This window comes from Pezoporus wallicus, unplaced genomic scaffold (genome assembly GCF_028554395.1).
Source record: "Pezoporus wallicus isolate ANWC-B61680 ecotype Strahan unplaced genomic scaffold, APGP_CSIRO_Pwel_v1 contig_7237, whole genome shotgun sequence".
In the NCBI taxonomy this organism is placed as follows: Eukaryota; Metazoa; Chordata; class Aves; order Psittaciformes; family Psittacidae; genus Pezoporus; species Pezoporus wallicus.
Window position 1 is genome coordinate 1,035,725 of NW_026635802.1, and position 288,358 is coordinate 1,324,082.

The following is a 288,358-nucleotide window of genomic DNA, read 5'->3' on the forward strand; positions in this document are numbered from 1 at the left end:
AAACTTTCTCTTTCACACAACTGTTTGCCGTGAATGCTATTACACTCTTGAAAAACCTGTGGCTCACTTCTGAGCTAAAGATGCCTACGCAGGTAAAACCAAATCCTACGAAAAATCCCTGTGCAGGACAGGATGTAGCCATGCTACAAATAGGGAACATGACTGAAACTACAATGGCCACCAAAAAGAGTTATTTTAAAGCCTCTGGTAAAAAGCATTGCCAAGCACTGATGGTAAGCAGCAGAGAGGCTAGTGAGCTTAAGATGATCCTATTTCCTTCACACTGCTCTTCCCATCAATTTTGATCATACTGCATCATGCACTTGGTTTTATATGTAGGTAAATCTTCTGCAAGTGCATTTGTCAGGTTCTCTGGGCAGGAAGCAGGATGCTTGATGTAAATCATGTAGACCTAAACATGTAGGGTGCTTCACTGATGCTGGTGGAATGGGAGGGACACTGCAAATGGATCCTCCCAGCAGCTCAGCACCCATTCTCATCTAATTATGGGTAGCAGGTGCAAAATGCAACTTTCATTTATCCTACCTCATTTATCTAAGGACAAAGATCTTGATCAGTCTGAATACTTTCTTTTCATAACTATTCTCCTTCTCCCTTCAGTTCCTCCCTGAAGTTTTTGGAGACTTATTTTTGAGAGAGATGTTTTTTAGGGAAAATACAGCTGGTGAATGCTCAGGTTCATGGGGCAATTAGTTCCCTCCTCCATTGAGGCTGCAGCACATCAGCAAGAAAAATCATAGTGATGCCCACCATCACCCAGAAGTGAGTTAATTTCAGCTGTTAATTAATTTTTAATTCATCTGGGAAATTTTTACCCACTTTTCATTTTTTAGTTATTTCTGAATAGGCCCTCAGCTGGTAGGATTTGATTGATGGTGTTGAACCCATTTATGCCAGCTGAGGACCTTGTCTGCTGAAGTCATCATTAACTAAACCAAAGTTATGGGTTTGGGATCCTGGTCTTTGTTAATTTTTTGTTGGTTGTTGTTTGTGCTTTTGTTTTGTTTTGTTGTTTTTGTCAGTCATGAGTAAGCTGATGTGGAGTTTATACATTAAGAACAATCCAGAACTCTTTTTTCCCATTTTGATTGAACTGTGTTCTGAGCTGGTCTTACGCATGTTACCAAGCCTTTTACAAATACTGTTGTATCCTCTATTACTTGAATTCTGAGAACTTCCTTAAAAGTCGATTTTTAATTTATTTGCCCAGTTCATTAGCAGACATCAGTCCCAACATCTCCTCCAAGAATCATCTCTTCAGACAAATAAACTGATTATGATGCGGTTTATTGGGCACCTGCTCCTGTGGTCTCTTTTCAGAGTGCACCTTCATGCACTGCTCTTTGCTCAGGAGGACAATGTCTCCACCTTTCTCAAGCTGAGAAACATCTGAAGTATGGTGGCTCTCACAAAGAGCAAAATGACAGAAAAGATGTTAGGAAGTAGGCACTGTTCAGGCAGCTGGTATTTTGTAAGTGGGGTCTTCTGGTTACACTTAGAGCAAAAACTTACAAGTTCCAGGAGAACCGGTCTCCTTAAAGGTTTGTTGAAGTGGAAAAATAACCACCACCACCAAAACCCACAAACACCAAAAAAACAGCAAATGAACAGCTCCACCATGTATGTACGTATATATCCACACATACTTATCTAAAATAAAAACAAGTTGAATAAAGGAAATGCAAATAAAAATAGGTAAGTGGGAGGACTGGGACTAGATGCCTTTACATCTTACTGCTCATCAGTCAGTTCAGGAAGAACCCCACAAAAGAGCTGCATATTTATGGGTGGATTTATGTGGCAAAGGTAACCCAATACAATTTATCACTAATACAGTGCAACCTCAGCTCTAGGCTCATGCCACAAGTTAATGCAGGGGAGAAAGGAAGCTCCAGAAATTGATTGATCTTACCCATCCAGACATGGATAGTCACATATCTCTCTGCTGACCCTTTGGAGGGGAGACATGATATGACTTATTTGGACTTAGACTTAAGTCTAACTTTTAGACACCTTAATGGGAGCACATTAATCCCACTATAACTCACACAAGATTGGAAAAAAACACACAAAGCTAACAGCTGTAAAGCACTAACCTCTGATGGGTTTACTAGACAGTCACGATTCTGAGAGGAAGTCTTGGACCCTGCATTGAGCCCAAGTCTGGTTAAGTCCAGTGACTACCCTCCTTTGTTATAGTTTCAGAGTTTCTTGTGCTACTTTATAGCCCTAAACCAGTCATGGCCTTTGTATCTAATGAGTTTATAAGGCTGAGTTACTATTTGTACAGGGGATATTATTGGAGCCATGTTCTCAAAGCACATGGACTTAGAGTTCATTTTGTTTGGTTTTGGGGGTTTTGTTTTGTTTGTTTTTAAGAGATGACTGCTTTTGTTTGCCCATCCATTGTGCAGGATGAGTCCATAGCTGAGCTTATCTTTGTGTTGGGTGCTAAACATGGGACATGAAGTGAGACTGTAGAATGATGGGATATTCTTGGGGAGGGATTGACATGAGTGAGTAACTGCTGCCAGTTGTACAAGAACAGTAAAATGGTGACCCCGTTCGTAAGAAAAAAGGGGTAAACTGTCACTCAGTTCAGAGTACCTGCCTTTTACATGTATTCACAATTCAACTTTTCTTTTACTTAAGCCGTCTATTTAAACCATCTTTTATGTTGTTTTTTACTTCTCTTTCAAATGTGAGTATAGAAAAAAAACAAGAAGTGAAAATCTGTTCTCAAAAGCAAAATACGAGAAGTGGCAGGCAGCAGGAAGTACATCTCCAGCATCCATCATTTCTGTCAGATTCCCAAATGCCCACAAAGGGAGGCCACTCTTGAACCCATCCACCTCTTTGGGAGACCAAAGTCAATTGTCAGGATTTTGCGTTATTTGTCCATGGGTGGCTGTGTTGAGGGACAGCAGTTCCCTTCAAAATACCTGGCAGAAGCCCTAGCTGTATCCCATTTAAAGTCACCTCCAAAGCAATGGTTGAAAATAGACGAAAGGACAGATAAAATTAAAAACCTCTCTGAGAGAGCACTCAAAAGCTCTGTAGAGAAAAAAAAAAAAAAAAGATTTTGCTTGATGATGAGGAGAGCATTCAATATCCAGCAAGGGGCTGACCCTGCACTCAGAGGGGGTCAGCTTGGAAAGCAATATGTGGTTGTTCAGTGCTCACACGATGCGCTTTAACACTAGATTTCCAGTCAAGAACACTGCAGTTCTTAAAGGCTGCATTTGTCAGAGGCAGGATATTGCATTAAGGATGAAGTATGAAAAGCTGAGAGCATTGAGCAATTATAGCTTTGTTTAAAATCTTTTGCAAAGAGGCAAACCAGGAGGATTCAAAGGATTTCTTGACTTTTAGTAGGGCAAATTTTTGAATGCTTGGAGGATGCAGTGACTTCACTGTAGTTTATCCCAGCAGGTAATAGAGCTTGTTGCATTAGCAGCATCCTTGTTGAATGCTGTCCTCCTCCTGCCTTTGTGAGTGACAGACAGGTTTATTACATTAGTGCTACAGGTGATTTATGCTGGATGGTTGTCTTGTTGAGGCTCTAACTTTGTCTCAGATCTAGTTTGGTGTAAAAACCGAACTGTTTTTTCCTGGGGAAAGGAAGATGAGGGGGAAATCATTGGTAAGACCTGGTGAAAGTTTCAAGTTGGAAGTGAAAGTAAACAGGAGAGGGGTGAGATGTTTGCAGACTGTCTGCAAACAGGCAGATGAAGGAGAGAAGGAGAAAGCCCAGAGGGGTGTGAGAGCTAGTGACTGACTCTTCACTTGGCACAAGAGGCAGCTGGTGGATATATTTGGCGATTATTTCTGGTTTGTAGCGTTCACTCTAAAGTGGAGGGATGGTGGAGATCTGCATGTGAAAGTATCTCCTCATCTTGGGTCTTGTTGGTGCCTTTTGTATGACTCCAAGTAGGGAATGGATCAGCCCAACAGACCACCAGTTTGTGAGTGCCTGTTTATCATTGAATCCTTTTCTAATTTCTCCAGGCTTTTGCTGATTGCCCATCCTCTTTGTGCCTTCATCCCACCAGGAGGATGAGTAGCAGCACTCATGCAAGCAATCCCCAAAGGCAAATGGACTCAGACAAGTTGCCCGTGCACATGCAGCATCAGGATAAGATTTTAAGATTGAAAGAGCTTGGTGGCAGGCCCCCTAAGTTCACCTGGGGCTTCTCAAGCTGCTCAAGTTTGAAGATGCTAAAAAAATATTAATGACAGGTCCTGAATTGAGTCATGTCTTCCTCTTTTCAGAAAGACAGACTCTGTTGTCTCAGATCTGTGTTGCAGTAGATTTAGGTTGGAAATGGGTGGAAAAGCTAGGTATGCTAGGGAAATGTGACCAGAAATAGGTAATCTGGTGGACTGAAGACTTTTGCAAACAAAATAACATGACCAGTCACAGTCCTGCAGCCTACAACCCCTGGGTTGTAACTTACTAAGTAGAAGGATGAAACCATCAGTGAGGAGCACAAGAGAAAGGGCACTGAGGGATAAAGATGACGTAGAAACCTTACAGGAAGCCTTACAAGAAGAGGAACTGGAGGACTCAGCTTAATTTTCCTCGGATTTGTCAAGCTTTTATCAGAAATTCTGAGTCACTTAACCACTTGTAACCACAATTTGCCTGAGATCTGGCCTATGCAAGCATTGATAGGCCTAGAGCGTTCCTAAAGAAGTCCTCAGGATTATTTCTCTACTGAAAGATGTGGTCTTTATTGCTTAGCTATACTGCATCTTGCTACCCCAAGCACTTCCCAGAAACTGAAATGTTAGTGTCTGAATGCAAACTAATAGGCATTACAATTAATTAGAAGATTCAAACTAAAAAAAGTAAAAAGGAAATGGTTCATGATTCACTTAAAATATTAAGTAAATGTACTGGAAGGAAGCTTGACTTTAATTAGTGTTAAGATGGAGGAGGGAAGGCATGATGAACTGCAGTGAAAGAAGAGGGTACTAAATGCAGAAGATTGTTGCTTTCAATTTCCCTCCAGCCCTTGTGGGGGTCTTCTCATTAGCTCTGCCTCCATGATGCACTTGAAAGCAGGTTTCTAACTGCAGGGTCACAGGTAGTTTTTGACCAAAACCAACCAATCAACCAATTTTCTCTGGCTCTTAGAAATTTTTTTTTGTGTGTCTTTAGCACAATGAAATGTAAAGATGATCCTTGGAGATCTTCCGTATATTGTACAAGGGGTGGCTCTGGAGGCAAAAGAAAGGCAAGGATTTGCTCAAAGTGCCTGCGCAAGGAGAGGAAAATGCACAGCAAATGTAATTTGCCGCAAATCAAATATGATTTTACATCAGGTGTGGTTGATCTTGTGGTGCATTTAAAGCACCAACGTTTCTGGATGCTTTAGATTCTATGTGGATTTCTTTTCCTAGAAATGCTTAACCTTTCATTGGGCCTGCTCTGAAGCCCTTCCCTATGGAAATCACAACCAAAAGTCCCTTGGAGCACGTAAATAGGCTGAGAAAGTTGGGGCTGTTCAGCCTGGAGAAGAGAAGGCTGCGTGAAGACCTCATAGCAGCCTTCCAGTATCTGAAGGGGGCCTATAAGGATGCTGGAGAGGGACTCTTCAGTAGGGTCTGTAGTGACAGGACAAGGGGTAACAGGTTAAAACTTAAACGGAGGAAGTTTAAATTGGAGATAAGGAAGAAGTCCTTTACTGTGAGGGTGGTGAGGCACTGGAATGGGTTGCCCAGGGATGTTGTGAATGCTCCATCCCTGGCGGTGTTCAAGGCCAGGTTGGACAGAGCTTCGGGTAACGTTTAGTGTGAGGTGTCCCTGGTCATGGCAGGGGGGTTGGAACTAGATGATCTTAAGGTCCTTTCCAACCCTAACTATTCTATGATTCTACGACAAAGTTTAAACTTCACCCTCCTTAAAATATCTCCCTTGGGCATTTGATGTCCAGCTGCACCTAGGAGTTCTCTGGGTTCCCTCCACAGGTTAAGCCTTATTGTCCCTCAAAGCCACTGAAGACATGGCAGTGTTGTCTGCTGAGAGGTTGCAGGGTTAAAGCAACTTTGGTGTCATGAGATGGTGCTTTTAACCCCAAAAGGAGGGAACAGATTTGTATTTCTCAGTCACCCTGAGAAGGCTCAATGTGTGATCACCCCCTTATAGGAGGCTTTATCTAACCTGGGAAAGGGGGGGATCAGATAACTTTTTTTGAAGAAGCTAGCAAAGGGGAGCTCATGTGAGGTGAAGTTTTTCTCAGCCTTTTGAGTGTCAGAAATTCATGGGGTCTGTGATTTATTATGATGCAGGGAACATGGGAGGAATGGAAAGCTTTGCTGGAAACCTGAGGTCTGCCTTTCTGACACTGCTAATCATGAAACCCGATGTGAGTGCTTCCCCATTTAGTGAAGCAGTGTTTCTCTGCTCTCTGAACTGCCTAATTACCAAATATTTGCACTGTCCACAGGTGGCAGGAGTGTGCTAAAGGGACATAATTTAGCCCAGCACAACCTTCATCCCCTTCTAAATTAAAATACAACTGTATTCTGCTGTGACATTAAGTGGCCTAATTTGGCGTGGTGTGGGGTGTGAGCCTCTTCAAGGAGGCAAAAGGCATTTTACTTTAATGATGTGAGCTGTTATGTATCTGTCAGAGCGCTGAACGATTTCTTCACACTTGGACACACTCATTGACAGCGGCATTGCCTGCCTGTAATTCCCACCTCCCCCCCCCCCCCCCCGTTAAATTAGATTAGCTCACGTTAGGATTATATGTTTGAGTGTGATTGAACAAATGTAGCAATTTAGCCAGGCGTTATAGTATTTCCCCATGGATGCTTGATGAAAGATGCTCCATGAGGATGATATACTTAATTAAAAGACAGAAGCTGAAGACTGATACAGATGTATCCTGACACAGCAGCTGGGTTTATGTCAGGGTCTCTTTGCTTATTGAAATTGAAGTGGGGGGTGAGAAGGAATCAGGGCTTTTATAACAGAGGAAGGAGAAAGCCCATATCGCAGACAATGTTGTACAGTGAAGCTTTATCACCATCCCTGACGTGACCCAATAGCAGGCTCAGTCCTGGTGCAAACAGGGGCTGATCTGCTTTCTGTAGCACAGATGTGGGGGTGCAGAGGGGCCCCAGCCTGTAGGTTTTCTCCGTTCAATCACAGTCACAGTGGGGCTGGGATGCCAGCAGAGAAGGGAGCCTGGGGGGAATCCTTATTAAGGGGGGTCAATATGAGACAGTCGAAACCTCTTTTGCCTGGTTAATAAACGAGCAATGCTAATCTGATGCTCTTTCTTCATCCTACACCCCCTGAATCTCCCGTCATTTTTAGATAGGAAAACCCTTGTCCTGGTATCTGCCTTTATTTCAGAGGGAATTGTGACAAATCGCAGTATTTCTCTTTTCCGGTAGAGGGAAGTATTGGCTCAATTGAGTTTTGCATGCGGCAACCTCATGGCACTTCGTGCTAAGGGAGATTCTCACAGCGCTTACTCCAGGTTGTAAAAGGCTTTATAGAAATCTAGGGTGTGTGAAAATCAAAGCACTGCACTGAGCTCCAGCAGGGTGGGAGGGCAGAGGAAAGCCTTCCGAATTTTGAAAGAAAATATTTTTATTTCCTTTCTGCCAAATGAAATTTTGCAAGAAAAGTATTTCTAAAGAAGCATGTTTTTTTTTTTTTTTAAGGATAAAACCAAAAATCCATGCGTTTTAAAACTTAAACTGTTCTCCTGTTTCAAGAGCTGCACATTTTCCATTTTCTTTGTTTCTGTTTAAAAAAAATAAAGGCAGCAACAGAAGTGGAGGGATATGGGATGAAAGAAAATCTTTATAAACATCTTGGGAGAATAAACGGCTCTTTGCAACCAGCATTGCTGCCTGTAATCCCTTTAAGAAAAAGTGATTGTTTTGTGGGGGAAAAAGGTACCTTTCTGGAGAGAAATGAATAGAAAGATGACATCAACTGATCTCCCGCACAGTATTTATTTTTCTGCTGGTACTTACTTCCATCTGACATGCACATTTATTGGGTTTCAGCTGACTTGCCTGAACTTTGTCAGATATTCAGTAAGTCGGCATTACCTAAACCTTTCTTGCAGAAGGGAAGATTTTGGCAAGGCAGCACAGGCTTAATCAATTTACCTCTCTGATCAGTCTGCCCATAGAGTTGCTTTATGATTAGTATTTTCATTATGAGTTGCTCCTGTGCCAAGGATGCTCCCCGCTTGCTGTGGGAGTTTGATGCTGCACAGATCCGGTACCCACCCCTGAAGCGGTGCCTTTGGTGCATGCTCCTGCTTTATGTTTCTGTATCTTCTGAAGTTATGCCTAAAGGGACGCAATTTAGAAACAAGAATTCAATGTGTACGTATTTGAACTGAAAACTGGGCAAGAGGACAGTTTTCTGGGCTGTGCGTTGAACTAAAGGGTGGGATATGGGGGAACCAACTTAGTCCTGCTCCTGGCATGGAATAAATTTGACACTTAGCTTTCCTCTCTTGTTCTTCTTCCTCCCTTTTATTCACCTTATTTATTTTCTTTGTAAATACTGCTCTGTTTTTTCTATAACCTGGGTTCTGTTTTTCTATAACCTATAGAGTGGGCTGATTTCGTTATCACAGGATTGTGGATTTGCTAGTATTACGAATAATTTCTCACTGTCTAAAGGCAGATGAAACCGGCTGCTTTTCCTGATGCTTTAGTAGATTTTAGCTTTACTGGGGTTTTCCTCCCTGTAAAAAAGCAATAGAGCTGAAAATTTACAGTAGCATTACCTATTACAGATTGCAAAAGAGAGACATGAAATCTTAAGCTCAGGACCAGTGGATGAAACATTAGGTGAAAGCCTGTAGCTTTCACCTGGCTGTGTCACTGAATGTGTGACACTGAGACCTTCCTGCTCCCCTGGTCCACTCCCGCTTCATTTCTCCTGTCAACCATGAGACAATTGCTACTGAGAATATGCGGGAAGGAGGACAGAGCTGAGGACCTTCATTCATGGATTGTGAGTGGAGCAAGAACTGCATGGAAGAGACTGAAGTATTTACTTTAGTCTGCGAAGACCACTTCTGCATGAACTTCCTAAATTTACATTAAAGCTCCAGCAATGTCTGTGTAACATCAACCTGCGGAGGCAAACTCTGGTCTGTGGAAGCACAGGCAAAGATACACCAACCCCAAAATTGTCAGGATGATGGAGCTAGGTTTTTTTCAGTGATGTCCAGTGATAGGACAAGGAGCAATGGGTGTAAACTGGAGCATAGGAGGTTCCACGTGAACATCAGGAAAAATCTCTTTACTGTGAGAGTGACAGATCACTGGAACAGGTTGCCCAGGGGGGTTGTGGAGTCTCCTACATTGGAGATATTCAAGGCCCGCCTGGACAAGTTCCTGTGTGATATTCTCTAGGTTACCCTGCTCTTGCAGGAGGGTTGGACTAGATGATCTTTTGAGGTCCCTTCCAACCCTTAGGATTCTGTGATTCTGTGAAAATTCCTTCACATGCATACACATGTATATAAGCCCCAAAATATGTACCCTCACCTGTTATGAGCATAGAGAGCACTGTGCCACAACCAAGGCAGTCTATTAATTAGCTGCTCTTCTGTAGGAAGGAGCAATAGGTTCACCTGTCCTCCCTCTGCACAAGCCCAGCTCACCTGTGATAGTATGTTTTAGCTGTTCAGGTGGTCCAGGGGAAGAAGCAACATTTTCAGAAGTGACGTAGGGCATGGCTCAATGGTAGGAGTCTGTGCAGGTCTGAGCCCCCCACAGTGATGCTGCACCTCCTGCCCCAAAGCTGGGGTGTTTCTGGGTGCTGAGAGCATCTGTATGGCCACCCGAGAGTGGAGGTTTTCCAGGGCAGCTGTGCTTTAGTGATGAGCAGCATGATCACAGCCTGCTGGGCTCAGGCCAGTGATAACCGTTATGCAGCATCTTGCTCTGGTGTGAATTCCTTTTTCTGGTTGAACTTAAAATGGTGTTGCAAGCACATTAAACGGCTGGAAAAAAGAAACAACTGTTCCTCTTGTAAGGTAGAAGTGTCCTGCAGGGATGTGCCTGCCACAGCAGTACGGTTCAACAGCAGGGGTTGAGCTGGACTCGCAGTCTACCTTTCCAGTGCTGAAGATGTGCCCATCCTCTGTCCACCCTGGGTCCTCATGAGAACTTCCTTCCTTTTGAACCACCACCATTCACATTCACGTTGAGTGATTAAATCCCTGAGGATTTGTTTCTCTTTTCCTTCCTGGCACATCCATCCTCCTCTGCTCTTCCTAGTCTTCATTCCCTTCCTTCTCCCTTCCTCTGTAGTCTTTGTTTTCGAGTCTCTGACCTCTACCCCCTCATGGCAGCTCTCCTCATCCTCCTCACCCAGACTCTTCCCTGGGATGGATTTTTTCATTTGCTGCTTTCCAGTTCTCAGTGTTTGCATGGGTAGAATCCTTCATTTGATAAATTTCCTTGAGCATGAACCTGTTCTTGAAAAGAGACCTGATCTTCAGCCACTTTCCTGGGGCCACCGCTGCATTTTGGGGTCTGTTGTGTAGGCCCTCAGTTTTCCTCTTCGTGACCCACTCCTTTTCCAGGACTTGCTCGTTTTGATCACTAAACTCTGAGCTGCTTTCATGGGAATGTTTGTTATAGCTCCAGACTCCCTTTCCAGAGCAGTAAGAGCCACTTCACAGCCCATCTCTAAGCCAGTAAAGTGTTGCCAGTCTTGTCTGTATTTTACTTTGATCAGTGTTTTGGGGTCCTTCTGCAGTTCTTCAAAGGTTTCTTCCACTTTTACTACCCTGAATACTTCAATATCGCCAGCTTTGGCACTGGTCACACCTGCCCCCTTTCCCTGTGTGCTAGGTGTCCCTTGCCATGTCCTGCTCCCCTGTGCCTGTCCCCTGGTCAATCCCTCTTTCCAAGCCCTCCATGGTGCCCCACCCCATCCACCACTGAAGCTCCATCCCCCCTTTTTCCCCCTCCCCCCTTTCTCCCCAGTATTCTTCATCCCACCTTGCTTCCTAGCCTTCCTCATCCTCTCTCCTCCTGCCTTTTCCAACCTTCTCTTCCTTATCCCTTCCTTCTTCTCAGTGCCCTCCTCGCCCTTCCTTCCTCTCTACTACTCTTCCTTTGCTATAATCTCTCCTTCCTGCCCTTCCTTCCCCATCCTTACCCCCACTGCCTTTTCCATCTTACTCTTCTCAGTCCCTCCCTTTTTTCCAGCCCTCCTCACTCCTTCCTCCCTACTCCTCTTCCTTTCACACTATTTCTCCTTCCTTACCCCTGCCTATCCTTCTTCCCTAAACTTCCCCCACCTTCCCCACTCCCATTTCTCCCTCCCCATCTTAAACCTTCCCCCCCTTCCTCAGCTCTCCTGCCCCATCCCTCCTCCCCTCCCCACTCCCTCCCTCTCCCCACCGGCGGCAGGGGGCGCTGCGGGCTCGGCGGGGCTCCGCTCCGCTAGCGGGGCGGGGCGGGGCGGGCGGTGCCTCCTCCCGCCCTCCCGTCCCCTCCCCTGCCCGCCCCTCCCCGCCGCCCGGCCGGGGCCGCGCTCGGGCGGCAGGCGCGCAGTCGGCGCGGCGGATCGAGCTATGCGCCCTCCGCGCCCAGCAGCCGGGCCCTGCCCGCGGGACGGTGCCGCTCGGGGACTAAAACTCTGTGGATACAGTGAAGTGGCTCTGGGACTCTGGGTTTAGCAGGAAAAAATAAATAAACACATGTAAGTTTCTCTTTTTTGTTTGCTCGTTAATAAAATTATAGTGGTAATAAAAAGGGGGGTGGAAAAGGAAATAAAACACAAGACAAAGACGGCCGGTTCCGAGCGTGTCGTGAGGTAGTGCTGGGATTACCCTTTCCCCAAACTTTCCGCTCGGGGCGGGGATCCCGTCCGGGCAGAGGGGCTACGGGGGAGGAGCTGGAGGGGAAAGAAGTTGGCTCAGCAAAGCTGCGTCTGGGTATATAAGCAGAGGATATAGGTGTGCGTATGTATGTATTGCTGTCGAAGGGTAACTCTGTCAGGGAATTGGTCTAGTTTCCATCTCGCTTCTGCGCCCAGAAGTGCTGGAAAAAACTCAAAACATAGAAAATACTCTGCAAATTGTTCGCTTAATGTCATGTGGCAGCAGATGTGTCGGGGTAGAAATTCAGTGGCACATTTTGAAGGGAAGAAATGAACTAGAATGGGTGTTTCTGCGGTGGCAGGGAAAATGTTCTTCTGTAATGAGAATATTATTGGTATCACTTGTTGTGAGAATTGACGTATTTTAAGTGTATACCTTAATGGCACCACTCACCACAGAGCTGTTTGTAGAATATCTCTGCTTAAAACGCGTGGAGTTTTTACCGGCACACGTTAAAAGCTCCACTTGACTTGTGCAAGTAAAAGAATAACAGGGAGAGGTGTGCTGCGCTCCAGCAAGGTGATCATGGTTTTTCAAGGCAGCCCCGAGGGGAACAGAGACATACCGGGAGGACTGTAAGAGAGAACGAAAGCTAAATTAAAGGAATACTTACACAACCAAAGTGTGGCTGCAATCAGAATAAATCAGACCTTTTCATTTTATTTTCCCTGGAGATTTGGCTGAGGAGGTGGACACGAGCTTCTAGAAAGCAGAGAAACACATGAGCCATGCACACCTACAGCAACAGGTCTTGTTTTGTCTGGAAAGGATGAGCTGAGCTTTGTGAGTGCTTGAGCTAAGCTTTTTCCAGGTTCAACTGGGGCAGGCGGCGATCCCACAGGCAGGCATTGAATCCAGAGCTGGTGGCCCCAATTTCTCCCACCACCGGGTTGGCGAGCAGCTCTTCACAAAATACAGGACGGATGGTGGAATAAACGTGGCGATTCAAAGAGGATTTGTCAATACTAAAAATAACCGGGCCCGCAGATGTGTCCTAGAGGGTCATGCCCAGGCGCTGCATTTTCGGGGCCAATGAGCTCATTTCAGTGATTTTCTGTCGGTGTGTCCTGTCCAAGGTGCTGAAGTTCATTTTGCTGCAATTTCCCAGGATTTCGGGGCTTTCCAGACGTGCTCTTGGAGGCTTCCTCTGGTCTGAAGCTGTTGGGGAGTGCTTCCCCTCTGGGTGGTGCGAAGAAAAAGCAGGGATGTGTTTTCAGACACGTATATTTGATCCGTCCTTTTGGCGTGGGAAAGCAGGCCAGGTGGAGCCGCAGATGGATCTGGCAGATCCTATAAGCTTTTGGTGGCAGAGAATTGGAAAGGTCAGAGCTGTGTGAGGCAGTGAGGAGTGAAACCCATTCTAATGGACCCAGAAAGTGGTGTTTCTGAGAGTGTTGCTGCTGTTGGTTTGAGTGCAGTGCCTCTAATGAGACATCTAGTTCTGAAAAAGTTGATGGGAGTCCTGTGTTAGAATGAGTATGATGCAAATGGGATTTATGTCCTCTGATTTTGGTAATTTTTTGGTTTGCTTTTTTTTTCTCTTTTTGGCTGGTGTAGCTTTTTCAAATGGCAAACATGGTTGAAAGAGAGCTTCAGAAATAGGGGGTCTTTAAGAAAAAAAGCGTATCCTTTGGGAGCAGGTGTCTCAAAGTTTAAACAATGGAAGCCTGTTCTGCAAGTTGAGATACTTTTAGATTAATGTGCCAAAAGGTCTCAGCCTTAAGTAGTGGAGTTTATGTAACCTTTGGTATGCAACAGATCACTGTATTGCCAGAAGTAATCATAGATGAATATGTTACTTAACTTGTACATGACTGGAGTTTGTTGTAATGTGTTTTTTCTCAGTTCCCAATGCTCGTTCTGAATCCATTCATGATAAGCTTTGTACTCCTGCCTGTACTCCTGACTCTTAAAGGGCTTTACAAACAGAAAGGAGCAGATTCTAATGCCCGTGTTTGCACAGAGTAGTTTACACCATGGCAAGTCCTACAGATTTAAAGCATGCAAAAACTCTGTACAGTGTGGTAGAGACCTGATACTGTTTCATACCCTCAATCATTCGTCAGAGCACACAAAGGTATTCAGTTGCATCATTGGTTATGTACTCTAAATACTTTGACCATGAAGGGTGTATGTAGACCATGAGGCTTCCTGACTCTGAATGACAGCTTATGGGTGCAGAGTTTAAAACTGCAACACAGTTGAAAGTGTGATATTCCTGGTACGAATCAGAAACCCGCCTCTGCTCTCGCTGTGGTGGACTAACACCTGTGGCACCAGCTCACACCTCCCAGGACTTTTACAGGCTACAGAAAAATGTTAAGTAGCTGCTGTGTTCTTGATTTACATGTTTTGAAAATTATATTTAAAAATATACTGATAGGAAATAACGTCCTGAGGGGCACGGGAGATCTATGAAATGTAGCTGGTTTTGGTTTTTTTTAAAGATCCTATTTATGATATTAGACAGGGATTGGCCCCTTCCCTTCCCCTTCCCTTCCCTTCCCTTCCCTTCCCTTCCCTTCCCTTCCCTTCCCTTCCCTTCCCTTCCCTTCCCTTCCCTTCCCTTCCCTTCCCTTCCCTTCCCTTCCCTTCCCTTCCCTTCCCTTCCCTTCCCTTCCCTTCCCTTCCCTTCCCTTCCCTTCCCTTCCCTTCCCTATGTGAACAAAGAATTTGAGTTGCACATTAAAGCATGGCAGTCATTTGGTAATCCTGGTTATGCTTCTCAGAAGGAACAGGTTATTAGCTGTTATTACCTTAAATGCCTTAGTTTTTGGAAGATCGATTTGAAAACCATCAAAGAGACCTGTTGTTTTCAGAGGTGGGTGCTCAGTTCCTCCTGAAAATTGCTGCCTTGTAAGTTGTCTCCAAGCGTCCTCAAGAATTACTTTGGAAAATTACAGCTCTGGTAGTTTATATGTGGCAACAAGTAATTTTTCAGTTCTGTTAAATAAAATTCAGGTATTGCAGAAGCAGCATCACTCTTAAGTATATGCTTGACTTTTCTGCTTTGTGTTTACATGCTGTCTTGAGGTAGGGCCTTAATCATAGTATGAAGTAATTTATATTTGAAATTCTGTCACAGTTTCTCACTTTTACCATCTAACCTGGAGGAAAATACATGAAGTCACTTGGGTATACCCCTCTTTGCTTATAGTGAGTATCTCTTCCATGGTGACAGGTTTGACTGCAAACAGTTCAGATAAACATGTACTTATTTATCTTTTAAATAGCATTGTACTTACGAACATCTACCAAAACAAAATCCTGGTTGTATTTCTATTGATCTTGGTTTATTATTTACTCTGCAAACCAAATTGATGGGCCCACTTTGACCTGGCTCTGTCTCTTTGGGTTTCTCTTGAAAAGTGACAGTTTCTAAATCAGGAAGGAAATCAGGTCACATTTCTGGCTCTGCAGGATTTATCTCATTGCTCTTCTTCCAAAGTAATTAGAGTTACTAATAATGAGGAAAAGAAAACTTTTCCAGAACTGTAATGTCCCTAACCCCTCTCTCCTTGCAGTTTTTGTGTCACTGAAGAGATCTGTGTAGTTCAGAAAGTTTGATGTGGAGTTTCCTTTTGCTCTATACATGCAGTAACTTCCTTTACATTTATCTGCCAGTGATACGCTTACCCTTAGAAATGTACCTTCTTTTCCTTAGGTTGATAAGGTTTCCTTATTTATTTCTCACTCATTGTGGGATGGTGTTACTGAACCAGCTGCAGGCTGCGCAGTTGCAGAGATTGAGATCTTCTGGGAGAAGAATGAGGAAACTTTTACCAAAGCTAACCTTCATCCCTGTCCCAAAGCAGGCTGGGGGCAGAGTGGGCACACTGGTTTTGTTAAATGTTTGCTGTACCAGCCGTCACGATCACTGTTTGTAGCCCTCCTTTTTATGTTTCTTATTAATCCTAGTTCACAGAGGTATATTCCCAGGAAAGGCGGTAAATAAACCACAAAAATCCCCTCTCCTCTAAGATACCCATTTTGAGGAGGTGCAGCTCGGCCTCCTGCGAGGGGGTCACCTTGTGAATCTTTTGTGTGCAACATTTTCATTGGTGTCTAAAGTTCCTTTATCTTTCATGGCAAAAACATGCCTCCTTGCGCTTTGTAATGAACAAAGCCTGTTTTAATCACAATTCTGCATGACAAGAATGGCTTGGATTTTATTTTTATCATAATATTGCAAGAGCTCTTTAAATGTAGAGATATCACATCAAATAATAATGTTGTACCAAAACATGCAAAAAAATTAAAAGTTCTGTTAAGCTCTGAGTTTTCCCTTTCCCTTTTTGAATTTAATTTTAAAATGAGAAGATCTTGTTTTCTCTCTTGGAAAAAAAAAGCAAGTCCATTCTTTGCAAGATTATTCATTTCAGCTTTTAGCTTGAAGTGAACTTCCCTGGTTCACTAAACTTCTGTCAAAGAAGCTTCCTATTGCAATGCTGAGAGCCCTACCAACAGGTCAGAGATTCTTTCTAAAACTTGCTGTATTCTTAAGGCACTAAAACTGCTCTGCATCCAGGTTATTATTTGAAACATATTTGCAGCTTGTGCTTTATTAATTTCAATCCAACTCCAGTATTAGTATGGGATGTTTTGGCAGTCTTACTAAAATCAGGTTTATGTTTAAGTTTCTAGAAGTTAGGCAACTGAATGCAGACCGTGGACATAGTTAAGGCATTTGTGCTAGAAGCAAGGAGTCTCTCTCAATATTCATGGCATTTGAAGGCTGATACTGAATAATAAGCCAGGTTTGAGGTTTCTTGAAGGGTTTTGAGGGGTGGGAGAAGTTGTGGTTGGTTTTTTCCCTGCTATTCCTAAAGGCTTTAGAAAATATAAAAATTTATATAATCAGTACTTATGGAAAAACGTGCCCATGGACAAGTTCTTTCCAGACCCATTAGCTGAAGATGATAGGGTAGATATTAACTTTTTAGGCCAAAATCCATTATCTGAGACTGTGGTATTTTGAAAGTGATTTTTCCAAGATTATTCTTCTTACCATAATAAAACAGTCACTTTATCAAAAGAAATGTGTGCTTTTGTGAGTGTCTTGGTGTCTGAATATGCTGCTGCTTCTCCTAGCTGGCTTACAGCCTGCTGGGTTGAGCAAGATTTGTGTTCATCACGGCTCCAGGTTTACAGAGTCTCCATCCTAGGTACCCTAAAAAGGACAACAGAGAGGAATCATTTCTAGTTGTTTTCAGTAAGTGAAAATTCATCCCTGTAGGAGCCAGCTCAGATATTAAGCCCCAGTGCCAGCCCGGTTCAGTCTTCTGAGAAGCCGGGCTGTGCAAGGGCAGACACTGAACCTGGGAAGTGCTGAAAAACATGAACTTTAAAGAAAGTGGTGATTAAATAAAGAAAAAAACTCACCGTCATGTAAAGAGGAGCAACTCTGTGGTGAGTTTTTTGTTTTTCCCCGTGATGTAGCCAACAAAAGTGGGCACAGGGTTAGGGAGAAGAATGTTAGAGGGTGGTTTTCAGTGATAGAAGAAGCTCTGTGAGTGGCTGTCCCACTAGAGATGCAGCCGAAGCCCGTGGACATGCATGAGAGTGGAAGGGATGGGCAAAATAACAAGAGGGCTTCAGTCCAGACTTAGCACTTCTGAAATGCATCATGAAAGTGTTACAGCCTGACCTGTAGACAGGCATTTAGTGTTGTCAGAGGCCTGACACGTTAGTTGCTGTTACATAATGCACAATTATAAAATCACACTAAAGCCTCTTTAAAATACCTGCCTGATTATAACAAGGTAATTATGCTGTGTCTAATAGAGCTGGGTGCTGCAGGGAAGGAATCCCCGTTCACCAAAACCTGTTCCTCTCACTGCCGTGTCTGACACAGCTGGCATTGTCATCCTTTTGGCCCAGGAAAGTCCTAAACCCTCTAAAACCCTCATGGTTGTGTGTCTGCTCCCCGCTTTACAAGCCCATGCTGGTTCTCGTGTTACAGGGGTTGTCCTTTCCTTCTGGACGAGGATTTCTGGCCACCTCTGCTCCCCATATTAGTACAGCCAGTGCGATGGTGTGACGCAGCCACCCTCTCTCCCTCCCCGGGGCTGAGCACATTGTGTCCGCTGCCTCCCCAGCCTGATTTTCAGCCTCCGACACTGAGCTGTGTGTGGCTCCTGTGCTGCTGGAGAGGCCAGAGGCGTTGCCAGTGGTGTCTGCAGCAAGAGGGTCTGGAAAGCACTGCAAGTATCTTAAGAATTTTCTCCCTCCACCCTTTTATCTCTTTTCAACAGTGTTTCACCTTGAGAGGTCTAATCTTTCTCGATGCATGTGTGTAATTCTCATTCATGTGAGCGCAGGGGCTGCTCCAGGCGTGTTCTGTGTCTCTCTTGGGAAATAAACCCTTCTGAGTTGCAGTGCGTGGCAAAGTTCCTCCGGTTTGCTGAAGTCCTCGTAGCTCTTTTCTTCCCTGCGTCCATCAAAGAGAGGGACAAATCCTCCTCTCAGCTCCGCCGGCATAAATCCAGATCGGTTCGTTTGACTTCGGCGGAGCTAATCCAGATTTACTCAGCCCTTTCCCTGAGGACTTCCCCATTTTTTTTTGCTCTAGGTGACTGTTAGTGGGCCAATGTCAAAATACATCTGATGTAGTCAGATTCGCTGTCTCCAGCCATTAATTGTTCCCTGGCAAAAGTTTCTGAGGAAGGGTGGTTGTATTTGAAAACAATATACAAATTCTGTTGCTAAATTTAGAAAGTAAGGGGGATGTTTTTCCCCCTCCTGTTGAAACTAAATATAATTTGAAAGATAATATATGAAGATTTAAATATAGTGTGCGATTATACATTGCATGTGAATAGTTTCTCTCGGTTTTAACATGTTTGGTTTATTTTTCCATCTTTCTCGGCAGACAGCTGTTAGATAAAGAGAGAAAAGTAAACAGTTGTTATGAAACCATACGTCATAGCTAATTGAAAAAAAAAAGGATCATCATATGAGTATGGGAAGAAAAAGGCAGAACAAATTCTCTCTGTGCTTTTCCCCCTTGTCCTAGCATTTCTTGATGCTTCTGCAGTAGTGCTTTAGCTAAAGTAGTACTTCCGTCCTGAAAAAATTTCCAGTAGGTCCGTTTGTGCTGATGTTCCTGCTGGGTTCAGGCAGTTTTGAATTGAGGCTCAGAATTCTTCACAGGAGGATGAAATTGTGGTAGAAACTTTCCTAGGAAAGTCTATGAGTTCTTGGATTCCTTTGCCCTTAGTGGGAGCTTTGCTTGAGTTACACTGAGTCCGCTTTTCTGTGAAGTTGCCTTAGCTTGATGACCCCCAAAAGTTTTGTCATGGCCATATGGCATCTGAACAAGCATCTGCAAGGTGTGCAGATGTCCTTTTGGCTGTCAAGGATGGCTTGGAGAACTTCTGTTCTCTTGAAGCTGGGAAAGGCAGCATCAAATGTTAGTTCTATGCAAAATCGCTCTTTTAGTTGAAGGATTCCTCCAGCTTTTCCCCATTTTGTGAAACCTGAGTTGTGCGGGGCTGGCAGGTCTCGCTCTGTATGTTGTGAGCTCAATAGTCAGGACTCAGCAAAAATCTCTGCTTTTCAGCTGCTTCTCAGAGAAGGCCAGAAAGAACCTAGAAACAATGCAGTGGGTCACATGTTGCCTTTTTTAAATAAATATGGAGAATGGCAAGAAATAGTAACAATAATAAAAATTAATTAACAATAATAACAATAATTAAAAACAAACAATAAAAAAAAAAAACCCACAAAAACTCCAAAACTAACAACCTGGTGATTCTAGACTCCAGGGAACAGAGCAAGTGGCTGAATATGAAGTTATGGTCTGAAAACATTGAAAGATTCTGGGCTGTGGTTTTCTTTTATTAATTAGCTAAAGTGATGTTCAGAACCTGAAACCAAGGCTTTTAGACACATCTCTGGTGCCTAATTCCGCTCGCTGTCTCATAACAGGGTGAATCTAGAGACTGTTTATTGAAGTCAGTGATGCAGCATCAACGTAATAGCAACATAAGGGAGAGGGAGGATTTGTTTATGAGCATAAAAGTCCCCTGGACAGTTTAGCACTAACAGTGAAAATCACTGAATGGCTGCAAAGCACAGAGCTTAAATGTAGCTGAAATAAATTTTCTGGAACATTTCCAGAACTATTTTAAGGGCCTGATGTAGAGATCTGTGAAGCCAAAGGTAAAGCTCCTTTTGACATCTTTGAAACTGGCATTATGCTTTTTAACATAATTTCCTCCCTAGAATTTTCTAAAGCTGTCTTTTAGGTGTATTTTTATTAACTATTATGCCAGATGTAATGTCTTTTGTATCCCTTTAGTGTTTGGATTGGTTAAATGTCCTGTAAGAAGGAAGTAGCATAATTTGTTGTACAGGAAATTTTAATTTTCAATGTATTTAGTCTTCATTGCACAAGCCATAGAAAATAATCTTTTGCTGCTTGGTTGCTCAGTTGGCTTACCGTTGCTCTCCTCATGCATCTATCTCATCCTGTAGCTTTAGAACCCACTGGACAATTTGGTTCACAGATTCAAGACAGGGCCAAAAGATATTTGGGTTTTGCAAGTACTGTTAAGGGATGTTTCTGGATAGACAGTAGAGAGACTGAAAGGAGCGTCATACATAAGAAGGTGGCTGGAGGGTGACTCAGTCACCCTATTCATTCACAGCAGTGAATCCAACATGATCCATAGGGAAGCAGATTACTTAGGTAATGTGGGTTCTTCACATAGTTTTACTGTTTCATAGCATACAGTATTGTATTTTATATTTAATGTCCAACTGCCAGGCCAGTGACAGCTTAACCTACATCAACCAAGTTTATGAGATCAAGGTGTAGGCTATAACTGCATAGTTTTAAAGAGAACTTGGAAACAAATCCCTGGGATTTCAGCCCCTTGGGAAATCACATCTGAAAAGACTCCATCATATCGATTTAGTGGCTGTTCCAGACCCACCCAAGATATGTGCTGGCTTCAGGAGGCTGTGGATAGCTCTGCATGTGCTGTCTGCTGGGGAGTGGGTATCAAGAGTTAGGGACCAAAGGTGTCCCCAGCCATGAGAGAGCCTGTGGTCCTGTCTAAAGACTGGAGGACGTGAAAAAAGGACAAAGATGATGTCTCAGAGGATCATGGCCCTCCTTCTCTAATCCTGTCCCATGCATTGTTATAGCTGATTTTCAGCGTGTGCATGGGGAATGTTTGACTGTATTGGCAACGATGCCCACTTTTGTGCATTAGATACAGATTAATAACCATTATTCAAAAATATGTATTTTATTTATATATGCATATATATATATAAATAAAAGAAATCAGGAATGAAGCAGGGATATTGAAAATTCCATTTCCATCTCCACCAGTTGTATACTCCCCATTTTACTGGAACTGGCATACCTATGGTGTCAGATGGGACATGTGTGCCCAACAATTGCAAGAAGCTGGAGCAAACTGGGATGAGAGGCAGCAGGGAATACACTAAAGATATCCATTATGTGTGTGCACCCATACAATGAGGCTGCAGCTATTTCTCCTCCAGCCCTTGGCCTGACCGTTGCTGTGAGTGGTACGAGGAAGGGAAAATGGAGGGTGTCCCTGACCTGGTAATCCCCAGCTGCCACCAAGCTTCCTGGGAGGCACCCCCAGCCAGCGCAGATTAACACAGCCCACAGTGGGGACTGGCCTGTGGCCAGCATGGCCCTGGGATCAAAGGAGCATGGAGGTGGCTGGGAGCCACCTTCGGCCTCTCCTCACCCCATTCTGCAACAGCTTTTGCCTTCCCTGATAAATCAAGCCCACCCTCTGCAGCTGTTTGGTTGCAGATCAAAATGGGGTTTTCTGCTGTATATTACATAGGGTGTTTATGGCCAGGTGCTCTTTCTGAGCTAACAATTTGAGTATAGTAATCTTTCTTAAGCATCTTGCTGGGAGAGCGACATTCATATATGATGGCTGCCTTTTTAGTTTATGAACAGAAAAAGGGTCTTCTGACCCCAAACTATAAATCATGGAAGTGTGAGGCTGGGAACCATCATGAGGTTGTTACAGGCAGATCCAGTCAGAGGAATGTAATGATCTGTGCCCAGTTCTCTGCAGTGTCAATGCTGGCCAAGCCAACTCTAGGAGGAAAGGAGCAGGAAGGAACTGCATACATCAACATTTTTGAGTCTAAAAAGCCAGAAGGAGACTGGGAAAACTCAGACATGTGTACACCCAGCACTGAAAATGGTATATACTACTGGCAAGCTGGTGCCCTTGATTTGGTTTACAGCGAGTGGCTTTATCTCTGTTAGAGAGGTTTTTTTGGAGGGCTGTTTGTCTACCAGGACCAGGAGAAAGGTGTTTCAAAACATACTTTGAAGGGATTGTCACTGTTATCCCCATTGGCTTCAGCTGCCCTCTTGCCCCAAAATTCAGAGGGTATTTCCCTGCGCATGAGCAAGCCCTGAAAGGGTCAGGAAACAAACTGAGCAGTGACATATGAAGGAATGCATTTGCAGGGTATTTTCTCCTCTTGCTTGAGTGGACTAGGATCTCAGCTTGAATGCAGAGCACCATCACTTCTTGCTCATTTTAAATTGTGGCAGTGGAACACGCGGAGTGGTTTGCACAACCACGTGGCCCAAAGCACTACGTAAAAAATAATAACTCACGAATTTATGTCTGTAGGATGTAAAATATGCTGGAGATGTGCTTCCCAATGCCAGTTTGAAAGCTAGTTTTACAGTTATAGCTAGCTTTGCATATGTTTGAATAGTTCCCTGGTACATGATTTCTTTTAAGAGTTTCCTATAATGTTAATGAATGTGAAAGATGTGATTAGCATAGGAGATCATTGCTTGTAGCAACTACAGAATGTATTAGGCTACCCATCAGTCTTGTTGTTAGAGCACTCCACAGAATTCAGTGGGAGACATTATTTACACAGTTGCCTTTATGAGCTTGGGAAACTTTTCATAACATCTTACAATCTAGGCATTAGCTTTGCTACAAAGCAAGTTCGCTTCGTCCATTGCAGTTCTTCACTTTGGTTACCGACCTGCACGCTAAAAATAAATGTTAAAAAGCAGAATTGAGATCAATCTCTAATTGATTTTGACTTGTATCCAGTTGAAAGCAGAACCAATGCTTTCTGGAATGTTACTGATGTTTGGGAGCTTTGTGGAGCTGTATATGAGAGAAAACATCAACACTAGAGTATAAGATCTCTTAATTTGGGCTTCATACAGAGTTTTAGGCACTTAAATGTCAGAATAAAGTTCAAATGTTCATCAAAGTCCTATGAGGATCCTCAATGTCAATGAAATTTCTATTAAAAACTGTTCTGTGAAGCTTTGCTGCCTGTAAATGCTGGTTCCTTGAACCAGAAATTGCATGGACTTTTGAAGCAAAAGCCTCTGCAGGATAACAGGATGGCTGGAGAGAGTTTCTGAGTGGGGAGCAAAGGGGAAGTTGCCACGAGAGCCAAGCTCAGCTGCTTTGCTTTGACTGTGGGTCAGCTGAGGACAGCATCCCTGAGGGTTTTGTGGCTCCTCTCTGTCCCCACACCTCTAGTATGGCTCCCGCACTAAAGGTGATGGAAACCACTCTTTTTCAGAAGCGAGAAGTCAGGTAGGGATCCCCTCTTCCCTGTGATGCCCGGTGTCACTGTGACAGCACCCCATCCCACGCCTCCATCTCCAAAAATACCACCCAGCTCCCTCCACTGAGGCTGCTGCTTTTCTGGATGTTTTTCCTGGACTGCCAGCCCTGTGCCTTTGTGGGGGGACGGAGGCAGGGGAGAGCCAAAACAGAGGACAGCCTATTTTTAGTCTGACTATCTCCCACTCCCTGGAAGGCTGGGTGCCAATTAGGTGGTGTCGCGGGGCAACACTCGCCTGTCTGTAACACAGCCCTGATGGTAGCTGGGCTGTGGCAGGCACTGGAGCAGAAAAGGAGCAGAGATTTGAGCCATCTTTCTGCAGCAAGGGACCCTCAGCCTGTCTAGATTTGCAGTAATGTTTAATTTTTATGGTTGCTTCTGCTTATTTTTAACCGAGTAGCAGTCCCTCCCATCACATTCTATAGCAGAGGTCCATATACACCATGTTCTATAGTGTTTTGAAGCCCGAGTACAGGATTTCAACTTGTACCTTGCTGTTCATTTGGTAGTGGGATAAAAAAAAAAAAGGTTATAAAATTTAGGCTCAACCCTGTAATTTAGAGATTATAAAACTGTAAAGTAAAACCGTGATCACCTACTCTGTCTCCAGAATAGCAGACGGCTCCTCATAATTAGTATTGTTTGAGCTACAGCATATGCCATCTAGAAAACAGGAATTGAGGAGGGATGGATTTTCCATCCTTCAGTCTTTGGTAAATTATCAGTGTTTGGTAAACTGTGGTTAAATTATTTTCTTAGAAGTGTGCACATTACACCTAAGTTATATTTCCTTTTTTCCAGTTCTGGCTGCTGGAGTTCTTCAGTCTTAGTCTGATAGACTGCAAAGTACTCTGTAATATGTGGAGTGGTAGTACTGTTGTAGCTGTATTTGGCCAAGGCTGCTGGTACAGTGATTTATTCATCCCTTTACTTTCTCTTTGTGATGATTGAGCCCTCTGCAGCATTTACTATGAGCCTGCTTTCCAGCCTGTAATTGTCCTTAGTGATACTTCCCTAAACCTTTCTAATTCATCACCATAACCCTTGGGTTTTGGACATCAGAACATAAATGCTCTACAGGGGTAATGATCCCATCAAATTATATTACTGTCCTCTGAGCCCTGATTAACCAAGCCCTGCATCAGCTATTCTGCTCTGTTGTCCAGAAAGCAGAGAGGCCAACATTCACTCAGATCTTTCTATTTATCCATATAAAATACTGGCACAACCATGGTTTTCATCTGTGCTTTACAAGTGTCCCAATACCTAGTCAAGCAACACTGATATTCAGAGTTGCCATCTTGGCCAAGTATGTATCAACTTTTGGGTACAATTATCCCCACTTGTTGATTTAGAAAGTCTAACTAAAGAAGCTGGTATATATTGTACTACTTTATCACTCTTATATTGGAAAGAATGTCATTCTCAGCATATTATTGCTCCATCATATAGATTTTTCCCAAGTACAGAACAGAAATATGTATTGAATATTTCCGTAGTGTTGTACCTGACAGTACTTATAGGATACATTTTGTTCCTAATGTATTTGAAAAGTTCCTTCTTGTCTTTCCTTAAAAAGGCCAGCAATGTCTCTAGCTACAGGTTTCCTACTGTGTCTTTCTACTCTATCACTGACACCTTTGTTTACATGTATTAATCTTGACTTCGTTCAGTGTCTAAAAAGAGTGACTGTACAGTCTTTGCACTACATGGCCAACATGGGATTTGAAGGAAAATGCAGTGGGTATTTGGAGAGAAATGGGAAACTAGGAAAGGGAAAAGTCCCCAGAATCTCATTTCTCTTCAGAAAGCAAAACAGATCTGCTTCATGTCACCAAACCTTGGTGTATTCCTTTTAATAAAGGACAAACTAAGAGGGACTGCAAGTGCCCAACTTTAATACAGAGCAGTCTGGTACATGTTCTCACACTATATCATACAATGGCACATCTAAATACACTCTTTTCCCCATGAAATGTGGTTGCAATATCATGCCACCCTCTTTTGTGTTTCTGCTAATGGCCTACACATAACTGGGACTTAGGAAAGTCATACCAGGGTCAAAAAGAGAGTCATCATCCTACAGACTGCAACAAAATGGCATCACTGGGACAGTCAGTTGCTTCAGCATGCCCTTGCTGGGCTGAAACACTCAGGACTTCAGGAGAAGCCCTCTGCTCAGTGGGAGAGCACAGGCTGGGAGGTGAGCTATAATGCTGAGTCAATAAGCTGAGCACCAAGAGTTAAGAAGAGGAAGGGTAACTTTCCAAATCATGATTGAATCCCTACAAGACAGTGAGATTTTCCTTCATTTACAGAAAGTATCAGAATTCTGTCTTTCAAACCCACTAATACTGGCATCCACTAGCAAGAGATGCAGGCCTCCTGGCTTTGACTGAACATGAACTCTGGGCTGATGCATATTTATTTATTATTATTTTCTATTTCATGCTGCTGATTGTCCTAGATGCAGGGGAGGAAAATGACTTTCAAATGAGAAAATTTTTCATAAGCCTACAGCATAGCTGTACTTGGAATGCAAACTTCAATTAGTTATTTGCTGGGAAAAATGCTTAACAAAAGCACAATCTCTGCTGGGTTGCCTTTCATCCTAGTATCAGCTGTAGGATGATGTCCCTTGGAAGAAATGTGGATTCTGTGTAAAGAATTTAGGCTCCTTGTAAGTACCTTGTGGCAGGGAACATGTACTTTTCTTATGTGCCCTGAAAGTAATAATAAATATTAACAATAATGATAAACTTGGCTTAGTGGGACATCTGTGCTTCACTGGCTTTACTGGGGAAGCAGAGTACTTTTAGTTTTGAGAATTTTTAAATCTTACTCTTGAATTCAAGTATCTGCTTCTTTGGTTCAGAAGCAGTCAGGTTCCCGTACGCTTGGTCAAAGGAATGCCCTTAGCAGCAAGGAGGCATGTCTTCTTCCAGCACCCTAAAGCCTCTTGCCCTATGCACCTTGCAGGTAGTCACAAGCCAATTGGGAATAGGCTCTGCTGCAATAGCAGCAGTATCTCTCTGTGGCTGATTGCATGAGTTGCTGAGGGTCCATATCATCTCTTAACATAGGGCTGTCCATGCCCCAGAAGCTTTTGCTGTGCACCTAAAAACTCACAGGCACTCATGTAAGAGGTTGCACTAAAGAGCTACCAGAGGAGGCTATTTGTTTTCAGGGCACAACAGGAGAGGCTACTTAGCATAGTTTTACATGCTGCTTAATGTGGTTATATTGCTTTTGGGCCTGACATGCTATCATTGCGTGCTGGTGTATTATGCGCTATGGATGCTTTTTACTCATTTGGAGCTAGTCCAGGGATCTCTAATGGGGCTCTGTACTGCATGACCTAGGTGTGCTCAGCATGACACCATCCCCTGCACTGGGAGATATCCGCACCGCTGTGGACTGGAAGGATTGGCGAATTAGTCCAGGAGTCTGCCCTACCTTATGCTGTGGCTGAATCCTGCAGAATATCGGGGGATGCCGAAAGGAGTGTAAGAAGGGATGCCTCTGTGGTCCCCATCACTGCACAAGGCCATGCCTTTTTACTCCATTGTGGTCATAGTATGTGTGTGCAGAGCTCTTCAGTCCAAGCACTGGTGTGTAGGGATTCAGTGAGCAGTGAGTCAACATCCACTGAATGGGAAACCTGACAGCATCTAAATTAGAAGTAGACAGAAGACAGTTTCTCAGACTCGGTTTTCTCCACACTGCTGTGACTGGGAGTCTTGCAGTCATGGCTGCACTACTCCATCCCATCTTCTTCCTCTAGTGGGTTGAGCCTCTAGGAGGCAGAGGAAGGTGCATGAAGATGCTGAGAGTGCTGGTGAAGGAAAGAGCTCTCATTCATCCTGACCCATCACCAAGACCACCCTGTCTTATAATTGTTCCTGTAGCCAAAACAACAGGTCTTAACATTATCTGTAGCCCTTTAAGCATTTAACATAGTGGTATGTTTAGCAATATAAATTGTTTTACATATTTTGGTGTTGCTAGTTTTGACCTTCTTTCCCATTCTGCAGCCTCAGATTGCCAAAGTGAATGGGTGCTGGTTTTCGTGCTTTTCATGGTTTCTTGTCCGCTGACACGATTTTACATTCGGTGTAGTTTTCTACTTTTTTTTGTCCATGTTTAACATGCTGTTACAGGAAATAACATCTTAGTTGTGAGGCCAGTTTCTTCCTGAGATGCTTAAATACAAATTGAGAAAGCTTTTTTTTGGTAAATGGTGACTTTTATGCCTAAATAGCCCACGAGGACTTCTTCAAACCTCCACAGATTGTCCCAGCGTGCTCCTTCAAGTCACAGGGGCCAGATGAATGATCTTTCAACCTGTAGTTCTCTAGAGTTTGTCATCACCACCTTCTGATTCCTGCCTTGAATTCTGCTTAGGAGAACATTCCCCATCACTTTGCTTTTGCTTTGTTCCAAGCAGGAGCACCTCCCACCCCCAAGAAATATCACTGGATTCAGGCTCTTCATGGACAGGAACTGTGTGTGAGCATGCCTTATGCAGCTAATCAGGTGTAGAGAGAGAGCAGAACTTGTATGGCAATGCTCTTATATGCCCTCAGACATTGCCCGTTGCCTGGAGGTGCTTCTGTCTGCATTGGTCCCGTATGAATCTGAGTACCTCACCATGTGCTTTCCTGACATAGAATGACTAAAATGTGCTGCTTAGGTGATCAAATGCAAAAACCCCTTTTGTCTTCAGGGATGCTGAGTTTTTCAGCCAAGGTCTATGCTGCTCTCCAGTCCTCAAAATGGACCTCCGTTGGGGGCCTGCCTAGCTTTTTCTCTGCGTGGAGTTTACCATGAACATTGAGACTGTGCTGTGTGAGTCACGTAGCATTCAAAATGTGTTGACACGAGTGGCTCTAACTCTGATCCTAGCCCCCTATAGACTCTGCAGGCTCAACAGAACTGCTGAAAATGTGTTGGAGGGTTTAGCCATGAGCATTCAACATCTGTAAAATATTTTAAAAGTAGTCAAAAAGGGGAAAAAGTTAAGAGCAAAAAGAGAAGAAAGTGTACTGCGAGTTCAGCAGAAAAGATGATTGTACCTGCTAGTAGCAAGAACAATTTCATCGTCTGGTGCATGGACTTCTTCCAGCTTGTCACAACAAATATTGCACACCCAAGGCTATTTGTTACATTAGCAATAAACAAGGGAGCATAGGGAGCTGCAACTCGTGTTGGCACATAAGTCAGGTGCTGGTTACCGCCTCTGCAGATATACTACTCTTTAGCAAGTAGGGAAAACAGTGAAGACGTGAAATAGCATTGGGATCACACTTCGATTCCTCCTCTGAACTGCGTGTTGAACAAGCCCAAGTGCTAAGTCGAGCCTCAAGTAGTAGTATTATCTACTATTTTGCTAGGAGTACTTAAGATACCTATAACCCTACAGCTGAAGTTTCTTTTCTGTGGTCAAGATTGGACCAATCTTTATTCTAGGATGGAGCAGGGCACAGGAGCAGCCACCATCAGATTCCAAATGGCAGCTCAGAGATTAATATAAGGAGAAACCTGCATTCAGCTGTAAATAAATGGAAGGACATTCTTTATTTTACTCTGAACTCAATGAGGATGGAGGCAAGCTCTTTTTCCCAATACGTCTGAATTGCAGAGGCAGGATCTGTCCTACAGACACAGCTTAGCTCCGTCACAGAGAGTGGCACCAGAGCAGCAGTGTAGCTGGGGCTTAAACCTTTCTTTGATTTTTTTGCTAAGGACTTTCACACTTAATGACACACTGGAGAAAATTAGTAGCCAGATGAGGGCGTATTTCCTGTGTAATGTGCTCACCCACTCTAGTTCATTCAGAAGGCAGATACCCTTGCGTTAGCATTGACTATATTCTTGGCAAAACAGTCTTAAAAGTTAGACCCAAGTTGAGTGTGTTGCAAGAATGCACCCTTGCAAAGACAGACACCTGAATGAACTTGAGAAGTCCATTTTATAAAAGTATGCATAATCTTCCAGACACTTGAAACAAAAGAAAGGTACTGCTCTACAATGCAGCCAGAAATAATCCTCCAGGCTGTAAATGGCCCAGAGGACACATGCCAGAAAGGAAGAAGAAAGCCCACATTACTCTTGTTAAAAGCACTTGAAGGTAGTTCTCAGCTGGACATCTCTCTGATTTATCTTACTTGAGGTAAAATTACCTGGCTTTCATCAAGTTTCCTGTCTGTTCCAGGAACTGGATGACCAGGGAGACAAGTGAGCTTCACCTTCCGGAAAAGGGTTGCAAAATAGAGTGTCATTGGCTTTCATGATGGAACTATGGTGTATATGACTTTGCAACCCAGATTTTTCTCAGCATCTTGACCTGAACTGTTTAGAAGATGAAGGAATACAGAGATGGCAGTAATTGGGAAAGAGCAATTAGATGAACTATACTATGGGGAAAAAGATTTTACTACCTTGCTTTCTGATGGCAGCCTTGAGGCAGCCTTCAAGACAAGACTTGCAGGACATTCAGACAGTAAATCCTGAATCCCAGAGATGGCTACAGCAGATGTGGCCTTCAGAGTCACAAGCTTGTTGATAATTGTGTGTTAATATATCAGAAGAGTGTCAGGCTGCCTGGGAAGCTCTCACATGGACAAGAGAGAGGGGACAGAACATAAGGTACCTAGAGATCAAGGAGACTGACCTTTCAGATCTGCACTGACCAACCCACAAAAAGCAATTCGAAGTTTAGTTTGGCTTCCCAGAGAGCTAAATTGTACCTTGTCGTTCCAATTTTCAAAGCCAGAAGCTCTAGTTTCCCTGTCAGGCACTGAGTTTGAGGTGAGAGCTGCCTCCAGAACCAGAGCTTAACTGACAGGAAAGCAGCTTGGATGTTGAGAAGGAAGATGACCTCCCATCGTGGGCATAATTGCTGCATTCCTTGACTGGGAGAGGAGCAGAGCAAGCCTGCCTGTGTAGGACTTACATGGAAATGGCATTTTTATGTGAATGTCTGAAATGCCTCTTAACAGGCACCCAGTTAAACACTCCTCTTGGTCTGGCTACAGGCCAGTCTGGAGTCCTTTGAACTTTTTGCCCTCCAGGCAGAACCCAAGGGTTGAGTTTTCCTACTGACTTTGAGGATACCAGGTCATTGCTAGCCACAATGAACAGCCCAGCTGGCTAAAGTGTTGCCCACAGCATTGCATGCATCTTGTTGGCAACGGTAGGAGTTTCACAGGGACAGCCAAAGGCAGGCGTTGTTTCCTGTGCTTTTTGTGACACTGTGTGCACTGGCAGACCCCTGTTTTTAGCAGGGTTAGAAATTGGACCACAGCTGGTAGCCAGGCAGTCTGCCAGTGTGTTGGGTGCATCAGCCATTTCTCATGATACATAGCAGCTGGGCTAGATTTTTTGTGGCACTTTGAAACACGTTGAGCTTGCCATGTGGGAAAAAAGGGTTCTCTTAGTCTAGTTCTTGTCTGCATAGGTTTGTGGCAAGGTCACATGAGTTTGGGAGCATGTTTCTGCTCCTGTCTTAGAACTTGCTTTTGGCATATTGTGTATGGCTGCACAAGTCCTCTTGTTAAGATACCAAGGTCCTGTTTCTAGTTGCAGATCTATGACGTGGTACATATAGTCACAGAAGTAAAGCTAAAAGTGTGTAAATTTAGAGGCTGTTTTTGCTGCTATCGTGTACCATATGCTGCTCTCAGGAGAGTAGGATTTCAGCCCAACAATCAGGCTCCTGTGGGAGTCTGCTGCTTTGCTGCTCTGGTCAGAGGCTTTCCATGAAGTTACTATCCTTGAACAAAAATGAGAATTGAACACAGCCAAGGAGAACTGAAAGGCTTTCATGGTCTCACTGTTCTGCGTAGTGCTTCTTTAAGGGCTTGATTCTCGTTATCAGTGTTGGTTTCCTCCTCTTTCTTCAGAACCTTACTATTTCAAGGAGGAAAAGGATAAGAGAGGAAGCCACAACATTAATCCCTGCACAACCACACTGATTCTGCTTTTCTAAGGTTATTATCCTGAAACAGGAAAAATAAAGCTCCTGTTGCTTTGAGAGTAGCAAAACTAATTCAGCATTGTTTTCTGTGGGTGGATCTAGCTCATTCATCTTTATCTTGCTCTTCTGAGCCCATAGTCTCTTCCTGACAACTGGTAGGGTTACATTGCAACATGTGCAACAGCTTATTGAGGGTTCATTTGCATCCCTGAACTGATTGCTGACTGCCATCTCTCAGAACAGGTAAGGTGTTGTATCTACACCACAGTGGAGGCATTAACTACCACTGATTTATCTTACTTAGCTTTTCATTTCTATAGGATGAGCAGGTGTTTAGTGTATCTAAAATATTTACTTCTGTCTCAAGTTTGGTTGAAATTGGCCAATGGATTCAGAAGTTATTAGAGGGGATTAAAAGACAGACAGCATGATCAGATAAGCCTTTTTCCTCAGAAAACTAGGCTAAAGAGGGAAAAAAAACCACAAACCACAAACAAAACTAGTGCAAGGACTCCTGTGATGTCCTCTCTATATCTGTGTTTTTTTTTTTTTCAGCATCTGCAGTAGTTAATACTGGAAGCTCTAAGTATTTACAACTGAGTGATGCAACACATATAGAAATGCTGCTTTAATTTCCTCTGCCTGTTTATTTACATTACACCTGCAATATTGAATGTGGTCATCCCACTGATTGGCATCAATCCCTTGTCTCAGTAGCTAAAATCTGTCCTCTGTGCTAAAATCTGTGTGTGAGTGGTGGCTCCAGGCTACCCACATATGAACAACCCCTTGCCCAAACCAGGATTTAGCTGCCTGGAGACAAACCCCTTGGATTAGTCACTGTTTGGTGAAGGCTGTAAGAAAAGCTAACAGGTTGGTCATCATCCCTAGAAGTGTTTAAGGTCAGGTTGGATGGGGCTTTGAGTATCCTGGTCTAGTGGAAGGTGTCCCTGCCTGTGACCAAGGGGTTGGAACTAGATGAACTTTAAGGTCCCTTCCAACCCAAACCATTCTGTGATTCTATGATCACAGAATCATAGAAGAGTTAGGGTTGGAAAGGACCTTAAGATCATCAAGTTCCAACCCCCTGCCATGATCAGGGACACCTCACACTAAACCAGGTCACCCAAGGCTCTGTCTGTCCTGGCCTTGAGCACCGCCAGGGATGGAGCATTCACAGCTTCCCTGGGAAACCCATTCCAGTGCCTCACCACCATCACAGTAAAGAATTTCCTCCTTATATCCAATCTAAACTTCCCCTGTTTAAGTTTTAACCCATTACCCCTTGTCCGGTCACTACAGTCCTAATGAAGAGTCCCTCCCCAGCATCCCTATAGGCCCCCTTCAGATACTGGAAGGCTGCTATGAGGTCTCCACACAGCCTTCTCTTCTCCAGGCTGAACAGCCCCAACTTTCTCAGCCTATCTTCATACAGGAGGTGCTCCAGCTCCCTGATCATCCTCGTGGCCCTCCTCTGGGCTTGTTCCAACAGTTCCATGTCCTTTTTATGTTGAGGACACCAGAACTGCACACAATACTCCAGGTGAAGTCTCACGAGAGCAGAGTAGAGGGGCAGGATCACCTCCTTCGACCTGCTGGTCACGCTCCTTTTGATGCAGCCCAGGATGCAGTTGGCTTTCTGGGCTGCAAGCGCACACTGAAGCTGGCTCATGTTCATTTTCTCATCAACCAGCACCCCCAAGTCTTTCTCTGCAGGGCTTCTCTGAATCTCTTTAATGATTCTGTATCCTTGAGCAGCTGATGAGGACTTTGCTGTTTCTCCTCAGTCTAAGTGTGAATATGGAAGTATTTTCGTTGAGCAGGGATATGAGGCTGTGCCCATCTCAGCCCCAAATATATATTTGACTGGCACCTTTCTCAAAGGGCAATATTTTGCTGTCTGGAATCCGCCAGTCCACTTTATAAATTAGGGTTTATGGACTCTGGGAGGTGGGGAAATCCATGAGGTACTATGCTTGGTTTCTAGATGAGAGGTTGCAGCTTTGCACATGCAGCAAAACTTATGACTCTTTGATTCCTGTGCACATCTCAGAGCAAACTCTGTTAATCGTGATCCCATGATCCAGGAGGAGTGACAGAAAAGGGTTGGGTTTAATGGAGCCTTTCATCTGAGCAAAGAGTGCTGGGATGAAAGCCAGCCTCAAGTTGCAAGAATTAAAATAGTTAAAACCTGTGAAGGTTTTAAGACTTGGAATTTAATTTCAGGCTAAATAAAGGCATGTTCTGGGAGATAGATTTTGAAGCGTGAAGGAAAGGTATGAAGCTAAGATTTTGGGTTCAGGGTTATCATGGCATTTGTAGCCCAGTTTTCCGTGTTCCTGTTTTGATAGCAAAGCTGGTACAAATTTTCAAGCAGACATACAAGTCCAGAAATAAAAGTAAGGTTGTGAACCTGCTGCCCACACACAGAGATTCAGCGAGTCAGCTGGGCTATGGCACTTCTCCCTCCCTTCCTGCTCCTCCGGCATCCCTGTCATCTCAGCCATTTGAAATATACCTGAACTCTTAATGGGCATTGTGAGGCCCAGGAGGCAGCTTTCCAGAGGAGGATGGGGAATGAGCTCCAGATGACAGCCTGTCTTGTCCCCTTGCACCTGTGATGCTGGGGTCTAGTAGCTTCTGAGCAGCCTCAGAGAGAAGAGGCTTTATGTCTCAAAATCAGTGCTTTCAACTCTTTTTGGAGTAATTCAGATAAGCTGGTGGGTGACATGGTGGTTTGAGGTGGTGGGCATCAGATTAAGTTCATACCTGTAAAAGAAAAGGTTTCATTTGCTTAGGCTTTCAGACCTCCTGAGTGTGTGTCATCCTCACTCATGGTGCAGCTGCTCTTCTTGCATGAAGAGGCAGAGGATGGGTTGCTGGGCAAAGCCCAGGGGAGCTGGGGTCCCTTCATCTTGCCAGAGAAAGATGCAAATAACTTCACACCTTTCTGCTCTTCATTCAGTTCACAGAATGTTTGTCCAGTGCCTAGTGGCAAAGTAATTTCATCTGGGGCCTCTGAGTGCTATGGTCAAAGAATGAAAAATAGCAACAGGAATTGTTGAGGCTGGGCTTCAGTTCAGAGGCTCAAAAATTTGTGCACACTTGAAAATCACTACCTGCCATTCCCCCTCAGCTGGGAACTTACTCTTGTGAAGGAACGCTTGGTACCATGTCTAGTCTTCGGGATTAGTAATTTGCTTTCTTGTCTGGGTTAACCTCAAGCCCGGACCATGCAGCAAAGATTCAGCCAAGTTCCTTCATGGAGAAATCTGGGAGGAGGGAATTAATCTGAAGTGTGTAATGAAGCACTACGCTCAAAAGGGCAGTATCTGTGAGCCTGCTGACCAGGAGGGACCATGACACCTTTAGCCTGGCTACATCAGGGGTGCAGCTGGGGGAAAACCCACCATCTCTCACCACAGCCAGAATAAGGCTCTGAAACCAGCTTAGTGTCAGAAAACAGTTTTCCAGCTGAAGTCTGGTGTTTTCTCTTGCCTGGGGACTCCAGAACTGCTGCCTTTTGGCAATCTGCTCTGCAGAGGCAGCTGAGAATAGACAGCTTCAGCCCCTCCTTTTGTTGGGTTGGTTTACGGGTAACTTGAATGCACACTCTGTTGTCCAGGAGGGAGTCACTGCCCATGCCTAAAGATTGCAAGGTGCTTTGCAAAGTACTTTATGCCTCTACCCAGGCCTTGATCCCTTGGCCATGTATAGTCTGTACAAGCTTTAAACAAATGCTTCTCCCTAACCACCCACTGAAACCAGCTCAGACTCGTTGTTTTCCTTTCTTACTACTTTGTGGTGCTGTTTCTAATTCCTGTGCAGCCTCATATAACCTGACTCTGAAAGACTCTTGATACTAGCTCTCACCCTACTTATTCCTGTTCAACTTGGGTCTCATTTTTCAATTGCTATTATTTCATCCCCTTGGGGCACCTACTAAGACTACCGCAATGATGGATGCTGCCAGACCACATCCATAAATATTAAGAAAGGTGGAAAGAGCCAGACTTGCAATTTCTTTCTGCAAAACAGTGATGGGGATGTTGTTTTTACAGGTGACCAACACAACTGCAACCTGAGATGCCTGTATGCTGGTTAAGTAAAGTTTTAACTGGACTGTAACTAGGTAGCATCTTGTAGACAGGCAGAGAAGCAAACATGCTGGTTATACTGGTGATTTTCACCAGCCCACTAAAAGGCTTGTTCAGGAGACTGGGCTGATCTTGAAATGTACACTCTACCTTGTCTAATGTCTGTTGCTGGTAGAGCAAGACAAATTTGTCATTAGATGATCTTATTTATTTGCAGAGTTTCTCGAATCTTGGCATGCAAAATCTGATGTGAACATTGGACCCTGAGCATGGCCCTAGAAATGATTATGTTAACTGTCAATCTGGGATGTAATCCTTGTAGTGCAGTATCACAAGTCACCTGTCTACATGACCACCTAAATAAATCAACGTGTGATTGCCTGGAATTACTAAAGGTTTGGTATTGTCTGAAAGCCTGGTGGCAATATTCAGATACCGGAAGAACAAAGAGTCTTGAGTAATGTTGAGTTAGCTGTCTCTTCTCTAATGTTGTTTCCAGTTCAATGGATGTCTTGATAATAGTGTTTGGTTTGAAGGCCACAGACTTATTGATGGTCACAGATCAAAATGCCATCACTTCTAATACATTATGCTGCACTATATCTGTTAAGAAGTGAACCAAGGAACAACATCTGTAAAGGCAAGGGGGAAATCTGAGAAGTGTCAACAAAGGCTCACAGGGCTACTACTCAGAGAGAGCGTGAACGTGATTGAAGTACATTTCCACAAGTGAAATTTGGGGAAAGCAAATTTAACACTAGCAGTGGATCTTTATTGTGGACCCTGCAGCATGGTAAGGCTGGCGGTGTTTTTAGAGGATGCCAAATTCAAACTCTTCTTTCCTACAGCTCTTTCTGTATCCCTCTTTGCCTGTCTATCCCATATTGGATCAGATGAAGTTTTGGAAATTTAGGGATAGGTAGATCAAGATTATTGTTAAAAAGGCACAGAGTATTTTTCTTACAGCTCAGGGTTGAGAGCTAATAGTGACAAAAGTTTTTGATAGACTAAAATCAGTTTAATGTTCACAGTCTCCAAAACATCACCTCTCTGTTGTTAGGTAAGAGTATTGAGGGTAAGTGCTGCTAGTGTGATCATGCAAATATCTCAGTAACTCTATACCCAATACCCACTGAGGATACTGCCACTTTGTAAGATCAGGGATTATGAATGTAAAACAATCACCCTCATCTTGCTAGAGGCAATCTCTCAAGATTGCTGGGGAGCATCTTGGTGATCTTGCTACTTTTCCAAGGATCTTACTGTGTCACTTCTTATGCTTTGCAGGGAAAAAGGAGCTCAGCTGTTTATCATTTTCCAAAAATGATAATTTTCGCTTACCAGAAATGTGCGAATTGCTTTCCTCTGTTTAAAACTAGTGTTCAGTGTCTGTTATATTCTCTGTGGTAGGAAGGAAATCAGAAGATTTCTCATTCAGAGCATACAAAGCCTGACTGAAAGTCCAGAATCATTCAATTCAGTCCATTTACTACATCAGACCCTAAAAGCAGCTGTTTGCAGAGCTTGTGTGTTTCCATAGGATTAAAACTTTTGCTTTGTGACAACCTATGAGCATCCATTAAAACACAGATCATGGAGCAGAGCAGATTGTGTGGTACTGCCCATCTGCACATCAGATACCCATGCTTACTTTTTAGTAAGAGCAAGGAGCTGGATGTAATGTCATGCAGTCATAATTCTTGGCAGCTCTTATAGTTCATGTTTATTGGAAACTGAGTTTTGGAGCATTTATCAGATCTCTTTACGCTTCCTGCATTAGTGCTTGGGTGTTTTTTTCAACTGAGCTCTCAGGCTGCTGAAGCCCTGTTTAGCAGGGGAAGAGCCGTGTGTCCAGTGGAGTGTTTCAGAGGGAGATGACTCTACTGAAAAGAAGTGAACAAGCCCAGAAACACCTGCCTGAGCAATGCATGTTTCTAAACTTAGAGGGGTTTTAGACGTTTTGAGATGGACAGGAAGGTAACCTTCCTGTAAAAGGGTTGGGTGTAAAATGTAGGTGCTAGCCTAGATGGACTTTCTCTTGGAAAGGAGGTGGGTTGTGGCAGACTGACCTGGGGGAAGGCAGCACTTTTTGCCATCTGAAAGTGGGCTGCAATGAACTCATCTGTCAGCCTTGGGATGTCACTTAGGGGTTGGCTTGGAGCCATGGCTTGCCATAGAGGGGGTTATATTGCAGCTGCAGGTAGGGAATTGTTTCTATCTGTTTCATTCAGAAACCCTTCTCATACCACGTACTCATACCTCAGCCACATGGACACCTTAGGCTACAGGAGTGCTGAGGATGTATGTCCACCCTTAGTCTTGTTGTCCACTCCATGTGCCATGGCACTGTGGCACTGAGTGTTCAACATCCTGTGCACCTAAGCCAGGCTGGCAAGTGTTCCCAAATGTAAAATAAGGGTAATGCTCCTTGCTATGCAGGGCTGAGGGGGAAAAAATGCTCCTGAGGTTCACAGCTCTTGGCATGGGCTGTAGGAGCTGTAGGGAGGATGATTTCCTGGCTTTTCTGGGGCAGCCCTGAAATGCAGGAGACAGGCCTCAAAAGTCTCCCTCTTTTCATCTTTTCCCATTTTTTTCATTTTGATTTAGGAGGTAGAAGGGCAGTAGCAGAAGATGCTCCAAGGTCCACTGTTCCTATGACCTCAGCCTCTCAAGTAAGCAAAGCTGGAGTTTGCCCTCAGGAAGGTGATCTGGTATAAAATTTCTTGTAGGACAAAATTTCTTCTTTTAATAAAAGCCCCATTTAAATAATCAAAATCCCAGAGATGAGATGCAACTGGCCCATTTGCCCAAGAGAGTGTTTCAGAGTACTTTTACCCAACAGTTGGTCTGAGATCAAACAGACTTGGCATCGCACTGTTTCCTGGATAACACGCCATCATTATTTATTAATCTGAATCAAAGTGCTTGATGTTTTCATGCTATCAGTTAGACAGAGCCTTATCGTCTGCCTCCCCCTTTTTTTCAATTTGCTGTGTTTCAAGAGAATTTTGAAGCTGTTGCAGTGGGAAATCCGTAGTTTAAGTGGCAGCTTGCTCATCTTTTATTTATTTTTGTAATAATCCTGTTGTAACTCATTCAAAGCTCCAAAAGATCCTTGTCCTCAGTCAAAAATTTTATGCTTGGATGAAATCCTAATGATGACTTTTAGAAGAAAAGGGTGTTTTCCTGGATTTTAATAGGTATTATCACATTTATTGCTTTGTGATTTAAAGAGATGTCATTTGTCTGAGTAATTTTAAAATAAATTTTTATATTGGGATCAAAATGATTATGTAAAGTTCTCATTTTTTTCATATACTTTAAAAATACAAACACAGGGGTGTCAAGTCAGTGGGAAAACCAGTAATGGGATGTGATTATGATGATTTCTGGCCTGTTTCCCATCATTCTTGGAGATAAAAGTATTCCCTGCCCTGCCCTCCACCCCAATGAAAAATTGCGATTTTCTCAGAGAAATCTGTTCCCTTTTCAGTTTGGAGGCTTCTTTGTTGTAGAAAAAAAAAAAAAACTGTATCTCAAAGTAGATGCTCTTTACTAAAATGCTTCTCTATTGGAAAAGCATTTTTCTATAGAAAAAGAGTTTCAATAGGAAATTTGCAGTCAGCTGTTACATACGGCAGGCAGCAGTACTCCCCCTTCCTTTCAAAAGGGTGGCTTCATACAGAACCTGCACTTCTGCATACCCATGCCAGTCTTGTGGTTTTATAAGCACATTTTCCTATTTTAAAATGTTTTCCTGTCTCCTGTTTTTGTGTAAAACATCCTCACAGAGAGAGAGGATGATTAATTGGAAACTACAGAGGAAACTACAAAATCAATTGCACTCAAAGAACTAATGTAGAAACTAAACTAGTAAAAAACCCCAGAGAAATATGTGGGTTTTTTTTCTCTCTCTCCTTATTCAGTCATAGGAATCTTAGCTGTTTCCTTGAAAATGCTTCTGAAAAAGAATTATAACCTTCATATTTTATCTTATTGGTGCTCAGCTGCACATAATCTGTGAACATAGCAAACAATATTAAAAGCAAACAAACAAACAACAAACAAAAACCCATGCTAAAAACTGTCTTGACAGGCTGTGGAGTTGTTCTGGCCATTTACACCAAAAGAATATCTGATCTCCAAGCTGATTGTAGTTCTTTATAAAATTAATCCATAAGATTTTCTGCTCATAAATAACTGTGAAATGATTGAACTTTAAAACATAAGACTTCTCATGTGCTAAACCTCACGGAAGAATAATCTCTTGATAAATTTAGTTTTAAAGTAACGGAAGCAGAGATGATTGCAATTCTATTTTTAGACATGCGCAGTGAAACATTTCTATTTGGTTTGTAGTAACATTAGGTTAAGACAAATGAGGAAAGAGATATGAGAATGAGCAGGAGCAGCAGGGTCAGTATGGTGAATATTCCTGGTCCTCAGTTTGGAGGCAGTTTTGGAAAGATGAACCTAGATTGTATATGCCAGGACAGGGAGAAGGAGGTGATCAGTGAGGTATGAGACAGCCGGAGCTGATGGCATCACTAGCTGTGTCAGAAAGAGTTGAAGACATGGGCCTGCTGCTGGTCTGTACCAGCCAGCAGAAAGCAAAGTACACTTAAACCATCAGTTCTTGGGTTCATGACAGTGTGCATTGGGTAAAATGGAGGCAGTGATGTCTGTGCTATCAAGCCATACCTAAATAATAGATACAAATAGACCAGGCACTAAGATATGCTTCTGTTTCGGGTGTGTAAAGAGAAGAGACTTAAGATAAATCAGCACAACTCTGTCCCAGTCTACCTTATTCTTGTTAAGCCACTGTAAGAGTAAATGTTAAGCATGTGAAGTGGGACTTCCCATTACATTCTTAATGTGGATCTTCAATTTAATTGACATTCATCTGGGAATATTATAAATTCTAAGAATTGAGAGGATCAGTAATGCTTTTAATGGTCTTATCTTTAAAGCTAGATGTTCTTCTCGCTTGGACCTAAGGGCTGGCTTACAGGCTCTCTTTTCTGTTTTATGACAACATTTTACACAGCTCTCTTTGCTGGCTTCATCCCTTTGGGGGGAAGGAAAAGGGAGATAGGAGAAGTCATGCTAAAGCTGAAGGCTGCAGTACAAAGCTGCAATCTGGTCCAGTGTGACCATTTCTTCCAGGATATCTTTAACTTCTTTGCAGGTCACTTGCTTAGAGATCAAGTGAAAAGCACAATTTCCACAAAGGAGGATATGGTGGATTAACCTTTTCTGGCTGCCGGTTGCCCACCAAGCTGCTCTCCAACTCCCCCCACCACAGACTAGATTAATCCACTGTAGATGGTTATTAGGTAAAGGGGACCTAATAAACAACCATCCTCTGTAAAGGACGGTGTTAGGCCCCTGGAGAATGTGAAATATATCCTGGAGACATGGACAAGGGGAATCTGTGAAATGTCATCCAAATATACTTCTTTTCTTCCCCCCACTTACATTTGTCTTCTCTGCCTGGCAGTAGAGATGGGCAGGAGAGAGCTGGGATCCCAGACAGCTTTTCTGGAGTTAGCACTACAAGTGTCAAGAATATTTTTGGAAGGGAAGTAGAATCTGGGAAACACATTTTAAAGCGAGGCTGCACACGTGTGTGGGAAGAGAGAAACTGTGACATCCCACTTGTTTGACTTTTAAAATCACTATATGCTTTGACATAATCTGCAAGACAAGCCCGAGACTGGAGTAGGAAATTGGCTGTGAACCTGAATGGATGTGCGTTTCCAGCTCCATTTTGTATTGCTTCATTGTGTTACCCTAGGAATTATGGATGCCACCATCCCATATTTCACTCCACTTTTTAAAATATTAGCTTGTAACTACTTTTACCCATGTAACTGCACAACCCAGATATGAAACGTCCATTGAATTTGTAGGAAAAAAAGTCAGATTTGTGAGTCCAAGCGCATCAGGATAACCTGAATGATCATGTTTCTGGGAACGTGGTTGTCATCAACTAGTTAAACGCATGTTGTTTTTTGAAACTGAAGATCTATATTTCATGTTGTAAAGTAATTTTCAGCTCTGGAAAGCTGTTATAGAAATGTTTGTTAGAATTTGCCACTTGCTGGATTGGAAGAGCTCCATGCTCTGTCCCTTTACCACCATGCGTTTAGAGGTAGCTGGTCCTTTTTTTTTTCCTAAGATGAATCAAGCAGAAGAAAAGCTAACACATCATAGTCCATAACAGTCTGAATATTTTTGGGGGTAACAAATTTCAGTCCAGATGCCCCTACTCTGTCATGAAAGCATAGACCATCAGTTCACAGATACATAGATCAACACCTAAATTAAGATCTCCTAATAAACAAATCATCAGAATTTTCACTAGGATCTAAAACATAGTTTATCTCACTGAAGTAGACATGCAAACCAGGAGAGATGACTCATGTCCTAGTGGTGTCTAGTTGTCCCTAAATGTCTAACATCTTGCATTTACTTGGTTTGACTATTCTGTTCCAATGCATCAGAGAAGCTAGATTTTAGTTGATTCATCCTATCGACTGCATGAGGCTGTTTCACAGGAGTTGCATATCCAGTACATACTATTTTTTAGACCAATATTTCTAGAATATGTTATTTGTCCTGTCTAAGCTGAGATGGATAAAGGATGGATAAAGATGTAAGTGAATGTATAGAGAAGGATGCAGTACTTGAATTATTAGCACTATATATGGCAGATTAAAAATTGAGATCTGGCCAGAATCTTCCATTTTCTCACCAAATTTTTGGTTTTAGTTGAAATTGCCTTCAAAATTTAAAAAAAAAAAAAAATTGATGTTCAAGAGTGCAGTCATTTTTGTATCATTTTAGGCCCCTATCAGAGGGGGTGCTATATCTCATAGACATAATGCCATTTTGGGGGCTCTTACCATGCCTCCAGTAGTCATATGTTATTGTGGGTCTCTAGCACAGAAAGAACCCTGGCTATTGGAAGGGATTTAGGGTCAAGATGTTGAATGATCTCTTGGTGCAATTGCTGTTTGTCATGTCTATTAGTAGTAACAAAGTTGGTTTTGGGAATAGTGTTTTTTTGATTCATGTAGTGCAAACAAGTTCCCAAATTATGGAGCCAGTGCATTTTCCATTTAGAAAATGTCCTGCATTGATAACATCATATGTTTCTCTTTCACAGGCCACTTGATGTATTATTTTCTGGTTTTCTCATTGACTGTTTGGTCCCGTAAGGTAAATTAAGCAAGGAGCCACAACAGGGTTCGCATTACTAGGCCACTATTGTATGCTTCCAGTGCATTGTGCCTCCGGCCCAACTCAATATTACCAACCACTCGAGCATGCACCGTTGACACATAAATGCATATTTGGATGTAGCTTGTTAGTAAATGTCCCCAGCAGTTTTATTTGGATAATTATATTATTGCTAATTAACAGAAAATGTCATGACTTTTGGAAAATAATTGTTTGTGCAATGTGTTATTTACTCTGAAATTTTTTTTCCATGTAAAAAGATGAGGAAATTATACAGGGGAGAAGGGGAGGAATATTCAGGAGGGCCACAGGGTTCTCAAAAGTGAGTCTCATTGACATCAGTACGGCATAGCCAAAACTACTCCTGGTAATGTTAGTCACTCATATACCTCTAAAATCATCCATGTTCACCACTCTTCAGATGCTCCCCATCGTTTGCTTGGATGCACTTTAGGTTGTAGTTAGCGTCAGGAGAAATAAACTTGAATTCAGCTAACCTACCAGCAAAATGTAGTAGCTGGGAGGCGTCAATCTTGATGGTAGTGTTAAAGGCTACTAGGTATTAAAAAAACCGCTTGAATCAAAACAATGAAAAATCCCTGACTTCCCTGCCTCCGTGCTTCTGTTGGCCTCATTTACATAATGGTTTAGAGCATTATGTAATTCAAATCAAGTCACTGTCAGTCAGCACCAGTGTCCATTGCATCTTTCCCATGAAGCTACTCTCAGTCGCTGAAGTAAACATATTTAAAAGGAATGACAGAAATTAAATAACTCTGTCTCTCTGACGCCAGGGGTCTGACCCACTGCCTATTACAGTCACATGAAATATTCCCCTTGATTGACATGAGCTGAGGATTGTACCCCAGAGCCCATGTAAGCTCTTAGCTCTGATTCCTAAACTTGGCAACCAAAACCAGGCAGTTTTCAATTGCAAATGGGCAGAATACCCCTCCTCTTTGGACAGCAATAATCTCTCTCTGTCTCTCGGGGAGGGGAAATCTCTTCCAGCAGAGTGGAAGATCCACTAGCTTTATCCAAATAGTATTGTCAAATTTACAGTGCGCTAAATAATAAATTAAATCTTCAATATACCCCAGCAAACAGCAACCAGCTACTCCCAGATAGTGTTCCTGTTCCATTTGTCCTTCATGAGTTTCTATTTCCAATACTAGGGAAGGTAATTTTGTCAGTGCACGTCTAAATCTGTGCCTTTTCTTTTTCTTTTCTTTTTTTTTTTTTTCTAGTGTATTTTTGTTGCAAAGGCATTTAAAACTCCTGCCAGTAGCTGGGGCTTCATTAGCACCGAACACCATCCAAGACCATAGACAAAAGTGGGCCATGCATCCTTGTCCTGGGGAATCTATCACAATAGACAGAGATGCATTTCAGGGGATAAAGAGAAGAATAAAGTAGCTGTGCCAAAATCAAAATCACATAGGATTGTGTGAATGTCACTTGGGGATTATCTGTGTGGGCAGGGAAAAGTTTGTGGAAAGGTTGAGTTGGAATAAAGTAGGGGGAGGATGAGATTATTTTCTTAGCTAAAGAATAGAAAAAGGATAGAGGTGGAGAAGGATGGGAAGCTGGGTGTACTGTAGTTGTATGGATGCGATGGAGTTCGATGGTGGATGGTGGCCATGGAGCAAATTGCTCTAGGTGCTGCAGAGTTGGCAGGACTTTTTGTCTCACATCATATCTGTGGGATGTGGGAGAGGGACCTGCCATCTCCCACAGCTTAACTCTGTATGATTTGGGTCCTTCTCTCCCAGCCCTTCAACTTCCAGTATTATCTTGACCCTTCACCTCAGCCTCTTCTTTTTTCTGTCACCTGAAAGAAGGAAAACCTCTATTGCTCCATTCATTATTAAAACCGAAGTTCGGTTGTTATGTCGTGTTTGCCCTTAGTTCAACACTAAAAATGTGAAAGAGGCCCGAGCTTTGCTTATAGAGTTTCATCCATCTTTATCAATGTAAACATGCCACTTCTGGTGATAGCTTTTATGAGTCTGTTGGTTTTCCCTGCTGATGAAATGTGTCTCCATAACTTAGATGGGGAGGATCAGTGATGCCTTCCCTATAACTTTGTGGTAATATATCAGACAGCTTTCTCGCTGTGGCTCACTCTTACTCTCCTCTAGAAGCATGCAGCCAAGCTTTTGGTGTCCAGAATAAAACCTGTTTTCTTTCAGCAGTGTATCTTTCCCATAATGGCTTCAGAATATATTTTAATAGCCATTTTGCAACTTCCTATATCTGTTAGAATGTCTTTACAAAACACTCTGTGAATAAAATGGACTAGATTTGATATATTTTATTCATGTGAGCATTCAAAGCACCTAATGGTGTGAGCAGTGTATATTATATTTGGCACAACATGGAGTCCTTTCTTATTTCTCCTTCAAAAGCTAGTGACTGCATCCTGAGCTGAAAACATTTCTCTTTCTTGGTAGCTCTTTGCAAGCTCTGTTGGTTCAGAGTATCAAAGAAGAAATCTTTTCCTAGATCGGAAGACTAAGTAGTTTATAGTGTAATAACTCTGAGGCCAATATCTACTTAATTAAAATAGACATAAAAACCTGTTGGGTACAGAGAAGTATAATTTTCAGCAAAACGTAGATGAGCATTGGTAACTATAATGTACTGCTTCCTTCTTGCTTATTTATGTCATTTGGTTGCAGCATAATTTGAAATAAAAACACCTGCAAAAAAAGCAGAATATTTTTAGCTCACTAAAAATACATATTTTATCATAAGAGAAGACTTAGTGCCAGCATTTAATTCTTGGCATAACATTTGTCATCCCCAAATACTGTTTCAATATCAGGATGAAATCTTCTGAATTCATTTCCTTTTAGCACATGTTAGCTTTCAGAAGACTTTATCTTATCAATAAGTCATTGGTAATGTCAGAGTGCTGCAATTCTGATGAGTGAGATGCCAGCAAAACTCATTAAACTGGATTTAGAAGAAGACAGAGTGTAGGCAGAACTGGTTGTGATGAAAGGCTTGTGGGTCAGTGACTCTGAGATTTCGGGCTGGCCATTTTAGATTGTTTTTTTCCCCAGTGATGTGAATGCAATGAGTTCTCTTACTTATTTCTGCCCCTGGTCAGCATGCATGGTGAAACAAACAGGGCTTGTTTTAGGAAATCTGCATTATGCAATGCCATATCAACCTGCAGGTTTGCCTTGTGACGCGGGCAGCAGGAGGAATTCTGTCTCACAGCTCCTCCTGCGTCAGTCCAAGGCTGATTTCAGTGCTTTTTTTTTTCATAAATCTCTTTCTGGAGTTAAACATTGCAGACATTTCCATCAGATTTTTGTGAAAGAAACCCCCTTTCCCTTGCAGGGCAGCCATGGGAGCCTGCCCAGCCCCTGGCAGCATTGGTGTCTCTAGCATCACTTTTTACACCCTTGGCTCTGAGCTCACCCAGCAAGTCTCTGTATGAAGCAGCACTTACGGATTGCCCTCACACCTGCAAAAATCCCCCCATGGTTTTCTAGCTCCCTGCAAGCTTGGTTACCTTTTAGACCATTACTTTAAAATCTCAATTGCACACTCTCTAGTGTGAAGATATTCTCTTTAAAGAAAACATCTCTATCTGAATATTCATGGTCCTAATACATCACTTTCCAGCTGCTGTAACTTCCCTGGGATGGGCAGATCTGTGGTGATTTATGCCAGATGGAGATGAGGCTGATTATATGCGTTAGGAACACATACTGCAAAAAAATCATTGTTTATGGTCTTGACAAAATTGTGCCTGTTGAAAAAAAGAAACAAAGCAGCTATTGGTTTAAGCAGAAGTAATGAGTGTGCTGTGTAAAATTTCAAGGACTGTATTACTCCGTTCCCCCTTGTTTTGATGTGAACACACAGACCCTCAAAGTGTGTAGTAACAGCAACTGAAATTTTTCAGCTAAAAGAGAATTTCCCATGACACCTCCTAGCTGTGGAATACAAAATGAGGCATAAATATAAGTGAATTAAGTCTCAAGAGATTGCCTGTTGATTGTCAGTAAAATTATGAAAAGCATCTAAGTCACCTAGACTCCTTTAGCCTCTTGATCTTTATGTATCTTTATGTAGAAGGTCTTTATTTGATCTTAATTAAAACCAGTTCTCCATGAAGTCATTACTTCATGGTTGGAATAATACTTGCATGTGATCCCATATCACCTTGTAATCTCTTTTAATATGATCAAATGTTTGTGTGTATGTGTGTATAAGTTTTTGCATAAGAATTTGTGAATCTAGGCCAGTAACGTTAAATTAGATTTGTCATTGTATTGTTCTTTATTTCCCTAGCCTATTATTCTCATGTTTTACAGTGCTTTGCAGGTCAAAGGAAAATGAGATTATATGGAAAAGAGTGGGGGAATAAAAGGCAGCTGTGCTCCATGTAGTCTCAAACATTTAAACGAAACTCATCCTCATGACTGTTTTTGTTACCACAACAGTTAGAAATGCAAAGTCGCTATTTAGTCACAAACATTTCTTAAACAAAAGGAGAATTTAGGACTCCTGATTGTTATTTTATGACATTTAGGTCTACCAGAACTACAGTGGAAACATACTTGCTGCCACGGGCTATCATCCATCTTCCCAGCCCATTGTCAATAGTAGCTTCTTGAGTGGCATTGCAGAAATCAGTAGGGTTTAATGAATACAATCCTGATAGAGACGAGCATGTGTGATGGTTTCTAACCTTTAGCCTGCGAGTGCCACTTTCACATTTTTGATCTCCATGTTTGGCTCATTTCTTATCATTGCCAAGTGTCTGAAATATACGCATGCATGTCCACAGTACCACATCAGGCAAGAAATCCTATGTCATCATGAAAGCAGGAGATGAAGGTGCAAGAGGCTGTGACTTCTCTGGAGTCAGAGTGCAACCAGGCGTAGTGCACAGCAAGGACCTCAGCCTCTGCTTCTCCTGTGGCTTCTGACCTTCCTGATGTCTCATGTCAGCATCTTGAACCATGGTATGGGGTTGGTAGGTGCTAAGGTGCTAGTCTTGAGTCCACAAAGCCCATGCAAGAGCAGGAGGGCAGCTAGGTGGAGGTGAGCAGGACCCACTTTCCCTGTATTTGCACACTTGCAGGCAATTTACAGTCCAAAGTGGTCTTTTGTGTTGATGTTGGTCACCCACCTATGTGGAGTCAAGGAAAGGCTTGCAGGGCACTGAAGAGGTCTTTTGAGCTGGGGTGGTTTAAGCCTATGAGAGCAGGGCTAAGACTGTAGTGGAAGATGGCATTTATTTTTCTGAATAAATACAGGAGATAGCAATATCTTATTTGTTTGTACTGTTCTTACTTCTTGCCATGCCTTAGAAAATATGCATATTGGGGCTTTATTTTCGCATGCACATTTTGTTTACATAACCAGTACAGTTTTATCAGCAGGAACCGATGTTAACTGACAAAGCAAGAGGGAAATGTTCATTCTGTGCATGGTGATATCACAGAAACAATGTGTTTGAAGCCTTGTACTTCAAAAATATGCCTGAGAGGAATGGAAAAAAGTCAGGCTTATATTGTAAAAACATGAATCACAACAGCTATTATCTCTTAAGAAATGGCATTCCAGCTCTTTGGTTCAGTCATTGATGATTTCCCTTTTCAAACTGTGGTTCTTTCTTACCCTCTTAAGAAACATCTGGGCTAACCCTGGCTATTTGTAGAAATGTTTGCAATTCATAGATTAAAAGAAACTAGACATAGAAAGGACCCATGAAATTATCTTGCCCATTTCCTGAAAACATATGAAATTGAAGAAGAATTAAGCTAAGTATATATATTAAAATTTGGAACTTGTATGCAATATGAAGACAAAATATGTCAAGATTTTTCAATTGTAAGAATGATGGAAAATGTATTTTTTTAAAGGAACAGTAAATAGAAGAGTAACAAAAGCTCTTACAAAGTTTGTGGAGGATTTTCTACTTGTTCCTAGGCAGTTAGCTGTCTTTCAGGAACTTGCAGATGAAATTGAAAAGACTTAGTTTTGACCAGTTTGAAGTTGATTCAATTTTCTAATAAAAGAGAGCTTTAAACAATTCCTTTAAAAATAATTAAAACTTCCAATTTTAGTTAGGTTTTTCTGGCAATTTTATCTCCCTCACCCTCCCCTATATTAAAAAAAAAAATAAAAATTCGACCAGTTCTGTTGCCAGAATAGCTTCTTTAAGGAAGTCTGAGAAGGATGCTGAAGTTTCATGTCAAGATTCAGCTTTTGCAATGAAGGATGTTTTCTCTGTGGCCCTTAGTAGTGACATTCCACACATTCTCTTGTCATCTCAGTGAAGTACTTGGTGTGCCCTGTGCTACATGGCCAAGCCTCCAGTTCAGCTATGTGGAGAAGGTGATGCAGGGATGGCTACCATCAGTGTTCCAGCAAAGGGAATGTCTGTGTAGATTGGTGGCAGGCAGTTGGTGCGATGTGAATCTCAAGAGATGTTTGGGGGTATTAGCTTTGGGTTTCTGTGTGCTTCTGCAACTACAGAAGCTCAGGCCAGCCACAGTCAGAAGGCAGATTGAGCCCTTGCCCAAGGCTTCGTAGGCTGTCTTATGTTGGCATTAGCACTATGTAAGGACAAAAGTATATAAAATGAGATGACAGGTTTCTCCAGACTAGTAGCCTAGGAAGACTGTAAAAATAGGGCAAACATAAGTAGTCTTTCTTGAAGGCACCTGGGTTTTGCAGCTAGGGGATTTTCTCAGTCAGAGACAGCATCTTTGTGTTTAAAACCATTAATCTGTGATTTGATACAAATTTCTCCATTTTTGTATTATGAGGAAAAGCGAACAATCATTCCTCATTCACTGTCTTCACAGTGCTCGTGATTATCTAGACTTCAACTAGCAGCACACAGTGACCTCGTCTCCTGTTTAGAGGCCTAGACTATGTCCTTCCAGAAGTACAGATCAGCCACTGATTTTTGTTATTCCCTTTGGGTCTGAGACAGGTTTCACTGTGAAGAAACAAAAATTGAAATGACAACAAACTCTGACAATTCTCTGGCCACCTGTACTGATGTCATTTATAGAAAGTAAAATTGTATTTGCTTGCACTGGTGCTGAGTCACCAAGCGTTGAGCACAAGAAAACTCAAATTTTGGAAAAGCTTCTAAGTTCCTGTTTTTCAGGAGGAAGGGGATAAAACAAATGATGGTGGGGGGAGAGGGTAAAGGAATAAAGAGAAAAAAAATCTAAATAAAGAATAATGTCTGAGTATCCAAACTCCAGGAAGGCTAATTCATTTTAGCCCTGCTGCTTCAAACAAGCAGTAATGCAGAGTATAATATACAAGCTCCACTAAATCATTCCTGTACGATAGGCTGTGATCAATGACAATTTAATGAATTCATTTTAAAACTAAGTCAGAATGGGAAAAACTAGTTATTTGAAAGAGTACTTTACTAAAATAAATTGAGTCAATAAATATGCTATTTGTCATGCAGAGTCCAGTTAAAGTCTTGTTTGCTAACAACAATGCTGTCATCACAGAGCCTAATAGAAGCAAACTATCTGGAACTATACGCTGTAAATAGACAAATACCATCTGAAAACAGAAAACAACAATTGTGGCTTAACAAAGAATTGTATACTGCACACATTGACAAATTCAATAGGGTGGGCCACCTCAAAACCTACTATTTTGTTTGTCTCCAGCTTATATACTGATTCAGTATGAATGGTCTGCTGGTGGTAGAAAAACAAGGGATGTGTTTCTTCTATGAAGTGAATTTTAATTGTTGTGTAGTGAGGGTTTCTCTGGCTGGAAAAAAAACATGCCATGAAATTCAGTATTAAATTGCAAAAGACTGCTTCAGTGAACTTGGATGGATTTGTAAAGGCTACTAGAACAGGGATAAGCTTCATACCTTTTCAAACAGAATTTTTCATTAATTTTCACTACTATCCATGTTTAGTGAAGATACAAGACAGCTTTTTACTCTGCTGTGTATTTCACACTTTGCTTTATTCATGTAAATTGAAGGGATGTGGCAATTCTCAGTCATTTTAATTCACATGGGGATTGGAAGTGTTAACAGTGAAACACCATCAACCCAAGATGGTCAGGCCTCTCAAGTTTGAGTTATTGGGTATTGGATGGATGGAGCCTGGTTTTCAGATATCATGAACTGGTAGCAGTGGATATTCAGCTTGGAGAGCAGTAATGACAGTCCTAGGGTTTGGCAAGCACATTCTAGCATCCTTCGGATTGTAGGGTGTGAGGAGAAAAAAATGCTCAAAAGTCTTGTTGGATGTTTTGAAAATGGGATTTGCTAACCCAAAGGAAAATAAAAATAATGTTACAAAACCCTAAAACAGAGATTATGGAGAATTTCTGTGTGATTTAAGAATGTGTATTTGACCTTTCACTCTTTAAATTTGGAATACAACAGCTGGGGCATTTTTAGAGTTTGCATCATGTGGCCAGAGATCGGCTGATATAAATCTGCCCTGCAGTCATCTTAGGCACATTGTTCATCCACTCCCAGAGCTGCATTTTCAAAAATGAGTTAGGAATCCAAATCTGTGTGGCTTTCTATGAAACTTAATCTTGTATGAATCTAAGTTACTCCTTAGTTTGGACTTAGGATCCCAAGTGCCTGAAAACCTTAATACTCCACAGCCTATCTACAAAGTCTTTTTAGCTCTGATTGTGAGTGATTCCTAATTGAAATTACAGTTTCGATCATTTCTATCTTCCTTGATGTTCTACTAACCACACCAAAATAGTTGTTTTCCTGATAATACAGAATCTGCAAGTTGTTTGGGTTATTTTGTGTCATTTTGATGGCTTTGTTCTTCTTGCTTTGCTCTTGTCACTAACCTGTGGTACTTTTCGTTTCAGCTGTTTCCACTACTAGGAGTAAAGACCAGAAAAGACAAAGCAGGATGAAAAGATGGCTGACTTCTTGTTACCACCGGGTACTAACAGCTTCCACCGGTTCACGCCTGAATCCTTGGCTGCTATTGAGAAACGAATTGCGGAGAAGCTCGCAAGGAATGCAAAGCAGGAATACAGAGAGCAGCTGGGTGAAGACGAGAAACCTCAGCCTCAATTTGATTTGCAAGCTTGCAAGAAGCTGCCTGATATCTATGGGACTGTTCCTCCAGAGCTCATTGCAGAGCCTTTGGAGGACCTTGACCCTTTCTACAATGATCGTAAGGTGAGCACAAGCCAGCCATCATGCTGCTTTGCTTTGCTCTGTTTTGAGCTCTCCGTTTTTTAGCTTTCTACAGCCAGTAAAAACGTTTTCTTCCAGACTAAGGATCAGTTTCAGCATGAGCAGGAATCCCACAAAACATCTAAGTGTGAGGGCAAAGAGGGATAAAAAGCATAATTAAAACTTTGGTGTTTTCAGATAACTGTGAGTATGAACATACAGTGTCTGAAAAGAGCAGAGCAGTAGCCGAGTTAAATTAAGCCAGAGGTTTTTATTTACCCTATCTTGTTTTCTGCATGACTCTTGACTCTTCACAGGTCTGTTGTTTATCACTTAAGCCCCTTAATGTTAAGGGCTTCTGGGTGACTTCAGTCTTGTGCTAGCACTCTGCACAAGAGCAGGAGGCACCTCCACAACCATTCCTGGAGAGCAACTGTTTTGTTCCTTCCAAAGGGTAGTTCAGCACTGTTTAAGATGACCAAAACAGAGCTGAAGGGAGATGCGAGTAGCATGTGCAGTGCTGGCTCTCTGCAGAAGGGTAAGCTTCGTCCCAAAGCAAGCATCACCTGATGAGGAATCACGTGTAGGCTGGAACAAAGCCACAACAGCACACGCAGCTTCTGTCAAAAGGCTGTTGACAGCAAAGCTGAGCTGGTTGCTTACTACAGGTCATTCCCCTTTCTAAACATTTCAAAAAACTGCGGACAAAATAAGGCTTGGAAGTACAGTGTATTTTTAGGTAGCTTCTAGCTCTTTCAGGTACTGATGTTCCTGATTTTGGGCTAGGCTATTTCCCGTAATCAGTGAATTAGTATGACCACAATGCTTTGTCTATTAAAACAGTGTAGAAAAAGGTACAAGAACTACAGAATAGAAGTTAAATTGATAAAGACAAATAGATTACTTACCTGGAAGGGCCAGAATTAATTTACCTTTAATTTGCCTGCTATCCCCAGGCACAAGCGGCAGGATACAGATTTGCAATTTTAGTGTCATGAAGGTCCTAGACTCCAGTTGGGTGAATTGGTTAGAGTTTGTCTATTGGGTGTCTTGATCCTGTCTCTGAGTGCATAGGAGTAGCTCAGTGAATACTGGGGCATTTGCAAAGCTCTGTAAGTTGGACAAGCATCCATTCAGCATTACTTTGGATTTAAGGTAACTCACAGTATTGGTTTCCTCTGCCCATATTAACTTGAGTACAATGACAGTTCCTCAGTGCCAGGGTCAGATCCTGCTGTGGAGCTGTGCCTCATGAAGCTGCTTACTTGGTGAGACAAAAACATCGACTGAGAGCAATAAAGGAGTCAAGGTAGAGAAAATGGAGTAACAACGTATTAAGGTCTCTGGCATTTGGGAAGAGCACATCATAAAAGTCCCTCAACCACATTCTAGTCACTGTGCAATTTTTTATTTTTAAAGGGGATTCCACTCTCCGCCAGCCTTGTGATGGAGGTGATGGCACAGGTCCCTGTAAGGACTGAAGGAATGAAAAATAGTTGGGATATTGCAATAGGACAGGCAATAGCTCTGCTGGGAGGGTCTTGAACAAAACTCTTCACTAAGTGAAAAGGAATTTGGGGGTTTTGAGGGGAGTGGGGAAGAAGTGTGGGATCCTGTCAGGAGCTTCACAACGGGACGTGGGCTGGGAAAAGCTGGGCATGAATGAAAATACTAAACGTTCTCATTTTCTATTTTGTTTTCCAGACATTTATAGTACTGAACAAAGGGAAGACAATCTTTCGATTTAGTGCCACTCCTGCCTTGTATATACTTAGTCCTTTCCATCCAATCAGAAGAGCAGCAATTAAAATTTTGGTACATTCATATCCTTTCTGTTGATTTCCCTCCTCATGTATTTTATAGAGTTTTTAAACACAGATGGATGGAAGTCAGAAACCATTTTATTTCATTAAGCTGTTTTAAATCTTTCTGCTGAATTTGCTTGCAGAAGCAGAAATGCACTTGGATTTTTGGTTTGGTTCATTTTATATTGTTATGTGAACTGTGAAAATGTCTGTATTATATTGCTGGCATCAGATAATGTGAACTGCAGTGGGGAGTCTGCTGCCTTTACTCAGGATTAAAAGGTGTGAAGGGCCTGAACATGTTTTAAAGAGCCAGTGGAAGAAACTGGGTGTAGCACCTTAGGAAGGGAACCAGGAAGTTGGAGCATACCTTGAGAAACCTACACTGATGGAGTGCTTTGCTACTCAGCATTTGAGCAGCCTCTCCCATGAGACTTTGTGACACCATATGCAGATGCAGTTTAATTTTGAACTGCCTCAGAAATTAATTATTTTGATCTCCTGAAACAAAACATTTTTTAAATAGTGTTTTGTTGGGGTTTTCTGTGGTTTTTTTTTGTTTGTTTTGTTTTTTTTTGTTTTTTTTTCTTGTTGAAACGTGTTATACAGCTAGGAATGAAAGGACAGGCTTGCCTGATGGACCTTTCAGTGGAAGGTTGATGCCTGATTTCCCTTAGCTCTACTTCTGAAGTCATGCAAGATATGTTGCAGTGGTTGATTTTCACTTGGGTTTTAACCACTGACATAGAAATATTATATTCTGAACAAAGTCACATCTCTCTGGAAGACCAAATGGACCCAAATGTTCAGCTTTGTGTGAACATTACTAAAACTGCACCTTTTTTCATGAGTTGCCTTTTCTCTATGGTGCACATGGGAGACCTGGCAGTGATAATTCAGACTTCACGTGCAGCCGTGATGATCATGTGATGTTTTAGCGACAAAAATCCCTCACCTGTAATGCTTATGTCTGCCGCAGAGAACTAATAAATGCAAAGCAGGTAGTGTCTTAGAATCATTGGTTTGTTATCAAATTTGGGGGGGGGGGGGCAAATAAACCAAACAAACACACCCCACCCCCCCCGAAAAAAAAAAAAAAATCCAGAAAGAAACCAGATTCCCAGTAGTTTTCCATATAGTGAGGAAAAAAAAAAAAGTGCAAATACAGATAATCTAGCAAGAGGAAAAATAGGCAAAGCTTCTAGTTACAATAAGTCTATGCAAAAATGAGTGTGTGATATCAGCCAGGTTATTATTATGATTACTAAGAATACACCATACAATTTTACAGAGAGATTTGCTTATGGATCAGATTATGTATGCAAGCAGTGCAGCACTTGCTGCTGCATACCCAACAGTGTTTATTAGGTACAGTTACATCAGCACAGCCTTGCTGAAGTTAATTGAAGTCAATGAATTGGCACAGGTATGGCTAAGAGAAGAATCTGAAAATTTAACTGAGAAAAACAGCATGTATATTTGAACATTGTCTCCAGCTTTGGAGACCTTTTCTGTCTTCTGCTTACTTCCTTCTACGCTGCCTGGTGTAGCCCAGAGGTCACAAGTATGTGTAATACACAGGAACTGCATGCCCTTCGTAACAGTCAACCCAAAGAAAAATGTGCAATAAATCCTTTTCACATTGCTTCCAATGATAAAGACCACAGAGGAGTGAATTTGAAAGATATGTCAGGAACAGAAATATTGTAAATTGTGGGAGTGGAAGGTCACAATGTAAATAGCATTTTAGATACAGAAAGATTCAAGTTATCACTTCGTGTTGATAACGTCAGGAAATCCAACAGCTCAATCTTTGGCAAGCACAGGCAGGAGGCAACAGCTGTAGTCCCAGTGAAACAGTGGTGAAGTTCCTGCATTAGGCACTGATTTGTTTTCTGTCGATAAAAACCTTTCACATCAACCTGAAAAACAAAGGCCAATTGGCTGAGCAGGCAGTCAATATCCCAGGCAGAAAGAAGCCTGGATCGGCAATTACTCAAGCAGATAATATCACAGACATGAATCTGGGAACCAGATCTATTGTCTTGTGTGAGTGTAATCAAGCAGTCTTTATTTTCTTCAGGGCAAAAGCCAAAAAAGAGCACTAACAAATGGTGCCCTGTCACGGAAGTGTCTGAATCATCTTCTCTAGTAGATGCGATATTTCCATTTCCAGTCATTAAGTGTACCATGAGGGCTAACAGTAGAACAAAATAGAGAGGATAGAGTAAAACTGTCCTATATAGAAGCTGTGGGTGTCACATTTCTTGGTTAAGTATCTGTATGTGGAGTTCTTCCTCTGAGACTTCAGGCAGGATAGATTCTGTATATTCAACTGCTCATCCAGAGTCTAGTCATTCAAAATGCACTCTTCCAAGGAAAAAACATCCACAACCTTCTAGTAAGGTGGATTACTTCAATTAACAATGTATCCCTAAACCTTTTCTAGGTATTTCTCCTCTTCTTTGGAATCTAGGAGGCCCCATGAAAGGACCATGGGCCAGAGCAAGACCCCGGTCCATTTCTGTCACAGAGAACATAGGGAGTGTAGGTCTGCATCCCAATGGATGAACGCTTTTTGCCTTCTGCATCATTACTAGCTATTATTAGCATCTTCCTTTACAATCTTCACTGCCTAACATTTCATTGATGTCTTATGCTTAAAAGACTTCTCTTAGTTCTTCTAGCCTGCAAACCGAGCACCATTCTGTGATGTCTTTAATTTCTCCAAGCAGTTTGCAATCCTATATAAAGTCATAGCAATTGCTATTCCTTGTTTTTCTAGGTAGTATAGATAGCTGCTGTTTGCCACAGATCCAGAATGGGATTTTGACCAAAATTACCTTCCTTGAAGCAAGAATTATGGATTCTGGCCCATTGAAAAAAAGAACAAAAAAGAAACCCCGAAACTCTTCTTAAAGAATTTTCAGTCTTTCTTCATATTTTCTGCTTGCAGCATTTCTCCCATCTGATTTTACACACTTTCCTCCATAAGGGAAAATGAGACCTTGTCAAGCACCAATTATATGTAGTATTGATTGGGACTAACCTTTGCTTGCACATATTATATGTAATTTGGCAATGATCACTTAGAAACCTCTAATATTCAGTCTGCTAATTAACAATTATCCATCATAATGAAGTCTAGAATAGAAGTATGCTGTGTTTGACTCAATAACTTTGTGCTAGGAGATGAAATTTATAAGTTTTAGAACCAGTTTATGCAAAGCTTACTCTATAACTTTGAATTGGAAAGAATAAGGTTAATTTATTGCAGAAAGAATCCTGATGAGTAGCTTACTATATTTGGGTTATGGTCCATAACGGAGTCCAACCCATACTTCTGAATGTGTTAGCCATGTCAAAAATTGGAATTAGTAGCAGTCCTAAGAGAGGTAACAGTCAATGCTGCTAATATATCTCTTACCTTGAGATAAGAATATCATATCTCAATTTCATCTTTTTACTTTGTCCTTTCTGAGTAGATAATCAACAATGACTTTTTCTAATGCAACCAATTGCATTAGATTTCAGGTAGGAATGCTAATTTTCATTCTGTAGGATATTTTTTTTTTACCTCTTTCTTTTAATACCGATCTCTGACTTTGGTGCATGACCATTTGAAATGTTTCATTCTTTTATGTTCTTTGTAGTTTCCAGCTTGGTCATGAAACTGTTTGAATTCATAGTGTATTTGATGTCCCAAAGCTGACCTCTTACATTTTCAACCTATTTTCTGTGGCGTATTCTCTTTGGTGTTTGAATAAGGTGATGACACCTGCCTGTAAGTTAGCATCTGTTAGACTCATCTTACACCACAAGGAAACAGGGATGTATAAATCACACCAGTGATCTTAAAATAGGTGGTTATAGAGGAATCGCTTTGCTTGGAACTAAATTGAAGCATAGTAGTTTTTTGGCATGACCTGAAGACGCTACTCTGTCTTGCCATTGTTCTTTTCATAGCATTTCACTGTAGATGAAAAAGTAATCCCAAGTTTTCTAGGCTAGCTGCAGCTTAAAGACTAATTGTGTTAACCAGATGGACACAAATTACCAAAACGTATCTCAAGCTGACATGAGAAAACGTGACTGGCTATCAAATATCCATCCCAGTCCTTCAATAAGTGTTAGCTGAGAACTGGAAAATGTTTGTGAGAGGAGGAGTCCCTTTGAGTTCAATTACTGCTTTCTGCAACAGCACTGGGGAATATGCAGGTTGGTTATTACAAATTTAACCTTGTAGTTGCTTATGTGGCCCATAGAAAAACATTCCACTCTTTCCAGCATAGATTTTGCCTCTGTGAAAGGACAATTTTCACACAAATATTTCAGGATGTACGTTTGAAATTATATTCTTGCATCACTATTCTCAAACAAAATATGACACCTATGGAATCAGTAAAAAGGGGAAAAACTCAAACAAACACCTTATTTTATTTTATCTTTTTTTCATAATGAAGGCAAAACAAATTAATATTTGGAGTCTACCGATCTCTGCAGAAGCGTCCCAGCCTATTGACTGAGTTTTAGGCTGTTTGCCTTATTTTCTGTCCACTTAAACTCATTAGTTTAACTTTCTGCAGTAGCATGGGACCTATTATTTATACAGGAGAATCCCATCATATTTTGTAATGTTTTTACAGATAGTGACGTGCTTTTAGGAGAACAGTTCAGTGAACTGTGTTTTCAGTTTGAAGAATTCAATTGAGGGTGCTCCATTTGTATCTGTGGCCACAGCTTAGCAGCTACGAGCATGGACTCTACACTTGGGAGGTTTGTTTTAGCCTCTAATTAGGGAAACTGATGCCTCAGCTGAGGCAGTCAGCTTTGCAGACCAAGACAGGCCAGTTTGCAGACCAAGTTTTAAAATTAGTGCTGTGAAACTTATATTAGCTTTTGGTGAAATTTTATACTGAATGTGAGAACTCAAGCCCATTAGAGATATTAGAAAGACCAGATTTATAACGTGCCCTACAGCCTGAGAAATGTTTCAGGATGCAAAATATAATGGGAATTTGCAGACACAGGTTTTCTGTAGATACTTAAATGAGACTAATCCCTCTTTTCATACAAAGTTGTACACCTATGCACATTGTCATCTGACCAACACAGCTGTAAAATTTGGGTATTGTATTTTCAGAAGACTGCAGAGTCAGTAATTTGTTTACTGTATAATGTATAAAAATGTAGGCAAAGGAAAAAAAGGAGGAAAAGTTTCCTTATAATTTTTATGTGTATATAATAATTTGTTTCCTTATGTACTTATAAACAAATGTCTATAGTCCTTTTTAAGCAACTTGCAAATTATGAGTGAGCTGTCACATCCTGTGTGAAATAATTTATAAAGTCTTAACAACATATGCGTTGCTTTCCTTAATTTGCTTATTTACATTGTTCAGTATGTTTATTATGTGCACTATTTTAACTAATTGTGTGTTCATGGCACAGTCAGAGACTCCGTCCTGGAATAAATATGTTGAGTAAGTATCCTTGCTGATTTACAGCTGCCCTATCCTTATCCCATCCTTCTCTTCCATTTGTTATATTCTTTTTTTCCTCTGGTTTGCTGTGGCGTAATTTCTTTCTAGTAATACTGATGATAATATCTGTCATGACAAAATGTTTTTCCAGGGGTTTATTGCCTGTGAAAACTCCCTTAGTAAGTAAACTAACAACTTTTTTAGTCTACCAAGCTCACACTTACTGCTAAATGCTCCTGCTATGCTACATCTGAATGAAAACACATATGATGAGACCTCCATTTGAAACTGTCCAGCCTTTCACAGTTCCCATGCAAGAGATTCAATGGTTGGACGCACTAGAATAGGCAGGTGGAGTTTAAGTTGAATTATTTCAGAAAATACTTCCTGGATGTACTTAGTTCTGTCCTTAATCTGAAACTTATCAGAAGCAGAAGTTTCTTTTGGACTGAGTTCACCATGAGTAGTGTTCCCCTGTAACCATTGATAAGCATACCTTAGGAGGAAGAATAAAGTTGTCTGGGAATGCTTTTATCTTCCAATCTTTTTAGTTTGTCAAACCTTCAGAAAAAAAAACAACAACCACCAAAGGATCATTTGAAGGGCTTTTTTGTTTTGTTTTTTTTTTGTTTGTTTCTTTTTTTTAAACTAATTTTAGAAAAGGCCAACTAGCTTCAGAAAGCCCATTTAATTTCTTTAAGTTGCTTTAAAATATTCCTCTTAGAAACAGATACCAGATGCACAAGCTAATCAACCTACAGTGCATTAAACAATTATTTTGGCTCATTGAACCAATCAGAACACACTTTTTATTTTTGACTGACATATGATAAACACAGCCATCTGCTGCTCCATAGCCTGGTGGTTGGTCTACTCAGGGCTGTAAGGAAAGACAGTAAAATGCCCTTATTTTTGGTTTCTCAGAATCATGCAGGGCACATCTTCTAGGCCATAAATTGCTAATTATAGACAGTGCTGAACCAAATATTTCATCTGATCACAATAACATCCTAATCCCAGGATGTTTCATGTATTTCTGTATAGTATGGTACCCTCAAGTATGCCTGTGACTTTTCCCCCAATGTTGTCCTTTTTCCTGTTTCAAACCGTCATACAGTACCATAGTCATATGTATTCAGCTGAAGCATGGACATCTCATCAATGTGAGTCAATATTCGGTCAGTGAGTTTACAGCTGGGACATCAAACATTAAATATCAGATATCAACAAAACAAAAAATATCAAAGTGTGTTCTGTAAGCAGGAAAATGGGGATGATTTTATCAGTGCGTCAAATAAGGCATGGAAGAAACATAGAACAGAAATGCAAATGGGCTTGTGCAGCCTGGAGTACGTGCTTCCATATTTCCTCTTCTGTCTCCTCATACCTCATAGTTTTTCCTCCTCAAATGAATAGAATTAAATCAAAGGCTTTTGACTTCTGAGGAGCAAAATAACCCAATGAACTGTAATTCAAATTGATTAATATCGGTTTTGGAAGCAATACATTTAATCCATTTTGTTCTGCTGTTCCAGAGACTTACCAGGGGATGGAAGAGTAACCTTGTGCAAATATTTGGCCTAGATCTTCCTTTAAAACATTTTCCTGACCATTTTGAAAAAAGAAATCAATTCAACTTCCCTCCACTAAAAATTTTTCTGTTGTTAAAGAAGCTGCTCAGTTGCTGGAGGACTTTGCCCGATCCATTTAGAATTAGATGATGATTATACAATCAATTAAACCATCTGACATGCTGAATAAATACAAGTGCTTTATCATTTTAATGAGCTTATGTACCGTTAAGTATTTTTTTTTAGTTCTTTGCATGTGTTTTCTGCATGTATTACTGAATGCACATGCTTAAAGAGGCGGTCACATGGGTGACCTATATTTGAAATACCAGAGCAAAACTAAATAGGCATCATGAAAAATCAGATACAAGATAATTCTTAGGTGTATGGTCAAAAAGGAGATGTGAGATGTGATAAACATTCAATGTCCACTGTTGCACAAAACCTGTCCTATGAAACTCCATTTTAACATGAAGCATACTGAGGTTTTATAACATGTGTAACTAACTCTGCTGTGTGACATGGTGTCTGGAGAGCAAGGGATTTGCCACTATCCTGTATGTGTGCCCTGTTGCAGATCAGCAGAATACAGCTGAGAGAAAATATTTGCATTTTATGCATAATGAAGTTCTTCCTTAGAATACCACCTTTAATTGCTTACACCTTTTTTTATTTTATTTTTTTTTTTACTTTTTTTTACCAAACAGGAATCCCAGCTGCCATATTTTTTTGTGTGTGGTGGCACCATTATATCTGCTATGTTTAGGGACTGAACAGAAAGCTCAAGATAGCATTTCCAGTGAAAGCCCCTAACATCATGACTGCCTTTGTGTTTTATGGGATTTTAGGTGTGTCTTTGTGGTGTTTTTAATAGGCTTTCGTATCATCTACATCTTCATTTGTAGAAAAGGTGTAGGGAATGCCAATGGTGGATCCTAAACATTTATTATTTTTATTGAGGTGCGTCCTTGAATACTTAGTCTCATTGGGCTACATGACTCAAGAAGAAACATTAAAAAAAGAGAGATGTTTTATGCCCTGAAGTACATCTCTGATGGTAGGTAGATCCCTGGGTGAATAGAGATCTGAATGTTGTAAGTCAGATATATTATTGTCCTCCACAGAGAATTTGGTAAATTTCATTACAAGTATCATCTTTATTACAAAAGGTAAGATGTATGTTCTATCCAAGATCATCACAGGCGGCTGTTGTTAATAAACAGCTTGTCTTACTATGGGAAAAAAACACCCCTGTGTCTCTTTTACTGTCAAGCAGGTCAAAATTATTATATATAGTATTCAGGTGGGAGTTATTTTACTCTTTCTCAGTGAGGGAATTCTGTTGTTTAATTCTGAGGGATGGTGTGATTTACCATACGTAGCGAACAGGGAAGTTGCAAGAAGAATACCCTTTTTTAGCTAATAAAACTAAGTGGGGACATTTTTTTAACCTGCTGTCCTTCAAAGTGTCCTGTGCAGGAAGAGATGGGAGGTATGAATGGAACAACCAGGCTCCTTCAAATTAGAGAAGCAACAAGCAATGAGGCATAATCCATTCCTCTTTCACTGGTGATTGCAGAGTTTCAAAAGTCCTGTAGCACAGCTTAACAGAGTATTCATGCTTGACTTAATGAGAGAGGATTCATCAAGGTACACCATTTGGTGAAAGCTGTCTTCATTCTATGGTTGTCAGGAGTGGTTTCCCTTTTCTTACATGTCCCTTGGGCCACACATGAAGCTGCTTGTGTACAGCCTGGTACTGCAGCCATGACTTGCATGAGCAACACCAAGAGAGGAATGTCTCATGTGAGCAGGATCGAGCTGAGTGTGCCTCTGCTTTTCCTGCCATCTACTGCTTGCTAATGCTCTTGCTTATCTTGGCCACTTTATTTCCCAGGTACACTTTCACTGGTATTTATACTTTTGAGTCACTGATAAAAATATTGGCGAGAGGATTTTGCATGACAGAATTCACCTTCCTTCGAGATCCGTGGAACTGGCTGGATTTCAGTGTTATTGTTATGGCGTAAGTAGCATTCCTTTGTATTTTTCAAGACAGTGATATGCAGTAGGACTTTTAAAGAATTGTCTATTGGTCCTCTTTTTTATCTTTCTCTCAAATTGTACTGACAATGAGAAAATGCTGAAGTGTATTAGGATGGAGAGTTTTTTTCCTGAGTGGTTTCAGAGGAAGAAGTCAGAAGAATTCTCAATTCCGTTCTCTCAATTCACTGAAATGCTTTGGAGAGGTTATATACTCTCTCTGTGCTCCACGGAGAGCTGTTTGTATATCTGTAATAATACTTGCCTATCTAATGCAATTTTGGGAAGCTTTGGACCCCTGAATAGAAAGTATTATAAGTGTGACTGAATACCCATGTATTTAAATCCCCATTTATACTCTATCTATCCAGAACACAACCAAAACTGCTTTTGCTTCCTTCACAAACCCTCCTCACCCTGAAAGTAATTACTATTTTACTGCAATAGAGAATTGATTTAAAAGCCTGTGAAACTTGTATATATCTTGGGAATAGAAATTTGCCCCCCAAACATGATATTCCCCTTCAGATATATACTTCTACCTTGATTATTAGAGTTCACTGAAAACATGTGAGGTTCCGGTGCTTTGAAAGAGCTGTTGGATTTGTGGCATCTAGACAGCTGAAAATACATGGGGGTAGGGAAGCAGTCAGCCAAAGGTAGCAGCAGACCCAAGGTCAGCCCAAGCTCTGGCCAAAGGCAGATGTCTGACGCTGTTGGTATCTCCAGCTGAAAACCAGAAAGCTGAGCTAGAAATGCAGATTTTCTCTATAGCTAAGAGAAAAAAGCATATGAAAAGCATGTGTCATCTTGAAGTAGAATCAGGTTAGATATACCCTGAAAGCTCCATTTCCTAATCATAGAAGGACTTCATTTAGTCTCCCTGTATTTTCTGCTTAATGATACTTACATTCTATTTTGGTTTTAGTTGAGCTCTTGCTGCCATCTTTAAACCTCGTAATCCACAGTGTTAAGTGAGGTGCAAGCCTGTTAGCACTTCCATTTGAGCTGAACTCGTGGGCCAGTTATATTTGAATGGAACCAAAATAGGGAAAAAATATTCAACCCAGCTTAGTTCAAACACCAGTGAGGGCTACTGAAGTTGATAGCGCAACTCAGGTAGGGTGCAGGGATCCAGACCAGTATTCAAGGAGTGCCTCGATGATGCTCTTAGCTAAATGGTTTAGCTTTAGGTAGTCCTGTGAGAAGCCAGGAGTTGGACTCGGTGATCCTTATGGGTCCCTTCCAACTTGAAATAGTCTATGACTCTATGAACATTAGCAGCATTTAGCACAACAGCATGAAGATATGTAAAATGTATGTGGACTTTGTTGGGAAGACTCCCATTTATTTTAGTAGGCTTTGGATCATAGCCAGCTCTGGGCCTGATCCTGGTATCTGTTACTGCATTCCTATGGATTTGGCTGAACTGGCATCTGGTCGCTGTGATAAGCTTTCAAAAAATGCAGCGCAGATGGGGAGGAGTTTTTGGAGGTCAGCACACATTTGGTATTTTTCTCAGCTGAAATTTGCCTAAAGTAGCGCTAAGAGCAATTCTCCTGCAGCATTGAGAGGCAGGACAGAACAACGCAAAGCATCACCAGCCTGCTCTGCTGTACATCAGACAGGTGGTAAAAGCAGGGTGTGATAGTTCATCTGTTTGTGAGTTAGGACGTGGGTTTTTTTGCAGTTCTCTGAATTCAGCACAACATGGAGAGTTTCCATGCGTGGGTTCCTCTATCCTTCAAGGAAGAATGTTTTAGCAGTTGAGGCAGAAAGCAGGAGGGAAAAGGACAAGGGAGCCACAGACTGCAACCTTTGCAATGCTTCTGCTCCATCTCGTCTTCTCAGCTGGGGCGGAGACTGGGGCATCACCCCCAGCTCTGCAGAACTCCTCTGGGAGCATCTCTTTTACTGTCACTGAAATTTGAGTCTGAACAGTCAGTGTGATCTTCACGTGTAAAATGAATCCTCTTTCCAAGTATGCAAGCAGCAGATAGGACAGCGCATTGGACAGTGGACTATTCTGATATGGTTTATCCTTCATATATATCCAATTTGCAAGTAATTTAAAGTAATATTGACCACACAGGTAACTCTGGTATTGTTTTTGCTTGTAACTAGTATTTCTGTGTCTGGAAAAATAGATGGCATGAGGGTTCGAAATGGGAGAGCCTGTTAGAGGGGCCATGAGGTTTAGATGGACTGAGGGTTTTGAGCTAATAGAAAATCTGATTCTTTCACTGATGTGTGTTCCAGTGGAAAGACCGCCACTTGCTTTAGAGTTGCTGCCAAATAACTTCTTGGCTCCTCTTTGGGGCAGAAATGGCACAGATTGGGGTACAGACAGTAGTTTTAAATAGCACACTAGATAGTAAGAGGTGCCACAGGTCTTTAGGGCTTTTCTTCCACCCTGTGCTAGCAGACACAGCCATGGCCCTCTGAGGGTCATGGAAGGGTTCAAGGGAAAGTAGGAAATTATAAAACTGCCCCTGTTTAGATCACTCTTTGCCAGTCAAGTGAGTACTTTCCATTTCAGGCAGCTGTAACTCTGGATTGGGAAGTACCCTGCCAACAGCTTAATGACAATAAGCAATTCCCTGGCTAACAGGAAAATCCAGGATGGGAATTTCAGTTGCTTCTCACTTCCCAATTTGGAGGAACTGGTCTGCTGAAATTTCATCCAAGAAATGGCCAAAATAAATCTTAGAGCTAACTATTGTGAGCAAGCAGCGGTAATATTTGCTTCATATGCTTGTTCCCATATTAATAATGTGTTTTTACAAATCTCTAGTCAGCAAAATTGTATTCCCATGGTATTGCTTCTGCCCAAATAATTTTTTTTCCACCCTTGCATGTTGCATTAGAGTTTGGGAGGGAAACACTTAGTAAACCAGGGGAGGAAACAGGTAAATCTTTGCCCGGACTCTCCTATGAGATTATGAGGAGGAGAAGCAATATTGCTCTTCCAGGCTATAATCTGGATTAGTAGTTATGGAGAGGATGCTTTGTCCTCCCCAGAGGTCTTTGCACAAAACCCACTTAAGCAGGCTTTGTAAAATAACCAGGTGAGTTTTTAACTTCATGTGCAAAAACAAATGCCTCAAAGGTGTGGAATGTATAAATGAAATTTAATGGTAATTTAACAGTGAAATTAAAAAGTCCAAGAGCTGTTTTGTTCAGAGAATACAATGGTGACTGTGCTTTTACTGTATACCAACTCAGAGGAATAAATTCTGTGAAACACTGATAAAACCAAATGCATCCCATAACTGACCCGCCTGGCAGCATTCAACTCAGATGTGTCATGGGTCTTCATGATGACCAAAATAGGCATGGCAGTGAAGAGCTGGGCTTGGTATTTTAATCATAAATAGTTTTTAGTAGGATTGCAATTATATTCATTCAAAATCCATCTTCCTGCAGGCAAAGGGCATGGATTTGATGTACAAAACAAAGTAAATTCTTAAGCATCTCTTGAAACCAACATCTGCTTTAGCACAGAATGCAGCATCTTAGAATAAATAGCCAAGCAGAAACATTTGCACTGATATTTTCAGATGTTGTCCTATATGTAGTTTGCAGAGGATATTATGTGAAAATTACTTGGGTGTTTGAAGATTTTATTTTTTTAGGAGTAGCAAAATAACTCCTAATGTTTCCTATAATGTAAAGAATTTTTTGTTAAGCTACATGATGGTGAAGTTTTTAAAGTATTTATTGCTGAACAGCACAGTAACAAAGTTAACCGAGTAGTTTTAAAGAATTGATGCCTATTAGATAAGTTTAAAAGTTCAAGAAACATTTGAAATAATGTATATTATGAAAAAAACTGGGACAAATGGCATCAAATAACAGCCTGAAAAGTGGATGCGTCTCTCATTCAGCTGCATTTGCTCCCACTTTTTATGATTGCATTCTTCATTCAGACAAGTTTCATACTCTATTGTATAATTCCAAATAACTGTGACTTAATTCTACAGGTATGTAGGAGAATTTGTGAAAGTAGGCAGTGTTTCACCTCTTCGGACTTTCAGGGTATTGAGAGCTTTAAAAACTATTTCAGTAATCCCAGGTAAGAAGCCCTGATCCTTACATTTTGGCTCTCAGCTACAAGTGATTCTTTCTCTGTCTCTCTTTGTCCCTTTGACTGTTGTTGTTTTTTTTTTTTTGCTGGTGTTTTGTCATTGTCTGTGTGTGACTTTCCCTTGTTACAGATACATAACTGAATTTGTGGACCTGGGCAATGTCTCAGCCTTACGAACGTTCAGAGTACTGCGGGCGCTGAAAACAATCTCAGTCATTTCAGGTGAAAATCAGGTTAAACACTCTGGCTGCAGTTAAAGCCTACATGCCATTTCCAGTAGTAAACACAGTAATTACAAATAACCGTAGACGCTGATCAGGAAATGGAGGAATGTAGGGAATGTGACCTGTCAATAGAATACATTTTTCATATGTTTTTCTCATACTATTTTTGTGGGCAGAGGGCATTAGAATGCCTCCAAAATTACAGACCTCACTGTGATGAGTGCTGCTGTGGGAACAGTGGTATACGGTGGCTCATGAATCACACACACAAAGTACTCATTCATGAGCCACATGAAAATTACAATGAAACTCTTCTAAAGTCATCAGGTGCTGATTTTTAAAAATGAAAGTGTAATGACCTTAAAATGCATATTTGTGTTTGAAAGTGCATCAACAGAGGAATCTAAGTCTGTGCTATGAGTTGAGGTTTCAAGACTGCAGGCATAGATAGCCTAATTTGTCATGGTGTTTCTCCATTTGCATGTGATAGAAACACTGTTTAAATTTCAGACCCTTAAAAGATCAGAAAATATTTCATCATTGATTTTAGTAGGTTCAGAATTTCATCGACTCCAATATTCTTACATTTGCAAGGATATGGTTACCTCCCATCAGCAAATAAATCAGTATTTTACCACAGATCTGGTAGATTTTTCATAGCTTTTTATCTAATCTATTACTTTTTCTTAAAAATATTAAATAATATTTACTATTAAGTAATTAATGCAGAGATGAGTCCTCTGAGGACTAACTATATGACAATAATTTCTTGCCAAGCATTATCTATGGACAGGTCTCATTCAGCCCCAGTGTTTAACATCTCCAACCTGCATGACAAGGTAGAGAAGATAGCAAAAAAACCATGCATGGTAGATCCAATCAGTGACTATCCTGAACAGATGTTGGCAATTACATGTCAAAAATATTTAAAACTCCGAGAGACCCGCTCAGATTCTCACACACAGCTCTTTTAAGTTAGGAAGGCTTTTCCAACCCTTATTATTCACATCTACACTGCAATATAAATCTAAACAAATTTGGTGGTGTAAACTTAGTAAAGTTATAGGCACTTGTATTAACACCATCACACACATGGAGTATAAGCTAGAAATGGGAATTCTGGAACTGAGGTGTTCTAGTGCTTACTTCCTCATTCCAACATCAAAGTAACAAAAAATCTGTGAAATTATTGAAAGAGCAAGGTACTTTTCATTGAAAGTGTATGTTTAAATACAGCTTTTAAAGAATATTTTTAAGATGTTAATTCATTAGGTCTGGTATTCCTTGAAATCAGTTTCTGTCTTAATTTTTCATTTCAAGTTTACAAAGAATAATTTATTAACAGAGAAGGCTTTTCTCTAATCGGATTTTCATTGTGAAAGGATTTTTTTTTTCCCTAGGGAAACAGAAGGTTGAGCACAGTTTTACAGATCATGTGGGATAATAATGGCTAATCAGAACAAAAACCAGGGTTTCCCAGTTTCCTTTGCAAGTGATTTGAAGATTAACTTGGAGGGACAGCCATCTCCAGGGGACACCTTTCACTTTCCATCTTGTCTTAAGCTTGAGCTTCTTCAGAGCAGAGCCTGTCAATTTTGCTGAGTTATATATACAGCTATTTATGCTGTCCTGTATCGGAGTTGGAGCTGAACCTTGTTTTATATCAAATGATAAATTTAATCTGTTTTTTATTTAAAAACAAAAAGAGGAGTATTGAAATTCAGAAAAACTTTCTTTAAAAATACACCAAAGCCCTTCAGTGATACCAAACACTGAGTTGTTCCATTTGTTGGCTAATAGAAAAAAAGAAAAAAGTGAGAGGACAATTATTTATTGAGGCAATACATAATAACTCACATTCTTTTTTTTTTTTTTTTTCTTTCTGACTATTTGATTAGTTTTTTGATAACTGCATTTTTAGGTGCTAGTAACTAAATTATTTGCTGACATAACTGCATGAAGATATGCTAATAGAATATCCGGCCTTAGATTTTGTTGTCAAGATTACCTGTGCCCTTAGTGTGTTTAAATTACAGATGTGAAGAGCTACAAATTGGCCCAGAACATCTAGCTGCCTGTAAAACACAACTAAGGCTTGGTTTTAATGCTAACAGATAATTTCAGAGGAGTCAGTTCATTTTTCAGTTAGCCACATATATTCTAAAAGAAGCATTGGCCATGATGCTGAGATTTATTTGGAGATCAGTCTCAGTTTTCAGTACTAATGTAGGCTTATGGTGAGATGAAATATTTTTCCGCAATAGGCTTAAAAAATTAAAAGATGATGAACACTAATATATTTCATGAGATTTTTGGGTTCAACTGCTAGAAAGGGGAGAAGGTTGTTATTCTCGCTTCCTCTTTTGCATCTTAGGTGAAAAAATGCTGAGACGTATTCTCCTTTTCAAATTTCTAAGCTTTTCCTCAATAAAATTGATCATGCTTTTCATCAGGTAGTTGTATTTGCACAAACATACTTGCCCTCAGCATGCTGAGTGAAATTGCTTACCGAAAGTATCAGGCCAACTCCTCCGTGGTGTAAGGCTTCTGTCCAGGAATGCACTTAGAGGCTGGTTTTCAAAGGCATTCTGCTTCACTAGAAATCAATGAGTTTCTCTATTGACTCCAGAGGGAGTCAGTAAAGCTAACAATTAGTGCTTTTAAAAATTTCACTCTACCTTTAATGCTTGGCTTTAAAGTGCGCAAGCAGACACAGGGATGTTTAGGTGACACAGACGCCCAAGGATTCAAAAAGATCTACTCGCAGAATCCATTCCCCTGGCCAAAGGCTGTGTTTAATATACCTCAGACGTGGCATGATATTTATTGCCTGACTTGTTCTAACAAACCTTCAAAGGTGGATATTTTCAGACTTCCTGAGAAGTCTGTTCCAGCACCTCATTGCTTTTGCTGTTAGGTGATTTGCCCTGGGAGGATGGCTTCAGATGGAGATTCAGCAACACAAATATCCTTCATGGATCCCCACAATTTTCCCTTTTCTGTACTAAACACACCCATTTCTTTCTGTTTTCCAGTTGCCCGTGTTACCAAGAGAAAGTAAGCTTTGTACAGTAGCTGGATATCTGTTTACCCAGACTCATTAAAACAAAAAAAGCTTTTCATTTCTTCATATATCACTTATGTTCAGGTGCTTAAAAACAGGTAGCATTTTCTCTATGGGAACATAAAATCTTGAACTCTCAGTGATTTTATTTATTAATTAGCATCTTGCACATTGCCATAGCAACTGGATTAATTTGTTTTCAATCTAGATGGAAACCATGGTCAGCAACAAAACAACCCACTGAAGTAACTCATTTGTCTCCCATTGCCAGCATATCTGAGTCCCCATGTGCTCAGCAGGATCCCTTCCCATGACAATAGAGGGTCTGAATCATAGTTTATCTGCATGTAAATCACCAGTTTTTGATAACTACTAATTGAGGTAATACAAAGTTCTGAGGCACACACTCTTATGCCTCCCCGTTCAAAAGCCTGTAAAATGCAGGCCATCATCATCACCAGGATTTTGTGATACGCATGCATCCAGAGAAACTCCACTGCTCTTTCTGGAGCAGGCATGTACGTCACAGACATCTCACATAAAATGACAGGGTACTGGTGAAAGGTGACCTCATAGAAAATTGGGCCAAGGCACTTTGGGGCCTGATCCAGCTCCCATTTAAGTTAGTGTGAGTCTAAAGGCTATAAATAGCGCTGTGAATGTTATCTGGTACTTTACTGATAGCCAGAACAGGGCTCGGAGCACAAGAATTAAGACTCTGTGGAGGAGATGGACCCTCATTCACTGCTTCAATCTCACTGAAGACCTCCTTCAGAGAGATAAAATGTCATACTTCTCGTGGGTAAATCATTTAAGTATCTATCCCAGAGGTGAGAAATTTGTGTTTTCCTTGGAGACTGACATGACAGTCACATTTCCATGAAAGATGGTCTACAGACATGCTGACAATCATTCAAGTTTGCCAACATGCTAGTAAACCCTTTTCTGCCCCACGTCTCAGTGGCTATTGACAAAAAACATTCACCAAAAGTGAACTCTTCTCTCCCTGCATGCACATGAGTCATGCAAGCATTTGCAAGACGTGTATCCTCAGGAGAAGGAGTAGGCTGAGTGAGGACAATCATGGTGCAAGTCACACTCTTTTTTTTTTTTTTTTTTTTGGTCGTTTTTGCTTTTTCTCCCTGCTTGTTTCCAGACTGTGCATGAAAGTGTCTGATGTTCTGTAGGTGATTGCCAACATCTGGTATGGATGTCATACTGAATTATGCTAATACTTTCTCACATCTCGTAGAAGGAATGGATGGTGTTTTGGGATCTTGCCATTTCTCATTGTTTGGTGTTGCTTGCATTTTCTATGGTCTCTGATTTGCATTTGAAAACTGATTATTTGATTAACCTCTGAATGTGGTAATTTCTACATGCATTAACAGGAATGTTTGGGCCAAATCCTTCTTGCTTTCTGCAGATGTCAGGCTGCCTATACAAACCTCATCCTACTGATTTTGGATCTCGCGGTGTTTTTCATGTCACGCAAGCAGGATTTCGCCCAGAGGTGTGGAAAGTGTTCAGTGATTCAGGAAAAGCCTGTATTGATTACTCCACAGGAAGTAATCTATAGACCCATTGTCATTCACGGGTGTAGATGTTGCTCAGCTTTGGATCAGATCCTCATTTTTTTCTGCATGCTGCCTGGTTTGATGTTTGACTTGCAAAAATTAAGTATATGCCTTTAATGCCCCATAAATGTTATCTTCTATTAAGCTATATTGCAGTGCTCTCATTGGCACTATTTCAAAGGAGGATTATTTATCTAGAAGATTTAACAGTGCTCTAAATTTGAATACATCTAGCATTGCTTTTACAAAACATGGGATTGATTCAGAGAAATGCAGAGCACCTGCAAGAGGTTCTGGGTGTCCTTATTTCCCCTCAGTCCTTCTGTTTGAGGCACAGAGATTTTAAATGAATGGTGATTTAAACACTTTGCTTAGCAGTGAGTTGTGCCAAGCAACTTGAGAGACACTAGTAAATTTTTAGGCAAACTTTGTTTTTAAAGGTTGAGAAAAATCAGTTAGATTGTAAGTATACCACTCACCAGAACGTTTTCTTGGAAAGTTTTAAAAAAAGGTCCAGGAGGCGGAGCACAAGGTATTTTTAAATGGTCTTTAATTACAGCAACTGTATTACTGAAGCATTCTCAAACTGTTCAGAAACCTGTAAGCTATTATAAAATAAAATTTAAAAAAATAATTAGAAAGCCCTATCGTAAAGAAATTATTTGATACCTGCAAGGAATGAACTTGGAAAACTACTAGTATAGGATTGCTATTCTATTTAAAACCCTAGTAAGTAAGCTGGTGAAAGTATGTTTCATGAAATGACCTTGAAATAACAATACTGGGGCCTGATTTTGGAGAAAGGTAGACTTTAGTGGTGATTAGGATTTTGTAAGTCTCGTTTCCTAATATTGTCCCTGTTCACATTAGGACTTCCATTGTCCTTGCCCATGTGAATAAGATTAATTAGTGTGCTTAGACGATACAAATACAGGTTCCAAGCTTGTGTTTGTATTACAAACAAATAAATGTACAGCAGGGATTTCACAGAGGGTACTGCAGTAAAAGAATTTGTGGTTTGGCTTTTTTCCCTTTCTTAAATCTTGATTTTCATTTGGGTTTCACAAGTTTCACCAGCTTCAGTGAAGAAACATCTGTCCATTCAAAGGGCAGACAGTGCTAAGAATCATTAAAAACATCTCAAAATATTAGATAAAACAATAATGCATTTACAAATCAGATTTATTTTTCCCCACCTTGCTACTTGTTTAAGACTTAGCTGTCTTAAAGTTCTAGGAAAGGGTAAGACCCCAGGAATTCCTTCAGAATTGGGCTACAAGTAAAACTACTTTCACTTCAAGTATAAATTTCTAAAGGCTAGATTATCAGAAGAGCTATGCTTTTTCTTTAGGCATCAAAAAGGTAGCCTAATCTACAGATGGACTCAAAAGTTCAAAACTGGCCTTTTTCTCAGTACCTGAATAGAATTGACCTCATTTGTAAAATCCCTTTCTACTAAGAAGTGAAGATCACACAAAAATCCAGCTTTTACCTAGTGTTTGTACTGCAATATTTTTTTGCTTCATATTCAAGTACAGCCAGAAACTCTCTAACCTCCCCCTCTGTACTATGCCACAGACTAGCTTTAAAGTGGCAAACAAAGGATTTAGTGAAGAAAGGGGACTACCCACACCTGATGGGTCAGTCCCATTTGATTAAATGGCAATTTTATAGAGGTTAAATCATTCACAGGTTAACCTAAAGGCAATACTCTGTGGAATATTTTAGGCTGCTGGATTCAGGGACAGCTGGACCTGTTCAGCAGTACATCCTCCTTTACGGAACTATTATTTCCCCTTACTTTAACCACAAAATGTTAAGCAAGACCAAAAACCCATTTTGCCTTCCTAAGAGTCCTCAAGTACATTTTCATAGTATTTTATATTATACAGCATAGCTCAGTCTTTGAGGTTGCCAAAATCTTGGGGTAGAATTCCAGGGAACTGAGATTTAATGTGTATGATCTTATTCAGTGAGCAAATCAATGTGCTTCTGAGTATTGCTCAGGAGAATTCCTCCTGTTTCCTTTTTGCATTTTCTTTTTTCCATTTAACTCAATTTCCCTTACTGCTGTCATAGTGGTGACACTGAGTATCAGAAGCACTGATTGCTACTTACTGACAATTAGATAAAAATAGGAAAGAAAAAGCAAAATTGCTACCATTGTGCAACTGATACTAACGTCCAGCTACAGCACTCATGTTCAAAAGAAGGGTATTTTTTTGAAAAGAGTGGGGTTTGTCATATTCATGTAATATTCAGTCAGCTCAAACAGTGCTTTTCTCCAGGAACACTTCAAGAGCAAGCAATATCTTTTGAGAAAACAGTATCATTATTTATATCCATATATTTGTAAAATAATAAACTGAAGCTAGTGTTACAGGTGAAACACAGGAAAAGCTAATTTGTTTGTAATAAGGTGATTTATCTACACTGGCAGCATATTATAAAGAAATTAACTTGGCCCAGGCATTGTTGGAGCCTCAGGTTGTTTTACTCAAATAGTTTACACTATGTTTATTTTATTGCCCATTTTATTTGTCTTCTTTCTAATCCTAAATTATTGTTGTCTTAAGCAAATGAATTGAAGGCAGAGGAATTGTTCATATTAGGATAGCAAGCTGGATTTGGCACTAAAATATGTAAAATAATCATGGGATAAATAACATTTCCATACCTCTTCGTCTGTTTATATGAGGGATAAAGTTATCAGAATCACCTGAGTGATTTAAAAGTAATTCACATTCTCAAAATTCAAAGGGATTTAGGCTTTGCAGCCTTTCCTGCAGCTCCATGAAAACATAAAAGACATTCCATATTTTCTCTACCCGCGAATATTTTTGTATCTCACTGTTCTTCCATCCAGCTCTTTCCCTCCATTTTTAAATTAGTGTTTGTGTAAGAGTAGTACCAGGATTTTTGTTCAGACAGAACTAGGCCAAACTAAAGCTTCATAGTGATAACCTGTCTCTTGTTTCTGCCATTCAGTTACAAACATGGACTAAAAGCCTTTCCAACTTTCCCTTCCATGGAGATTTTCATCATGAAAAGTAGCTATCTGCTGACATGTATCAGCCTCTCAGTCTATAAACTCTTGGCTTTTATCTCTCCAGGACTGAAGACCATTGTAGGGGCACTTATCCAGTCTGTTAAGAAACTTGCTGATGTGATGATCCTGACCGTTTTCTGCTTGAGTGTCTTTGCCCTCATAGGCCTTCAGCTCTTCATGGGCAACTTGCGACACAAGTGTGTCAGGGACTACACCAAGTTTAACTCCACCAATGGCACATTGTATTTGGATGGTCGGATGTGGAACACCTCAGAGGAATTTCTTAGTGATCCAGGTAAGCTCTTCTTGACTCTGCTGACTGGGTTTTGGTCTTTTAAAAATTATTGTTATTAATTATTTATGATTGTTATTTATTGTTATTATATTGACAAAAATCTACATGTGAATTAGCAAATGCAGCATTGTGTCACTGAGGGGTTTTCATGATGTTGATGTGGTTTCAAAAGATCTAGGTAGCTTTTTCTGATTTCTGTGGTTCCTTCACAGTTCATGCTAAAAGGATTTGTGGTGCTTTCCTATTATACAGCCTCAGGTCCTTGTTACACCATTGATGATTTTCACAGTTTTAGGGTGTCTCACAAAATTTTTCTTAAAGCTCTCTTTCCTGGAATTACACAATAACATGAACATTTCAACTGGGTCTGGTTTGCACACTGTTTCTTTAAGACAACTTATAGCTCTTGCATTTTCTAGCAAAACTTCAAAATTTAAAGTAAGAGTCTTAAAAAAATAAAAGACCGAAGCAGAGCAATTCAGTATTTATTAAGCTGAAAAATCCCAGAATTTTTTTAAGGAACTCTTATGCTATTAGGGCTCTAACTCGTTATTTGGGTTGGGCCATCCTGCAGTATCTGGTGCTCTGATGTTTATTACCAAAAGGCTTGTTTTCTAGGCCAAAGCAATTTTTAATACTCTGTAGTCTTCTGTACTTTGAATTACAATGAAATAGGTTCACTGAACTAATCCATTAACATTTAAAGGAAATAAGCATTTCATGTAAGTAAACTTCAGAATGTAAACTAGTGTCAGCTGTTGCGCCTCCAAAATTCTCTGAGTCACCTGAGGACCCACACACATTGCAATGGATATGGACTCGCATCTAAATTCATTTATGTTCTTGAAGGAAGTAAGCAGCTAGACTGATGTGCATCGGTATGAACTTATGCTCGGTGACCTTTGGTATTTTATTTATTTTGAAGAGAAGAATGAAGCACTTAGCAACACATTAACTGGAAATTTGGTTGGAAGGAAGTGATATAGTGTCTCGGGGTACTTCTGCTCTGGCTCTGTGAACCCTACAGTCTTATATCTCCAGCCATCTGAGCTACAAAAGCCCTGTGCCTGACTCCTGAAAGTTGCCTGGTTTGACCCAGGGCTCTCTTTAGTGCCTGGCACAAGTTTGACTCCTACTTCTGCTGGCTTCTCAGCATTGTACGCCTTTTCAGCCAGGCTACATGGTCCACAGATTGTGCCAAAGACAGTCGCACCATTCCACACTGGTGACTTCTGGCCTTTCTGCTCAATTCCTCTCCCTGCAGTCTGAGCAGCTGTGGAAGTAGTGTTAGAAAGGTTTAATTACAGGAATGAAAAGCTCAACACTGGTGTCTTTAACGCATGATGTGGTTGATGCAGCATTAGGGAAGGGCAGCTCACAAAGCTCTGGCTGAATCTGGGTTGTCTCTCAGACTGACCTTGACTATGACATTTCTTTAAACTAAAAGATGGCAGATTTAGAATAGAAGAAATAAGGAAGAAAGTCTTCGCTGAGACACTGCCACAGGTTGCCCATAGAAGCAAGCTGTCATTTCCCCATTCCTGGCAGTGTTCAAGGCCAGGTTTGACGGGGCTTTGAGCAACCTGGTCTAGTGGAAAGTGTCCCTGCCCGTAGCAGGGTGTTGGAACTGGATGAGCTTCAAGGTCCCTTCCAACCCAAATCATTTTGGGAATGTGTGAGGTTATGTGTCTTCTCAATGTCCCTGTATCAGAATCTTTTGTCGGCTGAAAGGGGAAAGAGACCTCTGTGCCAGAGCTAAATAACCACACTGGACCTATGCTGACTGGTGATGAGCCTGCTGACATGTTTTCCCATGCATACTGTGTGTGCTTCCAGCTTGGAAATGAGTGAGTGCTCATGGAGCAAGTAGATACCTGTGCACCTATGATGAAGTAAGGCACTTCATGGCTCCTCCATCCACAGATAACTGACAGCTGTGTGAGGTGTTGCTCTCCCTCTCTCAGAGGCACTGAGAGCTCAGAAAGGGATGGCTGGAAGTATAAAGACCAGCAATAAAGGTGAAGAGGTAAAATGGAGCTGTGAAGATAGTCTGGCTCTCTGGAAATGGAAGTAAAGTACTACTGCATAGTCTCTATAAAAATACAGTTAATGTCAGGGCCAACTGCAGCATTTCTTTAAATGGGTGGAATTGTACAGCTGCTCCAGCATACCATGAGCAAGTTTATTTGTGTGGTCCTGATACAAGGAGGAGAGAAGATGTTCCCATAAATCCATTTAGTAAATCCAGCAATGGTGAATATTGTCATGAAAGTATACTTGTTATAACTAAAGATTTACCTACCTCAAAGATGATTAACTTGGTGACATAATGGATTAAAGTGAATTAAAGTTTGACCATGTAGTGCTAATAGTAAGTAATAATACCATCAATGAATGTTTTCATAATATCTGAAAATAAAGACACAGTGGATCATGGCAAACAGCCATCAGTTATTGTGGATGGAAAACAAGGATGGAAATAGTTGAAGTGAGTCAGTGCAGCAGACCCCTGAAGATGCAGAAAAAAAGTAGGTTTATAGGAGAAATGTACTTACCTCTGAACAAGAATAATGAAGTGTTCCTCGAAATGCTGGGGAAGGTGGCGTAGCTATTAGGCTAGGAAGAACAACATTAAGTAGGATTTTCATTTAATGTTGACTATTGTACTAAAGCAAATAAGAAATGGAAGGACTGGCTCCTTTTGTAACTAGATGGAATAGTGCTATATATTTCATTTTGCATAAGTATTATGGTGAAATGAAGTGACTGTTTAACAGAATAGTACTGACCACAATTTAATAAGAGTACAAATTTCAAGTACTGCAGGGAATTAAGCAATACATAGAGTTAGATTAAAGTGTGGGCAGACCAAATTAGATAAAAAGAGGAATATATTAAGAAACAGAGTAGTGTCAGTGTTTATTCTGAAGAACTAGAGAAGAAAATTGGCCAACATGTTGTGAAGTAGAGTTCACTCAAAGGGAGCACAAACAATTACAGAAGCCCTCTGGAGATTTCAAAACCAGTGTGGCTGAGTCACTTAGTTGGAGCAGGGATACTAATCTAAAAAGCAGAAAAAAGAAACTTAAAGAGATTCATAATAATATTGGAAAAAATAAGGTATGTAAAGAAATAAAGTGTGAAAAAACATTCAAAAGCAAAATTGGAAAAATGAACTGCTAGATCTGTCCATTTGGACGCTAAAATAGAGAATCAAAAAAGAGTGATATGCCAGTTCTGCTATTCTTGAAGAGTAAAAGTTTGCTTTGGATTCTTTGAGAGAATTTTTAATGTTTTAAAGGACAGCAGGAAGCCTCTGAAATGGCATCAGCCTCCTCTTGTACCTTTGAACCTTTTTTTCAGTGAATGGGGAAACAAAAGCAAGTGAAACCCCTTAAAAGGGTAATACAGTGAAGAATTGCCTGGTGCTGCAGAGGAAATAGCGGAGAGGCTTAGTCACAATGTACAAAGAAAGATAACAACTTGGGTTTCAGTCTTTCTCAGTCCTTTATATTGAGAGATAACTGTCTGACACAGGCACTTGCCACAGGAAACATTCTGGTTTTGTAGAAGCCCTGGGATAGCTTCAGCTATGCTTTTTTATTCAAAACTGACCTGTCATCTGGTCTAAATTGTATCAACTTTCCTTAGCAACTTTTAGCCCCCAGGCAGGATTTTTTTTCACGTCTGTCTAGGGGAAAAAATGTCAGTTTATGAATTTTTGTGCATTGTCATCGGCTTAACCGCAATTATATGGTAACACTTGATTTTTGGTTGATCTTTGAGGAAATAACCACCATGCTCTCAGGGTTCAGGTGTTGTCATTGAAAACTTAATTCTATGAAAGAAACTTCCTCTAAGCTACTGCAGGTGCCTTCTCTCAGCAGTTATTGGGCACAGCAGTCATAATAAGGTCAGAGAGTCACCTTAATAAGGTGCTTGGCCTCTCCTCAATTCACAGTGGAGATGCAGGTCTAAAACCTGTCTTTTGGTGGGCATGTCTATGTCATAATCAACAGGAGGATTTTTCTGTTCTTTCCTCCAATTTAAATTACTCTAGTGCTTCACAACTTGCATACCTATCCTAAGAACTAGACTTATCAGGAAAGTTATTCCCATCTGGTTTTGCCTCCAGTGAGCAATGCTTACCACTGCAAACATAGGAGTGGGAAAAAGGAATATTAAGGCAGAGGCACCTTATCAGGTCTCCCAGCCTCTTTCACAGGACTGTTCTTTGCCTCTGTGAATGGAGAGTGGAATGGGGGACAGATGGGCATTACATGGAATTGAGCTAAAAGATTCTCAATGTCAAGTGCCGATGGCAAAGTTAAAATGGAGATACAGTTCATTCATCTGGGAAAACAATGACTACTGGTAAGTAACTTTTTTCCTACCTAAGGGGCTACATTCAATATGCTCAAGAAGGATTATTTAATAATTATTAATAATGACAGACCTTTGATTCTGAAGTTGTAGATGCAGCAGTGCTCATATATAAAAATGAAATACAGAGAAAAAAATGTAGAAAATAGTGATACTTATGTCAACAGTATTATAAAAATTATGTAATCAATATATCAATATCAAAGTTATTGAGCTATCAGTTATCTTTAGGAGAGCTAATAGTTTAGAAATACCAGCTGATTGAAAAGCTGCAAGCTTAACTCCAATACTTGTAAAGATTTCTAGGAAAGCAGCTTCAAATAGCATGCTTGAAAACCTGTCTTAGGTTGTAGTGTTTAAATTAAAGATGTATTTGATGAAGTGAAGCTTTATGAATGTGTGAGTTGCAGTGGGTTGAAAGCTGCATGAAGTCACATATGTCACTAGCTTAGAGGGAGAAAAGATGGACTGACTGTATTTGATTCACATGGCTGATGACTGTAGAATCTTTAATGTCATTTATGTATTCCATTACTAAAATGGATTATTGACTAGCCAGTAAGTAGTAAGTAGATTTCTGAGTTTAAATAGTGTGTTCTTTTGTAAAGCAGGGCTCAATGTAAGTACAGAATGCATAAGGAAAAAACCTGAAAGAATAGTAAAATTATTCTAAAATCACACATGAAATTACAGACTCAAACCCCAGTATTTTCCTTTAAACTAGACAACCTACATAAGACACTGTGAAATGGTCTTGTTTTCAAAATGTTCTATATATGTTTCTTCTCAAAATCAGTATCTTGTAAGATAAAATAGAACCCTGTAATTTTCTTTCTATAATCCTGTCCAAACTATTGAAATAAATAAAAAAATGCTTGAGCTTTATTAGCCTTTTACTGGGAGGAATCAGCTGCTATTTTTATAACATAAACCAAGACTTTTCAGGGTTTGTATTTTTTATTCTAGGCTAGTTTCTGGCATTCATTTCATGGCAGTGTTTTTTCTGTTCTTCTGACGCCGAACTGTGTAGTTAACGAAGGTCTGGAAAACGAAAGAAAAAACCCCACAAACCCTTTAATTAAAATGAAAACATCCAGATAAAGATAAATGTAATACCTGTTTTGTCATCTCCAGTTAGACCTGTTTCAGGTGCTATATTTAGAAAGATGTATAAAAAGATGTAAAAAATACGTTAAGCTTAGGCTCTTATTTTAGGTACCTAGTCTTTCCAGCTTCCAGTTACATACAACAAAGCTACAGGAATGATTTGGAGACGGACCTTTCTGAGATGGCCTCTGGAGGAGCCTGCTTTGTTTTCTGTCCTTTAATTACACTAGGCAGCTGAGGGAGATGCCTAAGGTTGAGGAACGTGAACGCTCTGCACGGATTACCTTTGGTTGTGGAGTTATTTACTGACTGATATGATACCCAACCATGGCCTTCTTGGGCACAGGATCACAGACTTGTGAGAAGCAGCTGATCTCAAGCATGGTGTGAATGCTATCAGAGCCAGGCTGACTGCTCCAAGTTGATACATCAGGAGTGGTTCCAGACCAATGAAATAATTCTAAAGCCTTTCCATATCCTCCTCATCGATACTGTAGATGTAATGCCCTGTTGAAATAGCAGGCGTGGATGTTGAGATGTATCTGTGGATATATAGAAATATATGTCTGTGTATACATATGTATCTTCTGTAAGCTCTGTGCCTGATTATTAGCACTGCGCCTGATTATTAGCTCTGCCTGAGGAACTGCTTCATTTTTGCTTTCAGAACCACTGAAATGGAACTGTATGAACAGATATTCTGAAATTGCATGAGAACTGCATAGAAAATAATGATGTTCAAGTCAGTTAATAAATGCAGCAAGTTTGGGGAGAGCTGAAGTGTTTGAGGTGTTGTCTGAAGTGGTAATAGAAGACAGTGAGTGATGAGTAATTATGGAGGTGGGAGGAAAGAGGGAAGCAATAAATCAGGTTGAGACTGGAATAGGTGTTTTATTATTTATGATTGTATTTGAACCAATGATTAAGACAAAGAATCTCTCTGGGCTTTCAGACTGTGCTTGTCAGTGTGGAATCTATTCACGTTTCTCCACTGTTAATTGTAAATATTGTGGCTTTGTTCGGGTGCTGTGGATCTTACGATAAAAAGCTTCATAAATGCTCAAACCTTAATGCTCTGATGTGTTATTAACATGGGTATTGTACCCGTGCACTTTAATGTTTTAAGCTAAATAGAAGAAGAAAGTCACAGCAGAAGTGCAAGAATCATAAAAGCATAAGAAGTGGTACTATTGTGCCCAACACAGTCTCTTCCCAACCATTCAATAGGCTTTTTTTATTTTGTCTTCTGGTGAAAGAGTGAGTTCTTATCCTGGAACAGTTTGAGAAACAGCAGTATTTTTCCTCCAGTTACATTTGTTTTGCTCTCATCGCTGCATTACTGCTCACAGAGAGATCTACTAGAGAAAAAATCTGATATGGAATGATGAGACTGAACATTTTCAGGTTTTCTGCACCTTCAAATTGTTTGTAAACTACCAAACTAAAATACCACTTGACTTGCACAGTGATGTACATTTGAAAGGACCTCATCTGTGCCCTTTGGAGCCTGTCTGTTGACTTCTGCTTGCTCTGAGTTCAGCAATAACATGCCTTGTAAACGCAAGAGAGAGCTTTTTAAATCTGGACACTTAGCCCAGATGCGCTGTAAGCCCACCAGCAGAGGATGGCTTGCATTGCTGCTTTCCCTTATTGCACTGGTTTTAAGGAATAAGGAAAGAAATATTTTCTCCTGATATTTTTCATCCACTCTGAATTCACCCAAATGAGGTGAGGATAAAATCTGGGAATTGCCAGGCTCAATCTGGCCTTGGTGTACCTAAGTAGCATCTGTCTTTGACACAGAGCAGCCCCACATGTTCCAGAAGAAATCAGTAGAGCCTGAAGTATAGATATTTTTCTAAATTTTTATTAACTGTTATCTCTACATATTCTGATCTATGTAAGTAACAAATCTCTCTTGAATGTTTTGGCCACAGGGACAGCCTGCAGCAGTAATTTCAGCAGCTGAAATGCAAGTGTCGTAAAAGAGATTTCCTTTACCTTTGAACATTTTTATTTTATTTTTTTTTTAAATATCCCTCCCCTCTACTTCCTTAGGGCAAAACCCATTCTGTGACTGGAAGCACTAAAGGCTCCCTCTTCTCGTTTTCTAGAATGCATGCTAATTTTTATTTTGATAGTCACCCGTTTTCTAAGATAAAAGATCTCAATTTTTTCAGTTGCTCTTCTTATTGAACATTTCCCAGTCATTCTCATTATTCGCTTCTCCGTACCCTTCAGTCCAGCAGTTACCCTATTGAAAGCAATGCTGTGATCTGTCTTCTGGATTATAGAATCATAGAGCTGTTTAGGTTGGAAAGACTTTAAGTAAATCTAAGAGCACCAAGGACACCACTAAACCATGTCCTGAAGCACCACATCTACATGTCTTTTAAATACCTCCAGGGATTCGGACTCCACCACAGCCCTGGGCAGCCTGTTCCAGTGTCTGACAATCCTTTACATGAAGAAATATTTCCTGATATCCTCCCTTGGTGCAGCTTGAGGCCATTTCCTCTTGTCCTAGTACTTATTACCTGGGAGAAGAGACCAACACTCACCTTGTTACAACCTCCTTTCAGGGAGTTGTAGAGAGCAATAAGGTCTCCCGTGAGCCTCCTTTTCTCCAGGCTAAACAACCAGTTCCTTAAGACACTCCTTGTAAGACTTGTGCTCCAGACCATTAATCAGCTTCATTGCTCTTCTCTGGACACACTCCAGCACCTCAGTGTCTTTCTTACAGTGAGGGGCGCAGAACTGAACACAATATGCAAGGTGCAGCCTCATCAGTGCTGAGAACAGGGCGATGATCACTGCCCTGGCCCTGCTAGCCACACTATTGCTAATACGGGCCAGGATGCTGCTGGCCCTCTTGGCTGCCTGGGCACAAGCTGGCTCATGTTCAGCGGTCATCAGTCAGGACCCCCAGGTTCTTTTCCACTGACCAGCTTTCCAGCCGCTCTTCCACAAGCCTGTAGCATTGCATGGAGTTATTGTGGCCCAGTTGCAGGACCCAGCACTTTGCCTTGTTGAGCCGTATACCATTGGCCACAACCAGTTGACCCAGCCTGTCCAGATTCCTCTGTAGAGCCTTCCTCCCCTCGAGCAGATCAACACTCCTTTCCAGCTTGGTGTCATCTGCACTTGATCCCCTTGATCATTGAAAAAGATATTAAACAGAACTGGGTAAGACAAACCACTAGTTTATAGGTTGCTCCCAGTATAATACCCCATCCTGTTCCTCCTGCATCTCAATATTGCACTTTTTATTTTTCTTTTTTACCACAGCCTCATAGTATATGAAAATGTTGGCTAAGGATCCCTAAAATCCTCCATATCTCTTACCTGAGCTGCTACAGGGATTTAAAATTTGACAAGGTTATGGATGGTGAAATTTTTCTTCTCTGCTTTACTTCACATTCTGGCAACATAATATTTCCCTTTGCATTTATCCACTTGCTTTTTTTTTTTTTTTTTTTTTTTTTAAGTGAAATAGTGTTCCTCATTCAGTCCTGGCCTTGGACTTGATTTTCTGGGAAAATACTGTGTATAGTAGATTTTGTCACCTCTCTGCTTACCCTCTCTTTCCCTTGTACTTACAAGTGTAATAAAGTGGTGCACATACAGCCCTGTCAGCCTGCAGAGATACTGTACATTGACTTTTCATCTTAAGATTTGTCTTCTGTCTCTTAGTTTTTGATCCAATTCATTTGTTTTCTATATCACAGTACAAGCAGGAGTATTTTCTTCTATTTTTTGTCATCTGTTTGTGATCACAAATGTATTCAACCCTTGTGGCAGCTTCTGATTTTAATTCTTTTGTGTGAAACATATAAAAACCTCCACAGAACCTCTACAAAACTTCTGGAGAGTGCACTTCAGCATTTTGCTGCCTATTCATGTGAAGTGTACATCTAAACAAGTGGTACCAAATATGCTTTTAGTTACGTGCTATGCAGCCTACAGCCCTAAGAGCATGGGTCTGTGTCACTGGTCAGACACCGAGACATGGAAGGAGGCTATCTGAAGATGTTTAAAAGCCAGCATGCATGTTTATTGCTAGACATTGTCTCCTGTCTCGTCTTCCTTGGGATACTCATGGACTTGGCATGGTCCCCATGTGAATCTGACAGCATCCAAATTCTCTGCTCCCCTCTAGTCCACAGCTCCAAGTGCTCCTGATGTGTTTTTCCTTCCCTATACAAGCAGCACAAGGCAGGTACTGTGGATCTTTGAGGCTTTCAGATCCTCTTCCTAGCAAAGGAGCCACCTAGCAGAGGGCTTGATTGATTTTTTTTTTTTTTTTTTTTTTTAGTGGCTTTTTCTCAAAGAGAGAAAAAGCTGTATTATCAAAACTGGACACATTTTCTGTGCTGTGGTGACTGCTGAGTCCTGACTGAGAGATTTCTTCTTTGACTTGTCTGGAGCATGGGGAAAAGCACTGATAGGAGCCTACCAGAGATACTTAAGTTTATGGAGACTACTTCCTTCCTAGCACCTTCTTGTATGGTTTCCTATGACCTCTTCCCATCCCCTCTGTACCTCCTGCAAGATAGCTCATGCCTAGAGTTCAGGGCTGTGTTTCACAGTATCACAATATCACAGTATGCTAGAGATTGGAAGGGACCTCAGAAGATCATCTAGTCCAGTCCCCCTGCCAGAGCAGGAACACCTAGATAATGTTACACAGGAATGTGTCCAGGTGAGTTTTGAATGTCTCCAGGGAAGGAGACTCCACAGCCTCCCTGGGCAGCCTGTTCCAGTGCTCTGCACCCTCACTGAGAAGAAGTTTCTTCTCAAGTTTAAGTGGAACCTCTTGTGTTCCAGTTTGTACCCATTACCCCTTGTCCTATCATTGTTTGCCACTGAGTAGAGCCTGGCTCCATCCTTGTGACACTCCCCCTTTATATATTTATATATACACTAATAAGGTCACCCCTCAGTCTCCTCTTCTCTAAACTATAGAGACCCAGCTCCCTCAGTCTTTCCTCATAAGGGAGATGCTCCACTCCCTTAATCATCTTAGTTGCCCTGCGCTGGACTCTCTCCAGCAGGTCCCTGTCCTTCTTGAACTGAGGGGCCCAGAACTGGACACAATATTCCAGATGCGGTCTCACCAGGGCAGAGTAGAGGGGAAGGAGGACCTCTCTCGACCTACTAACCACCCCCCTTCTAATACACCCCAGGATGCCATTGGCCTTCTTGGCCACAAGGGCACAATGTTGGCTGTTTACCCTAATGTCATGGATCAGCCAATTTTCTCAATAAGAAAGTTGGCCTCTTGCTCTCTGCCCCCTCTACCCACCAGCCATTCACACAATTAACTCATCCTGATCTGGTTTTAATCAAAGTTTTGCAAATGTCCTTCCAGATGGTTATGAGTGAGGTGGCAGGAGAAAGCTGGGCTAGAAGCAAGCGCCCGGTGGAAAAGGGAGGGAAGGATGGGGAGCAAGGAGAAGGGAATACCCAAGAGCCTGTGAAACCCAGCAGAAGGGCCAGCAGCAGCAAATGCCAGGGGACAGCAGAGGACAGCCAGATCCTCTGTCATGGGGTGAGCAACAGGAGAGTAACTGATTATTATAATTATTCGCAACCCCTTTTAGCAGGGAAGAACTAACTGGCAGTGCCAAATATTCCCAAGCGTTCTTCCCTAATAATACCTTTAATTCAACCTGTTCCATTGCTTTTGTGAGGCATGTTTTTCATCTTCAAACTCAATTTCATTTATTAGAGACTTCACTGTGTGTGACACAGTGTGCACACATCAAGTGCAGCAAGGATTTGTTTTAATTATTATGTATTACCAAGAGGTACAGTGTGTTTGTGCTGGTGGGTGAAAGGATGACAAGGGGGTGTTATCTATTTTGTTTCTGTGTCATGTATCACAACTGTAAGGTGATGGGGCTTTCTGAATGGCATTTTAGATTTGGAATCGGGAGGTTTGATAGCTGTCAGTGCTTTGTGTCAGCCATAGCATAGGGAGAAAGTCTCCAACCAGCAAGTGTTCGTGTGGCTGCAATAAATAGTCTGAGATAACAGACACCTCTCTGGAGTTTTTGTTAGAAAGTCAGCCAGAGGACTCTTCTCTGTGGAGTGACTAATGATATTTGAATGCTGCTTTTCATGCAAGTGTGATATAGGGCTTTTTTCAAATTGGAAAGAATTTGTTGTGAGTCAAAATATCATTTCACTTTGGTATTCGAAGGACAAACAGAAGCTAGATTCAGCAACTGGTTTTGAAGCTGACTCTAACCTTTTTTATTTTTCAGAATGAGAAAGTTTTCCTCTCCTTTGCACACAAATGAAGAGGCCTTCTACCCTGCAGCTCTATACACTGGCTTTTTTTGTCAGTGGTGTGATGTAGGTGTGAAAAGTATAAGCTGGAGCATAATTTTAATGTTTTAATTAGAATTTTTTTTTTTTTTTTTTTAGGATGCTCCACCTGTCAAGTTTTTTAACTTGACAGGTGGAGCCATTGTGAATGTTTCCTCTGTTAGAATTACCTGGAATGGGAGGGACCAATGCAGAAACCTGAAAGATATTGATAAATCAGAAAAAGTGTAGAATGAAACAGCAGGAATTATGAGAATCTTGAGGAATTGACCAGAAAGAACACATTGCAAGAATATTCTAGAGGAATTTGTATATTTCCTCACTACTTGCATACAGCAACCTTAAAACTAAGGTCAATGCTGTGTGCTTTGAACAGTGTAGGAGACAGGGTATGGTCTTGTAAGAGACACAGCAACTCATGGTGTTAAATGAGGAAAGAATGGGGTGATAGATTTTCATCTTCAGAATGCTGTTACAAATTTAATTGTTAAATGACACTGGCGGTTAGGGCTGCTACCAAGCTTCTTGGTGTCCCTGGAAAGCCAGGAGCTGTAAAGCTGTTGGAGAGATTGAGTTACTCTGGATTAATGTAAACATAACTGAAATGGATTAGTGAACATTACTTCCTGGGCTGTGTTTTAGTATAAGGTCCTTTCACTGGTGATGGGGAAAAGCAGACATTACTCCGCTATATAGTCATGGACTTTTGCTGCCTGGGCTTTGTGTCACATCTAAAGACTACCATCAGAAGTGTCCCTACTAATTAATAATGTAAAGTATAACAACTGTGCTGAGTAATATTTGCCATTAACTCCTTCCTGAAACCAATTAAGGGAATTCATTAGAGGAGTGCTTATTTTTTGATGTTATAGGTGTGTTAATACAAAGGAAGATGTGATCAACGGTAGATGGAGGTAAACCTCTACTATTTTCCATCAGACTGGTACAAGTGCTATTTACAATGATGTTATGGTAGTGTAAGCTTTGTCATACCCTCTGCGCAGCAAGGGGTGTGGGTTTGGGCCATATCTTTCTGTCATTGGTGCTTGAGCCACTTTGGCTGAAGCAGTTCCCACTATCTCACTGTCCTTTGCAGGCAGACAAAACTCTGTAAGAAGGTTATAAGCTGCTTGTGAGAACTTACTTTACAGGATTATTTTACTGAACTTCTAAAACACCTCTAAAGCATAACCCTTGGGAAAACAACACCCGCATATGGATTCATCATACACCTTTTTAATGGCAAGAGAATCAACCTAATACAAGTAATACTACATCAGGAGAATTGGAGATACAGGGTCTTGGTGTGTATTTATAAGGCTCAGGCACAAATGTGTGTATGTTTTGGAGAAGATAGCATCTGGTTATTAGAAAACATATTTCTATTGACTTTTTGACTTCTGAGAACTGACAAGAAATGTTCTGCATTATTGAAAAATAGATGAGTTTATTGGGCAGCAATGGAGTAAATAATGTGACTGATCAGAAACTGATATGAAGTTGGAGTTATTCTGACCATTGCTTTTTATTTCTTTTAGTATGATCAAGTAGTTTTCTTAATCTGGAAATCCCAGTAGAAAAGTTCCTAAAAGGCATTGTATATGCTATAACTGTGCTGTGACATCAACATTTCAGTAAAGCTGGTAAATTAAAAAGAAATTTTATGGCCTTGTCAGAGTTGACTGATGGAAAGCTGAGGGCATGGGGTAATACGATACTAAGGCGGTTTGCTCTTAAAAGCAAGAGTAAGGACTGCTTCTTAAAGACCTCTGATCGCCTGGCATGCTTGATTGAAATCCAGACCAACTTTCTTTGAATGACAAATTGATTGTTGTGTGCATTTTTGATACTGCAACGATTTGTCTCTCTGGGTGCAATACTGTAATCTGTCTTTCATTTATCAGCAGGGAATCACCAGACTGTCTTTTCCTTGGCCTGAGGTTTGGCACCGTAGCTGTGATGCTCTGTTGTGCAGTTGCAGACTCTGGTTAAGATGCCCCCTCCCAGCAGCATCTAAGCACTAGTTCCTCAGCATGCACTTCATTGCATTCTGGCACCTACCATATCACTTGTCTTAGATATAAAAAGGTTTCAGACCACAGCAGACCACAGAATGTTATCTGTCCTTGTTATTTTAAATTTCTTTGTACACAGAATCTACTTTTCCTGCTTATTTCTGTACACTGACTCTCTTCTTGTCTTCTGATTTGACTGTGCAGGAGGTGTTAGTTCGGTCTTAAACCATCACTGTGCTCCAGAGCTTCAGTCAACCCTTAAACAAAGTGGTCTGATGGGTTTGTGTCACTAACACTGTGTATCACAAATATGATATTATCTGTCTTGGGAAAAGCAGAAGTCTTTCACCAGCAGAAGTGGAGGGTGAAGGGAAATTGAAGACATGGCATCCTTCCTCCTTCTTTGGTCATTAATCACAGATCTTTAACCATATTGAACACCTGGGTGTTGCCATCAGTCAAGATGTTTCCATAGAAAGCACACATGTAAGACAAAGTGGAAAAGCATACAGTCTGAGCAGGATATATGCTCTGGTAACTTGTGAACACCATCACGTGCCGTCATAACCACAAGCTCATGGACAGTAATTCCCTTTTGGCATGCAGCAGGGTAGGGCTTTTCCACTGCTTGCAGCTTATTGAGAAAGCCACAGCACATCTGTTCGGTGGCTTGAGCCATTGAGCATTCTTTGCATAGCCTGCCTGGATAAGCTGTCACTCTTGATTTTTTTTAAAACATTTCACAGCAGAGGGTTAGCCTAGAATGGAGAACCTCTTCTGGTCATCATCTGCAGAGGTCCCTCTGCTCACAAACACATGCTGCATAGTGCTGCCACCGTCATGCCTTATATCAACAGGGGGTCATGTCCTCTCTGCTGCAGCAATTCACACCTGATTATCTACCTGCCATCAGTCAGCAGCTGGTCTCCGTTTTTCATGTATTAGGTTTCTAGATCAATGCTTTTACCCATTCTTCCATGCTGCTATGCAGGTTTTAGAGGTGCTCCTTAGAGCATCTCCTTCTCTTCAGACTCTCTCTGGAAAACTGATTTTAGTTTTCCCATTTGAGAAGTTGGCCTCCTGTTCTGTTTCTCTGAATGTTAGGCATTGTTAACTGGGGAGGGAAGAGAGTTTGTACACGAAGGCTCTCATTAGACTTAAGTGGTGTTAATTTCCTTAAGCCTCATTGATAGTCAACCAGGGAATGATCCAGAGCACTTAAATTTAGCTTACTCTTCTGAGCTTCCCTGGAGAAGTGTCTGTCTTCTCTCTCCCTCCATTGCCATTATAGATGACTATGTTGGTAAATATTTGTCTTTATGAATACTTCCTAGTTTGTTTGATATTTAACAGGGTGCTTTTTTTCGGTTTCTTTTGCTTTATACTGTGCGTTTTCTATGCTGAGGAGAATCCACCAGACTGGGGGAGTGGGCTGCTTCGTTAGCATTATTGCATTTGACCTATAGCTGGTAACAATTTTAAGCTATGAGTCAGGAATTTCTACCACAAATTTCAATTCATACATGTCTTAACAGTACAGAGTCTGAAACTCACAGGCAAGCTTATGGTTTGCTTTCAGTACATAGTGCTATACTGAATTCAGTAACAATGTTCTCGAACAGCCAGGGACATGGACCATGTATCTTAACAAGCATTGCCCACAGCCCTGATGCCACTTTAGTAAACCTGTCAGATTTGGAATAGAAACAGCAAGTAAAGAGAGTTGAAAAAATATATTTGTCTTTACAAATTGTAGAAATTAAAATTAGCAAAACAAAGCAAAAGCATGCCATTCATCTCTCCGTTACTGTTACAATTGAATATGCTGGTTGATGTATGATATTTTTAAATGTGTTCATTCCCAGAATGTACTTATTAAAAGCTATTTCTCTATCTCTGTTGCAGTGAACTATTTCATAAAAAATGGTACAGAAGATGTGTTACTGTGCGGCAATAGCACTGATGCTGGGTAAGTACTTTAAAAATATCTTTATTTCTGGTTTATTTTTGTTGCATTGTTCTGTTGTTAGTTTGTTGGGGGAGTTTTTTCCTACATTTTCTTTCAGTTCTGTCCACTTTCACTAGCATGAAGTAGATATTTCCACTTCCTTGTGTCAATCATAATAGGAGAGAAGATAATTACAATATTGTGCATGGTGATACAATTTTCTAAACTGCAGGGAATAGAAATTTGTGTGTCACTTATCCATGTCTAAAATTTTTAGGGGCTTTATTACACTTCTTTTTCAGTATGTTTAAATTTCTCAGTATGAAAAAGAAATAGTAAGGACTAAGTAACACTTAGGCTTAGTGAAGAGTATTTTAAAGGAAATGAAACGGGGGTGGAAACAGAACAGCTGGAGGGATTTAGACTGACAATGAATTCTGGGCTTTTGGCAAAGGAAGATAAACAAATCAACAACTCTGAGTCCCCAGAATAGCATGCTTTGGAGGTGGGAAGGTACTCAGTTTTGAGTTGTGATCTGCATTTGTACATGGTATTTTTATAGGCTCTGTGTATTTCATTTTCTCATAGAATAGACAGTGAAGGGAACCAGAATAGTTCCTGTGGTATACTAACTCCTTCTGCATGAAGGACTTTATTGATATCCCTACTATTTGTAGATGCTAATATTTCCTTCTGCATCCAGTCCTCAGGGTCTAAGCACATTGTCCAAGAGTGAGGTTTTATTTGACAGGTTCTCATGATCTTGATGAAAATGGAAGAGTTCAGATGGGATGGATAGAGGTGGGCTCATAAGCTGTGCAAGGACTATAGGCTGATAGGAGTTGTAGAAAAAAGAAGAAAAGACCTTAGAGTGATGGGATAGATGAGCTTTTGATCTAAATATATGACAGTATGTGAACCAAGGAGGTGGATGACCTAGGTCAAGTGAGAGGAGCAGGTGAGATGATCTGCTTCTGGAGGGAGAGGTTCTCTGTTGGTAGAACTAAATGTGGAAGGCTGAAAAAAACAGAGTTTAAATTAGGAATAACTTCATGTGAAAAGAGGCATGTGTGCGCCAGGAGACAACAGGAAGGTGAAGGGAAGACAAAAACAAATTTTCTTTTGGACAGGAGGGTGAGAAAAGCTATGGGGTCCTGGAGACAGACACTTTACTTTCTGCCGCCACTGTCTAGATCTGTATTTACATAAGACAAAGGGAAAGCTGAAGTGTCAGCCTTCCCTCTGCATATTTTGTGTATCTGATCTGTATTGCCAGTCTAATTTAGACTGTAAACTCCTTGGGCAAAGGGCCATGTTTTCCTCTTTCTTTGTTCCACGGAAGGTACAATGTCAGCATTCATTAATTAAGTGCTTTGTTGATTGTAATAATAGCATTTATCTAGGCTCAGGCTGGACTCCAAGACTATTGGGATGTTTCCCAGGGATCCCAGGGTTTGGCAATCTACCTATGCTGGTGGACTTCAACCTTTACTAGCCAATAAGCAGTAATACTGAGAAAAAAAATGTTCTACACAGCAAATGTATTTTGCAAATCATAAAATATTATTCGTTGTTCTCTGTGACCTAACTGTGGTGGGGACAGGCTGCTAAAATCATAAGCAATGTTGAAAAGGTTGATTAGATTATGGATAGTTTGTGAGGCATAGTTTAGGGACTACTGTTTTGGAATTGTCCAAGTGATGGGAAGTTACATACCAATCTGATATCGATTGATTATCTATATATTGGTAGCCTGTATGGATTTAAGGATTGAGTTCCAGCAAGGCATTTAGCAAAAGCACCCTTATTTCCTTCCCTAAAAAGTCAATAAATTGAAATATGTCAACAAAAATCCATGACTGTATAAAACCTCCAATGGAGGCACTATGCCCATGAGAGAGTCACGGCCTGAAGCAACCAGGGGAGAACTTACAGCTTTCATGTATAAGAAGAGGAAAATGTCACACCCACACCTAGAGCCCTCATGCTTGTTTTGATAGATACATCAAAACTATCAGTGTTTGTGCCATTAAAGGAAACCCACTTTCCCCTCTATACATCAGTTTTTTTATTCAGCCTCTTGCTGTTTTAGTTAAACCTTTAATACCACCGGGTGAGGTTTGGTTTTAAATGCCTAAAAAGAGAGACTAAATATTCCAACTTGCGCTGTTTTTTAGCTCTGGACTAGCAATTGTTTTCTTATCTGTTAAACATTGCACCGAGTTCCTGCTAGTCTTCCTTTCCTGTTGTTTAAAAGCATGAAGATACTTAAGACGATGATCCTAAGGCTTCAGGGGATTTGCAAAGTCATGTATTCCCACCTGTTAGAATAGGGAGGCCATTATTTACAGGCTGATGTATCTGACAGAATGGAATTGTTTTCTCTTATCCTTTAATGGTCAAAGTCAAGAGCAAGTGCATTCAATAGCAAAGCACAAAATCTGAACGTGTGGGATCTTTTGGGACAGGTTGCACCATAGGATCCAGGGAAGTGAGTGAAGAGTGAATGGATGCATCAGATTGCGGTTCCCCTGTCTATTAGTAATGAAATTAGTGACAAGTGAGGATGCTTAAATTGGTATCTCATCAAGGCATCAGGCAGGTGAGGCAGGGAAAAACAGCTGGCAAGGCTATGTCTGAGTGCTCACAGCATTTGTGGAACTCACCTCTGCTCCCAGTTTGGAGCTTGAATTTTTTAGCCTCTGGGGTCCATTGAGGACCCAAAGGAAATGCTGGGAAGGGCAGTGTCATCTCATCCCTCCCTCAGTGGAGGGACTCCTTGTTAGAGTGAGTGATATCTGTGTTGTGGCCAGGATATTAAATCTCAAGGTAATTGAAAAACCCATTTTAGTGCATTTTTAAAAGCGTGTTGATGATGCACTGAGGTTTAGCTGGTTACTGTAGAAGAGTAAAAATTATTAAAATAAAATCTAAAGAAATCTACTATGGCAATTATTAGGTGACGAGACTCAAATGGTCTAATATAAGAGTGTGTAGTAATGGAGACTGCAACCTGAGCTGGAGTAGCAAGCCAAAATCAGCAGGGAAATGACCACCAGTGGGTACTATATCACAGACAACCTAATTATCTCCAAGGTGGGGGCTTTATTGCATTACTAGGAGGGACTGGTTTTTGAGCAAGCACCCAAACTGCCAATAAAGCCGGAGGTAATGGATCTAGCTAATATTGATTCTAGTTCAGAAGGGATCTGACCAGATGCATGTCACTCAGCAGCAAATCTGTCTCTAGTACTTTACCTGGCAGTTGGAAAAAAATCCATTTATCTATGTTTTTAGGTATTCTCCAGGAACCTCAAGAAGCTACTATAAAAATCATGCTGCAGACACATGTTAGAAATGTCAGGAGATGGTATATTAGTTGCACAAGGACTAACCTGTCTGTTGGATTTCCTGTGTGATGCCTTAGAAACTTCAAGATATCTGGAATTTGATTTTTCCTCATTTAATCAAATAGAACTTTTGCTGTTTTCCATGTTAGTTATCCAACTGCTTTTTCTCCCTTGATGTACTGCAAGAATTTGCTTTGCATTTACAAGGAACAAAGAGTCCAATAGAAATAAGACGTAATGTTTGGAGAAGATAGAAAATCAAATGATTGTGATCAAAGATGTTCTTTGGCTTAAAGTGAACACTAGTGACGTATGCTCGGTGTTTCTCAACAAGCACATTCTGAGCACTACATTAATGGAAAAATCCTCTGCTCTGTGTATCACAGATTGGTCAGACACTGGAAGCAGTGCTAACAGCAAGGCTCTTTTAACAACAACAACAAAAAAGTGCATTTGGGGAATTACTTATGTTTCTAGATGTATGTCAGGGTTAGATTTTGTTGTTCTTTTGAATGTGGCTGCACTGGGATTTATCCAGATTGGTTCTCTTTGCAATTTCATCTTATTTGATTTGATTAAAATAAATGGAGAAAGCTCAGGTAGTCTAATTTTCAAAGGGTTTACAAATTCTACAAATCTGCTTTTCAGTTTAATTCCCAGTGTATAGCTTTTCCAATTTTGAACACCTTGTTTTAGCCCTGAGAAAGGTCCAGTAAAGATCTTGTACACTCATCAGATATTTGGAAGATCTTAGTTTAGAGCAGAAGCTCAATGATGTTTCAGTCTTTGTGAAATACAGTCTTAGCATCAAGTGGACCATGCTTTGCAAGGGCTGTGGAACAGCAGGTGACAACAAGCAGCACCATACACCACCCGTAACTGATCATCATGGACCTTGTGAAGGCATTTACCCTACTATGTGAAAGTGGCCCTTAGGAGCAAAATTAACATGTCTCCATAGATGAGTATTCGTGGTGACAGTGCCAAAGGGAAGGCATTGGATGCAATGCTTCAGGGTGTGCTGGGCAATGGTACATGGTCAACACCAGGCAAGAAGCAAGGGAACCTCCAAAGGCACCGCTCTCAGGAGGAGATGCGGTCCCATCCCATCTGCAGATCCAATGAGGCATCCTGCTAGAGCACATCAGCAGTGCCTCTACCAGTCATCGCCCAGCTCTTGTTGTCAGAGCCTGTCTCTCAGTGTGTGGGCTGAGGGAGCCATTTCATGTCAGGCTGCACCAACCTGCTTCATGCTGCCCATGCAATTACAGCTTGCTCCTTCTCTGGATTATTAACCACTGATTTTCATGAGATGACCAGTACTTACTGGAGAGTCCTGTGCTTCCCCATGGGGTAAAGACTTACAGGGGCTGCAGCAGCTTGGAATTATCTGTCCATGGGAAAGGAAGATACATTTCAGCTATAAAGCATTTTCACTTTTATCCTGTTGTAATTTCTCAGGGACATTTTTCTGCTGTGCTTAGACTGCCATTTTTTACTTCCTCTTCTGCCTGAAGGTTTGGAAGAGCAATAGAAACAGCAAGGAAATTTGTCCATTAGGAGAAAGAGAAACAGACAAGATGCTATCAATGTACAGAGTAAACAAGCAGACAAAAAAAAAAGAGAAACTTATCTTTGTTCTTTTCACTGTTTTGCTTGCAACTACAACAAGGAGCTGGCTTTTCAGAAAACTGTGTGTGTTTTAAGTCAATTGTGTCTCCTTTGGATCTCAAGGTTGCACTGCTTAATTTTTTTTTTCCCCTTTCACATGATATGTGATGAATATTCAGCTCATGGGCAGGAATAGTCTACGAGATCATACTGACAATGAAAGCACATTTGCATCATGTCTGTACTGATATTACCAAAAAGACTAGTGAACAGGAAGGAAAAGCAGCCAGTAAAGCTACTTCAGGATGCAACAAGAAAGCACCTTTAGCAACTGCATCCTAGTAACTGTTGCTATAGAAACTTTAGCTACCTTTATCCTCACTATGACCTTGATTTTTCTTAGCAGGGTACATTAAAATAATATACATTGTAGGGCAATATTCTATATGGTCTGGTAAATTCTGCTGTCACTTACCTTACTGCATATAAGAGGTGAAGGAATGACCATGTGGTGTAGTGCTCTTCAAAGTGTTTGAGTAATAACTTTTTCTGAAGTATCATCAGGATAAAACTTTGTTTCCGGTTGTGTTGTGGCATTTTACTAAGGCGGTTAATACCAACACATAAAGTTGCACCAGATGCCTGTTTCCGTAGTCACCATGAGTACCAAAAGCAATGTTTTTATCGTAGTTTCCCCATGCCACTGTACTGCTAGTGTACTCATTAAAGCATGTACAGCGATGCAGCACTTTGGTCTCTATGCTATAGTAACATTCCTTTGCCTTTATGCAAGCTCCACACGGTGATTTAAAGTCCGTTGCAAAGGCTTATCACACCTCTCAAGGGTAGAGAAGAAACATGCACTGTATTTAGGAGCAGCATCGCTATCAGATGCTTCCACCAATGTTACTTTATACAGCCCAGTGCTTCAGCTCTTGCCCAGCTCTTGGCAGGGGAAGATGCTGGAACAATGTGCATGTCTGCCAGACAAACATGTCAAACAGCATGCTCTCCCACAGCTCTTAGTCCCCTGACTAAAAGCAAATGTGCCCAGTAGCAGAACCACAGCTGTGCTGGAAACTGGGGAACTGCACCAGAGAATAATTCACACAGTTGATTATTTTATTCTGCTGCTAGCAATTAGGACCGCTGCAGCTCTGAGTTGCCTGAACTTAAATCTGTAGCAGTATTACTATTATTATCATTAATATTAATATTATTATTATCATAATTCTTTTTTTTTTAATAAGAAGACCTTAGATTCAGGCCATGCTGTGTTGGATACTGGACAAGTAGGGTGAGAAGAGTGCTCTCAGCTGGAAGGGTTTGTATTTCAGAGGTGCAGTCTGTGGATGGTGCTGTTAGTGTCTTATTTGTACATATATACTCCTGGGGAGTGACAGGAATGGGTAAGGGCAGAAGATACAGCCAGTTGCAGGTGATCCCTGCTCTAGCCAACTCTTTCAGGCAATTGTGGTCTGGCAACATGTGTTTAACTTACTGCATGAATGGGTCCGTCACAGGGAATGGGATACTGGGAGCTTTGGCATGTGCTTAGTGGGACTGGTGTGTTCAAAACACTCTCCAAATTCAGTCTGATGGGGTACAGCTGGCTGATGGGTGGGAAAGGATAGTGGAATGAGGAAGGGGATACATTTTCCAAATGTGACTTCTTCAAATGTCACCAAAGGGAGGGTATTTTGGAAAGAATTAAGTGTGTTGTTTAAAATAATGTAATTACACCCCAGATTAGTAAGTGATATTAATGAATTTATTACTGACCTTTAAGCTCCACAGCATATGTTAAATGAATTTAACTAGAATCTGGTGTAAATCACATAAACTTTTCCATCTCCTTTGTGTTGGTTACAGTGACAGGAGAATGAGGAGGATTTGCTCATGGTGAGAAAGCCTCTCATTTGATTATGAAAAAAAAACATGAAGCAAGTATGTCACCTGAAAGATGCTGCAGGGGACATGGACATAACTTTAGGTATTATACAGGCTTAGGGGCAACAATAAGAGTCCTCACTCCTAGGGATCAGTTTTGTATTTGGAAGATCATGTCTCTGTAGCAGCAGTAGGGATTAAATCCAAATCCACTCAGTTCTTAAGGATAGGCAATATTACCTCTTAGTCAAAGCTGTAATAAGCTCATCAGCCACATGAGAGAAGCTGAGTTATTAGGGGCTACAGTCTTCATTAAGCAGTAATCTACCATTATGCTTAACATCATAAAAAAATACGGTGTCTGGCCACTGGACTGAGAAGAAATGAGAGTTTGCTTACCTTGCTGCAGTGTGAAATCTAAAAGCCACATTGCAGCAGAGAGTTCTTCCTCTTGCTGCTTGCATGCATGCATGGAGGAATCTGATGTCTCAGGCTAAGCCAGTGTTTTTCCATCTGCCTGAGCAAGTAACCAGTGGGGGAGGTTGAAACTTCGTCCTGGATTCAAGTCAGCGGCATGCACAGGTCAGTGGGTGCTCTGAGCCTGTGAGCAAGCCTGCTTTCTCCTCCGGTTTTGGTTCCTGGTCTGTTGCTCTTTATTCTGAGGTATTCTTCTCCCTCCCCCACCTCATCCCTTACTTGCAGCATTTGGTCAGCTTTGCTTGTACTTCCTTCCTTTCAGACCATTGGCACCCCTTGCTTTAAAAAATGCCCTTCAAATTCTCTCTGACCCTTCTTCGGTGGCCTGGAGTGAGAGCTGCCTGGGGGCTTCTACTCAGACCTTTGAATATGAAGCAAGCTCTGTGAGTCAGGTGCTGGCTCTTAGATGGTAATTAATAGGGAATTTTAAGGGAGACCCTGTGACCATGACTACTTTTTAATATAACAAAATGAGAAAGAGCAGGGGAACGAGAGTGACCTGTGAACCTGTGACTTTCAGGCAGACTGAGCACCCGCTGATGGCTGGGGTTTGGCCCCTTTTCTCCTACATGCCCAGTTGCCCTTACTGCATACATTTTAAAGATATTCCCCTCTTTCAGAATGGTCAGGTAGGAGCAAATGTTAGTCTAAGGATTTTTGCCCCCTCCAGCCCCACTGCACAGTATGCACTCCCTGTCTGGCTGCTGATCTCCTCCTTCAAAGCCAAGGGAAGTATGAAAACATGGAAAGTGCAGAGAAAAACAAACAGAGCTGTGACTTGTAAGAGATCTAAGCCTTTATTTTGTGTCCTAAGGACTTTAGCATGAAGGTGCAGGCTAAGACTCCATCAGCAAGCCTTGGAGGCCATGGCACTGTCTGTCCTTCTAGCTCTTACTGCTGGGCTTTGAAACCCTACTGTGTGCATCAAGGTGGTTTCCATTCCTCTGGAATTAGCTATGTGTCAAAGATGTCAGCTATAAACATTTCAGCTTGATTTATAAGTTCTTGGGCTTAAGATGACACCTAAGCAGGAGCACTGAGGATCCCTTGCCACAACATGTCTGGGTTTTGTTTGTTTGTTTTTTTTTAATTTTGGGTTGTCTGTGGCATGCGCTTTATTTCCCATTATTGCTTTTTTCATAAGCAATTTGATGTAGGAAGCCAGGTGTGCCTTTGCAACCTAAACCAAATGACAGCACAGCTTTTACTTTACAGATGTTGTAGCTGTCATTAGCAGCTGTTTGATGCTAGCTCCTGGTAACATGTGGACAACTCTCCCCATATTTTCAGGGTTTGAAAGTTACAATCCAGCACATGGTTGTTTTACAAATCTTCTTTTGTTGCGCAATCCTATTGGCCACTGCAGTCTGGATCAGCAGGTTACTTGGCTTGCCTAGATTAAACTCTTGAGGCAGAGCATTTTGTAATTATGCCTGTAGCTACAACTCTCTGGCATTCCCAATCTATGTTACTTAAAACAAAGCTGTTTCTTATGGTCTTTAATTTCCTGCAGCAATGCCAGCTTACAGTAATGATTACAGCCTGATGGATAGGTAGGTAGACTGATGCTTTTAACTTTTCTGAATCAATGACACTAATTTTATTGTGATCAATTGAACAGCATCCTGTGAGGCTCCTGTAGAGGATGTAGCTTGTTGTTGTAGCTTTTTGTTGTTGCCCATCCCTGTGCATCCAAGGAGAGTGCAATCCTGTGAAATGCTTCCCCAAGGAAAAAGAAGCTAAAGCGCTTGCTGAAAAATCTGAAGGGGAAGGCTTAGTATTATACATTGAAGATGTTTCAGCAAAATCTTGAGACTCCTTAAAAAATCCCTAGAGGAAATGGTATCAGTTTCAGAATAATATTCTCATATGAGAGTCTTACACCTAAATTTCTCAGAGTGTTTTCTTCTAGGAAGCAGCATTTTGTTTTCCTCTCAGTGATTTTAACACATTCCCATACCCCATGGGTTATCATTTCTGTTGGCTCAAAAGATGGTGAGCAGGAATAAAAGTAGAATATTTTGTCTCAAGTGTTTAGTCTCTGTAAGAAGAACGTGAGCTAACATAAATATAATTTTTGAGTCAGTTTTCATGCTTTGCGTGCTGAAGACACCTTTTTTGAATGTTCTTACACCTGGACACATTGTTAGGGAAGCATATTGTCCTGGTTTCAGATGGGTTAGAGTGAATTTTCTTCCTAGTAGCTGGTACAGTGCTGTGGTTTGGATTTAGTATGAGAATAATGTTTATAATAAACTGATGTTTTCACTTGTTCCTTAGTATTATCCTAAATTTAGGACTTTTCAGCTTCTCATACCCTGCCAGCGAGCAGGCTGGAGGGGTATCAGAAGCTGGGAGGGGACACAGCTGGGACAGCTGACCCAAACTGGCCCAAGGGATATTCCACACCATATGATGTCAGCTCAGTATATTCTTCATTTTCTGTCCTATTAAACTGTCTTTATCTCAGCTCATGAGTTTTCTTGCTTTTACTCTTTCTATTTTCTCCCCCATCCAGCCGCAGTGGGGAGTGAGTGAGCGGCTGCGTGGTTCTTAGTTGCTGGCTTACGGTTAAACTAAAACACACGTACGCTCACTGTACATACCCTCACAGACAGACACTTTCATACCGGCAATCTACTGGTGAGTGGGAAAGGTTTTAGAGACACAGAAAGACAGAACAAAACATGAAAAAATACTAACTGTACTATAAACAGAAAACATTTGTCTCAGGTGACATCGCTTACTTTCAGTCTGAAGAGTTGCAGCTCCACGTCCTAGGGCTTTCAAAAGCAGTTGTGCTTTGAGCAGTTGCTCTGATGTTGTTCTGCATCAAAACAGTTTCCCCAGGAAGCAGCAATGATAGTGAATCTAACAGTGACTTTGTAGCTCTAATCTCATCATGCCAAGAGGTTTCTATGAAAATACATTTGCAGTGCTCCTAATATTTCATTTCTTCCAGACTATCTTTTCATAAATGGTGAAGAGATTAGGAGGAAAGTCTCTGTCATATTGACATTTGTGGCAAAATTTCCATTTTGGCTAAGATTTCAGGCAACTTACTCTAGATGAAAATTTATTGCCAACCAACTGCCCTGCCTAGGCTCACCATTAATCACCATCAAGTTTCTTGCATCTGTATTCAGATGTTTTAGCCATTAGTAATTACATTAAGATATGAGGAATGAGACCAGTTCAGTGGAGCCGCTTGAGATTGGTCTTTTGTGGGAGACTAAGGAAAAGCTGTCCACCTCTGGACATGATCCCTTAGTTTCCAGCTAAGCACAGTGTGTGAGTACAGGCATTTTCTCACAGCAAAAGGAATGAGCCTTACAAATATTTTCATGTCTTGTCTGGATACAGTGTCTTAGAGCAATTAAGCAGAAAGGGTTTCCTTCTCAGGAATCCAGAGAATCCATTTCTCAGAGCTCTTGAACAGTGTTGGCAGCATGTCACAGGCACTAAAGGATGTCTGCAGCAGCAGGAGGCAGAAATCTCACCTCCCTATGGCAAAGAGCAACAGTAAATGCTTCCTTTGGGAGAGAGGAGATTCATGGTGTATGATGTTAGACTCCATGGAGGTACAGAATCATTTATTTAACAAAGTCACTTGATTATATACTTTAAGCTTACAAGGGTGTTATGACATGGACATGTTAAAAAGGACATGGAACTGTTGGAACAAGTCCAGAGAAGGGCCACGAGGATGATCAGGGGACTGGAGCACCTCCTGTATGAAGACAGGCTGAGAAAGTTGGGGCTGTTCAGCCTGGAGAAGAGAAGGCTGCATGGAGACCTCATAGCAGCCTTCCAGTATCTGAAGGGGGCCTGTAGGGATGCTGGGGAGGGACTCTTCATTGGGGACTGTAGTGACAGGACAAGGGGTAATGGGTTAAAGCTTAAACAGGAGATGTTTAGATTGGATATAAGGAGGAAATTCTTTCCTGTTAGGGTGGTGAGGCACTGGAATGGGTTGCCCAGGGAAGCTGTGAATGCTCCATCCCTGGCAGTGTTCAAGGCCAGGACGGACAGAGCCTTGGGTGACCTGGTTTAGTGTGAGGTGTCCCTGCCCATGGCAGAGGGATTGGAACTAGATGATCTTAAGGTCCTTTCCAAGCAAGCCTAACTATTCTGTGATTCTGTAACAAGTAACCAATAAAAACCTGCCACGCAAATATTCCTCTACAGGTTACTCAGTGACCATTTTTCATAACCATTTCCTTGTTAATGTTTCTAGCTGATACGTGCTTTATATGTAGCAATCTATGTTATTGCTAAAGCAATCATTGCTCTTACAGGCTATGTTTCTTTTTACTGCTACGTAGCGGTTAAGCACAAAATATCTTCTGCTCCCAGAACCTCCTGTTTGAAACAGTTTATGAGGAACACGCCTTATTTTTCTCCTTGGTCTGCTTACACCAGCACTTCGCAGTTAGTCTTGCATATGCAGCTGCATTGTGTTCTTAAAATGGTCCTCAACAGAGATTTAGTGAAAAGTCTGCCTCAAAGAAAGGACATTAATATACCGGAAATATTCAATTTGCATCTTCATTTTTTAGCAAAAAAAAAAGCTGAGATTTCTGTGTTTTATTCTCTTCTAACTCAGTAATGTTACTGTAGATTTTATTCAAATATGGCTCTTACCAGGAAACAATAGGTAGTCAAAGTATGAAAGATCTATAAGGAGGCATTCCTAGCCTGGCAAGGAAAAAAAAATGAAGTGTCTCTCTCTTTTTGTGAGATATAGTTACTATTGTCTAAATTCTCAACTGATATAAGCTAAATTGGCTGTACATATGGTGACAGAATCACTTATATTCTCACTTGTGTTACATTTAATTCATTAAACATTTCATTCTTTTGCATTTTTATTGCTTTATCTAGAGATTGCTGCAAAGAAGGATATGCAGAGTTTGCAGTGCTTCAGCACTCCTTTTTTCAGTGTTCAAAGCAGGCTTACTTAAAAATTTATGCTTGACTACCAAAATTAAATTAAGCTTCTTAAAGTGTTGTTGGATGTCTAATGTTTGTGGCTGACACCATAGATTTGTATAACTTCAAAACCTATAGTAATGTATTCTCATCTCAGCATGCAATACAGAGTTGCTATCCTGTGCTGTATGAATTTATATCACTGTAAAATTGATATATTTAAAAAAATCTAAACCGTCTTCGATTTTCACATTGAGGCATACTCTGCTTTCTTAGAGTCAATATCTTTCTTGGGTGGCATTTTAAAAATTACGTTATCATTATTACTGCTTTGCATTTTGATTCGTGGCAATATTCTTCTGTAAAAAACAGCAGTGACTGAAACACTCTATGCATTTCAATACTTTTGCTAGGAGAAAAAGAAGTTTAAAGGTGTACACATTGGACACACTCTACATGACTGGTGATGTGTCTAAAATGCCTGGATATTACAATAATCATCCTATCTGAAGGCAGATCAGAAAACCTTGTTTCCTCCATCCGACAGGCAGAACATCAAGCTCACCATCTGCCAGGACAGAGGTTATTGCTCTGTTATCAAAACACTGCCTGGACATTGGTCTCTCTCAATATCTCTGATGCTTGACAAAGTGCTTTCACAATCCCTCTTGTCCTAACCATCCATAGTTATGTCAGTTAGGGTTTGCACCAAATGGCAAAAGGTTCATCCCTCACCGTACAATGAAGAACAGAGGGAACCAGCATTACTGCTGAGGTCTGCTTCTCCAGACAGATGGTTCCCACCTAACAAATTCTCAAGTACTGTAGGGCTACAGGACACTGACAATATCCTTGATTTCATAGTCTCTTTCTGTGATACATTCAGCAGTAAGTCTTTGCATATTGCTCTATGTCTTCAGTCTCTGATGGGGAATATCTTATGCTTAGGAAGTGCCTTGTGATATACAAGAGGTGTGGGGTCTTTTGAGTAATCATATTGTTCTGGGAGAGAGGATAGATAGCTGACCTTGTTTTTCACTTGATGATGTAATCCAGTAGTTACATAGTACTACCGAGAGCATTTTTTTATGTATTCTGACATATGCGGCTAAAAAATTGCTTGTAAAGAGACTCAAAACTTAATGCAAGTATGAAATCCATGCTGTCTGTATGCCATGTGATATATGGATCTGCAAGACACACAAGGAAAATGTTTTCCTGATAGAAACGGAGAAAAATCTCATGACCCCAGATTACGGTGGTAAGTAGAACAAAGGCTGAGTTTCTTAGATTAAAGATTTAGTCCTTGCAGTGGGCGAGTGCAAGGTCAGGCAGAGTAAGCAATTGGGATGGCACATGCTGATGTCATCCAGCCAGTGTCAGACGATGTAACCAGTAATGGAGGTTCACTGACCCAGTATTTCCCACAACACAAAACAGGTGACAGAAAGTTTATGATCCTTAATTAGGAATAAGTACAAAGAGAAATCATATTTAAGCACTAAAATCCTGCTTAGGCACCTAGTTCTTGTCTATTCCAGATATTTGAAATGCTAAGTGCTCATTTGCCCTTGCAGCTTGAACTATGGTTGCTGTTTTCTAGTATATCCTTTCAAAGGAATAATAAAGTTGCAAAGATCTTTGCTATTATGAAGTTAGCATCCACCTTTCCATGGTTTTATCCAGTGAAGGAATTTATTGGCAATCGATAAACTTGAAGGATTTGTGCTTTTGACAGAGAGCATTCACTATGTTCTCCTGAAGGTCAGTTTCTCCATGCTGAAGCTGTAAATGATGCATTTAACATATTGTCTTTCATGTTTTGCAGCACATGTCCTGAGGGATATATATGTCTGAAGGCTGGGGAAAATCCTGACCATGGTTACACAAGCTTTGATACTTTTGGCTGGGCCTTTCTCTCTTTGTTCCGTCTTATGACTCAAGATTATTGGGAGCGTCTTTATCAACAGGTATGACAATGTTTTTTTTTACTGTTAAAAATATAAAATAAACACATCATCTTGTTACAGTTATATATCCAATAGTTAAAGACAGGAAAGAATTGTTGTTTATTACCGGTAAACTGTTCTCTGTGTGTTCTGGAGAAGGACCCCAAATTGTTACAATTAATTTCTTTGGAGTGATGATACAAGACAACTTTAGGCTGGGTGTTTGGAAAAAGGGGAGAAAATTGGTACCGAAAGACCCTTTTAATGGGTAATTCACCTGAATCTAAATGAAGTTCCCCACTTAAGAAAGATCACCACATAATGATTTTTTTTTTTGGTGGCTGTTGTACTAATCTTTTGAGTCCAGCTCAAAAAAGGAGTAGAGAAACACCTGTGTACTTGGCATATCTGTTTTTGCAAGGCATGGTAATGAACACAGTCAGCAAATGGCAAGACTACCTCATCCGTGTCAGTTCTCCCTGCTGCAAGATTTTCAGCATGGACACCCAACAGCCAGAGGCACAAATGGAGTGAGAGTCAACTTAAGAGTCATGTTTGCAAGGTGGTGTGCTAGTAAATGCTCTTTTTAGCATGCATTTCCTGAAATGCATGTGAACTCTGAAGAGCTGCATATGATAGTTTCCTACTGAATTACATAGTCTGTCTATGAAGCCACTGAAGATTTGCTTCTGAATCTCACAACTGCCAAAATTGAAACATGCTCCTAAGGAAATCAAGAGAGTTAGTGCTGGGAGATAATACTCTAAGGCACTGAGGTAGATATCTTTGAAGGTATCGGGGATTTCAGCTTCACATGCAGCCAGTTATACAATTTCAGAAAAATATAAAACAATGAAATTGAAGATTCTTTAAACAACTGTATTCATTTACTTGGCACAGAGCTGCATGTACAGCTCTGGAAGACTGAAACCGTCATAGCAAATAAGTGTGATCCTTTTATTATTTGACCTTATAATATCACACAGGGGTTTCTATCACTAGCATCAAGTCATTGACTCTGGGACATAATCTGTAATACAAGCTCAGCCTATTACCCTAGACTCCAGTTATGCCTGTAAGTTTGGTGAAGAACCAGGCAATACAGGCAAAAGCACTCAAGGTTGGGTTCATCTTAGGCTGAGACAGATGCCTAAATAACAGATGAGGTTCAGATGAGTTGCATCCTAAAAGTATTTTTTTCTCCTAACTGACTGTAAAGGACCTAGATGGTGGACATCTAAAGGGATACAACTTGAATTCCACTTGGAAAGTTTCCATGCACCGGACAAAATAGATTGAGTTGTGTGTGGGAAGCTTTCACTGACACTGATTGCAATATTATCGATTCTGAAAGAAAACCAGTAGAGGTATTTGGTGAAGGAGGAAATAATTCTTCTTTAGAAATTAATTTTACTGCAAGGCACATAATTTTTGACTAAGATATAAAAATGTATTGGTGAGATTATTTCCTTGTGTGTGGTTGTCATTTGTCATCAAAGGGATTCTGTTCAGACTATTAACAATGGCTGAATTATATGATATTGTAAATCTAAGTGTTGGGTTTTTTTATATAAATTATAAAATCTTTTTTTCCTTAAAAAAAAAAGGACAAAAAAACCCAGAAAATAAAAAAAAAAAAGCACCACATTTTAAACAAGTATTAGTGATTTTTACTTCTGTGCCTACAGACTCTCAGATCTGCTGGGAAGATCTACATGCTTTTTTTTATGCTGGTCATCTTTCTGGGCTCATTTTATCTGGTCAACCTAATTTTGGCTGTTGTGGCCATGGCATATGAAGAGCAGAACCAAGCCACTATTGCTGAAACAGAGGAGAAGGAAAGAAAGTTTCGGGAAGCCATGGAGATGTTAAAGAAAGAGCAGGAGGTCAGTAAACTATGTGACATGATTAGCCTTGAGTAACTTGAACAGATGGTACCTCGAGATTCACATTCTCTCTATTTTACATTTATGTGATAACCAAAGTAAGAGTGTTTCAAAGCAGCTTAATGTTTATTGTCCTGGACAGAGTTATTACAATCCTTGATAAAGGAAAGGCCCTTCCTGCTAGGACTGGGGCCATTTAGGGTTTACATATCCAGAGCTGTAGTGGTTTAACTGTACTGTATATGCCAGCAGAGGAATTCGTGTTGGTTGGCATGCAAGACATTTTAATGATTGTATAACTACATTTGTGTTTGAGCACAAACCAACTATTTTAGTAGCTCAGCCACAGCCCCAGCTGAACCTTCTTCAACCACCACTTCAGCTCATGTTCATTTCCTCACTGTCTCATTCAAACTGCCATGGATATCTAACTCCCAATAATGAAGATAAAGATGTAGGATAACCTGTTTGTAGCACATACAACCTCATTCCTGAGCACATAAACAGTCAGATCTTGACATTAACTTTGCAAATTATGCACAGGATATGGATTTAATGTTGTGCTGTAAGTTTAAACAAAACAGGGAGGCCAAATGGTGGATGTAGCCCTATAGCCTTAATAACACTAGTTAATTTCCATGTGGTTTTTGTGGGGTAGAAAGCCTTTATTAAACAGCTGAACAGAACATTTTAGGTTCTGTGAACAAGAAGACAATAAGAAAATTAGTCTGAAATAACACATAACACTGTAGTTCAGATAAATAAACCCTTAATACACAATATAAACTAATACACATTATTTTCTTTTGGGTGCATATGGCTTCAAGGCCTAATCCAAAGCCCATTTAAATCCTTGGATAGAAAACAGAAAATGCAATTCACCCTTGACAAAGAGCGGAGGCTTATACATCATTTAAGTCCTTTTAAAGATCCTCTTTGATGGTTTAAGTAATAGGTAAATGCAATTTAGTTCGTGTACAGGCACTTTGAACAGAGTAACTTTCTGCCATAACCTAAGGGAGCAAACTGAGTTCCAACTTGTACCTATTTTATACGAATTTTTGTGTGTTTTGACTCCAGCTGTGCTCTTCCTAATAACAGTCCCAGCTATAATTAAAGCTGTTTAAGAATTTCCTTTTGAAGGCTTTGATTTCAGTTAAGCCTGCGTGTACACAAAAAAAAAGGAACATTAAGCCCTGAAAATCGGAATGTGTCAAAATTAAATTTGCTCGTGAAAACCTAAATTATTTCCATTTGTCTATATGCTTTATAACTTAGTCTTTCCTTCAGCCAGCCATGTCTCATTTTCCCCCTGCCCTGTTCAGTACAAAGGGTGGACAGAAAGTGCATGACTCAAAGGTAGCTCTTCATTTTCTCATCATTTGTTCTGTAGCATTAGGTCAGCTTGAGCAGACTTCCTGATCCAGGCATTCAAAGTCTACTTCAAAGAAAAAATGACTAACATCCTCAGACGTTGTTCAGTGTCTCTTGTCACTGCTCAGACTCTGTGTGCTTCAAAAATACTCTTTTGTATTTGTAATACTCCTGGAGAATTATCCTAATCTTATGGAAAGGAAACTTTGGAGTGGAGCAATTGGGGTCCATCATGTTCAGCAGTGAAGCCCAGTAATTTTGTGAATCAACTCCCAGCATCTCAGATTAGGCTTCTGGAAGAAGAAGCTCAAAACAAGCTGGGTGGCTGCACCGTGTAGCTTTCAGATGTCTTTCTCAGGTGTCTTGCCCTGGTCAGAGCTGCTTAGTTTTAATCTTGCTCTTCAAGCCTTTATCAAGATCTTGGTTTTGACTTTCCCACTGTACTGCCAAGTTATTGCTTCAAGTCCTATCCCCTGTATAATCCTCATTTCAGGGCTCATGTGAACTAAGGTTTTCTCCCATCCTTCAGCCACCACCCATCCTTACCAGACATGTCTGGTCCCACATGCCTTTCTTGCCCCTGGGAGTTACTACAGTGGGTTATGGCTCCAGTGCCTGAGGGACCAGACATGGTCCAGCCACAGGAACCAAACCAGAAAGGGTAGATGGGCAGGATGTGGGGATAACCTCCATGCTCTGAGAAACAATTTAGTCCAATAGCTGGAAAACGCACACAGGGCAGAGGCAATTCGACCCAAGGAATAGGCAAGAAAATGCTAAGAAACTGTAAATTGGCTTGTTTTGCAATAAGGGTACAGCATGCTTGGTAGCACAACCTACAATATTTTCTAGGTCAATAAAATGCAATCAGAAAGGAAAGCCAAGACTGTTAGAACGTCTTTTACACTGTGCAGTATAAAGAGAGCGTAAATATAATTGATAGGCCTGCTTGGGGACTATCAGTCAATTTACACAATTGGTCTAACACTTTCCTAAACCTGAACTTAACAGCAGAAGACTTGGCTGAATCTTTATGAAGAGAAAGCACTTCAGCATAGCAATTAAATCAATTGACTCAGGAAAAAAATAAACCAACCCCAAACCGAACAGCCTGGACCAGTGTCTGAGTCTTCCTCCTCTCTGCTCTAAGCAGCTTGCTCATGAAAGATATTTCCCACAGGAATTAAGTTTTGTTGTGTTCTCAGCTTGATAGAGCTACCACTACTTCTTCAAATACATGATTGATTCTTTACACGGCTGTTAAGTGCCTTCACTTTCCTTGGACTGATGCCTGTGGGAGGAAGGGAGTGTTTTGCTGTGGAGAGCTGATTGTCTGTTCGATTCTAGTGGCTTACAGACAATAGCACTGGGGATTCATCCATTTTCCCTGTTCTTGGAAACCTGGAGAGGTCTTTCCCTACCCCCACCATAATTCTCTTGCTTTATGTATTTCGCCAGGGGGGTCTGCAAATGGTCATGCCTCCAGAACACTGATGTGGCTACCGCTGAGATGCCAGTACCTCCAAACCTGACCTTGTGCTTTGTTGTCAGAGCCCACTTGTCCTCCTGCCTACACCAGGGACGGGGACACAGTGCATAGTCATGGGCTGTAGCTTCTTCCCTGCATTTATCAATTCTTACTCCTGGCTACTGGTTTGCTTCCAGAGTTGTGGCTTTGTGTGCTCAGGCTTTTGTATTTGGCTTCTTCTGGGTTTCTAGCAGTTGGTCTGTAACCAGTCAGCTCCTGCAGCAATCCCAACAGGTCGCCAGCGCAGCACCAAAGCACACAGTAACCAAAGTCTGCCTTATCACCAGTTAAGACCACTGTTTTCTCTTTGCATCTCTGATCACAGCTGCCTGCACTGCTGCTTGGGATAAGTGTTTATTAAAGTGTCCCAGCTGAATTGCTTGGTGTTGGTGTTCCTAGCATCCCTCTGTGATAGGACAGCAATCAGCTTGGCTGCCCTGCTGTCCAGCCCTCCTGGTTCAAGGGGTTGAAGCCCAGGGAGACCTTTATCTGAGATTTCCTAGCTTGACACTTTTTTGACTGGTGCCAGGAGTGTTACTCAGGAGGCATATGTGCACACTGGCTATTCCTCTTGTGAAATGTTGAGGGATCTTGTGTGTAAGCTCCACGTAAATCACATCTTTTTATGCAGCCATTCATAATGATCCATTGTAGGATCTCGGTGGCAGGCCTGCATGTGTGTGTGTCCACTAAAAACATGTCGCGCTTATTGTTTATTTTCTTATGGCTAATCGTAGAGGTTAGAAACAGCTTAAGACAAATTCCAGCCATGTGAGATAGTTTTATGGGTAATGACCTCTTGACATTTTTAATTCATGTCCTGTACAATCTTAAAACTTAAAATGTAAAATAATCGCTGAGCAGAGTATTAGTTCTAATTGAGATCCTTAAATAACAAATTTTGCATCTTCTACTATTTTCTGGTTTAGGCACTAGCTGCTAAAGGAATTGATTCAATGTCACTTAGTTCATTGGAAATGTCACCTTTAGCATCCAAAAATGCCAAGGAAAGAAGAAATAAACGAAAGAAAAAGAAATCTTTGGGGGCAGAAGAGTATGGTGAAGACCAAAGGAATCCTAAGTGTGACTATGACGATGGCCAGAGGAGAATGGTAAGCCATGATCTGAAATGACACTTATTCCACACTGCACTTTTCTGAACAGGCCATGTTCTGAATAGGCAATTAAAGCTGAAACTTTCAGCTGTAGAGAAGAATCAAGTATTTAGTATCAGGTCTGACCTACGGACAGTGTTAGAACAATGGAAGGAAACATATTACCACTTTATTTTCAAAGTGAATTAAAAATATGTATTGAACATTCTTACAAATCTATTTTGTTTAGATTTTTTTGCCTTTTTTTTTTTTGCTTCAAGATTACCCACAATCTGATTTATTTTCTTACTTTAATTCCATTCATCTGATTATACCTATCCTATCCCTATTAAAGATAAAAAATATTCTTAAAGGAAGTCTGTAAAGCTTAAAAGGAAAAGAGAGGAGGAGAAAAGGAGAAAGCTTTTCTCCAAGGGCTTTTAAAATGCTATACAAAAATGTTATTAACATTTTTATATTCCTTTGCTAGTTGCCTTCAAGTCAAAACTTTGTGGCATTTGTTTCTCCTTTCTATTGCAGGGAAAAAAATAGAGTGAGACTGTTGTTAATCGGCGTTTTATATAAATGTAACTGACATGCATGAATATGAATTTGCACATGCCATATATATCAGAAATAACTTCAGATAATTTGTCTTTGCTTAACTGAGGGCAGAGTTTAAATCAGTTTATTTTGGTTTTTTTTTGAATAGCCATGTAATGGGCTAAGTCTTTTTATATTTTGTTGTCAGCGAATTTAGATATATCTGGCAACTGTAAAAAAAACTCACAGAAAACATGTAAGTGATGTAAGTAAATGTGACCAATAAAAGACTCTCCAGCTCTCAGAATTTACACAGAGCTGGGTTTCTGTAAATGACATGCATTTGTAATCTAGTAGTTTTTGTTGTTGTCTCATTGGTCGAGTGGGTGGCATTACAAATTACACCTTTGTTAAAGCTAAAATTGCTTTTTAGTTTCATTCTGGATCTGTTTCACCATACCACGTACCAGAATGACCGTGGATTGGAGCTGTGCATTGCCAGTTTGTTTCTAAGACGTCTTGTTTTCACTTTTTGCCGCTGGATGTCATATGCATGAGAAATATCGGAGACACATTTCAAAGCTCATCGTAAATCTTCTCTGCAAGGCTGTGTCTGGCATGGTTGGAGGGAGTATGGCTGAGTCATCATTCAGATGCTATCTGAGCAGCAGGAAGTGTGTTGCCATCAGAAATCAGTCTCAATGACTGTGCCATGGAAACCTAGGCATGGGTTTTTGACCTGTTAAAATGTAGTAGAAATCCAAATGGGTTGTTTTTAGTTAGAAGGGGCCTGGTTTTTGTACTCTTCCTTGTACCAGTGTCACAAAATAGCATCATTATGTAACTCAGTGGTGTAAGGTACAGTGCAAAATGAAATCGGGCTTCATTTGGTTTATCTGGCTTGTGGATGCTGTGGAGATCCAACCTCTCTTCATATATACTTTGCTCATGAGAAAGTTCTGAAGAAGCTGAAAATTCTGCACAGGCCATAAAATCAAAAGTATGTTCTGCCTAAATGCTCTTATTCCAATAATTTCCTCTTCAGATACAAGGGAAGTGCATAGACTTGAACTCCTTATGTTTTTTCTGAACATCCTTTTTACTCTGCCAGGGTTTAGGTGTGTTCAGTCCTTGGCTACGTCTTGCTGATGCTCTGTCAGAGATGCACTCTCACTAGCTGATGTCAGAGTGGATCATCAAGGCTGATATTTGAGTGTGAGGGACACTGCTGTTTACTGAGGTTACCTATCCCTTAAAGCAGCTATGTGCATTTGGATTATCATTTTAGAAAGTAATAAACCACATTCCCTCTTCTTGCTCTTGTTTTATTTTCTTTTCCTTTATCACCTTCTTCCGTCGTATTCTGCTGCTTCTTCTTCCCTCTTCTTCTCATTTTCCCTGCAGTTCATTTCCTGCCCTATTTCTTTATCTCTTCTTCTCCTACTGCAACATTCCTTCCCTAGCTGTTATGAAGATGTGTGATAATGCAGTAAACTGGAGCTGGATCCCTTTCCGTGCTCCTGTCTTCCACTCCTTGTGCTGCCTTCCCAGGTCCTTTGGCACTTATCAGATGGGAGGGGAGTAGAAGCTAAGGAAGTTATCATGCTACGAGGTGAATGCCACCTTGACCCTTCCCATTTCAGAACATCTTTAACTGTTGATTATTAGACAAATACCTAGTGGCTAGGAATTCAACCTCTTAACTTTGCGAAGGTTTAATAAGTGTAATTCTTTCTCTGACGCGCTTGATTTAAAATGGAACTTGCTGCTCCCCCCAGACCTTCCTCACTTCCTGAAAACATGTTGCAAAATGTTGTTTCTCTTTCCCCTTTTTCCTTTCTGGGGGTTTCTAGACTCTCCTTGGCATTAGTTATGGTCCCAATGCAAACTTGGTGAAGCGCAGAACCAGCCACGGAAGCATATTCAGTTTCCGACTCCGTGGCAGAGACACTGGCTCCGAAACAGATTTTGCCGATGATGAGATCAGCACTGCTGGGGAAAATGAAAGCCACCGGGGCTCTCTCTTAATTCCAAGATCTGGGAGGCGTCCAAGCGTGCAGAGTCAAGTGAGCCATAGTTCTCACCCTGCTACTCCCAACTACACCCAGACGGGCAAAAGGAACAGCTCAGTGGATTGCAATGGTGTGGTTTCCCTGATAGGAGGAGGCATCGGGGCACTCAACCCAGACCCTACTTCTCCTGCAGGGTTACTGCTCCCCCCAGTTATTATGGAAAAACCTGGGACAGGCGACCTGGTGAGTACTTTATAACTTTTGTATGTGATTCACGCTCATATTTCCTTCTAAATGTTGTTGGAGTTTGCTGTAATTTATTTACATGATATGCAGTCTGCAGTGAGAAACCCAGACCCATCATCCTTGGCTGGGTGGGAAGGCGACAGGCTCACTAACACAAGTAGTGCGTGTCTAGTGCCACATAAAAATGATTCATGACTTCTGGTGAGACTCACTCTTCAGAGCTGGCTAGAGGCAAATACCTAAATACTGGGTTTGATATGAATTCCCTTTTCTTGTAGGGACATTTTTAGGTTGGTTTCTTTGAGCATTTGAATATGTGACATTGTCCAGTGGCTAGAAAATGATGCCTTTAAAATGATTCTGTGTGAGTCTTACTATCTTGAGACTGCATTTTCTCCCGTTCGTTGCTATATGTTTGCATCTAACTTTTAGTCTTCTGTATTGCTACTCTTAGAGGACTGTTCTTAGTTTTTCCCAGAAGGGATTAGCATCCAGTTCAAGTAACACCCAGGAGAGATGAGTAGATAATCAACAGACTTTAAGCCTTTTGCAGATTTCCAAAATCTTTGTTGCAAAGCACCACTGCTGCAAAATATTTAATAAGGCTATAACTAAAACTATTAAAACTGATACCTTTAGGACCCAAGCATGAATTCACTTGGAAAACCAGGAGATGGTGTTTTGGAAATAGCTGCTACACAGGCAGGAAAATTTGGACAGGTTGTCAGTTTAATATAGTGAGAATTTATCTCTTTTAAGATAGATAATCTACATTGGAACTCATTACTCTCAGTAGTCTTTAAAGCAACAGACGTCTAGTCACTATGGTCAGTGTGGATAGGATTTATTTCATCTTAGAGATCAAAAATGGGTCAGGATAAATCTCTGACCCTCTAGGTGCCTCTTTCTGTTCCCAAGATGAGTAACTCTACATTGCACATGTTTTATACCAGGTGAGATTAAGCTCTCTCAGACTAACAAAGTGCCAAAACTGGGTTACGTCGGTGTGGAAAAGAGCAAATGTGATTCTAACATGTATTAGGCTAGTTATTTCCTGAAGAGAAAGGCGAGTGAGATGGATCCCAGATGTGGTGTCAGATTATCAGTAAACTGAGAAGCAGCTTTTTTCCTTTAGAGCCAGGCAGCTTCTTCCCTCTCAAGCTTTGGATTGAATTTTTTTCTCACCTACTAGGGCATTCCCTGTAGTCCTGCAAATAGACTCTCACACTGCACATGAGAGGAGGGCCCGTGCTGCGCGTGGGAAGCTAGTTGGTGTGAGAATTATCTGTTTTGTTGACAGTTTTGAGGCTGTTGCTTCTTTTTCAGATGTTTGCACCTTTGTTCATTTAGGACTTTGGTACTCCTTTTTTTACGCTCTGCAGACAAGAAAGATCAGCCCTAAGAGCAGTCTCTAGACAGCTAAGTAACAGAAACACTGATTGTAGATAGTGGGGTTTTACCAGACTTAGCTTGGTGCAAAGGAAAAAGAAGATGTGTATTAAAGAAACTGTGGAAGAAAGTTTATGTAAGAAAAAAGAATACTGAACCGAAGTAGAAAGGCTTCAGCAGATGAGCAGTGGATGTCCTCCTTTTCTGTGTAAGGAAGGCAGCTCTGCAGGCTTCTGAGGCTCTCCCAGCTTTCAGAAAAAGCTTAACAAAATGTGAGAGCACTCAACCTTTCACAGGAAATATTGGTGTTTTACAGGGTTGGGTCCTGAGGTGACAGGAGGCTTTGAGCTCTGCTGGCATTTCTTTTGTTTGCCAGATTCCTGCCTTTTAAAAGAATGGATTCTGAAAATTGAATGGCCCTGGTGGGTGAGCTCACTTGGCAGTTCCCTGGTCATCTAGGAAATACCATCCAGGCGCTATAGTAACAGATGCTCATTCAGTGATGCAATGTGAAGGATGATGTGTCTTCTGCAAAACAGGTTTGGTATCTAATCTATCCAGAAAATGTGAGCTGGAGTTAAAAGCTAATTGGCAAGAAGCCCATTGCTGTACAGATGTATTTGCTACAGGAATCGTAAGCGCCACGCGCAAGTGCGCAGCCTCAGCTGTGGAGCACAGGGAGAAGGAAATAGAAAATCTAACACCTAAGTATGCTCAGAGACAAATCAACATGCTTCTGGGCTTTGTGTTTGATTATTTTCATCTTTTTCTTGTTAAAATTTGAAGTTAAGTTTGTTCTTTGTTAGCAGCTCTGGTTTCTGTTAAGAGTCTCTTGATATGTTTATGGGAGGCAAAAGAAAGATGTTGCAGGGTGAAGCTGAAGCTACCTTATTAACCCCACTGGCCCTGCAGCTATTATTTATTTTGTACAAGTGTAAGGCCATAGTGAAAAAGGACCCACTTGTGCTATCTGTTGTGTCTTCCCTGAACAAAAGAAGGAAGGACCAGGACATGAAAATGCATCTCTGCAAGAAAAAAATATTGTTAAGCTCTGACTTGCAGCTTCCTGAGTTTTAACTGTGGCTTCAATCATGTGAACACAATGTCTGAGTTGATGGAGCGGGCAAAACACATTTTACGGCATTAGGTTTTGAAGATGCTTTTCTCCAGGTCCCTCTGTGATGCTCAGCAGTATCAGATGAGCGTAACACAGATCTGTCTGATTGCTACTGAGGAGGGAGGCCACTGAATTCTGATTTGGGGAAAGCTTGGAGGAGTGCTTCTGATTTAAAAGGCATAGTAAACATCAGATGAGACCTGACCATCTCTAGTTTTGAGGTTCCAGCCTGCAGCCCTTAAGCAGACCATAGTTTCAGCAGGTGATTTCAAACAGGATCTCCTGAGCTTTCTCAGGGAAAGCACATGAAGTCACTAGCCATTTTTGTGAATTTTAGCCTGACCAGTTTTAGTAACATTCAGCCTGCAGATTTTACCCCAGGCAGAGTAGCTGGGACCATGATGCCTTTGTGGGCATTGTAACTGCTACTCCCTGTCCCAGACAAGGTAGCAGCTGAGCTGACATGAAGGCACCTGTGCAGCTTGTGCCCTCTCCCAGGAGAGAGGTGGCTGCAGCACGTTATTCCACTGTTCAGGCTGGTGGCTCAGATGAGTAGCCTCCTGACACTTGGCTGCAGAAGAGTATATAAGCTAAAGAAGCCAGTTTCAGATACTCTTCAGGTGGCTTTGGCTGCTTGGCACAGGTGGGTGTGAGTGTGTTTCTATGAGTGCTTGCACTGGCCATCTCTTCCTAATAAACCAGGAGAGGTTTCAAATAATCTTAATGGATGGTGTTTCTACCCTCAGTCTTGTCATCTGGGGTAGTTGGACTGGTCAGCAGGCTTGCTGGCCATGGACAGCATATTCCACGCAGAATGGCATTTATCCATGCAGTCTTCTGCATCAAAGTGGTCCTGCCAAGTCATCATGGGCTTCAGCCCATGAGCAAGAGGAGGACATCCTATACTCTGTAGGGAACTCATGCATTTTTGCATACTTTGCTACACCCATTAATGTTTCCACATAAGAGCACCCACAAGGACTGATGGTAGTGTTTTAGGGAAGCTCCCCTTGGCAGCACAAAGGGTTACACTGCAGTGTTAAAGCTAGAAAACCCACCTAGCTCATATGAAGAGCAAAGCGGTGCAATCTGAAAGTGTGAACTGCCACCACAAAGGTGGCTCTGGCTCAGGCAGTCTTCACCTGGATGTGAAGAGTAGCAGGCATTCAAGCCCAAGGGGTGTAGGGAGCTTGTCCCAAGAAACTTCTGGTATTTACCTAGTTATTCTTCTGCATATCTCCAATGTATCCTGCAGATGACTCAATCAGGGTTGGTCCTGTTCTTCCACCAGCTTTCTTCAAGTGATGCAGTTGCTGATTTCATCAGTCTTAGACCAGTGTAATTAAATAAGACACAAGCAGGACTATAGTGGCTATGCTTAAAGTCCTAATTTTTTTTTTTTTTTTACTTTGGCCTGAAACTCAGAGATTTGAAAAAGGATACATTTTCATGATTCTGCTGATTTTTGGGCTGGGAGTTTGGGATTTTGCCTTTTTTAGAGGAAGTTTGTACAATATACAAGTAACTTCAGGGCACACTACAGCCTAAAGTTTCTGCACATCCCTGTACTATTTATTTGTAGCTGTGTATTGCTCTGTTGTGTTTTAGTGTTTCTTAGTTAAGAGGTTAGAATAACATCTCTCTTCACAAGGTATTGATCTGTTTGAACAGAACTGGATTAAGTTAATGAGCTGCTATCTGGCACTCAATTTATCCATGGGATCTGATGAAGATGAGTAAATTGTCACCTGTGGTTGTCAGGAATTTCTTGAGAGTTAAAAAATACACATGACAGCATCCCCTCTTGTCTCCTAAATCCAGCTGGAGCCCTTTCTGTAACTCTGGATGGAAATGGCAAGGTTTTTAGTTTAGCCTGAGTTTCCTATTATTTTGGAGATTAGATTTGGTGAAGAGGATGCAGGATTGAGGAGGTGGTTGCTCACGAGGGACAGCTGACTGTTAACTGTTGGTCCCTACTACTTTGCTCTCCCTGGGGCACCTGCTCAACACAGCTTCCCATCAGCCCAGGAGCAAAGTGGGGCCACCTGTGACACGGCTTTGGGATGGGCAACGAAGCCGAGGTTGGAGCTATCTGGTTTCTGCCTCTGCACATAACAACTCTTCCTGAATTTCCTATTGGTTGCATGTCTGTTTTTTCTCTTAGGAAACAAATGCCGAGTATTGCTAGCTTGTCAGGAGTGAAAACCAGTGTGGAGTGAGCCCTTAAGGAAGTCCAGGCTGCTTACTGAGGGGCTTAACTAAGGATTTAGACGCTTGCCTTTAGATAAACTTTTATTGTCTTTTTTATTAAAGACCCACAAACCCAACAAACAAACACAAACCAAACCAAAACCATAAAACCCCCCACAAAACAAACAAACAAACAAACAACAACAAAAAAAAAACAACAAAACCCAAAACAAAACAAATGGATAAACAAAAAAGAAGACCTTGGCCTTTCTTGTCACTAAGCCAAAACCTGTCTTGCTGACCACCTTGGTTTGAGGTTATTTGTTCACCATAATACTGCCCTGAGGTAAAATTTCTTTCTTTCCTCCCTTGCTTTGCCACAGGACTGGTGAAAAGGCAAAGTGTTAGCAGTTTCCCTGTTCAGAAAAAATATCAACAAAATAAGTCATCCAAGAATCACCACCATTAAGTTATATGGACGAAAGCGAGCTAACCCTTTGCTGCTGACACAAAGAGCTGTCACCGTGGCTCTAGTTTCTGTTCATTTCAAGCTTTGCTTTAGCACATCCTGAGTGTAAATCATTTAGATTTGACACAAATATTGCAATCTGCTCCAGTTTGCAATGCATCTCTTTAAATAATCAAGCACCCACAAAATTAAATGGCTTCTTTTTAATGTTGTGTGCTATTATGGTCACTTTCAATCTCATTAAATATTTGTGCTAGTGCTTTACTGGGTCCATTGTTCACTGTGTGGCCTGTCCACCTCTTTTTATGCTTGAAAAGATTTTTACTGTACAAGGAAAATTAAACCTGTCCCAGTTCCCAAATGTGGTCTTTAAAATGCTGCCATGTAAAAGTCCATCTTCACATAACAGTTTCGATATAGCTCAGAACTGTAGGCACTGAGAAGAAAGTAATTTTGAAGTGTTATGCATCCTCATTTACATGTAAATTACTGAATAGTATATTTATCCCTATAGAATTAAGCTAATCCAAAGGAGAAACATTTCCAGTCAATCAGGGAGGAATACAAATAATCTCATCCTGCTGGAGGTGCCTCTGCTGAACTCCATTGTGATTTTTCATCTGGATCCTAAGGACAATCCTTACATAACCATAGGGACTGTTGTTATTTTTACTTAATTTCTGTAGAAATATAAGTACTATGAAAAAATGTGCTTGTGTATATTCTCTCTGTAATGATGATAACCTTTATGCTGCCTTGTTTGTCCAGTTCCTGGAACTGCTCTCTATCTCAGAGTACAAAACCTACTAGTTCCTTGTGTGACTATTAGCTATCTCTGTTCTAAAATAAATAATAAAAAAATCCTCTCACTTATCTGTTCTTTACAAAGAACAAAAGCTCATAAACTTCCCTGAGTAACTTCAATAATTTTAAGCAATTCACCTGGATGGAAATGTTCCTTCCTGGAAAAATACTTTTTAGCAAATGTCAGGCTGCCTATGTGATAGATTTACTGCCCTACTGGGAAAGGGACCATGTCCTCCTGCAAAAGCATAGGAATGTGGAGTAGGTTTGCCAGAGAAGTGGTGAATGCCCCATTCCTGGAGACATTCAGGGCCAGGCTGGATGTGGTTCTGGGCAACCTGATCTAGTTGGAGATGTCCCTGCTCATTGCAGGGGGTTTGCCTAGATGAGCTTTGAAGATTCCTTCCTACCCAAGCTTTTCTGTGATTCTATTTCTTCTACCCCAGCATTGCCAGACGCTGTGTCCTGGCTCCGGTGGCACACCTTTGCTGTGTGACTTGGAAAACTTGTCAATATCACATCAAACCTAGGGAAAAAGTCAGTTCCCTGTTATTTTTTTATTTTTTATGAAGGGTACGCCAAACCTGTTTAATTTTTTATTTAGCCTGGTTTAGCTGAATCGAAAAATAAGAAGAATGGATCTCTGAATGTTTTTTTCTTTGGCTTTTTACCTCTGCAGTGAATTATTTTTGCACCTGTAAGTAAAAGGTGGCTTTCAGATAAAAGCCACCAATGCATAACTCCTGCAAAAAACATTTCTGCATGCATAAATAGGAATATAGTATCTTTCCTGACAGTCAGAAAAGTGGCACTTCTAAAGGTGAGGTTGTCTAAACATATTCTACTGGTATGTCTTAAGGTTTGGGTCAGATGGGATGATGGTACAGGTTAAAAAGAGTTACACAATCCAGAGGAATTTGCAGTTCATTCTACAGACAGAGGGATCTGGGAGATCTGGGGGTTTATTTGGCTGTTTTCCTTTCTCTTTGCCTTTTGCATTTTTAGTTTATATTACTTAAAAGTTTGTCTCCCTCATGTTTTTTATCTCCTTGTCTAGTTATTTCTTTTCAGTCCCGTGTATTTGTTACCTACTCCAAACTGGTGCTAATGGTTATGCAATTTTGTAGATGCTTTCTTCATTAATAAAACATTTGTTGTTTCTTTGTTTCTTTTTGGATGTTTTTGAGGCAAAGGGAATCAAGAGAACTACTGCATCCTAAATACCGTTCGGGTTTTCTCCATCTCCTAAGCCAAGGATAGAGTGTTTTCTTGTAATATTGTGCAGATGTGAGAGTCTTTGAATAAGTTCTGATTACACCTTTCCTTTTGAGATGGCTGTGTCAGTAACTGAATGGACAATGAGCCAATTGTTTTAACAAAAGAGAACATTTTAGGAAAAAAAAAGAAAAAAGACATTTTGAAGTATTACTGCTTTCCTGACTTAGCTAATGGTTTTAAGTGCTTGCTTTAAAAGTCCTTACTCTTCTCTGGTCTTGCAATAATTGGTATTTTTAACTGCAGTACTTTGAAGTGACCTGCAAGCAGTATCCTGGCTATTATTATTAGTGTCAGCCAGTGGCCAAGCATCTTTGTCCTTTGTGACCATCTGACAAGGGGATGTCCCCTGCTCTGAAGGGGTCACGCTCCAGAAAGACAGCTTGTAGAGCTTCAGTACTTTTTTCATGCTGTTCTCATGGAACTGCCTTTCTTGAAGAGCCTTTTTAGTAGAGAAATGGTGAAGAGGAGGGATCCTGAGTCCCTCTGGCGCATGTCACAGGCACAGACAACAGAGCTGCGGGGCTGCTGCCCATGGCATGTCTTGCTTGGCATCCTGGGCGCTGCTTGGGGTGGTTAGGGCCATTTCAGACTCAAGCAATGGGAAGATCCAGAAGATTGAATCCGATTCCTGTAGCTCATTTGAATCCTGTAGCTCATTTTGACTATGGAGAAGCAAAAGCAGCTATTCTGACATCTGTATAAACCAGGGGTTATCATCTTTGTAAGGATTTCTTCTCCTTTCATATTTCCTTGCAAGAGCCATCAAGACCCATCTATTTACAGTGCATCTCCCTTGCTTACATAGTGTCTTGGCCTCACAGCCTGTATGCTTGGAGGAGCATGACAGAAGCTATTAAAACACTTATCTTGGGAGACCGAGTGTCTTGACCAGGAGGTCTGTGACAGAGTGATGCTGAACTTGGCTTTCCCAGATCCTTACACCTCAACCACCCTCTTTCCTTCTACCTGTGAGAGAGCTGGAGGAGTAAATCAGGCAGAATTTGTCAATGTATGAAGTGGGAACTTGTAATAGTAAAAGCCTTAAGATCTTGCTCCTGTGAGCTGACAATATAAAGTATTTAATGCAGCGTGTGTCTACAGCTATACCGTGTTTCTGTCTGACTTCAGAAACCCAAGCCTTCAAAAAGTATAAAACCAATTTAAAATGAAACATTAAATAAAGACAGTTTGGGAGTTCTGTTTTTCTGGTATTTTCTTTCTTTTTTTTAACAACAAAAAAAAACCCAACAAAACACTTTTCCTTCTGAAACATGAGAACAAGAGGGTTTGGGTTATATTTTACTTTTCCTGAGAAAAAAGGAAGCTCAGATTCTCCACTAATTACAGAGCTTCAGAATCCGTGACACCAAAGATCACCAGAATGACAATATGTTCCTGAGATTTGGCAATGTTTCAGAACAAGAAAAAACATGTGTTGAGGAGTCAGTTTGCTTGGTCTGATATCAGAGGCCTGTAATGGAGCTGTTACCCACGCCCCTTTTCCTCTTCTAGCAGTATAATTAAACAGTTAACACATTTCAGAATTAATGGAATAATTAATGTAATTAAGCAGGGCTTCTTTCACAACCAGAGAGCATGGTAAAACAGCTCTGCTGTTTCTTCAGGATCAGAAGTATCCTTTTATTTTCACCTGCATCTTTCACCTGTTTACACGAAGGTAAAGGGCAGGACAGTTTCCAAAATTGTTCAAAGAGCATTTTCAAAAGCAGCACACCAACAGCATGTGCTTAATTGGGAAATTAGTGAGCTTTGGACTTTTCAGATGGGAAAAAATAGTGCTGAGACAATTTTGAAAATGCTACCCTATATCTACTTTGGTTTTACTCTTCTGATCCAATGTGTTCATTTAAACAGACCTCTCCCTCTGACGAGGCAAGCAAGAAGCAGCTTTTAATGCCCCACCGCCCATCAGTGGACCACTCGGACGAACCCTTTCAGAGGCAGAGGGCAGTGAGCGCTGTCAGCATCATCACCAGTGCCCTGGAAGGTACGATGTGTCTTTAGTCCGCAGACTCAAAGCCTCAGACTCAGTGTTGATTGGCAGGAACAAAGTGACACAAAAGACCCTGACATTAGACTCTTGTTGTTTTGCAAGAAGGCATTATAAGCAGTTACTGCAACCCTTTTAACAGAGGCAATGCTGTAACAGAAGGCAATAGAATCACTGTCTTACCCATGGACTTGTAAAAATCCTGACAAAATGCTGGCCAGATAATCAGTATTGGATCTGGTAAGATTTTTTGCCCCCATGGAATTTGATTTACTCAGGGCTAACCAAGATGTAGGGCAGTGGCGCACCAGACTGTTTGAATGACTGTACATACATTTGTGTCTCACCTCTCTGGAGCTGGTGCAAAGGCTGGCATATGCGGTCACTAGCTACATGCAGAACATTTAAGCTGTGGGGGAGGATGGTACTTTCTATTACTGTTTACCACAGAAATACAGACCATCAAGTCTGGGGTAACTCAGAGGTTGAACATTTTTAGCTTCATATAGAAGAAAACCATCCTTATCAAAGATTTCCTAACTCCCAGTCTTTGACGGGTCGTTGAAATTGAATACTTGTTAACAACAAGAGGAATATTGAATCAGAATAAAATGAATCACAGGCTTTAACTGTAGTAATAGCTGCATGATTTGTGCTGAACTATATGAAACCTCCAGACCAGAAATCCCTTCCCCTTTAGTTACACCTGTTTTTTGCTCTCAGCTCTTGAGTAGTCATTGTTTGCTTGTTTTCCCAGACACTGAAAAGCCTTGCAGACAAAGAAGGACCTAGGGGGTTTTATTGGTTTGTGGGTTTGTTGTGGGTTGTTGTTTTTTTTTTTCATTTAAAAATAAGAGGAATAATACCCCCGAACACACACTTTGCGTTCTTCTGACCACTTTTTTATAACAGTATAAAATAGCAGAATAAAAGCAGTGGAGTCTGATTTTAGTTTTCCTTTTGCAGATTTTTTTTTCAAAAACTATTAAATCTGTTGTGTTTTCCAAAGATCATCTGTGCTGAGAAAGGATGTGGTTTCTTAATTTATTTAAAATGCTTTGATACCACATCACTGCCAAAACAGGGCAGTTGCATCTACCTCCTTCCCTTGCTGAGTTCCTGCAGTTTAGTTTGACTGTACGAACAGTTGGTTTTCAGCTGGATCAATAAGTAGAACCAGCTCACCCACAAGAAGCAGGAGCACAAAAGCTGGCAAAAGGACAGAGGAATAACATATGGCTGAGGCTGAGAGATGAACCTGCCCTCTTTAGTAGCAACCTGGACTTACAGGAGCTTCTCTCAAGTGTGGAGCCTCAGGGAAAAGAGGCATTTGATGTGTGCCCATTGTGAAGGTCCCCAAGTTAATAATAGTGGAGTAAGCAGGGTTGGTTAGAAGTGATTATGAGAAGTATGGATTTACCTGGAAAAATTAGATCCTTTGGGAAGTGACTGACTTAAATTCCTTATTACTTTCAGAGGTGGGTTTAAAAAAAAAATTAAAATACAAAATTAAGATTTTACATTGAAATTGATTGGGGTATTTTTCACATCTTTCACACCCACCCCTCCCACCCCCCCATCATGTGGGGTTCTCACATCATTTTAGATACCTTTAAACCCTGTTTGGAGGCTGGAAAAAAACATAATCATTTCTCGGCAGCGATTTGGTTTCCCAGAGATCTCGGAACGGAGTACATGTTTGTACAAAATCTGTGCATGCGGGACATAATCTGATATTTTAAAAGCTTGCTAGAGGACACCTAATACCTCAGTTCTGTTGTCCAATGAAGAACAAATGCACAGAGAATGCATCCTGACTTGAGAGAGGAGGCTGTTTATAAACTGATTGAAATAACAGCCTTGGCTGAAGTTTTCCTCTTATCAGTGCAGGTTCTAATTATATAGACTAAGACTGTTATACAGCATTCCATGCCTATAAAGGAATCAGAAAAGGAAAGCATTAAGCTATTTCACTAATCATTATCATTCAGCCATTAACTGTCTTTTTTGGCTTTTCTTTTTCACTGTTTAATGCAAATTATACTTCTGAAGCTATTTCAGTTCTTTTGTGCTCAAGTAAAATGGACATATGAAAGTTGTATTTTAGGTAATATTTTAAAAGCACCTCTAAAAAGCACATTGGAGCCCTAGTAGCATTTTCAAACTGACTTATGAATTCCCCTGATTTTGTATGTGGGCCTTTTAGAAGAAATCAGACACTAAATGCCTGTTTGGATTGCACATCAAGAACAGAAACCTAAGGGATAACCAGCGGTACTCTAGCTCTCAAGTGGTTAAATCAGCTCTAAATATTGGATTTAAGCTCTTTCAGCTCTTAACTGCTTTAAAAGGTATATTTAAGATACTCCTAAAATGTGGCACAGGAATGAAAAAACTATTCCAGTCTAATTTAAATGAAGATAGAGTATTCTTATCCATATGAACTTGGAAAACTGGAAAACAGTGAAAATCCGAGCCTATATATAATGCTGGACTTTACATATTTAGTGTGGTTCTCTCTTTTTGCTTCTGACGCTTTTAAAAGGTTATTACTTTTAGAATAAGTCACTGTCTGCTAAGTGCAGGTCAACTGGCAAGACCCTCAAAGTGTGTAATTTGCCAGCCTATTGGACAGAAATATTTTATCCTAGAAAAAAGTTTGGGGTAATTCAGGGGCCTTCCTTTATGTTGTGAGTCATTTTAAGTGTTCTCTTGTCCTATAACTCAGTGTGAATTGACTGTTACTTTACTGCTTGTGACTTAGAGCTTGAGGAATCACACCAGAAATGTCCTCCCTGCTGGAACCACTTTGCTGTTAAATTTCTCATTTGGGATTGTTGCCCGCTTTGGCTTTTAATCAAGAAATTTGTCAAGTTTGTGGTAATGGACCCATTTACCGACCTTACCATCACTCTTTGCATTGTGCTGAACACGCTTTTCATGGCCTTGGAGCATTATAAGATGACGAAGGAGTTTGACCACATGCTTTACATAGGCAATTTGGTAAGTGAACATGAACTTGAAGTGCTACCTGAGGAGTATATTGCGCGCTTGTTAAAGTTTTGGCTGCAGCTTGGGAAAACCCTTTGTTGATATATTATCAGTATCACTTTGCCTATGACATGTCAAGTAAGTCCACAGTCACTTCTTCCTGAGGGTGAAGAAAAAAGAATGGAAGACAGTGGTCTGTATTGTGAAGCTAACATATTCTAATGTTGTTAGTAACCAATAAAGCCACGTTTCTGAGCTGTTCCTGATAAGTTTCAAGTTTGTATCTGTTTAAGGAAAAAAGAGGATTAATGAGGTTTACTTGGGATTTCTGTTAAAGCAATGATAAGCCAGTTCTTGGTGACTAATCATGACTTTTAAGTTAAAACAAAACAAAACAACAAACCAAACAAACAAGAACCAAAGCCCAAAAAATTTACAGGAAAAGAAAACCAAACCCAAGGCAAGATAGATCCTGGAGAGAGAGATAGAATGCTCTTTGGTCATAGGTAGATATGTATGTGGGAAGGTGCCTATGCTACATTTTCCGTGTGTTCTGCTGTGCCTCCCTGCCTTAGCCATTAGCCTGTACTGGGTCCCATGCAACCCCTGGGGCAGAAGGGACATAGAGCAAAACATGGCTGATGCTTCAGGGGGAAATTCTGAACGTGCAGGCTGGAGCAGCCAGGGATAGAACTGCAAAGTAAGCAGAGACTGCACTTCTCTGAGGAGAAGCAGAGTGACAGATCTACAGCCAAGCTGCAGGGACAGCAGAAAAGCCTTTCCAGAGGCAATGCAGTACAGTTTGTTAACCCAGGGGGCCACTAAAATTCTGCAGTTACTACAAAACGGAAGCTTTTTCTTTAATCGTCTTTCTCAGGGTTTATGTTTAAATGTTACGATGTTTTACTGCTTTAAAATCCTTTTAATTTTAGAAGAGTCTGTATTGGAAAAAGCACAGGCTATCTAGCTATGGAATGGTGGAATTGCCCCTAAAATCTAGTGGTAGAAACAAAGATATCCTGTAGGACCATAATTATCCTGTAGGACCTTGTTATTCTTAGCTCTGGGCCTTCTTGGCCAGGTTAAGGTTCTTCTCCTAGGCTGTGAGACCGGTCTCCAGTTTTTCAGCTGCTGTGTCTTGGCAAATCTCTGTGTGTAAAATCTGTTTGGGTCTCTCTTGCCTCAGACCCATGTTGTTGCCCTCTGCGGAAAGCAGTAGATAAGGTAGCTCAGAAAGTCATCTCACAGGACTGCATCCAGCTCCATTTTGCAGCCAGCCTTCCTTGTTGTTACTCAACAGTTTGTGGCCTTCTAAGATGACTTAAAAATACTCCTTCAGACCTGCTATCCATCAGAGCAGGTGGTAATGCTGCCATTTCCCCCTGTGGCAATTGGTAAATGTATCTCTTCCTTACTCTGCTTTTGTCAGACCAGCTTCTCTCTTTGCAGACCACAAGCAGTGAAACTCTAGCTCCTGGCATCCCTCCTACCAACACAGCTCTTGCACACCTGCTGGGACTGAGCAGGGCTGAGCAGGGTGCCAACAAGGAAATAGAAACAATGGGCAGAGGTACAAATTGCAAACCAATTTTGCTAAATTTTGCAAACAAACAAACCCCAAAATCTCACTGTGAGTTCCTCAGCGCTTCCTGGAGCTAGTTCTCCTCTTTGTGCTAAAGTTGAAAATTAAAAAAAAAAAGCCTGCTAATATTTTTTGTAACAGGCTGATGGCATGGGCTCCCTTTCCTCTGAGATCCCAAGATGGGTCTGTGAGATGACAAACCACCCCAGCTCCCCATCACGAGCTTTACTTAAACCCCCACATAACTGGATTGATTGTGAGTAGAGCAGGTCAGAGGAAGGTAACTCCATTTTGTGGAGGATTTTGCAAAGTCATTTGTAATGAAAATTGACTTTTTTTGCAATTTCCTATGAAAGAGAGTCCCTGCTCCAGGGCAGGCTGCCAGGTGATTGCATTCCCTAAACCACAGACTGACAGACCCCTCCTCTGACCCCCTGCTCGCTGGCCATTGTCCTCCTATTGCATCTAACCCTCTTTGAATTATTACACTAGTATTAAATGGGGGGAAATATTAAAAAGGGGAAATCTTTGTCATTTTTTCCTCAAAACAAATGAAAGAATGAAAGTAGGCAATGGATTTCCTTTCTCCAAGAACAATTCTTTATCCAATGCCAGCCACTGGAGATCTACTTCTCTGTCCATCTACTTCATGCAGCATCTGTTACTTTGAGGCTCCTTTAGATCATCACTTACAGAAATAAACATTTTCAAATGCGATCAGAAGGCCATACAAGCACGTGTACATGGTTCATTTGCCTATGTGGTGCCACCACTTAAAAATGGGTAGCTAGAACAAGATTTTACTGATTTTTATTTCCTTTAGACATAGATACCATTATGCAATATTTAAGCCTAAATAGCTGAAATGATAAAGATTATTAATTTGTTTTTTAAAGGCAAAGCTCTCCAAATCACCATTGTCATATTTAGCTCCAGCGGGATGCTAAGTTACTTGCTTTCTTTCCAGCCTTTATCATTTTAAGTATCCAGCCTCTTGTCCAAGTCTAGTCAGTGTGTACCAGGTGCCAGTGATTTGACAGCTGCTGATGGAAATTCGTAGCTGGTACATGTACGTGATTCCTGATGCCTTTAGGAAGGCTCAGACATTTTGCTATCTTACCGTGACATTTCCTTCTCAGAAGGCTATTGATTAAAATGATTCAGGCAAAGAAAGTGATCCTCCTGAGTCATTTCTCAGCAAGATGGTTGCATAATGTATGCAGCTTGGTATTGTGGTTTTTAAGGCAGTCCCCTAGATACAACTTCACGGACATCCAGTTTTGTCTTGTTCCTCTGTCCTAAGGGAAATTGAAGCATTCTGGTGGGAAGCTTTGGTATCTCTGACCACCATGACTCAGAAATTGTTGGCTAGTTAGAAGTATGAGACAGGTCATTGTGTTGGGTTCTTGGTAAGGGATGGTGATGAGATGTTGATACATTCCAAGGTATTGTTGCAGTTCAAGGTATTATTTTCCTGGTGAAATTTATTTTTTATTTATCTAATTTTATTGCTTAGTATCATAATTACATAACTTTAACTTTTCCCTTCTACATCTTACGGGGTTTCTCATCTCTGTTGCTCAGAGTTGATTAGTTTTGCTGGGATAATGCTGCAAATATCTAGCTTATTTATTTGAACGAAAATGCTTCTCTTTGACTCTATGTTACTGATACATGTGCTCTGGGTTCCCCCCTTGTTTTTAACCAGCACAGTGTATTAATGTTGACTGTTTCATGCAAAACTGTGTGCTTTAATATATATGTATAATAGAGATTTTTTCAGAAACATAAATCTCTGGGACTTGGAACGAAAATGAAACTGTATATAAAGAACTTAGTGCCCACGTTTAGTCGTTTCATGTTGACTGTAGCCTTATGTTGTGCACTTAAAACGTTACTTAAGGAGGCATACGAAAGCACAAGATCTGATTCTCTGAGATACTTTGCCAGAAATGTGTTAAAACCGAATTTTTTGCCAGTAGCCTTCCCATCCCACCACCACTCCCCCCACCCCCCCCACCCCCCGCCTCATAGGTAATATTTATATGTTGCTTTACAGAAAAGTGTTCCAATTAGAAGTTCCTCCATATGACATTTGAACTGGGTCATAAATAAGCAATATGTTCCTAAGACACTGTCAAAAGAAAATTGCCATGCGTATTTGTAAAAAAAATGCCTAGGACTCAAACTAGAGTTTCTAATCACCTGTCAGCTATAACCTCAGAATGACTGGAGACTTATGTTGCCCTGATATGGACAATAATAACGAAAAGGGATAATACAGCAGGAACACTACAACCCCAATACCCTTCAACACTCACGATCCATTTATTTGGGTTTCTCCACTGAAATGAATAGATTTAACCTCTATAAAAGGCACCTTTACACTTTCTTTTTCTCTTACCATTGGCATTGTTCAGATGGTTGAAGGAGATGGAAATGTATGTTTCAATCCAGAGCTTGAACTTGGATGTCACTGTAACTTTACGGCAGTGTCAAATATTACTGTGAAAAGATGAGACAAAGTTGTAATAGTGATAAAGAACCAGGCATGAAAAATAAAGTATTTGCTTGTAAAATGTTTGGGGTTTTGTTTTCTGCTGTGTTCACCTGTATCAGTCTGCAAGCAAAGAGGTGTGCTTAAAAGGTTACTTTGACTTCATATTTTCTTTCTGCAGGTCTTCACTGGGATTTTTACAGCAGAAATGATCTTCAAAGTAATTGCCCTTGACCCCTACTACTATTTTCAGCAGGGCTGGAATATTTTTGACAGCATAATTGTTATTCTAAGCCTGATGGAACTGGGTTTGTCCAGTATGGGAAACCTGTCTGTTTTACGCTCCTTTCGATTGGTAATGGTCTTATTCTGTTCTCACCCCTCCTCTTTTATGATATATAAACTGACATGAATGCAACATATTTTCTTAAAAACGCATCTGCCGATAAAGACTTTAATTGCTGCTAACTGGTGAACAGTACGTGACAGTAATTATAGGCTGCGCGATAAATGGAATTGCTCCAGATTTACATCAGGGTAAATGAGAACATAATTTGATTCCTTCTAGCTGTGCCAGGTACTTACAGAACACTTAAAATGTTTGAGTTCCAATTTGTAATAAAAATCTGCCATTTTATACCTGTACACCTGTTAGCATAGTCAGCAGATAATTGATAGCCCAAGAAATGCAAGAGCCACTATGTTGTTTTAGGAGTTGTTATTCCTAAATCATGTTCTAAACATGCCACTGTTCTTTTAAATGTTGTCAAAAGAAGATGTCTTTGAATTATTCACGGGATGATTTTTTTTTTCCTAGAACTGATCAGCATAACATAGCATCTGTCTTTCACGGGAACTCCTTAGCTGTTAGCTTCTTTGTTATGCACGGGATAGTGGTATTCTATTAATGAGAGACTGCTGGCATATTGGAACAGAAAAGTAGTTTCCTTGCCAGCCTGACATTTGTGTTGCACTTCATGTACCAGGATGTCCATGCTAATCATTCTGGCCATGATATGGCTTCACAACTTGGAAAGACCAGGAAAATAAGCCCTTATGATTACATTTAGCAGAAGACTTTTTCCCCAAAAAATTCTCTGCACTGCTCAAAAATGCTAAATTTTCACTGCTTATGTTACATCCTGAGAGTCTCCTGTTAGTTTTTGAGCAATCCTTCTTCAATAGGGCTGAAATTAACCTTCGATTGAAAACACAGCACAAGGGCTAGGCACCATTTACGTCCTTAAAATAGGTCTAAAGTGGGACGTGGGTCGTGCATAGACTGCGTGATCCCCGGCACAGAGGTGATTTTCACCCTGGGAGCTAACAGCTAATAGCATCTGGCTGAGGCTTGCTCTGAAACACGGAGGAATTTCTTCTTTCTGTGTGGGATCAAACCCTAAAACCCCTTCCCCCCGATGCCTGCCAGGATGTTTAATTTGAGGAGAAAAAACAATGTAAAAGAAAATACTAAGACCTGAGTTTTCCTCCTTCCATCCTCTCCCCAGTCATTATGATTTTGGGGGAATGCACCGCTAAAAGCAGGTCTATCTAACAAGGCAGAGCATAACTCTGGAAAACTGAATTCTTATCTAAGAAGCCCAGCTGATATTTTATTAATAGTACTAGTGAGGTTAACAGGAAGTATGGCTAAAATCACCTTGTACCACACACACTGTGGTATTTAGCGTCTTTCATGTTTTATGCACTTTAATAATTCATCAGCCAAAATGTATGTTGCTTCTGTGAACTGACACTGTTGTTTATGTTTTGTTCACAGCTGCGAGTCTTCAAGTTGGCAAAGTCCTGGCCGACCTTAAATACACTCATCAAAATCATTGGTAATTCAGTGGGTGCCCTCGGTAACCTCACTCTTGTGCTGGCAATCATCGTTTTTATTTTTGCTGTGGTAGGAATGCAGCTTTTTGGGAAAAGCTACATAGACAATGTGAAGAAGATAAGCACGACTGGCAATTTGCCACGATGGCATATGAATGATTTTTTCCACTCGTTCCTCATCATCTTCCGAATTTTGTGTGGGGAGTGGATTGAGACCATGTGGGACTGCATGGAAGTAGCTGGGCAGCCACTGTGCCTTCTTGTCTTCTTGTTGGTCATGGTGATAGGAAACCTGGTGGTGAGTTCTCAAGATTCTTTTTCTCCTTTTCCCAGTATGTGTGTGCAAATGTACCATTTTTTAATCCAGAAATAGCAAACCTAATATTGCTCCATGGCTTTAATTCCATGAACCAAGTTGTCGCCCAGAGAAACTTGTTCATATCCCAAATACAAAATTGCTAGCATTGCATTACTAATTAGGAATGAAGTCTTACTCATTTTTGCAGAAGAATAGATAATGCTTTACCAGGAGAAAGGCACATGGGCTAGTTATAATGATTTTAATTCTTAGGCCACTCATGGCGCTGAAGTGATTCCATATCATTCTTCTACACAGGAGGGAATAGCATCTTAACTGTCACTATACTGGGAGATGTTATTTCCCTTCATTTTTGGTCCAGAACATGTGAACCTTATAGCTATCACCCTGTCTTTGAGTGGAGTTTTTCATGTCTTTAGCCTGCATGTTCTAGGAAGCTACAGGTTATTTTTGCAGTCGTCACTTGCTCACTTGCTTTTTTAATAGACTGTCATATAAGCATGGCTTACATAAGCTCTCAACCTATTAAGACTGAATTGTATTTCCCTGTTGACATCTTAAGGAGCGCTTTGCTGGCTTGCATCATTGTGGAAATGTTTCGCTTGTTCAGCTTAACAGAGCGTCTTTGACATTGAGGCTCTAATGGACTTACTATTTGTGTAGAGAGATTTTTAATACTAGATGCTGCTATAAAAAAAATTTGGGTTTTGCTACTGATTGCTTTTAGGGTTTGTTTTCCTTTGAAGTACCCAAAGTTTTTGTTCTCAGATGCTTGAATATAAAAGTTCTTGAAAGAGCTTGTAGAAAAACAGACTATTGTTTTGTCTACATTAATTTACATTTTAACAGTTAGTTTTGCACTGGCACAGGTTGCCCAGAGAAGCTGTGGCTGCCCCATCCCTGGCAGTGTTCAAGGTCCGGTTGGATGGATTTTGGAGCAACCTGGTCTAGTGGAAGGTGTCCCTGCCTGTGGCAAGGGGATGGAACTAGATCATCTTTGAGGTCCCTCCTAACCAAAACCATTCTATTATTCTATAATTCAAGATGTTAATTAGCAGCTAGAGAGAAAGTCATCTTATTCCTCTGGCATCACCAAATTCTTGTCACATCTGCCAGTATTTATGGTAGTATCTGTGGTCACTTTCCCAACTGCAAGGCTAAGCGATACACAGCAGACCTCAACTACTGATGTGAAGGCTGCAAACTGGTGTTGGAAGAGTTACAACCACTACAACTCTATGGTACTTTTGGTGATTCAGTTTGCAGGTCTTGCCAAGTCTCACTAACATAAATTCAAAGGAATGGCAGAAGAAAAACCAGGAAAGTTAGTAAGTGCCCTGGGTAACTTCATGTTAGAGAGCAATCCAGCTATTGAAAGGAATTTTAGTGAATCTTATATCTTTGGTTTGTGTTTATACTTGCTGCAAATGTCTTGGACCAATGCAGTGCCACGTGAAACTATTTTTACTGTGGGTCAGCTGATATTTGAGTCATCTTCAAAGAACTAAACTTTACAACATAGCTGGAAAGTATGTGCTGTGTAACTGCCTTTGGCACAATAGGACTATGCTGTTATTGTCAGATGGCATTTTTACAATATTTGAAGCTGATTTGGAAGGTAAAGCCAAACTAGATATAATAAAATAGTTCTCCCTCATTTGTAAGAAAGAGCTTCTGAAATTGCTAAGTGAATAATTATGCTTAATGTTAAGTTTTATGAAGGGCTTAACATATTTCCTACGTATGTGTATGTTACTGAGGTTAATAAGGAAAATTGCCATGACAAGAATTATTAAGAAGAAGAAGGGGAGTTTGGGTAGTGATGCAGTCCCTAGTGCCTCCTACTTTGGCAGGTCAGCCAACACGAGAGTCAAGCGTGACACCAGCCACTTCTCAGGGAACAATTGAGTGTAATGGGTGCTAACAACGTGCATGAATAAAACTGACACTTCAATCACAGATGCAACAACCTGCCAACCTCATTCTGTGTGCATGGTGTATTCTCGCCAAGCCACCCTTTTATTCTTCTGCTGGCTACCTGGATGAAGCCTATTTTATACCAGCTTCTCCTGAAATGCCATCAAGTGAAGGGCAACTTGATGCAGGGCAGAAATGCACTATCTGACTTTGCTCATGCTCCAGTTTGGCTGTGTATGACATAGACAGCACCCAAAAAGCATCAGTTAGCATTAACCCAAGCTAACAGCTGCAGTGCATTAACACACACTCAGGGCTGAGGTTCTGAACTGGTGTTGTCTCACCTCTGCCTGATAAACATATATCCCCTAGCACTTTCATGGCACATTCACCACCCAATCCACCACAAAGCTGGTAATTCACTGCTGCATTTCCATGGTGGATTTTGTCTTCCTGGAGTCACAGGTATGCCAGGGTGTAGAGTCTGTAACCAAAGAAATTCTGACATCTTCAGAATTTTCCTGAAACATGAAATATAAGGCTGGAATTGCTTTTTTAGGATCAGCCCCAGGCTTTTTTTTCTTTCTTATTTTTTTTGCCTGCTGTCCATGGAAATACTATTCACTCAGGAAAATTTTAAAGATATTTTTTGAGAACATGAAGGTAGAAAGCACCATCAATTTCTAGGGTATCAGGCTATCCTGTAGGAAAAAATACATAACCGTCATCATTGAATTAATGCATGATGCATGGAATTATGAAATACAAAGTGTAAGGTCATGCACTCAACCCTATTTAAGAATTTATGTTATGATCAAGTAGCTTACCAACACAAAATGTTTGAGAGGATAATAAAAGTATATGTATCAGTCACTGTGGACATCTACATCTGAGATAATTGCATGGAGAAGCCTTCGCAGTCAGATCTGGTTAATGGAATCCATGAAGTCATAAAGTATCTTACCAAAAAAAGGCATCTAAAATGCATCAGATTAAATAGCCTCTAAAAGTACCCATTTCTGTCCCTGAAATCTTGGGAGGCAAATTTAGCTGTATATACCCCTATGTACATATCCCTTCGGCTGACTGAACCAGTATGATGTACTAGTGTATGGATACATTGCACCCATGAAAAAAATAAATGATATTCCAATAAATATTAGGAAAGGTAATTGCAGAAAGTATGAATGCTGTTGCATAGAGATCTGCAATACTAGATATGCAATATACCTCATTAATGACTGATGCTCAAGAAAGACTAAGTGCTACTGGAAAAGCACAGTATTGGAATATATCAGAATATGAAGATGATGCGGGGAACATAAAGCTAGGCATGGAAGGAGAATAATTGTGACAGGAGAATAGTAAGTGACAGGATATTGCTCATCCCAGAACAAAGGAATATTAATCACTGTGGGTATCTTTAGGCTGGGTTTGGAGAGGAAACTTCTGACAGCACAATGAGATTGTTCAGGAGGACTTTCCAGCAAGACTGACTAGCCCCAGATGACTAGTGTGTGAGATAGAACTTGGTAAGTTTGTGAAGGAAACAACCCATATTAGCAGGCGGCTTGACTTGGCTACCCAAGAGCACCTTCCAGTCACATTCTTGGAAAAATAGATGTTTGTCCCACCCTATATGTCCTTCCTACAAGTCAGTGTAACGTGGTTCCTTGAAGAGATGTTCTGGGAAAATGCTGATAAACCTCCATCAAGTCAAAATCTGTGGATTCTTAAGCTGGTCAGATGCCAAGAAAATGTCATTAAGTCTCATTTACCACCATTTCTATCTTTACCAGCCAAAGTCTGTTGATAAAATGACATTACCACAGCTGTTCTGACAGAGACACGTCTGCAGTAAGGCAAGAAAGAAATCAAATTACGGGGAATGATAACTTCTTAGTATTTCCACCTCAACACGTTCTTCCCCAAGAGTCTATCTACCTACCAGTAGAAGGTTTTCATAAGCGCCATCAGTGCAACATGGATGAAAATAAATGTCCTAGGAGGATAAGGGTTAGGGTAATGAAGAGCCATTTATCATAGATCCTGGCTTTAATAATGTGCAAGAGGGAGATTGGGGTTGGGAGAATTGTTCAAGTAGGAAAGAGAAGTGACTACAGGTATATATGAAGCTTAGACTATACGAAGAAATTCAAGCAATTTCCTGCCCTGAATCACTTTCCTAAGTGACAGACACTAGGTAACATAAGGAGTCGTTGGGTCTCATGCAGCTTTCTAATGCTTACTAGCTATGTCTGTAACCCTGTAGTTAGGCAAGATCACTTTCTATGTGTGCCTGCAAATTTGTGTCTATCCAGATTGTTTTATTTCTTTTCTATTTGTTTTAGCATTAAGAACAAAGGAAAGGCCTGTGATAAATTTTTCATTCTGATGACCTTTGTTTGCTTTTTTAAAATTTGTTTGCTAATGTTGCCTTTAGTTTGATGTTTGCAGTTAAGAAAACCGAACAAAAAACTCACAAAAGAAGTAGCTGTGATGTACAGTGTATAAACTTGTAAGATGGGGCTGCCGTTTGTCTGGTCTCCAGCACTGGGGCTTTGTTTCTACATGAAAGCATTTCCTAGAATTAACTACTGAGTGTTACTACATGAGCACCATGTTCTCCAATCTAGGAACATGAGAGGGGGTGTATGTGGCCACCTGTGTAGGAGAACCAGTAGCCCACCCTGTCGAAATCCATCAGCTGGGCAACTGTATGTGGGTTTCAAAGGCAAGGGACTACCCCAGCTGAAAGTTTGTGGTCAGTGCAGGCCTTGAAGAAGTTTAAGAATATTGAGGAAGATGATCTTACACATTTGTCCTCAGTGCCAGAAAATGTTCCTGCGCGCATTCAATTAGGCACAATTCTATTAGGATAGAACTAGCCATGAAGTCCTGTCCCGCCCAATACTGATACATCTCTATCACTGCAGGTTTCCCAGCAGATCACAAGCAGGCTTGAAAGAAGCTTATGGTAATGTGTCAGATTTTCTCTTTGTTTAAGTGAAATAGACACAGAGAACTATCACTGTCCCTTGTGGTGAAATCATAAGCAAAATAGCTAGACATCTAACAGGCCTAGGTAAAAGTGGATTACAATTTTACATTTCAAGAGCTCAGGCAGCCAAATCATATTATGACGGTCAAAGAAGGTCTTCAAATGAGACATATTTCTGCCTGATATTTCTGCCTGACATGATGGGAATGTCACTGAGGAAAGCTAGAGCAAGCTCACAGTTTTAACAGACATGAGGCATTACATCAGGGGGTTTCAAGACCATGAGGCTTTACCAGGGTGACTAAGGGTTTCTTTATGCCAAAGGAATGAGGCCTAATTCATTAAGATTCCTTGTGTCAATAAACAAATTAAAAAGGAACACTGATGATGTATGACAGCATTTTTCCAGCTATCTTCTTATTTTCTTCACAAATTATGTACAAATCTAGAACTACCGAAGCCTTATTTTCATGGTTTTTACTGTCTGTCCCTAGAGAAATGTACAACTCAAGAGTTGCAGCAAGACTTCCTGAATCAAGTAATTATTTTTGCATTTAATGACAAACATATTCTCATTCATGGAGGCCACTGAAGACATCATTCTGTGAATAAAAGTTAATCTCCTTGGAGGAAAATGTAGTATTTATATTGTATCTGATGATTAAGATAAACAAACTGGAATTATAAACTAATATGCACCTCCTAATTGAAAATACTAGGTTAAACTGCTTGCTGAAAATTAAAGCAAGTTTGGGAAGAATGTATTACAGTCCAAAGTTACAACATTTTAGGTTTTAGTTTTCTAGTTTTCAAACCACAGGAGAGGTCTGTGTCCTCAGGCTTTGTATAATGTACTTCTACCACCACTTGTACTCTCCTTGGGCTCACCATTTCCACTTCTTGCACAATGGAGGGAAGAGGTGATAAGCTACAACTATACAAAGCTGGGGGAGAACAGCATTTAGCAAGGAAATGTGCATCCATGTGAGATTCAAAGAGAAGTTCAGGTTGTCGCAGGCCTTGTGTGGGCACTGCTTTCCCTCTGTACCTTCGTGTTCGTGTCCTGGATGCAGTTATTCACCTGATCTACTCTTTCAGCAGCTCCCAGCATTCTGGAAATATGCATTGGTGTTTTTGGTAACATCAGCTCAGAAGGCCATCAGGCGCACAGGTGACAATAGGTATGTCAGTAACAGTCAGGACACGCAAAATCTGCAAAGTGGAGTGCATGTGGGGTGCCATCGGGGAGGAGGAGGACTCATCAGGAAGCTGCAGGAGCCATAATGACAGCTGGGGAATTCTGGGGATAGGGGCTGGAGAGTTAGAGGGTCTAAGAGAAGCCAGTGAGCTCAAAGGATCATTAGCAGTGGAAGTGTCATTTGAGTCTATTTCATCAATTTGGACACTTACATAAGGGAGGTGAATTTTCTTTCTTGAGTCACGTGCAGCTTTGCAGAAAAGCAGCCTGGAATACATGAATAAGCGCATTTGGGGACAGAGGCATGATATAGTCAAAACAACTGTCAGCATGTTACCATCCTTTTTGCTTCTTTTGATGTGTGCTTGTGGCTGGCAGCAGGTATATCCAGCATTTGAGTTTGGAGAACTCAAACTTCAGAGGAAAGTACCTAAACCTCAGCACATTTCCTGGCTTCTGCCTTCACGTTTTCCATGCCAGCTACTTCATAGCCCACTTTTCCAGGAGCAATTTTTTCTGTTTGTATTCCCCATTATCCACCCTCACTTGAGCAGCATCTGGGAAGCAGAGCACCTAGGAAGCGGATGCTTTTATGCAAATATCTGGCTATACCTACTTAAGTATTAAGCATCCTCAAGTATAATGAAAGGTCCACCAGAAACAGAAGCATGTAATGATCAAAAAGATAAATCCTGACACCAATGATCAATCAGTGCAGTTGCTACTGATGACTCCTAGCAGAGATGGAAAGCTTGCATTCTTCTATGGGTTACTTTGAAGACAAATCTTTTGCCTAAGACTCCAGGCTTTAAAAATTTTGTGATTTAGGAGTTCCCACATAAATAACTATCTTTTTTTTTTTATTGGGTAGATATATTCCACCCTTATGTGTAACACCAGATGCTGATACTAGAAAGTCTGGGGAAATGAACCTTAGGATATTTATGATGGACCATCAAAGATTGCTGGGTTTCAGAAGTTCCACTGTATAGTAGATTAAGTAGACTCCATTCAAAGCTTGGAGATAAAGGGCTGCTTTGCCCTAGAGAGATGAGGGAAGTGTACCTGAGAACAGATGGGAGGAGAAACTACTTTCAAAATGAGCTCCTGAAAAGTAATCTGCTTCCTTCTGTCACTCCAGATTTATGAGTTTATGATTCCTGCCACAGGCTCAGTTATTTCTTCTGAAGAGTTGAATCTTGGCACTTAGTAACTAAATCTGAGCATGCATCATGTATTAGGGGACAAGTGTGTTCAGTTCCTTTTTTCACTGTACTATATGGTGTCAATGTTGAATATATCTACTAAAATCTGCCAGTATTTTTCCTGCAACATCCATCCACAGGATGGTAGATCTGTTTTTTAATACAAATAGCCAAAATCATAATAAAAGTTGGGGTACAGAAGAGGAGCAAGCTTTTGCTTCTAATGCAGCTCAAAGAAGGTTGAAAACAAAAACTGGACTATTTTTTTCATCTGTGAAATAAGGAATTCCCCAAAGCAATAATCCAAAATGGATTCATTGGTGGGCTGTGACAGATTTTGGCATTTGGTGCAGAATTTCATCAGTATAATTATGAGACGAGCGACTTGAGAGTCTGTGGGTGAGAATTAAGGGGCAGGCTGGCAGGGGGGATACTGTTGTAGGTGTCTGTTACAGACCACCGGATCAGGGTGAGGAAGTTGACGAGGCCTTCTACAGGCAGCTGAGAGCGGCCTCACAGTCACAGGCTGTGGTTGTCGTGGGGGATTTTAACTTCCCTGATGTTTGCTGGACGGACCACTCGGCAACCCAGCCTAAGTCCAGGAGGTTCCTCCAGTGTATGGATGATAAGTTCCTCATGCAAATGGTGGATGAGCCGACCAGGAGAGGAGCGCTGCTGGATCTCATCCTCACTAACAAGGAGGATCTGGTTGAAGCAGTAAGGGTTGAGGGCTGCCTTGGTTGCAGCGACCACGAGATGGTGGAGTTCAGGATCTTGTGTGGTAGGACTAGTAGAATAGCAAGTAGAATTGCAACCCTGGACTTTAGCAGGGCAAACTTTGGCCTTTTCAAGCAATTGCTAGGGGAAATCCCATGGGCAAGGCTGTTTGAAGGTAAAGGGGCCCAAGATAGTTGGTTGACATTCAAGGACTGCTTTTTCCGTGCTCAAGATCAGAGCATCCCGACACGTAGGAAGTCAAGGAAGAGGGCCAAGAGACCTGCGTGGCTAAATAGGGAATTGCTGGATATGCTCAAGTGGAAGAGGAGAGTTTACAGGTCATGGAAGGAGGGGCTGGCCACTTGGGAGGAATATAAGGCTGCTGCTAGAGTATGTAGGAAGGCAGCTAGGAGGACTAAGGCATCCTTAGAATTAAACCTGGCGAGAAGGGTCAAGGACAGCAAAAAGAGCTTTTTCAAATACATGGCAGACAAAACTAACACCAGAGGCAATGTAGGCCCACTGATGAACGGGATGGGTGCCCTGGTGACAGAAGATACAGAGATGGCAGAGTTACTGAATGCCTTCTTTGTCTCTGTCTACTCTGCTGCAGGCAGTCCTGAAGAGCCCTGTACCCCTGAGACCTTAGATGAAGTCAGGTCGACGGAGCGGTTTGCCTTAGTCGATGAGGAATGGGTTAGAGATCAGTTGAGCAATCTGGACATCCATAAATCCATGGGTCCAGATGGGATGCACCCGCGGGTGCTGAGGGAACTGGCGGAAGTCATTGCTAGACCACTCTCCATCATCTTTACCAAGTCTTGGGAAACGGGAGAGGTGCCTGAGGACTGGAGGAAAGCAAATGTCACTCCAGTCTTCAAAAAGGGCAAGAAGGGGAACCCGGGTAACTATAGACCGGTCAGCCTCACCTTCATCCCTGGGAAAGTGATGGAACACCTTATCCTTGGTGCCATCTTAAGGCATATCAAGGATAAGAGGGTTATGAGGGGCAGTCAACATGGCTTCACCAGGGGGAAATCATGTTTGACCAATCTCTTAGCCTTTTATGAGGAAATAACACGGTGGATGGATGATGGCAGAGCGGTGGATGTGGTCTACCTTGACTTCAGCAAAGCATTTGACACAGTCTCCCACAGCATCCTCACGGCTAAATTGAGGAAGTGTGGACTGGATGATCAGGTAGTGAGGTGGATTGTGAACTGGCTGAAGGAGAGAAGCCAGAGAGCTGTAGTCTATGGGGCTGAATCTAGTTGGAGGCCTGTAACTAGTGGAGTGCCTCAAGGGTCAGTACTGGGACCAGTATTATTTAATATATTCATCAATGATTTAGATGAGGGAATTGAGTGTACTATCAGCAAGTTTGCTGATGACACTAAGCTGGGAGGAGTGGCTGATATGCCAGAAGGCTGTGCTGCCATCCAGCGAGACCTGGACAGGCTGGAGAGTTGGGCAGGGAATAACTTGATGAAATATAACAAGGGAATGTGTAGAGTCCTGCATCTGGGCAGGAACAACCCCAGGTTCCAGTACAGGTTGGGGAACGACCTGTTAGAGAGCAGTGTAGGGGAGAGGGACCTGGGGATCCTAGTGGACGACAGGATGACCATGAGCCAACACTGTGCCCTTGTGGCTAAGAAGGCCAATGGCATCCTGGGGGGTATTAGACGGGGGGTGGTTAGTAGGTCGAGAGAGGTCCTCCTTCCCCTCTACTCTGCCCTGGTGAGACCGCATCTGGAATATTGTGTCCAGTTCTGGGCCCCTCAGTTCAAGAAGGACAGGGAGCTGCTGGAGAGAGTCCAGCGCAGGGCAACTAAGATGATTAAGGGAGTGGAGCATCTCACTTATGAGGAAAGACTGAGGGAGCTGGGTCTCTGTGGTTTGGAGAAGAGGAGACTGAGGGGTGACCTTATAAGTGTCTATAAATATATAAAGGGGGAGTGTCACGAGGATGGAGCCAAGCTCTACTCAGTGGCAAACTATGATAGGACAAGGGGTAATGGGTACAAACTGGAACACAAGAGGTTCCACTTAAACTTGAGAAGAAACTTCTTCTCAGTGAGGGTGATGGAACACTGGAACAGGCTGCCCAGGGAGGTTGTGGAGTCTCCTTCCCTGGAGACATTCAAAACCCGCCTGGACGCATTCCTGTGTAACATTATCTAGGTGTTCCTGCTCCGGCAGGGGGATTGGACTAGATGATCTTTCGAGGTCCCTTCCAATCTCTAGCATACTGTGATACTGTGATCTGTAAATGAGTCACTGTGATGTATCAGAGAGGAATAAAATCTGATAATAATGCTCATGCTCTTTCGTAGGTATGTATATAAGGGAATATGAAACTATCTCCCATTAACCCGCATGGGTGTGAGACGACTTAGAAATATGGAGGAAGAATAATGCTAATAAATAAGTTCAATCAACCTGTCCCTTGGAAATCATCCTTACATGTTTTTTCTAATTGTGTTTCCAAGTCAGAGGTGCTTCTCTAAAAATATTGCTGAAGCATTGACTCCATTATATGAACTACTGGCAAAATGAAATATTTTTAATAGGATCCACCATATATATGCATATATGTATATATATGTACATATACATTTTTTATTCGTAAAGATGATACTAGTGGAATGTTTGTTGAGGTTTGCTTGTAGTCTGGGGGTTGAAGAGGTGCAAAGTTTTCAAAATAAAAGCTGCAGCCCTGTTAATAGAGTAGGCATCAGTAGGGAAGATAACTGCCATTTTTTGTACTACATTTGTCCTTGGTTAGTAGTGTAAGTAGGGTTTTGTCAGTGGTTAAGTTCTTGCTAATAGCTGGGTAGTTATTAAAAATCTAGAGGACACTAAGTCAAATTTAATTGGACAAGAGTGTGCAAAGGTAGGAACAACTAAATGTGTCTCCTTTTATTAATGTCACTGTGCAAGTTGTCTGGATGTCATTGAAAGGGTAATGACAACAGAATTCCTCCTAGCATGTGTTCAGGGAAAGTTTTAATGTTAAAATTGACCAGGTGGTACAAATCTAATACATTACACATTACTCCTAAACATCTTAACTCTTTTGTTAAAAAAAACAAAACAAAACAACACAAAAAACAGTTAAAAATATTACCTTTCCCCACAAAAACCATCAGTGAGCACTGAATTTTAACAGTTGCCTCTAGGAATAGCTTGTTCAAAGGGATATGTGAAACAATCAGCTAACTATGACAGCCTTAACCTTCTTAGGAGGTGTATGATATTTAAAAGATACTGGAATTTATCTTTTCCATGTACAGTGCATATTCATATCTGTATTTCTCCAACTAACACGTATGTGGCAACATAGTCTCTGGCTTCCCAAGGAAGTATGCTGAAGAATATGTTTGGAAACTTTGCATCATGCCTAGCTAGTCTTGTTTAAATTAGTTCTTATTTTTCTTCTACCTGAAATTTATTTTCTTTCCTTTTGGCCAGCTCTGGCCTTGACTGTAGTAATTCCCTCTTTGATATTAACACATATCTCTGCTGTAGTCTTCCTAGTCTCATGCTTTGAGCAGATCTCCTCCTCTTTCAACATTGCTTTGGCTTTCTGCCTTTCACGATATCTTCTGCAAGATCCATCCAATTGTGTGTTTTGACTTGGGGATTGGACTAGATGACCACCAGTTGATCCTTTCAAGGCTAACGATTCTGTGATTCTGTGACTTCACTCTTCCCAATGCACAAAAAAATTCCAAGTCTCTGCCCTGAAACCATCTGAAATTTTTGCAATTATTTCAATGCAAAGGGAGTTTTATTTTTTGACCAAGCCAGTATTTTGTATAGAAGCTCTGCTTTCAGCAGGTAAGAGTCATATTTTCTCGTGAAGATAATATGTGCTAACTGATGTTAGAATTTGGATTGAAGTATACTTACATTTTCAATGCTGAATTTTCCAGGAGGTGAAAAGAGGTGCTTTCATTTGTCTTTGCGAATGGATGTTTTTCAAGAAGTTATACTCTCAGTTCGCCCCCTTTTGTCACTGCTGCCTTCTCCCTGCTATCAGTTCCATTCTCTTTGTGGTCCCTGTCATGTGTACTCATTTATTGCAACCGCACAACTAAAAGCATCCTCATGCTGCTTGTGCTACAAATTCTATTGTATGGGTATTTCTTCCAGGAGGATTTCCATGCCCCTTCTCCTCTCCTGTCATTCTCTTAACTTCCACTTTTAGATGTCATGCCATCCCATTTCTGGGAGGTTCAGCAAGTGCCAAATGCCTGCTGAAGTCTTTGTGCTTGAAAACACAGGCAGGTGGCTGCATCTATAAACTGGTTAGGGCATGAACTCAAACATGAGTGTCCCTCCTTTGTCTTGGTTAGCACATTCCCTGGCCACCCTGTCCCAGCTGGTGGCTGGGTGTTCTGGGGACAGCAGCCACAAGCAGTCCTGCCCTGGGGGAAGATCGGGGAAGGGAGGTCAGCTGCTTACCCTCAGGGAGGAAGAACAGGCCTTGGCTTGTCTTTGTTTACTACTGCAGATGCAAGTTTCAGTTCACAAAATGGATTAGCTGCCTAGGTCTCAGTTCCTTTCTTCTCTCTAGGAGACTGGCAGTCTGATGTCCATAAAAATGCTCTGATGGACAGCCCACACCACTGACTTTCTCCTTTACTTCCCCTATTTTATGTCTGTCTTGCATTAAAGGAGGTTGCTGGGATTTCAGCCAGGCACACAGAATGCAATGAATAAATAAAATAATTTTGAAATTTCTGCATCAGCAAAATACCTTTTTATTTCCTGATATTAAGGAAGTAGTCAAAGATGACATCATCATGCGGGAATAAAAAAGTTTGCTTTCATCATTAAGTTGAGAACGCGCTCAATTTGAAAGATGCTGGTAGCCAGTCCTACACAACGTGCTTTTCTTATGTGTTTACTAATTCTCTGCAACACACGGTGCCAGCTTTACGCTGTGTGAAGAAAGGAAGCTTTAACTGTGTGAAGAAAGGAAGGACATCCACATCCTTCCCTTCCTTGCAAAAAACCAAGAATAACTCCCTGAGTATTTAGGAAGCACTAAGAAACTACTGCTGGTAAACCCTCACACCCTATTTCTTTATGCTTTTGAGTTAAGGGTCTTCTCCAGCCAGAGGTATGTGAAAGGTGCAAGCCCAGCCATGTGCTGTAAAGGCAGGAAATTTCATACCATGCAAAACTGCTAGTAGAAATCTACTTTGTAGCTTTCCTGAAATAAGCCTTCCTGGCTAGCAGACAGCTCTGTCACTCTGTTCTGCCCTCCCAGCAATCTGCATTTGCAAAACATAAAAAACCAGAACCTCCTTAAACCTCTCAAATTCATTAAATAGGTATCCTTCTCACATTTCATTTAATAAGAAAGTGTGATTCTGTAATGGAACCCAAATTACATCAAACCTGGGAAATTGCTTAGAAAGTAACATTTTAATGGAAATGCATTTCCTTTTCCAAGTTTAAAAAAAAAGGGGGGGGGAAAGCACAAAGCTGATTATTAATTATTTATTGACTCTTGGATTTAATTTTCTAGTCTCTGGGCCTACCCTCATATTGATTTTGCTTTGCTGTAATATATTGGCTGCAGGGAAGTCATTATTTACTGTGCTCATTATCACTAGGGTATTTTTTTCTTCATTATTATGTTTCTAGGGTGGTTTATTTTTTTGTCCTTTTGGCTCTCTGTGGCTTACCTTTCCTGAGGTGTTTTCTGCCATGTGTGAATGGGAATTGCCTCTTTCTCTCAATCTCCAGTCCTGACTGCCCAAGTCAGTGAGATGGCCTGTAGATGACTTAGTGCAAAACTTTGTGCAATCTTTGGACATGGCTAGGTGTTCCCCTCTCAGGGGAGGTGTGAGATCGGAATTTTTAAGGGATGACTTCTGGGATCCCATTCTGCCTTGTGTGGGCAGTGCCCCACATATGAGCCTAGCCATGCACGGTTAGGTCTGGTGTGGCATCTGGGTAAAAAATACAGAGCTTAAACTTCCAAAATTAGGGCTTTTTTCTTGTGTCTAGTTGCTGTATAATAATTGGTAGAGCAGCTGATGAGGTGGTGTTTGCATATGAGTGGCAAAAATATTCCAGGGATAATACGGGTGTTTCTTACCTCACTCCTTTCAGGGAGCAGCAATAGCAAAGACTCACAAGTGTGTACAGTCAGTCCAAGCCTGTGCTGTCTGTCCTGTTCTGTAATTGCCTTGACATGCTCATCGTCATGACAGCTAAACACTTTTCTTGACTTAGCACAAAGGTAATTGTTTCTTGGTTTGTAATCAATAAACTTTCCATAGTTTCCCTAATGCTTCTGGGGTATGTTGAGCCTTTAACATCACAAATGCAGCTGTCTTGGTGGGAGAGGTTTGCAACTGGACTTGTCTGACAACACGTTTTTTTCTGTCTAGACAGTGGCTGAAGAAGTCCATGGCAACTCTGATGGAGCTCTTACTATGCTGGTGAATTAGTGTTGTTTTGATATCTGATTAAAAACCTGCGGGAACATGTTTGGCTTTGTGCTGTGGCTTTAGCAGTGGAAAGAATTTATTTGCCTCCACTCACCATCCCACCCTCCTTTCTCATATAGTACATGGCGAATAAGATTTTCAGATCAGGAAGCACTTGGTTTCCAGACGGTCATCTTCTGATAATTCTTACTTTCAAAAGAATACTGAAAGTTATCAGCAAAAAAAAAAAAACAAAAACAAAAACAAAATTCAATTCAGTAGTGTTTGACCAGCACTTGGTGTGGTATGGTTACTGTGTGCATTTATACCTATGTAGTGGGTAACAAATGAAAAAGACTTGACAACATGGGAAATCCATCAGGTTGTGATAAGAAGTGTCATAGGTTGCCTCAGATCTGTGTTTCAGAGTGACAAGGATGCAGGCCCTTCACTCTGCCTGGTTTCAGGGTCCTGCAGAGGCTGCGGGTGAGGAGAGACAAGGCAATAGAGGCTGGTCCTTGTGAGATGGGAGCTGGGGAAGCACCATCCTCCCCTCCCAGTTCAGCATCCCTCTCTGAAGAGGCATTTTCATCATCTGTTACAGCATGTCAGACTGGCAGCAAGAGCAATGTTGCTGTGGAGCCCTTCACCTGCCTCCCCTTCTCAACAGGATGTACCCATGCCAAGTCCATGCCAGGTCTGACATCCCCTGGTGCTAGTGCAACTTTATAGCTCCACTGAAAGCAGGGAGCAATGAATGGCAGCTTAAAATGACCTAAAAAAAAAAAAAAACTCTTATGTGACACAAAGGTGCTGTGAAGTGTAATTAATGGGCTTATTCCACCCTTCCATTACTCAGATTTACTCCTGTGTAAAGTGGTGAAAACAGCACCAAGAAATCTGCCCCATTAATTATGCATACCCCTTTAAACTCTGAAGTGAGAAAAAGAGTGACCATTCCCCTCTCCCATGCACATACCATCAAATATGGGTGAGCACAACTGCCATCCAGCATCACTTCTCTGCCTTGTACTGCTTAAAGACTGCAAGAGACGACTGAAACTGCAAGGAAATGTGGTGTCAATACCCAAAGTAGAGAACAGTGAGCAAAACTCCTAGCCTGATGGTAAATACCATGAAAAGGCTAATGGAATGGAGGACACATTCATCTCACCTGGTTTCTAGAGTCTAGCATGAGAATAGCCACATCTGTATCCCCCACCTTAACTGTTCTTCACAGTTAATGGAGGGAAAAGGCATTTTTACTCCTTTTAATTTCTTCCATGCAGCTACCAATTTTAGGATGAGACGCATTAGGCTTAAACTCCTCTGGCCATATGGATTGGATCTTTACTGTAAGGGTTCATTACTGTAAAGTTCGTTCCTGTTAGGGTGGTGAGGCACTGGAATGAGTTACTCAGTGAAGCTGTGAATGCTCCATCCCTGGTGGTGTTCAAGTCCAGGTTGGACAGAGCCTTGGTTGACATGGTTTAGTGTGAGGTGTCCCTGCTCATAGCAGGGGGGTTGGAAACAGATGTTCTTAAGGTCCTTACCAACCCTAACTATTCTATGATTCTATCTAGCCTGTCTATAACGAGAACCCTAGATGATCCTCTAAAGGAAGCATGAGTGCCAGCCATGCCCAAGGTTCTGCTTTTCAAGCACATTTTCTGCGACCCCTGTTTTGCACAGCCAGGGGAAATGCATGTGGTAGCTGTGAGGCTAGGAGGGAAATTAGGCCTTGTTCTCTTCTTTCTTAGGAAAAATGGAAATCATTCACATGAAATCAGTGAAGTTATAGCCACTTGTGTGTTTGCGTATGCAATGATTATTTCTACCATATTGCTTCCATTTTTGGTTGCCTGTGGAGAACATCTGCTCTTGTCACCACCATAAAGTAGCTTAAGGATTTTACATGGGAAATAGGCTGAATTTGGTGTATTGTTTTCGTTGTATTTTCTTATATTTAAACAGACAAACCAATTATTTCACCAAATAGATTTACACAGAGTTGATAAGAAAAAGATTCTGTTGCAACAAGCTGGAACTATAGTGCCCTACAAACCTCTCATCCACAACTGCTAGCCTGCCTTGTAGGATCAAACACAGTCCACTTGCGAAGTTCTGTGGCTGCAAGGCAGGAAATCCATATCCCCATTTCTGTGTGTTTTCCTAGCTGATCTTGGGCAAGAAACACCAAGGAGATCTGTTCTGATCCGTCCTGTATTTTCTCCCACCTGCCCCTGGCAACAAGGACCTCATGAAATACTTGTGGTAATGTATTTGACAGCATTTTGACAGCAAGAAACTAAGATACCACAAGAATGGGATTATGAGATTGATTACAGGATAAAGAGAAACTGGGCTGGGAAGATATAAGCCTCTTATCCAAGCACAAATAGCTGAAATAATAAAAAAGATAATATAGAAAATAACTGATCACATAAATTACTTTCTGCAGGAGTACTCTCTGTTAGTAAACTTTGTCCTGGGATGGAAATGTACAAAGGATTGGAAAATACACTTCCAACGAAAGGAATAATCCTTTAGTAGCAAAGAGATGGGCTAGATGACCTATTACTACAGGTCTCTGTCTTAATCTCACCCTTCCTTGAAGCAGAATTTTCTTTATGAGCAGTTTTTATTTGCAGCTTCATGCATTTTGCTACCATAAACAAACTAAAATACTTGGCACATATTGTACTGGGCTTGCTAGAAGTCCTCAAGGTCTCCAAAGAGAAAACTGTACCTTTCCCATCTGTGCTAGCCAAGTAACAGTGGAGATGTCCTCTGCCATCAGGAAACAAACAGGAAGGAAGAATACCAGTTTCTTCCACTGGTCGGAGTGCCCGAAGAGCTTCATGCTGGGTTGTGTCTTACAGGCACTTCCAGAGAAGTGGGTTTGAAAAGGTTGAGATATATGGGTTCTGTTTTATCCACGCAAAAAAGAGAAGTATTAAATGAGTAGTTAACGATCCTGGCAGGTGCCTCATGGTGCTAGGCTTTCTGGCCTTTTCTATGCAGCTGAGTGACAGCAGTGATGGGGGTGAAACAGCTGGAGCTCTCTTCTAACCTGGTGAAGGCTAACTGGTTATGAAGTTTGGCCACCACTGTCTGGAGCATGGAGTGTGAGACTGACACCAAGAACGATTTTCTGGACACCAGGCTGGGTTTGACAAGTTGTAGATGATCCTTTTAGTTGTATGATTTAGTTTTAGGTTTTCTTTCGAGGAGCAGTGACTTGGACGATGATCCTTATGGGTTCCTTCCAACTTGAGTTATTCAAGTGATTCCATGTTAGTTATTTGGCTTGCATTGGTAAGTGCCCTAACTTTAATCTAGCTGTGAAACACCAAACTCAAGCTAGCTCAGGCTTCAAAAGGCACGACCAGAGATGGTTCAGTTCTTCAGCATCTCCTGGGATTCCAGACTGTCTCCATTGTCTACAGACACCATAGGAAAACTCCTCCAGTTTAAGCACTACAGAGAGGTATCTGACATTAGGCTCGATTAATCTTTCATTTATATGCCTTATAATGGCACAGGGTCACTTCTTTGGAAAGACATGAAAAGTGAGAAAGCCTATGAAAGTGTGCTATACTGTCATTAGCGTAAATGCCTAACTAACATCATTATGCTACATGAGTTGGGGTTCCCTGAGTGCATCTGTGATTTGATACCTAACCTCAAAGACCAAACAAATGACCTGCTCTCAATAGTCTGGCTGGTCAGTGTCACTGGAAAGGATTCTCTTTAAGGGGATCTATATGGATATAAAAATATGCCATTGCTTTTACAAACTGAATTAGTTTTAGTTTTCTTTTACTTAAACTGTAAGAATTTTGTTAGCAACCAGGGAGACTGTATATTATTAGTAACCTTTTAAGGGAAATGCAGTGTGTCATGGGTTGAGCATATATTTTTCTGGAAAAGGCAGTGTGTTGTGAAATGGGGGGAATAAGTAAACGTAACGTACTTACACATTAATTCACTGTACTTGAACACCCGGCAATGCAACTCTGAGGTTACCTGCTCATAAAGGAAGGAGGGAGTGATATTTGAAATTTATTTTTGGCTAAAAGCATGAAGTGCAAATAGCTCTCTGTGCAAAATGTCAGCTGCATTTCTGGGAAGCAAACAACACTGCCTTAATAATCCATGGTAAATAACAACACTAAGAATGTTACCACCTCTTATATACACCTGCAGGTGTATCTGGGTAAACTTATGTAACTGTAGTTTGACATCCAAAATAAATACAGAAAAGTAAAACAAGGCATTTCAAACAAGGTATTATGTGAACAGCAGAATTAATGAAGTATAGGGTGAAATTCAGCTTCAGATGACAAAATTTGTGTGAAACATGAAGGTGTTCATGTATGGAAAAGATGTCTGAGCTACCACCAGAGTCTGCAGAGATCTAGGGCTTCACTCAGTTTTGGCTAGCACCACTGGAGATGCTGTAAGATATCCATCCTGGCCTCCATCTAAACACATATCATAGAATCATAGAATGGTTTGGGTTGGAAGGGACCTTCAAAGTTCATCCAGTTCCAACCCCCTGCCATGGGCAAGGACACCTTCCACTAGACCAGGTTGCTCCAAGCCCCATCCAACCTGGCCTTGAACACTTCCTGGGGTGGGGCAGCCACAGCTTCTCTGGGCAACCTGTGCCAGGGCCTCGCCACCCTCACAGGGAAGTGCTGCTTCCTAATATTCTGACAAAATCTCCCATAGTAGTGTGTCCTATTGGCCAGTTGCCCCAGGATGACTTGGGCATGCTAGGGTCAGTAGGCACCAGATGACTGAATACAGGCAGATGCATGCAACCCTAACATGGTCACCTGTATTTGGTCAGGCTCTGTTGCCTACGTGACAAATTTCTTCTGACTGAAATGGATGCCCTGTTAGATCCTTAAGGTTTGATGTCTGAGTCTGGAGGCAGCTTACATCCTTGAAAAGTAATTCAGTTCCCTAAATGCTGCCAGTCTGTTGTCTGCTAAAGCACCCTGTCATGCCCTAAAGCTGGAGCTTTAGGAGGACACACATCTCCTGTAGGCCTGGTACAGATGTCTGATAACCTTAGACAGTGGGCACCTATGTTGATGTAACAGAACTGAACAGATAAAGTTCAGAAGATTTTTTATTCTGTATTTCTTTATCCCGTCGCTTCCTCCAGCCCCTTCCCATGTCCTTAGGGATGCCACTGGGAAGGACACATATGCTGTGATTTGTTCCAAACTCTGTTGGCACTGGTGATCTGGGCAGTGTCTCTTCTCTATACATGTGCTTATTTTCAGGATACTTGTAGCAACGTGGTTCTCTCAAACAAAGTTGAAAATGGCTAAAGTGATTCTGGCAGTGACTCCTTCACTAATGGGCTCCCACCTGCTTGGCAGTATGTCCAGTACTCTGGTTTTCAAACTACCTATCAGACAGCATCACTTGCAATACCTCCAAGTGGGATATGGAATGAAATATTGACTCATACCAGACTGCTGCAGTGATTAAGAGGAGACCCACACAAGCTGTCAGTGACACTCCAGTATGATGGACCAGCTAAGAAACAGTTAGCTTTAATCTCGCTTTACTTCAGAACAGGGTAGTGCTCAGTGCAGCAATAGGTTATTCAGTAGTTCATAATAGACATGGGCATCTGCTGTGCTACAAACTGCTTTCATTTATAATCACAGTAATTGCAGAGAGTACTTTACAAAAGAGTACTGACAGGACCCTTTAAATGTAGTGTCACCAGAGTGATTAAGACCAGATTTTCAAAATTCCAGCTCATATATTCTGAATATTTTAAATAAGAGGGAGCAGCATGCAGGATGATAGCAAAAGCTGATGGTTATTTGGTAAGGCCTAGTTAAGTATAAGTAATTTTTATACTGTTTATTTTGGTCTATCAGATTTTATGGATTTAAAATACTATCAGAAAGACAAAAGACAGGGGACTTGCAAGTGTTTCTAGTAGTATTACGAGATCACAGAGAAAATATCTTCAGAAAATCAATTTTATTGCTGGAATGGCAGAAGTGCTGTTGCACTGATTTCTCCCTTGCAGTGCCACAGAACTGACATCCACCCACCTTGTACAGGCAGCAGATGAGTTGATACCAGGGAACATGGTCCTAGTATATTTGGGGTAAATATATTTTAGCTGATACTGGTTTGAGTCACCTTTGCCCCATTCCTGTCATCCCAGGCATCTATGTCCAGTTAGAGCTTTTTGCCCTTGTCAATCCGGATAAAAGATGTAATTCATTCCTTCTCAGACCACGAGCAGGTGTAACGTCCTATACACAGCAACTGGTGATCAGTCTGCAAGATGTATTACTGGAAATAGCCTTCTAGAAGAATCTGGGTTTATTTATTGGGTATAACTGGCAGGTAGTCAGGGGGGAAGAAGGTAAAAAGGGATTTAAATTGTCAAATATGTCACCCAAATGTATAGTTGTGTCTAATCTTACTGTGCACTACCAGCAAATGTAAATAGTTCTGAAGTTACAGGAACAAGACCACCACTTAAAAGAGTATTTACACTATGTAGCTTTCAATTAAAATTGTATCCTATATTCTGTTTCTGAGCTTTATCTTGCCTGTGTTTTGGGGTGCTGGAGGAGAGAAGGGAATGTCAGAATGTGTTATTATCCATGCTGTACTTCTACACATGAAATTAATGTGTTTGGAAATATCTGCAGGTCTCCATTTCTTACTGAAACCACCTATAATTAGAGGTTGTTCCACAAATGTTGGTGCTATTACAGTGGCACAGATGAGACGAGACTCGGACTGTCCTGCTTCCAAGAACAAACATTAAACCTTCACATTTAAGGGTCACTGATTTTCTTTTAACTTTGTTTCAGGTGCTCAACCTGTTTCTTGCCTTGCTGTTAAGCTCTTTCAGTGCTGACAACCTCTCGGCACCAGACGAGGATGGGGAGATGAACAACCTGCAGCTTGCTTTTGCTCGAATCAACAGGGGTCTTCAGTATGTGAAACACACGACATGGGATTTTTGCTGCAATGTCCTCCGGCACCCCAAGACAACAGCTGAAAAGAAGGCAATGATGATGCTTGCTGCCCAGAATGCAGGTGCCCTTAACAATTGTGTCAACAGTCACACAGCTGCTGAGCTTGGCAAAGACATGGAGAATCACAAAGAGAACCACGCGGAGGATGGAATGAATAAAAATGGGGAGAAGCATCTAGGAATTACAGACAATGATGATTTTATGACCAATCCTGACCTGTCCATTTGTGTTCCTATTGCTCTGGGAGAGTCAGACATTGAGGAGGAAGACGAGGAGCAGAGCACCTTTACGGAAATGGAGCAGGTAGGCAACTAAATGTTTCCTAATTGCAGTTTACTAAGATGGCCCTTGTTCTGACCCCTGATCTGGATCCATGGCTTGTGATGCAAATGTCCTATGGCCTAATCCTGCCTTTGATATGTTGTTAACTTCAGAGGAAGTTACAGATGCATATCCAAGAGCAAAATCCAGTCTCCAACAAGAGACAATCCCTTTCTTTGTATGCTTTGTGCTTGTTTAGATTAGTTCTTCTAACCAAAGCAATTAAACCCTTCCTAACACAGGAGACTGCTTTTTTGTTTGTTTGTTTGTTTCAGCTAAATCATGGGAATGTTACAGAACAAATTTTAGGTCCACTGACTACGACATGGAATTTTCTTAGTGTGCAAAACTGGGTAATGGCTTGGCTTGATTTGTGCAGCAAGAATTGAGGGCCAGGTAGTTCTCTTAAAAGTTCAGAGAGCCTGAAGTTAATATGACTTTTTATATATTCACACAGGAAAAATAGTTATTTGCTTGTTCATTGGTGTAACATAGCAGATTTTTGTTTTCCCTAGAGCACCCAGTAGTAAAGGCTGAAAAATTCTGTGTGACTCAAAGTGCTGGTGTAAAACTGAGAAGAAAAACCTTCAAGGGAACACTTCTCTTTCTCTCCTTCTCCCTCTCTCACCTTTCTATCAGATTTACCTCTTGGCTCCACACACCATATCTAGTTAATATTTTCCACACCCTTCAGCCTTGATCCAGCATCCTCTGATGCTGACTGAGACCTGCAGTGTCAGCATGTGCTGGATCAAAGGTCCTGTTTCAGATCCAGATGTCAGGAGGGATCCCTGATCTCCTGGTTCTGGGGAAGAAAGATCTGAAGCAAAACTGTCTTTAGAGAAGGGCTGTCCTAAAAAAGCCCTCTGTGTCAGGAGGCAGTCACAAATTAGCTTCTAAAAATTAATTTCTGCTGCTCCATGGCAGAAATATTTTCAGTGTTAGTACATCTGCTCACCACCAGATCTTACACACTGATCTTCCCCCTGGGGGGGCTGAATGGAAAGGGTTTGGAAAAATTTATCATAAAGCCCCATTATCCCAATAGACAACTAGGTAACGAAAAAAGAAGTCTGACATTTCTGATAAACACTTTTAGGGACTTTTGTGTATTATTTTTAAGGAATGCTTTTATTGAAATGACTTGTGGATCAGTGTGGGTGGCATGTATAATAGCTACTTTTTCCTTTGAAGTCCTTTTCTATTCCCAGCGCTGTATTAGTTAAACCTACAAGCAAAGTACACTTGAAAAGTGAAATATGAATATAGTAGATGGTTTCTTAGTGTCAGCGGACTGCAAATACTGACTAGTATAGAAGCGTTTAAGTGTATAAATGTGTTTCATTCTGGAGTTTTGGGTTATTTTGTTGGTTTTAGGGTGTTTTTTTGTTGTTGGCCTTTAAAGATATTCACAGCTTTCTGCTGCAGCTGGGAGAGAGTCACAATCTTTAAAACTCTCAGATTTTTTTCCTTCAAAGCGCAAAGTAAAGGTTTGTTGAAACTTTGAATGTAATTGTCCATGAGGACTGAAAGGGTGTGTGCATGCACACGTGTATGTTGCATCGCTGTGTTCTACCTTCCTCAAAATAAATAGCAGTGTTCACAGTTTCAAGCTAAACTGTAGCATAGAGCATGGAGGGTTTGGGATTTTTGTATCTTACTGTAGCGTAAAAGTATAGAAATACGGATTTCTATTTGCTGCACAGTGTGTCCATGTAGGTGCTGGTACACAGGACAGATAGCCATCCATTTATGCTGTACAGCAATTAAATACAGAATTAGACCTTTACTGAGATCTATTAGAGTCATGAGGGAAAGCACTGATGTAGAGGAATAGACATTTTAGTGAAATGGAACATTATAAATGAAAGTTGATTTGAAAATATTAAGAAAACTTCCAATTGTTTCAGTAATATAGAAACATTATCATCCGTAATATAAACATTGAGGATTTAGAGCGAAACAAACTAGGAGGAAATAAAACCCAGCAGGAGAAGCAAACCAAAATACTCTTTTGACACTGTATCTTTTAATAAAATTTTCAATAGAGTAATGTTGTCACATTACCGCAAGATATATGGATTGCAGTGAAATAATGCAGTTTACTGCTACTGTGTGCATTAAACAGAAGGCATAGTGTTGAGAAATGTATTAATTAGCTTTGTCGCTAGTGTTTTCCAGGGTTTGACAAGCAGCTGCTGCAGGTCACTGCTGTTCTCCTGTGCATAGTCCTGATCAATGGTTTTCAACCTTTGTCTTCAGGGCTGAGGGTTTATTGGTGAAACAGTCCAAACAAGAAGCGAGTTCATATATCCAGCAAAAAATTTTGTTAGATTTCTAGAAAGGAAAGTGTGTGCATGCAAGGGGGTTCCAACTCAAAGACTTGAAATACACTGGCATAATAAACAAACAAAAATAGGAAGAAGCTCAACAGCAGAAATTATAATTGTGTGATGAGCTTTGCATTTGCTTTCCTGCAAAAACCCAGTAGGGTTGTACAGCTGTAAAAATCTCCGTAAGGAGCAGAACCATGAGAAGACAGATCCCAAACAGTTCAAAGATCTGTCATTTTTCATGGTGCCCATTCCAAAGACATATGGTCTTCAGACACATAAAAAAACCCTCTCTTGATCAACATGTAGGTTACTGTAAAAGAAATTATTGCACCTGGAGGTCAGTATGAAATCCCAATTCCCTGGATATACAGCTGTGGGCATTACGGCATAATAGCTTTTGTGTCAAGGGCAGCTCTGTGGGACTGGGGAATAAAATTCCCCACTCACTCCCAGAAACGTTAATCCTGCAAGCCCCAGCTCCATGGGGATCCCTTCCTCCTTCCCTCCAGGATGGCCATGATAACCACGACAGAGCTCACTGAGAAAGAACAACATGAACCAGAGCAAAATTTACATGATTACACTGAAAGGGCACAATTACAGTGAAATATCTTTTTGTGTGGAGGGCATCATACAGAAATGAAGCAAGAACTATCAAGGGTATGCTAAATATTCAAATCTATTCTAACTTTCCCATAATTATAATCCATATTTTTATATATTTAAATATTTTAGTATTTACAAAGAGAATGTATATGTATATTTACTTCTCAGGAGAAGACAACATACCCTGCTTCCTTTCAGAGTTGCTGGCTGACCTGGAATTTAGCATCCCTTTGGCAATGTTGCCAGAATGTGCCTTCCTCCTCTTGCATGTAGATTTTGGTTGTGATAGCATGGAAGAGGAGGTGAAGAGAGATGCATAAAAGAGGAGTATGCGTATGTATGCCCCTCAAGTTCATGGCTAGGTAAAACTACACAGTCCTCACATGTCTTTTATACTTTCTCTGTGAATTGAAAATCCTGGACCATATTCTGTTCACTGTGTACTCCCATCAGTCTGGACTATTCGTCATGACAGAGAGGCTAAAGGGAGGCTGGTCTCAGGCAGAACCATAAAGTTGTTGATCCCAATGGGATATTTTAGGGTGGTGATCAGCTCAGCTTTCAGTTCCTGTACCAATACTGAGCTCTGCCCGGAAAAGCATAAAACTGCTCTAAAGAAAGGCATTGTGGCTGTGAGAAATGGGCTCCGCAATGTTGCACACAGCAGTTTGAAATTTCAGATGATGAGAAACCCTTCTGTGACTGCACATTTTCCTCTGAGTAATAGAAATGTCTAAGTTTAAATTTCAGCTGCCATTTCTATTATCAGAGCTTACACTGGCAGCAGCCGTCTTCCTGAAAGCTACCAATTTGTGGTACTGTCATTGAGAGGGTTTCAAAGGAGTGAGCCCACCTGATAGCTTCTAAATCTCCTTTGATTGCTGAGATGCAAGTGAGGTGCTCTGCCAGCTCAGAGAGCTGGGAGACACATGCCTGTATCCCACACATACAAGTCTTTGAAAAGATCAAAAAGAAAGGCTGAACAATAAAAGTCAGCACAGGTGCAAGAAGCTGGCAGAAGAGGAGTGAGTCTGAGAAAGGACTGCCTTGAACTGAATTCATTTGACATTACTGTGTGATACATGTATTGATGCTGGTCACTGCAACATTTTAGCTTCTGTCTTTATCTAACCTGTCTGCTTGCCCTGCTCATAGTGTTGGGGAAGTCTCTCCCTGTCAGTCCACAAGATTTCTTCAGAATTTGATGATATGTTTAACCTCATAATGCGAACAAGAATAACTGTCTTCCATTTTTCCCCTAGCTTCAAGATGTGCAATTTAAATATGGGCTGTCCTAGCAGGAAAACAGCTCGCAAAAGCTCAGCAGCAGCCCCAGAAACGTGCTGGCTGCATCTTCCCAAGGGTCTTTTTAGTTCTTGGTTTGGCTCCTTAGATGATTAAAATGTGGAAATTATTTTATTGCACCTCTGTAGAGTGCCTTCTATTTGCTTCTAAAGACCATTTTTTATGTGTGAGATCAACTTTCGGTATCCTGAAGGAGTAAGAATCAGATTGTGGGGACAATAAGGTGATGGGACAGTTCAGTGGGCACAGTCCTGTCCACCAAACACAGTGGACTATCAGAACTTACCTGCAATTTAGCTACATTTGAAAGTTTCAGACATCAGAGGGGTTTGTACTATTTGCATTTGATATCTAAGTCCAAAACTTAAATCTTCAAAATTCCTACTTTAGTATTGCTTAATCTTCAAGGTGCCCACAGCTGTAGCCCAGAATGGTGTGCATCTTTATCACAGTGACATCATGTCATGGTTCAGAGGAATCCTGGGATTAATAGTCTAAAAGGAGGTTCCAGATGAGTAATGCTGGGTGTCCTGGATCAGTCCCCAAAGTATGGTGTTTAACTCTGTTTTTTTTCAGTTGCCCACAATCTCAGTGATGTCCAGGTCTTTTTGGGTGCTGTCTGGATCCTTTTCTGCATTGATGAGTTCCTGCAGTTAGTAAATTTTATTAGCACAATCTAAGAAAATGGCTCTACCATTTCCTTGTTGTTTGAGTCAGCCCGATAGGGTTTTTAATGCCTTCTCCCCTTTCTTAAATTGAATTAGTACATGTGCTGCCTTACTTAAACTACTGCCCTCAACTTGATCTGTCTAAAGCATGCCATTGAGAAGAAAATCCATGCTGTGGTGGGTAGTGGCTTTTGGACACATCTCACATTTGCCCCCTCTGCAGTGGGAAAGTCAGGCAAGGATGCTTTCCGCAGAGATAACACCTTTGTATTTTCACATGCAGCGCAGTGCCGAGCCAGCAGCACTTGCCTGCTTGTCTTTAGAAAATGCCATTATTGATTTGTTCCAACGGAGTGGCTAATTGGGTCATACGGAAAGTGCTGTCTGCCTGCTGCCAGGATGGAGTGCTTTGCAGCTTCTTACCCCTTCCTCAACACCAGACACGCACGCTGTGGGATCACTGCCTTTCCACGCACAACAACCAGGTCCCAGTTCCCACCGTAGCCAGTTTGTGCAATCCTGAGAGTGCAAAGCAGCCTGAGGCTCACCCCTTGCTGTGGAAATCCTTCAGTAGCAGCGAGTTGTTGCTGTACTTGGTAGAGCTCACCTTTCCCTGATCTGGCAGGGAATATTGCCGGCGGGAAGGGGATAGTGTCTTTCTTTGCCTCTCAGGGTTTTCTACCTGCACAGCTGCACTTTTCAGTGTGATTTTCCTAGACCCTTCCAAGGTAAAGTAAGACCCCTGCTGTGATTTTCAAGAAGTCTGGGTCTGCACACAGGACCCAAGGGATGTATATTGCCTTGATTTTGCACACGGAACGAGTATTCATTGTTCCAGAGCCCACCTTGCTTTCTCAGTCATACTCATATCTTTTTTTCTTGATTGGCAGTTCTCCCCTCTTTGGCTCTACCAACGTCTCCCAGGAAAAACAGGTTTCCAGACTTTAGATGAGTAGTTGCCTCTGTACATGTCAACGGTAGGGCTGGCTGCCACCACAGTCTATTCAATGGAACAGTTTCTATATTGCCCTGAACCAGATCCACCACCCACCCACCTCCCCCCGCTTTTATTCTCTTTTTCCCTGTATTTATTTCAGAATTACTGACTCATTTTATTTCATTTGACAAGGTGAAACTGTTTCTGATGGCTTTTTTTGCATGTTTCTACCAATAAGAGAGTCATAACTTTGAGGTCAGAAAGGACGATTAGGATCATCATGGTTGACCTTTCTCATAACACTGAGTCAAAGACATCAAGTGCTAATTTCTGCACAGAGCCTGTAAGTTTATTTTAACTATGATACGTCATTTGTAGGAAGAAAAAAAGGAATGAAATGTCTCAGGTAACAAAGAGTTCACCATCTGCATCTGGACACACATCTGTTTCCTTCATATATAGTGGAAATTTTACAGTACAATTACATTACATTACATTACAGACCTTCTCCTAAACCTGAAGTGACTCTGTAAAAGTCAATAGAATTATTCCAGGTTTTAGTGTGAGGTGTTCCTGCCCATGGCAGGGGCTTTGGAACTTGATGATCTTAAGGTACTTTCTAACCCTAACTATTCTATGATTCTATGACATAAGTGTAGCTGAAATTATTGAAAATTGCCATAAAAGTGCCAGTGCATAAAGGTTTTGATATAAAATTGTTTGTGGCAATGTCTTACTCTCCTAATAATTCTAACACCTATAAATCAGAGGTGCCATGAAGTCATGTGTTTATTTGACAGGGTACGTTAATTCAGCCTTTTACTGCAGGAAATATACTTTATTGTCAGGAACTGGAATACCCTTTCAAAGAGTCTTTTATATTTATAAATATAAAATTTTTATATTTAAATATGTAAATTTATATTTTGTCTGGTTTTAGTTCCAGTCTGTGGGACATGTTCGCTTTTAGAGCAAATGGATGAAATACCTTTGAATTCTGTTAATGACTCTCCAGTTCTTACTGGCAGGACAGTGAACCCACGTGTATACGTGCATGCAGCACACAATAAATCTTACAGCATTCTTCTTGTCAGCTTTATTTGGGCCAATATTTTTCTGATCATTAAGTAAGATAGCAGAGTTTTTTCATTATTGTTACACACATAGTTTGCCTGGATTTTTCCCTTTTTAAGCTGTATGTTTTGTTTTGCATTTCTTGAAAACTGCATAGAACTCAATTATATGCTAGTTATTTTTAGCAATATAATAACAACATTTCTGTATTAATTGTCTTTGGAAGAATAGCAGCAAGGCCATTAGAAAAAGAAAAAGGACTGTAAATCACACCAATAGACTTAAAGCACCTATGTCCTCCTCTCAGATTCTACATATAGAAAGACGTGTTTATTTTGTTTCAGTACACTGGGGCAGAAGAAGGAAGCTCTATGTCAGATCTCTGCTGACGTGATTAGAGCAGTCACACTGAGAACAAAGGTTTTAGGATGCTTATTCAGTATGCGGTGGCAGGGAAATATATTTGTCCACAGCATAATTCCTAAGGTGCAGGAAACACAGGAGATGATGGAGGAGAGAAAGAAGGGGGGGGAACCTGGCATTGAAAGAGCCGATATCAGGCATAGTGGACTTGACAACATGCATTTGGACAAGTGCCCAGACTGTGGACTACACGTCAGTCACAGCTTACTGGATGCCATTTCCCAGTATCCATATCCCTCCCTGGAGCAAAATGCAGCCCAGAAATGAGCATTTTTCACTGTTTCTCCCTTTGGTAAAGAAAATGCTGACATTTAACATTTTGGACAAAATGAACAGCAGCCAGTTCCCCCACAGCTCCTGTGCCAAGTGAGACACTGTGTGTGTGTGTGTGTCGGAGGCTTGAAATTACTCCCATTAATTATGGTCCAAAATATGGTCCAAACTTTGGAATAATGGTTATTTTGTTGCTATTGCCTGTAATAATGTGACACTTCCTTAATGATCAAAATATTACTGCCTTATTTGGGTGAAAGGTTCTGGGTTATTTCAGGCACTCTCACTGCACTTCAAGGCAAACTTCCAAAATGTAAACTTCCATAAGAGGAGACCATTAAGTTGAGTTCTTCATATTATGCTGTGGAGAGATCCCAATTACCAAAAGAAACATAAAGTAGATTGTGATTAAACTTCAAAATGCAATTTAGCAGAAGGTATTAGCTTGAACTCTGAACAATGAACACTTATGAAACGCTTTCACTGCCTATTTGAGCTTATTGAATTGATAACAGGCTAAATTAACTTTGGCAGTCCATCTTTTTGCCAAGTTGTCCCACTTAGACTAATTTTAAGAGTTAACCCTTAGAATAATGAATCTATCTTTTATTATGGGCAGTGTGTTGCCCAATGTGGGAAAAGATATTAGGCCAGCAAGACAGAAGCCATTAGAAATAACGTGCCTTGTCCCTCTGGGGCCAGAATTCAAATGCTTAAAATGCTCTGGATTAATCCAAGAAGGAGCACTGCTAAACTGCTGTTTCCCTCCTTGAGGGATGATGTTTTGCAAAACATCCAGTGCTTGTTCAGAGACCAGCAGTTAGTGGCTGTAATGGTGTTTGTCTGGTGACGTTTTAGTTCACCTTTATTCAAGATGATTGAAAATACCAGGGTAAGCTGGTTCAGGGGGAGCTTTTGCTGTTAACAGCCTCTGCTGAGCAGCTGTGGTTTCTGGCTTGTCTTAGACTTAGCCATTCTGAATTGTAAGGGCCAAATTCTGGTATTTTTAATCCAGTTGAGTACTCACAAGTGCGTTATTTTTTAGAACAGGTACTGCAGTTTTCTTCCAAAGACCTTGTGGCTTTCAGGAGGAAAAATGTATTTCTTATGTCCCCCAGGAGGACAAATTCTGTGTTCAGCTACATAGATTAACTTCAAACTTCGGTGGCCTTAACTCTGACAGGTGACAGACCAGTTGAAAACTCCCTTGGTTCCTGTAGACATCCAAGTTGGGGGGATAATTTCACCTGCCCAGGAGCTGGGCAACAGGCTTATGCTGTTTCTGAACTCAAAGACTATTGTGTTTAGCCTCTTTTGCCCATGTTGTTCTTCTGCATGTATGTGTTAGTGGTTTGGGTTTTAATAAACAGGGTCCCTATAAAGACTGGGTTATCAAGAGTAAGAAAAAAGCTCCAGATGGACTCAGGGCAAATATGGTCAGCACCTTCTAATTCTGATGTTTTAGTACTCCCCTTGCACCAGATTGTTTCCGGCTTTTGGATAGATGAATGGCAGGAGAGAAGACTGGAATGGGTAGATAAGGGCTTCAAAACTGAACAATAATCACTCTGCTAGGTTAGCCTGATGTCTGGTTGTTTCTGCTGAAGTGCCAGGTGACATAGGGTAGAGAGTGGGGATGACCAATCCCAAATAATCAGGTTCAGACTTTCCTGTTTTCATAACCTCTCTGAGGAACGTGCAGGTCTTAAAGTATGTTCATGTGTTGCAGCTTTAGGGTGGGACCTCAGGCGCTTTACGTCATTGTTGCAAATGCTGTAGTCTGTTAACAAAATTCACTTGTAAACAAACTTAGCATAGCACGAGTCCTCTCTGTGTCTTAGCTATAATCCTAGCACTGTGGTGTGGTATTGCTCCAGGTTTTCCTCTGATTTCTCATTAAACTGAGTAGTGGCCTCTCTGCTTTACAGAAGCAATTCTTCAAAGTGGGTTAGAGTGATTCTTAAACGTGCACACTTAAAATTGACAGCTGCACACCAGCCCTCTTTTATCCTAGGAGAGTAAGTGAGATTAATCTTCCCCTTCTCATATTGAGGAAGCAAGGGAATTTTCCTGATACACTTGGTGATCTTTGTTCTCATGCTAAATGTGCAGAAAGATAAATCCACTGATTTTATTGGTGCTACAAGGATTTACATTTATTTGCGAAAGAGGAAAACCAAGACCATAAATGAGCTGTTCTGGTAGTAAGAACACAGGATTTGTTTCTTTGATTCGTGGTTATTTATTTCTCTCCCAGTTTAGCTCAGATTTGTGAAGGCTTTTCAGAGAGGCTGAATTCAGCATATCTGAGAGTTGTCAACCCGACAGCTCTGCAGACTGTAGTCTCCTGTTTACTTTACACACAAAACAGGATCCACCAAGGCACTAATGCAAGCTTGCCGTATTTCAGCAGCTTTACAATCTGCTTGCTTCTCCACTTGTGTGGAGGTAGGATATAAACAGTTCAGTTTTCATGATCATTTGCTTCTTGGCTTCTTTGCAGACGAAGGGTGCCAGTTACTAGACTCAAACTGTTGCTGAGAAAAGATGCCAATTGCTACCAGGCAGAGTAATTTTATGATACCCATAGCTGTCTGCAAGGAAGAACACAAACATCAACAATTACTTTACAGAGTAAACAGCCCTCGTAACTATGCGTGACACTCTGCTGAACTGGATTTACTATACATGAAAAGCTTCTCAAACCCCTATTGTAATATCTGAAATCTGGCTGTAGGAAGCTCTGCAGGTTAAAATATTTTGTCACCTATTGGGCTGCATTTCTTGAGGAGGCTCAGTTTCACAGCATCTGTCAGCTATGAATGGCTAAAGCAGAGATATTTCTGTTGCCAGCATCCTTGGCTGCTGCTGCTGCTTCCTCTGATGGGCAGTATCCCATGGTAAAGCACAGTCCCACCTGTGTTGCCAAGTGTGTGCAGACTTGTATGGGGGGAGATCAGGACAAGCCTCCACCACTATGAGTCTACACCTGGAAATATCCTGACAAACTTATTCCTGGAAAGTGACTGCAGACCCTGAACATCCCTGAAATCCCATTTAGTGTCTCAAAACTGGTCTTCAAAAAGACAGAGGGGTGCGTGAGTCTGGTGAGGAGTATTAGGGAAGATATGTGGGATTGAAGCTTCTCGTTGCACTGGGAAGTCGACTTCTACTACATTGGCTGAGTAAAGGGCAGATTGCCTTTGCACTGTCTCACCAAATTGGTGAGACAGTGGGGATACTCTGCCCACCTCATAAAATAACTTAAATTAACTTTTTCCTGGCGCATCTTTCATCCTTCCTTGCTGGCTCTGCAGTAACAGTTGCAAGGGAGAGAGCTCCAGAGCTAGTTCCCAAATCTTGCTTCCCCACCTGCTTGGGACAGGAAGCTTTCTGCTATCAAAGGCTTTTCACATCTTCTTTCCCACAACAGTCATGGGCAGGGAATCAGAGAACAAATGTTACAAGCCAGGGTCATGATCTAGGGACTGAGTGAAGCATCAGAAGAACCCATTTGAACTGATCACCATCTGAAAGGCAAGTCCTAAGATCCTTTCTAAATTTGTTTGCACAGGATGGAAAAAATGATATTTCCATTGGGAAGGAATAAAGTGAATCCATGCTGATGACAGGTATTTGTCTTGTTTTGCCAACAGCAAGTCCTCTTTCCAAAGGAGCGGCATTTGCACTAATCCCCATTTGAGCCTGAAACAATTAGCCGATCTGTGCTTTTCAGAGGCAGAACGCAGTGTGGAGCCTTTGTATTTATTTGTGTCAGCAAACAAGTATGTGGGTCTGTGCACAAACACACTTGAGATGTCACCCAGATTATGCTCTGTTTTCAATCTGGTTGCTGCTTTTTGGTGCTATAACTGGCTTGCAGCATGCAAGGGTACAACACTGAGTCCATCCTCCTCCATGTGCTAATTATGAGTACGGTATTGGCAGATCACCTCTTTTTAGGGCCCAGGGCAGAGTAGAGTTGTGCAAACTTTTGGTTTATGCTGTAAAGGAGCTGTCTGTACTAGGCTCCCAACCCTCTGTTTGTATGTACAAAGTTTTTGTACTGCCGAATGGTTTTACTTTATAAATTATGAAAACAACTGAATCAATAAATATTAACATAATGTGTATTGCCTTGGCAACATGGCACTTGATACAAAAATTAAAAACAAATTATATAAACCACCCACGGCGGGGAGCTTTACAGGAGATAAACCTGCTGCCGTTGCTGCCAGAAGAATAAATCATCTGGAATCAGAACAAAGGCAAACAGTCCAAAGTTAAACAACATAAACCAAAGGCACCTTTCCCCAGACAGGTCTCTGCTGATCGTCAGGTGCTGTGTGCTGAAAATGAGACTATCGCAACCCATGCGAGTGGCTTACCAGGGCTGGCATCAGTTGCTTTCAAAAACTCATTTGATTCCCTGAGAGTTCTTTTGGGATCAGTCTATACAGCCAGCTTCTTTTGAAGAGTCTGTTTCTCTCAGAGATTTTCTTCCCAGCTTACAAATTTGAAGGACAAGTCTGAAAACACATGGTAATGAACCAAATAATTGTCTTGAACACACGCTCATTTTGTCCCCATTGGATGATTCGCCAGGATATATTTCTTCAGTTTTACTAAACGTTAACTCATCAGAGATACTTGGTATGATTTCTGGGAAGCAGCTGGGTCCATATTTCCTGGAGCTTAGTCTCTAGGAGGAAAGTGTTGCTAAGTCTTGGTACCACACAGAGAGGGTAGTAGATAGAGAATTGGTGTAAGTTTGGCATTTGACTCTAGCTTAGTGCAATAATTTGCAAAACAACTTGAATATTTGTCAGATCAACTGAGTTACAGTCTGTTCTCATACACTACACAGTTTCTAATGAATTTGAGCGCACAGCCTTTCTGCATAAATGAACTTGAAATGTCACCTCAGTTTGCATTGCGCTTTTAACATGAAACAATTGTTTCTGTTGTTTTAGTGCTATAACCAATACCATGCCATTAAGATTACTTGCTACTAAGTTGTATGCACATTGCATTAAAATAAAAAGACTTTTTATGGCTGAGTGCCTTGTGCATACTCTGCCTTCTGTGTCAGCTTCTCCCCTGAATACTACGCTATTTCCAAAGATGCTCCTTAAAGAGTGTTACTTTTTTGACAGGGACAGAACTGTAGCTCAGCGATTACGAAGCAGGCTGTAGTCTGAGAAGATCAGTGCTAAACTGTGCCTAGAAACTGTATGTAGTACATTCTTATGCAGAGGGTTGGGGCTTGGACATGCATAATTTCATTTATTAAAGTTAGAATATATTTTAGACCACGTGCCATCTGAAGCAGGAAACGAGTAATTTGATTTTAAATTAATTTGCTAGAAACACAGAACAGCATTTGAAAGGGCTGGTACAAACCTGACAGTCCAAAAGTATTTATACAGAGAGCAATTTGCTTAACCAACTGCTTCCTTTGTGTCATCTGTTCTTGCAGATAGTTATATTTGGAATAAAGTGTTTTTCTGCTCCTGGTACCTCTTGAGGGACTTCCTGTGGTGATGTGGCTTTAGAACTGAGGCAGGTAGGATGTGGCTCCCTGGGGAAGGGAAACTCATTTAATACATGAATAATGTCGAATGTCAGTCAAGCCAAGGTAAAAAAAAAAAAGGTGGACAAATGAAAGATAAGTAGGTTTAAATAATTACTGTTGAAATGCTGTTATGCTTGTAATTTTTTTCTCAGCATGGAAGTCCTTCTGTAAGCAATTCAGCCCAACTCTTTGAAACCGGCTAGAGCTTTATTAATATTTCAGTGGCAGCGTTAGTAACGCCATGAACAATGGTAGTGCTGTGATGAGCTATAGTGTTTTCAGAGAAATCCCTGTCTTAGATGAATCAATAAAACCATATTGATTTGCACCAGCAGAGAACTTGGGCCTCCCAATGTAGACACCAACCCTGCAAGCATGCTCTCCTCTGCAATTAGTCCTGGGAGCACTTCTAGAGAGCTCAGCAGCAATAATCATCACCCCAGGAAGAAGTGGCTGGACTTAATGGCACCACTCATACTAGCAAGCACTGGGTTTACTCAGATGTGTTTGCAGAAAAAAAAATTATTGCTTTGATCCCAGAGTCCATTCCTTTTTAGGGAAGTACTTAAGGACATGGTCTCCTTTCAACCTGTGTTTAAGTCCCATTGGCATTGGTGGGTACAAAGCGGTGTTTTTCTGAATAGGAGGCGCATACATTTATGCGCTTGCTTGCAGTTGTTTCACATCTGCTTTTAGATGCCTTTTATCTCTTTCAGTGAACTTTGCATTATCCTCCCCTTCAATGTGTATCTTGTCTCCTCTGGGTGCAGTTGTTCTTCCCACACTGTTTCAAGCAGACACATAGCACAGCATTGGGTATTACACTTGTGCCTTTCTCCAGGTGTATCACTCAGTATGATTGCATGACTTCAGACTATACCCCTCAGTTATTTGACTGAACTAGAAGCACCTTTCTGTGCACCACAGGTCACTGGAGGAAGATTGTGTCTCAAAACCATACTCAGAATGGAGATTTCAAGGGGATTTCTTCCCACATAAGCAACAACAGCTCAGAAAAAATGTTGACCTATTTGTATTTCCATTTTCTACTGTCAGATATCTTGACATACCCAGTTTCTACAGCTCAAAAATTACAGCATAATCTTTTGTTATCTTTTTTTTTTTTTTTTGCTATTTTCCTTAAGATGTTGTCCCCTCACAAGAATAGTCCAGGGTATTTTCTCTTCTAGCTGAGAAGTTCTCCTTAAGAAATAAGCATGCTATCAAAGAAAAAGAAAATAAACCCATCTAGGATTGTTTCCAGCAGGAAAAACAGCTGCAGCTGAGGGGGCAGCGATGCCAAAGCCCAGGCGTCCGGAGTCAGAATTCTGAAATTTGTGAAGAGTTAAGTGAGTTGCACGTGGATAAGCAGTTGAAGGCTGAGCCACCACCTCCAGTAGGGCAAAAAGAGGTAACAGAAACAACTTTCCTACCTGATACTGCATGCAATTCATTGCACCAGCTCCATAGTGCATGTCACTGATTTATGTGGAGTTTATGGCTTGTAAAAATACATGTTTGTCAAGTGGTAGGAGAGCAATAATACGTACTAGGTATTACAGTCTTAGTAAAGATGAGAGAGGATTTTGTTGTTATAAAAATCATTGTAAAACTTGAGAAATGTGGGATTCCAAGAGGCTTTGGGACGAAAAAAAAAAAAAAATAAGAAAAAAACAAACATAAAATTATCTGTAATGTTAACTGTCTTATTTTAGGAGGAAATGTGTGTGTTTTCCCACTAAAAAGTAGAAAACTGAATGAGAATGGCATCTGCTGACTTGGCAGATCTGTACATTGAGTTCACTGGAGGGCACTTGCGATCTGTCACAGATACCATTTCTTTTCCTGTTAGCACATAGCCCCAAGAAAAAGTGCAACAATTTACGTATCTGACATGAAGATACAGGCTAATTAAATAGTAAGCCTTGGTGTTATTCAGTTGACATTGGCCAAAGTGCAGCTCACTTATTGTTTCTTGATGTGTACACATGGACATTTATTTTCAATTAGTAGGATTATGTCATCTGTATGAACATGAATACCAAAAATACATGTATTTGTAATGTACACTGAGTGACCCCATGCTTCAAATTCCCTGTATCCTGCTTGCTGATTTCTTAGGGTTTTTTCCCATTCAGATTTGTCATTTTATTGACATTGCATTGCCTTTCTTTTATTAGAGAGTGATGGATTCCTCTCTTTGAAATCTTGAGGTTTTGGGTGGAACTGGCGAGTTTGGGTGACGTCCTGGGAATTTGGGGAGCTCCGTAGCTCCTGGATATTGGAGCCAGTAGTGGTTTTGAGGGACTGAATTAATGAAACAGAAAGGATGACTTAGTATCAATATGCACTGCACTTCTCCCAGTTCTGCTGTAAGACTGCTGGCAAGTTTGTGCCCAGCAGGAGCAATCCTATGAAGAAATCTTGACAGGACAGCAGGAAACAGACACATCACAGAGCCAGAGCTCATCTTGTCCAGACCTGCTGATTCATATTGTCATATGGGGTGGAATTTACTAAATTAAATGTAGACATCTGCATCTGAACTTGTCATCTGAGACTCCTTTATAATCAGTGAGGACCTGGAGCCAGTGTAGTTAGGTAAATATGTCTCATCTCTGACTGAAATCAACATTACGATTAGGTCAGGTAAATAGTCTTCTGAAAGCGCTTCTTTCTCTCCATTGACTATAAATGGATCCCAGAGTAACAAGATGAATTGCACGCTTAGGTGAGCTAAATTCCACCCACAGTAACCTGAAATCCTCTAGCCACGAAACATTTCTTTAAGGAACAATTGTCCGTGGCAGAATACTTCTTGGTGTATTGAACTTCATCTTCAGAATGGAAAGGTCCTGAACTTTAGAGGAAGGAGAATTAAATATTTGATATCCCAGCCTCAGGAAAAAAAATTATATGTATTTACCAAAGAAACCCAAAGCTTTAAAATGATGAGATGAAGTATTATAACTTGGAGAAGTTACAAGACAATTTCAGGATTTTTTCTCTCAGGCTATTAGGTATCCTTCATGATTAAATATCTTTTTGAGATAAATAAACTCTGTGATCCTAACATGGAGGCTGGAAAAGTATGTCCTTTTTTAGTGCTATAATGAAATGTCATGGTAAATCAGGAACATTCTAGCTTTGATATATTCAGCAACAGCATGATAAAGAAATAATCCCCATTTCCTCCCTCAACTTTCAAAGGATTATGGGACATAAAGTCACCTTTCTATAGTAAAGTACAATTGATTCTATTTGCAGCTGCTTAGAAAGAGGTGGAGGAATATGGCAATAATCCAGGGATGACTTGAAATCAAACGGAAGTTCACATGAGGTTATGAATGCCAGCATGAAAGAGCAAAGCCCAAATGATGCTATTTTTGAAGGCCAGATCTTGTGTGGACATTACATGCTTAAAGTCTTCCTATTCAGAAGTAATCTTTGTGCCGGCACACAAGGACATACTAATCATCTTTTTGATGAATGTCCCAAGAACTTGTGACTAGCCAAATAAAGCCAGCAACTGAGAAGAAGTAACAGATTTGGTCTGCCTAAGAGGCAGGGCATTGAGTGATTCAGTCAATAACAGGAAGCACTGAACGTGTTCTGAATAAGACACTGTTGATGTCAGTAAAGGATACATTATATGATTAAAAATTCGTCCTATATAAATCATCAGAAAGACACCATAGAAATAAAATCATTGATGTCACAGGTGGATAAAACATCATAGAACAAATTGCTGAATTTCTCTGCCAAAATACTGCCCCATAAAATATTTTGTACAGCTTTGTGGAATCTACCTTTAAATGTATCTTTACAGGCAACTTAGATTTATTCATTTACCAAAGGTAACAATTCACTTGCTTAGAAAAAAAATCTCATGGCTAGGTATATGCCTTAATAACTAGCCTTTTCTTCTTCTTTTCCATTTGAAGTGCCATTTAATTACTCTCTTTTAACAATTTTATCCATCATTCCCTTTTTATGAATTGGTATCGCTTAATGTAGCAGCCTGTCGTTTGCTTCCTTTTGTCTTTGGCTTACCCCCTGAAGTCACATGCCATTGTTCTTTCATTGCATTATTTCTTGTAAATGAATATCTCTATGCCTTTTATCTGACTTTTTTTTTTTTTTTACCTTTTTCTTTGCAACTCCCTCCATTATTCCTTTTTGGAGTTCTTTTACCAAGAAGTAAGCACAATATTCCAAATACAACTTCCAACCATAAATAGAGGAAATAGCATCTCATTGCCTAGATGCTTCCATGTAGGTTTTCTGCATTATAATATGACGCTGCAAAATCACATCTGACTTTTTAACATTAGTTCAGGTTTCCAGGATTTCCATTGACATTTTCCTGGAATTCTCTCATTTGTACTGTTTTGAGGCAAGTCCCATTTTGCTATATTCTTTCCATGTTTCACTTTTTTCCTTTACTTTCTGCTTCCTCGGCTTCTATACTCTCTCTGATTTAATGTTATCAGCAAACATGAGGATTATATTGGTCAGTACTTCTTCTATATCTTTAGTGAGGATAATGCTGACTCTAATCCCTACAGATCTCCTCTGAAGACAAAGTTTTTGTTATATTCGGGTTCTTAGGATGGCTTTTCTCCACTCAGCAACGGGTGAATCCAAGCCAGTTACAATTTATTTTAAAAGTAGACTTTCATGTAATAGGCATCCAGATATTTTCTTAAGGTTTATATATCAGACATCAATTTGATAGATTAAGGCTATGATCTTCAGAGGTGGGGGTGGAAGTGCGATAAGAGAATTAAGCCTTGAGCAAACATCAATTTTCAGTGAGATTTCAGCATTTCAGTGCTAAAGGCTTTCTGAAAAACCCATTCAGACCCATTTGCTACTGTTACAGACACAAGTGGTGGGTGTGTACCTCTCTGGGTACTTAAAACAGCCATTCCACCCAGAAACACATTAAGAACTACCCTTTGCAGCATGAATTTATGCACTAGTAGGAGGTCTCCCAAAGCGGCTTCTGATGGATCCCATTGTCTCTGCCTGGTACACATCCTCTACTTACTTGTTCCAAGACAGAAAGAGGAGATTCTGTATTTGTCCTTTTTTGCCTTCTTTTATCATCTTTGCATCCTGTTTGTGCACAGTACACTTGGCATACAGGAGAACCACCTCACTGCCTTTACACCTCTGTGTCATTTGACTCCAAGAAAGCACTCTTCTTTTCTCTTCCGAGTCGTTATTTAATTTATTTTAATCACAGGCTACAGTGATTGTTTAGTGATCTGTGATTCCCATGATTATTCCCTTTTCCCTATACTCAGTATTGTGTTTACTTATTGCTGCTCTCCTGGGCTGTTCTCAGTTTTCCATAAGCATTCACTATTGATCACTAATGGTGTGTTAACTTGGTGTATTGGATCCCTTTATGCCCTACAAGGTGTTTGTCTGGATCTGCTGATTTTGCCTGATGTTTCAGGCTTTCTAGATATTTGTATTAATTCTAATAAGCTGTCCTCATGCTTTTTGTTGGAGCCTCTGTTCGATTCTTTTAAAAAGAGTTTATTTTCTTAGGAAACTGCATTTTGACAAGTTACATCTCACTCATCAGTTGTTATTATGTCTCTAGCTCTTTCGTTTACTGAGTTCATGAAAACCTTCTTAAATCCCTTTAACCTTTCTGGCAAAGAGTAACCTTCACTTCTTTCCTACAAGCTTTCCTAATCTTTCCCTCCTTTCTCATACATATGGTTCCTTCTTGGAACCATATGAACCATGTGAAGTCCCAGTTCAGACCCTCAAACCTATGTATAGTGTTTTCTGAATCCATTTGCTCCTTTTCTTCTTCCAAGGCTTTTCAGAAGAAATCCTCTGTTTTGTCTTGCATGTTCCCCATCTCCCTTTGACACTGACGGATTCTAATATTTTTTTTAAACTCCTTCTGATAAATAACTGTTTTGAATTCTAGATCCTTTAGGATATTTTCCTTGTAGTCTATTATAATTGCACTGTGTTGTGTTCTGTGAATTCCCTAACCTGTCTCTGCTAAATCCAGCTCTCTTACTTACAGTGCTATTGAGCTGATATTGTTCTCACAGTTTTCTTTAATTTCTGTCTCTTGGTAAGAATTATATCCAGCAAGGCTTCTTTTCTCATTGGAACCCCCATTTTCTACATCCTACAGCTGTATATGATTTAGAACTACTTCAGTGATCTGTGTTTTGATGTCTTCATAACAGAACAGATAATGATTAAATGCATTCCGTAATGAACAGTATCAGAAAGTTCTGACTGTGCTAAAATTTGACTTTTTTTTTTTCCACTATCATATACCATTGGTAGTCTGTAGAAAATGGGCTCTGTACCAGAGTTGCATTTTAAATATGGATTTTTTAGAAGCTTTATCCATGTCTTTGACCTGTGCTTTCTGTTCTATCTTTTTAAAAGGCTTCTTCTGACTTGTTTGCAGCCCTTTTGAGTAGAGCATTAAAAACCCTAGCCAAGACTATGACCTTCTGGATGCTGCAGATAATTGCAAGTGAATAGCTTCCATCCCCTCTTGCAAGCATTGCTGGAACGTTCAGTCTTGCCCATTTTACCCTAGGGTTAGCATTTCTCTGAATTCAGCAATAAGTTTTGCATTGATTGTCTATATTGGAAAACAGAGGGCCTATCTTCACATTAATGATAAAGATGTAAAGCTGTACCTGTTCTCTAACTATCATCCTCATGAAAATAGTATTTTATGTGTTCATGCCATCTCTCATATAGCTATTTCACAGGTTGTTTAAAAGCACGGGTAAGTATTATTGTCCAAATTTGTTTTTTAAATGAAGATAGTACTATTGCAAGATAACATACAAAAAGATTGCAGTAGGTACTCAGACAACAGTTAACAAACCACCCAACTCTCCTGACTCCTGTTTATAGCTATTCTGCATGATGTGACCCATAGAAGTTACCAGCTTTGATGTTGCCCACTCATGCCACATAGTGCTCTAATACAGCCAGAAACAAGGAGCGGGACTGGGCAAATCACAGAATCATAGAATCACTTTAGTGGCCAAGTGAATAATCAAGTAAAACATAATTTTGGATTAACACAAAATTGAAATATCTTATTGTGATGAGTAAAATAAAATAGGGGATAAGGTGGAACCCTGTTTTCTTCTGAAGAAGATGTTTTGTTTGTTGAAAGAAAGTTTTGACCTGAAATGAAATTTCTGTTTTATATTTGGGTGACATATTTAATCATACATCATATTTCTTTTAATAGCAAATTCTGCCTCTAAAATGATTTTTTAAAATAATATATTTCCCAGCAATTTTTACCCAGATCTACCTGAGTGTTCCCCCTCTAAATAGATAAGACAACCAGTGCTTCAGGAATCAGGGGTTTCCTTGTCCCCTTTTTGCAGAGGAGGATTTGAGAAATGCTGAATCCAAACAGTGCACCTAAGATGGTGGTGTCAGATATTTCAGGCAAGCAATGAATGTGTCCTTCCTCCCATATCACCTTGAGATCAGAGGTCTGTGCCCACAAGGCAAGTGGCAACATCACGTGGTGGGAACAAGTTAGGCATGGGATGAGGCAGGTGGGAGAGCCCTCTCACACGCATATGTCTGTAGCATCGTGTGACTGGACCCTGGTGTCAGAGGGACTTGTGCTGTTCTCAGAAGAGAAGCCTTGGCAGCAAGGAGCAGAGCATGGTCCTGACAGACAAGGTGCAGTTTTCACCCATCAGGCGTGGGTGAGGGGCCTAAGGACCTAGGTCCCACTTCTGGTTCCTCCCATCTGAAGGTATGCCTTCAGGACATACAAGCCTTAAAATAGTGAGTCGTTCTGTCACTCCAAGCTTCCATCTACCATTCATACTCAATTGATGTTCACTGTCTTTCTACAGTTTGCTTCTCTCTTGTTTAAAAACAGTAAGTTTTACATGTTAACTTTCTTTTTTTCTCATTAATCGGTCAACTGCTAGCTCACTGCAGCATAGGCAGAGCTGTCATTCGAGGAATGGGTACCATGTGAAGTGCATGGAGATGTCTCTGTTGTAGTGGCTTTAGCTGGGATATTGGTTAGTGGAATAAAAATGCAGCAAGGCAATTGATCAATTTGTTTTCCTCATCTTTGCTCTTGTTGACAACAAGCTTGATGAAATCAGTCTTTCTGAAGGCAGCACAGTGGATTTGACAAATCCTGCAGAACTGCTGGAGCAGATCCCTGAGTTTGCTGAAGAGCTGATGGAGCCTGAAGATTGCTTCCCCGAAGGTAAGGGCCTATGTATCTGCATGTTTCACTGCAATGCTGAGGCAAGAAACCTCCTTTTATCTCAGTGAACATCCCTCCACCTTCTTGCCACGTTGCTGTGGCTGCTTGCAGTAGTATTGCACTGAGTGCACTTTTTTTCTTAGGTACCAAACACACCCTCAAAATCACTTGTCATTAGTCTTTGCATTTCCAAGGTGAGATAAGCCAAAATGCATGCTCTACAAGGCTATGCACCTTCAAAAGTCCTTTTTTTTTATCACAATTTGTGTCACAAAGGGGTTTGTTGGTGTTTTTTTTTTAATGTTGATTTTTCTAATTTGGCCAGTGAAGACTTTTGCCTTCCAATACATGTGCACGATAAAATTTGGTAGAGAACTGACCAGTTCAGGATGTTTCTCTTGCTTAAATGTATATAAGCAGTTAACAGAAACTGTCTGGAGAGTTCATGAGTCCCAGGGACATTCTTCCATTTATGTTAAAGGTTGTTAATATTAGCATGCCCAGTAACTTTCATCTGACCAGGATATTTTACTTAATTATTTTAAAGAACAACAAATCACATTTGCATAACTTTTTTAATACCAATTCATGTCATTAATTTTTTCAACACTAGCTTGATCCAAAACATGGGTATAAGACCCAGCTACATCAGATCTATTTTAATGTAAATCTTTAAGGTAAATAACATCCCAAGGTATTTCTTCTCACAGTGAGTTCAATTCCAAATACTATCTCAATCATATTCCTCATTTGCCTTTAAATCTGGGTTAGTAAACATAGGGTTAGCTGAATGTTAGTATATTCCCTTGAAAATTCAAGGTTTATTATAAATAAAAACAGAGCTGCTCAGATGGGATCAGACAGAGATGATTTTGCTGGGTATATGAATGCCCCTGAAGTCAGCAGAAATGTGCATCTCTGTATCTGTGATAAAGATGATTGAATGAGGTAAAAGAGCCCTGCAGGGCTTACAAATGTCCCTAGATCCTAAACATTTTTTTTGGCAGCTCTGCTTAAAAGCAGTAGCCAAAAATGAATGCAGTTGACGGAAGAAAGCATGGTGTAACTATTCTGGCCCATACAATAACATTTAGAAACTAGATCAGGTATTTCCATTCTTTCACTATATATTTCTTAATGAGGCTAGTAAGCAGCAATCTGTGTTGTGCACTGCAAAATGAGAAATTATAATTGCTTAAACAAGCAAGTGCTGTAAGAGCTGTGCTACTCAGATGCCAGTTTACAAATTCTGAAACTGTGGCTGGCCATGATCACCTTCCAGTTTTTAAAAGGAATAAGGCAGCAATCACACAACCCATCACTTCATCCGGTGCACAGCCCTGATTCATTCCCAGAACAGTAGCACTCTAATTTGCTCTGTCTTAAAATAACCACAACTGCCTGGAACTCCGTCATGCAGGACCACATCAATATCAACCCAGTTTGTCAGATCTTCTCCACTGCTGTCAGTGGAATACAGAGTAGCAAGTGGTGCTCCTCTAGATGGATCACTGGAAGCATTAAGCCAGTTTTGAAGCCCACTCGTTATCTTGGCAGCAGAGAAATGTAGAAACAAAGGCACTGTGGGCCTTGAGATCTGAATGAGAATTAAAGGAGAACCTTTTCCAAGGGTGTCCAGAGGCACTGGGGATACAGTTGCAGGTGATGTCTTCACTGACATATATGCTCTGCTTTCCTGTACAGCACACATCCGTACAGTTTTTTCAGAGGCTACTGTTTAGGTTAAATGTGATCACATTCCTCATGGATTAGGCAAAAATGCATAAACTTGACATGTGAATGTTCGCTCATAAAATTTCAAGTCAAAGTGCCATAAGCTGAAAGTCCAAATGGTTCTTACTGCAGTGACGTTAACATCTGCATTTGTTTATGCAGGGAAACATTTTCCTATAATTTTCTTCTATTAAATGCTTTCCAGTATTTTTACCTAAATTTACCATTGCAATAAAATCTCATACACTTATCACTTCAGTCTTGTTAAAATCCAAGCAAGCCAACAAACAACAGTCTGGTTAGCTAAGATATGACATGGTTATAAAGCACTAAAATGAAAGTATCGAAGGGCATGCACTAGGCAAGTTTATCTAGTGTTGCCTTTACTGATTTGTAATAAAGACATACAACAGTATTTGGTATATTTGGCAGAATGACCAGCTAATATTTGTGAAGGAAGGAAATTAGGTGAGATGAAAAGGAAGAGCGAGAGGGGAAGGGTTAAGTTCTTTACCTTGTTAGCGCACCAGCTATCTAAATTCAAACTATGACATTTCTAAACTCATCCAGTGTAGGTTATGTCCTGAACAAATATGTTCCCGATTCAGCCCCCTTTTTCAGATAACAAAGGCAATGAAGATAATGCATGTTCTTGAAATAGTTGCTGAAAGTTTGCTGAGGTCACAGTTTTCCCGGAGTTGGGTGACCCAGATAAGCCATAGGTTATTTTTCTTGGGGAGACTTGTTAATTTGTTATCATCTCAAAATAGATTTGATTAGGGTCAATGGGGAGCATTCTTGGGTCAGGAAATGTGAAGCCATGGCAGGGTCACAGCTCTGGCAGCTACCAAGTATTGCTGGGAAAAAACTGATAGAAATGGAGAGATCATTCTTGTTGCCAGTTGATGGGAAAGCAACATCTAGGCAATGCCAGCTACTTGGGTGTTTTTTTCCTCCAGATGCCTTGCAACACTCCAGTCCTGTTACCTCCATTGGTATGTGTTCTCTGCATCAAAAATTGCTATCTGTTTGGACATTATCATCTGTGTGTCACAGAAGGTCATCCTGAGAGCCCCCTGGCCCCAGCACACTCCTCTCTCCCAGACCCTAATAGGAGAAAGTTTTCACCAAGTCCTTAAGCGTAATTCCCTGGACACAGCCCGCTGGCAAAGGTTTCTAATGAGTATGGTCAGATGCTCATGCGAGAATGAGCTACCTTGCTCAATGCGCAGTAGAACGCAACTCGTGACACCAAGGACGCCCAAAACCAGTTTTTCATGTGACCGTGTAGGAGCAATTATCGCAGCTGGAAAATGCCATGAGACACAGTGAAGTTACTCTGATTAATGGTGGGATCTGCGTCATACCCTCCCCAACTGCAGTTAGCAGCTATTTAGAAATAAAAAAGCAAAGAGGAGCAAAAATAGACCATTAAACTGAACAAATCTAAACTAAACTACAGGGACCACCACCAGATCATTTTTAAAACCTAAGTATAACCAAACTAAGCCCAACAAAATATATTAATTGTCAACCTAGAAAAACAGCATGGAACAAACCCAAGTTTTAAAGTATCTCTTCGAGCTGTAATACCTGAGACACAGTGTATTTTTCCATCAGGAAGTGCATGCTAGTATTTTGTTGTATACAGTTTTCAGACACCGTCTGAATGTTGCAGTCCTATTGCATGTACAGATATAAATTAATTCAGGTGGGACAGGGCCTCTAGATTTCAACTCATCCACCTTCTCACTCAAAGCATGGCTGACATTGGTGGTAGAACAGGCTGCCCACTGCCTTTGCTTCAAGGCGTCACACCATTATCTGTAGTGACCTCCAAAAGAATATGTTTTGAGAAGAGTAACAGCAGATAAACAAGAAATGTACCCTTGTAAAACCCTTGGAAGAATAAAATCACCTGACAGACAGTGGCTTTGTCAGGTGCTTTCTTAGCAGCACCCAGTTCTAGCACACAAAAGACTCATATCTCCATGTGTGTCTCAGGTACCCGCATGCTGGAGATGGTGATGGCAGATCTCTCTCATGCTAGCCCCAGAGCTGCACAGTATAAAATCCAGCCGTGTGTGCTAGTGGGTCAGTGGGGCCAAAAAATAAGAAAGGGGTTACATAAGGAGGGTCTGCAGAGATCATGTTCCCTTCAGCCTGGAGAGACAACTGGGGTCTCACAAAGGGACAACAACCAGGCTTGCTTCCTTGCTTGAGCTTACACAACTAGCCAGACTAGTCATTAGAAACCCATCTTGGCAGTGATATATATATTAAAACCATGTTATGAATACCTGCTGAAGAAGATACATTTTCTTTGTGTCAAACAAGCAATGCTGTAACCTGCATTCAAAGCTAAGCAAAATATTGGTTTTTATTAAAATTTAATGTCCTAACAATTAGGAACTCCTGAGTAAAGACAGTAACAAAATAACTGCAGTTTGAACACAAGGTGCCAGTCTTACTAGACCACAGTATAGCAGAAATTAATTGGTCTTCCTGGTTTATTGAGGAGAATCAGCAGTCCAATCCATCCAAAACATATCTAATTTCATGTAAATTTATATGTATATATCGGTGTGAACAAGCAGTGGATTTATAGTCTTTACTCATAAACCTGAAATCAATAGGCTTGGCTGTCATGCATGCCGGAGGAAGTTTTTGCAGTATAGCTCCCACATTTACAAAGGCTTTTTTTTCCCCAATGCACCAAGGTAGTGCAATCAGATCTAACTCCATGATTATAATACATTAGGCTAAAAAATGTGAATGAGGAACCAAAGGAATACTTATACAAAATGCATCATAAATTAAATTCCTCCTGCTTTCCTCTCTTCTCCATCCCCCAGTAACTTATTATTGTGACAGATTCTTAAATAAGAGCTGTCTCTGCCATACCTCCAGTGAGACCACATTTTAGGACACATTGTTAATATGCAGTTTGTGATTGTGCTATAGGGCACCACAGTGACTGAATGGAACAAGTCTCCTGTCATGAAAAACAAACTAAAAGAAAATAACATCATGGTATACTGATGCATTTGGGAAGATTTCGTGGTAAATAGGTCTCTGTTTTGTGAAAAATGGTCTGTAATGTTCAAATGTGAATTGAAAACATACATTGCTCTTGGACAAGTTGTCCACTGATGCAGCTCAGTACAACATCACTGATTTACCAGAAAATAAGTGGACCCTTTTGGGGGGACTTTTTCTATTGTTCTGTGTTTCTGTTGTGTTACCTATTACCCAAAAGGCCATGGTGGAAATGAGTCAGTTTACTCTTCAAAAAAAGTGTAGCTCAACATGAATTTCAGTGGCAATACTAAGTCCTGACTAAATCACAAGGTGTTCAGCTTCTTCTGTGCAACCAGTTCCCTACTAGCATTGATTTCAGGGGGATAGCACAAATCTATTAGACAAAGCAGTATGAGTAATGCTGTTACAAGAAATGCCAAAGGGTCTATTCCTGCCTTGACGCTTGCTGAGCTAAAAAGTGTTAATTAATAGTCTTCTTTGTGTAGATAAAGTAGCTTCCAAAACCTGAAGCTGGGCTCTGCTGATCACCTGCCTTGTTATAGAACCCAGCTGGAGTTTTGATTGCTCAGACCACCACCAGCTCATGCCTTAGACATTAGTATGTTTCCTAGATTTTGATTTCGCAGAAATGGAAAAAATGCAACCTATTAGAATGCTGACCAAGGTCAGGTAAACTTTTTTGGTTGGGTTATTTGAAGCTTCCAGTTCAGCATTTAATCTTGAGTGAAGGTCACCAGAACAGTAGGCTACCAGCATTGCAAGAGAGTCCAGAAAAGCACAGGCATGAAATAACAGTGAGAGAAATCAGAAAATTTGCCCTGCAAATAGAACTTTAATAATTCATTAAAAGACCTGTTTTGGGTCAGTTTTCTTTTTGTCTTTGCATTTTCTTTTTTCCTGTTTGATTTATAGATAGTTAAAAATAGCGTTTCATCTGAATTGCACCCAGCATGATTATTCATGGAAGTGCTACTTGACATTAGTAATTGTATCAGAATATGGTCTAAACATTTCTGAATGGGGCCCAATCAAAAGCATGGGATTTAATAGCACTGTGATTTTAGGCTGACTCATCTGAGAAGCTATTTTAGATTTTTCAAGGTATTACTGTCAGTAACTAGGAATTTTTTTCAGATTGGAATTGCGTGAAAGCCATCAAAGAGCATTAAAAAAAAAAATATTAGAGGTACTGGCTGGTTTTCTGCCTTAAAAATACCTCTCAATACTTGAAGATTATCAGATGGAAGCTGACTGAATCAACAGTAGCCCAGTTTTACTATTTTGGAAGTATTTTCCATCACAAATGAAATGACTTTGGAACTCCGAGTGCCCTGCTCATTAGTATTTAATTTGAAGGTGATCCCTAATTTTAGCTGTGCCTGGGCTTGGGTAATCATGTAGGCTCCCTGTGTTGTGGAAAGGCAGAGGAAGAATCCTCCAGGGAATGATTCATCCAACTGTCTTACAGTGGGGAAAACCACTTCCTGGTAGATACTAACCTTTTCCAATGGTACTTCCAGAGCATTTCTACTCCGTAACAGCATGACAGAGCATGTCATGTGTGTTACTAGCTAAGCCTAGGCATATGCCCGAGACAAAAAAAAAAGAAAGCCAACTCTCCATCTAGGAAGTAACTTAGGAGAAAAGAAGAGAAAGTTTCTGGAAAGTTTGCTCTGCTAGAAGCAATGTTTATTTCCAGTAGAAAGAGGGATTTCTGCTTAACATGAGAAATCCACACTTATGTAGTCAACATCCTGGTCTTCCTGGTCCAAAGCCGAGTTGACGGTGAGGTGGCCAGTGTATCTGCCTAACAGCACGGAGTGTGGACCAGACAACTAAAAGATAGTAATGACCATACAGGTTGTGGGGTGCAAAGTGGTGTAAGAGTTCTCTGGCAGCATTGCTAGGCAATTCAACTAATTGCCCCCTCTGTCATGTCATGCTGGTAGGATTATACTGCATCTCTAAGCAGAGCAGCCATACAAGTATGTTAGCTCAGGAGTCCTGGTATCATGCAGTATTGCACACCTGAAGTCTCTTCCATATATCTACTTCCTAAAATATACTCAAATTACACACATTACCATCTGTGAGCAGTGTAGCACTTTTAGCAAAAAGTAGTGACTAATATGACACTCTTTTTTCCCTTTTCAAGATTTTTTGGTATTTAGGACTAAAGTACTTAGAAGTATAATATTCTTCTCTGGAGTGGTTCCTGACCTACCAAGAGGCTGAGAGCTGGTTCTTGTATTTCTATCTTCACCTAACACTATGTCCTAAGTTTGATTAATTTAGTGTATTCCAACTGAGGCCAAGATTTAACTGAATTCAAGAATACAGAGGTAAATTGAGAACTGGTGCGTATCTGTGTGATGCAGGCATTTATTTAGAGAAAACGCAAGGGAAAAGGGAGCTCTGGAAGTGGTTCATGTACGAAACATCCTACAATTCTTCTACCTCATAGCAGGGATCGGGGATAATAAAAACTTACAGAAAATGCCAGGAGGACTGCAGCAGACTTAGTGGCTCTCTTCCTCCTGGCAGAGCTTGCTGCCAGCACAGCCCCACTTCCAGCTGCTTGGGAATCCCGGCATCCCAAGAGTTGCAGCTGATCTCCTCACATATCACATGCAGTTCAAGCGCCTCAGTTATGCCACCTTGAATTAGCAGCATCTGCTCTCTGCATAACCTCGGCACTCACCCTCTTTCCTTCCCGAGCTTCCTTGCCTAAATATTATTTCTACTTGCATTACATCACCATAGTGAGATGTCCTCCCTTGGCACTTCTGAGAAGTTGTTGTATGCTTCAAGGTATTTAGTGACCTTGGCCAACTTTCAGCTATGGAAGAGGTGGGCCTTTGCTTTTTTTTTCTCATGATGGGACTCATAAAGCTCCCTACCCAAGTCTCTTTCTATACAATACATGGATTAAATGTAGAGTAAAAACCTTGCTTTTTGAAAATGAAGTAGTTTCTAAGGGTCATTCTCATGAGCAGATGTTGTGAAATTTGAGTCAAATTACCTGACATAAGGCTGAATGGCCAGCCTGGGAAAGGACAAGTCCTGGCTACTAGAATATCCTCTCACACAAGTTCTTGCACAGCAAAAGTCAATGGAGATGATATTTGTCACTAAGGTCTGAAAGTTCTATGAAGGGTCAGTGGGGAACCTGCTGTGGACTGGATATCTAAATTTCTGCTGACATCAAAAGGGATTTAACTGCCTAAATACATTTCCAAAGTTGCTCTACTGCCTTAAGTCCAAGAGATCAAAATCTGCTACTTCTTTTTCTGTCTGAGTCTCTTCAGCACGTTGGTCCTATCTGCACTGTAGCACCTCCACTCCTCATCTCTCTTTCATCAGATTGCCACTTTTAATCAGTGATTCTAGTGGTATCGTAGTACCAAGAAAATATCCTTCCTTCATTCAAAAGGATACGGAAACTATTGGTAATACCCTGCTAGAGTTATTAGTCCTGTCAGGGGTGCTGCCCAAGGTCAGCTAATACAACGTGATCAACCTATGACACTGGTTACTCATGGCCAATATATTCTGTATCATTAAAATAATTGGGAGGAATCACTGGAGTGTGTTTTAAGTAATTTTAATTTTTTTTAGTAGAGGAGTGAGAGGGGGAAATGGAAGGCAAAGCAAATAGAGGTTGGTAAGAATAGCAAGGGAGGAAAGACTCCATGCAGCAGCTTATTGCTAGAAGAAATCTTGTTGAGCAGCTCCTTATTGCAGCTTTAAGAATTAAATGTGTTTTTTTAACAATTGCTTTATTTTCATTTTGCTCCTTTTCAGTTTGTGTGCGATTCTTCCCATGCTGCTCAGTGGACATCACAAAATTTCCTGGCAAAATTTGGTGGAGGCTGAGGAAAACCTGCTACAGAATCGTCGAACACAACTGGTTTGAAACTTTCATCATATTCATGATCCTGCTGAGCAGTGGAGCCCTGGTAAATGAAACTGTATTTCCTGGCTGGTTGAAAGTGGACATGGGTCTCAGAGAATGTGTTCTCCAGTTAGCTGTCTCTAAGATCTTATGTGCCCTGATGATCTTTTCCCAAAGCAAAGCAAGTTTGGGGCTAAAGCAGGTCTTAAGCTTTTCTGATTTCCCCTGTTTATCATAAGGTGGGGAACTTTCTTCTGTTACAACATAAATTTGTGACATGCACATGTTTTGAAAAGCAAATAGCAAATCCTTATGGAAGTCTGTGTCAGGAAGTATCCCAGCATTATTAATTCAGGATCCCGTAACTTCTCCATGGTAATTCCTAACTGGAAGTTTGCATTTTGCTCCAAGAATGGGTATTGTTTTGGCTTTTTTTTAGCACATTTTCTATCCAGCAAAGCAAAATCATGAAAGACACAGAGGGCACTGAATCAGTGCTACCGATGAAGTTTGTGGGTGCCTGTCATGTTTTGAATGCACCTTAGGTTAAATCACTGTACCTTATCCACCTCCTGTCTGCATCTGAATGAATGTGTATCTATGGAGGCTGATATGTCATTGCCCAAGACTCTGATAAGGCATCATCTTCTCCTGAGATCCCGCTATATACTGGGATTATCCTCTCTCTATCAGCCCTGAGTTCTTCATAGCAATGGCAGCATATATTTATGTTGCTCATTTACATGTCAGGAATGTCACTTAAGTTGGTGGGATTTCTCCCAGGTTATTATCCAGACATAGAGCAAAGGGGTATCTCAAAAGTTTTGCAGGCTTTGGTTTGGTGGTCACTGATTCAAGGACTGAGAAGCCTTTATATGAGGAAAGGATGAGAGAACTGGGTTTGTTCAGCCTTGAGAAAAGAAGGCCCAGGGGAGACCTTATCACCGTGTTCCAGTATTTAAAGGGTGACTTTACATCTACAAAGAAGATGGAGACTCCCTTTTTACAAGGAATCATGGAAAAGATGAGGGCTTATGGGCACAAGTTCCTCCTGTAGAGATTCTGACTGGACACAAGAGGAAAATTTTTTGCAATGAGAACATTCAGCCATTGGAATAATCTCCCCGTTGAAGCGGTGGTCTCCCCAGCACTAGACACTTTTAAGTTTCACCTGGACAGGGTGCTGGACCATCTATTCTAGGTCATGCTTTACCTGGAAAGGTTGGACCAGATGATCCTTGAGTCTCTACCAATCTGGGATTCTATGATTCTGTGATTTTCTTCTCCGTAATGGAGTAAGGAATACGCCTGTTAAATACACCATATCTAGACAATCTACTTTGTATTTCTGGAGGTCAGGATTAACTTCAACCAAACAGACGAATCTGCCTTAAGTAGTAAGAGGACTGTCACCTTAGAAAGGTGCCTGCTTCTTCTTAATCGGAAATAATCTCAGCCAGAAAGCACGATGCAGGATGAGTGGTAAGGTAGTGGATTTACTAAAAAGACCTGGAAAGAGAACAAGCAGCAAAAACAATAGAGTAAACTACATCAGAGCACCACAAAAGCTGAACACCCTACTGGGCTGTGTAAATAAGCATGTTCTTCCACTCTAGTTGGCATCAAGGAGGCCTCAGCTGGAGCACTGGCTTCAGCTCTGGGCATTGCACTTTGGGAAAGACATGGGCTAATTGAAGAAACTCCAGAGGAGAGCAGCACAAATTATCAGTGGCCTAATAAAAGGAAAAAACAGAAATAGTGGGTTTATGTAGTTTAAAGAAAGTCTCTGCAGGGAGACAAGGAAGGTGGAGATATGTAAGTGTTGATGTGAAAAGGAAAGGGATGGATTGTTCTCCAAGGCCACCAGGGATGGGCTGAAATTTCACCCAAGGGATTTTATTTTATTATGAAAAGTAAGAGACTGGAAAACTTGGGTAAATAGTAGGCTGCTGAAAATTGTCATAGCTTTGCTGAAATCAATGGAGTCTGACAGTTTTTGCACCAGCTTGAGAATCAGCATGTTAATTTTTTAAAGCAATTTAGAGGGGGCATGTCGCTTGCTATAATACGCTTTAGATGAATACACTTCCTTACATATGTAATTAAAAGTGCCTTAGATACTGAACACTGCAATATAAATCTCATTTAATTTTCATTGCATGCGCTCATTTACTTCTTGAGATTTTCAATTTAGCCAGTGCAATTCTGTATAATGCTGCATTTTCCCACATATCAACACTGCGCTTCAGTATTTGGACTAGAGATGTTGAAGGCAACAGACAACTTTTTTCTTCTGTTATTCTGGGGTGAGCTCTTCCAAAAACTGAGCTCATCCTGCTATGTCCCTGCAACATGCTAAGTTCTTAAGGGGGTTCAAAAGCAAGTGTATATTTGTGTGGTAGTTAAGCCGTCAGAATATATCTATAGCTTACTGCAAAGGATCTGAAAACCCTTCCTATGCATTTAAGCCATAAGCACCCAAACTGGGAGCTTGTTTTTTAATAGTAATTATGGATAACACTGCAGGTATCCTGCTTAACTCTTTTCAAACACACAAAGCAAAGCAGAAAAAAATAACCCTTAATGATGTTTTATACTGCAAAGATTTCATCCATTGACACTGTGAAAACATGCGAAGCACTGCAGTTTTGTCATTTGGGTAACAGCTCTTGCAGAAGTACAGTGCACCTAAGGCATACAGGTAGCATATTTTTCGTCCTTTATTAATCTGCTTCCTGACTCTCAGTGTGTTTTTATTAGTCAAAATGCAATGTATTTTTTGGCAAGTAGTAGAGAATAGGGAGAGCAAAGGAGGGAGAGAAGGAAATCACTTTAAATAGTTTGTTGTTATTTTTGCAGTAATTGCAGAGTACAGCAAGTCATCTGACAAAGTGAGTGAGTCCCTACAAGAAATGATAAACTCCCATTGCTTGGTCTATTGTTTTCTGTGTCTTTCTCCAACAGCTCTTTCACACCCTTGAAATATCATTTTTGAAGACAAGATAGGAGACCTAGTTGCAGTGAAAACGTCACCCCGAAGTGTGAGGACAAATGGACAATCTTTAGCACAGGCTGCCAAAGCTTTCTTGTCAGTTTAATTACTGTTCCCTGGCAGGCAAAAGAGCAGTGTGACTGCTTGAGTGACAAGTAACACACTTCTTCTATCTCCAGGCACTGGGTGTTTGCTAACTTTTTGAAGTTCCTCAGAAAGTAGCTACAGATCTTGAAATATGTAAATGTAGATAATGAAGATGATTAGCACAGACCCTCTCAAATAATGTTGTTTCTCGCTGCTAAGTGCTCTGGGTCACTCAATGGGATGAGAGAAATATAAGCTTGGGTTATCCAGGCTTCAGAAACACAGGAGCAGCTTGTGTAATGACAGTTACTAGAGTAGCTGGGAAGAAGATTGTAACCACTGCTTTTGGAAGCCCCAAAACAGGCCACATATATGCAACCCGGATGCTAGGATCCAGCCTTTTATTTGACATATATTAAAAAGTGAGAGCTAAATTACAAGACAACTTTGTTTTATTTTAGTAGGCATATTGTTTTATATCTTAAACACTTCAAAAGGGTTATTAAGTTGCTTGTATTTGCTACAGATACTGAAGGTCTTTTGATGATGCCCTGCTTAAGATTAGTTAGAGAGACAGATGAGATGGGTAGGTAGATACCTTGACCTTTAAAACATAATTGTTCTGTTAAGTGAATAATAATGAGCATTTCTTGAGGTAGATAGCTGTAGCTACCTGAAATGTGGTGGCTGAACAGAAGCCAGGGAACTCTGGCACTCTATAACACAGGCAGGATAATAACCCAATTTGTCATCATTAGCAATAAGATATTATTAAGCTAACTGTAATGGTCAGATTCTACCTCCTAAAGACAAGGGTCCTATGCCCTGGGACGTCTGAGATCCCCTGATACAGTGGGACAGCTTGGGGTGGCAACCTGCTCACATATTCACATTCCCAAATTCAGAGTGCTTAAGCTCTTCTTAAACTCCAAGCATGTCTAGTCATTACAACCAGTAGAGACTGGAGAGAGATATTTAAGCATATGCCCATTATAAGGGAAAACTGAACAGATCTCCGTTAGATAAGCATCAGTCCTCTTTGTGCCTGTATACCCTTTCTGATGGTAACGTTCAAGTATATCAGAAATCACAGTCAGTATATGATATCCCATCAAATAATATTTCAGACTTGCAGTGAAGCACCCATGCTTTCCAACACACTTTAGGATAAGTTTTTAATCAATGTTTTGTACTTCCAGGCTTTTGAAGATATTTACCTTGAAGATCGAAAAAACATAAAAACTATGCTGGAATATGCTGACAAAATATTCACTTACATCTTTGTCTTGGAAATGCTCCTGAAATGGGTGGCTTATGGCTTCAAGAAATATTTCACCAATGCCTGGTGCTGGCTTGACTTCCTTATTGTAGATGTAAGTATCATTTTGGAGCTACAATGCTTCTTGTATTGGATTTTATAATGTGTAAATCTGGCAGCTTTGTGTTTGCAAAATGTTAACTGTCACTCTGATTCTTAGCAATAATCCTAGGCAAAGCTTGAAGGAGGTCTTGATAAGTTACTGTGCCTTCCCATGAATCAGCCTGCCAGAGTGGAGAATACCTCTTTGTCTCATTACACAGAGGTGTTACCCTGCTAATTTGAGTCACATTCGCTTCTCATCCCTAGGAACTTGTTGTTTCTTTTAGCATTTAACATCTTGTTCCACACTCACAGCTAGCACAAGGTCCGGTTACCTCTGACTGCTCCACACATGACCTCGACACACAAGTCTTTCAGCAGCTTAGAGAAGTTGTCCTTGGCGTAGTTTCCCAGCGAGGCTGCCAGCGGCATGTAACAGTATGTTCAGTACTGTCTCCAAAGTATTTACCAGTGAAGGAGTCCAGCAGAAGGTGTCAACAGTCCTCTTGTCAAAATGATTTCACTATTACAAAACCTTACAAAATACTCCAAATCCCTGAAATATCACAAAGCATAGTTCTCCTACAAGGGTAATCTGTGAAAGCAAGTAATAGTTGAACAAAGGGAGCTGATGCTCCAGGAGTGTTGCTAGTACCAGGCATGTCCCCTCCAAAGTTTCACATTGCCTGAATGAGGTTTAACCTTTCATCACAGTGTATCAGTAAGGAAAAAATTATCTCCCTGAGGCCATTTCTTACTAGCTGGAGGTTTTAATGCGGAAGGCTGGCAGAGCGTTGCCATGCCTGTATAACTTATTAAACTTTTGACAAATTATTTTTCCTCATTTTATATCTGAACCTTGACTCAAGGGAGAACTGCATTTTTTTGGCCCCAGGCCAGGAAAGCACTTCAATGGGACAATTTACTTGTTTGAAGTTATGGACATGTGTAAGTGCACTGCTGGATCAGAGCCTTTGGAAGCTTCTCCAGAGCTTTAATAAATTGATTTATGAAAAGGAAGTTATTTTCATAAATTGTAGATCATAAATTCCTCTTTGCATGCATGCTTGGAAACCTCTTAAAGGGAAGGTACTCATTTTCCACAGATTAGCTTCAACAGAAGAGGAAGGCCTGGTTTAATTAACTAACCACAACATTGGAAACCACCAGTTCCTAAGTTATAGGCCAATCCCAAACGCTGTGCTTATTGTGGTTTAGGTTGAGTGCCACAGCTTTTCTTTCCTGGTTTCTCCATTTGTAAAATGGGACTAATAGGACTCGCCTGAAGTATTGCATGGGCTTCCAGTAATTTGTTAGTGGAGTTATTGTTGTAATGAGCTTCTGAAGACTGGAAGGGCTGGTTGAGGGCTGAATATTGTCACAACTGTATGTTTGGAGCTCTGCTCCATCACTAACAGTTTGAAATGAGTTCCATACTTGTTATAAATACATGTTTTGTAGCATGACATTGAATCAATACCAAAGAGACTAAAAAACAAAGCTAAATTCTCTCCTCTGCAAAATAAAACTGCTTGGAACAGGAGCTACACAAGAATGTAAAGTCAGTATGTAAGCCTGAAATTTAGCTACATGTATGCCTTTTAATGGTGGGATTTGTGACTATAATGACAGACTGTAGAGGCAGCCACAGGCTGGCTGGAGGAAGGGGCTTCACCTTTCCTGCCACACATCCAAGAGCATACATGGCATAAAACAGTGTCATAGGGGAAAGGAGACCACAGGTCCCTGGCTGGGACTTGTCTTATCCCGAGAAAACCCACCCAGAGCCTTCTTATTTTTAATTTTCTTAACTCACATTTAAGTTGGTTGTGCAGGCTTCCAATCTAACCAAAAAGTTACTCACCCTTGAGCTGTTTTAGTTATTGATTGACTCTAGGAAATCGCTTGCCCTTTAGTGTTCTCTGAATAAAGCTTTTCCCCATGCCCCATTCTTTTCTTCAAAGTCATTTCCCTATGCTGATAATGAGAACCTGGTACTATATTTTTAGCAGGTTTAACATGCTTTTCTCCTACCCTATTGCTCACAGCCCCTGCCACTCTGAATTGGCAAAGTAACATGCTATCATTTCTCCTGCACACTTTTTACTTCAATTTACATTTTCTTTTTGGTCCTTTGAGAACCAAATCACTGCAACTGAGCTGCAGAAGGGAGTGAATGGGTGAATTAGCTGCTCCAAAAGGAGCAGATGAATCACTTGTATGATTTTCTCAAATTTATTTATTTAAAATTATTCACTTAAAAAATCCTGATCTGCAAATTATTCATTAGCAGTTTGGTATCAGTATTCAAATTTCAAGCTGTGATGGTTGATTTTTCATTGGACATGTGAAACCATCTATCATCTGTGTTTTCTCATTGTACAAATGCAACTCAGAATCCTTTTTGTGTTGTGAATAATTCATAAAACCAGCCCAAAATTTGCAAGTATTCACTGTTTCTAAATGGGAAGTGAACCCAGAGGGGTATAAGCATATTTTGTGTGTGTGTGTATATGTATGTAGCCTGCCTTGTGAAAGACCCTTGACACTGATTTGGACCAGTGGAACAGCAAAAGCTCCATCTGACAATTGTGGATTACTAAAGAAAATTGTGTCTTGCAAAATCTGAACATCAAAACACACAGTAATCCACAAACTGAGAGCTATTTTTGCTGGATGTAGAATCCCTAAAGGATGATCTCTGATAATGGGCTTCTCTGCATCTCAAAGTGTGCTAGTGTAGCAAAACCATAACAGAGTGCTTTTAAATATATTGTGATACAATAAAGTCCTATCAACAGATTTCTTTGAAAGGAAAGGAGAAAGGAGTATTTAAATCACAAAATGCAGGCTTATTTCAGCTTAGGGCACCTGGGAAAGATTTCTTGGATGTCTGCTGAAATTTGGGTATACTGAAAAAAACCAGCATTAGTGTACATCAATATGTTACCACCCTGCAAATAACAAGTATACTGCTAAAAGTACCCCTCTTCTGCACTGCAGATATAGCCTATCTATTCTCATGAGTTGGAGTGGTGGGCACTCAGTCCTCAGCTGTTTTCAAATGAGGGAAAAGCAGACACCATGGTATATCTGAAGTGTAGACAGACATCAGAATCACCATCAAGAATGGTGTTTATGCACAGTCCTCTCTGCTAGGATTCCCAGGCAAATATTTTCACAAAGAATAGATATTTTCCAAGCATTCATGCAATCAAAAGCTCTTCATACAAAGCAGATTAAACAAGGAGTCTGAACTCGGCCGGGGACAGAAGTGCATGGATTCAAAACAAATGTTTCTGAAAAGTGTTCTCAACTAGGCATGTCCTGCGACAGGCAGAGACAGTTGGGGTTTAAAACAAGGAACAGATAAACTTCACCGGTTATGCATGCTGGTGTCATGTTTGATGTTCCTTTCAATTGTTTCCTCTGACCTATAAATATTATCTTGAGCTTATCTATTTGAGCTTCAGCCAGTTGATTCTGAGCTGTGTCCCAGTCTCTGCTGACAGCAGATGGGTAATTCCATTGCAGTGGTCAATTCAGGAAAGGCATCAGTCTGAAGATTAGCATCATTCAAAGACCGGAGGTGTTGCAGTCAACAGCTTCTTTGCTTGCTGATCATTCATTGAAGGCAGAGGGGAGAGATCAGTACCCTGCAGAAGCTGTCATGAGAAAGCTCTCAGGAAAGGGGTGTAAAGACCCTAACTCATTAGGAAGAATGCTCAGAAAAAAGGTCACAGCCAAGTTTCATTGCCTGTGGCATGCACAGAAAAATCCTCTTAAATGGGTACTAATGTCATTTCTCCACAGAAGTCCATTATCACAAATCCATCATCTCCATTGCAGCTTTTGAGTTCAATTTAATTGTCCAAAAGTTAGTCCCAATCCAGGCTTAAAAAAAAAAAAACAACTTAATTGGCATTTACTAATTTTAGAAATGAGGGTTTCTCCAGCAAGTCTTTCTAAAATGATTCCATTTTTTAAGATCTGATACTTGGGGGAAAGTATTTTCTTAAGCAATTGCTTTTTTAGAGATCCTGGCAGCCTCCTTTCCCTTTAGCTATCTCTATCAATGGGCCCTAACCCTGTGTCCTGCAGCAGGGAGGGGAAGATATCTCTTGTTCTCAATTTTTGCTCTGATGCAAAAATTTCTCTCTAGCTGAGTCACCACAGAGAAAGATTGCTCCTTCCATCATGCCTTTTCCCTAAGAGCCTTCTCTGCCACCATACAGGCAGGGGGATCACAACGGCTTTAAGAAGTGTATCTGTCTGCAAAGTAGTTCAAGCAAGGTTCAGCAATGGATTTGGAGGCCAGACATCTCAAATGAGTGATTCAACAAATCCACTAGGCAGGATTTTGTAGATGCTTTTACAGAAGTAAAATAATATGTACCTTTCTCAGACCGCCGTACCTTTGTGAATTTATAGCGCAACATGTTTCTGGTGTTTTCCTGGAGCTGCTGAGTTTGTACATACAGATCTGTATTCCCCATTGAGTAGCTTTCCAAATTTCCTGTTTGCTGCCAAATTTCCTGTTTGCTTGTTTGAGAACTGCTCATGGCTGTTCCGTCATTAATGCACCATCATTTTCACTGGATGCTTAAAAAATACAGATATTATGTTTTTCAAGATAGTTTCCTGGAAAACGCTTGCTCTGAGATTTCTATTTTGGATAATTCACTGCCAGGCAAATTAAGAAGCAGCTAATAATCTTTGCATTTGACATGAACAATCTAAAACAGTCGTTCTATCCCTAGTTAAAAATTGAATTGAATTAAATTATGCCCTTGTGTTGGATTGTCTTTAAGTGACAATTAAAAACTTGCTGCGTGAAGTAAATATTGATGGGTTATGATTACTTTAATTCTTTTTTCCATCTGTATTCCCTGTTGATTAGCTAGGTGATTTTTGTTTGCTTTACCACTAATTACACAATCTGTTGCAATGTGTTGTGAAATCCAATTGGTATTCTTGGGAAATTATCCTAAAAGCATGTGCATTTTGTCTGGTTTCTGTTCAGAGAAGCACACGGGAACTGAACGACAAAAATGTAACTGGGGCAAAGTAAAAGTAATATAGCTTGTTACTTGGAGAAGCATCTTAAAAGTGAATTTATTAGTTCTATGTGTGAGTTATGAAAAATCCACAGGTTATAACAGGGCACCTTTACTTCAGAGTTTGTTTTTGACTAGTTTTTTTCCATTTTTTTTCCAAAGCAAATGCTTATGTGGGATTTTTGATGGCATAAACCTCCAAGATAACTCATAGGAAAGAAAACCCCTCTCCAGAAGCCTGGGAGCCTGGTCTGAAAACAAAAAAATTAAAAAAAAAAATGCTGGTTTGCTACATATTGACTAGTTCAGGATAAGTGAAAAAATAAAAATCCACATGAAGTGGTTTTAATGTGTGTTAGCAGGTTAGCCGATGCTGTAAATTTCCCTTCTGCCACCCCACATTTTATCTCAACATAACACACACAAAAACATCCAAATGTCTTGTCTTATCTTGGTTTGCACCTCATGTTAGTTACCACATAGATGCTAAAAGGAGAGCAACCAGGCTTTGCCGAGTGGAAACACAAGCTTGGTTTCAGAAAAGGCACAGCAGGACAAAGCACACTGCAGCTGGATGGAAAGGGACACTAAATGAAGCTCACTGCCTGCCCACACCTTGTGAAACAGTTGCAATATGAAGAATAACTGCAATTACTGAAGAATTTCAATTACTGAGGGAGAATTTCCACTTTTGAAAGTGATGTAAAAAAACCCATCTCGACTCAGACTGTGCTGAACTAGGTTTACCAACCATTTTTATTTCTTAAAGTTGTTTAAAGATGGAGCACTTTTCAGTGTCCTTTTTTAGAAGGATGTGCTTAAAAGGAAAATAATGAATAAAGTCCTGGAGCTCTTGTATACAGCCTGCTTTGTCCCTTTCCATTACTGTGGGTGTAGCAGCCAAATTCCTTATGCAGCGATGTTCTGTCTTGCACGAAGGACCAAAGATAGGAGGGACATGTAGACTGTAATTAACAGTCTAGACAGTCCCACATGCTCTGCAGGGACACAGGAGGATTATCCTACAGTTCTCCCTTATGACCGGCACCTTCACAACCCCAGTTGTTGCAGACTGAAAAACATCTTCCCAACACACTTGTGGCTCCATCCAGGATGCCCAAGGGCAGCTCAAGAGAAGACCAGTGCCAGGAGGAGAGGGAAAGAAGAAGTGAAGGGAGAAAAGCAGCCTGCAGAGAGTGCAGAGATTCTTTACTGAGAGGGGAGATTGAAGGAATTGAGATGAAACTTGAAAGCTGTGCCCCAGCGGTGTAGAAACCTTGTGCAAGCCTTCTTCCCTGGTATGACTGGCTTTGGGGTGCTTTGTGCTAAGGCAACTGAAGATTAGGACTCCTACCTGTAGTATGTACTGCTAATTGTACCATTGTCTTTTCTGGCAGAAATTTAGGATCATATAATTTTTCAGAATTATCTGATCCTTTCTACCCTAGCATATTCAGTACATTATCAATCAATAAGGTTAAAGAATCCAACTAAACAGATGATTTTCAAGCTAGGACTGTCATATTTCCCACATCAGCTTGGCATTTTTTATATTGCTTTGGAATATCTGGTTAGATAAATGCTTTAGGGAATCGTGGAAATCCGGAACAGCATCTTGTGGAAACAGCCAAAACACTTTTTTTTTTCCTGATTTTGCATCATGTCATATGTAAGTAGAGTTGATCCTAATCCTGCCCAGAAATAAACATGCCTTCAGCTCAGCACCTCAACTCCACAGGCTGGGATGGAAATGCAGCAGAGTTGATGGGGCTGAGCCACAAGGGAAATGTTCTTGGTAGTCACTATGCACACCTCTGGCAATATAACGCTATCTTCAAATAATAAATAATAATCAAGCATATTCACATCTTCCTGACAACAGTGTTCAGCATCAAGAAGGTACACTGGAATAAATTGTGTGGTGATTTAGGAGGTCTTTTTAAGGGGAGAATATCTTTTCTCCTCAGCTGCCCTAAATCAAGGCAGTCTCCGTACAGTGTCTGGATAAGAAGCAGAATGTAGCTGATGATGAAGAAATTCTTTTGCTCTAAATCCCAGTAGAAATACCAGACTTTTCAAGGCAGCTGCACCCACACAGCCACCACTGCTGAAGCAAGGAGAAAGACTTTGGGTCTTGGCCAAGTTTTGTCTGATCAACGACTGTCATGTGGTCCCAAAAGTCACAGCAATCCCTCTGTCTTCCCTACCCAGTGCTGATAAGTGGGACTCAGAGGTATGGCAAAGGTGTCTGTTTGCAGTGAAAAGGTGAAATGAAACAAGCTGAAAATCCATTTGGAAAGGGTGGGAAAACTGCAAATCAATAATTCACTTTGGCGTCTCACTGGATCTAAGATCGCAGCAGCAGATCGTTCGACTCACCCTCAGAAATTAGCTGAGGTTTAATTCTTGATTCACAGCCATCCGCCTTGGGAATTGACTGAAGTTGTTAGAAAAGCCTGAGCAGGTGTAAAGGAGGTGACAGATTAAGAGAACAGCGAGACATAAAGAGGTTCTTCTGGAAACCACCAGGAAGCAATTAGGATGCTGGGGTGATTTATTTAAAAGCATTTAAGCCAACAGGAGTGACACATGGTGTTTGCGACAAGGCTGACCTCTGAAAGGAAACATTGCTTTGAAAAGCATGGACATGAGGACCAGGAAACAAGCAGAGAAGATGGAATATTGACAGTTTCAGAGCTTTAGTCCGATGGGGAAATGAAAAAAAAGAAAAAAAAAGGATGAAATATCCCAGAGAAAAAAAGAACAGGAGTGGATGATGTAGAAGCCTTTTATAACCTGAGTTATAAGAAGTAGCGTCGAGCTTTCCAGGAGATAATTTTTGTTTATAATTAATCTAGGCACTCTTATAGCCCATCATATTATAATACACAAGAGCACTCCACAAGCAGTAATGAACTCCACTGTCGGTGAGGGAAGCTCTTCATTAACTCATTTCCAGACACGCTTTCATCTCCATGCCATGGACTAAGTCCAGAGTAACCCTAAGCAGTTCATAGTCTCTATTTGAATGTGAGGGTTGTAATGCAAGGAAACAAGTAGCAGAGGTGGGAATTCAGTTTAGGTCACTTTAGTCTCTCTCTAGTGTCCTAATTGAAAGCCTAACATTTAACTTTATGCCCTTCATTCATAACATGCAATTTCTGGATCGGCAGGTGCAATCATACAGTTAGGCATCTGTAGGGTAGATGTCAGAGTGAAAGGGTAAAGATATATTTTTAAAAAGATAAGGTGATTAATAAACATCTTCTCAGAAATGGTAGCTGCTGAAGGGAGCACCAACCTCTTTACAAGCCCTTTTCTCCCAGCAGTATTTCAGTTTTGCAATAAGGATTTCCATGTCTTTCAATTTATTTTCAAATTCACCTTTCCCTGTAGTTTTTCCAGTTTACTTTTGGGGCACAGACCTAATTTTGTTCCTTTTCAAGTCAAGAGGAGCAATTTGGGACTACAGCCCTGGTTCTTAAAGACATTGGGCTGCTGCTCTGGCTGTGAAGATTTCTTTGGGTAATCCCATCCTTGGCATCAGGGGACGGGAGAAACCAGACTGAATTGAAAAGAGGCACCTGAAGTAATCCAAGTTCTCTTTCTTCTACTTTTTTCTTTTTCTGAAAGCACAGTTAGAGAGGGACAGGTAGGTGCTCCTGGGGCACATAAAAAGCTATTTGAAAGCACTGGGGACCTGCATTAGCTGAAACTGCTTATTTAAATAAGTGGCCAGAGCTTTCAGCTCAGCTGCTGTGTTCCCTTTCGGATGTCCTTTTTTTCCCGGCTCCCTCCCCTCTAATTTGAGCAAGCAGGTTAATTTGATGAAATCCCTAGCTGCATAAAACGTATGCTGTTGCCCAAACTGGGAAGGAGGTCTCCTCTTCTCCACAAGACAGCAGCTTGCAGGGTATCACTCACAGCTGTATTCTGCAGCAGGCAGACGTTTAGTAGAGGTTCTCATTGTTCTCATGGGTTTTAGGATTTATATGACCAGCCAAGGAGGATTTTTACTGTTACTCAGACAGAACTCCTTGTTCCCTAGGCTCTGCTATTAATTCATCTCAGTGGTGATCTGGAGTTAATTCAGAAATGCAGTGTAGGCCAAGTAGCATCTGCCTTTGAATGGTGCTACTCAGGTCTGCTTCCAGCTCAGTCCAGTAGATGCCCACTGATTATCTGAAATGATGTGCTTTTAGGCTGGTGCAAAGGGATGCAGAAAAGAGAGGAGGAGCCCCTGTTCTGGCTCAAACCCACCTCCTTGCTGTAGGAAACTCAGTCAGCCTCAGGCAAAACACTGCTCCCAAAGAGTGCACCCTTCAGATTACTGCCACCAGCGTAATTTCATAGCTACATTGTGCGTGTAATTTATATGCTATTAAAATGTATGAATATAGGAAGGAACACCACTAGTGTTATAAATGGAATAGCTCCTTAGGAAAAAGTCTGTAATCTTTTGATTAGAGACTGTTTCCCCTGTGTGTGCTGTAAGGAAGCTGCATTATTGCTCTCCCTACTTTGTAATTGTTTTTCTGCAACCTTAAAATCCTCTGCTGACAGCTTTACTGGGGTTTACATTAGTTTACAGCACTGATTTCTTAAGTCACTGTCAGATAATGAAGACATATATACCCCTTGTATAACTTTACCTCTGTGTGTTCATAGGGAACTATCTTAATGGTCCAAAAATGCTGCTTATCTGTTAACTGCTGAATTACTGTGAGCACCAATGGTAAGCACGCTGGGAATCTAACACTGCATGGGTGCCACCAGGGTACAAATACATCAGTTGCATTTCTCATCTCAAGAATGACAGTATTACACCGAAATAATAATACAAAAATGCAGGAGTTAGTTACTGAAAAAAAAATCCTGATTCCGGGACAATGCTTTTTTTTTTTTTTTTTAAGTATAATCTAGTAAAAGATTGTCAAAATAATTAAGAAATTCAGACATTACTCTTATTAGAACATCCTAGCAATAACTTTGAACAGCTATCAGTGAGGCTAACCTCTCTTCAGAGATCACTGCCTGTCTTCTAGCAGTCTAAACTTATTGATTCTTCTTGATTCCACCCTGGAAACATACAAATGTAATACAATGGGGCACTCTAGACTCATGCTGCTAATGCCACTAAGTCACGTAGATGACAGGAGCTTGGCTTTCAGAGCACCAGCCACAGGCCTGGTAATCCCCATGGCTGGTATTTCTAGTGTTCAATGGAGTCACAAGATTTAAAAGCTCTAATTATTTTTCCTTGAGCATAACACTGAAAATGGCAAAAGGAAAGCTGTGGCGTTCATTTATCTCTCCCTTTACCCAGGTCCATGAGACTGTCATACAAACCATTGTAAAATTTATGTAGATAAACATGTGTACAGAAATATGTAAGAATATAAAAATATAGAAATACAGGTCTATAGGAGAACATTTTGGGAAGTCACTGACAGTACTGAGGCTGGGGTCCTGCTGGGCTGTTTTGAGATGATCTGAAGAAAGCAAAATGGAAGAGCTGCTACGTGATTGAATTCCTAGCATGTGCAACTGGTGAGATTTTTATCATTAGTATCTGTGGAGGCAGGATTACATTCACTGATTTATGGGGACCAGGTCCAACCTTTGGGACACTCATTGCTGGCCAGGTTGTACGCTGGGGTTCACATTAGGTAGAAAATTCCAGTGACAACATTGTTCTGGAGAATGAACAGCAAGTCAAGGGGATAAAGAAGAGTTTCAAGCTAACATGGAGGATATTATTACTTGGTTTAGTGTAAGGAAGGTTTAGATGGAAAGCTATGAAAGCTTCTTAGATCTAGCAGGTTCTGGAAAGCCCCTCAAGGGAAATGCTAGAAGCAGAGCATCACAGAGCATCTCCAGTTGAGAACAATAATATGTCTTCTTGGGGCAGAAGAAATGCACAGGAGGATGGAAGACTGTAGCAAGCCATGTGAGAGGTGGAGAGGAAAACTCAAGCCCAACCACAGATTGTGCATTTTAAGGGCAATGTTTCAGGCAATAGTGTCTCCATAGGATTCAGCTGCTCTCTACAGCCTTACTGTGCTACCTGATCTTTAAAGTTGCGTTTTTTTCCTGAAAAAAATACTAAACTGTCGGCAAATAGATAATGAAAGGATTAGAAATGTGTGCCATATTGTGAATCTGGAGGTTACTTTAACCCTGGGGGTATCTTCTGGGTGCCAGCACATTTCTGATACCAACCAGAGCACAAAGCAGAACCTTAGAGCAACTCTGGGCTGCCTTGTAACAGAAAAAAAAAAGTAAGAGAAACAGCTGACTTTACTTTTTGCTGTGGTTATGTGGGGCAGTCAACACCAATTTTGAGAGCTGCTTGATTTTTTTCCTAAAAATAGCCTTCTGGTCACTTTTAATCAAGTTGAAATAGCCAAGTCTCTGTGCTAGTAATTCTCCTATAAATAAAATTTGACAGGGATACCTTCAAAATCAACATCCAAGCATTTAAACATGTTGTCTCAAACGCAGTTCTGACTCCAGCCTTATAAATCTTTGCCAAATATCACACAGCTTCATGGCCTAATCCTCTGAAGACATATCTAATGCTGTGTAAATCTGTGTCAGGAGGACAACAGCACCTGTGATGTGTTTCAGGGTGACATTTATGGCACTCTGAAGAAAATGGTAACTCGCTCAGATCCAAAGTCTGGTCTTCCAGGATTTGAACAGAACATCTTCTGCCTTGAAAGGGCAATTATAGGACATAAATTTGGGATGAGAGAGGAAGCAGGCAGTTGTGGAGACCTTGAGAAGATCTGAGTTTTAGATTGTGGGTGAAGCTAGCACAAAAGGGTGTTGGATGCTCTGTATTTGATTAATTTTCTTTCAAATATCTACATTCATGAGTGAGTTTCCCTTAGTATGTGAGGATATGGATCTTGGTTTCTGTCTCTGAGCATACTATCATTGAGCTGTTTTCCTTACACCTCCAGCCTTTCTAGACAGGAAACTCCAAGTCTTTGTGGAGTTTAGGCCATTTTCTGCACTAATCTTTCCAACCAAAGATAGAAATATATGCCATAGTGTTACTTCTGTCATGATATCTCAGTAATACCAGTTATATTACAGTTTTAAGATGCCTTATTTCAATGGCTTTAGTGTATAAGTGTGCTGCACATTTGCTTATTGATATTAGACAAATCCTTCAGCCCTTTCTCATTATTTAAGAAGCATTAAGTCAATGTGGGGAGTGAATGAAAGTAGGCGGCTTTGGACTGTACATTAATGCAACTTGAGAGTATAGGATGTAATCAAGGCTGGTAAGAAATAGGGAGGACAGAAAAGGGGTATTGCCTCAATTTAGAAGCATTGGTGAGATTAAGATGGTTATTAAGCCAAACCAGATTTTTATCTTTAACTGTGAGCATCAGCTGAGCAGGATTTAGGTGAAAGAAGCATGCCATACCTATAACATTATTTACTCTAAAATAACTTCTTAGGCATGCTCATGTCACAGGTTCAGATCTGCTTTCTTAGAGATGGAAGGAAAAGCTTCACTGGTGATTTTTACCTTCCCAGTGTCTAAGAGACCTAAGACATCAGACCTGGAATCCAGTCTGCCTGTCTACTGTGATGCTTTTATAGCACACTCACTGCTAAAGTGATTAAAGTGAACTGCAGAGTGTTTATTAGGACCTCCCTTCTTCATCCACTGCTGGGTCTGTACACAGGAGCTGAGTTTCTGTCACACCTTGTTGAAGAGTGACATTTTAAAGCATGACAATCATCCTCTGCACCTCAGTCATCTGCAGAGGTGGGCTGTCTTCTCCCTGCACATATCCAGCTCACTGTATCCAGCCCAGGCTTGGTGTCTCTGAGACCTCCTGCCCTTAAACTTGCTGTCAACCACATGCCACAGTAAAGCCATTAATAGGTAAATAATTTAACAAATTGATCAAGTTTTACAAAGAGGCTTAGCTGTGCAGACAGTGCTTGTACATAAATTAGTGCATATTCAGGAGAAAGGTTGCTCCATAGAGGAGATGTAAGATAATCTGATTCTGTGATAACTGGGGCTGTGAAAATAGCTAAAGGTGAGAGTAAGGGAACTGAGATAAGCAATGTGCATGAGTCTCTCTCTTCTAAGAAAACAATAGTTTATACGTGGCAATTAATTTGTGGGGTTTTGTTAATACACATATATTGGCATGATACTTATAATATTGGAGAGCTGTTTGTTTCTCACTCCCTGCTCAGTAAGAATTCAGGCCATGAATGCTGACTTGAGCATGCAAAACCCAATTGCTCCATGTGATTGTTAATCTGATCCATAATCTCCACTGCTATTGAGTTCATCCAGAGTCCAGTCCTGTGCCCAAAAGCATCCACATTTCTGACCAGCTGGGCACTACAAAAGTTCTGAGAACTTGAAGAGCATTGGAACCCCTCCATACTGTTCCCATATTTGGAAATAGATATTTTATTTCAAAGAAATAGTCTTTAAGAGATACAAACCTCAATGTTGAGCACCTGGCAGGTTTCCTTCTCCTTTAGAGGCTGTGCAGGTACCAGAAAAAGTGAAAAAGTGCAGAATCATAGAGTAATGTATATCATTCTCTTACAATCTATGGTATAAAGTCATGTCTATCAGTAATCTAGAAGACTTGTTTCTAATCAGTAAGTTTAAGATTAGTAATTGAATGGTAATGCTAAAATCTTTTCTCTCTGCTGAAAATGGTTAGATCTTACAGGTGCTTTCATCCAGAAAGCCCTAAATTATAACACTTAGGTGACTCATATTTTCAATTGTGGAAGATACACACACATTGAGGAGACCTATAGCACAGGCGTCACAGAACGGTGGGTTTGTAACAGTGATCTCTTTTCTCATACAGTCTGCGAGCTGACATTAAGAGGATTTCTGTGTGCCGAGTTAAAAGAAGCTCTGGAAATCTGTATTTTTATAAATTTTGCATTAAAGTGAAAACAAAGGTGTTGTGAGTTGGTAGCAGCTCAGTGTATGTGTGGATGTAAAACTCTCCTTTTTTCTGTGTTGATCTAATTTAATGGTTTAAGAATTTTTTTCCACTTTTTCACTAACCAACTCTTTCTTTTCAGGAAGAAAAGTCAGAAGAGAACGAAGATGGAAGGAGTATACTAACAGATTGGATTTTTGCTTTGTGTCTCCATTCAGGTGTCTTTAATAAGCCTCATCGCCAATACACTTGGATACTCTGAGATGGGTCCCATTAAATCCCTCAGGACTCTCCGAGCTCTTCGGCCATTAAGAGCATTGTCACGATTTGAAGGGATGAGGGTAAGAGTATATAAAGCATCAGTCAAAGCTCAACTCTCTGACATCAAGCATACTAACAGGGAACTGTTGCACATGGTTTTGTCTTCACTGTGTCTGCCAAAGGAAATGAATGATAATGCTGTATCAAAACAACAAAATAAGAAATCCCTCCTTTGTCTAAATTGCAATTGTATCATTACGTCTTTATCCTCAGGTGGATTTAATGATGAACTAATCCTGCTGCCTAACTTGTCATATTGCACTTTAAAAAACAGCTTCTTGGTCGAGGAAGCATCTGGCTAACAATTACCTCTCAATTATAAGACACACCAGGGGAATAGCCAAGCTACAAGTTTGCTCCCTGCTTTTGACATATATTAAAATGAGACTGACTAGGAAAGTTCTTAAGGACTTTTTCACTAATAATTAAGGCAAAAATTAAAAATGCTAAAGATAGGTAAAGCAAATGAACGAATATGTAAAACTTTTCCATTGAACAGATTGCAGCTTTAACATGGAATGTCAGGATTAATATTAAAACCATGTAGCTTTTGTTCATTTCTCCATCTTGTGCATCCATCTCCTTCCTCTGCATTCCTTTGCCAGCATGGCTATATCCACACAGCATACCTGATTATTTGTTAAGACTACCTGCTACACAATTATTGTCTAGTAAGCACTTTATTTAACTCTTTGCACCATCTGCAAGATCTGCAAGGTGATCTGCAAGATCTGCAGATGATAACAACTGTGCTTTGTATAAACTGAGATTACTGTCAATCTTGTAGAGCAAGATCACATAGCAAAATAAAGCAAATCTGTGACAAAATTACGCATACACCAACTTACATTTCCTGATGATCCCAAATCTCCCTACTAGGCCAAAGAAAATGCTGCATCTTTCATAGAGGTATATTCAAGATAAAGCTTTGTTGTAGACAAAATTTTGGTCTGAATCATCAGTGACTAAAATGTGTAATTCATGCACTGAGCTCCTAGCAATTGACTGTTCTCATCGCAATACCCTTGCAGTAAGACAGACTGAAGACTAGGGAGCCTAATGACAGAGGTAACTCAGGAAATATGGTGACAGAGCGGTTTATTAAAACCTGTACCCAGACTTTACCTCTTCTGTGGATGATAAGAATTGGGGATATATGTTTTTTTTGCTCCAGATCTTGTGATCATCTAAGCTACATTATTTTTGTGGATGAAGACCAGACAAATCTAGTTGCAGACCACTTTCCTGTGTGTTAGTACTAAGACAGAATGATTCAAAAGGCTTCATTCATTCAGGCTCTGAAACCTGAGTTTTGTTCACCACATCCTTTTCAACTGAGGCAATATTTCAAAAGTTATTCATAAGATAAACCAAAAGCAAACTGCAGATCCTCAGCTGGCAAAAGGTGATGTTGTATTCCTAACGTTAATTAAAGCTCTCACTCCTATGTCATCTGATGACTTCACACTGCCTTTATTAAACATTCGCAAATTGAGCAGAAGTTGGTACTGGCCAAAGCTGCACTAGCTTAACTACCAAAGTGATTTGTGCATGGGCTCTCTCAAATCAATTTAAATCTGGCTTATGAAGGCTTAGTTTCTACTGGTGGATTTGAAAATTCAAGCAAAAACCCTTTAAAGTATTCTAAGCTGACATAAGAATGTTCACTCATGACTTTGCATCAGTTTAGCTAAGTTGTATTCAAACCTGAAAAGTAGTGTGAAAACTAGCCCAAAGCATAAAACAGTGAAACAGATAATTGAAAGAAACAATGAGAAAAAAATTTCATCTTTATCTGCGAATAGAAAGAGGTTAACTTACTGGAGATCTTATGTGGCATAGACACATGCATCACCCCAGCAGATTTCCTTCCTAACATGCTCATACTTGTAGGCCTCCCTGGTTTCTGACTCAACATCCCTTTTCTTCCCTGTACCATTGCTGCAGCTGAAATATATTCAGTCATTCTGAGCTATGGGAGGCAGTGAATTAGCTTGTAAATATGATAAGGTGTAATTGAGAATACGTGCTATTGGAAAATCAAATCATTTTAGCTTTAGTTTGTCTAACCACACTTAACATGACTAGGGACAGCTAGACCTTTCATTATTAGGAGTTCATATGCTACAAAATGCACAGGAAAATTGGCAGTGCAGTGATGGATTAAGTAATTATAATGTTGAGAAACAAACACTGACAGTAAGAAAATAATAATAGTTTGCTCTATTATAATGTCTTTTTCTTGAATAACTGAAAGATCTCTGATGACTAGAACAGGAACAAGAAAGTTCTCATTTCTACTGCAGTATAAAAGACGTGTTTCATTATGTACCTAAATTTTGAAAACAGTGGGTCCTGGGGCAAAAGCACAGAGTAGCACTGGAATGGCCAAGAGGACCTGTTACTATCAGGCTTCAATCCTTTCCCCATCTTCAAACAGGCTGGGACCTGTCTAAATTTGACTCAAGTGTCAGCAGCTCCTATCCCAGTAGAGGTCTGCCAAATAAGGCTGAACTGGTGCTATCCTGCTCCTCTGTCCCCTCAAAAGACCCCAGTCTGACCAGTATCCCACCTGACAGTTACCCTAGATGCTGTGGGTTTCCATGCACATACCGCCCACCCTGCGTCCCCCACTACATTTCAGGCCATACTGGAGCACCATGTAAGTTAACATAGGTCTTCCTGAACCAAATCATGAAGTCTCCCATGTTTCCTCCTTTGTGTCCATCAGGGAATTATTTCAGACATGCCACTTCCCTGCAAGTTTCTTCCCAACACGGGAGGTTACTGCAGTATTTTAAAACAGTGAGTGGGATGATGAGAGACCATTTGATGTGAAAATGATCCTAGGCAAAGTCATGGTGAGGCTGCTACAAAATACATGAAGGAAAGAAATAGCATAATTAATGCTAGTTAGCATGATTTCATGGGAATAGTTCTTGTAAAACCGATATGGTCCTTTGATTTGATTACCAATTATGCTGATGACGGTAACTGTGCTGATATAATATCCTTATATTTCAGAAAAGAATTTGATACCATGGGACATTGTGATGAAAACACAAGATTTGTACCAAGCCAATTAAACGTATTTTAAATTAATTTAAAAGGGGTGATGGATCTCAAAAAAGTAATGATTTACAGTGATGACACTGTAAATTCAGTGATGAGTGTCTCAGGGTGAGGGATCCTTCAGAATGAGAACTGCCCTTAATCTGGACTTTAACAGCATCTGGAAGAAAATTTAAAATCTTTGCCGACAACACACAAAGTGAGCGGGGTAATAAGTGGTATTACGGATAAGGAAATCACACTGACTGCTCTGGATCACGGTGAAAAACAGATCAATTGTACAACATGCATTTTAATAAACCATATACCTCAGGAGGAGGAAAGTAGGTCACCCTGGGGATGTTTCTTGGAAAACAGCAGCTGAGAGGGATTTAGGGATTGGGATGACTGCTCAAAGGTATACCAAGTTTTGGGCAGGTCCGATAAATGAGGTGACTATTACAATCCCTAAATATGCAGGGAAATAACCTGTCGAATGGAAGAGAGCACAGTGCTTCATCACTGGAATTCCACCAAACTGCTGAGAAGTGGGTGTTAAAAATGGGAAATTCTCTGCAGGGAACTACGAGCATGATTAGAAATCTGGAGGAACCATGGCGGTTCGAAAAAAGCTGATTTTTTAATTACCCAAAGCAATGTGCAGTGGTAACTCACCTACAGTGAAGACAGGAATGACAGAAGATACCTAACAACAGTTGACTAGTGCCTCAAGTTCAGCAAATTCAACCTAAAAATACAGCACCTGTTTCTGACAATGAGGACAAAGGACACCAGGAATAGATTATCTAATGATAACATTTTCACCTGTTATTTGAGTTCACAACACTGTAAATAAGATGTATTTGCAAAAGGTCTGCCCAGGCTTGGCTGGGAGTTATAGCCTAGGCCTGAAAATACTGAGGGAAGTCTGGTGGGCTCTGTTATAGCAAAGGGGAGCTAAACAAACCATGCAAGTCTATTTCTGGATCTAAAATCTGAATCAGTTTCAGCTGAGGAGATGGCCCATGAGAGCCAGTGGCCAGGCACATTCTATAGATTTGCACCACTGTGGACTAGGGTAGAGGGTGGCTCAGTTTTTTTGTTATCCCTAAAGAAGTCACCTTGTGGTTTTATCTACAAAGATGCTAATGGAAACCAAGAGGTACAAAACCTTTTCTTATATATGGCTATATGTGTTGCTATTCCTAGATGCAGCAGAAATTCAGCCCTTTCCATGGCCAGGTTTGCAGCTGAACTTTTAACATGAATTTATGATAATAACTTGCTTTTATGTATCCAGGTCTTTAAGTCCTCTCGCTTGTCTCAGAACAAATCAGGAGTGCTTCCAGCAGACCAAATGGCATCATGCTGGTGTAAGAGCAGAAGAAGTGAGAGAAGAATGAAACCCCCTGTTAATAATTCATTCAGAGAGGTGTTACGGGATTTGCTCCAGACTCATGTCGTGTTTTATTATTTACAAGCCAGTGAATATAAATCAGCAGAAGGAAAAAAGCAGGATGCAAGCATGGCCGTCACTTACACTGCTGAAACCTGGAAGTCTCTGTCCTGTCACAGGGCTTGCAGGTGGAAGCTGGACTCAGCAGCATATGCAAAATAAGTGCAGTGGCTCTGTGCTGGCGTGCATTAAAATTGAACAAAAATATTGTCCTGCATAGCAGCAAATGAAGCTACTTTGACAAGGGCCAAGGCTATACCCAAATAAGTGCTTGATTTGGAAATCTTTCTGCTCCTCTGGGTGTTTTTCTTCCTCAGTAATGCATAAATGATGAGGAAACAAATGTTACATTATTATCTTCTCAGAAAATTGGACACTAATGCAAGAGCTGGTATTTCCTATAGTCATGGAATAAAATTTAATTTTTATGGATCGATATCATCTTGTCTCAGTTTCAGAAATGTAGATGGAGAAGTGAAAGAGCTTAGTGTCTGCCTACCAGACTTTACTCTCCAAAGCATGAGACAAAGATGGAGACAAATTCATGTAGCGGGTCTGGTGTCTGCACAGGCTTCTTTGCCTGGACCATGCAACGGCAGCATCTCTAAAAGCTGTGAATATGGAGCAACCTTTTTGACATAGGAAAGGAAAAACTACATTTTGCAATAGTGTTCTTCCCTCAGAAAATGTCAGTTAGTATAACATTTGTCACCCATAAGTGTATTAATGCTCAAAACACTAAATGAGGTGCATCCTGCCTGGTTGATGTGCTGGTATTATACTGCTGCATTCAAACCTCACAACTGTAGAGGGTCTGTAGATGGTCTGACATTTATTTCTTTTGCATGGCTTCAGAAAGGTGTCCAGTGCCAACATTCCCACACTTTAAAAGCTCCTTTTGCCTTTCATTTTTACGTGTGATTTTACACAAGGGTTTAGAGCCCTGCCTGGGTTGGTGTGTAGGAACTTTACAGCATGTCACAGGGAAAAATAATGCATTTTTTGTTAAATTAGAATGGATTCACTGGTTTAATCATGCATGCTTATCAGACAGGGGAAGCTGGATTAATACAGTATTTCTCAATCAGTTATTATGTAAACAAGCAAAATTTGCCACAGCTGGATTTCACATCCCAAGGACTAGGGAGGCCTGAGTTCAGTAAAAATTTCAGAAATATTTTTTGTCTGAGACACTGTGTGTCACAGTTCAAGCCCAGCCAGCAACTAAGGACCATGCAGCTGCTCACTCACTTCCCCTTCCTTCCCCCTGCCCTGGTGGGATGGGGAGAAGAATAAATAAAAAGGTAAACCCTATTGGTGAGGTAAGAACAGTTTAATGATTGGAATAAAGTAAAATACAATAACAATAATAATGATAATGATGATTATGATGATGGTGATGATGATAATGATAATAAAATTAATAATAATGTTGAAATAATAATAATATTAGAAATAAAATAATCAATCAAATAAACCCCCAAGTGGTGCACATCACCCACTGACTGATGCCCAGCCTATCACCTCTTGACAAACACCCAGCTTCTATACTGGGCACAACATGCTGTGGTATGGAATACCCCTTTGGCTAGTTTGGGTCAGGTGTCCTGTCTCTTCTCCCTCCTGGCTTCTCGTTCCCTTCCTCATGGGCAGAACATGACAGACTGAAATGTCCTTGATCAGGGTAAGCACTACATGGGAACAGATAAAACATTGGTGTGTTAGCTGCATTGTTCTCAGACTAAAGCCAAGAAACATAGCACTGTACCAGCTACTAGGAAGAAGATTAAACTATCCCAGCCAAAACCAGGGCATTGTGGTGTACACCCCAGCCATTTCCAATTAATCATATGATTATGAAAGATAGTTTGACTGAAGTGAATTATCCAGTAGGATCTTAGAGGTCAAGATTGTACTTGAATTAAAAGATTCCTCTTGAAATAACATCATCCCATGGGTGGGATGCCAACAAATTATCTCTTCAATTACAAAAAGAAAAAAATAATTATTTTGTGTGAAGCCTTTAATGGTGATCTGTCTCCTTAGGTAGTGTTAATACTTATCCACCTGCCACCATGTGAGGAGGGTTCAGTCCAGTTAATCAAGGGCCCACAACAACTTGTTAGTGAAGTGTCTGTGTAAGTGCTAACATTAATTCTGTTTTTCCTCTGCTGTTTACCCTAAGGTGGTGGTTAATGCACTTGTGGGAGCCATCCCTTCCATCATGAATGTTCTGCTCGTCTGCCTCATCTTCTGGCTCATCTTTAGCATCATGGGAGTGAACCTTTTTGCTGGAAAGTTTGGGAAGTGCATTAATAAGACAGAAGGAGATATGCCTTTAGACTCTAAAATTATTAACAACATGAGTGACTGTATACTCTATAATGTGTCAGGCACATTTTACTGGACAAAAGTTAAAGTTAACTTTGATAATGTTGGTGCTGGGTACCTGGCTCTGCTACAAGTGGTAAGTGTGACCACTAGAAACTGTTGGACAAATGTTGCCTGTTCCCTTGAAATAATCCATTTAAATACCTCTATGCTTTTCTTTTTTTTTTCAGCCATCAGGGGAATTCCTTTCCTCAAGTGTAAATTAGTTATATTTGGTGTATTAATTTGGCCTAGAGATATTTATGACAGCTTTTGGGTTTAATTTGAGTTTCTGATACATTACTAATATAGCCCTCTAGGAAGCGATTGGACTACTGAGGTGAATAATGTCAATAATGTAATCCAGAGCAAAGTTCAGTTCCAGAAACAAAAAGTCATGGTCCAAGAAAGGCTGTTCATGCAGACAGAGTGCATTTGCCTTCCTGAACAGCCTGGGACTTCACTGTACCCTGCTGGGATAAAATGAACTTGCAGTGCCTTCAGTTACACGGCTGAAGTTTTTGCATAAAGCACAGAGAAAGTCACAGAGAAAACTTTAATTTACATTCCTCTGTTCACCTTCAATGGAGATGTTTGAGAAGAACACTGCTGCCTCCCATTCTGCTTCCTCACATAATTTCCACCTGATAAATATAATGAGTCAGATTGAACCTAACTATGAAATAACAGCGGTAATCAGACTGCTGGAACTCTATACAGCTTGGACTCTCTGGAAAGGTGGTGAGAGAATATCAGAGAAGGGACTGTTAAGATTCAAAGATGATGGCAATATTTGATCTCTAAAGACAGAAGTAAGCCACATTTACAACCTTTTTTATCAGTAAATGTAAAACACGGGTAAATGGGTTGTATGCACTGAGATTTACTCTGTTATGACGCCGTACAACCTAATGGATAGGGCCGCATGAGACCCCATCTTCTTGTCGAGGCTCTGCTGCTGGACTGCTGAGTGATTTTATATAAATTGCTTTATGTTTCTGTTCCATGGGGCCCTCTTATAAAATAGTGGTAACGATACTTGTTCCCATTGTTCCTAATTTGCTCACAAGCCTAGTGATGACAAGGGCTGGAAATGCTCTAGGAATTTGTCATGTTTCCTTATATGTACACAGAATTAAACGACCCCCTTACCACATCCTTGGATGGGGAGGTTACTTTCTTGAAGCACCTGTGATGTCATTCCTTGCTTCTGGGATAAAAACTAGCATGCCGCAACCTCAATTCTTTTGCCATATGTAGAAATGCACCCTTTGTAATGCAGCAGAATACTGCCCTGGGTGCTGACTTGCCCTTCCAAGAGGGCATCATCCTCCCACAGGTCCTGATCAGATCTGCCACCCTTTCTCCTTCCCATGACGCAAGTTTGCTTTCTCCCAGATCAATTTTTTCGCTGTCACAGACACATGAAATTGCTCTATAAAGTGTCTTTCCTTTCCTGTAGAGATGCTTATCCTTATATATTCTGTTCCTGGTACATATACACTTGAATCTGAGATCTTCTGACAACTTTCCATTGAGTCTTTGATTTCATAATCTCTGGAAAGCGGAAAGGTTAGAATGGGTGCAACTTTTGGTTCTTTCCGTGACATAAAGCTGAACTTGCTAGAGTTTTTATCTTTTATCTTTTGCGTGTAATTATGATTTTCATCTCACCCATGCAGGGCAGATTAATTCACTTTGAATGTCTTTAATCAGGTTTTCCATTCTACACAGTGTTTGCCTTTTATTTAAACACTTAATTCAGCTGAGCAAAAATTTTAAGGTTTAAAATACTTTACCTTAACTGAAGCTTCTTATCTCCTCCATGACTGCATAACAGATGACTAATTTGTTTGGTGAAAAAACTCCATCAGAGTTGTAGTTGTTCCTTCACCATTTCTTTTATAAGGTTCAAACTCCAGCTTTCTGAAAACCTTCAACTTTTCACAAATTAGCATTGCCTGAGGAGTATCCTGAAGCAGTCTCCTCTGCTGTTCTGCAGTATCCGTTCCTGGGAACTTGGCACTGGTGATACTAGTTGCATTCACCAGATGGGGCTGCCTTCTGTTGCGATCAGTGGTGGCAGAAGAAATGTAACTGGTCATAAGATGGATCTCAGCACATTTCTGAAAGGGTGGTCTAGTTCTGCTGATTTCTAGTACTGCTATCCGTTTTTGAAAATGGACATGATGACCCTGCAGGGTTCTTTCAAACCTGTGATCCTGTATTGGGTAGCAGAGAAGTAGTTTTTCCAGTTGCAGAAGTACAAAAGAAGTGCCATAAATGTAATGTCCGTGAAGGCTGGACAAACTGATTGTGGCAGAAAATGAGGGAGCCCTAAAACCTTGCACAGCAGGTGTTTGGCTCCTTCTTCCAAGAGGAAGGGTAAGAGCCAGATGCCATTAGAGGATTGATTTTAACTTTCATCCTGCACCTGGAGCTCTTATGTCTGTTGCTAATGACAGTCTTTCGCAATGAAATGTAAAGATGATACCCACAGAGAAGGAGCCCAAACATCTGGATCTCCTTTGCCAGACTCCAGCTGAGGAGTGTTGGTTACAGGTGCTGCTTGCCAAATATCATCCTTATGGGGTTGCATTTCATGAGCAAACTACTGTGGGAATTGCAGGGGATCAGTTAACAGCTCAGCTCTCCTAAAGAGATAGACACATCCATGCATCTTTGCGCACACTGAGACAGTATGTAGCAATGATGAGATAGGCATTTTGGTTACAACCCTCTGGGATCGAAAATACGAGCTTTTAAGTGGGACTTGTCTTTTGACTGTTGACATTTTCAGCTGCTGCAGCACACTATTTAAGTGGCTCTGAAGTTACCTTTGGATGCTTGAATGTGTCTGAAAATCCAAATGGAAATACGTAAAACAAATCTGTCTGCCTAATGTTCTGTCTTCATTTCTACAGCATCCTTGAAAGAAATGAGAAGTTGCTACTATGGAAACTTTAAGGCTTACGACTATCCAGAGACAGACTTGCTAACAGTGTAGTTGAGAACTAAATGAAATTTTCCTCAAATATCCTTTGCTCTTTTCCTGCCTTGTTTAGGATCCATCATGTTGTTCCGAAGATGCTACTTTAAATTAATGAGTCTGAGAAAACATTTATGTGAGGTGGTCAGTCAGGTTTCAAGCTTCTCCAACAAACAAATTGTCTGTCTCACCTCAGGTTACTAAAATAGGAGGTAGTCTCTGCTCACTTTACAAGCAGGAGAAATGTCTCATTCACCGTGAAGAAAAGATCTTTGTTAGCATGACTTTCTAATTTTCAAGAATGATGTTCCACTCTTCTGGGGATTTAGCACCCTTAACACCCTAATCTAGTATGAAAAAAATTATTGCTACAACCCAGTGCTTCAGTAATGCTTTTTCTATATTCCCAGAATTGCTTTGCATATCACAGCACCTATCTTCTATAAATGTGTACTTGAGCTGAACAAAGAAATATCTTAAATTTCCATTAGGAGTTTTTCATTTCTCTTGAAGCATCATTTTCTTCACGTTATGATGACCTCCTCTTATTTTTTCACAACGTATCTTGAAATTTCAGCAATCTATTGAAGAACAACAAGAAAACAAGTGGTCTCTCACCCAGCACCTGGGTTGCTTGGAAAAGCTCTTCTTAGGCAGGAACAGACTTACATCTCATATGTCCTACAAATCTTTGTCACTCTGGGACTCCAGATAAGGCATGGGAAGATAACAGAAGCACTCCTAGACTAGTACAGCAATCAGGAGCTGCACAGTTAAATGAACCGCTCGTGCCAGGTTCGAAGTCATGACTGAGCTCATAAATCAGCCACAAAATGGTCATGAGACAGCAGCGTGTGTCTAAAGTTACTGAGTTACACAATCTCTTGCACTTCTGTAAAGCATAAAGCTAGATTTTACTTTCAGTGTGGATGTAAAATGCACAAAAAATCTGTGCTTCTGAACAAACCATAAACTGATGCACTAGGGTAGATTTCTCCATATGTCCAAAGGTCAGGAATAAGAAGTATTTCCATAAGGAATTACTGGTGGAAGTTTGAGGGGAGCAGAGGCAGAGCTCTCGGAGCCCATGTAGTCCCGCACAATGAAGACCTTTGGGGTGGGTCCAATGCTCAGTGGTGCTCTCCCCAGCAAATCATCTTAACATAAAATATATATAAAACTAATGTTTGGTATAAAATTGCTGCTATGACAAAATTGAACAGACTGAGAAAATCAACAGGAAAGCCAGCAGACAGTGGAGTTAGCATAGCCAACTTAAATATATTTAAGTTGGCTCTACTGTTAATGGCTGTGCTTTAGCTTTCACAAGTTTCTCTCACCAACAGTAATGCTTAAAGAAGCATTTCAGAAATATGAAGACCAGTATTTCTGCTGTCAAAAGCAGTCATTTTTATTGCACTATTACAGTCCTTTTCAGGGGAAAAAATATCCCAAATCCTTGCAGATTTAAAGGCTGTCTTTATTTTAAGGCATCATTTGGTTTGAGGGCAGTTAGCGCCATCCTCCTCCCCACTAATTTACTGCATTGCAGCTTTAACCACCAGTCAAATAACAAAATGTAATCCCATCCCAAGATGAGTTTATCGGTATATAATCTCATCACATGACAGTTTCAGTAGAAAATAGTGTTTCTCTGGATAGCTTCCAGGCAGGATAATATCACAAACACTCCCATGAAGATTTTGTCACTTCCTTATCCAGACTGTAAGTGGTTACTAATTCCAGATAAATAATTTCTTTCCCTAGTGTTATAATTTCTTTCATTCTCAGTATTTTTTACCCTCTGCAGATGAGTGTCTAGGGAAGATTTCCAGAAGCCCCATGGATTTTTAATTGTCTCACTTCTGGACAACTGGGAAAGCCAGAAAATCACAGTACTTCATTCTCTTAATATTTGTTTTTGTCAGATCACTTTACCATCTGTTATCACTATAAACCACTGTGCCTTGCAGTAGAGTCTCTCATGTCTGTGGTACACATCGAGGGGTAAAATAGGCACTCAAGATTTCCTCCCAAGTGGGAGAAAAATACAGGCTAAGATCATATCATCTTGGGAAACAGGGAAAGGATTTCTTGTTCCATCCTATTCACTCTTACTGAACAGCACTTTGAGCTGGAATCTGCAAGCAACTGTAATAACACAAGAAAATTTTTCATCAGATTAGAAAGAGATGAGCAAAAATTGAAAATATTAGAACAGTTAAGGAGGATCAGCATGACAGGTTCAAATAATAATTTGTTACAGTAAAATTGCTGATCATTCCTGTAAACACTTTACATCTGAAGTGGTTTTTAACACACAGTACCATGGAATAGAATTTCCAAAAGGTTCTGATTTGGGACATTTGATCTCTTTTAACCAGTAGATAAAAAAGTATGCAACTTTCACACAGTAGTTTTTATATACTTTCATGAGAAATACGGTTGACTTCTTGTGCTACATTTTTTTTTTTTCCTCAGTAGCCTTCAGAGGGAAATGAGAAGGCAGCATTTCTTCCAGAATTTAATTTAATAATAGAGAGTGTATAATGGAGCATTTCTAAAACTGCTGGATATACCTAGATCAACACAAATGCCGAGGTTTCTCCCAGGAACCGCTGGCCAAATTCCTATTAGTGTTATCCAGAATTGCGTGCCTACACACCAGGAGAAAATTCAACCGAAGTGTGAATAGAATGCAAAAAAATATTGGGTGTTGGTCTTTCATGCATGCTAGTGTAAATCTGATTATATGAATAAATCAAAAAAGACCTCATTATCTGCTCACACTGATTTTAAATCCAGGGTAAGTCTAAATGGGTCAGAAGTCAAACAAGAAACAACCACAGAGAACCAATGTAAGGGCAACGTGGCTTAGGCCAGAGTCAAACCTAATGCCAGGTATGTTGGCCTCAGGCTGTGTCTAATGAGAGGCATATATTTAGAGCAAAGAGTCATGGTTTTAGTATAGAACAGTAAAAATCACTTCTACATGTTTCTCCTAGGAGTGTTGTCACTGCCATATTTCTCCATTGCAGGTTCCAGTAGGAGACACTGTGGAATCCCTCTATGTTTAAACAATTAAAAAAAAATATATATAAAAACCCTGATTTAAAAAAAAAAAAAATCTGAATAGTAAAGCAGATTGTGTTTCTAGGGCCAGACTATAGCACGTGTTGATTGCCTTTGCTCTTTTCAAGTCAGCTGTGATATATGTGACTCCCTGGGCAATGTTAAACATTGCCTTGATTTATTCTGTTATAAAAGAGGGCAGAATCCAAGCTTCAGTGGGATCCTACAACGTAGTCACTGCCCATCAGTCCGGACAAGCAACATGGATGGGATCTATCTCACCTGGTGCAACACTTGTGCGTGACAGCACTCTGAGTTGTCCTGTGTAGCTGTATCTCTTCATTTCTTGAAATACTTAAGATCAAAACTTCCAAAGATTTAGTTGCCATGTTTTCACTCCTGTCTTAAATATCTTCTTAATTTTTTTCAAAATATCCATCTTATCCCTACAAGTGCAGAAGATCAGAAAACATGAATGAGAAAATCCAGGAGAAAACAATTGTAGATTTTAAATACCTAAATGACCATAAACTCTTTAATGGAGAGGCAGTTCATTAACTGTGAAGAACATAGAGATGATACTGTCATTTCAAGATATATTCATTTAATATACTTATTTATATATTTTGTGGGTTTTTTTCAGGCCACATTTAAAGGTTGGATGGATATCATGTATGCAGCAGTGGATTCACGAGAGGTAGGTCGCTACAAATAATTTAATAATTTCCTTTTCCGTTGACTTTTGAGGCATTCATGGTGTTTAACAACAAAAGCAACAACAACAAAAAGTACATGCAGGTTGCCAGTCCCTGTCTTGCTCTGGTGGAGACAGTTGCAGACCTTCATTTTTTTTAGTTGCTACTGAAGCACCACAACCCTGAGATTAAAACAGATATAGCCCTCCGTTCCACACAACTGATTTATCTCTTTGTACTACAAAACTCCCAGCACAGAGAGGCACCTCCAGGGTGAGTCTGAGTATACCAAAAACCTAAATTGTCCTGTTTCTTCCACTCTCCCTGTTGACTGCTGTATTTTCCAAGGATCTAACTTCTAATAATAGAACCTATTTAAAAGCCCTGGGTTTAAATTACATTCCTCCACAGCACACATGGTCAACCCTCCCTATATCTTGAGCAAGTTTCTTCTCTGCAACCAGGAGCTCCACTCAAAGAGGGTGGAGGAGCTCATGGCAGAGAAGGAGGCTGGTGTGAGCTTCCAGCTCTGGCTTGAGATCTGCTGAAGCTCTGGGTGCTGGTGACTGCCCAGTTGTTACCCGCATCCTGTTCAGCTTTCAGGTTTCCTGATAATAATAAGGTCCGTTCCAGCTCTAACCTTTCTATGATTCCATGAGTAAAAAAAAATTCCCTTGATGCATCGCATAGGGCAGTTTGTTTATTCTTTTATTGAAGGACCTGTAGTCTTCTTTCCCTCTTTTAATAATATTAGAGGAAAAAGAATACACTTACTGTTAATTTTTGAGGTAGCTTTCTGGTACCATGATCTTGGCAGGCTAAACTGAGCAACAGGGAGTAGAGCCCTAACTCTAAGAATAGTGGGTGGAAAAATCTCATGGCATCACAGGGACAAAGAATTACCTTTGCATAACATGGCTACAGATGATTTATTCTTGTACTACATGTACATGTGTGTGTATCCTCCTTGCTGAAGAATTAAACTCATGGGTTTCACATAAGAAAATCTGGCATTTGGGGAAATGCAAGCTTCTGGCATGTTGATTAGATACCTGGAGTTGATGGGGCAAATCTGAACCATGTGATTTGAGGCTATCGGACTATATTGCCGAGTTCTTCAGGAAGAGATCTTACTCATTTCCACCCTTCATAAAAGAAAAATTGTACTTCTAAATACAGCGGTTTTCAGTAGCATTTGATTTTACTGTGATCATACTTTTGCTTTTTATAAGTACCACTGGTTCATATAAGATTAGGGATAATCAGAAAATTGATTCTTTTTCCCTTCTGGGTTCAGACTGAGAACGTTTTATAGGATTTATTCTGAAGTTGCACTTCTGGAGCAGTGTGACAGTGTGATCGCTGTGACAGTGTTGTGAATTGGAGCTGAAATTACTGCAGCCTTGCAGACGCTAGTAGTAAACTTCAAACAGACTGAGGAGGCTGAGTCTGCTAATGGGAGTTACACTGTTTTTCCTGTTTCATAATCTTCTTTGCAAATGGACAGTTTTCTTTTAACTGCATTAATATTTTGACATGTGCAGAGATGGTGTCATTTTCAGTTTTTCCCTTTTCCCATTGCAGTGTGAGGAGCAGCCTGAATGGGAATGTAATTTATACATGTACCTGTACTTTGTGATTTTCATCATCTTCGGGTCTTTCTTCACATTGAACCTCTTCATTGGTGTTATCATTGACAATTTTAATCAACAAAAGAAAAAGATAAGTAGTGCATATGCTACACATCATGTTATGATTGCTGCAGAGACCTGGGCAAGAGATAGTTTTGTAAGCAGTGGTTTTGCCATATTAGCCTTGAGATTAGCATTGACAGAACAGCTGCAGAAACCACCTTGCAGGACTTTTAGAAAAGCACAGTTGTAGCAGCCCCTAATGCTCCCATAGGATGAGCATCCCAAAAATACAGGCTGAGGGATTATATTCCATACAGAAAGTAGTGAAGCGACTCCATGCAGATGGGTTCTGTGGCACAAACTGCCACAGGAACACAGACCACCCTGGTGTCCCCCATGCACAACCAGTGTCCCTCAGGGTCAGGGAGAAGCAACCTGGACTGAGAGCTGTGTTTCTCACTACTCTCTAGTCTCTGAACAAAGAGCTGAGGTTCTTATATTTTCCTCTCTCACCTCAGACCTACCTTGAGTGGAGACATAATCCAAGTCTTGCTCCTCCTTGGCTGACTGCACTGCTCTGTCTCTCCAGCCATTTGCCTCCATACCATAAGCAGCTCCTAGCACTGCACCTCATCAAGCCCTTCTGTTAGGGTTTAACCCCAGACAGCAGCTAAGCACTCCCTCCCCAGTGTGAAGAGGAAGAGAATATGAAGAGTAAAAGTGAGAAAACCCATGGCTTGGAACAAAGACAGCTTGTCTCAACCCACACAAGCTGCATGTAACGCAAAACAAGGAATTCATTCACCAGTTCCCATCATCAGGCAGGTGTTCAGCCACCTCCAGGAGAGCAGGGCTCCATCACATATAATGGTTGCTAGACAAATGGTGTAACTCCAAATGTCCCCTGCTTCCTCCTTCTTCCCCAGCTTTTATTGCTGAGCAGATGTCATAAGCTATGGAATATCCCTTGGATCAATTGGGGTCATCTGTCCCAGCTGTTTCCCCTCCCAACTCCTTGTGTGTCCCCCAAACTCCTCATTGGTGGGGTGGGGTGAGAAGCAGAAAAGGCCTTGGCTCAGCGCAAGCACTGCTCAGCAATAATGAAAACATCCCTGTATTATCAACTCTGTTTTCAGTACAAATCCAACACATCACCTCATACTAGACACTGTGAAGAAAACTAGCTCTATCTCAGCTAAAACCAGCACACCTTCTTAGATATTTTGCTAAAAGGTACCCGAAAAGGGGAATAAGAAAATACAAGAGAATTCAGCCCTGAACTTTGGATGGGGACAGTGGAGCTCTTTTCATCAAAAGTAATAGCTTTGTTCTCACCCTATACTTAGGCGGCCAGGACATCTTTATGACAGAAGAACAGAAGAAGTATTATAATGCAATGAAAAAGCTGGGATCTAAGAAACCTCAAAAGCCAATCCCAAGGCCACTGGTAAGAATAGCATCATGTGGTTGAAATTCGTGAAATAGCTGAATATTTATATAATAGAATAAATGCAATTCAACTTGTTCATGCAGGAAGGGTAAGCTCTTCCAGATGAAAGCCACTTAGAATTATAAGTTTTGGCATTTGACAATATTTGCAAGTCCAGTGACCTGTGATACAAAATTCCTTCTGTTCTGCAATATTGATGAAAAGCCCAGTTTACATATGAAGTCTACACATGCCAGTGGCCACATGCCTGCATTGAATGAATTCATGGCCCCAGTCCAGGGTCTTTTTTCAGTAGTTTCAAGAAGCATTAGGAGTAAATGGGTTTGAACCATTCATCATAATCTTTAAGTTTATAAAGTTCCAATCAGAAGCAGTAGATTGTCTATTTCTTTCTACCTTCTGATCAATCAGAGACAATAATGTCATCATTTTGACATGATGCAAATTTCCTAACTAAATCTTCTCCTTTCCTCCAGAACAAATACCAAGGTTTTATTTTTGATGTCGTCTCAAAACAAGCCTTTGATGTCTCCATCATGATTCTCATCTGCCTTAACATGGTTACCATGATGGTGGAAACAGATGACCAAAGTCAAGAAAAAGTCAACATCCTTCATAAAATAAACATGCTTTTTGTTGCCATCTTCACTGGGGAGTGCATCATCAAGATGCTGGCTCTTCGACACTACTACTTCACCAATGGCTGGAACATATTTGACTTTGTTGTTGTGATTCTGTCTATTGTAGGTAGGTGAACCTGGATTTTCACTCAAGCTTCAAAGTTAAAAAGGCAGACATAAAATTCATTAGTCAAAGTTAAAGGCTTCATTCAATAATATACCCTTTCAACTCAGAGAATTGGATGCTAGGTGTATTTTTTAAATATGTAAGTATAACACAACAGAATACTGCCTAACAGTAACTTGTGTGATCAGCAAAATTATGAGTGTTATCATAGCATAGTGTTGGTTTCAATGTGTATATAATGGTTTCTGGTGACAAAACACTTTCCAGAACTGGCACCATACATTTAACCTCAGTTTTGCATAACAGCCAGAGAAGTAAAAACACCACATGAAAAGGACACATGTAGATTGTTATTGTTTTGCTATTTACTTTTTATTGCAACAGTATGAAACAATCCTTCAGGGAAGGCTTGGGCAGGTGCAGTGAGTCTGGCTGTTCTCAGCCCTGTTGTCGTTAGAGGATCACACCCCCATATATTGGAGGGAAGAAACAGAAAGACACAGTTTGGTTGTGAATTTGTGCCTTTTGCTGTTCTGCAGCCCCAACCAGATATCGTATGTTAGGAGCTACAAGAGGTGCAGGTCAAATATGAATCTGAAGTCCTGCCAAATAGCTTCCACTGAAGCTGGAGTAGCAACTGGAGGATGACCGGCTGCTCCAGTGAGCAGAAGGAACTCGGAAATTCATCACTTCCAAAAAAAGTTTCTGTTTTGGAGAAGTGAATAGGTGAATGAAAAAGTGTCATGTTAGGAAAACAGAGTCATCTTCTCACTAGATGCTCCTGTTGCTCTAAATTCTAGCTGGTGGACTGGGAATCTGCAAGACCCCAATGCAGAGAGCAGCCTGTAATTTGGGGGCCTTGGGCTACCTGGATTTCACAGATTTGGGTTACCCAGGGAACATCACTACAATGCAGCTGTCATCAGAGCCTTGATGTTGGATGCTCTGAATAGGTTCACAGCAGACAGTTAACCAGAGCCGTCACATTGGTCATAGTGCTGCCCAGTGAACAACCAGAGTGTTCCAGCATGAGGTCTCAGGCCATGCCAGTGAGCCCTTTCCCAGGCTGGGCTTGGAGACAAGAGCTCGTCAGGGCTCAGTGCACCCAGGGACTGTTGGCATAAAACAATCCAGATCAAGATGCTCTGTTTCTGCAGGAAGAGCTTGGCTACAAGGATGCAAGCTCATTTCTTGCTAGTACAATCTTAGCTCTTAGTTCCCCTGCAGCCCATTAGGGAAACTGGAAAAATTAATAAGCAAACAACCAACCAAGCAGATTTCCAGTAGAAACTTGCATTGTACTGGTGGTGGCTCAGAAAAACAGGCCCAGCACACCATCTCACTTGCTAACATTTTACAGCCCAAAATGTTATCATATCAGAAAAAATTCTAACCAGTTGCAGGTTGAATTTCTCAGGTGGGGCATGGCCAAAAGCTGCAGATACCTGTTTTCTGTCTGAATTGCTCCTGGTTTCTCATTCCCAATAGACAAGTTTTCCTTTAATAATACTGCTGCAATCATTGACACCTTTGTTCATAGTCTCAACAAAATCTGCATGGGTTAAACAGGCATGAAAACATTAACGACAATGCCATTCCTGTTATCATGGGTCTTCCCACCTGGAGAACTTTTCATTGATTTTGACCATAATCCTGACTCATTGTTTTAAAGGGAAGCCTGTGTTAACTCTCTCTTTGTCTCTTTTCTTTTCAAGGCACCGTACTTTCTGATATCATCCAGAAATATTTCTTCTCTCCCACACTCTTCAGAGTCATTCGCTTGGCTCGGATTGGCCGGATCCTAAGACTCATCCGGGGAGCCAAAGGAATTCGAACTCTCCTGTTTGCCTTAATGATGTCCCTACCTGCTCTGTTCAACATTGGCCTCTTGCTTTTTCTGGTCATGTTCATTTATGCCATTTTTGGCATGGCTAACTTTGCCTATGTTAAGAAGGAGCATGGGATTGATGACATGTTCAACTTTCAAACCTTTGCTAACAGCATGCTCTGTCTCTTCCAAATTACAACATCAGCTGGCTGGGATGGTCTTCTCAACCCTATTTTAAACACTGGACCACCACATTGCGACCCAAACCTTCCAAATGCAAATGGTTCAAAGGGAGACTGTGGAAGCCCTGCCGTAGGGATTTTATTCTTTGTTACTTATATCATTATATCATTTCTCATTGTTGTAAACATGTATATAGCCATTATTTTAGAGAACTTCAGTGTAGCCACTGAGGAAAGTACAGAGCCTCTAAGCGAGGATGATTTTGATATGTTCTATGAAATCTGGGAGAAGTTTGACCCTGAAGCCACTCAGTTTATTGAGTATTCTGCACTTTCAGACTTTGCAGATGCGCTGTCGGAACCTTTGCGCATAGCGAAACCAAACAAAATCAAACTCATAGCAATGGACCTGCCCATGGTCAGTGGAGATAGGATCCATTGCTTGGATATTTTGTTTGCTTTTACAAAAAGGGTGCTAGGAGAATCTGGAGAGATGGATGCCCTTAAAATACAAATGGAAGAAAAGTTCATGGCAGCAAATCCATCTAAGATCTCTTATGAACCCATTACAACAACTCTCAGACGGAAACAAGAAGAGGTCTCTGCCATTGTCATCCAGCGGGCCTACAGGAAACATTTGTTTCGGCGCTCCATGAAGCAGGCATCTTACTTGTACCGTCACAGAACTTTTGATGGCAGCATCCTCGAGGACGATGCACCTGAGAAGGAGGGTCTAATTGCATACATGATGAATGAAAACTACGGCAGGCCAATAGACAAATCAGAAACTCTGTCCTCCACATCTTTCCCTCCATCCTATGACAGTGTCACCAGAGGCACAAGTGATAATCTCCAGCTAAAGATGACGGACTCCAGCAAAAGCGATGAGGCTATAGATTGTCTTCTCTCACCAGACAAGGATAAAGAATCAATTGTTTAAATGTTTGTTTAGAATGCTTTAAAATATTGTTTACAGAATGTAATGCTGTAACTACACAACAATTGAAGCAGCCTTCTTATTAAAAATTAGTTGCAAAAGAAACAATGGAGTTTTTACCCTTAACCACAGGAATCTAATAAGTCATATAACCTTTGACCCTGCTCTTTTTGAGTTGGCTCAATATTTATATTTATATTTATATATGCACAGGAAGAATATTTGCAGGGTCATAGCTGTTATATCAATGGTGTGAATAAGAATATGCTAGACTGTAAAACAGTAAACACAGTGTATATCCACAGATAAAGCCTGGCTGTATACATTCATTTAAGGTCTTACTCATATTAGTGTGTTTACTTATGGCGATGTATGACCTTGCATTCTAAAAAGAAAAAAAAAAATATCACAGCTGCTGTAGCAAAATGTAACACTTACTGTATATGTTGTGAATGGTCTTTCATAAATTTATTATATTTGATATTTTTTTACTTAAAAAACTAAAGTCTCTTTTTCCATGGAGATTAATGATCCTTATACTCTCTTCTTCATGATGAACTCTGAGTCAAGGTAATAGGAAATCATGTGATCCCCATCACTTGAAGAGGAAAGATGTTGCAAAGTAAAACTATCAAATTAACAACATTTTAACTGTTTATTACACTAAGCCTTCCCTCTTGGGACTTGCAACTGCTCCTCAGCAGAAACACAAAAACGGAGAGGGAAATGATGTCAAAATAATTAAAGAAATGGCTTGTTCTATCCTACAAGAAACTAGACAGTAATGGATTCTGTTTGTAAAACTGTTAATAAAAGCACTAATTTTTTTAGTATGTTTCAAGAATCTGCTTTGAATACCGCAGTCAAACTCACCATAGAAGTAGCGAATCACGTTTGTGTGTAGTGCTCCAAAGCACCATCTATGCTGGCAAAGTTTCTGTTAAGGTAGTGGGATAGGTTACCTTTTCCCCAGCAACACTGAGCTAAGCAGCCTTATTGGAAACTCTATGCATCAATATTACTCCAAAAATACTACTACTAATGATACTTATAATAAAAATGCCAATTGTACAGTGCAGAACAGCTGAGACAGTGTGATGGAGAAGGTGGGAGGGGAATTGCCTCTGGATCTGCACGTAAATTTTGAGGTTTTGAATCCTTTCTACTCAGTGTCCATCTTTCATTTTCTCAGATGGTACAGTTAGATTACTGGGGAAGAACAAGAAATAGAGGAACCAATGAAAAGAATCTACTAGAAAATATATATATCCTCATTCCTGTAGGCAAAGTAATATTTACAGTTGATGTGTCCATCAGCTCCAGGCCAAAGAAATGACAGTGGGATAGAAGGTGGAATATGTGGCTGCAGATAAGTATTAGAGGTTTTACATGCTAAAGTATATTATTGTTTATTATTAAACTTTCAGCCTCAATAGAATGTGAGAAAGTATTTGAGGAATATAGAGATAAGTCCATCATTACAGACAAGTTCTTTCTTTTCACCTTCAGACTGATTGTACTTGGGTTTGGTTGGACTTCACAGAAAATCTTGAGATTTCTGTCATGAGCCATTGCACTTTAAGGAAAAGTAATTGTGCTTTTCGCCTTGGAGAAGCAAAGATATGAAGAATGTATATAAGGTGTATTGTCACTGACATTTAGTTACATCCCAGGTTGTAAAGGAGTCAAAATCCACATGGGGTTGGCAACAAGAATTAAAACAACATATTACAGTTGAGTTTATCTATGGCCATTGTTCTCTGTCCTCTAAACAAGTCAAGCTATGTAAAGACAACATGTCAAAAGAATGATGATGTTTCTGTGTAAATATGGGCTAATATATTCTCTCCATTCATTGAGAGGTATCTCAGGTATTCACTTGAGAGTGGTCTGTTGATTAATTCAGTGGATTTGCCATCAGGATTCCTGGGGTTTATTCCTGGTTCTTACTACATGATTTTTAGGCAAATAATTTAACCTATCTGTGCCTCAGTTTACCCATCTGTAAAATGGGGATAATAATACCTACCTCACAGGTGTGTTGTAAGACTTTTGGTTGCAAAGTGCTATAAGGGAATGAAACATACTCTATAAGTATTATTATAATCATGATCTCTTGCCCTTCTAACCCCATGTCTACGATGTATAATATAGGGCTGTTCCTCTGTTCATTCTGTTGCCTTTAAATCTTGTATGTAATTAGATTCTAACTTAAGGGAACTACTCGTCGTTCCTTAAAGTGAAAACACAATTTATTCTTTCCTCCCTTCCCACCCCTAACTCCCCCAAACCAAAATTGCTCAAGGCTTCTCAAGTTAGAGAAACTTTATACAGATTTCCTGTGTATTTATGCTGTAATGTTATTCTGATTGTACATATCACCCAGAAAGAGTATGCGATTTTTATATTTATATGCATATATATATATACACACACATACATATAACTATACATATATATGTATCTTGTAAGTTTATAGAGTGGCTGACACTCTCAGAGGACACAACTTCCTGATTAAAATGTTTTCTTCTCAATGGGATTTATTGATCATTAGCAATGTGCTGCTGCCTATAATGAAACTGTTTAATTAGAAAATAGTGCATTCATTACTTGCTGAACAAGCATTTATTGGCTGACAGCTGGTAAAAGTATTTTCCTTTTGAAGCTTTAGAATAAAAAAAAGGGAAAAACTACTAAGAAAAAGGAGCATTTCTTATGTGTTTTTTTTTCACAACAATATAAATTGTTCAAAACCCAAGGGAACAGTCAGCCTGCCCTCAGCAGTGTGGTGCTGGTCATGCTGGTTTAAAAGTATTTTAATTGTTTGCAACTTCTGTTTGAAAATATTCAACTGATATTCTTATTAAGAGTCAGGCCCTGTAATGAACAGGATATAAAGGAATGATTAGCTGGTCACTGATAATATTAGAGAAGAGCTCTTCCTCTGGTCATTTCACCCTTGCTTTGAACTCTTTATTGCCATTGCTGTGAGACTCTATAGTACTGATGCAGTTACAAATGGTTCTGTCTTCTACCCAAAACCTGCGAAAAAAATGAAATCATCATGCAAAAAAATCTGAAAGAGGGTCTTAACCATAGATGTTTACAGTGCAACTTTCTAAAACTGAATTGTAAATTACTTTCAAAACATTTGTAACTGAAAGGTTGGTTTTCTATTGGGTTTTATATTGTTTTGTGGTATATTTCTTTAGAACTGAAGAGGGAATGGTATCTTTGTATGGTTTGAAGAACACCCCTCAAAAACTTCAAATAACCTCATTTGCAGATCTTTATCAATGGAGATGCCAATCCAGATCTAGCAATGATACAACCTCCCAGTGCAGTGATTTAGTTAAAGACACTAACTCAGTAGTTGGTCCACACTGTCTATAAGCATGGTGAGTGTCACCATTTTTTTCTGGTGATTTCTTCAATAAAGACTACCCCATGAATCTCTCGAGTTGCAAAAAGAGCAAGGAAAATATCAGCCAGTATCATAGGACATATTAATCTGTTTGTACCTTGAAAAATTCAAGTTTATTATGTTTCTTTGTTAAATAAATAAGGATAACAAATATTTTCTGTGCCTTTTTTTTTTTTTTGTTACTTTATCAACATTTGAGTTCTTATTTCCCTGACTTTTTCAGCACTTTTTTTGTGAAATGCGTGGTGACTTTTGTTAGAAGGCTAGTCAGTGAAAATCCCTCTAGTTCATCTTGCATTATAAAGCCAGCTACAAGACATTAAGGTCTTTATCTAAAGCTATTGAAATCAATGGAGAGTTTCTTCAGATGGTTTTAAAGCAGGCCCAAAACCCTCTCTTCAAAGACAGTAATTTATAGCATTAGCCCAGCATTGATATTTCAACCCATCCTGCCCAGTAGAATTGGCTGGAGGAGGAAAGGTTTTACTGGAAATATAGGATCCCACCTAGAGATTAAAAAGATATATTTTTATATATGTATACATATATATAGATAGATAGATGTGTGTATATATATTTAAATGAGATTTTTCTTAATGGTAATGTGGATGTCTTCCTGGTTTAATAATATTAATTTGCATTTTGGTTACTATTATACGAGTTATATGTCAAAATTTATACTAAACAGAAGGTAACAGCCTTCCCTATGCATGCATGCCTTAATCCTGGAAGGAGATACAGAAGGGACACAGAGGACCTTAGCTGTTATCAGCATTGATTGAATCAGCCTTATCTTCACCTATGCTAACACCGATTTGGTTTCCCTGTTTCTGTGCTGATTTCGATTTCAGTGTGGCAAATTTCTAACCATATTAAAACAGAACAAATTGCACTGGTTTAAACTGCAATGAAAACTTCAATTCAGTCCTTAGAATTAGTTTAACAAAATCAGTTTATAATCCTGTTTTACATTAACCTGGGTCAGTCTCACTTGTGGAAAAGACTTCATTTTTAAATCCGCATTTGCTAAAGTGTGTCGTATAATAATATGACTTCTGAGTAATCGTGTGCATGGAACAAATCTGTCTGAAAATTTTTCATCAAGATATTTACATGTCAGGTTAGTTAAGGAAATTACTGGTTAGAATTTGTGGCCAGAATTCTCTTGGAAATGAAATTCAGGATCATAATCCCAATATTATTAAAATTTCCATGCCTAGATTTTTACCATAATTGATTTACCAGAATTATTTCATAACACGTGTTCCCATCGCTGTGCTGCTTTGGATTACAGGACTCCCCTTATTTTCATGTAGAACTCAGGGAAGTTTCTAAAGGCTTTCAGATTTTCCTTCTTTTGGGATGAAATTCTAAGAAAAAAAATTGCCAAAGGAATTTTTTTGTTTTCCAGCACTAGCAAGGGACTTGGAAGATTTGGCTCCTCAGTAAAGGAGAATTTTTATAGTTTTATTTTTTAAACTCAAACTAAATTGATTTTACAAAGATGCAGATCTATTAAATCAAGCCTGTGTGAAAGCTGTGGAGTCAGGGCTTGTAATTTCTAGATTTATCTTGAGATTTTTGAGTTCCTTCTTACTTTTGATGCAGATTGTTGCCAGGAGCAATTTGGAAGCAAGTCTGTGTTAAGGTAGACAGTTACAGCAGCACAGGCGAACTCAGGCAGTTTTCATAGAAAAAGCCACACATTAGCAGCTTAGATTTAAAGAGGAATTTTATAATCATCAAAAGTTGCTGTAGGAAGAGAAGTGAAAAGTAAATGCTTTGTAGCACAAAGCCTCCACCGGTCTCTAGTATTAAAGGACGCCCATGTAGGATGACAGTAAGTGTCGTGTTTCTGACAACAGCAATGCATTTTTCTGCCATGTGCCAGAGCGCTGAGACAAGAGCAGAACTGGATTTAAAACAAGAGGAAACAGATAGAAGCACAGCACCAAAAAAATCCCAACGCCACCAAATTCCTGTGAAACGGCTGCTTCTTCATGTCAATTCTCCCAATGAGCTGTGAAAGACTGGCCACGCGGGGTGAAGAACAAACATGGAAATCCTTCTGAGTGTTTACATATTGCAAAGAAATAGCAGCCGTGTCAAAGGGAAAGCATGTGAAAACAAATAGTCTAAGGGGAATAGCTACTGGCAGCAAGCAAAAAAATGCTTTGGAGTTAAACGTCACCGATAACCCCACGAGGGCTGGAGGTGTTGGGCTGCAGTGTGGGCATGAGTTTGTCAGCACCTCTGCCCAAGCTATTTTAGCCAGCTGACAAACAGGACTTTGAGCAGCTCCTGGCCCATGTGCTCTTGCCACAGAAAAGTTTCTGAGACCACTGCTGCAGTTGTTGTCCCTGGAGTCTCATTGCTTTACGTTGCATAGTGAGCCCTGGCCAGGCCAGGGCACCAGGGAATATTTTTCCCCTAGAAAATAACTATATTGAATATTTCAGAAACCACAATCCAGTGCTTGAATATCACCAGAGTGGCTTAAAAAAAGTGAGATTTTAATTCAAAAGGCTGTCCCATCATGGTGATTGTTGTTGTTATTTTATTTTAATTTCCCAAAAATTTAAAAGGTGTGTCCTGGTCATATTGTCAAGCTTTCTGTTTTTCTAACATCTATGCTAGGGAAAAAAGCTGGGGCTTTAAGACAAAAAGACCTAAGACTGTTACGACAGAACCATGCACAATGGTCCTGTAAGAAGTTGAAATGTTTTTCTTTGTTAAAAGGTGACTTGAATTATGTACCTGTACTTTAAAACATCTGTGTTTTCTGTGAAATCCCAGTTACCCTAAAGTCAAAAAAATATAGCAATTGCCTTCAGGGGAGCCAGCTTTCCAGCACTTGTTTTCATAAAGTCTGTCCCAGTTGCTCACATTTGTCTTAATTTTTAGTTTTCCCAAACCTGTAGACCAAGCTAAACCAAAATAATTTTCATTTTCAGGGACAAGCTGTGCAAGTGGTAAGGATTTTTACAGAGGACACAAACCAGGAGTCATGGGGCCCAATGCAACATAGGACAGTTCAGCCTTTGGTGGCCCTGGGACATCTTGGAGTGCAAAGGAGTTCTTGGCATTTTGAGGACCAGCTAAGTCCTGCTGGAAAGAAACCAGGAGTATGGTTTGTCTTGGTGATGTCTTAGGAGGGAGAAAAGCTCACTGCATCATCTAAAGCCACAGCTTCTCTGGGCACCCCGTTCCAGTGTTTCACCATGCTGCACACGTTACTGTGAAGATATTTCCACTGTGGTCCAGCGTACTCAGCATATCATCGAACAGACTGAAGGATCTCACTAGTACACTCTCCCTGAAACACTCGTGTGCTACCCCCAGGATTATCTCTAGCGAGCTTGTGTTTACCCCTTTCCTCTTTCAAATTTAGTTTAAAGCTCTTTCTGTGACTCCTGTTAACTCCTGCACAGAGAGCGCAGCAATGCTTGGAAGGCACAACTGCTGTTACTGAAATGTGTTTTGTTGGTCTTGAAGGAATTTAATACTCTTTTTTAACTGAGTTGAAGACTGCAGACCACAGCTTGCAGTCACAGCCGTGTTAAACCTTAAAGAGGAATGGACATCACTTCCACCTGTGCTTGCCTTACCCTACAAGCCAAGCAAGGCAGAGAAAGAGCCTGGCAGCTTTAAACGAGCTCCTTTCTCTTATTACAAGAGTGGGGACTGAAGGGATTCTCTGGCCTTAACTGGGTTTGATGTGGGATCTGGAGTTGGTGAGAGATTTGCTGGGAAGACTTTGAGCAAAGAAGAAGGAAGAAAGTTGATCTGAGCCTGTGACAAAGTGGGGGGTTGTGATTCGAAGGTGAGCTGCTCTGGGTGTTGCTGGAGGAGGTTTGTAGCTTTGCTGAGGTGCTGCACATGTGCAGGGTCTTCTCTAAAGCCAAAGATACTGCTTTACTTGTGTGTAGGAAAAGGGAGCCATGTAACCAGAAAGGGAAGAAATCAGCCCTCAGAGGAGAGCAGGTGCCTCTGAGGACCTGTCTGCCTTTCCATGGAGACAAGCTACATGCTTCCATGGTCTGTGTGCATCTGCCTGTGTCCTGTTTCAGTCTGGTTTGATGGAGGGCTGGGACTCTCAAAGATAAGTGAATTCCAAGTTTTGTGAAAATAAGCAGCTTGGGAGATGTCCACTGTGATGCTTCAGCAAGCAGCAAAGGTTGTAAAAAGAGTTCAGGTCTTAAGGAAAAATAAAACATTATCATAGACAGGATACATCTTACAAGTGCCACAATTTGTAGGGGGAACAATGAATTTGTACTTGCTTAGCCACCAGGGACCATCAATTCCATGGCATAAAACACAGGAAATCAGATGGTTTTAGTTCTGATGCCTTGAAATTTGTTTGGATTGCCTTAACTATTGAGTGGGAAGATGCTCAAGGCAGAAACTATCTATTTTTTGTTTTCGATGAGAAGCTGGGAGGAGGGCTATGTACCCTAGAAGTAAGACCCCTGTACCTCTCTCCTTTGCTGCACTTCTGTGAAGTGCTTCTCATCAAAAGTTTAAGGAGCTGAGAAAATACTCAGGGAGAAGCAAGGTGAGGGGTAAGACTATGTAAGTACTTTGATTTGCTTTGGTACAAGCAGTTATTGAATAGGCAGGTGAGGGAGTGAGCTCAGTAGTGATGACATTGGCATAATTTGCTTGCAATAGGTGACACTCATCTCGATATCATCAGCAGTGATGCAGACTTGTAAGCAGTTCAGGGTCGCATACAGTGTCATGATGGATGCCTGCATGTGTGTGCAGGACAGATAACTGCTTATCTGCCTGGCTAGTGCTCTTGTATGCAATTATCCCAATAGAAAAGTTGCAGGGTTTAGCTGGGCAGGCTTTCCAGCCTTAGGGCTTCACTGCACAAAGGGCTGCCCTAACTGTCCTCTCCAGGCAGCGGGGAGATACAGAGGGCAGAAATCTGAACATGCTGCTGTACATAAGTCTCTAAAGGTTGATTCACCTCCCAGAAAGTGTATCACAAAGCACTGTGATACAGAAAGTCAAAAGAAGATGCTGTGGGCTAGAAAGCATGTTCATTGGATATAAGATCCTCTTTAATTATTTTGCTTTTAAAACTAAAGGCTGTGTTGGAGAACTTGGATTCAAAACTTCTTTCTCATTGTTAGAGGAAAGTCCCTCTGAAACCCTGTAACATTCAACCCCAGTGCTGCTACTGGGGTTATAGCCATAATGGCAGTTGTAAGCCAAGCTGTTTCTCTTCCTTCCATATAAGAGGGCACACTGCACAGTTAGATGTTGGTATAGGATAAGAAAGAAAAAAATGCATTCCAAGGCCTAATTCTTTTGCCATTCAAGCCATGGTGAAATTTCTTTTACAAGCAGTGCATGTCAGGAAGAAAAACCCAGCTGTTTGCAATAACATCTGCGATAAAGCCAGACTAAATAAGTGATCCCACTTTATCTGCTGAAAGGACAACTGAGGACTGCAGAAAAAAGACCTGACTTCTCACAGATGGAGGCTTGCTATGTTCCAGGGTGGTCATCTTCATTTTCCTGCAAGCTTTTAGTGGTTAACCAGAAAGGGAAATGCTCAGCTGGGTGAAGTCAGGTTTCTGATCCTATTCTGAGCCTGACGTTGTACTCCCTTAATGCAGCCAAAGGTAAGTTGTCTCTGGTGAAAATAGGAGTGCATGGTGTAAGGGGAAGATGGTCAAGTTTGATCAACAAGGATAAAGCCCGTCTGTTGACCCATGTTGACCCATGCTCTTGCACCATGAGAAGGTTTGCATTTCACACGTGGTATGCATACACTTGGAACCATAATCCACAGAGGCTACAGAGCTTATTTTTGGGTAGGGTCCCAAGGACTTAACAGCTTCAGGGGCCAGAGCGTGAACCTGCTACCCAGCAGCTGAAATCTCCTCACACCTCAGTCCCCATGGGAAGGGTGGGAAGATCAGCCTGAAGATTAGTCAGCCTTCACATTCTTGGAGTGTTTGGCATAGAAACACTCCTGGACACTGACAGGGGGAAGGTGAAGAGCTACCCAGGCTCCAGAAGGTGGTAAATGTGGCCCCTGTCCAAATCTAACAGAGGTAGTAGGGCTGTTGCTTTATATGGTTGTACATGACCTGGGGAGTGGGCAGTGGCTTGCCGGCTTAAATCTCTTAAGTCAGTTCAGTGTCGTAACGTGTATTGGGAAGAGTGGACAAAGTACACTGCTTCGTGCATGAAGTGGGCCAACCTCCTGAGTCTCCTCTGAAAGGAATTTAATTCATGTGTTCACAACTGGTGTGGGGGATTTTCAGTAAAATCATATTATCATCTCCATGCAGGCCACCATGAAGATACTCCCCTTAGTGATCTGTCCTGAAGCAACCTCTAAATAAAGGTAGCTTCTCAGTGCAAAGGGTGAGATAAAACGTGATCCTGTAGGAAACTTTTTATCTGATGATTTTTGCAATTAGCAATCTGAGCTTTTGCAATCTTCTCATTTCTTGGTATAGGTAGTTAATGGTTGCAAGTATCACAGTTCTGGTCTCAGAACTGTGTCCATATGCCTGAAGCTTAAGTTATTTACCCAGCTCTAATTTGAGAGCTTTGACTCTCACACCAGCTGACCGCATGGATTAAATGCATGTAAATACCTTCATAGTGACTGGCAAAACATACTTGTGATGCTATCCTAAATTGGGATGCTCTCTCTCCAGGGGTGTCAGTTTGATTTTATCACCTACTCAGCAAATACCTCCCTTTATTGAAGGGCAGAGACTTCATGCTCTCCAGTAAGGTCCACAGACAGCTTTTTTACCCTCTAAGTCTTCTTTCTACTCTGCTTTGACATCCCTAAAGCTGGTTTTCTAAATGCCACAGTGTAAAGATGCTGTTATTAAGGCTTCGATATCATCTCTATTTCAGCTCAGCTTGCTATGAGTCACTCTGATGTTTACACCTTTGTGCTCTGTCCTATTGGTCTATGAAAGAGTCAGGATGAGAGTTTCCATTCCAAACACTCATCTACCTCCCAAGCTAATGGGGTCAGTCAGGTCTGTTTACAAGACGCAGATTTTCTGAAGGGCATCATGTCACCTACAAAAGCTATGAGAAGGTAGTCCCTTCAATATGAATCAAGTGTTCCTTGGCTTACAGTACTTACTATACAACTGTGCACAAGGCAATGCCTCACACCCAGCATGAGACATGCTTCATTCCCCCACCCCTCCAAAATGGTTGAGATTCCCTACACTGGTTTCAAGCACTGGTTTTCTGTTGGTTTCCCTGTTTGTAAGAATATACATCAACTTCTGACTATTCATTGGGTCAGTTTTGGACTAGTTTTGGAGCAGTGAGACACACTGGTCTGTTTAGCTGCATGGATCATGTCCTGGGCTGTGTTTCTGACTCATACATGTTACACCTATACTGGTAACCGGAACGAGTCACAGGTTGTTCTTGCCCAGAGGCTACATAGGATGGCAGGACTAAAATCTGATCTCCCTGAGCAAGCTCTCTTTCCACCCTGCTTAGCTGGAGCATCCTTGGCCAGTCCAAACCCTGACAAATATGTTTGGGAGATGCAGACTGACCTACATCAAAATAGTCCTGGGGATCTTTCACTGTGCATTCCACTACCAGGGCTTGCTGCTAGACCAGCATCCAGTAAAGCTTCAAGACATTCTGAAAGGCAAAACAGTTACTGGGAAAAGAAATGTAGGCTGACCAGGCAGCTGATGATAGGAGACAATCAATAAGAAATGGAAAGGAGTGTGAGGATACTGGGGAATTAAATATGGGTGTCATGGAATGACCTGAGGACACAACTAGGCTGCAACCAATACCAGAAAGCACACAGAGAACAAGTGCTGCAGTGCTCATAGCAATTCTGCCGTTCAGATGATTCAGCACCGAGGTCTGTGCCTGGCCATGTTTTATTTACCGCTGCAGGAATAATCATTCTGAGAAAGGGCTCACACACCTGGGGATCAACCCGGGAAGTTCCCCAGACATGCTGCTTCTCCATCTGTTCAGTCCCCATGAAAAACATGGCTGCTTTGTCAAGTCACCAAAAAGTGTGGTATGCTCTGGTTTGAGAGTTCTCCTTGGTAGGCTCCTAGGAATTGAGGACTTTGGGGAACGGATGTCTGATGATTTTTATTTTCTTTTTCCCCACAAGTCTAATGAATCTCATTAGATTGCAAAAAATAAACCCAGAAAAGCAAAGCTCTCCATGCATGTGAATGTATGCATGGATATGCATGGCTGCAGGAGGAATTTCTGAGAGCGGTTTACCTGGAGAGTACTCCCCATCTCCATCCTAGGTTTCTGAGGATATTTGTCTGAGCCAAAACATGCTCTTCATTTTTAGAGAATGGAGAAGTTAGGCTATTTTATACTCTGAGAACGAGTGCAACAGTAATGAAGCCAAAACCACAAAAGGGCTCGATTACACTTGCATTACAAAGTGACCACAAAATCTTATATTGGTGGAGTTCAAATGTCTGCTGGCTTGCAAGAAGATGACCACAAGGAATGCAAAGCCTTCTGGCTGCTGCTGTCACCACTCCTGGTGAGGGAACCTGCTGGGCTAGAAACCTGCCCCAAGTAGCTGGTGACCCAAGATGTAAGTGCAGTTTGCTGTTATTACTGCTTTCTGCTTGCTAAATCTCTTTCTTTTTAATTTATAGGGGATTGTGGAGTGAGGCAGTAGGCTCCTCATACTAGAGACAGCTCATCTTGCTAGTGACAGCAACATCATCACAGGATGCAAGGCCAGAGTGAGACAAATGCATCTGACTCAGCAGTAAAACAGCCTTCCTCCTCTCCCTGTGTGCAGCATGACTATTGCTGATCCGCAAAGAGTGCTCTGGGCATCTCTAGTAACAGCAGCTGTCCCTCTGTTCAGAGCAAAGAGGCATCTGAGAAATCTTGGTATGTCTCCTGCCATACTCAGCAGGAATACTCAAACTGCACTGCAGGCTAAAAGTGATCATGCAGCAGGGCCAAAAGGTTCAAGACCCAGTCGTCCTTGTCATAGCACATTAAAAACGGGTAATCATTCAGCTGTGCACAAGCAAAGGCCTTTATGTAAAGCAAATGTAATCTTCTGCCACAAATCAGCATGAGAAGCAGTGGGCAAGCTCCAGGAGTTAGCTTTCTGCTGATGCTTGGAGTCTCTATAAAGGTTGCATGCTTGGCAAGACCCAGATCTTTGAGGGGGAGAATAAGTTAAGGATTCCCCTTTTCTTTGCAAAATGCTTTCCAACTAGTAGTGACAACTGATGTCCTCTAGTCAAAGGGCAGATTGCCGTCTGTCCTGCCTTACTGATAGCTCGTGGTGTCTGAGGCTCAGCGGACCATGGGATGCTTCATGGAAGGCCACGTGGCCATCCAGGGGTATCAGCCATGCTGATGTGCTCTCCAGAAACACCATAGCTCCTTTTCCCTTCTCCCAGGCTCTCAGCATGGAGGTCGCCAGTTCAACACTGGTTAATAATGATATTCTGCCAGGACTTTCCCTGACTTTCAGTAAGAGAAGTGCAGCCAGCAGATGTATTCCTTTCAAGTCCCAAACTCAGATCTTTTATTCAACTTTACATTAAACATTTTGAATGAACCAAAACTATGTATATGTTTATTAAGGGCGGCTTTGGCTGAAGATACCATATTGAAATATTATGCTTAAATATTTGGACTCCACATTTGTTCTCTCTGAACACACTGTTTTCTTATCTGCCCTTTGCTTTATTAAGATTCAGGCTAAAAGAGTTTCAAGCCTTGGTCAAGCTTAGATATCTGGGCATCAGCTGTCCCTGGCACTACTGTCAGTACTACAGGCCAAAAATGTAATTCCTCCCTAGGAGCACTCCAGTCTGAAGCTGTACCATGTCCTGGAGGTGAAAGTCTCCATTGTTCATTGGGTTTTTTTTAGCACCTGAGAGCATCCCTACATTGTTCATGCATCATTAAGCAGAGATCTGAGAGCTGCAGCAGCACAGCACTGTGCAGACTTCGTTGCAAAGACAGGCAAGCTGCCCCAGCTCTGCCCAGATCCAGCCTGCTCCTCTGCAAATGCGTTGCTGAAGTCTGTACGTCAAGCCCAGTCATGGCCATTAAGAAAGACAGACTTTGCCCTCAGTGGCTGATGCTGTAAACAACCAAGGTCCTCTGATTATCTCTTCAAATGCCGGTTTATAGTCTTCATATGCTATTAAACAATTGAACTATGGTCACCTTCCTACAAATTTAAAAAAAGGGGGTTAAGAAGTACCCTGCTGTGAAGCAGCAACTGAAAGCTGCTACCTGAAGCCTGCTTGATCTACCGTAACATTTTTTGGCTCCTCTGTCATGTTTTCTTTCTCCAGAATAGCCTAAGAAAATGACCACAGTCTCAGAGGTGGTAGTGGTCATGCTAATAATCTCTTCCATAACCTCCTTCCAGCTGCACAGTGACATATTTCCTCTTTGGATATTGCTGGGACTGTCAGTGACAGTGATTTGCAATCCCATCTCCTGTTGCTTTCCAAATGAAGCAAAGGAGCTGGGGTGCACAGACATGGCATAGAGTCCCCAGTGCCAGCATTGCTATGCCTATGTGGCACCATGAAGCTGCCACTCTTCTGCCACAACTAGGTTCATTAAAGGATCACTGCTCCTTGTCCTGTGGTTCAATTCTTCCAATAAGTATTCTTTTTCTTGTATAAGTAATTGACTGAACCATTTATAGTTGGATTCAGCTGACAGCACCGCTCTTAAACAGCAAATAAGTGATCATCTTCTCTTGCACTCCCTATGAATGCATAAACCCAGTAATACTACCCAGCTCCACACTTGCACCTCTCACTTGAAGAACGCAAACCCTCAAGTACAGCCTGCTTACATGCTTCTGGTGGGTTAGAAAATATTTACATTGTGACAGCCATTGCTGAAATGTGGTCACTTCTGGGAAAAGAAGCAGCTGCTGTTTACTAAGTGAAGGGAGGCTTTGTGGTTTGTGCAGTGGCTGGATCCCAAGATGTTATTCTGGTAACACCACTGCTGGGAGCTGCAGCATCATGTAGACATGCCTTTGCAAGATGCGCACTACATAGTTCAGGTGCTGGTGGATATGTAACCACAGACATGAGCACAAAGCCCTCTATGAACTGATTCATCTGCTGTCTTGGTTAGCCCCTTCTGACCTCTTTGCTGTTTTAACTAAATCAGTGCAAGCCAGCAAGCTTAAAACAAGTTCTGGTACTGCTGACACCCAGTCCTAGAGGAGGAATCCGTCTGCTTTCTCTACCCTCTGTGAAATGAATTGATGGATTGCGTGTGCACAGAGGTGGTGGAAGGGCGAAAAGAAGGAATAATAAAAGCGTTAATTAGAAGTTCATACATGTGTCTGCAGCAAAGCAAGTTTCAATCCTCCCTTGATTGAGGCTCCAACACATTTGAGTTGCTCAGGAGCATAAATGGAGAAATGGCTACTCAGTGGAGACTGGAAGCTAAGAAGAATCCCCTAGGTAGACCATCCCAAGGGACATTATTAGGCAAAATAAAGGCACTTGCATACCTTTCAGCTCTCCTTTTGCTTTTCTACTCAGAAATATCCCTTCCCAGTGGAGGTTTAAGAAATTTCTGAGATGAGCTGGGAGTTCTCCCACAGCTCTGTATGGAGAGATGGGATGTCCCACAGTGTAAGCCATGGGAATGTACCACCTCCTCTCATCTCCTTGCTTAACTCAGATGCAGGTGGCAATAGCAAAAGGCTTGTTTTGTCAGAAAACAGTTGAAGAGGTAAAGCTGGAAATGAGCAAATGGGAATAAGTAGGACGTGGCCTGTTGATTATTTTGTTTCATGAGGAAAAGGATACAGTTGGACTATATTGATGTATATCTTAGCTTTTTCTGTAAAGGTAGCATAAGGGCATCAATGGTGGCACATATCTCAAACCAGACAATACCAGTCTTACTAGAAATGCTTGCACATCTAGCCTTATGCCTAGATGACTTTTATTTGGTAACCAAACTGGATAGGTTTCTTTAATGGGATCCAGATGTGAAGCAACCTTTAAGCTCTAAGAAGGAATGGTTTGAATCTGCTGGGTACAGCTCTTCCTCATCCATCACTTTAACGCGATGTAGCAGCCCCGGGTTTGGAGCGATGTGCTGGGAGTCAGCAGACTGCAACTGCTGTGTCTGTCAAACTGCAGGATGCTTGGGAGGCTGTGTTTGCAGCCCCCTGGGGATAGCAGGGATTGGCATTGATCAGTCAGACACAGAAAGTCTCTCAAGGCTGGGGACAGGAGCAGTGCTGTTGTGGACAGCAGTGGGAGGTTTTGTTTCTTCTTCCCTCCTGTCTCCTACCTACCTGGAAAAAGCCCACGCCACTAAAAGACGGCACATGAGATTTTCTGCAGCAGTCAGGTCAGATTTCTGATTGTTAAAACAGCCTTTCAATACCTAAGTGTTAAAGCGTATCTCAGAGCTGTACCCAGCACACTGCGATAAGGACCTGTTCCATTTTTGTGGTGGCATTACACTGCACATGCCACAGTGCCAAGTCACAGCACTGAAAAAGGTAATGAGACACTTGATACACCAAACATGTGGGGAATCATAAAGGAAGATAAAGAAATATTCAATCAGATACTCAACCACAGGAACACACTAAGAATCCTGGACTCAGTATATCATCTTTCTCCAAACGAGACACCCATGACTTACAACTGTTACAGTCCATCAGTTACAGCCTGTAGTACACCTCCAGCCATACACAGGTCAAGCAGGAGAGTGTTTTCTGAATTTATTGGGCTTTTTTTGTTATCAATTTGGAAAGCTGCCCACTCCCAGCAGAGGAGTGTCGGGTCCCATTGCAGCCTCTACTCTGGTTCCCCATCTCCATCCCCACAGGGGTGGTGTGGAAAAGCCACTGAGCTAGAGGCTGGAGAGCTGCTGCCTTGCTGCAATCCCCTGCCTGACAGGGATGGCTGCATTTGTCAGAAAGCTCCATTAGTCGTGCATGCCAGCTATAATCTCCCAGCCCGAATGCGGCAGCATCTGCTCTGGAGCCAGTATTATATAACTACAACTGGCCCGTGCAGACCACGTTAAAACCAAGGGCAGGAGAGAGCCATCAACTCCACCACAGAGCTCCTGTTCAGTAAGAGCCTTTCTGTGACTCTACGAACACACACTGGGTTGAGTTTATTCCCCTAGCGCAATCTGGGGACTGCGTCTCTTGCCACTATTGTAAATGCGCACCTATCCGTAGACACTAGTTGCCTGAACTACTGATCTTACATTCCCAGTCCTGGACTACATCAAGTTAACATGAGGAGGTTTTAAAAAATACTTAGAAATGGTGAGAGTGGTATTACATGTAAGGGAAACTCCAGTGTGTCAGATTTGTTGAGAGGCTAAAAATATGTGCCATTTTTAGAGAGAGGGAGAAGTGACTGGTAAATAGTATTAATCTGAGACAGCCTGGAGCAGATAGAAGGATTATAAAGCAGCTCATTTAGGACCGCAGAATTCATTTTCAGACGCTCCTTTGTAAAATGCTCAGTGACTCCTGCACTGCTTTCAGAAGGTCTCTGAAAACGGCTTGAAGAATGAAGGGAGGGACTTTAGCCCCCTTATGCACAATTGCAAATCTCTGAGTAGAACATCATTAACTGTACTCAATTGACAGCCAGGATTAACTTGACTGACACCAAACAGTATAGAAAGATGTAAGACTACATTCAGGAATGCCTCAGAAACTCTAGGGTAATCTGTTGCAACAGCAGCTTTAAGCACAAAAAGCCAAAAGGTCCAGACAGACTTCCCAGGCACTCCAAGAAACTAATGCATTGGCTTTTACTGGGTTTAAGTGATTCTGTGTTGCTTGTGCACAGCACACATGCACATATACTCACACATCCTCTCTTTTCCTCTCTGGGGTGGTGGAGGACCTTCTTACTGTGCAAGCATGGTCAACCGCTCAGCTTTACAGACCCTCCTGTTCCTAGTGCACTGAGAGACTGTCAGATGACTTTTTGAATGAGTATGAGCAGTCTCAGGAGAGCACGAGCCATCTCTTCCCAGGATGCTGCAATACTGAAACGGCAAAGAAAGGTTTTACACAGCCTGCCTTCACAGGAATGGGGCATGCACAGGAGAAAAGGCCATCCTGCCTGAAAATACACTGGTCACCGCACAGGAAAGGAGCAGGGGCAGAAAACCTTTATTTTGCTTTCAACATGCCTGGATGGCTCCTGGACCCCAGCAGCACCCTCTGGTGACCTGAGCTGTCCCAAACAGCCAGCAGTTACTGAGGAGGGCTGGGGCTCCGCAGGGCTTTTGCCATTACTGGGATAAATCCTTCAAGACTCTTGACAGTCCCCAGAGGGAGTTCAAGGTCATGAAAAAGAGATGGGGGAGGAAGCGAAAGAAATGCTTTGCGAGGCTCCAGGGGATGGTGAAGGTTACCTTCTTTGCACAGTCATCTTGTACTTGGGCTAGCTCTAAATGCAGAGGCAGTTGCCTAAGCAGGTTAAAGCGATGTGGGCAGGAGAGTCGTTAGTAGCTGCTGCCTGCCCCAGTTTCAGCCTGCAGGGAGGTAGTAAGGGTTTATCAATGCTACAGACCCTAGCAGTGGCAGTTCAGTTGCTGCCTTAAAGGCTTTTATGAAGCAAGGTGCCCTCCTTGCGTTAGCAATTCCAGCTGAATGAACTATGAGCATTACCCAGAAATTCTGTCTGTTTTCTCATGCCCAAATATTCTGCTCTACTGACCAGTGATACAGCTTGTTTGCTCATGCTTCTTATTACCTCTCAGCTATCACAGTGCAATATGCCTGACACACAGGCTTCAGCGCATGGGAAATCCCAGACCGCAGTGTGCTGTGTGTCTCCCTGGTGATACCGGCTCCTGCACACACATTAGGTCTCCTTTTTCCTGCGTTGCCCAGGGAATATCAGATGAGATTCACAGCCTGTAGTCCATACCTTGCAAGCATTTAAAAGCATGGATTGATGATATCTGAAAGATTGACTGGAGCTCTCAGAATAAACTGCATGGTTTATAACTTTGATTTCTGTTGTGGAAGTTGGTAATGTGTCATAAAATCATAGGATAATTTGGGCTGGAAAGGACCTCTGGAGGTCCAATGCCCTCCTCAAAGCAGGTTTTGCTTGAAGCATTTGATGTTAAATCAGGTTATTTAGAGCCCTATTTACTGAGGTTTTGAATATCAGTGAGGACAGGGATGGCACAGGTTCCTTGAATCCCTGCTCCAGGCTGCATCACTCTCTTGGAGGTTTTTCCCCCCTTCTATCTAATTGAAATATCCTTTGCCACAATTTGTGACATTGCCTCTTTCAGTTTTGCTGGGATCCTTGGGAAAAAATATGCCTCTATTTTCTTATTGGTCTCATATCAGGTAGGTGAAAACAGAAGTGTGGCCCCCCCTCTTAGTCTCCTTTCTTCCAGGATGATGAAAATATGCTTTCTCCCCTTCTTCTTACACACTGTGCCCTTCAGTGTGCAAATATTAAGTTGGCCCTCCACTGGGCAAGCTCCAGTTTGTCATCTCTCTCTTGAATTGAGAAGCTTGAAACTGGACACAGTAATTCAGATGTTACCTTAGGAGGCTGAAGAGAATGAAAAAGTTGCATCCCTGCGCATGCTGGCTGCAGTTGTGCTCATACAGCCCAATATGTGGTAGGCATTTACTGTTGTGAGGGACTCTACTTGTAGACTCCAGTCCAACTTTTTACCTACCAGGACCCTTTCTGCAAAGCTCCCCACAGCTGATCAGTCCCCAGCAGGTCCAGTTGTGTGAGGTTATCCTGTCCCAGGTGTAGGACTGGGACACTTTCTCTTGCTGAGCAAATTGTGAGAGCTTTTGCTCTTGCTGCAGTCTGTGGCTTCCCATTTGCCCATTTCTCTGGCTGAATGGCAGCCTTGATGTCCAGCACGTTGTCTGCTCCTCTTGGTTTCCCAGGAAAGTAATATCTGGCACAGTTACAGTAAAGCAGGCTTTTAATGGCTCTTGATGTCTGGCATGTATGGTTCCTGAGACTGGAAAGCAGGAGATTCAAATGGTCATTGATTGACTGGTAAGATTGTGCCACTCCTTTTTGAAGTGACAACACCAGGCTCCTAGCCAGCACACTAACTGGAGGATGAGGACAAAATATGTCTTAATACACTGTTAAGGAAAATACTCTGCTACACTTTTCTTGTCTGATAAAGTAAAATTCAGTTCCAGTCTCCTATGCCTCAGGGCAGGTCCAACCAAGATTTTAAATAGCGCTTCAGTTTCTCCTTGCCATTTGTGCTCTGGAAGACAGAGAACAGAACCGGGGTTCCAAGTGACTTTAGTCTCCCCTAAAAGAGCAGGGGGCAGGATCTGATCTGGGACTAAGGCTTCAATATGCTGTATTACTTTGGTCAAGCCAGGAGTTCATTGGACAAGTGGTTATCAGACTTTAAGAATGGTTTCTTTTGACTAACAGGTCTGAGAGTGCAGTAGTCTAAAGAGATCTTGAGAAACATCATTTCCCTTGATCAAGTGGTCATATTCGTTCTGCACTCTTCTGATTGTCTTCCTTAGTCTCATTCCACTTCTTTACTTTGCAAAATGAAGGAGTCCATTTTACACATTCTTTTCTACATTCAAAGTAGCATGTTTAAACTTCAAATTTTGGTATTACCAGCTCTTTACATATCTTTAATGAATTACTGTAATGCAGAAAAGCATGCTCAGTTATTTTCTCTAACTAATTCATTTTATTGTACTTCAGGGTTGGATGGGGCTTTGAGCAACCTGGTCTAGTGGAAGGTGTCCTCACCCACGGCAGGGGGGTTGGAACTAGGTGGTCTTTAATGTCCCTCTCATGAGTTCCATGATCAACATCGCAGTGGTTGGAATACTTCAGTAGAAATGCTTCCTAGAAATATGTAGTCTCTCTGGATAGGTATCCTCCCTCCTTCTCATGGGGAATCTTAAAAACAAATATTTTGAAAGGGGATTCTCCCTTTTAGAGAAAAGAAGAACTTTTTAAAATAAAATAGGAAAATTTCCCAACATTAGATAATAGAAGATAAAGGCTGTGATGTGGCCGACTTGCTTCTAAGTTCTAGTATTAGAAACATGACTCATTAGAACTGGGAATTTTATTCAGAGGCTTAAAAAACCCATTGAAATTCCCTGGCTTTCAAAATAATATTTCTTCTGAAATAGCAAATTTTTTTTTTAATTCTCCATTTGGGGTTCCTTTGGAAGTTAACAGGAGTTTGGTTTTCATGCAGGTGGAATAATCCAAGTAGAGTTAAGGGTCACACAACTACACTATTTCTGCTCCAGAATAAATGCAGAAACCTGCAAACACAGTGCTTAGGTCAGCAGCCTACTTGTGCAGGTAGTGATGGAGAGTATTATTGAGTATGCCATTATTATTTTTAGTTCATGCTGCCCTATCACCTTCCTCACCTGCTTAACCTCATTTCCAACTGCTTGTATAGATGGAGTGATATATACAGTCTCAGAACTAAACCAAGAACAAGTTTTACATCATTTCATATACAAGTCTCTTCTGATTGTTGAGCTGACTATTTGGCTGTTTGCTTTCCTTGACCTACAAGCCAGAGCTACCAGCATGGCTGGTACCTGCTCTCTCCATCATGGAGTATTTCAGTGCTGACTTGACCTGCCTGGGAGGGGTGTTGCCCAGTTCACCACACAAGGGTTTCGGAGGACATCAGACTTCCTGGCCAGATGCATCCAGATGCTACAAAGGCTGGCAGATGTTCTCTATGGGTAGTGCAAAATAACATGAAAAGTAGGGTGATCTTAACACTTGTGACCTACAGTCTGCCTCAATGAAAGTGATTTTCTTATGAGATGTCAGTATGAATCAAGAAAAAGAGAATAAAGAAAAATATTTCCTGTTGGGTCTGGGGGAAGAAAACAAAATAAAGCCAAGCTAGAGCAAAGTGCAGGGCCTGAGGCTGGCTTCCTGTCCAAACACAAGTGATTTCCTTCTTAAAAGCTGATTAATCCAAATGCTTTTCAATTTAGGAGGCAGAGATCAATCAATAATTATCCCATTTAATCCCAACATAAATCCTTTAATTTTTTTTTAATTAAAAGCAGCCAAGCACCACCGGCTGGGATACACCAAATTGCATTAAACCCTAGAGTCCCAGGGGAGATGCACAGGCAGCAAATGTGCATGTGATTTTCTTCTTTCACTGATGGGTTTAATGGCTGTTTTCTCTGCCTCCTGGTAGAAAATGATGAGCTTGGGATGTGTCTGGCAATGAGCAGGCAAATTAGACATTTCTTCCAAGCATGTGATGACTCACAAATCAGACAAGTGTCCCCTTTCTTGAAGGAGGAAGTTCACAAATGCCTGCAACAGGGCCCTCCAACAGAGATAATGGACCTTGGCCATGGAAGGATCCATGAGTTTCAAATTTCCCAGCTGCATTTGAGCAAGATTTGGGTAACTCCTAAATCTGGCTCTTGGTTTGAGAATTTCAAGGCAAACTAATACTACGTTACATCCTATTACCTTCCTGCTTAGAGCAGAACTCTCCCTTCCTGGCTAACAATTATCACAGTGTAATTATAGGTCTAATCAATTGTTTAGTGTAAACAGTATAAATGTCCCAGGAGCTGTATCTCAGCTGTCATTAGACTGCACAGCCACCATGCTACTAAATGCTGCAGGACAGCCATAGAGTGACTGTACAACAAATGCCTTTGTTTGCAGCCTTAGTTTAGTGGTTGAATTATGAACACTGCTTGCAATCAGTTCACAGATACATCCACGTTCTACCTCTGTTGGTCTAAGTAATTAAGCAGAAGTCGCACCTTTTTTGATGCTAAGAAAATCTTCATTAAATATTTTCTATATAAGTGCGTTGCTTCTACATCTTTAATGGTAAAGTTTAATTAAAATGCCACTAATTACATCAAGCTGGGCTGTGTGATTGAATATCTCTTCCACGCTCTTGATGCATGGTAAAGAGTCAGCTGTGAGATACAACAATGGAAGGGTCAGAGGCTCACAAGGCTGGAGGATCCTTTCTACAAACAAAAGCCTGTGTCTAATCTACCTCCTCTTCCACCAACTTGATGTGAACACCAAATTGGAGGTTGTTTTCCGAATTTAAAAACCACGGGAATTTGATTAAAATTATGGTGCTGCATTTTCCATAGCAAGATAGTGATGTATCTGTAAGGCACCGTGGGGTGGGGAAGCCCTTCCCATTTGTTTCTTCTTAGCAGATGCATCTGGTAGGAACAGTATCACAGTGTGACTAACTGTAAACCAGAAATGAAGAGTTAAGACTGTAGAAACAAACACACCCAAAACCAAGAGATGTTTCCCTTGGTTTGTAGACCAGCTACAATTTTTTCCTTACCCTAATCTGACTGCCCTGTAAACACTTCTGTGGGTTTTACAAGGCTGTCTATATTGAGTTAAAAAAGAGCTTTGCAGCACTGTCCGGTAATAATAATGTCTTTTTATTTCTTGGCAACCACAGAACAAGGGACCCTTATTTAAATACCTCTTTTTTGCTGGTTCCAGAGCACTGTTTTCGAACTGTGTCAATAATTCAGACGTCTCTGTAAAAGTAGCCCTTCTTGGTGTTTGAGAGTTTATTTTCTGACAGTTGTTCTTTGAAAGGCTTCAAACAAAGCAAAGTTTAATTATCCATAGAAAAGAAAAAACAGGAAAAAAAATCCCACCTAGTTATTTTCTGCAGCACCCTGGGGTTTGAAATGATTGAGGATTTTCAGAAAATAAGTTGTCAAATAGATGTCACACCTGGTGAAAGTGAAAGCTGTGGTAGAGCCACACCAGGCAGGCATCTCCTGAAGTGTTATTCTTTACCTAAAATGTACACTGGGAATATTTTGGATTACGGCAGCAGCCACAACACCTTTGAAGCATGTATCACAGAGCATTGCTCCATGGGCTGTTAGGGGGTGTCCTGAAGATCAGATGAAGATCAAGTCCATTAACTTGAATGTTATGTGCTGTCCTGGCCTTCCTCTGTCTCTGCTGCAGAACATGACAGTACTTCACATGGCAAGTCACCTGCTGGGGTGGCTCAGGGCTGAGGATGTTTCTGTGATGCTCATTAGCATGACCTGTGGGCACAGAGTGATGTTCTGACATTTCCACATGTATCAGCTTCCCAAAGGGAAAATATGTTTAAGAAGGAGAATTCAAAACTTAGAGAGGTGTCCAAGGCAGTCACTGACACTCAGAACAGACCCCAGGATGTTATAGGAGAAGTTGGGAATTGCAGTGTTGGTATTTCAGTTGCTTTTTAAACAGCAGATGTTTGTGAACAGCAGAAGGTATCACAAGATCTGTGGCCAAGACTCCAAACATGATCAACATCCACATCCACCTTCCCTAGACTTTGGGTCTGGGCATGTCTGGGCACTCCCCAGACAACACACCTCCCTAGATCATAGAATCTTAGAATGATTTGGATTGGAAGGGACCTCAAAGATCATCCAGTTCCAACCCCCTTCCAGGACAGTCCCACTACAACAGGTTACTCAAGGCCCCATCCAGCCTTTCCTTGAGCACTGCCAGGGATGGTCCAACCACAGCTTCACTGGGCAACCTGTTCCAGTGCCTCACCATTCCTTTGCCTCACAAAACCCTCTCTTAAATCTTTCAGAAGCTTGAGAAAACAAAACAAAACAAACCATCTAGTTTAGTGTTTGCAGTAACTCCTCCCAAGCTTGCCACATGCAGATCTTCTGCAGCTCCTGTATCTCAGTTCTATGTTGACAGTAGTAATGGGAGACATCCTCCATAATTCTGGCCAAGCAGCAGCCTGTGTCTCTTCCATTATTTCCTCCTCAGGTCACTAATGCCCCAGGATTAAAGATTCTGTTGACTCACTGAGTAGTTGGGAATGTCCCTGGGATTGGCTGCAGCTGCTGCTGTCATGCTGGAGGTTCTCTGTAAGCTCATTATCCATTATCAGCATGGTAGCTCTCATCCACACAGATCTGCCACCACAACACCGGCACTGGATTTTCTCAAGTGTGTTTTGAGGACATCAAATATGGGGTTTGGGTACCTGCTGCTATGGAAAAGGCAAGGTAAAGAATGCGTGCCCTATTCTGAGCAGAAGACACTGAAGTTTGCAGTGGCCATCAGCTCCTGGGTTGTACCCTTGTTGAATTTGTGCTTGGCCCCCACTGCAGCTCTTCCTCATGTACACATGAACATTGCCCTTTCCACATACAGTTCTGCAATACTTCAAGAGTTCAGCTGTCAATGTCTGACCCTTGGACTTCTGAGAGGAGGAGGGACCTGCTTGGCACCTTGAAGGTGAGGTCTGAGAGCTTGGTGAGTTTTGGTGCTCCTTGGGGATCCTGTGGAAAAGGGATTTTTCCATGTTCAGGAGCAATAAGATATGCTATAACCTACCATCAGCTGACGTTTCCTGTTGAAATTCAACAAACAGCAAGTAAAACTAAATTTCAGTCTTTTTGTACCAATGCCCGTTAATTGCAGGAAAGGGTTTTGGCATACAACCAATTCAAGCAATAAGACTGTAGCGCTAAAGAAACTCATCCATCCTCTGGCTGGAGTCCACATCTTCAAACAAGGGTCACTTGAGCAGAAGCAAGAAGGAAAGCCTTCACTGGAGGAGAGAAGAGCTGCAAGGCACAGTGTGAGAGACCTGGAAGTCTGTCCTCCAAAGTGGGGTGGCAGCAGTGTGTTGCAAGGGGGGTTTGGCCATACCTGTATACAGTGGAGGTGGTGCAAACTGCTGCTCCAGTGTTATTAATGCTCTGTGAAGATTCCTTGGGGTCTGTCAGAGGAACACCTACCCAGTAAATGTCTATTATCCATGCTGGCTAACAGCCAGTGAGCTGGGTTATGCTGCTACACACCACCACTGACAACTTCTCCCTGCTCCTCTGGCCCAGCAGATTAGGAATGACTGGGAAGAGCTACTACACAACACACCACAATTACAGTAGCAGCCCTGTCAGGGAACCCATTTAACAGGGTTAACACACTTAAGGAAACAAACACACTTAAGGGAAGTTCTGCATTATGTGCTTTTTCTATTTGGAAAAAAAAGAATAATAACCTAACAACATATTGGGAAAGATGCTGTGTGATGTTGATTTACACCCTGGCACAGAAATAAATAATAGTTCAGGCAGCTTGCAATGCATCTTTTTTATTTATATCCTAAAAAGAAGTCCATGCATATGGGTCCCAAGTGAGTCCTTTCTCCATGTATGTTATCCATAAATGCTTTTTCCTGCCATTTATCTGGTAAGACATGCTCTTATGAGGATAGAAAAAAACCTGTCTGTTTCACAAACACAGGTATTCCCAAGATGTACCACAACAGAAGGAGCTTCAAGTTATCTTTGGCCTGGTACATCCAGCATATTTTCATAATTTAGTATTTCTTTTGTTCTCTTCTGCTCCTTGAGTGACCTGCTCTGCAAGGACATCAGTGGGATACACAGCTGGTGAATAATGATGTTAACGAGTTACGGTTTCAATGCTTCTGGCTTTGTACCCCTTCACTGCATCTCCTTGACATTTAACTTGTGTTGAGCAACCCTGGTTTCTGAATAGTAAATTCATATTTTAATTTTGTCTTTTGCCCCAACATTAATTTCAAACTTCCAAAATGGACCTTAAAAGAAAATCATAATTTTTCTTGCTGTTAGGACCATACCTTCAGACATTGTAGAGAAAATGATGACAGGAGCTGATGAATTTCAAGAAATAGCTTTCTTCCTTTGTAAACTTCATATTTTTCTATTATTTGGGGAAAATGTAAGGAAGTGGAATTCTGGCCAAAGCAATACATCTAAATCTGTGTTGAAGTACAGGGCTTATGCTCTTCTGGTTTATACTTGTTCCATAGTGAAATCCCTCTTATATCTCTTCCCTCAATGAAATTTGACAAAGTCCTTCAGCTTGTTTCTCCCAAGGCTCTGCTAGTTTTTTAATGTAAAGGACTCAGATTTTTGGGTAGAAACTCTGGGAAATGTCCTGCATTTGGATTTCTACACTTGCATCTGATGGCAGAGATTATTCTGCCTCTGCCTCCAGGGGTCATCTCCATTCCAATCAAAAGTCAGCTGCAGTGAGAGTGCTTCAGGACACAGGCTTGACCCCACATGCTCCACTTGCCTTGTTAAAGCAAATGCCTTCTGTGAGATGTAGATACGGAGCTAGTCCTCGGTGTGATCTACCACCAGGTCTCCCAAATATACGTTTGGTCCAGAAAGGACTTCTGGATTTCCGTGCTGCATGCATTTAATTCAAGAGCCATCAGCAATAGGGTTCTGGAGAGTTTTGGGCAGGGATATACTGCTTAGCTGATGGGACAACTGGCTTCCAGACAGGGTCTCAGCTCTCCTAAACCTTCTTCATACTTGGTGCAAGATTCTTGTAGCAGATTTGGGGGTTGGGGGGAAGGGGGAACAGACTTACTTCTTTCTTTCCAGTCTTTTCCCTAGGACAGACTTGACGAGAAGGGGTTGGAGTCCTCAGTCTCACTGTGGAAGACTCAACCTTGATATTGTGCTTCAGGCTGACTCAAATATGAGCAAAAAAGGCAAATGTGTTTTCATCAGAAAGATGCTCACCAATGACCTTCATTCTGCAATCAAAGATGGAGACCACTGCAAGCAGGCTTGAAGGAAGGCTCATGAAGACACAGTTTGGCGAGGACTGGTGACAGGTTCTGGGGAACACCCTATAAGCACAGCACTAGCACAGTCCTAAAAGCACTGGCAGCCTAAAGCATGGGAATTAATTTTACTATATGTACTTTCACTGGGCTAAAATCAGTTTGTACCCAAGGTTAGCATCCATTCCAAGGCAGGTTTGCCTTAGGATGCATCTCACATGACTGGCATGTTTCTGACCACATAGCCCTAGTGCCAGTGCCCTGTGCAAAGGATGGCAACTGGGGGAAAGGAAAGCTGAGCACTGCCTGTCAAAATCCCTTCTCACAAGAAATTGACTCTGTGGTGAATCCATCTCTTATGAGAAGCATTTACTTGTGATTAACAAATCTGGATCTTGTAAGGAAACCAAATCTTTGTATTTCAAAACAAACAAACAAAAAATAAAAAAAAAAAAAACTTTTTGAAAGAAAAAAATAGATATCTTCTGGGAGAAAAAAAAGAATATTGTTAACCTCTGTGTAATATATAGCAGGAATATCCTTCTGCCCAGCAGTGAGTGACTCCAGTCTGAGAAAGTATCCATCTACATGGGAGCTCCGTGGGATTCCCTTGGCTGCTGGGATCACTAATGTAAATGTTCCCAAATCATAGAAGCATAGAATAGCTTGGGTTGGAAGGGACCTTCAAAGGTCACCTAGTCCACTCCCCCTCCTATGAAATAAGCAGGGACATCTTCAACATGACTGACTACCCTTCTTTTTCTCCCTGCCCACAACAGCAGGGATTTCAAAATAAATAAATAAATAAATAAAAAGTTCAACCTGCCTCTCTTTTTGTTTTTGCTTCTGACTTTTTAGCCTCTGCAGGTCTCATTTTCAGGCTGCGACATGATGGGCATCATCTCCACTGTAAGACAGAAAACTTGATTTTTAAAAATCCTTCCTAAAAAGTGTTTAAAACACTTAATCCTTAGATTCCCAAAGCCAGGGGGTTTAAGGAAAACACAGACTACTGCCAAATAAGGAGCTGGAAGAGCAAGCACTAACAAAGTTTAAGAGAGACTTCATTTTCCTCACTGAAATAGTTTTATCCCTTTCTTTGGCAGTCGCAATGATTACTTTGTTTAGTAAAGCGGCACCTATACTGAATTACCGCATCTGCAGGCACTCTCTGCCCTTGGGCTGCAAGCTTTTTCACAGGATGCAGAGGGAACTTTTCCCATCTTAACACTTGATACCCTGCTCCCAGCTTTACAAACATGTCAGGTACCGGTGTCAATGCAAATACGATTTGCATTCAGTAACCTTTTTGCCTGTGGCTCCTGAGGATACATTTCCCGACTTTGTATTGCTCTGTAAAATACTTACAGTGAATGGGAAATAATACACAGCTATTACTCCATGGAGCAACCATCTGATATGTAAAGTCAGGAGTTCAAAGAGGATTAAGGATCACTGGAAACAAGCAAGCCGCATTGCTTGTGGATGTGGAAGCAGCTACAGCTGCTCTCACTTTTCACTGGGATTATTTCAGTGTCAGTACAGGATTGATCTGGAGTTTTACCTCTCCAAAAGCCATTGACCCATATTTGTTGCATTTAGCAGAATCAAAGGTCAGAGGGTTAGGAAAGGTGTCCTGCCTAGCAGACATGAAGAAGCTATTAGACAGTGTTAGAAAATTTACTACCTGCATGCAAAATGGAAGTCAGTTCATCTAGAAACCTACCATCTACCCCATATTAAAAAGAGACAAAGGACTTCCCATCCCATTCTTGCCATTCCTCTCAGTGAGAGTGGCTGCTTATTCTAGTATTTGGACTATCACTTCAAAGAGGGTGTTCTGGCTGGCTCATTTCAACTCCATGACTATTTTCCTGCTAAAAATATAACAACTGTTAAGAGGGCAGAGGTGATGATAGCACAGGAAAGAGGTACTATAGAATGATATTACTGGGACAGTAATGTGTAATCAAAGGAGTTGCTGTTTGGGAATATTATAACAGCCTTTTTCATGTTGGCAATATAAAAGTAGATACAGACAGTAACCTCTTTGGTCCCTCTCTCCATATCCTGCCTCCACTTACATGCTTCTGTATAAGATAAGGTGTCCAGAATTTGGACAGCCTCACGAGAGATGAGAAATTGCCTCTTGCAGAATTATGGGAACAGTGACTTAGATCCTAATTAGTGTGAGCAAGCATTACCAGCTCCTGTTGGCTACCAAGAGGATGGGGGCACAGTACCTCTCGGTGCCATTTTGTCTGATGGAGCCTCACTAGATGGTGGCTGTCAAGTGAGGGCTCTTTCCCATGCAGGCTGATAGTTCTTCCCATCCTCCCTGCTCCAGTCTCAGGGATGAGCTCCTGGCTCCCAGCTTCACTGCACTGCCCACCCATGAGTGGGGGAGAATGAGCCCTTCTGAGCCCAGAAATGCTCTCAGTGACTGGTCAATCTGCTCTATGCAGGGTGTGGATGCTGCAGACTGTCCCCACAGCTCATCTTCAGTTGCCCCTGTGACATCTAGTTTGCAGATGCCAACAGCCAAGAGCTGGCACTCCTTGCAGCAGCTGAACACAGCTGTCTACCCAAGAAATATCGCCAGTTGTTATTTATTGAGGGAAGGGTCATTTATGCAAGTGAAGCCAAGTGGAGTGAGGTCTTATATTGCTTTGATATACATTGATATTTGTTTGTGATATACAGGACTACTAAAGGGAGAGTGGGGTGAAACAAGTTCTCAAATACAGCAGTTAATGCTTATACTTAGATGCAGAACTGGGAGCTGTTCTGCGATAATGAAGTCTGGGACATTTTTGTTTCGTTAATCTTACAATGAAAGCTTGCCCCAGCATTTGTAAGCTGGAAATTTTTGCCTCCTCATTACAACTCTTGCTGGAAAGCACTTTACTGTCTTCATGAAATTAAATTATGGGGAATCTAAGCTTTAAGGGAATTAGAAAATTGAGACATGGATCGTGTTTCTCTTTACTAGTGTTTTTAAGGCTGAAAAGCTGAGTGCTTATCTTCAGGGATGCTAACAGCTATACCATGGATTATATCACCGAAATGTAGTCTCTTCTTTTTCTGTGGTTTAATCCTGACTGAGATTCCTGTAAATGTAAACCCAGAATATTTTATAGGGGCAAGTTTTCCCTCTAACTCTGCTATCTTGCTTGGCAACAAGGTCTAAAGGTTAGAGCAAACCTTCTGGAAGGCAGATAAACCCTTTACAGACCTGTTTGGTGCCACCCCTGTGAAGTATAATTTGGTTTAGCTATAGAGGTGGGGTTTAGGGCTCTCAAAGTTTACCAGTTCCTTTGAGACATGGAAGCAATGTGCCCTGGGTAACGCAAAGCCATAGAAAAGGTTGCTCTAGGGCTTAGGTGGCACTGAGCAGACTCCAGTTCAAGTCCTCACTCTGAATTTCTCATATAAAACTGCTGCTTCTCTTTGAGCTAGAAACCCTTGGCTCAGTGGGAGTCAATAGAAACAGGCAATTTCAGAGAGCAATTCCCCACAGACAGCCATATTAGGAGAAGATGAATCACTCTGTGTAAGCACGTATTTCTCTCCATTAATTTAAAGATAGCCAACAGTAATAGTTCAGCTGAAGTCCCTTGGCTGTAGAGTCTCATTCTGGCTCTGTCCACTCTGTTGTCCTCTTAGAGCAGCCACAGGTACAGTCACAGACTCAACATTTATGCTATGTCCTTGACATCTGACAATTCACCATGGCCGCCCTATGGACAGCTTGACAATATGTTAATGTCCAAAGACATGAGGGTCTACACCTGCATGCTCCATTCCTGCATTCATGCCCACAGTTTGTTATCTGCCCAGCCAAACTGCTCCATAATGGGTTCAAAACTCAAGATTTTTTCTTCTAGGTCCATGTTCCCAACAGGTAAAGTAGAATAATTGCATCTCTTCTCCCTTCAGGTTTTTTTTTAAGGATAAATACAGTCAGGCCTTGAGAAAACCAGTTCCTATAGGAGCTGTGGGGAGAGATGGCACGAAAACACCTAATTGCCATTTTTGAGACTGCCTCTGACAGAAGCCACTGGCATTTTGTTATTTGGGAAAAGGTCGGTTCATACCCCAGGAAGAAATGTTTAAAAGAACTTCATTGAATGCTGAATTAAGTTTGTCATTCTGCTTTTTCAGATTATGTAAAGTTTAAACTAATTTTTAACAGAAGGCAAAGTTTTAAATCCCTGTATTCTTCACTTGCGCTCTGTGAACATAATCTGACCCCAGAAAAGCCTCAGACAGATGTTTATCTTAAGTGCTTTCTTATACCGTATAATACTGGAAACTTGGGATGAAAATGTCAAGTAGCCTTATAGAAAAAGCTTTGGTGTGGGTGCTCAGCACTCTGCTCTTGGTGCCAGATCCTTGTTGCGACAAAGGTCAAAAATAAGCGATAGAAAACGCTGTGAAAATCCCACTGCAAGAGCATACCCATCTTTCTGATGCTGAAAGGAAACCGGGAACCCTCAAGCCACCAAGGCTTGACAGCAGCATCCGTAGCCCTTCCACCAATGGACAAAGGAGGTTGAGGACCACGAGACCCCCAGGGCTGGTCTTGGCAATAGCAAGGGCAAGTCCCTGTGAATTTGGAGACTTTTGGCATGTAATGATTTCTGCAAACAGTTAATAAGGAAGGAAAGAGAAAAGGTGGATGGTGGAGAGAGAAGTATGGAAAAGCAAGGGACAAAAGAGTTAAAAATAAATCAGGATGAGACTGATTTATGTAAGATGACAATACAGGCTTACGGGCTAGATGTATATAGTTATGCTGTGAAGAGAACAGGCAAGTGCAGGAAAAAGTGAATTATGTCCTTTTCTACCCAGATCTGTTCTTATGTTAGGTACTGAGGAGCAGGTTTAGGCAGAATCTTATTCTTAGCTTGTAAAGCCTGGTAAGCAAACTGTTTTGTTACGGACCTGAAAATTTCAGAATGCCTTAATTAATAAATTAATAAAGGAAAAAGAGGAAAATCATATCTAAGTCAAAAGCTGCCAATAAAAGTAGTGGGGGTTTATGCTCAATTTCCGTTTTGCAAAGATGCAACTCCAGCAGCACCTTTAATAGGCAGAAATAGTACAGCCTGCTGGAGGGACTGTGCTGTCATGCCTACATCCAACTCAAAATAGAATAACACAAACATCACCTTAAAATGCAATGTTTTAGCTCTGATAACTATTCATTTGACTTTCAGCTTTCATATAGCAGCAGACTCATTCTCACATCACACAGGTACCCCAAGAAGAGCTTGACAAACACTGATTACCTGCAGCAGTGAAGCAGGATCAGGGAAAGTGTTTTCAGCACCAAATGCGCAAAAATGCACAAAAAATGTTGCGTTTACGAGGAAGAAAGTGTGAGGAACAATGGGAAGATGCAGCCCTTACCCTTTAATTTTGTCCCTTCTGCTCACAAAACTAGTAGTCTTTGACTGTATTTTTGCCCCTTTGAATGTCTAAGGTTGGTTGCTGGCCACCTGTCTAAAGCCCTTCATATTCTTTGCTCAACATGATCATGGTCAAAACTCCATCCTGAAGCAGCAGCGCAGAGGAGGTAAGGGCATAGTTAAACAGACCTGGCTGTGACAGCGTTCTGTCCAGACTTCAGAAAAGAGTGTAGAAAAGAGGAGCCTGGGATCAGGCATCATCACTCTCACCATATGTGGGAGTTCACCTGGAGTTTGCATCTGACTTCAATGTGAAGTTGGAGCTGATGTGTGGGCTCATATCCATCACGTCGTTTGGCTGTAATGAATTCAGCGGGGGAGCTCATTTTGATGGAGCAAGATCACAGAGATCTGCTAGCAGGAACTGAGCAGCAGGGAAGTCTCCAGGCAGAGACAGGAAGGAGGAGGAGGTAGTTTAGGTAACACCATACACATAGGTGTAAAACACATTGATTTTTGCAAACCCAAATTGTAATGCAAATGTTTCAGTTATAGCTCTCTGAGCATATTCAAGCAAAAGCCATTAAAAGAGACCTATTCTTACTGAAATATTTTTTTAAAGAAGAGCTTATTTCTATTTGTTGTGGTCTAGGGTCGCAGCAGTGGGATGTGTTTTCACAAACTGCATAATCACTTGTCAATGCAAAACGAGGACTGGTGCTAAATTTAGAATATATTGCAGGTGGAATTGAGCTTGTCTTGACAAAACTGAGCCAAACCATACCAGAAGCCCCATGGCCACATTTGCACTATCTTACTGGCTTACCCTTGCCTGGGCAATGCAGGGTGAAGAGGGCTGCACACAGCAATGCACCAAGTTTCTTCCCAGATGTTGTGCAATTCTCCCTTTAAGCTGTGTGCAGGGAACACAGGACTCTAAAATTGTCCCACACTCCCTTCCCATGTTTGAGTAGATGACCTCGATTGCTTTTCTCTGCCATCATCCCCATGAGACAACTTGGTGACCCTGTTAACAGTAAAGCACTCAGGTTTCACATCAATCTCTGCAAAGCCAGCTTTAATCAGCACTCTCTTGCCAGCCCTGCCGAGCACTCTCCGTTATATCAGGATGGCAGAAAAAAAAATAAAAAAGCAAGCATAACCTGCAGCCATCAACATGGTCTTCATAGCTGTTTGTGAGCTCTGGCTGTCTGGCCTTAAACGTGTGTACAGACTGCGTCCTAAGTGCCCTGATAAGATTGGGGCTCCAGAATGTGTTGTCCTGAGAACGCTTGCTGCTGTTTATCTGTGAGCTGAAAAACTTTCCAAAGTTCCCCGGCCATCAGCCCTGACACCCTGATTCAGACCAGATGACAGGCAGACACGATACCAAACAGCTTTCTTGCCTCAGGGTGATACTGAAGTGTCTGAGAACCCAAAAGCTTCAAGCAAGCTGTTGAGCTAGGTCTGCTGACATGGTGGTGGCTGGTGATACCCACCACAGCTGCTCTTGTGGCATCCTGTGTAAAGCGTGGGATTTGTCTCCTCCTGAGACCAATGGTGCTCCTCATCCTCCTGCGGTAGGTGGTTGATAGGTAACAACCAGTCCTCCCCTCTCCTCTCTTCCAGGCTGTTGGATGCAACTTTTGCATGAATATATATGCAGCATTATCTTATGAGCATATATATTGCTCCAGCACAGATGTGTTTAACGTGATGGATGTGGGAAAGATGCCAGGGGCCTCTGGCATGGGCATCTGTGTTCTTCAAAGCGTAGGCATTTTAAAGTGCCAGTGGGTAGGGTCTATTTTAAAGCTGAGGAGATTGACATCGAGTTGTGCTTTCTTTTCTTCAACATAGAGGACGGGACAAATGCTGAACAACCTCCCAGCATGGTGCTCACTCTTGTGCTCCCAAGACCACCCACCCACATCCTGCTTCGTCTCTGATTTGCTGACTTTATCCTGATTTATTAGATGTTTAAGTCATTTGTGTAGAAAAATCAGTTTTGTACATTTATTTTTCTATTTTTCAGGAAAAAAGTCTAAGAGTAAAACTTAATCTTCCTACTGTATATGTTCCTATAAATCCTTACATGCTCAGCTGGGGTGTTGTGTGGTTTAATTCTTAATTAGTTAATGTTTATAAAGCCCTTCTGATATCATAGCATGAAAGATGCTGTAGAAGCACAAACTTACAGTATTTTCACTGCCCAGTTAAGATCAAGCAACCTATAGGAAAGACATTTATTTACATGGCTTAAGCATTTTATAACACTTCCAGAACTTGTGAAAACTCATAGAGAAATCAAACTGGCTGCTGCTCCAGCTATCAACTGCTGACAGTCCTGGAGGCTTCTGGTAACACGTGTCTTATGGGAAACAAAAGTATTTTCTACAAGAAGCCAGTGTTTTTCAATCCTGCACAGTCTGCAGGGTGGTGAAATGTGCTTGGCATCGGGGCTGCCTGCAGAGCCCCACAGTTTGAATTTCAGACACTAGAAGCACTAGAGAAACCGCATGGAGACTCTAGAATTAGGCACTATTTCTGGAAGTCCTCATCGTCAAACAAGCTAACAATAGAAGTAAACGCACCAGATTCTTTGCTAGAAGGGTAGCAGCCAGGGCCCATCAGATCTGGTTCCCACCTGTGCAGATCCAGGGCTGGAGTAAAGGTCTACGTGGAGTTATTTGCTTTCTTTCATTCATGCCCCTGATGTCTACGAGTAGCAGCAGTTTTAATCACTGATTTATGTGCTCTTTGCATCCAGAGCAAACACAGAAACATCAGTTTCCCTCCATGTGTGTAGCTCTTCTCATGTGTTTTGCAGTTTTGAAGTCTCTAATCCTCTTCCCAACTGAGCTAGGAATCTGGTTTGTGCCATAACCACACAGATTCAGACAGCAGTGAGCAAAAAGCCTCTATTTCAGAGAAAAAGCTGCCACTCAGGAAAAAAAAATCCTGGACCTGAAATGGGTATTCTAAGAAAATGTTAGCTCAAAGGGTGGCCGCAGGCAGAAAAACAAACTTAGGCATTACTGGGAGAGATATCAGCATGCTGCTCCATAAATGTGGGGTGAGTCTCCATCGTGCCTGGTTCCCATCTCACCCTTGGCCAAAAGATGCTGTCAAGCTGATGCAGAGAAGGGTGACAGGCAGGATCAAAGGTATGAAACAGCTCAGGAAGGATTCAATAGACTGGGACTTTTCTGGCTGCAGGGCAGATAAACTGAAGAAGGATGTGATATAAGGGTATAAAATCATGACTGGCCCAGAAAAAAATGAGTAACAAAGGAGAATCTGCCTCCTCTGATCCAAGGATTAGGGAAGTGTCAAATAAACCAGCATGCAGAGGGTGGGAAAGAAATAAAAGAAGAAATTCTATACCCTCAATGCACTACAGCTTTGGATCTTGAACCATGGAGTGGTGTAGATACCACATTTTTTTATGTGTGTTCAAAATGTGACAATGCAGACTGATGAACGAAAAACTCTCCAGGGATTACTAAAAACAGAGTTTTTTGTGGTGCCACAGGCCACTGGTCCTATCTGCTCACCCTGCTCTTGCTCATGGCTGAAAAAGGGACACTGGGAAAGACAGATCTTTGGTTTGGCACAGTACAGGTATTTTTATGTCTCTGTTATGCAACGTCTATTGGCCAAAAATGAGCAGTATCTGAAGACGTCAGGTCTGGTTTTGCACATTCAGGAATGAGCCCAAGACATAGCATTGGAAGTGACTGATCTTTGGCTGCTTGAGGAAAACCATGGAAGTGACTGATCTCTGGCTGCTTGAGGAAAACCATCCAACTGCATCCAGCCACATAATGGGCCTCCTTCACACAGGCAAGCAGTGTAATCCAGCTATGCTTTCCATGCTTCTTCCATATTTTCTCTGTAAGTCTTTCTGTAATTGGGTTTAGTCACAAAATATTATTTATGCATTTTCCAGACAGCATTGATTTAGCTCTGCAGCCCTGGAGATGCTATTGCCTCCATGCAATGGGCATGGGTGCAGAAAAAAAGACCTCTTCCCGTTGCAGGGAGGTTCAGATTCAGAGCCAGCCCATGTTAAGGTTTCTCCCATCCCAGCTCTGTAGATGACCAGACAATTTAACCACAATGACAGTTTTAAAATACATTTGCAATACAAAACTTCAAGAACACCCATCAAGACCTGTCCAAAGGCAGGAGGTGAACACTGTTTTCCTGCAGCCCGTTTCCTTACCTAAAGAGCGTTTTCCTGCTTTCGATTTTATGATTAAACTAAGTCTCATGCTTCATCCTTGAAATGAGAACATTAAAAAATCCTTACTGATCCACTGCTTAACTCTATTCCTTCTAAAATCACTTCCAAAACCTGGGGTCATCATTCCACTTCATGGTGATCAGCTACCATTTCCTTCTCTCTTCTTTCAGCTACAGTTCAGTTTTTCTGGACTTATAAAATGTATCAGATAACCCTGATCTTGCTCTTAGCTATGTCTATAAAAATTTGAAACATCTATTCTGCCTTTGATCCAGGTTTGCAGTGTGAAGAATCTGGCTCTGAAGAATGGTCAGGGGGTATATCCAAAAAATGAAAAGCTGATACAGTTCTAAATCCCGAGTTATCCACAGAACTGCCTTAGTTTTGTGGCTCACTAGAAGCCTGATCAATGTGCAGGTGCACAAGTATCTTTAGTGCTAGTGAAAAGTGGAGGAATATAAAGGTGCTCTTCTTTTAGTGTTGGTAAAATGCAGCAACAGAACAAATTTATTATTATTATTGATATTACTATTGTTATTATTTGTATTATTGTTATTCTTTATTCTGTTTTATCTCTTGACTGTATTTTCACTCTTTCATAGCTTAGGCCTTTCAAACATTACAGTGCCAGCATTGCTTCTAATCTGGCGTTGTTTCAGCCCTACATATACCTATACACACTGGAAGAGCACAAGGCTTGGATAACAAAATAAATCCTTGGGTCTTGAAGGCACTTCTTAGTTTGCATTTTATTTGGAGATGGTTTAGGGTCCCTCCTCAGCTTTGAAATTATAGCCTATGTATTTGTAGCTATTTTGTCCCTCAAAACACCTTGTCACTGAATTATTTCATGCAGGAACTTTCTTACAACTTATCTCCTTCTCTGACTTGTTCACACTTAAAGGTCACAGTCCTCTGCCTCTGATATCACTAGGTCTCACTGCAGCAATGGTCAGAGTCCCAAACTGCGGCAGGAATGGGGAGGAGGAACAAGCAAAGGACTGCAGGACAACAGCATCTTTTCTTTTTCAGATAATTTATGGGCCATTGGAGAGCACAGAAAAGTGGGTTGGATGGAGCAGATGAGAGCTTCAGGCTGCAGCTTCAAGCAGGCAGCCAGGCAGCATGGATATTGCCAACCAGAGCTCATGATTGCAAACAGACATGTACCTCACCTCTCACAAGCATCCGACCTTTGCTGCCCATCTACCCTCTTCTGAGCAGTCGGTTGTTCAGAAAAACATGTCACCTGGGTGGCAGCCCTATCTTGCTTATGCAATAGCAAGATGTGTTGTAATAGCCTTTTAAATACAGCCTACAGAACGTTTCGTGAAGTATTCGTACTTATGATGGGAGCCCAAGACAGGGGTGAAATCAAAATGCTTGCATCTTGTCATTAAACTGAAAACGCCCCTCAGAAAAGGGTTTCAGATCTCTGATCTGGATTTTATTAGGATACAGCTACAAGAAGATCTTTTAGACAAAAGACACAAGGACTTGCTGGGTGACAAAATGTGAAGCGAAAGAGGTTGGGGGTGGACTTGGTAAACACTTTAGCCTCTGAAGGTCTTTCAGCTGCTCAGACCCTAGAGCCAGGTGTGCTCAGCTACACCCACACGTCCTACTTCAAGGTCAAAAGCAACTAGAAAAGCTTGCAGTGTCCTGATTTAGACTGGAATCCCAAACACATAAGGGACAAGTTAATTTTGCCTCTGATAAAAGGGGAGGTCTGGCCAGCAGAATTCGCTATCATTTCAGTAGCAAGTGGAAAGCAAGCGCAAGGACTGTTGTCAGAGGAGAGGTTACACAGTCCAGGTTTCCATTTGGTTGGAAATATGTTAAAGCAAATTGAATTTCCTTTGGAAAAAAACAGAAACTTATGTGAGATGATGAAGTGTTTTGCCACACTTTTAAAAGTAATAAAAACTGCTGTAGAGGCTCTGCAAAAAGCCAAAGCAGCAGGTTCTTCCATGATAAATTGTATTCCACCGCAACATATTATGTGGAGAGCACACAGGCAGGCTGACAGAGTGACAGAGAAAGAGATGGGAAGGCATCTATAGATAAATAGGGATTTGTAAATATTAAATTCGAGTCTTAATGGACTTGCATTCTCTGCCAATACATTTACAAGACAAGAGGATTAGTGAGTAGTTTGGCACAAAGACCTCCATTTACAGAGCAGCTATTCTGCAATTAGGAGGTCCTGTTCTTTGAGAAAAACATTTACGTGGGCAACTGAAAAACTGTTGTTGGAAATCTACCTCACACACACATGCCGACTTGCAAAATATTTGCTTATTAGCTTTTTTTGATGAGCAGAGACTGAGATCTGCCCCACTGCTCTGAAGTAGAGTCTTCCTACTTCTACTCTACAGTAAGAAATGGTCAAGTGCGTTAATGTGAAATGACACAGATGTGCCAGGCTTTACTGTGGATTTCCAGTAGATCTTTGTGGATAACTGATTTTGCTCCATTATTGCCAAAGGAGAAAATTTAGAAGGGGAAGCAGGATATTAAATAAAACCTAATTTTCAATTTTTTTCTAACTCAAAGCTGCAGTGTGCTTTGGTTTGGTTTGGTTTGGTTTTTCTATTAATACAAGTTCACTGCCAATCCATCGGAAAAGTGAGTATCTGTGTTAATAATTGTGATTGCTTTTGGGGGAGTCACTTTGATACACTACATCTATTTTGCATCCAGGCAGTGTCACCAGTCCCTGTACATAGGTTTTGACTTGGGTAGAGTTAATTTTCTTAACAGTAGCTTGTATGATGCCATGCTTTGGAATTATGACCAAACACAGGGATGTTTTTGTTACTGCTGAGCAGAGCTTTCACAGAGTCAAGGCCTTTTCTGCTTCTCAACCCACCAGTGAGTAGGCTCGGGGTTCACAAGGAATTGGAAGGGGACACAGCTGGGACAGCTGACCCCAACTGACCCAAGGGGTATTCCATGTTACATGGCGTCATGCTCAGCATATAAAACTGGGGGAAGAAGAGGAAGGTGGGGACGCTTGGAGTGATGGTGTTTGTCTTCCCAAGTCACCATTAGGTGTGATGAAGCCCTGCTTTCCTGGGGATGGCTTGGACACCCACCTGCAGATGGAAAGTGGTGAAAGAATTCCTTGTTCCGCCTTTGCTTTACTATTAAACTGTCTATTGCAATCCACAAGTTTTCCCACTTTTACCCATCCAAGTCTCTCCCCCATTCCACTGCAGGAGTGAGCAAGCAGCTGTGCTGGCCTGAGCTGCTCGCTGAGGTTAAACCAGGGCACTGGGAAATGGCATTTACCCAGCAGAACTCCTGGTTCTCCACATCTCTGAAACAACTTGGTTGTTACAGGACCACACAGTAACGATCTCAGGTTGCTGTAGTAACTTAATGAAGTTCAAAGTGAATTAAGCTGACAATGTCCCAGGATAGCAGACACCTACGTTTGCATTCCCCACTGCCTGGCACTGTGTGACCTGCAAGCAAATTCTTGTTTTTCTCAGTGGGAGCAGAAGCAACCACCCACAAGCCTCACAAGATACGAATTTGCTATCTTGATCATTCATATTATAGAAAATCTCAGACTTGACTCCTTGCTTGCACCATCTGAACTGTCATTTTAATCAGCTTTACTAAACTAACAAGGAGCATGAAATGCTCATGGACTCCAGCGGGTTTAGTCATTCTATTCCGTTTTCATACATTCCTGTCCCTCATTTCTACCTGTCAGATTCTGTCTATTGCAGGTAGGGCTCTACAAATACCTCCTGCACAGAAACAATGTTATGTTTTCTCCACCCCACCCCCCTTCTTTCTTTCCTCAAAAGTAAATTTTTATTCTGTTTACAATGTAAAATTAACAATCTGAAATCAAACGTTTAACAAGTTGAAGCCAAATATTTTGCAGTAAGAATGCTGTTTTGGTAAGGAGCAACCTCAGGGCTGCCAAGCTCAAAAATGTGCAGATATCTAGGCAGATCCTGAAGCCCTATATGAGCACACCTGGAGTGTGTGCAGTGCTATGATCACTACTTTATCCATCCATATTTACCAGGGTAAAACTCAAAAAATCAATTCACTCATGTTTGTAGATACATGCTTTTAAGAAACCTCTCAAACTGCACTTTCAAAAATACCAAATATCATTTTGTTCCATCATATTAGGACATCAACACCATTATGCCAACGCTGTGGTTTGCTGCTGCTGTTTTTAAGCCCTCCAGTGTTTGCGTAAGATACATTCACTGCACTTCAGATTATTTAACACCTAAATGAAATTGAGTTTGTTCATCCCACTGAGTTGCTAGGCAGCCATTACAGAGCATCATGTATCTCTGATGGGTCTGCTAGCTGGTAAAAATTACTGAAGAAAGTGTAAATAAAAAGAAAAAAAACTAAGTAGATATATTTCTAAGTCAGGTACCTGCTCAGCATGCGTGTTTTGTACCCATTTAAATAGGCAACTTGCTACATGTACTTCAAACATGTAATTTTTCACATGGAGTACCTAAGCGTCCATTGCACGGACAAGAGAGTGCTGTCTGTGTCTGTGATTTCCATGCATGTTTATTCAGCTGCAATCACATATAATCCTTCAGATTTTAAAAATCAATGCAGAATAGTGATTGGAGGAATGCAGTATCTTGTGGCACAGTGGGATTTCCATCCTGGCATGCAGGGCACCTCTTCGAGTATTTCTTAGGACCAGTCCCAATAAAGGATTAAGCATCTAAATGTGATTTAAGCAAGTTAAGGCGTTGAAACTGATAGAAGGGAGGAGTCTGCAGAGCCATCCATCCCTTCTTTGCAAAATGGGTCACTGTGCTCCTCAGATTCATTCAGGTTTAGGCTACTAGCTGCTTAGTGCAATAACAAATAAACAGCTCAAGGAACAGGAGCTGCAACAGAGTAGACCCTACTCCTACAAGTGTTCAAACCACACAATTTCTGAGCAGTAAATCATGCAATTAGTGACAGTTACCATTCTGTTCTGAAACTTTTCAGCATTTTTTCCCTTTCAGAAATCTCAGATGGAGACAAGTTGCTACCCTGTTCCCTCCTACTCTTTCCTACAGAGCAGAACCACAAGAGATCAGCTCCTTTTCTATTACGTGACACTCTCCAGGAGAAAATCTTAAGTCTGGAAATTTTAGAGGCTTCAGAACAGGTCAGACTTTTGATCTTACAAAGTGTTCAATTAAATACAAAACAATTGTAAAATGTTTAGTACTGGCATAAGTTTTGCAGAGGCTCAAGTAGAGACTCTCCACTGTCAGAGGAGACTTAGCTTTAGCACTATTCCAGGCTGATATTATTTCTGACACCTTTTTTTTTTTTGCAAAACATATGGCTAACCATACAAGTCATGATCCCACCCAAAAATTACCAGCTGCTAAGATATCTTTACCCAGCGTACTTTGACATACATGTAAGAAACAAGGTAGAGGTTATACTGATGAAGGAATGGAGATCATGGAGAAATGTGCCTTGCTCTCCTGGGCAGAAGAGAATTTCCCTGCTGGGAGGTGATTTGGCACTGGGGCCTCTGGGTCTGACTTGTGAGCAGCATTCTTCACTGGAGTACCATGGGTTTTACAAAGTTGGATATATACAGTGTTGTTCTTCAGCTGCACAGTAATGATAAGGAAGTTCAAAAAGAGATGCATGTCAGAAAACACAGCAACCAGTCACTTCATATGTTTTTGTTTTGAAATGTAAAATACCTGTGTTGAGCTGAGTCTGACAGGACTGGAATTTTGACATAAATTTACAAGTTCTGGACTTGGAAGGAATACATCATATTTATAAAAAAATCCTCCTCGGAGAAACAGGGTTCTGTAGATACAAACAACATTATGGAAATGCCTTAACAACATGTCATTTTGTTCTGATGCTACATACACTAAATGTTTTTTGTTTATCTGAAGACGAAAGAGCACACCTAAAAAAAATACCAAAAAAATCAAGTTTTGAAAAAAGTACCTAAGATGTGTCAGGTTTCATATGCAAAAGATGGGTGTGTTTGTCTAAGTGAAAATGTCTGTGTCTGGTTGTGACACCAGCTGGCATAGCCAGCAAGTGTGAAGCACTTCATAATGTCCATAGTTTGGCTCCATTTCAGTGCCTACACCAGCACAGGAAAATGGTGCTAGACATGCCTGTCTCTCTCCAGTGACTTCAGTAGGAGTCTACAGTGTGTAGCTCTTCTGCAGATGAGGGCACTGTATGCACCTAAAGCAACTGCATTTTGGAGGGTATTCATCTCATCTCTCTTTAGGTGCTGTTCCATAGCAAATGCGTACAATACATTTACCACTCTGCAGCACCACAGTGGTCACCCAACCACCCTTGTGGGGTGTAGGGGCAGCCACCTTTGGTACTTGGAGAACGGCCAGGGCCTAGAGGCTGCACTGCTCTGGAGTCCAGCTTTAAAGAGGATGGTTGGAAGATGCAGTCTGTCACCACATTGTGGCTCTCTGTCTGCTGTATGATCTTATGTAGAATTGTCTTATGCATCAGATATTTGGGAGATCCGAGTCTATTCAGCTATGCCATAAAAGGGGATTTCAGCAAAGCATGCCTCCATCATTACTGTTGGGTATTATCTGTATAACCCCTTTGGGCTGGATTATCTCCTTTACTGAAATCTGTTCCATATAAGGGGCTGGGAAAGGGCTGTGTTTCTCAATCTGCTAGTGCCTTGGAGTGGCAAAAGGTCTGTGTGCCTGCAAAGAGTTGGCTCCAGACCTAAAATATCACCATACAGAGATGGCTGAAGCAGTTGGCATGGAAGCTCATTCTCTCTGTGATTGCCCATGAATGTTCTTCAGAAAATGGGTAGTGTGGTCTGATAATGGTCTTTAGGGACAGGTAGGTGATGTGAAAAGTCTGGATGCAGAATATAAAATCAGCTCTGGAGAATATTATAACTGGGAGAAGCCAACACTCAAACCTCACGTCAGAATCCAGAAAAGAATATAGTCAGTTTTGTTGTCATGGAAATGCTACTATTAAATTTTACATATAGAATCATAGAATCATACAACAGTTAGGGTTGGAAAGGACCTTAAAATCATCTAGTTCCAACCCCCTGCCATAGCCAAGGACACTCACATTAAACCATGCAGCCCAAGGGTCTGTCCAACCTGGCCTTGACCAATGCCAGGGATGCCAGCCATTCACAGCCTCCCTGGGCAACCTATTCCAGTGCCTCACCGCCCTGACAGGAAAGAACTTCTTCCTTATATCCAATCTAAACTTCCCCTGTTTAAGTTTTAACCCATTACCCCTTGTCCTGTCACTACAGTCCCTAATGGATAGCCCATCCCCAGCATCCCTATAGGACCCCTTCAGATACTGGAAGGCTGCTATGAGGTCTCCACGCAGCCTTCTCTTCTCCAGGCTGAACAGCCCCAACTTTCTCAGCCTATCTTCATACAAGAGGTGCTCCAGTCCCCTGATCATCCTCGTGGCCCTCCTCTGGACTTGTTCCAACAGTTCCAACAGTGGTAAATGCACTGTCTAATCACCTTTATACATACTACAATTCAGTAGCTACAGGTAAGATTACTGTATTGCAGCAAAGGAGAGACTAAAAAGTTAAAGAGTTTTCCACTCCTCTCTGGGCTGCATAATAATAAGTTAAAGGCACAAAACAACCCATGGTCAAAGGAACTTTCTTATCCTCCCCATTAGTACGTAGTCTGTTTTCTATGTAAGTGATTCATGATAGAATTTTATTCCCATAAAAGCTATTCTATCCTCCTTTTGTATGTGTGCCAAATGGCGAGAAAAGCCAGAGGCAATTAGAGCAAATATGGCTTCAATTACAGGCCTCTTCCCACAAGACCATGCAATAAGTAAATCGGTTAAGATGTGCAATAAGGCAACGTAGATGCTGTAGAAAGGCCACCTTCTCAAAACTGGCATTGCTCCTGGCTTTCTTGTGCTGTGAGTCAGGGGCTCTCCAGCCTTGCTGCATCACTCCTGCAAAGTGGGTACAAAGGACTACACCTACATTCAGCTCCTAGTCCACATCATCCTCCAGTGTGAAGCATGTCTGCTTAAAGGCAAGGTTAGACCTCCCAATTCCTGAATTCTGAAGTGTTTTTTAATGTGGTTACTGGTGGGAGAAAGCAAGTAAATGTTTTCATGCTTGCAAAGTGAAGAAGAGAGTAAGAACATCAAAATAGTAAAGGATGAGGGGAAATGAAAAAGGTTTTCCATCTTAGACCTCTGCTGTCACATCAGATCAGGGAAGGCAGAAAAGGTCAGCATATTTATGATTTCCAATAGTGCATTTCCTGTGGTGAACTTTCAGTAGTGTCATCTTCTTCACTGTGATTAAATAAATGGATCAGGATTTGGGGGAATCCTGGATCCTACACTAGCATTAAAAAAAGGAATGGTCCAAATGCAAGTTCAGTCTTGTTCAAAGCTTCAGGGTGCACCAAATCTTTCCAATCTTTTCAGCATAGAATTAAGAAGGAAATTTAAGAAATACTGTATGAAGAATGACACCAACACGTGTTGACCATAAAAGAATTAACATATGTGGTCTGGACTCTACAGTAGGGCATGAGGCTCTCTCAGAAGATCAAGGAGAAATAAACTGAACTCACTGGTTGTGCTTCACTATCTTATGATAAATTTCTGTTCCACACAATCTCAGCTCTTTACATCGTAGCAACTAATACATTAAACCTTGCACTCAGACCTTTCCTATGAAATCCTGGGCTAAACTCTGTGCTTGTATTACATTTATGATAACTAAGTAGGACATGGGTAGAGCTTGATATCACCGTAGGTCTGAGTCTCCAGGAACCCCGTTAATCACCAGTGGAACATAGCACAGCAGCCTGCTTTAAATGAAGTCACGCTTTTGCATCATCTGCCTTGGTCCACATCCCCTTGCTGGTTGCTCTGTCACAGAACAGTTTGAATGGATAAACTGGTAATTCCCCTCTGGCTTTTGACCAAAACTCTCCATATGAAATCTTTATTTACCTGACAATTATTTGTTTACAAAATGCTGGAAACATGGGGTTTGAAAACTAAAAAACGGTGTCTTTGGAATGGTACCTGTGCTTCTCTGGGCTGGGGCAGACTGGCAGAAGGAGAAATCTACTTTTTGCTTAGCTGCCAATGAAAGTTAACCAGGCAGCTGAATTTGCAAATCCCATCTAAGGCAATGATGGTTTAAGATATTTTGACATTTTTTTCCTTAAAAATGCTTACCAGAATTTTTTCCTTCACTGTCCTTTCCCTTACAGCCCTGCACTCCATAGAGGAATTAGTCTCTCAGTAGGACATGTTGACAGGCAGCAGGAGAAACAAGCTTACGATTTTTGCCTTATATTTCACACTGAAGCAAAGAACACCCCAGACTTTGATTGCTACCTCCACCTTGGGTCAAAGTAAAAATGTGACCTTATGAATAGTGCACTTAGAGATTGTACAACTTTGGTCCAGGACTTTTTACCTTTTCCACTGCAGTCCTATTTAACACTCTTCCTTCTGCAGGTGACCTTTTTATGAGTGCTTTCAGACCAATATTTGCTGGTGTTAAACACTTCCTAATGCTGGTCTAGATGACAGATTGGAAGGATCCAGCTGAAAGGAGAAAGAAGGAGTGAGTGTATGAGTATCTGAGTTGGAGCTGTCTCAAGTCTCACCACGGGCCGTAAGTTTGGACAGCTTGGAGGGAGGGAGTGAGGCCAAAAACCACTGAGAGTTACAGCTTAAATAGACAAATAAATAAAACAACATTGCTGACCTATTTTCCCTTGACAGACCTCATTGCTCATTGAAACAGTCAGTCATTTACTGTATTTACTTATAAAGTATTTACTATATGTACTTCAATCTATGAGCCTTCCTCCACCCAGGCCATTGCACCAGAGATGTTTTTAAAACTTGCTTACAGGAGAAATTTGTCCTGCAAGGAAATTTGTAAGCTGGTCAACAGACACTTTAGGTCTGACCTCCAATATTTGATTGCAGTATTACTGCAGGGATATACCGCAATAATTCAACTCCTCTTCTTCCAGTGCAAAAAACGTTGCAATGTTGTGCTGGCACAAGAGAAGGAGGTCACGCTGTCCTCATCTGGCTCTTTCTTTGGCAAAAAGGTGTAGCTCAGCCCTGTACCAAGCATGGGTGGTGGCTCAAGTTATTCCAGTCTGTTCACTCTTTCTTCTTCTAATTCAGAAGGAAGAAAGAAATAATCCCCCAGGAGCAGAGGTTTGTTTAGGGCACAAACAGTGTGATCTTGTTGTCAATACAGCCTTGTATTGTCTACGGCAAAAAAATATTATTGCATCTGGCAAGCCAAGGGATGTGCACTACCCCTCTTTCTGTGATCAGTACTCTTGTTTTACCACAGTTACCCTTTTCAATTATTATGGCATGCTGAGCCTCACAGTGCTACTTTAATTGGTTTCTAGTTCAGTTGTAGGTCATGTGTGGGTCAATAGAGATTGACCCATGCCACAGCCATGCATCCTCCATCAGAAGTAAAATTGGAGGAGGATGGATACCAACTGGAATTGCCATTATTGTAACTGAATGAGCAGGCACAGCCTTCTGAATAGGTTGGAAAGCATGGATTTTTACTTGATTTTTTGTTATTTATGCACACGCTTAGCCTGTCTCCTGGAGATGGATGCACAGGCTTCAGATGATCTACTCGTATGAGTAAAGTTAGGTATTTCAGAGCTTGCAGGCTTTGGGCCTAAATCCATGAGAGCAAAGCATCCTTCTGTATGTCCTGAATTTATCTAGACCACAAATATTTATTTCAGCTTGACGCTTCCCAGACCCTCTGCCTGTGCTTTCATAAGAGGATGACCTTAAGCTCTCAACATATTCAGTTGAAATGTGATTTAAAGTTCTGGCAGAAAGGCAAAACTATTTTGGTTTCTTTTCCCCCAAAGAAAAACACAATAAACTAGCATTAGCTGCTGCCTTTCTCTCACTCTTCACTTCTTCTAGTAGACGGATTCCTCAGGCAGACAGGTAAGACACAATTGAATTTGTGAGCCTAATGCATATCAGTTCATGCACCCTAGACTAGCTCCCAAAACTGCACATCCCACCATCTGTCACACATAGGTGGAGGGTAAATGGTAAAAAAACAAATCTGCCTTGGTACACAGAATAAAATCATTAACACTGGAAAGGGTGCTGTTACCTGAAGAGAGGCGAGATGTGCCTCAGGGAACGGAAGCTCATTAGAGTGCTAGTCTCTATTTCTTTATTGCTAAGTATCATGGGTAAACATAAGCCAAATGTCTATTTAAAGGACTGCAATGCTCAGTCACACATATTTTTCAAGCACTTTCTGGATGTTTGCTCTTGAAAAGAGCTGTTCTTTCTTCCACAGCATTTGGGCTTTCCCTCTATATTTCTCCACGTCTCAGCTTGTGGAACTCCATGACAATGTCTCTGTATTCATACTTCAGTTTCTCCATCCACCTTCTCAAAAATCATTGCCAAAAGCCACCAGCTTCTTCCTAGAGTTGGGCTTCACCATGGTGAGCTAGACACTGTTCTTCCAACACAGTGCAAGGAACAGCCTAGGCTTTATTGAGCAGGATTCAGGACAGTCAATATTACTGAAAGTCCAAATATGGTCAGTCATGCATTTGTGATGATGAAATATTCCACATATTTCCACTAATTCCAGGTTGACTTAAACAGTTGTGTGTCCTGATATTCAGTGAGGTTTGGACTATGCTTCTTCCACATGGGAGAGGGGTGCTGACGTACCAAATTCCCCAGCTACCTTTCAAATGAGACACCTCCAGTGGGGATTATGGCTTTTTGCATTTTATTCTCCCTCCTCAGACTAAAGGATGACAGCACCCCCTTTTCATTTAGACAATTTATTTACGAATTTCCCCAGCCTTAGCTCTGTAATAAATGCATTGATCAGAAATACTTGAGACACTGCTAGTCCTAGACATAATTGAATCTTTGTTCTATGACTTGAAACTGCTATCAATACTTATTGAAGCACAGAACATACACTTGTCTGGTGAGTGCTTAGAAGTGACTTAGGTTATTATGTTGTGGTTGATTTACAACAAAACCATCTGAATGATGAACTGTGTGAAGAAGAGGTAATTAAATTTGAGACATTAAGGCTGCAGGTGCTTTGGATTGTGATAAATACAAAGTCAAAAAAATCTTCCCCGTGGACCCTGGCATCAAGAGATGTTCAACTGCTCCTCAGGCTTATGTTTTATAGTGAGACAAGTCTTTTATTGGCAAAATAACCTTTTTAGGTATGGTTATCCCACAAGTTAAACCAGTACCAGCTGCTTCATGATATAATGGGAAGATTGCTGAATAATTAGAAAATTAAAAAAAAAAACAAAAAAAAAACAAACCACAAAACAAACCCAAACAATGAAATCCTGCATCAGATTTATTTTCTTTCCTTACATTTTAGCTCTTAGAATTATGGAGGCAGTTTTAACAAAATGCCTACCAGCAACTTGTCTCAAAGCCTTAGATGCCAACTGTTCTTTGCTGCCATTGTTACTGCTCAGCAAAAGCTAAATTTCAAACCACATTACGAAATTATTTTTCACCAACTAATAAATAGTTGGTGAAAAAGGATAAATTCCTCTAGAGTTCGATTCACCCCTCTTATTTGAGATATGTAATCCAAGAGGGGATGAATTGTCCTTTGTGAGACATCTATCTCTCACCAGAGACTGCAAATGGACCCTTTAGCACCTAACTTCAAGAGAAATAATATTAAAAGAAACACCACCTGGAAAGACCAACTGAGACAAGAGATAACCTCTTGTTCAGTTTGCCTGATTGGTCTCCCATGGTCTCCTGTCTCCCATGATGCAAATGTGCATGTATCTTTCTCTTAGTGATAAGACCTGGATGTATATTGTCTGGTCCATGAATACAGATAGCAGAAAAAATACAGAGGCATATAATGTGCAAGATTAATATCCTTCCAACTTCAGACATTTGCCACACAGGCTCTGCATCTCAGCTCGCATAGCTCTCATTGTACTCAGCACACAGAAATATGCACTCTGAGGGCATGATTCTCCTGACCATCTTCAGAGAGCAAGGTGAATTTTGCCTCCAAAACCATGGAATCTTCCAACTCCCAAACTCCATGGTCTATAAAAAAAGCAGATAAATAGTTAATAAATAGATGTTTTCAGTTGTGCAATATTTAATCAGGTGTAACCCACTTTTATAGTCACTGCAACTGGTGACTAAGACAGATCCAAATCACAAACCAGAGCAGGACAGCTTTGGGCTGTTGCTCCCAAAGCAAGAGATCTATTGAAATATCTAGAATAATGAAACATAACTGTTTGCATTAGATTAATGCACTTGATGTCACATATTTATTTTAAAGGTCCACATCACTGTGCATACCTTCTGTATGTACATCCTCATGCCTCAGAGTCAGTACACTTTAGTCCCTTCTCAAACATGCAATGGATGAGATCAAAGAAACACAGAATCATTAGGGTTGGAAGGGACCTCCAGAGATCATCTAGTCCGCCCCGCCATGCCAAGGCAGGGCCACCTAGAGCAGGTTACAAAGGAACAGATACTTTCAATTTATTCTGTGTCTCTCAGTATAACAAGAAGACAGCTTTAAGGGAAAGGGAACCTTTTCCTCTGCTTCTTCCTCCCAGAAGCCCTGCACTTGGAAAAGCTTAATTTTCAAGGTTTCTTTCAGCTCCTTTTTTTTGTGAATAGCCAATTTCTAATTTCTATGAAAAGACACATTTGTCACACCCTTATTGTGCACAGTTGTCAAAATTACAAGATCTGTTCCTACTGCTTTTGGTGTTAGCAAAAATAATTTGTAACTTCAAGAGTCATTGTTATTTGTGGACAGCTTTAAAGGATGCTTTTGTATTTCTTCCTGAATTAAAAGCTGCAGACATGGAAGCACAGCAAAATTTGAGTCCTTAAAAAAAACAACTTACTTCTGCAAATATAGAAACCAGATATTCTTGTGATTTCTAAGCTCACATATATTCACTTCAGTGGAGTTAAAGGGATTTCCTGGATGGATAACGATTTAAGCCATTAACCTTGGTCATTCTCTCCTCCCAGCTTCCCAAAGTACAAATTGTCCTCAGTGCCTGTCTCTTTGAACCCCTCTGTATTGCATCCTCTTCACCTCTGGTCTGGTGGTTAGTTTTTCTAGCTAGATGTTTTTAGGACTCTTACTGTAATACTTGTGTAGATGACAAAATATATCATAAATAATGATCATAAACAATTTATTCTCCAAGAACCCTATCATAAGAGTACTGTTGTGCGTCTGGGGATGGGTTTGTCATGCAGTGTTTCTGCCTCGCCTGGCAATAAAAACCCCCAACCTGCTGAGCTTGCTGCACATGGGATGACAGATGTCTTTATCTTTTGAAACACCAATACCACACTTGTGACTCAGGGTCCTTTTTGACTATAAACCAGCGCAGGAGCATGTTCCCATGGCTGCAGGCAGCACCAGCAGCAAAAGTAGAATCATAGAATGGTTAGGGTTGGAAAGAAACTTCAGATCATCTAGCTCCAACCCCCTGCCATGGCAGGGACACCTCACACTTAACCATCTCACCCAAGGCTCTGTCCAACCTGGTCTTGAACACTGCCAGGGATGGAGCATTCACAGCCTCCCTGGGCAACCCATTCCAGTGCCTCACTACCCTAACAGGAAAGAATTTCCTTCTTATACCCAATCTAAACTTCCCCTGTTTAAGTTTTAACCCATTACCCCTTGTCCTATCACTACAGTCCCCAATGAAGAGTCCATCCCCAGCATCCTATAGGCCCCCTTCAGATACTGGAAGGCTGCTATGCGGTCTCCACGCAGCCTTCTCTTCTCCAGGCTGAACAACCCCAACTTTCTCAGCCTATCTTCATACGGGAGGTGCTCCAGTCCCCTGATCATCCTCGTGGCCCTCCTCTGGACTTGTTCCAACACTTCCATGTCCTTTTTATGTTGAGGACACCAGAACTGCACACAACACTCCAGGTGAGGTCTCACAAGAGCAGAGTAGAGGGGCAGGATCACCTCCTTCGACCTGCTGGTCATGCTCCTTTTGATGCAACCCAGGATACGGTTGGCTTTCTGGGCTGCAAGCCCACACTGCTGGCTCATGTTCATTTTCTCATTGACCAACACTCTCAAGTCCTTCTCCACAGGGCTGCTCTGAATCTCTTCTTTGCCCAACCTGTAGCTGTGCCTGGGATTGCTCCGACCCAGGTGTAGGACCTTGCACCTGGCATGGTTAAACTTCATGAGGTTGGCATCAGCCCACCTCACAAGTGTGTCAAGGTCCCTCTGGATGGCATTTCTTCCCTCCAGCGCATCAACCGAACCACACAGCTCAGCATCATCGGCAAATTTGCTGAGGGCGCACTCAATCCCACTGTCCATGTCAGCGACAAAGATGTTGAACAAGACCGGTCCCAACGCCGATCCCTGAGGCACACCACTCGTTACTGGTCTCCAGCCGGACACTGAGCCATTGACCACAACTCTTTGCGTGCGGCCATCCAGCCAGTTCTTTATCCACCGAGTGGTCCATCCATCAAATTGATGTCTCTCCAATTTAGAGACAAGGATGTTGTGTGGGACAGTGTCGAACGCTTTACACAAGTCCAGGTAGATGACATCTACCCCTGTCCATCAGTTCTGTAGCCCCATCATAGAAGGCCACCAAATTGGTCAGGCAGGATTTCCCCTTAGTGAAGCCATGCTGGCTGTCACCAAGCACCTTGTTTTTCATGTGCCTTAGCATGCCTTCCAGGAGAATCTGCTCCAAGATTTTGCCAGGCACAGAGGTGAGACTGACTGGTCTGTAATTCCCCGGGTCATCCATTTTCCCCTTCTTGAAAATGGGGGTTATATTTCCCTTTTTCCAGCTGTCGGGAACTTCACCTGACTGCCATGATTTTTCAAATATGATGGACAGAGGCTTAGCAACTTCATTTGCCAGCTCCTTCAGGACCCACAGATGGATTTCATCAGGACCCATGGACTTGTGCATGTTCAGATTTTTAAGATGGTCTCGAACCAGATCCTCTCCTACAGTGGGCCCGAGGTCTTCGTTCTCACAGTCCCTGCATCTGCCTTCCAAGACTTGGGTGGTGCAGTCAAAGCCTTTGCCAGTGAAGACCGAGGCAAAGAAGTCGTTCAGAACCTCATCCTTCTCCAAATTTTGTGTAGCCAGTTCTCCTGAGAGCTTCCTGAGGGGGCCTACGTTCTCCCTTGTCTGCTTTTTATTTGCTAAAAATTGGGTGTCTTGAACAGGGGACCCAAGTTTGTAGGCCAGGTCTAGTGGGGGCTGGTGGAGCTGCTCTGATAAAGAAGGGAAAGAGCAGTTTTGGTAGGAGGCTTGCCAGACTGGTCAGACAGGCTTTAAACTAGATGTAGAATCCCTTCCTGTTATCCTTAACATCCCTAGCCAAGTTTAATTCTAACTGGGCCTTGGCTTTCCTAACCTGGTCCCTAGCTTCCCAGACAACATCCTTGTACTCTTCCCAGGCTGCCTGTCCTTGCTTCCACATTTTATAAACCTTTTTTTCATTTGAATTTTCCTCAGTAGCTCTTTATCCATCCAAGGAGGTCTCCTGGCCCTCCTGCTGCACTTCCTTCTGGTTGGGATGCAACACTCCTGAGCTTGTAGCAGGTGACCCTTGAATATCAACCAAGAGTCTTGGGCCCCCCTGCCCTCTAGGGTTATATCCCATGGAGCCTTACTAAGCAAGTTCCTGAAGAGGCCAAAATCTGCTCTCTTGAAGTCCAGGGCAGTGAGCTTGCAGCACACTCTTCTCACTGTCCTGAGGATCTCAAATTCGACCACCTCATGATCGCTGCATCCAAGGCTGCCCTGGAGCGTCACATTTCCATCGAGCCCTTCCCTGTTGGTGAGCACGAGGTCAAGCATGGCACCTCTCCTTGTCGGCTCCTCTATTACTTGCAGAAGTAAGTTGTCTTCCACACAATCGAGAACCTCCTGGATTGCTTGTGCCGGGCCATACCGTCCTTCCAACAGATGTCAGGGTGGTTGAAGTCACCCATGAGAACAAGGGCCTGCAAGTGTGAGGTTGTTCCTATCTGTCTATGGAGTGCTTTATCCGCAGGTTCTCCTTGATCAGGCGGTCTGTAACAGATCCCCACAGTAATGTCCCCCATAGCTATATTCCCTTTAACCCTGACCCACAAACTCTCTGTTAACTGATCACCTGTCCCCAGACAGAGTTCTATAGTCTCCAGCCTATCCCTAACATAAAGGGCAACTCCCCCTCCCCACCTGCTGGGCCTGTCTTTTCTAAAGAGCCTGTAACCTTCCATTCCAGCACTCCAGTCATAGGAACCATCCCACCGTGTTTCTGTGATGCCTATTATATCATACCCCCGTAGACATGCACACATCTCTAATTCCTCGTTTGTTCCCCGTGCTATAGGTGTTTGTATAGAGGCATCTGAGCCGAGCTCCAAATGAAGCCGGCTCATTGGCTGGAGCAGCTGGGATATCTCTACATTGCTCTGAGCATTTATTGCAGGTGCTGGCAACTGACCGGGTGTGTTGGAATGGAATGATGCCCCCCTCCCCTAACACATCTAGTTTAAAGCCTCCTTGACCAGTCTGGCAAGCCTCCTACCAAAACTGCTCTTTCCCTTCTTTATCAGAGCACCTCCACCAGCCCCCACTAGACCTGGCCTACAAACCTGGGTCCCCTGTTCAAGACACCCAAACCCCTGACTATGACACCACCCTTTTAACCATTTATTAACCTGGCCAATACTCCTAGCTTTTTTCAGGTCCTCCCCTGTATCCTGGAGAATTGACAAAAAGACTATCTGAGCTCCACAGCCCTTAACCACCTCTCCCAGGGCTCTGTAGTCTTTCTTTATGTTCTCCAGTCTACTACTATCTATATCCCTAGCACCCACATGTACCACTAGAAGTGGGTAATATTCCGTGGGACTTACTAGAGCAGGGAGCCTCTCTGCCACATCCCTGATCCGTGCCCCTGGTAGGCAACACACCTCCCTTGAGACGGGGTCAGGCCGGCAGACGAGTGCTTCTGCCCCTTTCAATGTGGAGTCCCCTACTACTACGACCCACCGCTTTTTCCTGGCAGCACCAGTAGAGATCTTCTTTACCAGGGCATCAGCCAGCTGTTTCTGGTGAGAGTTTCCTCATTAGCCTCCTGCAGGACAGCAAAGCGGTTCTGCATGGGGACAGGGGATTTAGGGGGAAGCCCCTTGCTTTTGATTGTCCTTTTCCTCCTTTTTTTTTTTTTTTGTTGGTTTTATTTGTCACTAATTCCCAGCTTCCCAGGTTAACGGCCTCCTTCTTTCCTTCATGAGGTAGAGGTGAAGCTCGAGGCCCCTGCACAGTTTGGGCCTGGAGCAAGCATTCCTGCTTCCTCTCAGCTTCCCTGACACCTCGCAGCCTATTGACAGCATCCCGCAGCTCAGCCCCTGCTGCAGGAGCACCTCCACCAGGGAGCACCGAGTGCAGCCCTGCCCATTGCGCACCCTCCCCTCACCAGACCAGTGCAGGCACTCTCTACACCCTGAGCTCTGCACTGCAGCCTCCCCTCTCATCGGCTCTGTCTGGGTGCCTACGCTGGCCACCGCCGGGGCAGCCAGAGCAGAGCTGCCGGACCGGGCCCTGATCATACGACGGGTGCTCGCCATCCCGCTCGCCTGCCCGCGCAAACTGCCTCGACCCGCTCTGTTTGCCTCGCCCCTGGTCGTTCGCGCTCCCCGGGGCAGTTTTTAACCCAGTCATGGCTGGTGCCGCTGCTTCAGGCTCCGCCCCCTGTGAGTCAGCTGCTCCTGGGCAGGGCCTGTTGAGGACTTGAGGCTCCCTCGGTGGCTCTTGTCCCTCTGAGTTGGGGCTCCTGGACGCTGCTCTCCCCCCAGCTCCGGTGTTGAAGGCGTCCTCTCTCGAGCTACTCACCTCAGCAAATGCAAAAAGTAGGATTTCTTTCACTCTTATTAACCAGATTGAGATATTGGAATTAAAATCTGGTGATGAGACAGCATTAACTATTCCATGTGTGATCCCACCAGTGAACAGAAAAAGACTGACTGAAAAAAAGGTCCAGGAGATAAAAATTTGGGGTGCGCTACAAAAAGAGCAAATACAGACGAAAGAACAGATTCAGATAAGGGGGGAAAGTGAGAAGAAATAGAAGGGCAAATGAAAAAAGGAAGAAAATGCAGTATCCCAAAATGAAGCAGCAGTAAAGCATTGAACAAATGCCTCATCACACAGTTTCTGCTGTTCCCCAGCTGTTCCCCAGCTGTTCCCCAACTGTTAAAAAACACCTAGAGGCGCTGATGACCATTCTGTTTGCACCGGGGGATCAAGGGACCTGTTTTTATACTTGACCTACAGTCTGTTAAGTATAAAATCTGATTTTCCTCCACAGGTGAATGTAATGCTCCTTGACCAGGCAATATTAGAAATAATTTACCTTAATTTTCTAGCCTAAAATGCATCTATAGTCTTTGGATATTCCTGCAAATTCAACCTCCGCTCTTCTCCCACACACACCAAATTTTTAGTTCCCATCAAAACTAAATGCACTAATAGAGGTTTCTCTCTACTGTGTGCCCATTTGCAGCTCAGAGCCAAGTTTTGCAATAAGGCTGACAGGAGAGAAGACCTCTATTAAGAGAGGTGGCAGCAAAGAACAACACAGTGATTAAATGCAAAATTGAAATCATAATGAAAATTGGGGCACTGAAAAGAAATTTTAATTAAGTAAGCAACTGCAAATCAAACAAATGTATTCATTATTTAATCAACTAGCAAGTGCAACAATCTCAAATAATCAGGAAAGTCTCAGAGAGCAGATAAAGAAACAAATCAAGAAACCGATTTAAAAGCCATGAGAAAATAGCACACGTTCTCACTTTGAAAGAGAATTTGTCTAAGAAACAGAAGGTTAGCTGCTTTTTTCCCAGAAATTTAATCTTCCTTATCTTAGTCAGGCTGTTTTGTTTTGCTTTGGTTTGTTTGTGGATTGTTCTTTTTTTTAAATCTTATGCTGGGATTTGGGATGCTATTTCTTTGCATATTTGCTTTTAATCTGTTCAGTTGTAGAAAGAGTGACTGCAAAGCAATGTTTTTCTTTGCCTACTTCCACTCATTTTTCAACCGCTACACAAATCCCCTTGAGGTATCGCAATAACTGAGGGTTGTTTTGTTGGGTTTTTTGTAAGAAGATAAAACTTTGGGTGTCTCCAGCTACTGCTCAGCTCCATGTACCATGAACAGTGTCACCCATCAGCAGTGCAGAGCATCTGGGAGAGGTGGCTGAATCAATCATGTTTCATACACATGAGTAGGGCCAGCAGAGGAATATGATTTATTATTAGCTACAGGTTTGCCATGAATCTGCTAACTTCCCTGACTTAAGGGAAAGAAGGGATACTGAGCACCTTATCTGTATGATGAAGATGTATATGACTGTCCTCTTAGGCATGCTTTCACCCCAGTTTTTTTCTGCCTGACACATGTGAGTGCGGGTGCGGGTATGCAACATTCATTTCAATGAGCAGCTTGCAGAGTCAGCAAACACCTCAACATGAGCACAGGAGCCCTTTCAAGCCTCAGAGCTACTTCAGGGTAACCAAATGAGTCACAAGTAGCCAAGTAATTGCTTTTCCAGGCTTCCTTACTTATGAATTTGGATCTGTGTACAAAAGAATGAATCCAGAGAGAGTTTGCCATCATACCTTGTGAGTGTAGATTTGTTTGCACTCAAAGCAGCTGGATACGGGCAAGAGATAAGGAGTAGTACAAACAAGTCAATTACTGCACAGTCTTGTAAGTATAGCCTGTCTAGAGCCTAATAAAAATCACATACTTAATTAGTGGCTTCATTCAACATTGTGTGAGCAGTGATTCACTGTGCAAGAGGAGACGGGTAGCAAATAGACCTTGTACAAGGTATCTGAGAAGAAAAGGTATTTTATGCAAAGAACAAAGATCAGCTTCATAACAAAGACGTGAGAAAATATTGTGAGGCTTTTAAAACACAAGTGTAGAAAACTCTTCTGTACAGTAAGTTGAAATTGCACACATCTTTGCACTGAAGAGAAAGGAGCCTGATTTTATATCCAGAGTATGGAACTGATACCTGGTTTCTCATTCTTTCTCTGCCCCTGGAACATAACACAAGCTCTTTTCCTTTTCTATTCCTGCTTGTCTATGTTACTTGGTTTCTCCTACTGCCACAATGGCCAAGCACTTCATGCTCATAGCATTTTTCACCCCATCACATCTATTTTGCAGATGAAAGTACACAGCCCTACCTCTACACAGGGGTCCTAAACATTGCTTGGAACTCCAAGGTGAAAAATTCTTGTTCTGCAGAGTCAGGGGTCAGGAGGCCCTTGAAGCTCAGAGCTGCTAATATCTTTTTACATTAATATTTCCAGGTAGGTCTGCCTATAGCACTCCCTCAGCACGCCCCAATCTTCAGAGAACCAAGTATGCCAGCATCTAGCTCATTCCTCAGGCTTATCGTACTGCACAATTAGGAGCTATCTGGTGGAGTTTGGGCTGCAGACATGCTCAGAGCACATTTGCAAGACCAAGTTTTCCCCCTCCAAAATTAAATGGTTCCCTGCTCTGCCCCTGAAGGTCCACAGCTGAGGAAGCTGGTTCATTTATGAAAGATTAAAATATGGTTCTGTCTCAAGCAATGCAAGTTGAAGCCATTTTCTGGGCACTGTGGCCACAGAATCACAGAGGATGCTAAAGCGGTGATGTGTGCTTCATTCCCTGATGTTGATGCTATGATGCTTTCTTGAAATGATTAAATTATAATTGGGCTGGGTTGGGAAGAAGGGAGAAATTTGATTCTATATCTTTATGACTGGGGTGCTCCCCTAGGAGGAAGGGCAGCTGGCTTCCAGTCCACTTAATATTTTACTGCTTAATGTTAAGGGAAAAGCTTTGCTCTATGTTATTCCCTGAGTGCATCCAGAGATACACAGGTCTGCCACCTCAACCCTTTTATCCAGCTTTCCTTCCAGCATGGAAGAGCAGAAGCATTGCAAGCCTGGCTGGATACTGATTTGCACAGTGCCGACCATTCTTGTCTCTAGGGGGATGAAGGGAAGCATCTGCCCATCACAAGCCCTTGTGCAGCCCCAGGGAAGTCCAGTTCAAGTTTTGTGTTATTTTGCTGAATCAGGGTTGACTTGTCTAAAACTGTGGAAACCTCAACACAAGGTAAGGTTAGATGGATGTCCTGTTTCTGACTACCACCACTCAAAGCAGTCCCAGCACAGGACATGTTATGCTTCAGTGATCCAGTTTGAGCCTTGAAAGCTGCAATTGCCTCCAAAGCCCATGGTTTGCACACGTGCTCTGGTGCTGGCTTCACTACTATCAGCCAACATCCCAGAGCATCTCCTGCTCCCTCCTAACCATATTACAAGGAGGTAATGACGTTGTTCAGATCAAAAGGAAACAGTAAATTCAATTGTGACTTACCAGCAGAATTGGTGTGCTGTCAGCAAGCACACGCACACATATGCATGCCCACAGAGTGCCCTACCCTTACATGCACACCAGAGTTTGTCTCTGGAAACACACTTTCTATTAATTAGAAGAGATCAGAAACAAGCCTCGTAATTTACTATGGGAGCTAATGTCATTCTGGGCTAAAAATAAATCTATCAGCTGGAAAGTGGATAAATAAGAGTGATTTTAATAAGGATAAGGCAATTTTTAGATTACATGATGCAGCCATGTTGCATCCCAATATATATACTACATGAGCATATAACAATTTCAGCTTTTGCTACAAGAGCATATTTGAGTAAGCATCTCAGGAAAGAGAATAGAAATCTTTCTATGCACAGAAAGATGCTTTATGAACTTCTCCATCTGACAGCAAAAGAAGCATTATTATCTCCAGAAAATCCATCTCCTCAAAATCCCTGGTTATATCTGGAGCTGGAGGTCAGAACTGTGCTTGCTAAAGGGAAATCCCACCCAGCACACATCTAATTAAGTTTCTGTCTTGCAGATCCCACATAGCAGTCTCTGATAAAAGAACAGACAGGAAAGAGGAATCAGTTGCAGTCCAGTTTGTGATTTTACTTTATTAAGCCATTGGGGAGTGTCAGACAATCTGAGAGCTTAGTAAACTGAACTCTCTAAGACCTGTTAAGTACTCAGGAGGCACTATGCAAACCCACAAAACAGGAGCATTAATCGTCAGACAGACTTGTCAGGTTACTCAGTACATGAGTGACAGATGACAACAGAGTGGAAAAGAGAATAGAGAAGGACAGAAAATAAGAATTAGGAGGTTTCCACAAACTTCTCCTCAAAGTCTTGTTATTGTTCTTCAAAAGTTATTTGTTTCTGGTTTGTTTGCTTGGGGTTTTTTGAGTGAGAGTTTGCTTTTCATTTCATAGGGGCAAATCCATGTTTTAGCACTGATTTCACTGGAATTACTCCAAATTTACTGCAGTGTAGCTGTACAGCATTGGCTCTTCATAATAATACACCTCATTAGTGGCTACTTACAGTGCAATTGAATTATAGGATGTCTAGTTCTGGGCAGTTGCTGCAAAATGGGGAACTGACATGACACCTAATAAAGTACTTGTAAATGCCTTCTGGGAGCTATAATGTTATATTATTTAGGAGGTGCCATTGTGTTTTGACAGACAGAAGACCAGATGTTAAAATCTGTTTTATTTACACAGTGTCACTGAGGATTAAATCTATTGTCTTTACTGAGAATATCCCAATATATACAACGCACATGTTGGCATGGAGCATCCCTGGAGGCACAGAGGTCAGACGTATCAGGGCACACCAACACCATCTATGGAGACAGAATGGTTCCAAGTGGATGTGTCCTGGTTTGAGCACTGAACCAGATGTTAAAAGATTGTGCCAAAATGATTAGGGAATGGTATTCTTCCCAGATGTGATTCCACAGGAAGCTAGAAGTGGTAGGCCTTTTTTTTTTGTGATAACTGATGCAGCACTTCTGCTAGATGAAGAGTGCTCAGAGAGAGCGGGACACCTCCTACACAAATAATAGTTCCCGACCGTGACTTTTGGGAACAAGTGGATTCATAGCAGGAGGTTTTTTTCCCAGAAAGTTAATCTTCTTTCTATGCAAGCTCTTAATGTGTATTGAAGAGAATTCTGGTGTGAGAAAAGAAATGCAGAATGAACTTGAACCGCTACAGCAGGAACATGCCATAACCCCACTTGCTGTTGGTGCCTGAGGGCAGCACGTTGCCGAGTCCTGGAGCACGTAGGCAGAGATGTCTCCTAGTGTGTAGGAAGTTTAGTCTGGGTCTACTCTGAGGTGCTGCCACCAGGCGACTGCAGCTCTAAACCAGCTGTCACATCAGCAGCGCTCACCAGGGGCTTTGGGGTGCTTTGCAGTGCTGCGAAGACTTCTCTGTCCAGTGTCCCGTGAAGGAGAGCCATGCAGAGCTTACATTGGAGCCCTGAGTGGAACAGAAGACTTTCCAGGGGAAAAAATGATAAGTAACCAAATTTTTAAAAGTAGATTTAGGAGTTTTGACAGCATTATCCTCCTTGAACTAAAATGGAACCAGATCTTCTCTGTAACCCATTCATTGCCTAACTAAATCTTACCAGGCTGATAAGCACCAAAGTGGTGCTGAAGCATTGCTGGGCCAGCAGCTCTTGCAAGCTCCCATACACTCGTCAGCAAAGGGGTTTGTTACTCCCTTGGACTTCTCTCCATCTCTGCATATCAGATTGGGTGAAAGTCATTCTAGTGAAGATCTTTTGCCTTTCTTTTCCACCAACACATAGAAACAGGAAACATTTTGCCCCCTAAAAAAGTTCTCGAAGTGATTCTCTTAGGTGGTTTGAGCATGCAGTGTGCCCTCCCAACAGGTATAGAATCATAGAATCATAGAATAATTAGGGTTGGAAAGGACCTTAAGAGCATCTAGTTCCAACCCCCCTGCTGTGGGCAGGGACACCTTACGCTAAATCATATCACCCAAGGCCTCATCCAACCTGGTCTTGAAAGACTGAAGATGTCCAGTTGTTGCAAACATGGTGAGCTGCTGTAAGCAACCATGGCAGATCCAGCACCACCGACACTATGCAAGGATTCTGTGTTACAAATCTTAAGGCTTCAGTCACCTGGAATTACCCTGTCTGAAGCTTTGCTGAAGTTTTAAAGAACACCTAAAATGGAAAGCACAACTGACCACAAATGTTCACCTACTTTGAGTAAGCACTTCCCTAGGAAGGCAAATTGTTTGTTTTGGGCATGTGAGGAGCCTGGGATGAGTGGTCTTACTCTTTGCTTGCCTCCTGCCTCTACAGTCCTCTGCTGGTGTCAAGGGACAGGAAAGGGTGTAAAGGCAGTAGAGGCAGTATGTTTATCACCATCAGCTTCCATATTCTTCTCTCCTACTTCTCTTCAGGGAGGACATCAAAGAAATACCTAATTCTAGCAGTTCCTATCCCTACTGGAAGCAGCATGGGGATCCCTCAGCATTCAATAGCTGCTTGGCTAGAAGTAGAATAGTAATTCCCACACTTCAGTGACGGCAGTGTCGTGTCTCTGATTGGTATGAAATGCTGTTTCATAGTTAACTTTACATTCCTCAGGCATATGGTTTGACAAGTAGTTAGACACGGTTAGGTTACACATCTCTTCAAATGCCATCTGCTACAGAAGTTTCCTTCTAAAGCCTGTTCAGCTCAGAGCTGGGACTTTCAAATAGCTGTTTGAGTGTACCACTGGCTTGTAGTGCATTTCTCTTCTGACATACGCTCATGAGGACCTTGTAAACTATGTTTACAAGGGGGTAAACTAAACCTTGGCTCAGTTCCAGCAGCATAATGAAGCTAAAGTAAGAATGAATTTAATAATGGGACAGTTAGTATCAAGTAGCAGAAGAATATCCCTTTGCCATCTTTACCATGACATGAAATTCAGCTGCTGCTGGAGAGGGAAAGCTGCCTCTTGTAATGCAGGTTGCAGGTGACATCAGAGAGATGCTAAGGAAAATTTTATGTACTCCCTGTTCAAATGAATACAAACTATAGTGGTATCTATACGTAAACACCAAGTGTTTCCGTAGGAACAGGGCTTCAGAGATGTGACATTTTCCCCCTGAAGGTGCGAGCAGGAAAGCGTGAAGTTTATTGGTTTTCTACAGCAGCCACATTTGTAAACAGAAACGGAGTTTAGCTTAGAAAAAGTTTTCATTCCATTTTTCAGCATGTTTTGTTTTAAAGGCTGTTTTGCCATGGGGGCATCCGGCTGAGGCAGATCTTTTCAGAGCTGGTCTGTGACCCTGGGAAAGCTCATCCCTGGAGGGGACGAGCAGGAGCAGGGGGGCACAGGAAGCAGCGGGGGTATTGATTTCAGACCTACAGACTCCTGCCAAAGGGCTGGCTCCAGGGCTGCGAGCTCCCTGTGTTGCGCTATTAGACGGTGTCATTTCCCAGAAGCGAGACTCTCCCATAGTCTCTGCTTGCTAATCTGTGAGGCACATTGCCATGCTGTAGATTTGTTTTGAGGTGTCATGGAGGGGGAGAAGGCAGGGAGGAGATCAAATTAGCCTCCTAGGCATGTACACACAGAGAAGGTGCACACAGGGACATTGCCCCTCTCCTGCCTATCATGGAGGGGTGTATAATCAGCTGCCTGCATACAGCGAATATTAAGAAAGCCATACTAAATGCATCAATCACTATAGCAGTGTGGGCACTTTTTCACTCTCTCCAGACCCATGAATGCCCCAGGGGTAGGACCAAAGAGGTGAACCTGTGAGCAGCTGACTCCTGTGGAGCCTATAACTGTTGTGGGTTGGTTTCTAACTTTGCTTGGTGCAGCTGAATTCTCCAGCTGGGGAAAAAGAACCCATGGGGGGTCCCTGATGCAGGTGTCCCCACATGGAAGATCAGGGCTTCCTTGTTTTAAGGGGCTCACATGGGGACTTGTGACAGTTTTTCAGAGGTGAGCACTACAACCACGCACAAGAGGTTCTCCAGAAACATCCAAGCTGGGCATAAATCCATCTCTCATCTCACTGAAACTCAGTGGGCCATCCACCCCAAAGAGGACAGCAGGATGAACTTTAGGGATGAACTTCATCTGCTTGTGCCCCTAATTGCTATGTGTGTGCAAACACTGCCCTCTGCCTCCTGCAGAAAGGCTTTGTTTGTAGGGTTGGGATTCTGTTGAGGTTTTTATTTTCCTCTCCTATGAAGCAGGATGATAAAACAGCATTCTCCAGCCTGGCCACGTGCCATGCCACAAGGTCCTGAGAGTGAAAGGCTGGCATGTCTGGCTTGGCACTGGTAGTGCCAGCCCAAATATTCAGAGCCATGGGGTGAGTGAACAGTAAAAGTCTTCAGCCCTACAAAAGATACGTCTTATGAAAGGGAGGAGTTTGGGCTTATCTTTTCCTTTAGGCTCAGATTGTCGAGCATTCTTCTCCCAGTTAAATGTTAGGAAAGTTTTTGTTGTTTTTAACTTTGTTGAATCTCTCAAGGGAAGGGGAATATCTAACACCGTCAAACTTTTTATTCAGCCTGAGACACCTGGCCAGGTTTCTTCTGCAGGGCTGATTCCCAGCACACCTCCAGAGGACTGACAGTTCAGATAAGTGAAGTAAAGCTAAGCCAAAGGTGACTGAGGAGACGTAGGAGCAGAGCAATGAAATTACTTTTCCAAAAATGTCAGCCAGCCAGGGGCATGGCCAGAAGTAAAATCTGTGCCTCTGCCTGTCAGGGCAGAAGGTTAAAGTCCCAAAGCCTGCTTGCCTTGCAGGTGGTGTGTCCCCAGTCCAGCGTGGGCTCAGTACACCTGAGCTGTGGCCAATTGCCAATGCCTTTGGACAACTGCATCATCTAAACACCAGCATTTCCCTTTGCCCCATGAGTCCCAAAGGGCAGCATGGATGCTGGCTCCCAGGGATTTTCAACATGAGGGAGGCACCTAGCTCCTGTTCACACCTTGGAAAATCCACTTTTATCTGCATTGGGCCGTAT

At 41.3% G+C, this 288,358-nt stretch overlaps 1 protein-coding gene across 4 annotated transcripts; it reads left to right on the top strand.

Annotated features, from left to right (window-relative positions):
* The first annotated feature begins 11,555 nt into the window (after window positions 1-11,555).
* Window positions 11,556-227,132, top strand: LOC130593274 (sodium channel protein type 5 subunit alpha-like). 4 transcript variants are annotated; one of them, XM_057398302.1, is made up of 28 exons: window positions 11,556-11,731; window positions 51,723-52,041; window positions 53,743-53,860; window positions 59,236-59,326; window positions 62,795-62,923; window positions 66,924-67,015; window positions 75,006-75,236; window positions 90,980-91,043; window positions 105,111-105,252; window positions 106,920-107,117; window positions 110,949-111,131; window positions 113,510-113,911; window positions 123,037-123,169; window positions 125,937-126,175; window positions 130,424-130,597; window positions 132,023-132,379; window positions 153,760-154,230; window positions 168,698-168,856; window positions 175,585-175,705; window positions 184,286-184,440; window positions 188,655-188,828; window positions 203,042-203,164; window positions 209,837-210,118; window positions 216,726-216,779; window positions 218,362-218,503; window positions 219,758-219,858; window positions 220,338-220,608; window positions 222,324-227,132. In XM_057398302.1, exons 2-28 carry the CDS (start codon window positions 51,775-51,777, stop codon window positions 223,556-223,558), a joined length of 6,108 nt encoding a protein of 2,035 aa, XP_057254285.1. In that variant the 5' UTR covers window positions 11,556-11,731; window positions 51,723-51,774; the 3' UTR covers window positions 223,559-227,132. The 4 variants fall into 4 exon arrangements, with proteins under 4 accessions (XP_057254285.1, XP_057254286.1, XP_057254287.1 ...); XM_057398303.1 differs by lacking the exon at window positions 66,924-67,015 and adding an exon at window positions 67,158-67,249 and having other exon boundaries at window positions 168,710-168,856; XM_057398304.1 differs by lacking the exon at window positions 66,924-67,015 and adding an exon at window positions 67,158-67,249 and having other exon boundaries at window positions 168,713-168,856.
* Window positions 227,133-288,358: the final 61,226 nt, after the last annotated feature.

What these genes read in the sequence shown, in the direction of transcription:
- LOC130593274 (XM_057398302.1), top strand. Translation starts at nt 51,775, where the DNA reads ATGGCTGACTTCTTGTTACCACCGGGTACTAACAGCTTCCACCGGTTC. An exon ending in ACGATGGCCAGAGGAGAATG is followed by an intron (nt 111,132 to 113,509) that starts GTAAGCCATGAT and finishes GGGGGTTTCTAG; the next exon opens with ACTCTCCTTGGCATTAGTTA. An exon ending in TTGACTTCCTTATTGTAGAT is followed by an intron (nt 188,829 to 203,041) that starts GTAAGTATCATT and finishes GTCTCCATTCAG; the next exon opens with GTGTCTTTAATAAGCCTCAT.